Source organism: Lycium barbarum, chromosome 10 (genome assembly GCF_019175385.1).
Source record: "Lycium barbarum isolate Lr01 chromosome 10, ASM1917538v2, whole genome shotgun sequence".
Taxonomy (NCBI): Eukaryota; Viridiplantae; Streptophyta; class Magnoliopsida; order Solanales; family Solanaceae; genus Lycium; species Lycium barbarum.
The window spans coordinates 14,336,426-14,624,783 of record NC_083346.1 but is presented as its reverse complement, the minus strand read 5'-3'; the positions used below and the strand labels follow the sequence as shown (position 1 = coordinate 14,624,783).

The 288,358-nt window shown below is 36.5% G+C and overlaps 11 protein-coding genes and 1 long non-coding RNA gene across 15 annotated transcripts; 7 read left to right on the top strand and 5 right to left on the bottom strand.

The window, feature by feature from the left end:
- Positions 1–10,973: 10,973 nt before the first annotated feature.
- LOC132614375 (BTB/POZ domain-containing protein At2g13690) lies at positions 10,974–16,379 on the top strand. The gene is made up of 2 exons (XM_060328821.1): positions 10,974–11,878; positions 15,316–16,379. Exons 1-2 carry the CDS (start codon positions 11,201–11,203, stop codon positions 16,249–16,251), a joined length of 1,614 nt encoding a protein of 537 aa, XP_060184804.1. The 5' UTR covers positions 10,974–11,200; the 3' UTR covers positions 16,252–16,379.
- Positions 16,380–27,125: 10,746 nt separating this feature from the next.
- On the bottom strand, positions 27,126–30,396 carry LOC132615527 (pentatricopeptide repeat-containing protein At1g20230). The gene has a single exon (XM_060330131.1). It carries the CDS (start codon positions 30,223–30,225, stop codon positions 27,958–27,960), a length of 2,268 nt encoding a protein of 755 aa, XP_060186114.1. The 5' UTR covers positions 30,226–30,396; the 3' UTR covers positions 27,126–27,957.
- Positions 30,397–71,524: 41,128 nt separating this feature from the next.
- On the top strand, positions 71,525–75,091 carry LOC132615625 (uncharacterized). Its single transcript, XM_060330235.1, has 2 exons — positions 71,525–72,439; positions 74,793–75,091. Exons 1-2 carry the CDS (start codon positions 72,264–72,266, stop codon positions 74,962–74,964), a joined length of 348 nt encoding a protein of 115 aa, XP_060186218.1. The 5' UTR covers positions 71,525–72,263; the 3' UTR covers positions 74,965–75,091.
- Positions 75,092–76,064: 973 nt separating this feature from the next.
- On the bottom strand, positions 76,065–171,478 carry LOC132615624 (pentatricopeptide repeat-containing protein At3g24000, mitochondrial-like). Of its 3 annotated transcripts, none has more exons than XM_060330232.1 (5): positions 168,432–171,478; positions 166,768–167,630; positions 166,497–166,684; positions 166,180–166,370; positions 165,601–165,799 (listed from the first exon to the last, which is right to left on the bottom strand). In XM_060330232.1, the coding sequence occupies exon 1, from the start codon at positions 171,371–171,373 to the stop codon at positions 169,412–169,414; it is 1,962 nt and encodes a 653-aa protein (XP_060186215.1). In that variant the 5' UTR covers positions 171,374–171,478; the 3' UTR covers positions 165,601–165,799; positions 166,180–166,370; positions 166,497–166,684; positions 166,768–167,630; positions 168,432–169,411. The 3 variants fall into 3 exon arrangements, with proteins under 3 accessions (XP_060186217.1, XP_060186215.1, XP_060186216.1); XM_060330233.1 differs by having other exon boundaries at positions 166,903–167,630; XM_060330234.1 differs by lacking the exons at positions 165,601–165,799; positions 166,180–166,370 and adding an exon at positions 76,065–76,097.
- LOC132612756 (thioredoxin H-type 1-like) lies at positions 153,230–154,637 on the top strand. The gene is made up of 3 exons (XM_060326850.1): positions 153,230–153,702; positions 153,986–154,108; positions 154,503–154,637. The coding sequence occupies exons 1-3, from the start codon at positions 153,493–153,495 to the stop codon at positions 154,635–154,637; spliced, it is 468 nt and encodes a 155-aa protein (XP_060182833.1). The 5' UTR covers positions 153,230–153,492.
- LOC132615073 (thioredoxin H-type 1-like) lies at positions 154,859–157,193 on the bottom strand. Its single transcript, XM_060329627.1, has 3 exons — positions 155,934–157,193; positions 155,535–155,657; positions 154,859–155,122 (listed from the first exon to the last, which is right to left on the bottom strand). The coding sequence occupies exons 1-3, from the start codon at positions 156,141–156,143 to the stop codon at positions 154,988–154,990; spliced, it is 468 nt and encodes a 155-aa protein (XP_060185610.1). The 5' UTR covers positions 156,144–157,193; the 3' UTR covers positions 154,859–154,987.
- LOC132615626 (uncharacterized) lies at positions 159,311–163,765 on the top strand. The gene is made up of 2 exons (XR_009572768.1): positions 159,311–160,971; positions 162,843–163,765. It is a non-coding gene; the product is annotated as an uncharacterized LOC132615626 (long non-coding RNA).
- On the bottom strand, positions 165,131–167,539 carry LOC132612755 (uncharacterized). Its single transcript, XM_060326849.1, has 7 exons — positions 167,341–167,539; positions 167,188–167,258; positions 166,768–167,112; positions 166,180–166,352; positions 165,636–165,744; positions 165,332–165,476; positions 165,131–165,273 (listed from the first exon to the last, which is right to left on the bottom strand). The coding sequence occupies exons 1-7, from the start codon at positions 167,537–167,539 to the stop codon at positions 165,131–165,133; spliced, it is 1,185 nt and encodes a 394-aa protein (XP_060182832.1).
- Positions 171,479–186,009: 14,531 nt separating the features above from the next.
- LOC132615382 (callose synthase 5) lies at positions 186,010–202,179 on the top strand. The gene is made up of 44 exons (XM_060329985.1): positions 186,010–186,053; positions 186,244–186,284; positions 187,762–188,126; positions 188,400–188,500; positions 188,959–189,080; positions 189,182–189,278; positions 189,402–189,512; positions 189,612–189,740; positions 189,843–189,935; positions 190,217–190,308; positions 190,444–190,570; positions 190,706–190,843; positions 190,926–191,002; positions 191,107–191,185; positions 191,262–191,387; positions 191,487–191,601; positions 191,733–192,070; positions 192,716–192,768; positions 192,853–192,913; positions 193,003–193,084; positions 193,166–193,215; positions 193,295–193,381; positions 194,122–194,244; positions 194,375–194,470; positions 194,553–194,636; positions 194,707–194,867; positions 195,557–195,680; positions 195,757–195,851; positions 195,970–196,087; positions 196,173–196,324; positions 196,600–196,709; positions 196,824–196,949; positions 197,037–197,105; positions 197,803–197,992; positions 198,103–198,214; positions 198,303–198,422; positions 198,496–198,611; positions 198,698–198,781; positions 199,445–199,557; positions 199,685–199,914; positions 200,109–200,906; positions 201,000–201,050; positions 201,173–201,358; positions 201,579–202,179. The coding sequence occupies exons 3-44, from the start codon at positions 187,898–187,900 to the stop codon at positions 201,807–201,809; spliced, it is 5,796 nt and encodes a 1,931-aa protein (XP_060185968.1). The 5' UTR covers positions 186,010–186,053; positions 186,244–186,284; positions 187,762–187,897; the 3' UTR covers positions 201,810–202,179.
- A 29,763-nt stretch (positions 202,180–231,942) lies between these two features.
- On the top strand, positions 231,943–239,195 carry LOC132614984 (mitogen-activated protein kinase kinase kinase 3). The gene is made up of 11 exons (XM_060329539.1): positions 231,943–232,555; positions 233,961–234,275; positions 234,746–234,833; positions 235,058–235,120; positions 235,302–235,462; positions 235,547–235,622; positions 236,052–236,111; positions 236,210–236,317; positions 236,408–236,644; positions 238,357–238,481; positions 238,575–239,195. The coding sequence occupies exons 1-11, from the start codon at positions 232,230–232,232 to the stop codon at positions 238,837–238,839; spliced, it is 1,824 nt and encodes a 607-aa protein (XP_060185522.1). The 5' UTR covers positions 231,943–232,229; the 3' UTR covers positions 238,840–239,195.
- Positions 239,196–242,065: 2,870 nt separating this feature from the next.
- Positions 242,066–250,372, top strand: LOC132613639 (uncharacterized). Of its 2 annotated transcripts, XM_060327748.1 has the most exons (4): positions 242,066–242,382; positions 243,280–243,385; positions 245,568–245,779; positions 248,911–250,372. In XM_060327748.1, exons 1-4 carry the CDS (start codon positions 242,194–242,196, stop codon positions 250,051–250,053), a joined length of 1,650 nt encoding a protein of 549 aa, XP_060183731.1. In that variant the 5' UTR covers positions 242,066–242,193; the 3' UTR covers positions 250,054–250,372. The 2 variants fall into 2 exon arrangements, with proteins under 2 accessions (XP_060183731.1, XP_060183732.1); XM_060327749.1 differs by lacking the exons at positions 242,066–242,382; positions 243,280–243,385 and adding an exon at positions 244,869–244,961.
- Positions 250,373–250,460: 88 nt separating this feature from the next.
- LOC132613640 (NAD(P)H-quinone oxidoreductase subunit O, chloroplastic) lies at positions 250,461–256,895 on the bottom strand. The gene is made up of 6 exons (XM_060327750.1): positions 256,480–256,895; positions 256,314–256,369; positions 253,637–253,702; positions 252,671–252,712; positions 250,906–250,965; positions 250,461–250,721 (listed from the first exon to the last, which is right to left on the bottom strand). Exons 1-6 carry the CDS (start codon positions 256,709–256,711, stop codon positions 250,692–250,694), a joined length of 486 nt encoding a protein of 161 aa, XP_060183733.1. The 5' UTR covers positions 256,712–256,895; the 3' UTR covers positions 250,461–250,691.
- Between the last annotated feature and the right edge of the window lie 31,463 nt (positions 256,896–288,358).

Below are 288,358 nucleotides of genomic sequence, written 5' to 3'. Positions count from 1 at the left end.
AAATTACTTTTTTGTTTGAAAAATAGATAAATATTCAAATGGTATCTTTTGTGTCCATTTTTAGTGCATTGAATCAAACACTCAACAAACAATAATCCCTATATTACTAATTCATGTATAACTTGTCTTTGAACCAAACGACCCCTTAATGAGCCCGACACTTTTGTAACCCAAAAAAAAAAAAAAAAAAAATTGGAACCAAACTAACCCATTATAAAAAATAAAAATAAAAACCAAAGTAGGCTTCACGCACAGAATCTGTGCGTGAAAGGGCCAAAGTGTACATTTACACTTTGGTCCTTTCACGTACAGATTCTATGCGTGAAACCCCTAACAAAGACCTCTCCCATTTCCAGCATACTCTTTTATTTCATTTCGTCCATTTTTACCCTTTCAACACACTTTTGCACTCCCAAAAACATGTCTCAAAGTTTTAAAACTTCAAAGTTTGATATATAACCCGATATTTGTGAATGCAGTTATTACTGTAAACTAAAAACATCAAAGACCCAAGATAATCCGGATCGCCGTTTTTTGCGTTGTAAAGTGCCTGAAGTAAGAGTTTTTACATTTTTTTTTTCCCGTTATCCATATATTTTACTTTCAAAAACTAATTTTCTTGTAATGTTTATAGGATATGGGCGGTTGCAAACACTTTCGGTGGAAAGATAGCATTCACGTGGATAAAACGGTGGTGACGAAGTTTAAAAATCCACTTTTGGATAGAGATACCGCGACTTCACGTATCTATAGAGATACCGCTAAGTTGGAATCGCAATTTAAGCTTGTAGAAGCTGAAGAAAAAATTGAACTTTTGGAGGTCTTGCTCACCGGTTTCCAAAAAAATGAATTTTGCTGAAGGCTAAACTTAGAGACGCTCAACACGAGAAAATAGCTTTGAAAGAAAAGCTTAAATTGTGGAAGATTATTTGTGCTATCTTGTTGTTGTTCATTATTTATATGTATTTTGTTTATTAAGTTTAATATTTATATGAATTATGTTTTTTACTAGTTGTACCTTTTCCCCTATAATGTAATCCGCACCCTTTGTGTACTAATTTATTTGTGTTTCTTTGTTAAATTGTCAATTAATAATAGACTTTAACAACATGCCAAACTAATTCAAATTTATGACTTCATCATTAAATAAAAATACAAATTAACAGTCTTACTCCGAAACTTAAATGACTCATAATTTAAGACAGTGAGCCTAAATAGACCCTAATCGTCATCAGAACAGAAGTCCTCAATATCGTCCTCAGAACGTTATTGGCGATCAATTAACACACATATTTTTTCAAGAGATGTTAGTTCTCTACCGGTTGATGATGCTTGTTCTTCGGCCAACTTTAGCATGTAAAATTTACAACGTCTTGCCAGCATTCTGTTGTTTTCTTTTCTAATCCTTTGTACGGAAAGCTCGCAAGTTGCTGGACCTACTCGAGGCATGGTTATTGAGTACCTTATTGGGATTGGAGCGTTGAGATTTTTCAAGTCACGAACAAGGTGTTTTGATTCGGCAATCCGATGTGACCATTCTCGGCGTAAACCGCAATAATATTCTCGCGGATCTGAATATTTCACACTGCAGAAATCATCATTACGCTCTATAAGAAGGTGGGGATTTAGCTCGTCTAGTATGAAATCACTGGTATCACTCGAAAAACTACTATGATTTGAACTCTCATCATCACTGCTATTTGGTTCTTTTGGAAGGAGTAAAGACTAAGCTGAGTTTCTACTACTGGACATTGAATACGTTGTGGTCTAATAACAAAAAAAAAGGCTACTTATATAGTTGCAAACCCCCAAGTACGCTGAGAGGGCGGGCGGGGGGGGGGGGGCTTTATGACCCTACCTATTTACCTTATTAGAAGAAAAATATTAATCTTCATCGGACATTTCACAGTCCGAATCCCACTTGGATCTAAATCTTGTGCTACCATGTATACTATATTCTACCCTATGGTAACGTATTTGCAACCGATTGTTCTCTTCGCGAAAACGATTAAGACCAAACTTAAACTCTTGTGGAGTTCCACGAGGCATTGGCATATCACGTTTTTTTTGGCGTTTAAGCCCTACTGAAGCTAACTTTTGCTTCAGTGCTTCAGCCTCCCTAACACGCCAATTCCACTCCTCTCTCATTGTTTTATTGTATTCTCGACTGAATCTTTTGTTAGGGTTATTTGAGTAATAAAAATCATCATCATCTAGTTCTCATGTCCTACCCATTACTTCAAATATGTTTGCCGGGGTAAAACATATAATAGAATCAAGATAATCAAATTGGGTGTAGAATGTCATGATAACTCGTTTTAAAGTGAATACTAGTTGTTTGTCAATCATGTTATATATAGTGCTTCATTTTTTGACCGTTTTATTTGAATTTAATTCATATTACGCAACATTTCAATGCGCAATAGAACATGATTTGACAACACATCATGCATGCCAATTTCAGCTTTTTTATGACATATAAAGGACCGATTTGACAATACAATGCTGCATTTTTTGACCGTTTATTTGAATTTAATTCATATTACGCAACGTTTCAATGCGCAATAGAACATGATTTGACAACACATCATGCATGCCAATTTCAGATTTTTATGACACATAAAGGACCGATTTAACAATACAATGCTGCATTTTTTGACCGTTTTATTTGAATTTAATTCATATGACGCAATATTTCAATGCGCAATAGAACGTGATTTGACAACACCTCATGCATGATAATTTAAGCTTTTTTATGACACATAAAGAACCGATTTGACAATACAATGCTGCATTTTTTGACCGTTTATTTGAATTTAATTCATATGATGCAATATTTCAATGCGCAATAGAACATGATTTGACAACACATCATGCATGCCAATTTCAGTTTTTTTATGACACATAAAGAACCGATTTGACAATATAATGCTGCATTTTTTGACCGTTTATTTGAATTTAATTCATATTACGCAATGTTTCAATACCCAATAGAACATGATTTGACAACACATCATGCATGCCAATTTTAGTTTTTTTATGACACATAAAGGACCGATTTGACAATACAATACTACATTTTTTGACCATTTATTTGAATTTAATTCATATTACGCAACGTTTCAATGCGCAATAGAACATGATTTGACAACACATCATGCATGCCAATTTCAGTTTTTTTATGACACATAAAGGATCGATTTGACAATACAATGCTGCATGTTTTTACCGTTATTTGAATTTAATTCATATTACGCAATGTTTCAATGCGCAATAGAACATGATTTGATAACACATCATGCATGCCAATTTCAGCTTTTTTATGACACATAAAGGAACGATTTGACAATACAATGCTGCATTTTTTGACCGTTTATTTGAATTTAATTCATATGACGCAACGTTTCAATACGCAATAGAACATGATTTGACAACACATCATGCATGCTAATTTTAGTTTTTTTATGACACATAAAGGACCGATTTGACAATACAATGCTGCATTTTTTTACCGTTTATTTGAATTTAATTCATGTTACGCAACGTTTCAATGCGCAATAGAACATGGTTTGACAACACATCATGCATGCCAATTTCAGCTTTTTTATGACACATAAAGGACCGATTTGACAATACAATGCTGCATTTTTGACCGTTTATTTGAATTTAATTCATATTACACAACATTTCAATGCGCAATAGTGGTCAATATGAATCTATTTAAGAAGAATGTTGGACGCGGTAAAAACTCATCCATTTCATAATTTTAAGTCTCTTAAGTCATTCGAAAATGTCACGCCCCGAACCTGGGCCTGGACGTAACACGGCACCCGGTGCCTGATTGCATGTGACCGAGCGAACCAACTGGCTGACTGAATCAACATGTCATATCAAAAAATAACTGAATGTAGAAACAACTAAACACATGCTGATATACTAAAGGTCTGACTGAAATCATAATGTGAAAATACTTAGACAATCTGAAATATCTGAACGTAGCCAACATGGCTTAAACCAAACCAACTGAACAATTGCCAACAAGGCTAACATAATAAATATTTGACTGTCTGAACTGTGTCTATGAAGCCTCTAAGAATACTGAATAACAGAGTTGTCTATAAACTGAAATAACTGGATAGCTGACAAAGCCCCGAAGGAATTTGGGGCTCACCAGTAGCTGATACGTGCACTCTTAAAGAGCTGAGTCATCAACCTGTATATCGTGCTTGTATGTAAAGCAACTAAAGCAATAAAATACTGGAACTGAAACTGAAACTGAACTAAATAGGAAAGCAAGAAGCTGAAGTACTCCCTGTTCTGGATGAAGAATCACCTGTAAAACTGTAAATATAACTGTGACCTAGGGCCCAAATAATGTGCACAAAAATTGTGGCCTCAGGCCCAAGCAATACGTATGCATAAACTGTGGCCTAGGGCCCAAAAATACAAGTACACGTGTTCAACATTAACAATTTACAAGACTGAAACTGGTTATAGCTAATAGCATGATAACTGTTTCTGATTATGGGACTCATGCAAATAATTGGTTTTACACTGACTGAGACTCATGTGATAACAATGCATAAGTCTATAAAGATTACGTGTTGAGTTCATGATGTTCAAAGTGACAACCATGAACGAATTCTGTAACTGTAACCCTAGAAGATAACAATTCTATATCATATCATGAAACTAGGGCTAAACTATATTCTGAGTCAAATTATTGACAAGTATGAAGAATGAGGCATAGGGAGAATCATGAATATTCCCTAACATAGATAGTTAGCCTCACATACCTGTATACGCTCCAAGTCTTGCAACTATGGGTCTGAAATTGAGAAGAATACCAAAGCTTAAGTCTTGAATCCTTTAAATGGGTTTTCTTGAAAAACCTAGGTTAAGAATGGTGAATTCTTGCCCAATGCTCATTAACATATGTTAGAATCTAATTAAAATAGGTTGGGATTTCTTACCTTAATGTTCTTGGTGATGGAGAATGAGAGCTGTCCGTTCTAGGGATTGGGAGCCGGTGAAAAGTGAATTTGGAACTGAACCTCTCATTTTTATATAGCTTCTGGTAGACGCGGGGAAAGTACTGTTACATCTCGAAAAATTTCATGTCGCTGCACGGTAAATACACTAACGCGGGGTAAGATGTATATGATGTCCCTACAAGTAAGAAGGGGTACCTAACGATGCTAATTAAGATTTCAATGACATTCGAGGCAAAAGAAGAAAGTCCGTTGAAGAATGTAAAGTATAAGTCGTGTTTGGAAAAGGGTTTGCAAAGTACCGAGCTAATGTTGATATAATGAGGTCCTAAGGGAAAATGCTCCTTAGGTTGTTAATGAAGTTTTAAACAAGTGTTAAGAAGGTTCCTTAAGGATTGGAGACCAAACGAGTCGACGAGGACAAGTTTCGGGAAGTTGGTGGATTGTACGGTCCTTTATATGGAACATATAAAAGATACGGCCCGTATATATGACCGTATAACTTGTCCAGAAGAGGGGTCTCCACGACCCCCTTACATTCCGGAAATTATGAGCCTATGTTGATAAAGAGCTTTTTATGAGTTAGAGATGGGATATGTTTTATGATAGTGATGATGATAATGATGCTTTCATGATATTAGTTCTTCCAAGGTAAGGCATAGCGATGATGATTGTTCCATAATGTAATCGGAGGTTTCCGACCTTACGTCACTCCGATAGATTGATAGCCTTTATTTGAGCTCCCATGAATGCATTGGCTCATGTATATGTAACATTACACCATGTCTACATGGCACCAGCAGCACTGTTAAGACGGGCGGTTTATGGATGATTACATCGTGTGTATATGGCACGGGCAGCACCACTAGTGGATGGCATGAGATGACTATCCCGGACGTGGGATACCTGGACGCGGGCTATGATGACATATGATTCAGACAGTTTATGTGTGTATGTATGATATGATTTAAAAGGTGAAAGTGAGCATGCATGATTCCGCCTTAAGAGGCAAGCAGTTCAGTTATCTTTTCTTCTTATGCTTTCTATAATTCATTATTGTGTTACCATACATGCCTTACATACTCAGTACATTTTTTGTACTGACGTCCTTTCTTTTTGGACGCTGTGTTGATGCCCACAGGTAGACAGGGAGGCAGCCCAGATGTCTAGGAGCTACCCAATAGATTTACAGTAGCACTCCCCTATTCCGGAGGTGCCATCTTGATACATTATTTTGTGTATATATATATTTGGGAACGACGGGGTCCTGTCCCGTCCCTATGTCTCAGTACTCTAGTAGAGGCTAGTAGATACGGACGCGTGGGTAGTTGTTGCCTTATGGGTATACCAGTGTACATTTTTGTATATCATTTTTGTAGCCATGAGGGTCGGTGTGTATATATATATATATATGTGTGTGTGTGTGTGTGTGTGTGTGTGTGTGTGTGTATGTGTGTGTGTGTGTGTGTGTTACCTCCGATACTGTGTACTTCAGGGGAGGTATGATGATAAGTATAATGAGCGGCGCTCGATAGTCAACTCCGGGTACCCGTCATGGCCCCCTAGTCGGGTCTTGGCAAGTACGGCTTAATGTACGTCTCATACTTTAAAGTACGGCCCGTACATTGTAGCCGTACCTTGGGTCCAACTTCCAGTGGTCCATTAATTTTTTCAGGGGAAGTACGGGATTAAGGTACTTCCCGTACTTCAAAGTACGTCCCGTACCTTGCTGTCCGTACTTTGCTTTAAGGGCCTCAATGCTCTCTGCCAAGTCCCGCCTAAGTACGTCCAAAAAAGTACGTCCCGTACTTCAAAGTACGGCTCGTACTTTGGTCGTAAAACGTACTTTTCATGTTCTGAGCCAAAATTTTCAATTCTACCACTTTTATCTTGGTTTCTAAGTCCCTGAATCATGAACATAGGCTAGTTAGGGATACGAGGTGTTACAAAAAAAACCTCTCTTAAGTCATTCAAAAAAAAAATCAAACTTCCTACAAAAAATGACCCAAGATATTCCACCAGTTAAGGTTTCAATACATTGGGATGGTATTATCCTTGATGACAATAGTACAGTTCTTTCAATAAAAGACCAAACGTCTATGTTAAATATCCACTTGAAATGTGAAAAAATGAAGGTTAGTCCAGATGAGTATGAAATCTCTATAACAGGCAGATATCCACAATCAGTTTCCCATGGTATAGTGCTTTATGGTAGGCATTATATCAATGATTATGATTCTTTGAGGGATTATTTGAATGCGCCAGAAGAATTAAAACATTTAGTCGCCTTTAATGTTCTTGAGATATATGTTGAAAAGATACACCGAGAGGTCCCGCAAGAACAGCCCAGTCAAGTTAACACGTATGGAGATATTAGTTCTTACGGGGACATTTTGAGTGGCCAGGTGTCGCTGGAAAATCTTACCCAACAATTTAATCAAACTCGGTAAATATGCATTCTTATATTATTATTTTGTGCAATAGTACGTGTTTATTGTATGCATTGGTAAATAACCATTTTTAAATCTTTGTAGGGGTTATAGACCTGATACGAGTAATATTAGGCAATCATCTCAATTTAGTGGAGCAGCTCATTATTATCAAAACTCTCAGTTCAGTGGAGTTTATTATTATAATAATTCTCAGTTTAGTGGAGGTAATTATTATAATAATTCTCAGTTCGGTGCAGCTGATTATTATCAAAACTCGCCAGTGGTATCAACTGTGGATGAAAGGCAGTCCTTTCAGTTTAGTGGAGTTGATCATTCTCCACATCATGCTCATTCTCAATATGTGTAGGTTCATCACTTTGATGTTATATATATTTATATATATATATAGATAGATAGATAGAGAGAGAGAGAGAGAGAGAGAGAGAGAGAGAGATATTTGAATTTGGAATTTAACATATGCTTTTTATTGTGTAGGAGGAGGCCTTTCTTAGATGGCACTGATTGTCCAGGTTATGTGGATACATCAGAGAGTGATGGCGATGAACCAGCTAATAATGCAGAGGTAACCGATGATGAAGATAGTGAAAAGGATGAAGAAGATACACATTTTAATTCCCAGAACCAACCAGAACCAACTCACCACTATGTACCACCTCCGATGGCGGAAACCCAATTCCCGACAGCCCAATGCAGTGGCATTCTGACTATATTTTATATCTTGATAGTCTACAAGGTCGTGAGGATGCATTTGTCTTCACAAGAGATGATGATCAAAGTCGCAAAAAAACGTGGATTGAACCAAAAAATCCCATGACTGATGAATGCGTCCTTGCAAAGGGATGCAGTTCACATAAAAAAAGATGTTGCAACGGGCTGTTAGAATGTATTGTATAAAGGATATGAGGGAGTTTAAGGTTGATGACTCAAACAAATCGGTATGGAGGTTGGTTTGTAAGCGACATACTCAAGGCTATCGATGGTTGCTTCGAGGAATTGTTAAGCCTGATGGTTTGTGGGAAATCACAAAATTCCATCCAAAGCACACTTGTGATATGGGACAAAGTCGAGCAGATCATTTTAATTTAGATATAAACATGATTGCTCGTGTGTTACTTAAACACATTGAGGAAACTCCAAGGTAACTTATCTGACCTAGTACATTATATATCTTATAACAATTAAAATATCATTGCTAAATGTTGTTTGTTTAAACTTATGCAGGATGCCCATCAAAACTTGTATTAGCATGGTCCACTCCAAATATGGTAAAATCATAAGCAAGAGAAAGGGATTTCTCGGGCGTAGACGTGCTTTTGGGATGATTTTTGGAACTTGGAAATCCTCTTTTCGGGCGTTTTCGGGGTATATGGCGGCTGTACAACATGCTAATCCTGGCACTGTCGTACAGTGGCGGCTTTTAGAGGGCAGAATTTTCGACTTCGTTTTTTGGGCATTCAAACAAGTATTGATGGTTTTGCTCACTGCCGGAATGTCATATCGATAGATGTGACGCATATATATGGACGATATGACATTAAGCTCCTAATTGCAGTAGGTATGGATGCCAATGGGTCAATATTCCCTCTTGCTTTCGCAATTGCCGCCAACGAGAGCAACGAGACATGGGGGATGTTCTTGACTCATTTAAAAACTCATGTTATTAAGGGTCGTCAGGCATATGTGTCCTATCGGATCGTCATAAAGGCATATTGCACAATATGCGTACTCTGGAAGGGTGGCAGCCTCCACATGCTTACCATCGATATTGCTTAAGGCACTTAAAGGCTAATTTGCAAACAAAGTTTGGAAATGGCACTGTAAACAAATTGATGTGGGGGGCTGCGATGCAGCATCAACAAAGAAAATGGGCTGCAAAAATGGAGCTGCTAAGGAAAGTGAGTGAAGAGGCATATGTTTGGTTGATGAAATTAGAAGTTGAAAAATGGACGCTTTATGCTGATGGAGGAAGGAGATGGGGCATGCTCACAACGAACAGCTCGGAGTCTTTCAATGGATTCCTCAAATCTACTCGAGGACTACCTGTCACGGCAATGGTAAGACTAACTTTCAGGTAGGTCGTGGAGCGATTTGCGGATAGGACAAGGCAGGCCAGAGCCATATTAGCCGAAAACGGAACATGGATGCCAAAGCCCTACAAAAAGATGGAGCACCATAGAAGAAAGGCAGAGGGTCACCAAATGACCGAGTATGACGTCGTTCAACGAGTGTATGAAGTTAGAACGGGTTATTGTGACGGCAAAGGAGGAAACAAACATATCGTTACTGAGCGTACAAAATCATGCACTTGTGGTAAGTGGCAAACGTACCACATGCCATGTTCTCATGTAGTCAAGTGCTTTGAGAGAATGACCAGAAATGTAACTGATTATGTGGCGGAGGAATATAAGGTCGTAAAATACTTTAAAGCATATTCCGGCCACTTCCATCCTCTTGGTGATCAAGCTTATTGGCCGGCCGCGCCGTTTTCTATGGTTGCGAACAAGGAGCATATTCGTAAATTGGGAAAAAACAAGCTAACCCGTTATCACAATCAAATGGATGTTAGCGAAAAAACTTACTCTCGCAAGTGCTCGACATGTAAGCAATTTGGGCATAATAAGCGTTCATGTGGGCAAAACTCCCGTGGTGGCAGCACATCTGGAAGTAGAAGAGTGTCTAGAACTTGTTTTTTTTTTAAGTCTATTGTAATTTAATGATGTACTTCATTGCTAATGGAATGAAATATTTTTCAATTATTATGAACCTCTCGTATTGGATAAATTATTTTTAAATATTATATTTATTTTTGCACATTCAAAAGGTGCAGATTACACAATACAATAACAAAATAAAAAAGACATAAAAGAAAAAAAAAAGCTAATACAAAGCAGAGTAATTTTTTCTTTTCTATCTTTCTTGAACCAAAAAAGTACTTTCATAGCTTTGGGAGTAAAAAAAAGAGATTAATCAAAACCCTATAAAATATGATACTTAAACCTAAATATAACAAGTTTTCAAATGTATTTCGGAGCAATTTATAACCCCTAAAACGACGATCCAAATGTATATGCATACTTGATGTAATGAGCCGATATTATTGTACACTAAAAAAAATATTAAGTTCTATATAAAATATTTATATTCCGATATTTTGAAATGTGACTAATCTTCGGTCAAAGTACGAAAAAAAACTTAATTTTGAGTTTGATTTCCAAAGAATAAAGGTTGGGATCGGGGGGTAAAGAGTCTTCACGCACAGAAGCCTACTTTTTTTTTTTTTTAACGGGTTAATTTGGTTCCAAATTTTTTTTTTTGATTAAAAAAGTTCCGGGTCCCCCCTTAATGGACTATCTTAAACCTACTACAAAGATAAGGGACCATTGCTGTCATTTTCTCAAAAGAAGAACAAGTGAAAGAAAAGAAAAAAAAGAAAAAGAAAAAAAGAATCTATATAACAGCTCAGTTTGCCAGTATCTTATACTGTTTTTGCTTTTTCCGTCACTTTCACAAAGCATCAAGAATCTCCTCTAACATCACCCCCCAAAATACTCAAACTTTTTTTTTTTTTTTTTTTTTTGCAATTCAACTTAATATTCTTCGCCCTAAGAAGAACATGCCAATAATACCCATTCCCAAGAAATGTAAATAAAGTGCTCACATTTCTACAAGTATAAATAGCTCATAATACTCAATACTGTGTAACTAACTCTATGTGTAGTTCTTGAACCACACACACACATACACATTCTGTTCGAAATGCACGACCCCACGCGCCTGAAATCTCAACCCCACCACCACACGCGCCGCCGTGAACCGCCGCCACATCACCACCACCGCCGTGCCTGGTGTTGTTCTTTCACTGTACCACCACACAGCCCAGAAAACCCGGTTCAAAACCCAACCGGTTTACCCAAAAAAACCCAATCTTACTTAAAACCCGAAATACCCGCAAAATCTTCATCAAATTCCATGTCTTCTTCTTTTCCCAATTCACCTCAAAACAGACCCGGAATTGTGACCCGAATCGACCCGCGTCGGATCCTCTCACCGGGTCGGGTCTCTCCGATCGACGAACCGTCCCGACCCGTTAATGAGATACCGAAGAATGAGGTGGCTATTTGTGAGGAGGAGCAAGTTAGTAGTGTTAGGGATGATTGTAGTTTAGGGATCTTTGATGTGAGGTTAAATTTGAAGGGTAAAAATGGTAGTGGATTAGTGTTGGAGCTTAGTTCTGAAGTACTTAGTACTAATAGTTGTGTTTTTGCTGATTTGATTGGTGATTATCGGAGAAATTCGAGGGGTTTGTGTAGGATAGAGGTGCCTGATGTGGAGAATTTGGGTGTTTTTCGCGATACGATTGAGCTTATGTTTGAGGATGATATTGCTAGGAAACTTTTAAGGGTCGGTGCTTATCGAGCTATTGATGTGCTTGAGGTAATCTTTGTGCTCTTAGTACTTCATTAATGTGATAATGTCAAGTGTACCAATTTGTTTATTGGATTAAGATAAATATGTAATTGACTAATTAAGCTTTGTTTGCGAAAAGGTGACATAGAATGTGAATAATTTGAACGAGTTGGGTTTATTTGAACGAGTTGGATAAGAAAAATTGGTTTAAAGTAAACTTAGGTTACTTTAAAAAACTGAATGTTTGTCAAATGACTATGGGGTATCGGGGTGTATTGGTAGTGTTTCCTAAATGAATGACGTGTTCATTTGAGAATGTGGAACTTCTCGTATGTTTTTGAACGATGCGAAGAGAGTATATAGAGAACTTGTGATGAAGTTGGCGACATATGTTTCATGTTTGAAGACTAATTAGGGATGCGAATCTCAGTAGACTAATTAGAAATTGCATGGTTATTCTAAAATAATTACTTGTTCGTCTAAGAATATGGGATAACCCATATGTTTTTAGGAATATGTAGAGAACTTAAATGAAGCCTAATTAGGTAAGCTGCTAAGGTGGGAGCAACCACATGGTCTAATTAGAAATTGCATGGGTTGTTGAGTTTACAGAGGTTAGTTCTTGCACTGCTGGTCCTTTGGAACTTCTTTCCTGTGCAGTATAATACGTTTGGCAAAGAAACTTTAGTGTTTTCCAAATTCCAACAGCTAGCTAGAACATTAAATAGATGCTACTGGGGATAAACAATGTAGTTGAAAGGAAACTAGAGAGCTATCACATTCCCAAGCCTAGATTTAAAGGAAACTAATTCCGAGACAAGGCTGATTCTGTGCTCTTAATAGAAGTTTGATTGCTTCCTTAAATCAAGTGTATGCTGGATAGCATTATCTTGTAGGTAAAATTCTATAGTAAACCTCCTCCTCTCTAATCTTGAATAAATTTTTTATTGCCCAATCGAAAGTTACATAAGCTCTTTAGGTGGTGCATCCTCGGTTCTCAGTGTAATATAATGCTGCTGCCTAACATGTCAGCTTTGCTGCATTCTTTGAAGTCCGGCGCCAAAATGGCTTCTTTTTGAAGCTATTAGACAAAAATCGCATGTCTTTTTTTTTGTTATACTAAAATGGGTATTTCGTGGGTTATCCAACGAAATACCCCAAAAATTATTGTTCGAGTTCGGTAAAAAAAAAATAACTATCGATGCATTTCACCACAAGTGCAGTGAAATGCAAAAAAGTTTTGTTTGCATTTCGCTGCACTTGTGGCGAAATGTAACAATTTTTTTTTTTTGTATTTCATGCATGTTCCAACGAAATGGGACAAAAATTTTTTTGTTCCATTTCGCTGGTGAAGTAGCAAAATGCCCCTTTATTTTTTTATTTTTTTTACCGCTTTTCTGAACCAGCCAACTTTTATCCTAAATTTTATTTTACCTTATCACTATCACGCAGCCGCACCTCTCCATTCTCCATTCTCTATTCTTCCCCTGCCTCCATTCTCCATTCTTTCTCCTCTTCTACTAATCCTATCACAAGAATTCCTCAACTTTTGCTCCATAATCTTCTTCAAATTGAGGTAATTTATTAATTTTATAACTTTTTACATATATTTTTTGATTTAGTCATTATAAATTAGTTCATATTTTTTATTTATTTATTTATATCTTGTACTTAGTGTAGTAGATTATAATAAAGAAAACAAAAGTGACAAGTTTAATTAATCAATAGTTGGTAATTTCAGTTGTTGCTTCAATTAAAAAAAAGCTTTAAAAAATGTTAGTAGAGTTTACTGGTGAACGAACTGCAATTAAAATACTAAAAGGATCGTTGAAGCTACTGGTTAAAAAGGTAGCCATTAAAACAAACCTAGACAAAATACTAATTGTGCTAAAAGAAGAAAAGCTCATAAAAAATATCACAACCATTAGCAAGTTGTAGCAAATTAGCTATAACAAATTAAATAAAAATAAAATAAAAAATATCTACTATACTAAGTACAAGATATAAATAAATCAAAAAAATAAATATGAACTAATTTATAATGACTAAATCAAAAATATATATGTAAAAAGTTATAAAATTAATATTTCTCAAAAAAAAAAAGTTATAAAATTAATAAATTACCTCAATTTGAAGAAGATTATGGAGCAAAAGTTGAGGAATCCTTGTGATAGGATTAGTAGAAGAAGAGGAAGAATGGAGGAAGGAAGAAGAGGAAGAATGGAGAGGTGCGGCTACGTGATAGTGATAAGGTAAAATAAAATTTAGGGTAAAAGTTGACAGGTTCAGAAAAACGGTAAAAAAAATAAAGGGGCATTTCGCTACTTAACCAGCGAAATGGAACAAAATAAATTTTCTCCCATTTCGTTGGAACATGCACGAAATACAAAAAAAAAAAAAAATTATTTCGCCACAAGTGTAACGAAATGCAAACATTTTTTTTGCATTTTGCTGCACTTGTGGCGAAATGCAAGGACAGTTAATTTTTTTTTACCGGACCGGAACAGTAATTTTTTGGGTATTTCGTTGGATAACCCACGAAATACCCATTTTGGTATTAAAAAAAAAGACATGATATTTTTGTCTATTAGCTTAAAAAAGAAGCCATTTTGGCGCCGGACTCCAAAGAATGCAGCAAAGCAGACATGTTAGGCAGCAGCGTTATATTACACTGAGTAAACTTTATTCTGTGTTTAGCTGTGCAAATTTTGGTAATGTTGTTCATCTAGGATTGCCCAAAGAAAAGGATTGAAAGTGGGTGGATTTTTGTTTTGCTAAATGTCAAAGCAAAAGCTTATACACCTTGTAAGAATTTTCTCCAACTTAGAATTATTATTTATAACAAATGCAAAGAAATGCCATTTAGGAAAAAGTTTTGCCTTGTGGTCAGTAAAACCTATGAATACTTTTGGTTGACATATCTTCCAAGAATGCATGTGCATCCTTCGTCTAATGCCTATCAAATAAGTCATCTGGTCAAGTGTTGCATTCGGCTAATTTCTCTGCTGAATGACTTTGAAGCACTAAAAACTACTGCAGATTGCTATGTCTGTCGCTAACTGTATTCAGTGTGAAAGAGGACCTGCTTCTACTGGGCCTCTTTGTTTCGTAATTTGTTTTTTTCTATTGGAGTTTTGGATCTCGTTGTCCCTTGGTCCTTGGTTTTACATGGCGATTGGGTAGCCAAGTTACGCTTTTTGTCCCTCGACATTTTTCCTCATCATCTTTTGAGAGGTACAACATTGTTGTAAACACAATGAAGATCCTCTTTTATTGAATAGAGAAATTCTATCTTACATCTTCCATGAAAGGAAAAATGTTCATTGTGTAGTGAACTCTCACTATTGGTTTTCACACAATAAAACACGCCTCTGGCTGTTTGGCTAGTATTAGACTTCTCTCTCTCTGGCTCCTACCTTCAACTTTGTCTTGGTGGTTTCATGCTAACCCTTGTTAATATTTAGGTATCAGCTGGAATCAAATTCAACCGGAGTGTTTTATCGTGTTTGAAGTACCTTGAAGCTGTTCCTTGGACTGAGGAAGAGGAAGAGAAATTGAGAAGCTTGTTTAATAAAATGAAGTTTGATCATGAAACAGCTAGAGACATTTCAGCCAGACTCTACGCTCTAGATATGACAGATTCCCAGCAGACTTTGTCTAAGCAGCTTGTTCGGTCTGTTACCACCTGTGTTGATGCCAATTCCAGAAACGAGCTAAAATCCTTAGTCAAAGGTCTCCTGTGCAAAAGCTCAGTGTATGAAAAGGACTGCCCTGAGTTGAACAAGGTGGATATATTTGCTATATGCCAGTCTTGTATAAACTCACTTGTTAGATTGCTTGAGGAGGCAACTTCAACGAGTCCATCTGTAAGATCAGCAAAGAAAGAAGACCGACCCTTGATTGAGCGCATATCTAAGCAGGTTGACAACATCATATGGCTGCTTGATATTTTGCTTGATCACCAGATGGCAGAGGACTTGGTGGATATATGGACCAGACAAAGTCAGTTGCTTGGAATGCATAAATGTGCATCTCCATTGGTCAGATACGAGCTTAGTCGGGTGACAGCTATGTTATTCATAGCAATGGGCACTGGGAAAATGCATTGTCGCTCTGAAGCAAGGTCGGGCCTACTTCAGACGTGGTTTAGACCGATGCTTTTGGACTTCGGGTGGTTACAGAGATGCAGAAAGGGTTTAGACATAAAGGCATTGGAGGAAGCGATGGGTCAAGCGCTCCTTACTCTTCCTTTGAAGGAACAATATGTTCTGTTTATGGATTGGTTCAAGTGTTTCTCCAAGCATGGTACTGAATGTCCTAACCTCAGCAAATCATTCCAGATATGGTGGCGACGATCATTCTTGCGAGGCTCTGAAACTCATGCATCTGAATCTAGGTAGTCTGGTGTTTTCTAGTCCTTTTTTTCTAGTGTTCTGTACTTGGGCAATCTGTGACACTTGGGAAGTGAATAATGTAGATTAACATTGTACTAATTGTTCTGAGAGAAATGAAATGCCAATTCAGTATATATGGCGCTTTTACCATAATATCTACCTTTTTAAAAGCGTAAATACATATTGTACTTGACTTTAATACTCGTTGATGCTTATAATTTTATGCGTCGGACAATAGTATAAGGTGTTTATTATATAAATATAAATACAGATGAAGTTATATGTGATGATAATGTCAGACTTTCAAGTATGTTTTTCAATGGACATATTTCCTCCCTAGAAAATGACAATTGACTATCCGGATAACATCTTCGTTCAAACAATGTATTTAAAGATTGAAGGTAGAGGAAAGTCATAAGATCCAGCAATCAATCAACTTATGCTTTTACTAAATCAGTTTGGTAACTTCCATGATTTTTCTATATTCATTCTCAGATTCTCTGTTCAAATTTATTTTCTTAAATAATAAATAACATGCATTTACAAAAATAATTAGCGAAAACTTGAGGTTCTTAATTTTCACACTTATCCTAAAAAATTGTACATGTTTCTCTCCAAATTAAAGGGTTTTTATCAAACATCGGACTTAACACAAGTATGAGACACCTGGACACTGGTGCAGTTGAAAGTCTATGTCTAATAAAGCCAAACCATACTATGGTATTTTGCATTATTTTTATCTTCTATATATGCTACATACATCTTCTATCAAACATGATCTATATATATATATAAAAGCAGGCCATAGGCTTGCTTACGTGGCATATCTCACTGTCCAGAAAATTTATTAATCTTTTTTCCTGTAATTTCTGATTTTTACCCTAGCAGTTATTACAAAAAAGGAACAAAAGCCACGTTACATAAACCTAATAATTACGTCTCTTCCTCTAATTTCGGTTATCGTTTTCTACTTCCTCTTCTGTTACAAGTTACAACGCTTCCCCTCTACTTTAAGTTGGTTACTACTTTACTGCAGACTCCAAACGTGACTTCCACACAAAGCTCAGAATAATTGCTAGGATAAAAAACAGATCATTTCAGTAACTCTTTCTTCTCTCCGACTCTGTCTTGCTTGGATCCAATAAACGTGGACGTCCAGAATCGTATCCTTCAGCCCAACGAGGTGATTGTATTTATTACTTGACCACCTCCATCTCTACTTATGGTGCTTGCTGTCGGTTCAACGATCCTGGCGACTGTAATTTTCTAATTTCTCTTCTAATTCCCTTAAAATGGTGTAATTCTAGGGTCCATTTCAAGGTATTTATGTTTAATACGCCTGACACATGATTTACTTTGTTACTTTCCAATTCAGGTTGATCTTCTAAAATATGTTTTCACTCTGATGGATTGGTAACTTCTAATATACATGCATATGATGCATCTCAAGGTTCTACAACTAATTTCATGCTTTGTTAATCTTTTATCCTTCGTTATGCTTTTTCGCTTTGCCTTTTCTCAGTTTACGTGTTTGTATTGTCTGAACATTCTTATATCTTTTCCTTGGCGAAAGCTTGAAATCCAAGCGTAAATGCACTGTGACGAATACGAAAGTAGAACACCAATGTAGTTAAGAGCTTGGAAGGTTTGTACAATTTCAAAACATTAGCTTTCTTCTTGATTACAGGGAGAAAAAAGAACCTTTAATTTAAAAGTTATATTTCCAGGAAACGGATTTTTCATGCTATGTAGTTTCCAAGGTAACTTGAGTAGAAATGCAGTGATTTCATTGAGAATCTGCTTGCTAGCAAAGATAAAAGGCAGAATGCTACAATTTGGATCTTATTGAACAATCCACAATTTCCTATATATGATCGATATCAACTTATGGTTTCAAAATGGTGAGAGTTAATGTAGGAAATAAATCAAGAGTGGGAAACCTAAGTTGTTTAGGATTTAGTCTATTTAATTCATGTCTAGTTAGGATTTATTTATCAAATCCATATTGGAATAAGTTTTTCTAGTACTAGTCTATTTTGGTTTCTAGTATTATAAATTGGGATGCTGTGTCACATATTTTAATTGTAGTGAGATTTAAGAGTTTTGAGTTATTAAGTAAAGCTTTCTACCTTCTCTCTTTAGTTTGATAAAATTCTTCTATATAGTCATTGTTGAGTCTTTCACGTGTGCTTATATTATTCCTTTGAGTATTTTTATTTCCTTCAAATTGGTATCAGAGCTTCGTGTGAGATCCGACTAAAGCCTCGTGTGAGATCCGACACATATAAAAGAATATGGATATTCCCTATTTACCAAATTGTCTCGTTTTTGTGTTTGATGGCAAAAATAATTTTGAGAGTTGGTATCAACAGATGAAGAATTTTTTCAATGTTGTTGGGCTATGGTCCATTATTGATACAGGGTTCGTGAAAACCCCAGAAGGCACAACATTGACCGTTGAAACAGCTAAAGATTTGGAGAAAAATAGACAATTGGATTATAAGGCACGTCTCTACCTTGACAGCAAGGTCGAATTACATGTGTACAATAATTTTTTACATGCAAAGTCGGCAAAGGAGGCTTGGAAATTTTTGGTGAATTCACATCGAGGTTCCGCAGACGTAAGAAAAGTCAAATTGCAAGAGCTTAGAAGACAATACGAGTTAGCCCAAATGAAACCTACAGAGTCTGTCAAAGAATTCTTTACAAGAGTTATTGATATTGTCAACGATATGACGACTAATGGAGAAGCATTAGACCAAGTTAAAGTTGCTAAAAAATATTGCGGTCCTTGAGTATAAAATTTCACACTAAGAAGACGGTTCTTGAGGTAACCAAAAATCTTAGCACTTTGACACTTGATGATTTAGAAGGTGAACTGGTAACATATGAGATGTCCCTGAATCAACAAACAACTGAAACAATTAGTGAGGCATTGCAAGCAAAGGTGAATCAACCTAAAGAAAAAGAAGAAACATCAAATCTGGCTGAAACAAATCAACGAGGTCACAATTTCAGAGGTAGAGGAAGAGGTGGTAGAGGTGATTATCAAGGCCGTGGTAGAGGTAATTTTTCCTATCAACAGAGAAATCATAATAATTTCAGGAGGGAACAACAGAGTAATCAAAATTTTCAAAGACGTGATAAATCAAATGTTCAGTGTTATAATTGTGGAAAATATGGACATTATCAACGTGATTGTTGGTACAATGAATCTGAAAATAGGGAAGAACATGCAAAGATGGCTGAAAATTATGGAGATAAACAAGAGACATTATTGTTTTCTAGCTCCGCGACTGAAGAAAATAAAGGGAATGAATGGTTTATTGATTCTGGTTGTAGCAATCATATGTCTGGAAATAAGGAATTATTTGTTGATCTGGATGAATCATTTAAAGCTACAGTAAGACTTGGAAATAATGCAAAAGTGCCTGCTGTTGGAAGGGGAAAAATTCCAATTACTTCGAAAAATGAATCTTCTCATTTTATATCTGAGGTATATTATGTTCCGAGTCTTCATCACAATTTATTGAGTTTGGGGCAACTAACAGAAAAAGGTTATGATTTGCGTTTTAAGTATGGAATGGGAACTATCACTGATGATAAAATAGGACTAATTGCAAGAATAGAGATGAATAATAGTCGTTTATGGCCTCTTTATCTCAATCGTGATGATTTACCTTGCTTTAGTTCTGTGAATTGTGATGATACTTGGCTGTGGCATCTACGCTTTGCGCATCTGCATTTTGGGAGTTTGAATTTTCTTGCAAGAAAGAATTTGGTTGATGGCTTGCCTTCTATTGATTTTCCTGACTGAAGGTGTGAGTCTTGTATTTTAGGAAAGAAGTATAGAGAACCTTTTCTAAAAAGCAAAGCTTGGAGGGCGAATGCACCATTGGAGTTAATCCACTCAGACTTGTGCTCAGTTGAAGTTCCTTCTAATGGAGGTAGTAAGTATTTTATTACTTTCATCGATGATTTCAGCAGAAAGACTTGGGTATATTTTCTGAAAAATAAATCTGATGCATGTGAAGTTTTTAAGAGCTTCAAGGCTTATGTAGAAAAGCAAAGTGGATATTATATTAAGACATTGAGAAGTGATAGGGGAACTGAGTTTCTTGTGTGTGATAATTATTTGAAGAAGTATGGTATTAAGCATCAATTGACAACTAGATATATTCCTCAACAAAATGGTGTGGCTGAAAGGAAAAATAGAACAGTGATGGATATGGTGAGATCTATGATGCATTCCAAAAATATTCCAAAAGATTTTTGGGCAGAAGCTGTTTCCTGTGCAATTTATGTTCTAAATAGGTGTTCTACTCGATCTAATTTTGGAAAAACTCCACAAGAAGTTTGGATAGGTAAGAAACCAAGTATTTCTCATCTAAAAGTATTTGGTTGTCTTTCTTATGCTCATGTTCCTGATGTTTTGAGAAAGAAATTGGATGATAAGGCAGAAAAGTGTATTTTTATAGGCTACAGTCATGAGACAAAAGGTTACAAATTATTTAATCCAGATACAGGAAAAATAATTATTAATAGAGATGTTACCTTTGATGAGCAGAGTGCCTGGGATTGGTCAAAGAAGGATCCTAAACCTCCCACGTCTCAACCAATAATTCCAGTCATTGAGGAAAGAAGTTTTAATAGATATCAAGAGGAACAACTAGCGCAACCTGTTCAAACAGAGACATCCAATCGCCCGCAAAGAAATCACTATTTACCAGCCCGTTTGCAAGACTATGTTGTGGGTAATGATAATGACTTATCCGATGAAGATATTGTGAATTTTGCTCTATTTGCAGACTGTGATCCAGTTACTTTTGAGGAAGCTGCGAAAAATGATTATTGGATACATGCAATGAATGAAGAAATTCATGCTATTGAGAAAAATAACACATGGGAATTGACTACTTTACCACCTTCGAAAAGGCCAATTGGAGTCAAGTGGGTATACAAGACCAAATAAAAATCAACTGGAGAAGTTGATCGCTTTAAGACAAGATTAGTTGCTAAAGGATACAAGCAGAAAGTAGGTATTGATTATTTTGAGGTATTTGCACCTGTTGCAAGACTTGATAAAATTCATATGATTATTTCTCTTGCTGCCAATAGTTGTTGAAAAATTTATCAAATGGATGTGAAATCTGCCTTCTTGAATGGTGTTCTTGAGGAAGAAGTGTATGTTGAGCAGCCTGCGGGGTATATCAAAAAGGGTCAAGAAAATAAAGTTTACAAGTTGAAGAAGGCGTTTGAAACAAGCTCCTAGAGCTTGGTATACTCGTATTGATTCTTATTTTATTGGACATGGTTTTCATAGATGTCCCTGTGAGCATGCACTATACATCAAATTCAATTCTGATGGAGACATTCTCATCGTGTGTTTATACGTGGATGACTTAATATTTACTGGCAATAATTCCAAACTAATTTCTGAATTTAGGGTGGCCATGATTAGACAGTTTGAGATGACTGATTTGGGACTAATATCTTATTTCCTCGGCATTGAAGTTTCTCAATTGGAAGGTGGAATTTTTATCTCTCAGAAAAAATATGCTGGTGATATTTTGAAAAGATTTAATATGGACAAAGCCAAGCCAATTCTGGCCCCTGTTGAAGAAAAATTGAAGTTGACTAAAAACGGAATTGGTGATTTTGTTGATGCTACATATTTTAGAAAATTGGTAGGGAGTCTAAGGTACTTGACTTCTACAAGACCTGACATTACTTATGGAGTTGGATTAATTAGCAGATTTATGGAGTCGCCTCGTCAATCACACTTGCAAGCAACTAAGAGAATTTTGAGATATATTCAAGGTACGCAATTTGATGGCATATTTTATTCAAAGACTAATGATAGTAGTCTCGTTGGATTTACAGACAGTGATTGATTGGGCTGGTGATATGATGCAAAGAAAAAGTACTTCTGGATATGCATTGTATTTGGGGTCTGGTGTATTTTCTTGGTCTTCAAAAAAGCAACAAGTTGTTGCTTTGTCAACAGCTGAAGCAGAGTACATGGCAGCAACAAGTAGTGCTACACAAGCATTATGGTGGAGAAGGATGCTTGGATTTCTTCAACACAAGCAAGATAGTCCTACAAAAATATTTTGTGATAGCAAGTCTGCAATTGATTTAACAAAGAATCCAGTTTTTCATGGCCGCAGCAAACACATTGACATTAAATATCACTTCATTCGTGATTTGGTTCAAGATAAGGAGATAGTTATTGATTATTGCAAGACTGAAGAACAAGTTGCTGATGTTTTCACAAAGCCACTAAAATTGGAGTTGTTCATAAAGTTGAAGATGATGCTAGGCATGGTCAAGTTTGAAGATCTTGGTTTAAGGGAGGCTATGTAGGAAATAAACCAAGAGTGGGAAACCTAAGTTGTTTAGGATTTAGTCTATTTAATTCATGTCTAGTTAGGATTTATTTATCAAATCCATATAGGAATAGGTTTTTCTAATCCTAGTCTATTTTGGTTTCTAGTATTATAAATAGGGATGCTATGTCACATATTTTAATCGTAGTGAGATTCAAGAGTTTTGAGTTATTAAGTAAAGCTTCCTACCTTCTCTCTTTAGTTTGATAAAATTCTTCTATATAGCCATTGTTGAGTCTTTCGCTTATATTATTCCTTAGAGTATTTTTATTTCCTTCAGTTAACCATTATTGTAGATTTTTTTGATCCAGATGAAAGTACAAAATTAGGAAATGTGAAGCAATGGGCTGATTGATAGTTATGCTTATATGTATTCCTTTTTAAGTATTTGGCTGCACATTGCTCTGCATATTCAATTAGAGTCCACTTTTGCATATTCCTAGATTTTTCCTTTGTTTCTATCTTCTGAATCCTACCATGTTTCTTCACTTAAGTTAAAATGATTGATCGACATTTGACATAACGTACTAGCCCATAATTATGTGGAACTTAGTTCTTGCATAGTATATATAGCTATTTTCTGTAATTCAGCTTTCTCAAATCCAAGGATTAGATTCAAATGGTTGGTGGTGCCATTCATGAATGCCAAAATCTGAGGTTTAGACCCTAAGGAAATTATTCTCTAAAAACGTTTAAAAGAAAAGCTCGAGTAGTAGAGCTGGAAGGATTTTGTTTGCTGAGTTTTGAAACAAGCTATTTACTCCTGGTAACATGTTTGTTGCTTAGGACAGGTATCATTATGGCTTGTGGTGAAGATTGTGTTTCATGTGCCAAAAAATTTGTACTAGAAGATTCCCTTGAAATTTACAAGATTAGAGCAATGATGTGATGGTGATTTTCCATGAGAAAAATTTATACTACACGCCATCTATTTCTCTGCAATGATATATTTTGATAACTGTCTGAAGGGCAACCAGAAAATCTGGAGAAGAAAAATTGTTCTAAATGTTATAACCCTACTGAAGTTGCCGCTAATATTTTTCAACTGAGAAATCATTTCTTTCTTCAATGGTTGCTTTGTTCACAGACACAGACAGTTAATCTCAATTTCAAGAGAATTAAACATCTATCAGTGGAGCACAGTCAGAGGTGAATCTAGAGCATGTTTAAGGATTCAACTGAACTCATCGCCTTTGATTCCATCCATAACTGTACATACGAAAATAATTATAAGCTTCTGCGTGTGTACTTTGAAGCAGAGATTAGAATGTTTTGGGCCAGAAACTATAAATTCTAGATTTGCCTACACACTTTTAAGTGTTCAACCATGTCTCAGTTTCATCTGCCTGCAGGTTATGGTAAGCAAGACAAATATATTCATCATTTTGGAATTCGTTTCAGGTGGAGAATTGTTTGATAAACTTATAAGGTCCATCCTTTTCTTCTAAATTATGCATTAGGAACAAAATAAAAGAAATTTTATCTGCTTTTTAGCGAGAAAATGACCAAAATCATCCATAATGTTTGGGTTTGGATCAAAATCATACATATTCTTTCACATGGTGCACTAATAGTACATTATGTTTGCATAAGTGGTGCACTTTTAGTCACAATCCCAAATAAATTTGACGGAAAAGAACAAAAATGCCCCTGAACTTTTAGAAAAGGTATAAAAATACTCTTTATTCATCTATTTTGCTAAAACTACCCCTCAATTCAACTTTTTGGCTCATTTATTCCCCTTGACTAACGGACAACACTATTTTAAAAAAAAAAAAAAAATTAAATTGCACATGACATTTTATTACTGAAAAATTGATTTATTCTTTTAAAAAGAAATCTGAAACCTTGGAATTTTTTTAAATTTGGAAAACTTTTTTTTAACGAGTAAAACCTTGACTAACGGACAACACTAATTTTTTTTCTTTTCAAAATGTGAAAAATTGGATTTTTATAAAAATCTGAAAAAATTAAATTTTTTATGGAAAAACCGTGTTTAAAAAAAAACCAGAAAACTATCTTTTTTTAAATCTAGAAGAAAATTATGGAGTATTAGTTTTGCACATTTTACTTAAAAAAACAATCAGTTTTTCAGATTTAAAAATTGAATTTTCTAAAAAAAAAAATGGGGTTTCCACCCGATAATTTTTTTTTTCCAAACTTAAAAAAATTCCACATGTTTTAATGAAAATCCAATTCTGTTTTATATATATATATAAAAGGCTTACTACATTTGTTTTTTTAAAGAAATGGATGTTGAAAAATTATTTTTCCTTATTCTACAAATAACGATTTTTCAGATTTCTTTTTAAAAGAATAAATCAATTTTTCAGTAATAAAATGTCATGTGCAATTTAATTTTTTTTTAAAAAAAAAAAAAATTAGTGTTGTCCGTTAGTCAAGGGGAATAAATGAGCCAAAAAGTTGAATTGAGGGGTAGTTTTAGCAAAATAGATGAATAAAGGGTATTTTTATTCCTTTTCTAAAAGTTCAGGGGCATTTTTGTTCTTTTCCATCAAATTTATTTGGGATTGTGACTAAAAGTGCATCACTTATGCAAACATAATGTACTATTAGTGCACCATGTGAAAGAATATGTATGATTTTGATCCAAACCCAAACATTATGGATGATTTTGGTCCTTTTCTCGCTTTTTAGCAGCTATTCAAACTTATTTGGTGCTTATAATTTTTTAGATAATTTTGACTGTGATTAAAGTTTATCACCTGATTTATTGGCGTAAAGGTAAATCATGGACGAATTAGCGAAGAAGATCCAAGTAAGTATTTCCAGCAGCTTATGAATACTGCTGATTGTTGCAATAGTAGGGGGGGGCAGTCTACCACAAAGATCTAAATCTGAGTACCTAAGCATTGTTGCTGTTGCAACACTTAGGTAGTTAATATCTAATCTTTTTGCTAACGCTCCTGTCTTTTATTTCCCTTACGTGTATCCTACCTTTTCTTTTGCGGATTTAACTTAAATACTGATAATGTAAACAATGGTATGTTGATGTTGTCCACTGACAATGCAAACAATCTTTTAGGTTATCACATTAAATTTATTATGGATAGTTAGTGATCTGTTATCGGTCACTTTTACATGATGATATATATACACACATATATTCACACACAAACACACACATTATATAATTATTTTTATAATATAATTTTACTATTTTATATGAACTAATTTACAAAAGTAGTATATTTAGCCGCGCGAAGCGCGAGCCAATTAACTAGTTATTATATAATCTCAACAACCGTATATGATTGCACATCAGTCTATCAAATATGATCATTTATACAACTGTATATGATTGCAATTTGCACATCATTCTTTACTTTCCGTGTTTTACGACATTTTTCCTAGTTGAGCATGTTTCAACAAGATCGATTTTCAATGTGAGAGGATTCTTTATATGTATTACAACTATTTCTACGCTGTTAATTTGTAATCCAATGGCGGAGAGAAGCCAGACAACCCTAAGGGCGTCGTCAGACAAGCTTCACAAAATAATTGATTTTATAATATATTTTAGAAAATGTGTATATCTACACTATGAGGCACCGGTTAAAAATAATACGGAGTAAATGTTAATTTGGAATAGGATCGGAAGCCTTGAAAGCACCACAATTTCAGGCTTTATATGACTTACAAGTGGAATTGTGACAATAGGCCAATACTGTTTGTACAAAATCCTACGCACGTCAATGTTGCAATTGTTTACCTGTCGTGATCCTCCTCCTATATTCGGATTTTGGGATTGACCATGAGAAGATCACATATCCAGAATTGGAAAAGTTAAATAGAATATATTATTTTATATAGTTTATATTAATATTCAGATTTAAAAGAATTAAATGTTGAAAGTGCATTTATCTATATCACTAGCGGGTTTTCATTTCTCTGTATGAATTATGTAATTTTATTTGAGACGTTATGCCCTTTTTTCTTTTTAAATACATTCTCTCCACTTGAAAGATTATCATGACACATGGTCCCTTTACTTCAAATTCAATCTAACATACAGTGGAAGTTATTCGACCAAGAGTATCAAGTTAAAGTTTCTGTGCATTTGCTCGTGCAAAAAGCTAGAATTTTCTTGTGCTACACTTCTGGAGTTATGGTAGCTCTTTTTTTCTGGTTGATAAGTACACTTCTTGTAGCTCTATTACTATATAGTATCTCCTTTTTGGCTCTTTGGAGTTAAAAGCCTTCGTTGTTTGATTTTGGGACCTTTGACTACTTTACTAATTGAATGTTAGCTTTTAAATGATTAAAAAAATATTTGTTCGTTCTAATTACTAAAATCTCTTGTATTCTTACACAAAGGGAGTGTACTGCAAAGAATCTTAACAAAGAGAGAGATGACGTGCAACCATAGCTGTAAATCATCCCTAAGAAGGAAAGGCCCGCGTGAAACACAAAAAGAAGACTAGACTAATTAGTAGATCCAAATTCAATGCTGAATTTAACTTTCAACTCCATGTCTTTTGCGCACTACACTACTAAATGAAGCTCAAACTCAAAAGTTTTTAACCCCCATATTTAAGCTATCAACTTTCTCAATAAACAGTTGGAAAGAATCAAGGTTGTTATCTAAGGCAAACTAAAGACAGCTTTAGGCATCATAGTTTGAACAAAAAGATTTCTTGTTTTGATAAGTATGAAAAATGGCTGACTACAAGTGCTAGGAATGTTATGAAAAATTGCTTAAGTTCTTGTCTAGAAAAATAAGTTGGGTGATTAGAAGTGCTTGGATGTTAGGAATAAGACGCTGAGTTCCAATTTCTCATAAAAGCAACAGTCCTGTTGCATCCACCCCACATTTTGGATTCACTGATCCAGCTTCCAGGTGCTGTCAAAGCTCAAAGAACCTTCCCTCACTAATTTACAAAACTGAATCACCAAAGGATCCCCGTAAACACATGTTATCAAGAAAGTGATGAAAATGGTTGTCTCTAACAAAAATCTGTGTCCTTTTTAGCTGGAACTGAATTTGAGAAAAGCATGGCAGCTCCCATAGATTCCAAAGTTTTTCAACTCTCTCAATCAACGAATCAAGGTTCTTCATTTGCAATGAACAAAGAGTGCATTAGGCATCAGATATTAGCTTTGAATAAGTATGAAAGTCAAGCTGATTACAACTGCATGGATCACTAAATTCAGACACCAGGGTTAAACCTGGCTGCTCAGCTCCAGTTTTGTATAAATGCAACTGGTTCTGCTGCATCCTCCCCAGGTCTTGATTCACTAACATCTTGCTTCCGAGTACTGTCAATGCTCGAAGAACTTCTCAAAAAATTACAAATCTCAATCACCAATAATCTCCACATGAGCACACACCTTCATAGAAGTGATGAAAACGGTTTGCGTCTCTAACATATATTTCTCTCCCTTCAAAGCTGGAGATAAATTTGATAAAGACATGACAGTCCCCACAAATTCTAAGGTTCTTTATGACTCTTAGAGGAGTCCCTGGATTAGTGTTCAAAATTCCTAAAACTACCGCCAACTTCTCACTATGTCCACACAAGATCAACTCCTTGTCCTGTTCTTCAACATCTTGCAAAACAAATTCCGTATCATGTGAAACACCTGAATTCTTCATGTCCATGCTCAATTTTCGCAACTTTTCCATAATCTGTGGCATTTGCGGATGTAATTCATCTCCCGCTAATAGTATGTGCACTTTGTTTTTAATTTCAATCCAACTACATCCAGGATTTTTACTCAAGCCCATATTTTTCATCATGTCCCTCACCTTGTCTACTTCATTCCATCTGTTGTTAGAAGCATAAATATTTGATAATAGAATGTAGTTTCCAGGATTCTTAGGTTCTAGCTCAAAGAGTTTATTAGCAGCAATCTCGCCCAAACTCAAATTACGATGTGTTCTACAAGAACTTAGTAAAGCACCCCAGACACATCCATCTGGTTCAATTGGCATTGTGAAAATCATGTTATAGGCTTCTTTGAGCTTTCCCGCACGACCAAGAAGGCTCACCATACAAGCATAGTGCTCCACTCTGGCCTCAAGTCCATGAACTCTAGACATAGAATCGAAGTAATGTTGCCCTTGTTCTGTAAGGCCTGCTTGGCTGCATGCAGATAATACACTCGTGAAACTAATATAATCAGGTTTCTGTCCACTTCTTTGCATTAAGTCAAAGATTTCAATAGCCTCCTTAGCCTTTCCGTGCATTGCATATCCACCAGTCATTGCATTCCAACTAACCAAATTACGTACTGGCATCCTGTCAAAAATAATGCGAGAGAACTCAATTCTTCCACAATTGGCGTACATATCTATTAATGCACTACTGACATAGACATCATCTGAAAAACAATTTCTCAAAGAGAAGCAATGTGTTGCCTTTCCATGTATTAGTGCTGCGATATTTCCACAGGCGGGAAGCAAACAAGAAATCGTTACAGAGTTCGGCTTCACCCTAGCCAATTGCATTTCTCTGAAAATCTCTAACGCCTCAAGGTCTTTCCCATGCTGCGAGCAGGAAGAAATCATCGAAGTCCACGAGACCACATTCAATTCCTTCACTTTGCATTTAACCTTTTTAAACATTTTGAAAGCTTCATCAACAAGACCGTTCCTCGAGAGCCCAGCTACCAAAGCATTAAAAGCACCCAAATCCATTTCCTCTGCTCCTTCAAAGACTCGTGACATCTCCGAAGTACACCTACACTTTCCATACATATCAATTAACGCGCTAATAATACAATCATCACATTCAAACCCCATTTTAATCACATGACAATGAACTTGAACACCCATCTTGATATCCTCCAAGTCACTTATTGCAGGAAGAACACTCGAAATACTCGTCCCGTCACTCCTAAACCCTTCCGAATTCATCCTACGAAACATCAAAACCGCGTCTTTATAACGTCCACTCTGATTAAACCCCGCGATCAACCCGTTCCACGAAACAGAATTCGGGTCAATACCCAACATCCCAGCTTGATCAAACACCATTATAGCATTTAAAACATCCCCTTGTTTCGCATAACCAGAAACCAAAGCACTCCAAGAAACCACATCTGGTTCAAGCATTTTATCAAACACCTTACGTGCACATCCCAAATCATTACATTTCACATACAAATGAACTAAAGAAGCTTCAACAAACGAATCTAACGCTAACCCAGTTGTTAAACCATAACCATGTACTTGTTTCCCAATTTTAAACGCTGATAATCCAGCACAAGCTTTAATAGCACTAGGAAGTAAATGGACATCAGGTAAAATGTGTACAGATAATAATCTTGAAAATAAAAGAAGTGTGTAATTAAAAAGATTGGATTTTGAAGAAGAGTGAATGAGGGGTTTAAAAGAGAAGATATTTGGGTTTGGAAGTGAGTTGAGTAAAGATTCTGCATTTGTAAAGGAATTGTAGTTGGTGTAAAGGGAAAGGAGTTTGTTGGTGATATGGGAATTACTGGAATGGCCAGTTTTGATGATATGAGAGTGAATTTGTTGTGTTTGGGAAAGAGTGGTTGTTTTTGTAATGAGGGTTAGAATGGTGTTATCAAATAAATGCAGAGTTTGAGCTTGCCTTGCATTCATGGAGTTAAGGGAGTTACTCAGTATAGAGAAGAGAACTGGGCTGATATCAGCTTTAGTTATTTTCTTCTAGTACTATGTTTTTTGTTTGTTTATGTTTTTGTTTTGGGATTAAAACATAAAATAACTACTTCTTTCCTCTCATTGTATGTCAAAGTGTTGTTACTGGGAGTTCTGGAACGAAAAGTACAACAAACTAATTTAATTTAAGTTTCTGCACGGATTGCTCTTCAAACGAGTTCATTTTTTATTTTTTCTTTAACCCCAGATAAACCCACAGCTAGGAGGTTTCAAAGGTTTTTAAAAAACCGACTTACCCATTGAACCGTATCGTATCGAATTGATTTTTATGTTTCTTTTAATAAAACTAACAATTTTTATATAAATTTATAATCGTACCGAATAATTAGATCGGTTTTTAATTTTATAAAAATAAACCGAAAAAATACTGAACCAAACCGAATAAGTATATATATATGTAAAATATATTTTATATATTAAATTTACATACAATAAAATATTAAAATTTTCACCTTGAGTTTGGGATGATGAAAATGACTACAAGCCGACAACATAATTAACACCTAAAGTTCCAACTCTGAAACCTATTATATTACTCCTATTGAACTTAAATTAGTTCTAGCATCTCGAGCAGTAACCAGTAAGCTACTACAAGGTATTCCAACAATTTTGGATAGAAAGCTACAAGGTTTTAGATATTTTTCCTCTTGTATGATTTTAAATTCTCTTAGTGGATACTCAATCCTAGTAGTCTCATCTTCATTGTTTTTTCCCCGTCGTGCGATCTAAAATATATTTGTTTTTGCTTAACATTATTTTATACTACCGTAAAATAGTGGGATCAATCTCTATTCTTGTCGTCTTTCATGTTTTCTTGATTCGTCACCTTTTAATCAGTAAAAATATATAGAGAATTTTTGTCAAAGTCCTATAAAAGTATGTATGATATTGTGTCTTAACTTTTACTAGTGAATATAACATGATGTTCTTTTTTAAAAAAAAAATCGAAACTTAACCGAACCAAACAGATACCGAAGAGAAACCGACATGATATGACAGTTTCGAAAAGTCTAATTTTGATTCTACAAAATGAAATAACCGAAAAATTGGTACGGTATAAATTTTATAAAATACCGCCCGAACCCTACCATCGACACCCCTACCCACAGCCGCTACTCTTTGGGTGTGCACTAGATAGCCTGTTCACTGTGCAATAGCTCGCAAACCACACAGGAGATGTAAACCGCACTAGGCAAGCCATGTGCGACGAGCTCTGACTGAGAAGGTTGCTGGTGAGGGGAATCAATCCCAGGTCTCCAATGTGGGAAACTGCTCACCCAACCAACTCAGCCAACCCTTGTGGGTACTTTGCAGGTCTCGATCAGGTGTTGTACCTCATATTTGTGGTTTTTAATTTTGCCCCTGCTACTTACTTAAGTGAAAATATTCAGACTTGCTTCGTTCGGCATAATTTCTATAAAATTTTTACTTCGGAAACTAAACTTTTGCCTCACTCGGCATAAATTCTGTAGGAATTAAGTTATGCGGTATAAGTTTTCTAGTATTTTTCACATTATATTGAGTTTTAAAAGTTTTTCCTTGTCTGACATAATTTGTGTTGATGTTCTGATACATATGCCGAAGTTAAACTTAAAATATGCGAGCCAAATCTAAAATTATGTCGTTTCTCAGAATATGTTAAGTGTTGAAAGTTTTGCCTTGTCCGGCATAACTTGTATGGATGTTATGACACATATGCTGAACTTAAACGTAAAATATGTTGAACGAAGTCTAAATTATGCCGCACCAAAAAATGTTGAAGGGCAAAATTAAATACCACAAATGTCACACCCTAAATCTGGGTGAGGTTGATCGGCACCCGGTGCCTTAACCTGACCAAGCTAACAATTTATATGGGAACTTATACAAATACTTATGAACTTGAATCAAATGATATAACATTTAGAATAAACATATGGAAAGTGCCACTAGCAAATCTATATCAGTAAGCAGGCCGTCGAGCCTGAAACATATAAAGACTATACAAATGTACACAAGTGACCCACAATGTATGTCTATGAAGCCTATAAAATGACAAGGACTGTATAATTGTAACATCGTTGGGACAGGGCCCCGAGCTACCCATAATGTCACTGCACAAACATAAGGAGAACTAGATTTAACTAACTCCAAATAGAAGTAGGGTTCATCACATCAACAACTGAACGTCAACAGGTGCCTAATGGGAGAGTCTGCCAACCTGTATATCTGGGCTTGCAATATGAATATAACAAATACTGCGACACCGATAAAAGGGACGTAAGTACAGATAGATTGTACTTAATACGTAAGGCAGATAGAATAACAATGAAAGCCTATATAAGAGACAATTGAAGCATGATCAAATGAGTACAACGGGAAGCTAAGAAAACAACCTATAGAATCGCATGCAGAGGCGGAGTCAGGATTTGAGGTTTGTAGATTCGAAATTCTAAGACAGGCAACAACCTCAAGCGAATGTATAACAACCACCAAACTAATGAACAAGTAAGGGTGGCCGTTCGGTTCTTCAGTTTGGTTTATTCAAGCTTCAGTTCGGTTCTTCGATTTTCGGTTATTCGAATATGTGTACCCAACACCAAACCGAAGTTCGGTTCGATTTTTTCAAGTTTGATTAGATTTTTCTAATTTTCAAGTAGCTCCGCCCCAGTTTACATACCAGTGGTAATTGGTATCAAAGTTAGAACTTAGAACCCTAACTTTCTTTAAAAGTTCTGATTTTAAGATTGAGGCTTTGTGAAGAAACCGATAGTCTGTAGCTTTTGTGGAACGTGCTCTTTTCTTTATAAAAAAAAAAGGAATAGCATAACTTACGCACTGCAGGAGTGACCAGTGAGCTAAGGAGCCTGTTTTATATTATTTTCTTATAAAGTGCACATAGAAAAAACAAAAAAGTAACGCTGCAGTTGGTTTCGAACCCACACATCTCATAGGAGAACTGGAGAGCTTTTCAAGCCTCTTACGAACCACTGAACATCAGCGACCTTTGTTACTAGATTCGCAGTAGTATATTTAATATATATTCACTGGATTTTCTAGGGCTAATACATGGTCTAAGCAAAAGATACTGTATTCGTCCGAATCCCCGTGTTGCACAGTAGCTCCGTCCCTGATCAGATGTCAAACCTTACTGTACATAAGTTATTCCGAACTTCTTTTGGATTATTCTGATTATATCTTTGGATTGCTATGTGGAGCAACGTTCTGAAGTCTTTCACTGAAACACTTGGGATGATTGTACATTACATTCATTCCTTCACTTATAATCGCCCGTCTAATTATAGCTTAACGGTGTTTATATAGTAATAACATTACGTACGCAACATAGGGTCTTCCCCAACTGATTATAGTTCAGTGGTATATATAGTAATAACATTACGTACGCCACATAGGGTCATCCCTAATTGATTATAGCTCAGTCGTATATATAATATAGCATCCAAACTGCAGTGGCATATATATATAGTGGAGTAATAACATCACTAACTGAGTATCGCTCAGTGATATATATATATATATATATATATATATATATATATATATATATATATATATATATATATGATTTTTCTCTTATCCAATAGAACATCTAATTTCACTAATATTCAGAGGATTTTCCTTTCAAATTTGACTAGGTAGAAAAATGTAACTTATAAAAATAAAGCTGTAAAATTTCATAAAGAAAATAGTAATAGGCAGTAAATGCTTCACAAAAAATGTCAATACCGAACTTAGCCTCTGTTACGATTGCTATAAACTTTTTTGGTATCAGTTTGATAAAATAGTGTAGTGATATATGCTAATGTTAAATAGGAGTACTGTGGTTGTTTTTGTATGTAGAATACAAAAGCGTGGAATTGTTGGGATGTCGTATGCACTAATCGTGTGTTTTCTTATTTCTCTTAATAACAGGCACAAGATTCTTAAACAATCACAAATAGGGACGATCAAGGAGGAGTTTGAGGACACCTAATGGTTTGCTTTTTGGGTCAAAGGTATCCAATAAGGAGGAGTTTGAAGAGGGAATACACTTCATGTTTTGTTTCTTTTGGTCATATGTAGATGCATACAATGCCAATGATGATAAAGTATGAGGTAGTATATGGTTAATTGACTATTTTGTAATGAAAGTATTTATTTGTAATATTCTACTTGAGAAAGGCTTGTGTTTGTTGAATTATGTGCTTTTAGTATTAGTTGGGAATTGATAGAAATACATATATAATCATTTCAGAAAAGCAGGTCGCCATTTAAAATCAATCAGGCCAGCATTGTTAAATTATTGAAAAAAAACGGCTCAATGGCCACTATATATATGTTATCACAAAAATAATTAGTATTGGCGGCAATTGTGGTTGCTACTAAAAAGTAGTTCTTTAGTGGCGACCGTATAGTTGCTACTACAAATCATTCTTTGGTGGCGACCATAGTCGCAACTAAAAAGTTATAATATCTTTTAGTAGCGACTTACCTTCTCAGAAATCACATATAGAGGAATCTTTTTTAGCGATATGCTTCACTTTTAGGAGCGAGTAAAGTCGCCAGAACATGTTTCTTTAGTGGCGACCTACATATGTCACTATATATAACTTTCAGCAACAGAGGTTGTTCGAGCGACTAAAGAGTCGCTGCAAAAGAGATTTGGTGGCGACTTTCAAGATTCTAGTCGCGACCTTTGTCGCTACTTAAAGTCATATTTCTTTTAGTGTCGAGTGCGCACAAGGTAAACTACGCTCCAGCGTAATTGTCACGACCCAGCCCCGTGGGCCGCGACTGGTGCCCTATTTGGACACCCAGACAGAAAAACATATCAAATCGTAACACACTTATCCAAATCGAATCACAAACAGTTAACATATGCGACCATAAATACTATATGCCATCCCAAACTATATCAAACTGTATCAGACACATTTCAGCGCAGCCATATACGTATGCATATATCAAAAAGCCGGCAAGGCTGTCAAATGTATCAAAAGCCGACAAGGCTATCAAATGGCACAACGGCCCAAAACACATATACGAATGCACGCCGACAAGGCTGCCATAGCGAATAGGATCATACAAACACATCTGAACAGAAGTAGGCACACACACCCACAAATATGTCTACAGACCTCTAAATAGACCAACCGAAACATATGGCGGGACAGGGCCCCGCCGTACCCCTGAAAAAATGTATACCAAAATATATGCTCTGAAATGAGAAGAGCACTCCAAACAGCAGAAGAGTGTCCTAAACTGGTGGATCACCAAACTGTGCGTCTGTACCTGCGGGCATGAAACGCAGCCCCCCGAAGAAAGGGGGTCAGTACGAAATATGTACTGAATATGCAAAGCAGAAAGTACGGGAACAAATCTGAGGCATAAACGAAATAGTAGTACAGAACATAAGTATAAATCCAACATATCAAAATGTTTACTTTCAAAATATAAGTCATGCATAAGGTACAGAAGAATATGGTCGCCCGCCCGTCGTTGGCGCCATAACACAGCATAACACCAGAAGGTTTCAAATCTCCGTATCCCCGTCACATATCACATCACAACATAACGCCATACACAACATAACACCAAATATAGGTGGAACCCGACCCTCTTTTGCGAGTAGCTCGGTGAACCATAAACACAGCATAACTCCGGAGTATATCAAAGCGCGCACGATAACAGAACTGGCCCGGGAACCGGCGAAAGATATAACAGAACGCACGAGTAGAGTCGTGAGTAACCATATGCATAAAATCATTATCGTAAACTCAAATATAAGTAAATGACCATACTTGAAATTCGAAATGATAATCATACCAAATTCTTTCAAAAGTCGTCCGAATTACATAAAGGAAAGTTGCGGGACCCACGGACGGGTATTGACCCGAGTCGGGCCCGCCTATGGAAAATATACTCATTATATGCCATATAAACTTCTACAAAAATATTGGAGCAATCCGAGCCTTTATGCAAAAGATATGGCATTTCGTAGTTACGGAATTCTTTAAAACAACTTTTTGTACAAAGTTTGGAAATCAATGCTTTCGAAGACATAATGGTTCATATTTCATCACATCATACATAAGAGTGCCAAGAAATATATAAGGATCATAACGTACTCGGATTTCGAATTTCGAATTTCCTCGAGGCTTGTGATATAGCCTATTGAAAACTAAGGCATGCCAAAAGAAAGAAGGGTTGCTTTACATACCTTACGTCGTTCAAGGGCTCAGTCCAGCCAAGAACTTCCACAATTAATATGATAAACCTATAATCGTAAGAATACGCACGTGACTTAAGAAGGCTTTCGCATTTCATATATATTAATTGATGACTTAATTCCAAAACGAAACGGGCAGCATCTCCTCTATATCATTAGCATCTCCCAATTTGGTATATCAGCCCAACAACAAATAAATCCCAAAAACACAACATGCATGTCCATAACAATTTCATAATACTCTATAACGAGCGACAAGCTCGAATTACGATCCGTATACTCCATGGCACCTTTTCGTATGTTTTCTATTTAACCTTAAAAATATTCTCAATATGATAAGGACATCATTTACCACAAATCTCGGCTCTATATCATATATTTACAACAAGAAAAACAGCCCACAACTCCAACTCTATATCAATAGACAATTCTATTCGTAAGTTCGCGTTTATTCCATCAATTCCCATATCGATACTTGTATACACTTCTTTATTTTCGTATATACATTGTATAACAACAAGCAGGATAGCAATAATTACAGCACGTTTCACGATATTCCATCTCACTAGATAATTTATAATAACCACCAACCAATCTGTATGATAACAATAACCATTTATCCGATTTTTCGCAATTAATTTCGTGGTTCCCGTCTCACAATTTAACTATGACCTGGACGAATTTAAATATATCTAGTAGAGGAGAATTCTTACCTCATTTGCCAAAAACTATTACTCTTCCACCTTACTTCTCTTTGAAGAAATCTCTGATTTGATATTTTGTGGAGGAAACCGATGTGGGTATAACCTTTTTTTTTGTTTTCGCGTTTTGCTTCAGCGAAATAGGATTTTCTCCCTTCAAACATTGCTGCCCTTCCTTCATAGATTGAGATGGAAATATATATGTATATCTCTATATATACAGTCAAACATTGCTGCTCCATTCTTACTTGCTGCCTATGAATTATTCTCAAGAGGGATAGTTAACTATTGCTTCATATTTGGAAAAGGTTGCTGCCATATCCTCGTAAGAAAGTCCCACGATTTAGATGAATAACACATATGTATATGCCTTTCTCTTATTGTAACGTTGCTGCCACAGAGATGTTTCTTATGAGATACAAATCTCATCCAACATTAAAGTAGAATTGCCACAATTCATGGGATGTAGGCCCCACTTAGTTAATACCTTTCCATTTGTTTTCAAATTGTGCCACCTATATCTATATTGATTCCTCTTGCTCCCACATGCTAGATAAAATCCGTACTAATTATTATTCCCAAATCCACTAATTAAATCACCCACTAAAATTCAATTTAACCAACTACACACATAATTAATTTTTTAGTCTCGTTTACTTAAACATGCATTCCTTATGCCCATTGTCATGACCATGTTATATAACACTAGTCTGTAACCTCATTTGCCATACATAAAATATTATTTTCAATCATCGTCGTCACACTTTTTCTTCTTAAATCATTTCGGGACTTCACTCCTTGTATACACCGAGTTCTTGATTTTCATCCTTGGATAAGATCAAATTTTTCCGGACTCGGTTAAATTTGCTCATGTTGGACGATTAAATTTTCTAGACCAAAAATACGAGATATTATAGCTTGGAACGTATTCCATTTAAATAAATTTTGAACTTCGACGAAACTTATTTTCTTCGATTGGTTTAACTTCAAATCCGTACGATAGATGTGTACCATCACTTTAACCACCTATAAGCTTGGGGATAACCTCGTGTCCGTTACTGATATCATTTAACTCGCACACTTCCCAATATATGAAAATACGGGATGTAACAGTAATAGTCTACATAACTCAATTTTTTAAATAATCATATCGATAATCAGTCTTGTCAAGTCTAGAAGATGAGTGTAGTGGAGATGAGGATGCTCAGGTGGATGTGTGAGTACATTGGGATGGATATGGTTAGGAATGAAGTTATACAGGGTAAGGTGGAAGTGGCTCCTGTGACGGACAAGATGAGGGAAGCGAGATTGAGATGGTTCGAGCATGTGAAGAGAAGGTGTGTGGATGCGCCAGTAAGGAGGTGTGGGAGGTTGGCTATAACAGAAGTTACCAGAGGTAGATGTAGACCGAAGAAGAACTGGGGGGAGGTGATTAGATAAGACATGACATAACTCCAACTTACTGAGGACATAACCCTAGATAGGAAAGTGTGGAGGTCAAGGATTAGACTAGAGGGTTAATAGGTAGCCAAATATTTTCCTTATTAGTAGTATTAATTAGTAATCGCGTAGATTCTTTTCTTCGAGGTGTGCTAATATATGTTTCTTCTTTTGCTTTTATCTTGCTATTTCGTTGTCATATTTTTTTTGATATCATGCTTCAAATTCTTTTTCCCTCTCGAGTCGAGGGTTATCGGAAACAGCCTCCCTAGCCCACAAAGATAGGGGTAAGGTTTGCGTACATCCTACTCTCCTGGCCCCAGACCCCAATTGTGGAAATACACTGAGTATGTTGCTGTTGTTGTAATCAAATCTTGTCAATTGTACATACATTCTAAGCTAAAAATATTCGTCAACTTTATTGTCAGTTCCGTCCAATTATTTGTGAGATAGTCTGTGCCATAACGTACATGAATTAAGGGTGGAGTACACATTTACACTAGTATTATAAATGTCTCCGTTCTTAGAAGACGTAACAGAAAAAAAAAATCATAAATCCCTTAATCAATCAATATCAATATATAATATAAAGCTAGGCATAGACAAGGTGATGTGTCATTAATTCTCATAATACTACCATTAGCATTTACTTCCATATAATTAGCATTCATTAAAATGTATTAAATAATAATGTTGCATGCACCACTTGAACTTCTGGCAGAAAATTTGTTGTCTATATAACTGTTCATCTTCCTTATAATTAAAAATAATTAAAGGACCTGATCTTTTATATGAAAATTTATTAGATATCTTAATATCGAATTTAGTGGCGTTAATTCTACGGTTTCAAACTTTTCACCACTCTCTATAGTTGCGTATTTATTAGATTCATTAGCATCTCATTTTTTGTGCTCCATTTATTTAGTTAGTATGTTTACCTAACATTTTGACAGGTTGCGGAAACGCACGTTAGCCATGGAGAAAACAACCGTGGAATTTGGGATTGGCAAAGTCAAACTGGGTGGTACTTATTATACAATAATTCTCTATGTGTTTCAAATTTTCCTTTTGTGTTTGAATAATTAATTAAGTTCTTTGTTTTGGCAATAGCACTGATGGTGCTGGTATGTTACAGTTATGATTAAGGAGCCGTTTGGACATGATTTCATCTCATGAGATGAAATCATGTTTGGACATGCAATTTGGATTTTTTAAGTTGTAGTTTTTTTTTTATAAAAATAAAAACCCCACAAGTTGGGAAAAAACTATCAAAAAATTTCCAATTCTTATACAATCTTACCAAATGAGTAAATCATAGTTCATAATAAAATTAATACGCTACTAGAAGACCTTTCTAAAAAATACAACATCAATTGATCAAATTTTAGTTCAATAAAAAGAAAACTTAACATGAATAGTAATGTTACTACTCTTTAATATAATCCTCCCACATGGTATGAACAATATATCTATCAACTTATGGTTGGTAAACATGATTGGTAAAAATATCTACCAACTTATGAGTCTTTTTTTACAACATATAAACGTATGGGTCAAATTTTACATTTATATTTTTTGAAATCATGATTTCAAATCCCAAATCATGCATTTTTGGATGATTTGGGATTTCATCTCATGAGATGAAATTTGAGATGAAATCGCATGTCCAAACGCCTACTAAGGGTGTGTTCGGTATGGAGGAAAATGTTTTCCTGGAAAATGTGTTCTTAGAAAATAAGTTAATTTCTACTTATTTTCTTTTGTTCGTTTGGGTAATGAAAAATAAGTGAATTTCCTACTTATTTTCTCATGTTCGGTTGGTTGGTAGAAAACATTTTTTGAAAAATACCCACCCAATTCCCACCAACACATCACCCCATATCATACCAACCCCCACACCCACCCCACCACCCACCCCCACCCAACCACCACCCTCGAACATACTTCATCTTCACTCACCCGTACCCCACACCACCACCAACCCCCACCCCCCCTACACTCCATCCAACCCTCCCACCTACCCACCCACCCTCTCCCAAATTTTCTATTTCATATATTAAATTTATAAATAATAAGAATTTTTTTCTTACCCACCACCCGCCCCACACCAAATTTTACAACACAAACTTTCGACTTTTATAAATTTTTTATAAAGGTAAAATTATATGAAGTAGGAAATTCGAGAGGGGGTAGGGGTGCGGGGTGGGTGTAGAAAATCATAAAAGAAAAATTTTCAAAACCTTTTTTTTAGAAAAAATATTTTTTTAGACGGGGTCATGGGGGTGGATGGTGTAAAAACTAAAAAAGAAAAACTTTTTAGAACTTTTTTTAACAAAACAATAATGGGGTCTGGGTGGTGTAAAAATAAAATTAAAAAGACTTTTTAAAACTCTTTTTTAAGAAAAAAAAAACAATTTTTTTGGAGGGGGTAGTGGGGCGGGGTTGGTGGGTGGTGTAAAAAATAAAAAAAAATATTTTTTGAAGGGTGATGGGGGGTCGGGGGTGGGGGGGGGGGGAGCTGTAGAAACCCAAAAAAAAAAACTTGAATTTTTTTGGGGTGGGGGATAGGGGTGGTTGGTGAAATGACACTTGTGGACTTGTTTCCCTACTTTGATTAGGGAAGTCATTTTCCCAATTTTTTTCTTTTTTACTTCTCTGATATGTCTGCACATATTGAAATTCACTTTGAAGAATCATTTGATGTTTGCGAACGTGCTCAATTAATCTTTCGATTGTGCTCTCTTTTTGGACAAATTCATTTATTATTTTTTCAGGTTTTTTCTCTCATTCTTTTTATGTTTATTACTATCATATCTTTAATGTGCAATTTTATGATACTATATGATCTTCCGCTATATTTTTTCTTCTATGTCATTTTTTGGGCAGTGTTTGCTGAGATCGGCCATCCAAAAACTATGCCTATTGGGATTAATGATCGATTGATTGTAAGAATCGATTCCCTAAGTATTTTGACTAGAAATTTCGCAGGAAAAACGGTGTGCATATTCATAATAATATACTGATATATCGTTTTGTGTTTTTTATAAAAATGACTTCTACGGTTCCATCTATAGCTTACTTCTAATCATTGCTTTCTAAATTACTTTTGCTCTTAGATTTGATGGTAAGTAAGTTAACAACTTTCTTTGGTATTGGGAGCAAAAGCACAGGTTAGATTAAATTAAAAAAGTTAAAATGTATTATTTGTCTTGAATGGCAGGAGCTGCTTGTTCGGATCAATTTGGAAGTCCTAAAACATTACGCACCGGTTATTTCTTATATGTTCATAGCTTTTTTTGGTAAAACTTTTCAATTTGACCTTCCAATTAATTTGGTAATTTTTTGTTAATGCAATTTTTTTCTCATGCTAGTAGTCAAGTCAACCATATCTGTTCAATGAAATTGGCAAGGCACTCTTCATAGTACGAGAAATAGAAATTGTTTCATTGAGAATGGGAACAACTATTCATTTTGCAAAGTATTTAATCAAATGTCGTTGTAATTCTTTTCCATTTAGCTGAATTATATATTTCAAATGATCTAATAACTTAGAAACAAAATGAAGATCAGAACCAATTACAAAAAAGATTAAGAAAAATACGTGCTCTTAATCTTCGTTGGCATGATGATTGTCATTTTCCTATTAAGGGGTTAATAATTTTAGTCTCCTATTTCTATAGTCTAAAGAAAATGTTGTTCTTAGTGATGAATAGGTTTCTATTTACTAACATATTGTAGTCAGAATATTTTGTTTAATTTATTAGGAATTAAGCGAAATTAGCTTTGGAATTTGTTTATTGAGGGTTTTGGAGTTGATTGAAGATAATATTTATAAATGTATCCTTATGCATGAAAAATTTATTCTATTACATTTTTGAGTAATTACATTTATTTCATAACTGCGCAAGCGCGAATTGGTTAACTAGTTTAATAGATAACTCATAAGAGCGGTAGATTTACAATTTTGATCAACTTTTGTAGTTTATCTACAATTATATTTTTTTTCTTAAAAACGCACATGCAGTTTATTACCAAACAATATAGAATATGTTATAATCCCTTGACAACTTAATGACAAACCTAATGAGTGATGACAATGCTACTGTGAAGCGAAAGAATATTCACTTTCTATAAACCATTTTTACTATCATCTTTGTAAACCTACAACAGCAGTTGCGGCCTGTAATTATCCATTGATGGACCACGTTTCAAATGTTGCCACTCTTACTTGTTAGTATGATTTTCCAGCTAATCGGATCAGTGTTTAGACATTAGGCTTAGATACTAGATAACTGATTAACTATGGTGCCAATTATGCACCAAACTCTTTGTACTTCTACTTTAAGTAATTAATATTATGTGTTTTCATCTTCCTTACTACACAAAATAAAAGAGTGAGAAGAAGCAAAAAGTGTGAAGACTCAAATGATTTTATCGCTTCCAATCTTCAAAAAGATTTTATGTAATTTGGTCACCTTGTGTTATTATATTGATCTGCAAACTCGTCAATTCAAAGTCAAAGATCACGAGTAACGTATATGAAGATTAATGGGAATGATAGAAAGGAGAGTTGGACTAAAGCTGAGTGTTGGACTGTTTCAAAGATGAAATTACAAGCTAGGGAAAATGGTATTTTTAGTCCTTGAGTTTTTGCCTAAATATAATTTTGATCCTTGTGTTAGTGGACTAAGCATATTTAACCTTTAATTAAATAATTATATTAGTTTTATCCTTTAAAGTAACTTGAAGTTAACATCGTTAACTTTTTAATTCTTTTCTTAACCACTTCAATGGGAACATATTTTACAACATTCTAATTAGATTTGATCCCCCGTTCGCAAATCCATCTCTCTTACATCGAAGACATAATATCAGGATGAATAAAACTGTTATGCAGACTTAATTAAGATTATTCTTAAAGGTATTAATCCAATTAGTATCTGTGTTCTCAATAGTAAAAACCAGTAATTGAAGATTGCAATTTGTGACACAGATCTCTTTTAGATGATGCACTTAGTAGTAATAAATGAAAGAAAGTCAACGTTGCATATTGTAGATAAAATCAGATAATATGCACTGCTAGTAAACTACTGTTTTAAGAATGTTCTTATTTATTAAGCTACTGTCCAGTGGAACTCGGCACAAAAAGTTATTCGCACATTATGATGCTTACTTATTCTTTGACTTGACTGATTATATTGTCATAGCCAAGTTAACAACAAGGAACTTATGAAGCATAAACTCTGAGACTTTTAACTAGTACATTGTATCTCTTTCACAACTATAGATAAATTGTTTCCATTGAAGGGGATAACCACAGAATAAAAAGTAAACGGTGTTAACTTAAAATTAGGTTAACGGACTAAAATTATACACTTTATTCAATTAAAGCTTAAATGTGTTTAGCCCATTAACACAAGGATCAAAATCATAATTAGACAATAACCTAGGGACTAAAAATGTCATTTTCCCTATAAGCTAAGCTATGTAGTAAGGACATGACAGTTAAGCAACGAAATATACGATTATTATATGGATCAAAACGGTTAAAAAGCAAAATATCGAGGACTATATATGTACTAGATGTCGATGCACAGGCCCAATAGGCCTAATATAGGCTAACGACAAATCTAATATTAATACGATTACATTTTCGTTCGAAGAAGTATGTACAGAAAATTATTTGGTTTCATTTCATCTCAAAGTGTTTGTTCTGTTGAAATCTTTACATTCTATTGGTCCTAACCAAAACTTTAGTAGTATAATTTAATAAAATAACATAACTTATTATTTTTTAATTATGAGAACATTCATTTCTTAAGTTGTAAAGCACAAAGAATCTAACATTCTATCTGTTTTTTACTATCGCTTAATGCTATAAATTTATTAGGTTTGCAAAGATATATGTTTACTTCTTAGATTGAATTGTATTTTATACAACAACCGTGAGTCATTATACATTATTATCCTGAAGATCAATCATTTCTTATTTACCATTCACAAATAAAAATTAGAAAGTTTCGCGCATAATTCAAATGCGTAATTTATCTCGACAAATAGCAAAGAAGTTGTTAGCATGATACAATATTTGCTTCTGTTCTTCTTTCATAATTGCAATGATATATTGTTACTAAGTACTTTTATCATTTATATCAATTTACTGAAAATATTATCGAGTAGTCTCACATCATAAATGTATTTTCTTTAAAATTTAATTTAAATTCTACTAAAGTTTATGTTATATAGTTACATATCAAATTAATTTTTTGACCCATATATTTTTCTTTTATTTCAAAATTTGTTCTTATTAATGTTAATTGGTTATATAATTTCTTAAATTGCAATTATTTTATTATTTATTTTGTCAGCTTTTTAAATAAAAATTCACTTGAATCTTTGTACTTATATTACTAATAAGTTGTATGTTCAAAACATGATTAATATAATATTGTAGTTTGTGCTCTGTATCCAAAACTTTATTACATTAATGTTTGCTACGAATACAAAGTTTGCAAAAAATTATTAATACTTTTTAAAAGAGGAGACTGGTTTAAAAGGAAACTATTTTCCCCTATTTGAGACAAAACAATAGCAATATTTAAGCATCAGTTGATAACTTGAATTTCAATTCGATTAATTTAAAGGTGTAAAATATTCTATTATTAATGTATGTAGATTGGACCTAAACAATACTTATTATTTTTTATCAAATTTTGATTTGGGTAATTCTAAAATTAAATCAAATTTACATTAGTTCAAGTTATTAAATTATTTACATGTTTAAAATGAAATAAAGTAGAAATTTCATTTTCTATTTAAATGAAGAACTACTGTTTTTTAATTTTTGGTAAATATTCTTGGTTTAGCTCATTTTACTTGTCGTGTTGTCTTTTGTACGTTTTTTTTTAAGGAAATGTCAATTAAAATTATAATTTGACTAATTTACCTTATTTATTATTTGATCTCCGTTTAATATTATTTTTTATTTTACGACAAAAATTATTTTCCTCATTATTAAAGTAAGAATAAAAATGAAAAAGTAATTAAATTCTATCTTATTTTAAAATATAAATATTTTAAGTATATTTATTTTAGTAAACATAACAAATAAATGACATGATGGAATAACAAATACAACAGTTACATATCTTGATTAGATCTGAGGCTAATATAAGAAAAGAAAGAAAATTGTATGGTTAGCTACTTAACCTTTTGAAGAAAAGCAAAATGGGGTCCATGTTTTTTGTTGTACCATGATTTCATTTGCTCCCACTAATAGGTTGATATGCATGTGGCAATGAATCCACCATTATTGACTTAATGGGGAAATTTTGGGAATTACATGAATAGTGCTTGATTTTTTAATATGGGGTCCACATTTTTTTATATTGCTTAATTTTTTAATATGAGGTCCACTTTTTTTTCACATGAGTAGGAGGTGGACGATAATACTCATGCTACTATATAAGTTAGAATGTTATCTACTCCTTGTATCTTATCACTTTTAAATTTTAATATTAAATTAAATTTCCTCACTTTTTTTATGTCACACTAGGCATGTGCACAAATCGGTTCAACCCGAATTTCCGAACGAATATGAAGAAATTCAGATAATTCAATTTGGATAATACAATTCGATTTCGGTTTACAAATTTCATTGTCAAATATTATGGTTTTTCGATTCGAATACGAATACGGTTGGGTATTACTTATAAATCGAACCGATCGAACAAACCGAATTGGGTATATAACACTAATGACTAATAGTACTCTAATAGATACTTTATATTTTATACCGCAAGCCCAAATCCCAATATTTTGTAGACCTAATATTCTAGTACAGATATACACTCACTCCTTTCTTCTCTTCTCATACTCGCTCTCTTACAAGCTCCTAAATCCTAATACACTGTCTTTTCTTCTCAAGTGTTTTTCAAGGTAAACCATTAATTTTGTTTAGCTATATGCGGATTTGTATGCTTGCACAAGTTGTCAAACTCTTATTTTGCTATTTATATGCTATTTTGCTTGCAAGTTTATGGTTTTTTCTTGATTAATGTCTTGGTTATAGGGCAACAAATTTAGGATCTCATTACTTTTGATTATGTTTGCTCTAAAACTGAAATGAAAATAGTTGCTTGTTTAAATTTCGAACAAATCGATTTGTGTAACCGAACCGAAACAACAAAAAACGAATCAAATTGAACCTAAAATGGATTGAGTATGGTTGAGAATTTTAGAAAGTCAAAATTTGAAATTTCAACTCGATGACGGCCAAAACCGAACCGAACCGATTCGTGCACAAGCCTATGTCACACAGAGTAGTATCATATATTATTACGCATCATTATAAAAAAGTAGTACAATGTGGTCATTTGATCATTACAACGCACCATGAGAGACCCTTTAATAAAACGAATACAATGAAAAAAATATCATCAACTTTGAATTCTAAGAAAGAAGGGAAGACAGAAAGTAAAGGTCAAAAGAGAAAACACAACTAGGGCTCGTTTGGTACAAGTGATAAGGGATAAATAATCCCGCAATCTATCTATTATTAAAAAAGGATAGTTTGCACTAAAATTGCGACATATGGCGGCGTGGGAGAATGCCATGTGTTAGCTTTAGGACAAGAATTGGTTAAGCAGTTAATATTTTTAAAATTTGACTTGAAGTAAGATAATTAAATATATATATATATATATATATATATATATATATATATATATATATATATACACGGTTGAAAGTTGAACAACTGCCCCATTTATGTAAATAGAGTCCTAAAATCAAGCTACCATTATTCAAGGCACGTTTAGGGCAAGTTATCAGTTTTTTTTTATTAACTATTTAAATCAAATCTATTATTAAAAAGAGGATAGTTTACACTGTCCTAAAACCAAGCTACCATTATTCAAGGAACGTTTAGGGGAAGTTATCAGATTTTTTTATTAACTATTTAAATCAAATCTATTATTAAAAAGAGAATAGTTTGCACTAGAATTGCGACATATGGCGGTGTAGGAGAATGCCATGTGTTAGCTTTAGGACAAGAATTGGTTAAGCAGTTAGTAATTAGTTACTATTTTTAAAATTTGAATTGAAGTAAGATAATTAAATATTTAATTTTTAAGAATATATATATATATATATATACACGATCGAAAGTTGAAACAACTGCCCCATTTATGTAAATGGAGTCATAAACCAAGCTACCATTATTCAAGGCACGTTTAGGGGAAGTTATTAGATTTTTTTATTAACTTTTTAAATCAAAAAGTAAATTTTAAAAATATTAGGATAGCGTACGATACACAACTACTCCGTATACACACACGATGTAGTACCACGTCGCCTATGTGGACGATTTGAAGAAAGAGAAGAACTAAATTAATTACATTAACATAATTAAACCGACTGCTTATTTATTGGGGCAGTTGTGTTATAATAGGCAAATATATGTAGGATTTCTTGAAACTGCTATACCCCCATTTCCATGACTAACTCATCACAAACACACATATGCACGTTTAGATAGAAACACACGCACAATTATAAAAAAAAAATCATTAAAGTCACACACAGAAGTTTCAAAATTTCCTCCATTAAAGTCATTGATGTGGATGGCCCTTCCATGGCTAACTTGAACAAGGTCTAGCAGGTTACTAGCCCAGGAGGGGAGTATGAATTTAATGGAGGATTTGGCGTAAACCAGGAGGAGTGTTTTTTTGTGTACAGGACGGTGGTAGTGTTCTTCATGATGAAATTAACTTTTGAGTAAACACTCCGCCTATTATATTAGATAACTTTTCTAAGATTATGCTTTAATTTTATCTGTTTGTGGTATTGTTCTAGGTTGAGTATGGAATATTATGTGTAAAAGATGGCGATTCATGTCACCAACGGAATAAATATTATCAACAAGCAACGAAAACTCATACAATAATTTTTTGCTTAAAATAAGGTTGCAGAATGAAAAGGTATGGTGAAATTCTTTAGTAAAGTTCTTCACGTATGTATGCACATATTTATATAGTATCTCTTTAATGTATTGTAATTGTATGCAAGTCAGAGATTCACATTTATTGTGCGACAATCAGAATGGGGAATCATCAAAATATTAATAAGGTACAACAATCTAAAAATTAAAGACATCTTCTGTTCACTATATAGTTCATTAGTTTGATTCAAGTTTTGCATAATCTTCTTACACCTTATTTGTTATCTTCTGTTCACTATATATTTCATTAGTTTGATTCAAGTTTTGCATAATCTTTTTTAGTTTGATTCAAGTTTATTTTTTTATTTGTTTTTGTGTTTTGTTGAATAAAATTGGGTGGAAGATGGAGAAAAATATTACAATTTCATTATGAAAAGGTATCAACCGGCTGGACCTAGAAGAAAGGACAACCTGATACACAAAGCATCCGGATGGACCTAGAAAAAACAAAAATGAAATATTACTATTTCACTATTCAAATCATATTTTTTATCATTAGCAATAAATATATTAAAAGTATTGTTATAATAAATCAAAATAAAAGAGATAATTGTAATATCGTAGGAAGTTAGCTTTATTAGGCCAAGGGAAGGCCAACAAGAGTATACCTCTTTTTTTTTGTCTAGGGACAGGACCAACATTACTTTACACGTATATATGTATAAATATTAGTAGTATTATTCAAACTTCAATCTTCTATCAGGTTGTCCTTCTTTCACAAAAGCATATAAATTTACTGCAACTTTTATTATGGTTATAGACTTTTTACTCATAGTTATATTTATATATTGATTTATTTCTTATAAACTCAAAGTGTATTTTTCACGGGGGGGAGGGGGTCGGGTCGGGGGGTGGGGGGCAATATCTGGTCAATATTGCAAAAGTTAATTAGTTTAATTAATTTTATAAGCCAACCAATAAAAACATGTCACGTGTTTAATGAGAATATTCTGTTAGCAATAAGGGTATTTTAGACCCAATAGGTGGATGGTAAGGGTATTTGGGGGCTAAAAGGTGGATGAAGGGTATTTTTGCACCATTTTCAATAGTTTGAGGGTATTTTTGGCCCTTTTCTGTATAAATTATGATTTGCTCATTTGGTAAGATTATATAATAATTGAGAATGTTTTGATAGTTTTCACAATTTGTGAAATTTTTATATCTATAAAAAAATATATAATTTAAAATATTCAAATTATATATCCAAATATAATTTAAATTATAATTTCAAATTATGTTCAAACGAAACCTTAGTTTTGCATGGATTATGTGTCAACAGAAAGTTGCTCCATTCCCCATAGTAAGTTTATTTTTATTTTTGGTATTAGTACCTTCTCGCTTGCACCCATATCAATATTATCACTGCAAAAGAGTCTCGGGAACCAATGTATAATCTTTTGGATTTTAATTGATTAGATTCTCTTCACATTTGAATACACCATTATCGCATGCACATGTCACCCAGAGTAACCTACAAAAGTAAATTACCTAAGAAATAAGTTTGTAATATTGGAGGCCAATAAAAATAATAAGGAATATGTAGTGTTTCCAAAATGAATTATAATTATTAAAATAAAAAAGAGATATAAAAAGGGTGTGTGGTCTTGTTTTAGGTAGAAACATTTTCACCTGCTTAAAAAGCCTTTAGCCCTCTCTCTACCTCTTTTTCATCATCATCTCCTTTTCTTCTTCATTGATTCGTCGTCGTTTTGTCATACCAATTTTTTTTCACATATCTCGCCCACACCGACACTCCTCACAATTAATTAAATTACGTCCTTTCATCCTAGCCATGGCAGACCCCCATTCGTCCTTCAGCCGCGCAAAATATCTGAGAGGACGTTCAACAGTAGATATAAATCGATGGACAAAGCTTGTATCCAACACAGCTCAAAGGGCTCTATGTTACCTTTACAGCAAAATATTAAAATTCCTAAATATAGTTTATAAATAGTATACTCATATACCATACGTTTCCCATTTAGTTGTAAAATCTACTATAATAATTATTCCCGTTGGGTTTTAGAAAACTAAGAGTAAATTACTTGTCCACTGTAGACTTTGCACACTTCTTAAGCCATAATAAATGAATTACATGATTTATTACATTACCCATATTAATTGATGTATAGTTGTATTGAAATTAAAAAATGATTTAAAATGAATAATTAATGTTATGATAAAACAGAAAAATAAAACTATCTTATCTTAATATGCTAAAAGTGATAAGTAAAATTTATTTTTTTAAATACTAGATAATTAAAAGTGAACGGAGATAATAATACTGCTAAAATATGCAGTACTATTAAAACTCGTACCATTAGGATTTTTGTTTCCTAAAATAAAATAGTGAATGTTGCCCGTTGAAAAGTCGGAAGGTTCCAAGATGGATAGTTGATGATTACAAAAGTGCTCCTTCCGTTCACTTGCTATTGTCCGCTTATAGACTTTTTTTTTTTTGTGTTTTTTTTTAAATAATAAATAAAATGTATATTTTATCATAATATTTATATTAATTATTATATAATTATATTAAATTTAAAATGAGTGATTAATAACTAGGGCAAAATAGTAAAATAAATTATTTTCTCTTAATACGTAAAAATTGAAAAATAAAAGTAAAATTTATTTATTAAACAGTGAATATGTAAAAATGAACGAAAAGGAAATTATATTTTTTGGTCTCGTAGTGAATGAGGAATAAATTACTATTATTTTTTTCCTTTTGAGCGGTTCTAGAAACGATAATAACGAAGTAAATATAGGGAAATTCTGGTCTATATTAATGATAGGAAGTCATCCACCTCCTAACTTTCTATATAAATATATCTCATTTGCAGGACTATCATTTTTTATTCTTGGACTGGCATCATTCTAATTCTAACCACAAAAAATGGTCAAAAATACCTTCAAACTATTGAAAATGGTGTAAAAATACCCTTCATCCATCTTTCAGTCCCCAAATACCCTTACCATCCACCTATTGGGTCTAAAATATCCTTATTGCTAACAGAATATTCTCATTAAACACGTGACATATTTTTATTGGTTGGCTTATAAAATTAATTAAACTAATTAACTTTTACAATATTGACCAGATAGTGGCAAATTTCCTCTTCCAAGTTTTATTAGTGGCAAATTCTTGTTAATTAATCTTTCCCAACGTAGATTTCCTCTTCCAAGTTCAATCTAAGTAAATGGGTCAGTCCTAGGGTTAGCTAATCCCTTTGGAAACATTCAAGAACAAGATTAATCAAATCAACAAAGACCCACTTCAATAGCAATAAGAATCATTCAATACATAAGCATAACAAGAGTTTCAAACCAAACTTTAATCAAGAATACTTTCATAAACGAGATTCAAGTTATGGAATAGAAAGCTACACATTTAGATATACAATACAAAGCAAGGAATTGAAGAAATGAATTAAAGGTTTAAGAAATACTCAACCAAATCTTCAAATCTTTAACCCCAAAGTGTGGTGTAAAAACTAGTCTCCAAACTTGATGAAAAACTGCCAAAGATATGTCTTACAAAACCCTAAAAGAGTATATATATTATTCCAAAAACGGGAACAAAATCTGGACCATAATACCCTCTTGCACAACATGCTGCACAACATGCTATTCGCATGTTCAACATGCTATTCGCATGTTGTGCCAAAACCATAGCATGTGGTGACATTTTTCTCTGTCACCACATGCTGCTCGCATGTGCAACATGCTGCTCGCATGTGCAACATGCTGCGCCATATGCTGCACTCTGCGAGTAGCATATGGTGCCATTTTCACTGGCAGCAGATGCTGCTAGCATGTTCAACATGCTGCACCACATGCTATTAGCATGTGGTGCCAGAAACGTTGATTTGTTCTATTTTTGCTCTATTTTGGTCTGTTTTGCTCCGTTATGCTCTCCGGGCATCTTTTCCTACAAAATAACATAAAAACACAAAAAGTAACAACAAAAGTGCTTAAAGAGTCACAAAAACTTAAGGAATTAGCATCGAATATCGCGTAATTTCACGACTCATCACGGGGTTTGGGGGTTGGGGGGAGGGTGCGGGGTGGAAAAAAAAGTCAATTTTTTTTCCAGCTGGGAGGGGAGGGGGGCGTAGGGTGAAATGTCTTGATAAATTAAAATTTCTAATGTAATTGCACCCCACCCCGCACCCTACACCTCCCCCGCACTTCTAACCCCCCCCCCCCCCCGATGCAAAAAAAATAATATTTTTGAAAAACAAAGTTTTGACGTTTTTTTTTTGTGTTTTGCACCCCCCCCCCTCTCAAACCCCGCACCCTACGCCCCCTCCCCTCCCAGCTGAAAAAAAAATTGACTTTTTTTCCACCCCACACCCTCCCCCTCCCCCCACCCCCAAACCCCTCACCCTACACCCCCTCCCCTCCCAGCTAAAAAAACCCAAAAAAAAACGTCAAAACTTTTTTTTTCAAAAATATTAATTTTTTTTGCGTGGGGGGGGGGGTAGGGGTGCGGGGTGGGGTGCAAAAAAAATATGTTTTTTCACGGGGGGAGGGTTGGTCGGGTCAGGGGTTGGGGGGCACTATCTGGTCAATATTGCAAAAGTTAATTAGTTTAATTAATTTTATAAGCCAACCAATAGAAAAATGACACGTGTTTAATGAAAAGATTATGTTAGTGATAAGGGTATTTTAGACCCAATAGGTGGATGATAAGGGTATTTGGGGGCTGAAAGGTGGATGAAGGGTATTTTTGCACCATTTTCAATAGTTTGAGGGTATTTTTGGCCCTTTTCCGTTCTAACTACTTAGAAGAGCCGGTTGGGCTCTTTTTTCATCGTCCAACCGGCTCCTTTTTTATCGTCATATATATTACTAGACGGCCTATGTTCGTGCTGCGAACGGATCCAACACTTTAGATTATAGTGCATTTATGTATATGTAGTTGTCATTGAATAGTGATTATATATATATATTATGTTCAAAACATGATTAATATAACATTGTAGTTTATGCTTCGTATCTAAAATTTTATTATATTAATGTTTTAAAATAGAAGACTTGTTTAAAATGAAACTATTTTCCTCTGTTTGAGATAAAACAATAGCAATATTTAAACATCAGTTGATACTTTCAATTTTAATTCGATTAATTTAAAGGTATAAAATACTTATTATTTTTTATAAAATTTTGATTTAATTCTAATTCAAATTATTAAATTAATTTTACAGGTTTAAAACGAAACAAAGTAGAAATTGATTTTCTATTTAAACGAAGAAATACTATTTTTTAATTTTTGATAATTATTCTCGGTTTAGCTCATTTTACTTGTCATGTTATCTTTTGCATGATTTTTTAAGAAAACGTCGATTAGAATTATAATTTGACTAATTTACCTTATTCATTATTTGATTTGCATTTGATATTTGTTTTTTACAACATTAATCTCTTTTCACATTTATTAGAGTGAGAATAAAAAAAAAAAAAAATTCTATCTTATTTTAAAATATAAATAGTTTAAGTATATTTATTTTAGTAAACATAACAAATAAATGACATGGCGGAATAGCAAATACAACCGTTTAATATCTAGATTAGATCTTAGGCTAATATAAAAAAAATTGTATGGTTTGACTACTTAACCTTTTGAAGAAAAGCAATTTCATTTGCTCCCACTAATGGATTGATACACACGTGGCAATGAATCCATCATTATTGACTTAATGAGATACTTTGGAAATTAATGAATATTGTTTGATTTTTTAATATGGGGTGCATTTTTTTTTTATATTATTAATTTGCACTATTTTTATGCATATATGTATATATACTATGTTCAAAACACGATTAATATACCATTGTAGTTTGTACTCTATATCTAAAACTTTATTATATTAGTGTTTACTACGAATACAAAGTGTGCACTTTTTTTTTACGTTATTTTTTTTAATATGGGGTTCACTTTTTTTTTTTTTTTGATATTGCTTGATTTTATTAATATGGGGTCTACTTTTTTTACCGTGATTTTTTTTTTTTTTGGACTCAAAGCAGTTTCTCTGTATTGTCAATGTCACAGTAGGCTGAGTACAAAGTACTAATACCACACACTGTAACACTGCTACAGATCAGTTGCTGGTTTTTTTTTTTTCATCTCATTAATCTGCAACCTGCAGTCCAGGAAACTAAACTAGAAGAATAAATCCGTATCTCTTCTGAGTTCTGATTCTCAAATAGGGACATTGCAATTTGTCGCTATTAAGAATCCTCCTACCCTTTGAATCAAGTTCTGTAAAAGAATGCACAACAACCTCGCCCTGGTCAAGTGCTATATTAGCCAAGTGATCCGCTAATTGGTTACCCTCTCTCATAATATGCAGAATCTGTACATTAGCATCGTCTATAATTTCTAGCAATTTTTCAACAACCAATGCTATATTCCAAGGAGGCTTCCACTCCCTATCCAATATGTTCTTCATTAAAAGTGAGTCAGTCTCCAGGATGAATGAGTAAACATGTTGAGATAAACAGTATTTAGCAGCTTCAAGTAGTGCCATGGCTTCAGACTCATTATTTGTTGCATCCTCCATTTCCTTAGCTCTAGCAAAAACCAAATCACCGGTATGATTCTTCACACAAAATGAAAAAGAGCTCCTACCAGGATTGCCCCTCGTAGCACCATCTGTATTACATTTCCACCACCCTTCAGGAGGCAAATACCACCAAACCTTTGTCACTTGTAATTTAGGGACAAATTGTTCCAGAATTTTCAGAATGTCAAGCCATCTATGAGGAATAATTCTGATACCCGGTTTCCTCAACCTTACCAGATGTTGAATGTTAGTTGAAGCTTGATATATGACTCTGCTAAAAGAAACTTTATTCCTATGCTTATCCCCGTTCCTCTTCTTCCACAATTCCCACACAATAATAGAAGGAATAGCATAGAATATAGGTTTCATTCTAGGTAGCACATCAGCAGTCCACCATTTCACTATAACTTGATGCAAATGCATTCCTGAAATATTAATACCAGCAGCAGCACAAAAATATGACCACGTCTTCTGAGCAATTTCACATCCTAAGAATATGTGAGGAACAGTTTCTTCCTTAAGTGCCGCGCAACACGAACACATAGATGGCATGTGATATCCCCAACTCCTGATCACATCATCCAATGGCACTTTGAAATGCCACACCCTCCACATTAGGAATGCTATTTTAAAAGGCAATCCTTTCACCCGTATCTTCTTGTAAACATCCCTTTTTTCACCCTTGTTTCTTATATACTCCCATGCAGATTTGACGGTGAAATCACCTTTAGTTTCAAGCATCCACCAAGGTTTATCTAATTCATCCCCTCTGGCAGGTGGTTGAACATCGTTTAATATATATTCAGCAAGTTCTTCAGGCAGATTATTTCTGATTGCCAACTCATGCCACCTACCTTCCGTCACTACATCAGAAACATTATTAATAGCCTCATTGCAGTGAAAATCAGCAGGTGTAAGGAAATAAAGTGGTCCTAAACCAGTCCAATTATCAAACCAGAACAGAGAAGACCCCATTCTAAGTTGCCACCATATCTGATGATCAATCAACTCTCTTGCTTGAAGCATTTTCCTCCATATATGTGAACCTTTTTTCCATGGCACCAAAATAGGATTGCTCTTTTTCAGATATTTGTTGCTCATGAAAGAGCTCCACAAAGATGGTTTGGTTCTAAAATTCCACCATAACTTAGCAAACAATGCCATAGACATGTCACTAAGAGATCTGAAGCCCAAACCCCCTTCATCGCAAGCCAAGCAGACAGTATCCCATCCTGCCCAATGTCTATTCCTTTCACCAACAGTGTTGCTCCAATAAAACTGAGCAAATATTTTATGCAGCTTCTCTATCACAAAGGAAGGTGGATCTACAGCAGATATCAAGTGTATTGGCATAGCCTGCAACACATGTTTCAATAAAATGGCCCTTCCGCCGAATGATAGCAGCTTCCCTTTCCATCCCTGGAGCCTGTTTCTCACATTCGTAATGAGCTCTGAATAAAATGACATCTTACTTCTTGCGTAGTAGATAGGGCAACCCAGATACATCAAAGGAAACTCCTTCCTTGCAATGCCAGTAACTCGTTCTACCTTCCGAAATTCCTCTTCATCCACCCTATCGTGCAAATATACTGAACTTTTAGTCTTGTTTATCAATTGACCAGAAGCTTGCTCATATTCAGTCAAAACATTCATGATCAAATCCAGGGATATCTCACAGGCTGATGAGAAAATGATGGTATCATCTGCATAAGCTAAGTGATTAATTTTTGGACTCCACTTCGGCAAACCAAATCCAGTAAACCACAAATTGCTATGCAAAGCATTCAAACCCCTTGATAGCACTTCAGCAGCTAATATGAACAAAGTAGGCGACAAAGGATCACCTTGCTTAACACCCCTAGTAGAGTGAAAGAAACCGTGAGGTTGTCCATTAATAAGCACAGAATACCAGTTATTTCCAATAATTTCATAAATCAGGCTTATAAAGCGCTCAGAAAAACCCATTTTCCTCAGAACATTTGTAAGGAAAGTCCATGACAAGTTATCATAGGCCTTTGTCATGTCCAATTTCATTACGACATTAGGAACAATAGCATTGACATTCTTCTTGCCCTTATTGGTTCTGAGTCTGATATCAGTGATTATTTCTTGGGTCAATAAAATATTCTCCACGATGCTTCTACCCCTCACAAATCCTGCTTGATTCTGTGATATCAAATCCGGCAACAGATGGACCATTCTCTCATGTACCACTCTGGAGAATACCTTGTTCACAAAGTTACTCAGACTAATAGGCCTCATGTCACTAAAAGTCTGGACATCTTTCTTTTTTGGCAACAACACAAGATTAGTATGAGTAATGTATCTAGGCAGTTCAAAACCTCTGAAAAAGTCCCAAACCATGTTGAAAATATCATCCCCAACGATATCCCAGCATGCTTGGAAGAAAAGGCCTGTAAAACCATCAGGACCGCCTGCACTTGTACTGTTTAAACCAAAAACAGCCTGTTTCACCTCTTCTTTCGTAGGAACTGCAACTAGTTCTTCATTCTGCTCATTAGTAATCATGGAAGGAACATGTTTCAGGATATCAAACTGTGTGGGAATCACAGTTTCATGAAATTGTGCCTGAAAAAACCCAACAGCCTCCTCTGCAATCTCTTCCTCATTGTCAAGCCATTGCCCCTGCGAGTTCTGTATTCTTTTCAATTGCAGCATTTTTCTTCTGCCCTTCACATAAGCATGGAAGAATTTGGAATTCTTGTCACCATCTTGAAACCAAGACATTCCAGCTTTTTGCTTCCAAAATTCCTCCTCCAAATGCAATACTCTAGTAAGTTCCGCTTGCACTTTCATCAGTTTCTCCCTGTTAGCATAAGATGGATTTGATTCAAAGAGTGCTTCATGAGCTTTAATCACTTCCTCAAGGTTCGTGATCTGCTGAAAAATGTCACCATAAGTGGACCTGATCCATTGGGATAAGACCTGCTTCATTTTCTTCAGCTTCACATTAAATGTCCAGAATGAATTAGCAACCACATCCGTCTCCCAATTTTCTTTCACAACATCAATAAAAGTATCATGCTTAGTCCAAAAATTTAAGAATTTGAAATGTTTCTTGAATTATTGGACCTCTTGTTTGCATTCCAGCAGCAAAGGAGAGTGATCTGAACCACATTTAATCAAATGATTAATTTCCAAGCCTGGAAACAATTGCTGTAACTCAAAGTTACCCAAACACCTATCCAGTCTCTTGAATACACAATCATCTTCCCCTCTCCCATTCCACCAGGTAAAAACACTTCCCTTGTATCCCAAATCAGTTAGATTACATGATTGAAGACAGTGCCTAAAATCTTCAACTTCATTCAGACACACAGGTAAACCTCCATACTTCTCCTCTTCATCAGTGATGACATTAAAGTCACCCCCCACTAACCATGGAATTGTCATATCAGAAGCAAGATTATACAGAGAATCCCATAGTTCAATTCTTTCTATCCTATCACACTTAGCATAAACCAAGGTGACAACCAATTCCATATCTACATCCCAGTTGAATAATTTCAGTGTAAGCTGCTGGACTGTGTCCATCAAGACTGTTACTTCATACTCTTCATCAACAAAGGCCCAAATTTTGCCAGAAACATTGCAAATAGCAGTCTCTAGCCCCAACCTTCTTCTGTAACTTTCCATCTTATAGGCTTGTTGAAATGGTTCTATCAAACCTACAAGAAAGAATTTGTGTTTTGTATGCATTTAAAAGCCTTTTAAAAGCTTTTTTTGTATTCACTGATCTAATATTCCATATTAGTGCATTCATCACTACATATGGGATTTAGAGTTTGTCCTTCTTGTTGTCACCCCTGAAATCTGAGGTGCATTATCCTTTGCATTTTTCTTCTTTGCTTTCACAGGCCCTTTTGCTATCTGTCTAGGGGAAATATCACTTTCTCTTGCAGCATTTAAAAAATTCTGAGCAGTTGATTCTTCATCCATATCTATTTTAGCCTCTTCCGCGTTTGGAATTGCTACCTGCAAATCTGCAGCATTACCAGAGAATTTTTGCATTTCAGCCTTGTTACTTCCTGCATTTGTTTTAGAATTCTGCTGTACCCCAGAATTAGCCTTTGCACTGCCTTTGTTTCCTGAAACTAAAACAACTGTTTTTGTGTGCCCTGTAGCATCTGGAGTCCTTTGACGACTGTCATGAATTTTGGTTGCATTGGAAACTGCCCCAACCATCTGTTGTTCAGGAACCTTTTTGGCTGAAAGGTTATCCATCTCTTCACTGCATGCATTCTCTTCCTGCACTTCATTATCTGCATTTTTGATTTCTTCCTTATCAGTATTATTATGCCTGTTGACAGCATGTTTAGAAGCTGCCTGAGTGATATCTGCTGCATTTGAAACGAGTACTTCCTCTTCTTCTATTACTTTGGCAAACATATCATGAATCTGTTGTGATGACCTTGGTGAATCAGAGTTTTGTTCACTAAGTGTATTGTCGCCTTGAATTTCCTTTTCTTCATCATTTTCTTCAACTTGTTCACTCCAAAGCATTCTTTCCTCCCCCTGAGCATAAGTAGTTGATGGAATATCTGAGGATTCTCTATTCTCAGTAACTAACAGTTCTGCAGATTTATGGAAAACAGTTTGAACCCATTGCTTAGTTTGATTTGCTGAATTTTTTTCTGGTGTATAAACAGGTGCATCAACATTAAGTGGCTTAGTTCCAGTATTAACTAGTGCCACCACATCAGAGGAAGACATCACTGCATTGACTTGCTGCACAAGACTATTCCTTACATTTGGAATCACTGCATCTTCCACAACCGGGGCAATAACAGCAGCATTAAGATCAACTGCTGCTACTATCAGCTGCTTGCTGCTATCAACAACTCTTTCCTCTTGTTCCTCTTCAACCCCATCTAAGGCATTAAATTTATTGGCAACTTGGACATTATTTGAACCCGTACCAAGCTGTTTTCCTACCCTCTTTGTACCATTTTCTTCAACTGCTGGCAAGGCCAGTTTCAACTAGTTGTTTCCATTGTTATTCACCTGTTTCTGACCTTTGTTAGCTTGCCATTTGTGTAAGTCCTTCACATTGCCAACCACTTTCCCACTCTCCAACACCTTAATCACATGGTCCCTATTTCTATAATTTGCTTGCTTAAATTGTGATTGCCTTCTATTATTTTTATTTATACCAGTTTCTTGTACCTTATTTGCCATAGCCGACTGTTTGCCTTTATCCTTTGCATTATGCACTTGAAATTCCTCCTCACGCTCACCTTCACCTTCTTGCTCATTTTCCTTCTCAGGCAGCAACTTCGGGTGAATTTTCCAACATGTTTCTTCATCGTGTCCTTGTAGGCAGCACTCTTTACAATACTTTGGCATGAAATCATATTGTATCGTCACCCACTTGGTTTTAATTTCTCCAGTAGCACTATTAACAACTTGAATAGCCACTCGCTTAGGATGTTCCTTCAGTAAATCAACCTCCACCTTGACACGAGCACAACTTGGTCGTGTCTTATTTTTGGTAGCCAAATCTAAAGTTAGTGGCTTTCCTACAGCTGAAGCCATTGAAAATAATTGGGATTTACCAAAATAATTCGGTGCTAGGGTTGGGAATGAAATCCAAGAAATTGCAATGCTGGTTTCTTTGTCCGGTTCAAACCAAGGATCCCATTTAAGTGTTCTTATCGGATGGGTCCATTGAGATTCCTTAAGCCAAAACGCAGGTTTGGACATGAGAGTGACATAATCTTCAAATAACTTGCATCTAATCAAAATGTGTCTATTACACAAAAAACCAATAGTAGCATCGGTTTTCAATTCACATTGCCTAGCAAGCGAAGTACGTAAAAATTGCATATCGGGTACTCCATACGAAAACTTACCAACAACTGAATATTGTAATTCCTCTTCAATGATCATATGATTAATTTCTTCCATGGAATATTGAATTGTTGGTTCCCCATGTATATAAACAATGGGTTTTAAAGGTATTGGTGGAATAATATCAATTTCTTCACTGTTGGAGATTTCCCCATTGATACCCATTTTCGAATTTCCTCCATTGTTAGCATTTAAAGCTGCAGGCAACAATAATTTGGAGTAATCGAGCGGTGGGACTGCTGTATATGAACTTGTGACATTGAAATTCGTTGTAGGTGGTGATGGGTCACTTGGTAATGCTATAGACGAACTTGGGATATTGAAATTCGCTGAAGGTGGTGATGGGTTACCTGGTGGCAGTGACGAAGCACCAGTTGGCAGTGATGGAACACGAATTTGGCCAGAATCCACAAGGGAAATAATTTGCTGAGCTCTGCGCAGTTCTTCAGGCAAAATCACTGAAACTGACGCAATTTTCTTCTGCAAATTCGCCACTGATGGAGAAAAATTGATGGATGATTGTTGCTGGGGTTTGTGCGGAATTAAATTGCGCTTCAAATGGGATAGGTCCGGTGGTTCAACACCACCGGACGGCGGCTGTGGGTCCATTTCGCCGCTGCTACAGTGCTTGCAATATTGTTTGATTTTATGTCACATACCTTACTTTTTGACTTTTGCAAATTTTTTTTAACCGTCTTTTTTTTACCATGAGTTTAGAGATGGTGGGTTCCACTTTTTTTTTTTTTTTTTTTTATATTGCTTGATGTTGTTTAGTATGGGGTCTACCCTTTATAGGGTGCACTTTGTTTTTTTAACATTATTAGTTTGTACTATTTTTATGCATATAATATATATACATATACTATGTTCAACAACAACAACAACCCAGTGAAATCCCACAACGTGGGTCTGGGGAGGGTAGAGTGTACGCAGACCTTACTCCTACCAAGGTAGGACGGCTGTTTCCGAAAGACTCTCGGCTCAATAAAAACATAAAAAGAGGTCAGATAAGGCTAAGAGATTCAAAGCGATATGGAAATGAAGTAACGCAAGCGACACAGATAACATAGAATAATCAAAACACAGGAAATAACAGATAATAGCATAAACCAGAGCACAAGAAATTATACTACGATAATGTGACTACTAATAAGACAGGAGAATGAGACTATCTACTAGCCTTCTACCCTAATGTGGGTCCTCCAAACCCTCCTATCTAAGGTCATGTCCTCGGTAAGTTGTAATTGCGTCATGTCGTGTCTAATTACCTTTCCCTAATACTTCTTTGGCCTACCCCTACCTCGTCTAAAACCATCCATGACCAACCTCTCACACCTCCGCACTGGGGCATCCGTGTCTCTCCTCTTCACATGCCCAAACCATCTCAATCTCGCTTCTCGCATCTTGTCTTCCACCGAGGCCACTCCCACCTTGTCCCGAATATCCTCATTCCTAATCCTGTCACTCCCGGTGTGGCCACACATCCATCTCAACATTCTCATCTCATCAACTTTCATCTTTTGAACGTGAGAAATCTTAACTGGCCAACATTCCGCCCCATACAACATAGTCGGTCTAACCACCACTTTGTAGAACTTGCCCTAAAGTTGTTGTCATGACCCAACCTCGTAGGCCGCGACTAGTGTCCGTGCTGGACACCCATACGTACCCAATAACCCAAATCAGCATATCAGCAGAATATTTTTAAATGTAAAAGTCAATCGACGTTAGTAATTATCATAAATGAACTGACATAGTACATGGAAGCCGATTAGGCTGTCACAGATCATATCATCCCAAACCATATACAGAACCCACACAAGTATGTCTACATACCTCTACAGAACATAACAGAATCATAAGACGGGACAGGGCCCCGTCATACCCCTGAATAGCATACATATATACAATAGCAGCAGACTGTACCAACATATAGGCTCTGGACAAAAGAGCACTCCCCAAATAGCAGAATAGATATCCTAGGCAGGCGGTCAGCAAATCTGTCGTCTGTACCTGCGCGGCATGAAAATGCAGCCCCCGAAGGAAGGGGGTCAGTACGAAATATGTACTGAGTATGTAAAGCACGGAACGTAGTAAACAAAGTCATAATCGAAGCAGAAGATACAGAAAATGAACTGAATATCCAGATTAGCAAAATGCTGATCATATAGCATAAATAGTATTCGCTGAAAACATATGTCGTACCTGGTCCCATTACGGAACAAGATCATAACCGAAACAGAACTTACAGAGGAGTGAGTGTAACATCCGAAGTATCAAATGCATATTTTCAAAACATGAGGAGTGTGTACAGAAACATATACCATATCATATCCGACCCCTGCTAAGGGACTCGGCAAACAGAACGTGGTCACCCCCCGACGCTGGTGCCACAACACATAAGGAGCAGAATAGGGGATAACCCCGTAACATAACATATCATATCAGATGGCCATATCAGATCATATCATATCAGAATGTGTGTACATGGCACAACATACTCCACAACCCATGTACATATATACCTGCCCCCTCACATCGAGGCACGGCGAACAATGCAGTGGAAGTCGCTTGAGAACATATCCTGGCCCGGGCTCAGTGTGGGAAACATTGGGGCATCCACGAGTGGAGTAGTGAGAGACTAAATGCAATTAAATTATCATAAGTATTTCAGAGACTCAATGAGGCATACCAATGACAAACCAATCCAATGAAGTCAGACGGGATCATAATAAGTGAGTTTCGGATGTCATAATGAATTACAGAAGCATAATATTTCTGAAATCGTTCCGAGTGCCAAAACAATTTATAAGACTTGATGAAATATTTAAAACAGTTTTTGTTTAGTAGTTAAAAGAGTAGTCAGAACATTTCTTTCAAAAACTGCTCGAAAACAAGCCTTAAGTACAATAAGGGTAAAACCGGAAATAGTGGGCCCACCTCGGGACAAGCAAGGCGGTGGGCTCAAATTACGCATTTTAAGCTTATGGGGTCACCTACGAAGGTTCTACGGACATTCTATAACCTTTCAAATAGTTTGGGGAAGGTTTGCATAATTTTCAAGAAAGCATACAAAAAGGGTTCAATTCTATTGAACGAAAATGTGACAATTTCAGACGCGGATTCCGATGAGCAGAATATTCTCCGATGCGTGAATCCGATTCTAGTACTTCTAGGACATGCCAAAAGAAGAATCGGGATAGCTTTACATACCTTGTATGCTCTTTACGCCTTTCCAAATTCAATTCCCGTTTCCTTCAAAATCTACAATTGGTCACAATTACCAAATATCAACTTCAAGCCATTAAGAATTCAATCTTAATTCATACTTGTCTGCGGAAATTTGGGCAGCATCTCCCCTATACATATAACATCCCCGAGAATTTAACTCGGCCAAAATAATTCAACAACAACCCAACAACAACACCAACAACAACAACAATCACTACACAACACAATATAGCATAACTAGTCCTCTTTCCAACATAGTGCAATAACTTTCATTCCAACTTCACATTTCCAAACCAATCTCAATGTTTTTACATTCATTACTAATCAAGATCATTACAATATAATTCGGAAGCATTTCATATCATTTCTTCAAAATATTCACAAGATATACAAAATATACAAACTTTCCACCAAAACCATAATCCATCCAAAACTTCTAATCTTCAATCTACATATTCATAACATATTTCCATCTTCCAATTTCATCAACCATAATCATAATTTACATCTTAACAACTTCATTTTCACAATTACATGAATCTACCATAAAATCACAAAACTTCCCATAACAACTTAACAACCAATCTTTCATGCTATTATGGACTTACATCCCTCCAAATCCACCAACTAACATAATAATTCACATTTAGAACTTCACTTCCATAATTTCATAAAAACTACATTAAAATCACATAATTTCCTATAACCATTTTCAACAATTTTCCATACCAACTTGAACCATTTCCTTCCATTTCCATTACAAGGCTTCAACAACACAATTAACATAACAAATAAAATTGGTTCATCCTTCTACACACATACATACCCACTTTGCAAACTTCCATATTTCCATAATTTCCACTCATTTCTACATACTACAACATAAACAAACCTTCATAACATAAGAAAAAAGAATTGATTCTTACCTTGTTCTACAAATTTCTTCCCTTGAACAAGTTGTCAACTTGAAGAAATAAGTGCTCCTTCTTCCAAAACAACTACACCAAGTTGTAAAGGACACTTAATTTAGTAGGAATTCAACAAGAAAATAATTTTAGAGGCAAGATTTTGAGGGGTGATTTTCCTATGGCCAAACCCGAAATGGCCTTATTTTTGCTCTTCTTTGTGTTTTGTTCTTGGTTCTTGAAGTTTCTAATGAATAAATAATGCATATATGGCCCCTTATATTAATTTGGCACATGGAAATTAATCAATTTGGTGGGCTTGGACCAGGTATGGCCGGCCACCCTCTCACCTTGGGCCTAAATTTTTCTTTTCGTTTTTTTTGGGCCAACTCGGTTGGTCCCGAATTGGGCCTAGCCCACTGACCTTTCGACCTTAAAACGTCCATATCTCCTTGTACCGACGTCACCTTGGAACCCACGACCTATGGGTGGAAAGCTAATTCAATTATCTACAACTTCTATTTCATGGTAGTTTTCCAAATTCCAAACTTATAATACAGTTTTTTCCCTCCAAAGTCAGGTCACCCGAAAATATTTTCTTAAAAATATTCGTTTGGAGGACTTCCACTTTGATTTGGCCCAAGGGTCCTTCTTGAGTTGTGTTTAACTTCACATATGTGATTCATATCATTTGTCACATGTCCCAAAAAAAATCTTGACGTGTGGGCCCCACCTCAACTTACAGTTAATCCGACGTTCAAAAATACGGGATGTAACAGTTGTGGTGGCACCTTATTGTCACATAGCACTCCGGAAGCAAGCCTCCATTTCATCCACCCTGTCCCAATACGATGTGTGACATCATCGTCAATCTCCCCGCTTCCTTGCATAATAGACCCAAGATACTTGAAACTATTTTTCTTCTGGATGGCTTGGGTACCAAGCCTCACTTCCAAGCCAGCCTCCTGAGGTGTTTCACTAAACTTACACTCTAAGTACTCCGTCTTGGTCCTACTCAGCTTAAACCCTTTAGACTCCAGAGTTTGTCTTCAATCCTCCAGCTTAGCGTTAACTCCGCTACGAGTCTTGTCGATTAGGACTATGTCATCTGCAAAAAGCATACACCATGGCACCTCACGTTGAATTTGCCGCGTCAATCCATCCATCACCAAGGCAAATAAAAACGGACTAAGAGTTGATCCTTGATGCAACCACATCACAACTGGAAAGTGCTATGAGTCTCCTCCTACTATCCTTACCCTGGTTTTGGCGCCCTCATACATGTCCTTGATCACCCTAATGTACGCCACAGGTACACTTTTAGCCTCCAAGCATCTCTCTTGGAACTTTGTCGTAAGACTTTTCTAGGTTGATGAATACCATGTGTAAGTCCCCCTTCCTCTCCCTATACTGCTCCACCAGTCTCCTCACAAGATGGATGGCTTTTGTAGTTGAGCGTCCCGGCATGAATCCGAACTGATTTTCTGAAATAGACACGTATTTCCTCACCCTCATCTCTACCACCCTTTCCCACACTTTCATAGTATGGCTTAGCAGTTTGATACCTCTATAGTTATTGCAACTCTGGATATCTCCCTTGTTCTTGTATAGAGGGACCATTACACTCGACCTCCATTCTTCAGGCATCATTGCCATCTTAAAGATGACATTAAACAACCTAGTCAGCCACTCCAAACCTGTCGGGCCCGCACTCTTCCAAAATTCCCCAGGAATCTCGTCAGGTCCGGTCGCTCTTCCCCTACGCATTCTACGAACAACACTCTTAACCTCCTTAACCTTAATACTCTTGCAATACCCAAAATCGTGACGCCTTCCTGTATGTTCTAAATCTCCCAACACAATGTCTCTGTCCCCTTCTTCATTTAAGAGTTTGGAGAAGTATGAATGTCATCTCCGTCTAATGAGAGTCTCCTCTACCAATACTTTGCCATGCTCGTCCTTGATGTACTTCACTTGAACCACATCACGTGCCTTTCTCTCCCCCGCCTTGGCTAGCTTGAGCAATTTCTGATCCCCTCCTTTCTCTTCTAGTTCAGCATAAAGGCATTCAAATGCTGCCGATTTTGCCGTCGAACCACCAACTTCGCCTCATTCCTCGCCATCTTATAAAGTTCCCTATTCGTTCAATGCACCACCGCATCCTTGCTTTCTATCAACTTCGCATACGCTACCTTATTTGCTTCCAACTTCTCTTGAACTTCTCCATTCCACCACCAGTCCCTTTGATGCTGGCCACAACTACCTGTCGAGACCCCCAACACTTCCCTTGCTACCGCCCTAATGCAATTAGCCGTCCTATGCCACATACTTATCGCATCCCCACTACTATACCAGGCCCCCATAACTTCAATTTCTCTCCCATCTTCGAGGCACTAGTCGTGGTCAAACTCCCCCATCTGATCCTAGGTCGGTCATCCACGACCCTCTTCTTCTTCGTCATCTTGATCCCTAAATCCATCACCAAGAGCTTATGCCGGGTTGTAAGATAGTCGCTCGGAATGACCTTACAGTCTTTGCACAGACCTTTATCGTCCTTCCTAAGGAGTAAAAAGTCTATTTGGGTCTTATCCACTGAACTACGGAAGGTTACCAAGTGCTCCTCCTTCTTTGGAAAACTCGAATTGGCTATCACCAACCCGAAAGATCTTGCAAAATCTAAAAGTGAGACTCCTCCTCCATTCCTGTCCCCGAAGCCAAAGCCTCTATGCACATCATCATATCCTTCCGAAATAGGCTCGATGTGCCCATTGAAATCACTTCCCACGAATAACTTCTCAGTAGGCGGTATGCCTCACACTAATTCGTCCAAATCCTCCCAAAAGCGCCTCTTCTCCTCCTCGCCTAAGCCCGATTGCAGCACATATGCACTAATAATGTTCAAAGTGAGCCCTTCAACGACCACTTTAATCGACATCATCCTATCAGTGGCTCTCCTAACCTCTACCACTTGGTCCCTTAAATCACTATCTACTAAAATGCCCACCCCATTTCTATACTTCGACCTACCAGAGAACCACAGCTTATACCCGTCTACCTCTTTAGCTTTAGGACCTACCCATTTAGTCTCTTGGACACAAGCTATATTAATCTTCCTCTTCTTAAGAATCTTAACTAGCTCTATGGACTTCCCCGTTAACGTCCCAATGTTCCAAGACCCTACTCTCAACCTAGGGGCTCCTTTAACTCACTTACCCCTCCTAACCCTCACCTCCGTCCCCGAACGAGAACATGACCCTAGTCTACCATCACTAACCAAAACTACGAAAATAAGTATGAACTAATAAATTATTCAAAGGTCTAAAGTCAGCAAATTATAACTACAAGTGTATGGACAAATAATGGATATGGAAACCGGAGGTACCAACTTCAGTTGAACTGAACCTGGTTGTCGCCGAAAAACACTTTTCACGGTCGAGTTACTGTTCACTGCCGGAAAAATGTTCACAAATACCTGAAAGGGAGAAGAGAATAAGGGGGGAAAAGAAGAAAAGAAAAATAAAAGAAAAAGAGAAAAATGAGAGAGAAAGAGAGGGTTGGCAGGAAAAAGTCGCCGGCGATGGCGCAGCGGCGTACTGGCAGCGTTAGAAGCAGATTGAAGAAGGGAAAAAAAGAAGAAGAGGAGAAGAAGAAAAGGAAAGAGAAAAGAAAAGTAAATCTAGCCGGAAAAGTGGCCGGCGTTACCTGGTCGCCGCGTCACCTGAACAGTGGTGACGTATGGTCGCCGGACGGAGTGGTGGGTGGACAGATTTGGGAGAGAGCAAAGGAGAGAGAAAGAACCGTTGTAGTTTGTGCTCCGTATCTATAACTTTATTATATTAGTGTTTGTTATGAATACAAAGTTTGCACTTTTTTTTTAACATCATATTTTTTTTAATATGGATGGTTGTTACCTATTGTATTATATTATGTTGTTAGTTTAAATAAAATGTTTGTTTTGATTGTTACTTTAATTTTATTGTTATGTAACGACGAAAGGTCCTATTTTATGTAAACATTGATTTGGTCCTATACAATACAACACAATACGATAAATGTCAAAATAATACATAACAATCATCCAAACAAAGTGTTAACAACATAATAATTCATTACCAATCAACTTTTTTCAATTCACAAACAATATTTAACAACTAATAAATTCATAATCAATATTTAACAAATAATCAATTAACAAAATAATAATTCATTTACAATTCATAAATAATTAACAAATAAACAACTCATAAACATATAATAAATTAACAATTCATAAACATTTAACAAATTAAAAATTCATAAACATTTAACGAATAATGAATTAAAAAAAAATCGGAATAGTGGTAAAAGCCACTGCCCAGTCCGAACAAAAGCAATTGATTTTTTTTTTTATTTTGGAAAGTTGAAAGGATTACATGTTAAGCATGCTTAGAATATAATGTATATAACAAAATAATAACAAAAGTTCATAGCAGAAAACCTTAATCGAAGATTTTTTGTAGAGTTATTTTAATCGAGTTGTACGCCGCTTTTCCCAAAATTCGAACTTAGAATCTTGTTCCTTGACTTGAATATACCGAGAATCTAAACTTTCCGGGTGAAATTTAATAGAAAACGACGTTTTTTGGATGTGGGGACCACCTTGGTATCGCCTCCGTTTTTCAATTTTTTTTTGCCACTGGAGGGACCAGTGGTGGAACCCGACGGGGGTTTTAGCTGGGTCATATAGCTGTGAGAGAAAGAGTCCTATAGTGCAGTAAATTACTGCGCTATAGGTGAGAGAAACATTTGTGTAGCACAGTAAAATACTGCGCTATAACACTTAACGGCTCTGTCTCCGTGAAGTGCTATAGCGCAATATTTTACTGCGCTAAAATACTTTTGTAACATTTTTTTGGTTAGGATATTTTGGTTGATTTTTTGAGGGGCATTTTGGTTCCGGACTCTTAAAAACGTCACCCGAGTTTTTGTTTTTCTTATTTTGACAAGTTAGATAACGCACAAATTTTATGCACTTTGCAAAACCAATTCCACTCCATTTACTAGGCGGTTGGCCAACCCATGGTTTGAAATCATGATTTTAACTTTTTAAAATATAAAATTTAACTCATAAGTTTATATTTTATAAGAAAAGACTCATAAGTTGGTAGATATTTTTAACAACGGAAAAGGGCCAAAATTATCCCTGAACTTTGGGAAATAATTCATTCATATCCTTCATTATACTTTAGGGCCAATTATACCCTTACCGTTATACTATGGGGTCAATTATACCCTTATGTCTAACAGTTGTCACGTGGCATCATCCCAGCCCTTCAAAATTATTTTCTCCTCAAATAATTTTTACCCACTAAAATAATCCAACTCAAATTTTTTTCAAGCCAAAATGATATGAACCCAACCAAAAAATTCGAATCGGGTTGGGCAAAGATAAAGGCATATATCGGGATTGGCATCATTTATTACTATTTGAATGCAGGTTCGTTTAGTCGTTTTCACTTCTGAGTTATCTTTACAGCAAAATATTAAAATTCCTAAATATAGTTAATTTTTTTAATGTAAATAGTATACTCATATCCCATGCGTTCCCATTTAGTTGTCAAATTTACTAAAATAATTACTCCGCATACTTTGTTCTAGTTATAGTTTTAGAAAATCAAAAGAAAATTATTATCTTACAATTTTATTCTTAGCATTAGTTTTACTACTCCTTCCATTCACTTTTATTTGTCCTCGCTGATTTTGCACACCTTTTAAAAAATAATAAATGAATTGCCTAATTTATCATGTTACTCATATTAATTGATTTATAGTTATATTGGACTTGAAAAATATTTTGAAATGAGTAATTAATGCTATGAGTAAAACAAAAAAAAAAAAAATAGCTTCTCTTGATATGTTAAATGTGACAAGTAAAAATAAAAATTTATTTTTAAAATATCAAACAAGTAAAAATGAACGGAAAAAAGTAATATATTTATTGAAACTAAAAAAAAGAGAGGGATATTTTGGGTTAATTTGGTCCGCATGTCTAGAATTGGGAGATCTTTTCTTTTACGTCAATTATACTCTTATTTATGGAAAATACTATTGACTTCCGGATAAAAATTTAAATGGAGTAATTAAATTAAACCAAAAGAAAAGGACACGTGGACAGAGTAGGCAGACACATGGTTTGATCGGGGAAGGCGTGTGCTTTGGCCCTTATGTGGTGCTTACATGGAGGCCACGTGGACTAAATAGACCCTTATGTGGCGCTTACGTGGAGGCCAGTGGACTTAATAGACCTTACTTGTACTTTCTCTCTTCTCTTCTGAAGATGTACTATATCTCTTCTCTACTGAGATTTACACTTTCCTCTCCCGTCGTTCATCAAAGCCCCCACCACACCACTCCCCAAACTCAAAACACTTTCTCTTCCACCACCCCTCCTCCCAACCTACCATGGCAGCTTCTGTTTTTATTTTTTTTGGCTCATGATTTTGCTAAAAGCATCCCCCATGGTAAGTGGATTCACTCTTTTTTTTTTTTAAAAAAACTTTTTATTTGTTTTGTCATTTTCTTTTATAGATCTAGATCCATTCTTTTTTTTTTTTTAAAGTTTTTTGGTCTAAAAATTAAGGGTCTTGTGTTCTGGTGTTTTAAGTATTTAGTGGCCATTTTTTTTTTTTTAAATTTTAAACTTGGGAAAAGTCGGTGCTTCTTTATTTGTTTTGTTTTGGTCGAAAAATTCTGGAATTTATTCCAGATCTCTTAAATTGGTCATTTGCACTTTTGACCCTATTTTGTGCTGATATAAATTTTTGTCCAATCTAGACAAACAATTTAATTTGAAGGGTAAAAATTAGATACCAGCTCATTTGGTCATTTGGGCAAAAAGTAAAGCCCATTTGAATGACAAACCCTGCAGTGTCTCTCTTTTAATACATATCCTATACCAGATTGAGTTTTCTTGTTTACATATTGCTTTAGTTGATTCACTCCGGCCCTTGCGGCCAAGGGTAAATCCGAATGTTTTCATCACCAAAGAAGTTTTGAAGTATGCAACCATTGCATCTTTCCATATACAATGGTTGCATACTTCAAAACTTCTTTGGTGATGAAAATCCTTCGGATTTGCCCTTGGCCGCAAGCGCTGGAGTGAATCAACTAAGGCAAAATGTTCAATCTCTGAAGAATGATGAAGAACGTATTGCGTATATCGGATATCTGATATTGTAAGTATTTTTTTAGTCGAATATTTCAATTATCTGTCTAGATATGTATGTTTCTGATTGTTTTTGTTGATAACATGCTCGAATATCTATGTTTGATTTGAGTTGTCTTGTATTTGGACCTGTTATGAAGTTGTTTAGTGCTTTTCCTTTCACTTGCTCCTTAACTCTGTATAAACACGAGTCAAGTTTATTTAGTCAAGTGATGAGATCTTATTCTAGGCTTTAATACAAATTAAAGTACTTCTTTACATGTGCTCAAGGTTTATGAAATTGTTGATATGTGCTTGTATGGTTCTATCTGATAACTGAGGGCCTCAGTTTTGTTTTACTCCACTGCTTGTATACTATATCTGTGTAAATTGGTTATGTTATACTTCTGAGCTATTTTTAATTTACTGTTTATGATAATACACGCTAATTCTGGAAGTCTAATGTTGGTTTGAATGCATAGAAGCTAAAATGGGTCATGTTATGCTTTTGAGCTATTATTACTCTAATACTGAGCATGTTAAATAGCTAGGCCTTGAATCTGCTACCGTTTATGATAGTACTTGCTTATTCTGGAAGTGAAATGATCGTTTGACTGCGTAGGAGCTAAATTGCGACATGTTATGAGCTATTCTCTCTTATATTGAGCATGTTGACCAACTAGGATTTGAATCTGTTACTATTTATTATAATACGCTCTAATTGTGTAAGTCAAATGTTGGTTTGAATGCATAGAAGCTAAAATGAAGCTAAAATGGGTCATGTTATGCTTCTGATCTATTATTACTCTAATACTGAGCATGTTAAATAACTAGGCCTTGAATCTGCTACTGTTTATGATAATACTTGCGTATTCTGGAAGTGAAATGATTGTTTGACTGCGTCGGAGCTAAATTGCGACATGTTATGAGCTGTTCTTACTCTTATATTGAGCATGTTAACCAACTAGGATTTGAATCTGTTACTGTTATGATAATACGCGCTAGTTCTGTAAGTCAAATGTTTGTTTGAATGCATAGAAGCTAAAATGGGTCATGTTATGCTTCTGTGCTATTATTACTCTAATATCAAGCATGTTCACTAACTAGGCCTTGAATCTGCTACTGTTTATGATAAAACTTGCTTATTCTGGAAGTTAAATGATTGTTTGAATGCGTAGGAGCTAAATTGCGACTTGTTCTGCTTCTGAGCTATTCTTCCTCTTATATTGAGCATGTTAAAGAACCAGGGCTTGAATCTGCTACTGTTTATGAAAATACAAGCTTATTCTGGAAGTGAAATGGTTGTTTGAATGCGTAGGAGCCAAATTGTGACAGGTTAGGATTTGTATCTGCTACTGTTCATGATTATACACGCCTTTTCTGGAAGTCAAATGTTGGCAGAAGTCATGTGTAATTAGGAATCTAGGTACAGTGATATAAGTAAAGGCAATCTTATTGATATGAAGATGACGTTATGACGTAAAAATTGTTTATGCTTTGGGGCTGTGTTATTGCTTGATGTTAATCATCCGTGTTTACCTTGCTGCTATACAAGTTAATTATATTTTACTAAAAATGGGAAGTTCAAATGGTTGGTTTGAATGCCTAGGATGTGTATAATTCAGAAGGGAAAATGGACAAACTACATTCAGTTTTCTACTCTTGATATAGCTAGTCTCTCAATCCTTTTCTATTAGATCCTTGAAGGTTGTTTTTTCTCTTTTTTCTGCAATGTTTCCATTTTAAAACATTAATATCATATTTTGTCATTTCTCCTTATCTATTTCACTTGTTACATGCTAAAGAAATAGCTCTTTCCCCTTCCCTCCTTTTTGATTTTCCTGCCTCTAATTTTTGGGATGTTCTGGAAATCCATCTGTGTTTGGATGTGTTTCTGGAAATCCTCTAATTTAGTTACTTGTGGCTTTGTACGGTAATATGGGTCCTGTCTGGTAAGTAGTTATGTACTCTTGGTTGAAGCTGTCTCACGTTTTCCATTTGGTATTTTACATTTGCTCAAGGGTTATGAAATGTCGATAGGTGCTTGTATGGTTCTATCTGATAACTGAGGTTCTCAGTTTTGTTTTACTTCACTGCTTGTATACTAAATCTGTGTAAAATGGTGATGTTATGCGTCTGAGCTATATTTAATTTTACTGTTTATGTTTATGCACCGCCTATTCTGGAATTCACATATTGGTTTGAGTGAATAGGAGCTAAATTGAAACATGTTATGCTTCTGAGCTTTTCTTACTCTTATTAAATAGAGCTTTTCTTGCTCTATTTTGCCACTGTTGCATACTCTGTTTTTATTCTATTCATCTCTGTATCTACTATTTGTTGAAGGGACAAGTTTTTCTCATGTTTTCCATTTGGGATTTTAGGGTTGCTGAAATGGAGGTAGCATTTAATAGTCTCACTGGGCGTATTAGTCTGATTAATATGATGCCAAACTTAACTCCACAAGACTTCTACTTCCTTGTGGACGATGCTGGATTTTTGGTGCTGTTTAAGAGAAATCTCAATAGTCGTTCTATTGATGATTTGCGCACTTAAGCACCTAGAAGATGATCAAAATGCCGCTTCATAAGGCGGGCCTTGAATTTGAGACCATTATAGAAACTGCCTACATCATCAACCAGCTCACTTACTTCCTCATAAACCCCGCGCAAATCATCAATAGTGTTCTATTGATGATTTGCGCGGGGTTTATGAGGAAGTAAGTGAGCTGGTTGATGATGTAGGCAGTTTCTATAATGGTCTCAAATTCAAGGCCCGCCTTATGAAGCGGCATTTTGATCATCTTCTAGGTGCTTAAGTGACGCTTGTTATAGGTTTTCCGTTATTGAGGGGTTCTTGTATGAATCTGATTACCCCGGAGATGCTGCGTCCCTTCCAAATCGTAGCAGGGCCCAAGCTAGAGTTAGGGAAGTGATGGAGTTTAATTTGAGGCTTTAACAAGTAGAAGCTGCTGCTTCAGTTCACTTTCAAGCCTCAAGTGTGTTCCAAAGTTATGTAATGGCGACCTTGGCGGACGAGGGGGCTGGTGTCTGACTGGTGTTTTTTATGTTAGTTTGTGCTACTATGGATCTGTTTTGGATTAAAACTCAACTTGTTAGTTTTTTCTACTCTGTTCTGTTTTGGAACTTATAATGTTTGAGAATGTGTGTTCTGTTTAAGATAGACTCTACTGTGTTTTGAAGACAATGAGAAATTGTAAGTGAAAAAAACTTTAATCATTTGGTGATTTTATTTTTATTGTTACATCCGGTTTTTCTTGCTATGGAAAGGATCGAAATACGAGTCAGAACACAATTCTTAGCTTTGTGGTATATTTTTATTCTTTATTTCTTTAGTTAGTAGCAAAATAGTTAGATAATCCCTGTGGCAGGGTCTAACTATTCAAGCCTAGTGAACTCTCCCTCCATATATCTATGCCAGTTTCCGTGTGTTGATGCAGTTGGTAAGAATTAAACTACTCCTGTGTTAGGTCAGAACATGAATAAATGTAATATTTACCTGCAGTGGCCTTTCTATACGTCGCACCGTGACCAGAAGTTAAGGGCATCATTGCTTCCTGTAAATCCACCATCCACACCCGAATGTGCCCAATCGTATATTATATCACCTTTATCCTTTGCCTGTATTGTTTCTTCTAGGGCCAGCTCAGCATTTTTAGATAAGGAAACCTGATGCACTAGTAAAGATCCTATATGGAACTTGTAAATAAGAAAAGTGTACATAGTGATTATATTTGAATATGACGGTATCAAGTTTAACAATTACAAGACGAACAAGTTCACCCGTCAGAGTTCATCATTATACTTTTCTCCCAGTAGCTCGCGATGGCTGGAACCCGATCCAGGGTCGCTTATGAATATTTTTCTAAATGGTTTGCAATTGAGAACATACCACCCATCTCACAGAGGATATTCCAGTAGTAGGTCTCACTTAAGAGGGTAAGCCGGCCAACTGCATCAACATCATCTGACCTCAATGTCCGTGCTTTGTTGACTATAAGGGAACATTCGATAGTTATAACCAAAGAAACGAGAGATGTAACATAATGAAGCATTTAAAATTTAAGAGAATGTACTTGATCTGCATTAGCAAATATGTATAACATATAGCATAGTATTCTTAAAAACTCCATTTCTGTACCAACAAATACCAAAAAACGAGAGGAAACCATATGAAACTGAAACATATAGAATAAGTCACAGGAACTCACTAGGCTCAACCCACGGTACAAAGAACCATGATGCAGAAATGGCCAAGCTCCAGTTCCATCATAAACCTTATAAATGCATACTGGTTGCCCAGTCGTTTCCAGCTCTCTTTCATCCCTCTCATTAGTTTCAAACTGAAGCTTTTCAGCTTTTCTAGCACTACGATATATTACATCCCACCCACCAATGTCTTTTTTCGCTCTCTCCTCAATCTACATATACAAAACATGTGCTCAACAGATTTTGCATCAAAGGGAATTCAAGAAAAATAAAAACATGGACAAGTACAGATCAATTGTTTTTCCTTTTCCTTATTGTTCTTCTTTTCTTTTGGTTATAGGGCTGGATGGATAGGGAAAAAGACTACTTGTTAGTAAAAAAAATATTCACATACCTCCTCCCGTCTCCAGTCTATTTACTTTCTCAGATTGCTCCATCTCATTCAAGAGGTCCCACACCAACTCACTTGGAAAGACTTCCATTAAAGCCTCCGGATCATCTCTGGATACATTCATCAAAGGAGCAAAACCTGTCATGTCTACTTTAAGGTAAGAAACAACACTGGAATTTATTGGATCCACATCCTTCATTTGAAGATCTTCTATGTCATTACCATTCTCTACATCCATTTGGAAATGTACCCACTCCCATAAGCCCTGCTTAAGCTGAGAGGTGTCTCCTGGAAGTATGACATCAGATGAGAAAGTTATGACATTCTCCAGCAGATTTGCATACCCTGTAATGCATTCCACTGCAAGCATGTTCTTGGAGATCAGCCTCCCAGAAGATGCAGTAGTGTGAGCAAATCTCATGAGTTTTCATTAGAAATAAGTAGTGAGAGATCTTGCACCAGTTCATCTGAATTGTGTAGAGAGAAGATGATTCCATGTACTTCATCAACAACCTGGATACAGAAGGTTCTTCAGGGAAAAGACAATAAGCAGCAAAGTATTCTACTTTTCAGCTTGGAAAAGTTGACAACGACACTTAATCGACTTACAGATTTCTTAATGACAGGGTAGTCTGGTGCAACAATCGGTATTCAAAATGACATAGCTCGTATCAGAACTGGAGGATATTCTTGCTCATGTTGGGGGAAAGAGCAGAAGATGATGTCAGCAATCAGTGTAATACCGTTAACATCACCCTTCATATCATGGTGTGAAAGAGATCCCTCACAAAGTCCTAGACGAGTAGCGATATCCTACAAATTTTGAGACAGTATAGTTTCTTTATTGTGTAGATAATAGTAAGTAAACCTCACGCACGTTACTGCTACTGCAAAATGTTGTGAAGCATTATTCAATTTCACTTGAACTTTCATCTCAACCTTGCAAATAACACAGTAAAGCACTAGCAAGAAATGAAGACAACAAAAAATGGAAAATACATATTGGATGACAGAAGGGTCAAAGGTTTCACGTAGTCAACTAAAATAACAAAGCCCTTTAAAGTGTCAAATTTAGAGAAAATGATTTAGAACTTCCTCGGCTAAATGAGTTTCAGTTGTTATGCATAAATATACCTTAGAAGATTTATACATTTTACAGTTCAAACAGCAAAACTTCTTTCAAGATAAAGCTGAAACACAAGTGAAGCAGAGGAAGGTGAAGGCAAGCCATCAATTAGAAGGACAGAATAAGAGTGAAACAGGATGCAGAAATTTAGAAGTACCTTAATTACCTGCAATGCCTCGTTATACCTATCGCTGGAATTTCCTGACATGAAAACAAACTTCAGTCTCTCTTCAACATCGTCCCTTCTGCGAAATTTGAGTAGCAAAGGTTCTATGAATGGAAAGCATAACCCCAAGACAGCTCATCGTAGAGAACGGAACCCCCAAAAACCAAAACCAAGAGATCATCATTCTTATAACCACATTTCTCCTTTAACTGAGATTTTGAAGTCTCCTACTATAACTGCAGCCCAATTGTCTTTTGGTGATCCGGGGATCACAAAGACGTTGCCAGAGCCGAACCCACTATTTAACATCTATAACAGGAGAAATACGACGGTTGAGTACATGAAAAGCTTGATGAGCACTTTGAATAAACGCTAAGAATTCTGGGGAAAAAAAAAAATTCAGAACGAAAACAGAGAAGAATATTGTATATACCGGCAAAGAGTAATCTGGAAATACAATAACATCAGCCCTACGAAAAGCATCTCTTTAATGAGAAATAAGATGTTCCCAGCCCATGTTTTCATAGAGATGAAGGCGACTTGCTAGAGCATTTTGTTGGATTGTCCATATGAGGGGGACAGAGCAAAAAGGCTCCTGCATAAGGCTGCATAAATATAGAACTCATAAACCATAATATCTCAAACAAAATATAGAGAATGCAAAGGATTTCTAAGTTCAAGATCTAGATTCATCTTTGTCACATGGTCTCCCTGTATTGCCTAAACATACCCATGTTGAGAAGGACTGACATTTATATGGTACTTTGTAGGCATCACTTAGAGTATATCAAGAATGTAGCAATAAATATGGAAAAGACTAGTGTTGACATCATCTGATAATAACATAAAGTCCATATGACATTAGGATTGACTTATTATAACATCTTACAGCAGTGTTCTTCATGTTATTGTGACACTAGTTTTAAGCACTTTCTTATGTGGTACAAGTCGGCATATGCACTGTAATGCTTTAAACTCTCGCAAGAGAAATTCAGAATATAAGACAAGGACACTGTGAAGAACAACTCATTTGCCCGTACATTTCACATTAAATATCGCTTATATTTTCATAATAAGACCAAACACAAGTTTTAGTTTGTTATAGGTAAATAATGCTCACATGAAATGCATTCTGAATCTTTTAGAATAATGAAAAAGTAAGTTTCATCTAACAGACCCCACGTTGTGGGATTTCACTGGGTTGTTGTTGTTGTTGTTGTTGTTGTTGTAAGTTTCATCTAACAGGTTAGCCATACCTTGACATAGCATTTTTATCTTCCAGTGAATCAGCAATACCACCATCAAAACTGCATAAATGAAAATGTAGAACTAACATATACCAAACTAATTGAGAGTAGCGATAGCAAAGTTACAGAAATGGACTGTCACGAGGATCCATGATGGCAGAGCATGCTTAAATTGACCAATCAATCAGATCATATCTTTCAGCAGTTAAAATTGATACTTGCCCTCCTATTTCTTCCGATATGGATCTTGCATTGCCATCCTCCCCAGCATATATCTGCAGAGAAGAGTTTTACATAGGATATAAGGTTGCACATCCCATTATAAACCACTTATCAAACAAGGTACAGTTCTTCTGTCACAACTTAGATATGGTATTTTCGTGTTCATCATAGTTTAATCCCAAGTTCTCAGATAGAGAACCAACGACTTATAGACAAATTAAAATGTCCATAATCAGATGTTGATGCAATTATTTAAAGGATATGGATGGGAAAAAGAAAAGGAATCATAACGAATAAGAATAATCATAACTTAATAGTTGAGATGGTTGTGGTTTACTTGAGTTAGACTTAGACTAGTTGATTGTACGTGTTATGAGATTGATAGGAGAAAGCATGTCTAGCCTTCGGGCATAATGTATGGTTAAAATTCCTATATGCTACTGATTGGGTGAGAGTGTGGGCTTAATGCCATTATTTGATGTGTTGTGATCTATATTTTTTATGACAATTGTGGTGAGAAGTTAATATGATCTTCTTGATGAAAATGAGATACTACTTGATGATCGACCATTGAAAGTGATGTGACAATGAATATACATATATACATGAAAAGGCACATTTGACAAGGGTGAGGATGTGACCCAGATTATGGGCTCGTGGTTCGAGGTTCATTTTGGAACGAGCGGTACATGGACACCATGGGTCTCTTGCAGGTCATGATTATTAGGTAAAGACACCAATTAGCATATATGTATATGAGTGATCAGTGACTGTGTAAGTGAGAATGTTGTTGGGAGGTTTATTTCGTTGCTTGCTTCTGTTGACTTGATTGTGAATAACATTGGTTGACTTGATTGCTAATATCATTAATTGACTTGGTGTTAGCTGTCTGATTATGTGTTGTTGACTGGTCTGTCTATTTTATTGATTTTATGATTCATGCATGATACTAATCTTAGTCGGCCTATGATATCTACCGGTACATAGTGTTTGTACTGATGCTACCATGCTGCATTCTTTTGAGTGTAGATTGTGATCCAGAGATCGCTACCCAACCTCATATTTAGCTTGATGCCATTTGTTGACAGATCATGGGTGAGCTTCTATCCGTGCCAGGCCGCCTAAAGATCTTTTTTATCTAATGTCTATTTCCATTCTAGACATTGATGGTTATTTATTTCAGGCAGTATGAACTCCTTATACATGTTTTGAATTAGAGTCCTTGTATAGTGACTTTCGGATTTTGGGGTTGTAATAGTTAGGACTTCCACATTTACATTATTGTTTTATGGTATGACTACTTTTGATTTATTTTGTGTTTAATTTAATTTGAACTGAATGCATTGACTAAGTAAAAATGGACTTTGGATGATTAGATGGTTAAGCGTATTGGTTCGCCCACTGGGACTTAATGCGGGTGTCAGTCATGGCAGGTTGGGTCGTGACAATCAGATTCCTTGAGTTAAACAGAGTAAAATGCTTGCTAATTAATTTCTTGGTAATTTTAATAATTAAATAAATAATTATTTTAAATTACCTTCTAATTGAATTTAGCAAATGTATTATAGTAATGTGTAAATTTAATTTCTAAATAATTTATAATATTATAGAAGCTATTTTGCCAAATGAAATGGCAAAATATCATCTAAATAATATTTATAAAATTATTTTGGCTTATAAAAATACACTTTTCACTCCGTTTGATATCCAAGGACTCTAGATGATTAAATAAATTATGGGAGGTCAAAAATTAGGTGTCTACAGTAGTCTTAACTGGCAATAAATACACTGACTTAGTAAGTCAGTCCACAATCACCTAGATTGAGTCATGCTTACGGGATGAACTAGGTAGAACGGTTATGAAGTCCATATTTATCATCTCCCATTTCTAACCAGGAATATCAATATTCTGAGCCAACCCACCAGGCCTCTGGTGTTCGACTTTCACTTGCTTACAATTCGGACACTTAGCCACAAACTCTGCTACATTCTTTTTCATATCATTCCACCAATAAATCTATTTAACGTCACTATACATCCTAGTGGAACCTGGGTGAATTGAATACCTGGAGTTTTGAGCTTCTTACATAATTCGCTCTTTGAGTCCATTTGCATTTGGAACACATAATCTGCCTCCGTACCTCCAGGTATCATTATCTTCCCTTTGTTCAAAAGCCGTTGTCTTATATTTGTGAATCCTCTCTCAGCTATAACAAGTAGGGATCGCTCAACTGTTTTTCTTTAACTATCACTAAGGAGGAATGAGCTATGTTTTGAATAAAGAAACCACCACCTTCAGAGTCCAAGACTCGAACTCCTAGATTAGCGGTGAACTTCCTTTGTCATAACTCTCTTATCTGCCTTAATGTGAGTTAAACTACCTATGGAACGCCGACTAAGAGCATCAGCTACTACGTTCGCTTTCCCTGGGTGGTAGAGAATATCCACATCATAATCCTTAAGCAATTCGAGCCATCTTCTCGGCCTAAGATTCAACTCTTTTTGCTTAAAAATATGATGTAGGCTTTTATGATCAGTGAAAATATCGATATGCACTCCATACAAATATTAACGCCATATCTTAAATACAAAAACCACGGCTGCCAATTCTAGGTCATGAGTTTGATAATTCTTTTCATGAGTTTTAAGCTGATGAAATGCATAAGCTACAACCTTACCCTACTACATTAAGACACACCCGAGACCAATTCTCGAAGCATCACAATATACAACGAATAGTGTCAAAATTGGAGCAGATGTCAACCTCTTTTTCGACTCTTCAAAGCTTTGATTACATGCATCTGACCACTGAAACTTAACCTTTTTCTGAGTCAACTTAATCAACGGAGTTGAAATAGAGGAAAACCCCTCCACAAAACGTCTAATAACCCACCAGACCCAAGAAACTTCTTATATCAGAAACTGAAGTGAGTTTGGGCTAAGTGGCATCTATTTTCTGAGTGTCAACCTTCACACCTTCACCTGAAATTACATGGCCTAACAATTCTAGTGACTTAAGCCAAAACTCACGCTTTGAGAATTTAACATAAATCTTACGACCCTGAAGTGTCTACAACACTATTCTGAGATGTTTTGTATGCTTAGCCTCACTATAGGAATACACCAAAATATCATCAATGAAGACAATGACGAATAAATTGAGATAAGACTTGAAGACCCAATTAATAAAATCCATGAAAGCAGCTCGTACCTTTGTCAATCCAAATGACATGACAAGAAAGCAGTCTTTGGAATCTCAACTTCTTTAACTTTTAACTGATGGTACCTTGATCTTAGGTCAATTTTTGAATAACACTGGGTACCCCAAAGTTGGTCAAACAAATTGTCTATCTTGGGAAGAGGGTATCTGTTCTTAATGGTGACCTTATTCAACTGACGGTAATCAATGCACATGCGTAAGGAATCATTTTTCTTTCAGACAAACAAGACTGGCGCACCCCAAGATAAAACACTAGGCCTAATAAATCCCTTATCAAATAAATCTTTCAACTAGGCTGTTAACTCATTTAACTATGCAAGAGCCATTATGTACGGCGGAATAGATATTGGCTGGGTGTCGCGAAGTAGATCAATTTCAAACTCAATCTCCCTGTCAGGAGGAACTCAGGGAAGATCTTCTGGGAAGACCTCTGGAAACTTATTAACGAATGGTATGGACAGGAGGGCTGAAGTCTGGCCATCTGTATCCCTGGACTAAGTGATAAATATACCCCTTGGAAATCATCTTTATGGCTGTTATATAGGAAATAAACCTACCCCTGGATACTATTGAATTGCCCTTCCATTCTATAACTGATTGATTAGGAAATTAAAATCTCACTATTTTGGCTTTATAGCCAACTATGGCATAATATGAAAATAACCAATCTATACCCATATTACATTAAAGTCTACCATCTCCAACTCTGCTAAGTCGAGTGCTGCAGTGATAGACTAAAACTGGGCAAGACCTATAAATATGTTTAACTATAACTGATTCTCCAACTGGGGTGGACACCTTAAAGGGTTCATGCAACTTTTCTAGTTCAATCCAAAATCTCTTAGCAATAAATGAGGTTACATAAGATAAGGTGGATCCTGGGTCAATGAGGGCATAGACATCAAAAGTGAAAACTATAAGTGTATCTGTGATAAAATATGCATGTGCATACAAGCGGTTTCAACTTCTGCCTACATTTCCAGACTTAGCCGCACCATGCCTCGACGAGGCTTGAGAATTTTAAGGTGCCGTTGAATTTGTGGACTGAGCCACATTACCTCTGATACCTTATCTGGCTGATGGGCAATCTATCTGAAAATGGCCCTGCGGCCATACCCATAACAAACATCCATACCCACGCGACACACCTTTGGGTGTCTCTTACCACACTTGCTGTAAACCAAAATGTCATAGTTCTTCTGACCCACAATAGCCTGAGAATAGGAGGAAGTCAGCCTAAAATTCTGTCTCTTTTAATCATTCCTGAGCTTTGGGTTTGAGGTACTGGCTGCAGATGGAGCAGGTTTTGATGATTTGTTCTTTAAGAATTTCCTGCCTCCACCTCCCCATGACTGAAGTAACCTGCCGACTTAGCTCTTTTATTGAATTCCATGTCCTTCTTTTTCTGTGGAGCCTCCTCCTCTTTCATTTGGCCCTCAAGACCTTAAACAAAGGCAACCATCTTTGTGATAGTCATTTTGTTGTTCTGAGCAGCAATATTCGAATTACCATACAAGTCGGGTATGAGGCCTAACACAAATATCCTAACTATGGCCCTTATGTTAGGAAGCATATGTTGACACCTAATTTTCACCCATAAAATGCGTATTTTAATTTTTCAAATTTTTCGATTCCAAGACGGAAGAAGGATATGCTTTTGAAATTTTGAAATCCCCATAAAATTGCAAAATTTCACGAATTTAAGGAAATGACGAGTTATTAACTTTATAAGTAAAAATTACAGCGAGATGCATATCCCGCCCTGTTTAAGTTCGGGAAATTCAGCAATTGAAACGATGTACGAATTACGGTTCATTTTTTGACCGCATTTTGCACATCCTTGAAAATTATCCGGAATTATGTCAATATTGAGCTTATATTAAAGCATGTATTTTAAAGAGACGTATTCCAAATTTGGATTTTATTAAAAAATGGGTTTTCGAAAGAGTTTTAGACGGATATGTAGTCTGACAAAGTTGAGTATTTATTTTTTAAAAATTGTGTACAGGGTTCCTTAAAGAAAATACTTTCGAACATGAGGGGCCACTGTAAATGTTTTTTTAAAACATTTTGGTGGTTTGGGGGGGGCGGGGTGTACTATATATTTAAAAGGGGACCAAAATTATCAAAATATTACTTTGGTCCCCTCATTTCATTTGTTGTAACTGAATCATCTTTCTCTTTCTCTTGGCCAGTAGTGGCGATTTAGGGCTTGAGGTTTTCGCAATATTTGTCCCAGCCATTTCATGGCTGCTTTCAAGCAGATTCTTGAGGGGTTTTGCTCCCCTTTAGGGGTGGGCATAAATACCGAAAACCGAAAAACCGAACCGAACCGAATGAATTCGGTTTTTCGGTTTTCGGTTTTTCGGTTTTTCGGTTCGGTTCCGGTTTTTTAAAATAGCAAATTCGGTGTTCGGTTCGGTGTTCGGTTTCGGATTTCCGGTTTTTCGGTTTAACCGAAAATTTAATATAATATTTTTTTTAATCAATATAATATATATCAATATCATAATTACTTCCATGAATCAGAAGTTTGGAGAAATGTTCACATGTTAGAGTAATGAATCTTTTCTCTTCGTTTAAATTATGGAGAATTTAAATGGTTTTTTATTAAGTTTGTCCAGTTATGTTGGAAAAAAGTTTTGCATTGTGATTGACATCAGTGTCATGTAAAGAGATAGCTTGTGAGAAGCTAATGGCACCTTGCTGCTGGTGGCTGCTACTGCGGCTGCTGCTGGTTGCTGCTGGCAGTGGCTGGCTGCTGGCAATGGCAGTGGCTGTGCTGGCTGCTGGCAGTGGCAGTAGCTGTGCTGGTTGCTGGCAGTGGCAGTGGCTGGTGCTGCTGGCTGTCGGCTGCTGCTGTTGATCATGAATCATTTAATAACGGGTGACTATTAACCAATGCCAAAAAACCGAATTAGAAAACCGAAATCGAACCGAAGCAAACTTCAAAACACCGTACCGAACCGAACTAATTCGGTGCGGTGTTCGGTTTTCACTTTAAAAAAACCGAAACCGAAATACCGAACCGAATTTTGAAAAAACCGAATCGAACAACCGAACGCCCACCCCTACTCCCCTTGTCCTCCTAATAGTAATGGCAAATTTTATTTTAAGTTTTAATCACGTTTTCATGTTCAATTCAAAATCCAAATTTGAGAATTTACTCTTATTTTCTCCGTATCATGGGGGCCATGTATAGGGGCCTTTAAGCCTGTTGTTATCTTGGCACCATGACACACAAAGGGAGATAATTTAAAGGGGAAATCCCAAAATATTCGAATCAGTTAGGCAAATTTGGGTATTTTATCTTTAATGTACCGTGTGAACGTTGTATTGTACTAATTTTGGCTGTTTGTGTGACTCATTGTACTCTTCTAGTATTTGGGGATTTATTGAATATTTTGCATGTAAATTTTAATACTACCTGTTACAAATTATCTCATTTTTGTTGAATATAAGATAAAGTAGTATAATGCTGAGGGGAAAATCTGGTCCTTTACTCAATTTTGAATTTTTTAATATGAAACTTAGAGTATTTTTGGGGGAAATTAGTTTGGATGAGGGAATTTCCCTCTTTTGTCCCTAAAGCCATAATTGATTGCTATAAATAGAAGGCAATTATGCCATTTTTGGGGATCCGGACTTTTTGGCTAAAAATTCTAAGTACTCAAGAAATATATAATCTTACAACTACTAGAAATATATAATCTTCTAACTACTCATATACAAAAAAATATATACCAATATATACTACCTAGATACTACATATAGACTACTTTGAGAATACTATGAGATACCTACTTATATGATTATAATAGACACATATATGCAAAGGTTTGAAAAAGAAACATTGTTTTAAGTGTTGGTGTTTGAAAACTGATTCAATCTCTCCATTTTGATCTTTAGGCTACCCCAAATAAAGGTAAATCCTGTTCTAGTTCATTTTTTCTTTATTTTCAAGTCATGATATGCTTTGTTTAAACCTGTTTGCCATTTGAAATATTATGAATGCTTAGTCTAGTATTTAGTGTTATTATTTTTTGTGTTTTTTTTTTTTTTTTTTTTTATTTTTTTTTTTATCATTTTTAGTTATAAAATGAACTAAGTATTAGATTATGTGAGGCCAAATGGATATCATAACTTGCTAGTTCAGTGATACGAGGAAATGATTGAATACGGGAGCCTAAGTTTTCTTAAAGTTTTGTTATAAGGACAGTTCTACGTAGTTTGGAGTGTTGTTAGTATATATTGATGTCTGAAAAGGTTTTAAATGAGGAGAAAGAGTCTGTTTTATCTTAGCCTACTGTTACATTGGATTTTCTAAAATATATTTGTTACGTGGATTTCTATGAACTTTAGTGTTGTAGTTGAGGGTTCTTAAGATGTTTTCTTCTTTGATTCCAGTTGTGTTGTTATTATTCTCATTAGATTCTAAGGTCCCTTATTATATGGTAGCTTTTGTCACACCCTAGCAATGGTAGGGCATGACGGGCACCCGACTCTCATTAGAGTCGAGCGAACCCTTAGACATTCGCTCTATCAAAACCTGTCATTTTAAAAACTTTAAGAACATAAAATTTTTCCATATAGAAATCATTTTCTCTATGACGATTATGAAAACTTTCAATCAAATAAGTAATTTAAACCAATCTAAATCATTTAAAATACATACTCTTTTAAAATCCATAAATGACTCAAGTGACATCTCTTTGTTGACATCTCAACAAACGTACCACAGGACAGTGTCTGCAGAAGTCTGCAGAAGTCTCTAAGAAGTAAACTGAACATTATGAGTCAGGACAGGGCCCCAAAATACCCATAATCATACATATCTATAAATGACTCAGCACAACTCCAGAATGAGGTGGAACTTGCTAATCCCAGCTGACGTTTGAGCATCCTAGCTATATACTTAACCTGCCAAACAATCTGGGGCTGCGGGCATGAAAACAGCGTCCCCAGGCAAAAGGATGTCAGTATGGACAATGTACTGACTATGTAAAGTGGTAACAAGTCATAATCACAATTTGACTTCGGAGAGAAGAAATCACAATCTAACTCAATACCTGCAGCCTTCGTTGGATGAAACATAAATATGCACATGAAGTCTCAAAACAATCTTTAAGTAAATAATGCAATCCAACACACATGCCGCTTCCGACATGTTAAAAGAATGGTCCCTTCGGACAGCCGCTTCCAGCTAGTATCACAATAGTCCCTTCGGATAGCCGCTTCCGGCAAAATAATGATGGCCACTTCGGACAGCCGCCTCTGGCAAAATAATGATGGCCTCTTCGGGCAGCCGCTTCCGGATTAGCTAGGGTGGCCTCTTCAGGCAGCCGCTTTCGTCTTAATATCACCTTCATATCAACACAAACTCAATCCACAAAATGTCAATTTCAATTCAAATCATAAGTCACTAATCAATTCATCACAATCCAGTTATTAGCCTTAGTCTTTCATAAGAAATTATTAAATTTGTATATAACTAGACTTACCCAAAGAATAAATGATCATCTCAATACAAAAGGATGATACTATGGAATGTAAACATAAATCGTAAATGAAATGAAGTAGTAAAATCTCGCACCCTCTTCGGAGTGGTTTTGAAAATCAAACTTTATGTTTCCTTTAGTATAAACTCATTTCCTCAAAATCATTAGTAAACCATAACACAACTCAACTTGGCACCTTATCGGTGTTCCTTTCGGAACAGAATAGGAGTACAATCAATAAGCCATCACAAGAAACATTTAGACCTTACTCGTCTAAGAATAGAATCATATGGAGTACATATAGGATGAATAACAACAAGAATCATGCCAAAGGAAGAAAGGTTTGCCTTACATACCTTGTCGCTTACGTGATTAGCTTAACTTATGCTTCCAAACACTGAGAAATCTACAATCAAGGTAAAGGAAACCGTAGAAAACTTGAAAAAGGTGCATATACTTCTCTAAGCTCGTAATTAACTTTCGTAAATTCGGGCTTCATTTTACCTGTAATCTTTGCTTTCTTCTAATTCCAATTCGATTTAACAACACAATCAGCAACCAACAACAACAACAACTCATATAATCCTCTTCAAACTCAAAGCATCAACTCCTAAAGATATACACCAAAACAGTGCAGTATACGCTTTGTATACAATATCTTCATACACTTTATTCTCCCAAATTCAAGAACAACAACTTATCAACAATATCAACAATAATATCAAAAATTATTTTATATTAATATACAACTAATTCTATCCATTTAATCATACCAAAAATCCCCCAAGTTATTTGAGATCCAAAAATGATAATCAAACTTTCAACGCCATTTTCTTGATTCTAACCCATCAAATCTATCAATGATCATGGTAAGAATATCATTAACATCTCAAAAATACCTTATATGAGCATCCACCACCAAAATAACATCCCCCAAGTTCAACCTTTAGCTTAAAATGACGACAACAACTTATACTACACTTTATCCTTCACGAGCCTCGGGATCGGGACCTCGAACTTGATCAAAACTTGGTTTCTATTCTCTAACTCTCCTCACTCTCTCTATAAAATGTTCTGTATATTTTTGGTATTAAATGAGGAAGATAAGGGTTAAAAAATCCTTTAAATAGAAAGGGAAGTGGGCCTGACCCGAGTTGGAGTCGACCTTTCTGCCTTAAAACATCAACATCTATAAATTTTTATCCCTATGTCCTATAAAGGCCCAAAATATATGGTTGGAAAGGTATTTCAATTATCTACAACTTTCATATTTTGTGTTTTCCGAAATTCTAAATTTATAATGCGTGTTGGCCTTGTAAATCTAGATCACCCGAAAACGTATCCTTAAAACATCCTTTTGAAGTGCTTATGCTCATATTTGGCTTAAGTGTTCTTCTTAAGACTTTCTAAGATTTTTGTGTACTATTCATATAAATTTTCACATTCCCTTTATAAAATTTTGACATATGGGCCTCACCTTAACTTACGGTTACGAGGGTTATTTATCAAGTAACACATTAACCAACTTGCACCATGGCCATGGCCTCCAATTTCATCTATATGTTATTCTTATACATATATAACATAATTTTCATTCCCAATCCTTGCATATCATTAATCTCCCCTGAGCCCATACTAAGTCGTCTGCAATCTTGGTAAGCGAAATTTTTCGGGGTGTAACAACTTTTGGGTTTTTTTGAGTTTTGATCATCCTACATAGTGGTTATAGTCAAAGTATAGATATTCATGCTTGCTTAATATAGTTTAGAGTCTAAAATAAGTTTTGAGGATCAATAGTCAAAAATGATTTTGAAAATAAATCCTTTCATCTTTGTTTGAAGCTGTCTTAAGACCAAAGTGAGTTGTTTTTTTCCCTCATTTGTGGATAATGACTAAAATCCCTCCTAAAAGATGTCTTGTGATATTTTGTGACTTTTGAAGTAACTTGAAAACCTTAAGTATGAAACTAGTTAAAAATGTCTTTTAAATAAAATTTTCGTATGCCTGGGTATGTTTAATCATCTATGAACTTCTTGCTTGATATTTTAGTACATAGCAGTGCCTGTTATAAGTGGACCCTATCACATTCCTTAAGGTTGATGTTGAAGAAATGAAATGACTTAAAAAAAAAACTGAAATGTGCTTTGGTTTCTCTATGATAAATATCTAGTTTAAACATAGATGTCTATTCCTCTGCTACTTAGTTTGTCCTACCTTGCAACCAACAACTATTTTGTACAGAAAATGAATTTCTATGTTTCCTTTTTATGTCAATATAATCTGTAATTAGGTCGGAAAGAGATTTGAGAAATATCGAACCTATTAATGCTAAGAATCTCTAAAATGAACTTTCGTTCCTTACCTTTTTCTTTTAGATTATAAAAGAAAGGCTTTTGTCTTTGACCTAAAAATGTGATAATGGATTTAGGAAATGATCAGTATTGCTGGGATTTTTTTTTTGTCTCATTCCCATCATGTGTCCTATTTGCTATTTGTTTACAGTATCTATGTGACTTCTCATTTGTGTATTGAACCCTCCTTATACTGATATTGTCTATAGTTTACTTAATCTCCCTTACCTATCACAATCACCTGGTAGATTGAAAAAATGAATTTCAAAAACTCAAACCATGCTTAGGTGATCCTGTTTGCACTTAACCTCCTTATAATGCTAGCAACTTGACCCTTGTTGATTTGTTTGAATTAAGTTTTGTTTAGTGAACCATCTGCTGCACCCAGAATAGTCCAATGAACCCTTTTTATCTCAGTTTTGGAATTTTTGAAACCTGTCACCATTCCTACTTGGAGTTTCCTCTCACTTTTGACTTATTTGTGACTTGCAAACCATTGGTTTCATCTCATATTGGTTACTTGTCTGCAATGTTCATGATTGGTTTGTCACTTATGACTTGTATTTGCACTTAGAATTGTTATAGCTTACTTGTTTCCCTTTACCTAATATGATTAACTAATAGAGTAGGTGCAAAGAACCTAAACTAGGATTAAAAGCTGTTCTAGAAGATTAAGTGTGATACTTGTTTTTTTGTGTGTGATATATTTCCCTTGTCATTTGTTTATGAGATCGGAGGCTGCTCCCGATGTATTTTGCTCTTAGTTTGTTGTTTGAAACTGGACTATGCCTAATGTGTTGAATTGAATCTAAGATAGTATCAGGCCTCTCTTTTTGTCTCTGCTGTGATTTGTTAAATCCTATTTAAGTTTCTATCTACGCTTTTGCTTATTTATGTAGTTATGTGAATGAATTAGCTAAACATGAAACATTTTTTGGGACCACACTCAGACCTTTAAGCCAAAAGTAGCTTAAAAAATGACTTTGCACCTCTAAGTTACTTCTGGGATGATCTGTTGATAGTGAATGAATCTAAAGAATGGTTTCTAGCACTATTTTACTTTTGTTGGACTTTAAAATAAATTTCCAAGCTTTCTAATCCTCATTCCATCTCTTAGATCATTGATTTCACATGAGGCTTGAATTTGAAAACTTGTTTGATTTGCATTAGAGGAATTAGAGGACTTGTGACTGCATTTGAACACTGTTATCCGTCCTTATGATTTGTGCTCTTCTAGTTGGTTCTTGGTCATAGTTTTTAGGATATCTTGTACAATGTAAACTACATAGAGGTTGGGTATGAAGGAGAAATTTAGTCCCCACTACATTGGACCATACAGAATTATGCGAATGGTTGGTCTAGTAGCTTATGAACTTGAATTGCCACAAGACTGGCTGCCATACACCCACTATTTCATGTGTCCATGTTGAGAAAGTGTTTGGGAGACCCCTCGTTGGTTATCCCAACCGATGACATAGCATTCAATGATAGTTTGACTTATGAAGAAGTCCCAGTAAAAATCAATGATCGTCAGGTTCGCAAGTTGAGAACTAAAGAGGTAGCCTCAGTAAAGGTCTTGTGGAGAAGTCAAAATTTTGAAGAGGCTACATGGGAAGTCGAAGACGACATGAATTCCAGTTATCCCTATCTTTTTGAAGAATTAGCAGAAACCGGTGACGGTATCGTACTTCCCCTATCAAATCCTTCCTTCTATAGTTTCCATAATTAGTATTCAGCCTGTTAGACAATTAGTTTAATAGATACTCAGTTCAATAGATAATTCAATCCAGCCCCTTTCAGTTCAGTTTTCATGAGCTCATAACAATTACTGTGCACATGTCTCAACACTCTCTTTTGACCAAAATCCATCACTCGAGGACGAATGATCCCAAGGGGGAAATATTGTAACACTTCAGACCTTTAATTTACGCCTTGACTATGATCCTAGACTTAGAAAACCAGATAAAGAATCTGAGAATTGAAAATTAATCTTCAGCTGTCAGATGGGGATTTACGCCCCAAAATACGGATCGTAAACCAGTATACGACTCGCATTTCAAGTCGTAAAGCCACACCCAAAATCACTGTGCATTCTGGAATTTGTTTGGTGGAATTTCATATTATTAATGGACCGTATTTTGAAATATAGCCCGCAAAGTGTGATCATATTTAAGGAGGAAACGGAAACTAGTGATTCTGTTTAAAACATGTTAAATTAGAGCGCAAGTTTACAGACCGTATTTTCGCTCGTATTTTCCAGCCCGCACCAGAACCTATAAATACCAGCCTTCAGTTATTTTATTTCGTTTTTCATAATTCCAAGCCCTGGAAACGAAGTGTTACGCCTCAGAAAATTTTCCGTTGTTATGCAAGTAAGCGAACTAATGATATGTGTAAGGAGTGTGAGTGTATAATGTTTCATGATCAATGTGCGTAAAGGGACGAGAATGATTAGAATGAAAAGTCGAGAAATGAGGAAAAAAATTGAAAGTTGGCAAAACTGCCCAGTGGTCGTATATTGCAAAATACGGACCGTAAAGTACAATACGGTCCGTAAACTGCCAGGTCGTAAACTGGCATGCCAAACTTCAACTTTCTGCCAGCCGAGGAAATGGTTAAATACGACCTGGTGGACGGACCATAAAGTGATTTACGACCCGTAAACCATGGTCATAAACCACCATGAAGGCAGCCAAAGCTTCTGGTTCTGGAAATGGTTAAATACGCCCATGGAGGACGAGCCGTATAGTGGAATACGGACCGTAAACCTCCATGGACGACCACTGTTCACCCAGCACAGATTTTCCAACTCATTAAATATGAGGATCAAGACTTCTTTTATTTTCATTTCCACAATACACCACTTCTCTCTAGAACTTCTCTCTACATTTATTATATGAGTTTTCAAGGATTATAAGCCATAAATAACATTAAGACAAGTGAATCAAGGATAAGGGAATCATCAAGGATCATCCAAGTCAAGAAACCCAAATGGAGAAAAACTAGGGTTTTGCTCAAAGTGAAGTATTATTAACCAAAGCTTGTTCCTACAACTTATAAGGTAAGATTCATGATTTCTACAAGATGTTTAAGGTATTAGAGAATTAAAATACATGGATTATAGAAAATGTGATCAACTAGGTCATGAAAGATGAATAGTGACATTTTGAGAAATAGTTTGAATTGAGTTATGAATGTTGTTGTGTTGTGATATGAATGTGTCATAAATGGTATTAAGATCATGAACTAACCACTTTAGACGCATGGACGAAGATGGGTGTTATGACCATAAATGTGGGTGAATTAGAGGCAAATTGAGGAATCTAGATAATGTGGATAATGTGAATGACTAATGGCCATTGTTATGATATTAATGAAGGTATGAACGCTAGCATTGGAAAGGAACGTGCAAGTGTAGAATAGTTCGACGGAAAGGTATGTAAGGCTAACCCTTCTTTCATAAAGCATGGGTCTTGGCCAAATTCCTAATTCCTCTATATGAGTATGTTATCTTCACATGGTTGACATTCCGAGCTCATAAGCTCACGACCTTTGATATGCACTGTGATTACACTATGTCCCTCGTACGACGAGTAAGCCTATAATGTAGACGTAATGATGATGATGAGAGTAAAATGAGTTTAGAGTAAAGTGAGATTAGAGATGTTTATGAACTGTTGACATCCAATTTTGTCCCTCCTTTATTTCAATTTATTTACTCGGGCTTCTAAATTTATTGACGAGGTGAACACTTTATTTTTACTATTACTAATTTTCACTACTTTACTATCAACATCACGAGCATTACTTTATCACCAATTTTTTAAATATTCGTCATCGTTTCATTTTTTTCGGGTTTAGAATCGTTAAATTAATTACAAGACAACACTTTGTTAAATCCTTATTTTCTACATATTAATTATTAATTGTCTTCACATAGTATATATTGTACTAGTTATTAAATCAGAAACCCAAGAATAATTAAATAGAGGAGGAAGAATCAACAATTTTCATCGCATAAGTCAAACGACTACGTCATTTATCATCAAGTCCCCGAAAACAACCGGAGACGTAGCATCAAGTCCTCGAAGACAACCGGAGACATAGCATCAAGTCCCCGAAAACAACCGGAGACGTAGCATCAAGTCCCCGAAAACAACCGGAGACATATCATTAAGCCTCCGAAGACAACCGGAGACATATCATCAAGTCCCCGAAGACAACCGGAGACATAGCATCAAGTCCCCGAAGACAACCGGAGACATATCATCAAGTCCCCGAAGACAACCGGAGACATCGCATGGCTACATGGCCTCACCTGCATAAAGCCAAACGGCTATACACTTATTTTACTCCTTACTTCATTCCTTTATTTCATCATCTACTTTACCACTTTAATGAATTTACCTTAAAATTCGCAGATATCAGTTATCATCAAGTCCCGGAAGACAGCCGAAGACCTTATCACTATCATCTTAAAATGCAACTAGAGATATCATCACATCCTTAGCATACGCATCACACATTCATTCAAGTCCCTGAAGACAACCATAGACAACATTGGCCACACGGCTTCATTTTCATTCCCACACTCATATTTACTATCATTTTACACTCTTTATAATTTCAACTTTATTACTAATTTTGACATGAATTTCAGTTTTGGCAGAAAGTACAACTTGCAGAGGCGCAACACAACGTGGAACTTTATCTTACGCAGTGAACTGGGGCAAATTTGCTGAAGAGGAATATCAAACTCATAAGCAAAGGTCTCGGATCTACTCTCGAACTCAATTCCGCCTATGTCCACAAAAACGTGATACGTAGGATAAATTCTCTTTCACATCCTCCGCTAAAACTCTACTAAGTCTACTCTTTTCACAATCTCATGTTCCTTTCTACACCCCCAGTGTTTCCATAACTCAACATCGGGGCATCTTTGAAGAATTTACATCGTGCCCATTAGAGTCCTACTTAAAGGTGTGTTGCGCGCCACATTTATAATTAGGAGGCTATAAGCATATGTTCCATTCTCGTCGCCTGTCCACAACCCTTACAAAATTATAAATCCATAAATAATTCTCTCCACAGGTTCGACCATAATTCCTTCTACCCTCATAATATTTTTTCGCCAATTCTCTAAAACCATATTTCCTTACAAATCCGTATTTTGTCGGTCGGAACAAAATTAACTATTACGTCAACTTCTTCGCCCAAAGATTCTTGCATCATCTCCGGTCGAAGAGGGGCATCTGTTGACACCCAATTTTGTCCCTCCTTTATTTCAATTTATTTACTCGGGCTTCTAAATTTATTGACGAGCTGAACACTTTATTTTCACTATTACTAATTTTCACTACTTTACTATCAACATCACGAGCATTACTTTATCACCAATTTTTTAAATATTCGTCATCGTTTCATTTTTTTCGGATTTAGAATCGTTAAATTAATTACAAGGCAACACTTTGTTAAATCCTTATTTTCTACATATTAATTATTAATTGTCTTCACATAGTATATATTGTACTAGTTATTAAATCAGAAACCCAAGAATAATTAAATAGAGGAGGAAGAATCAACAATTTTCATCTCATAAGCAATTGCTCGAAAGTATATCAATATTGGACTCATTTTGAAGCTCGTATTTTAAAACGACGTGTTATAATTTTTATTTTGTCAAAATATTATTTTACAAAGGACAAATTCCTGATAATGTTATTTACCCAAAAAAGAAAAAGAAAAAAAAAGAAGGAAAGTAAAGAGAGAGATAAGAGGAATTGGTGCGGTGAACTTGGAATAAGAAAGGAATGAAAAAGAAAGAGGAATAATTAAACATCTTCGCACTTCTTTTTCTTTTTCCTTCTTTTCCGCTCATCCCCTTTCCACTCTTCTTCTTTCTTCCGCCTCCTTCATCGTCTTTTTTTTTTCTCTTCTTCTTCTTCTTCTTCTTCTTCTGCATCCTTCATCATCCCTCCACTCACTTCTGTTCCCCACCACGTCTGTCTCTCCACTTCCCCTTGTCCCCCACGCTTATTCCTCGCTTCGTCTCTCTCATACGCTCCTCCTTTTACTTTAATACAAATGAAACCTTATAAATCAAAGGGGAGTGAATCCAGGAGGGAGGAGGATTTTCAGTTTTGGGGAGGGAACTGAGCATCGTTTTAGAAAAAGAGGGATTTTTGTTGAGCAAGAAACCTAAGAAACTTGGACAAAAGATCTGGAATCTACAAATTTTCCTTACAAAAACACAGTTACTTTAATCGGGTTCGTTCGGGTTCGAGTAGAGATCCGAGATTCATACCCCGTTCATTGCACCTACAAAAGGCCCAACAATATATTCTCCTCGTGTCCAGCCCATTTGAAACAGTTCCTGAAAATGTTGGGCTGAAGCCCAATAGCAGCAGTGACAGACAGCAGCAATACATAAAAGTTGTTGCTGGGCCGAAGCCCAGCTGCAAGCGGACCATAACAATTCTGGAGAGTGGGCTGAGCCCATTTATATTACATCTCTTTTATTTTTATTTTATTTTTTTGTGCGCATTTAATATGTGTTGTATGACTAACATTTTGTTTGCTAACTAAGATAAACCTTAGCAACATTAATGATTTTAGTTTAGTTGGGTAGTTAATTCTACGAATTACATTCATTTCTATTTTTTAAAACTATTTATAGTACCTTTAACATTTATTTGAATAATTGATTTTTTAAAGATAGCATGATTACATCTTTGGCTAAAGGAATAATAATTTATGCTCACTATTATTAGAAACTTAAAACATCACCAATCCTACACTAACGATTAGCTTAATCTAAGGAATAAAAGGCAAACTAATTCAACGAATAACTCTTTCACTTTAGTTTCTTTCCAACACTTGAAATTCATATTTGTCTAAACAACCTTTAAAACTTTTATTAAATAACTCTTTTAAATTTTAGTCATTTTTCTCCATATATATATATAAACATCACTCATCCCATTTCTTTTGGTTTATTTATAATTAAACTCTTATCAAATCACTACATTTTCTACAAGTATTATTTTAAACATTATTATTACACTTTCGTTAAAAATTAATAACATTTATAAGTCGTGTTTACAAAGTAACAATAGGCATATTCTTTTATACAACTTATTATTTTACATGTCTTATTTCTAATAACACTATTACCTTTTACTTTAAAAAAAACTTCAGCTATATTTATAGGTTATTTCCCAAACATTTATAATACTATATTTACCCTTAGCCCAATTAATCATAAGTCCGGTCGGTTAACCATTGTTAATGGGTCTTAAAGGGTGCCTGATACCTTCCCTTTAGACTAATTGAACCCTTACCTAGAATCTTTTGGTTTCGTAGACTTTACAACAATATCAACTTTAGATAACTACTTTAATAAACTTTAGGTGTCCTAATTCACCGTAAATAATTAGGTGGCGACTCCTTAACAACAAACAAAAAACAGGAATCTCCAATCTGTCGTACTTCTAACTTTAACTTTCCCGAGGTTAAAAATGGGGTGTGACAACTTGGCGACTCTGCTGGGGACTTTACCTAGGTTCTAACCATAACGGACTTAGTTTAAATAGGATTTGTGTGCTTATTTGGAATCACTTTATTTATTTGTTAACTATTTTTACATGTTATTAATTGTTTGTTTGATATAAACTGTTTGTTTGATATAAACTGTTCGTCTTGATATAAACTGTTTATGTGTTACTGCTTTGATAAATTGTCATTCCGTTCATATTTCCTCCACTTCTGGAAATTCACACTATCACACGTACACGCGAGGTGTGTTTTGCGCACCCGCAAATTTCTTTCGTAGAATCCAGATTTTAGGAGAGTTGGCGTATGCGCGGGGTGCCCGAGTAACGGGGACCGCGTAGCCTTCTCACTCGAGTTGTCCGCTCGGGAACCTTGCGTCTAGTGAACCCACTCCTAGTCAACCTAAGATAGAGCTAAACCAACACACTTTATAAGAGCATACATTTCATATCCTAGGAGGTTTAATACCCTTGGTGTATTAAGCCCATTAGATGACTTTACCCAAACGTCCAAGCGGGTTCACGACCCCGAGTGACACCAATCATACTCTATGTGCATGTTTGAGGGATAATCGTGCCTAAATATTGACTATTTGCTCTAATTAATTAAACTTTAGGAGGGAGGGGATGACTAACGTTTCTATGACAGGTATGGATTCGCATTGGAGTACAACAAATGACGAAGATCAAGGGCATAAAAAACGGAGCTAGAAGTTAGACATAGGAAATTGTATTTACTTTACTTAGATTCGGAAACACTTCATGTTGTATTCATTTGATATGTAATAAATGTTACACAATTTTTTGTACTTTAGTTTGGGGAAATAGAATCTGTTTAATTAATCAAAGCAACAGGATGACATATTATGACACACTTTACCCTTCAAACAACGTTAGGTCCACCTCTGGCACAAAGAGGTCAAATGCATATTAGGACGCGTTATTATTTTTAATATAATCGTTTACATCTGTTTGACAATTTGTTTGACTCTATTTGATGAATTATTTGCTACATGCCTTACTCGACTTTACGTGACCATGACTTTACCTAGATATGTTCATGAAATTAACATCGTTTATACTGTATGTCTATTTTATCTTATTCCCAAACAGAGAGTTGATTCGTGTTGACACTCGATGGCCGACCATCCTTACATCACGAGGTCAAAGACGTCATCGTTACCTGAACGTAGTTGGGTTGTCCAAGGAAATGAAATTACTATGTCTAATCTGGCCACATCTATTCCAACTGGTGTAGAAAACATCGTGATCTCTAGCGATCCGCCCGAGACTTCCGAACACGGAACTGCTATTCAACGGGATGAACATATCGCCCGCCTGACTCAAGAAATTGAGAATCTACGTGGAGAACTATATCGGGTTAGGGACTTGACCAATTTATCCATCACACTCCAAAATTCACCTTCTGAACCTAGCAATACTGCACCAGAACCACCTCGTTTCCCATCACTCGAATCCCCAGTTCCTGAGCATTTTCCTCCCCAAAACAATGCACCTACCAACAACAACTTACCCCCGATCACCCCCACAAATCCACCAAATCCATCATCCGCCTATACTCCCCCACAAAGTCAAACACCCACTTACACTAACTATACTCCCCCGCAAAGTCAACCACCCACTTACACTAGCTATACTCCTCCACAAAATCAACCACCCACCTACACTACCTACACTGCTCCTAATCCACCACTCGTCAACCCACCAAATCAACCACTAGTTCACACTCCCTATGTTCCTTTACCCACCAACACTAATCCACTACCCACAACCACTCCTTTAAACCCACCAAATCAACCACCTATGAACACCAATTATAACACACCACCTCTTGTCCAAAACACCCCCATCGTCCAAACTTATCCAACCCAGCATATACACGGGGCACACTTTGTCACCTCTAATGCACAATATGTTCCTCCGGTATATGCCGCAGAAACACAAGCCTTTACCAACCCAGTAACGGTCAGGTTCCAACCCGAGGTAGATCAATACGAGGAAATGGAAAAGGATGCAAAGGCAGGGGCAGATAACATATTGCTAAAAGAGATCCACAGTCTCAAAGAAGCCATGAGAAACCTTCAAGTTGCTAGGGGAACCAAGAGTGTAGAATACGAAGATCTCTGTGTTCAACCTGACGTCGATTTACCCGTGGGCTACAAACCGCCGAAATTTAATACATTCAATGGAACAGGCGACCCTCATACACACTTAAGGGCTTATTGTGACAAACTGGTTGGAGTGGGAAGAGACCAGAACATAAGGATGAAGCTCTTCATAAGAAGCTTATCTGGCGAAGCACTTACTTGGTATACACAACAGGACGTCCGTAAATGGCGTGGTTGGAGTGACATGGCACAAGACTTTATGGACAGATTCAGTTTTAACACCGATATCACGCCAGATAGAGTTTACATGACTAAGTTAACCAAGAAATCAGCTGAGACATTCCGCGAGTATGCGTTACGTTGGAGGTCAGAAGCGGCCAGGGTTCAACCTCCGATGAATGATAGAGAAATGACTGCTACCTTCATTGAATGCCAGGCTGGCATATTTTACGAGAAAATGATAGGTATGATGGGACAAAAATTCACAGAAGTTGTCCGAATGGGAGAAGCCCTATAACATTTATTTGAATAATTGATTTTTTAAAGATAGCATGATTACATCTTTGGCTAAAGGAATAATAATTTATGCTCACTATTGTTAGAAACTTAAAACATCACCAATCCTACACTAACGATTAGCTTAATCTAAGGAATAAAAGGCAAACTAATTCAACGAATAACTCTTTCACTTTAGTTTCTTTCCAACACTTGAAATTCATATTTGTCTAAACAACCTTTAAAACTTTTATTAAATAACTCTTTTAAATTTTAGTCATTTTTCTCCATATATATATAAACATCACTCATCCCATTTCTTTTGATTTATTTATAATTAAACTCTTATCAAATCACTACATTTTCTACAAGTATTATTTTAAACATTATTATTACACTTTCGTTAAAAATTAATAACATTTATAAGTCGTGTTTACAAAGTAACAATAGGCATATTCTTTTATACAACTTATTATTTTACATGTCTTATTTCTAATAACACTATTACCTTTTACTTTAAAAAAAACTTCAGCTATATTTATAGGTTATTTCCCAAACATTTATAATACTATATTTACCCTTAGCCCAATTAATCATAAGTCCGGTCGGTTAACCATTGTTAATGGGTCTTAAAGGGTGCCTGATACCTTCCATTTAGACTAATTGAACCCTTACCTAGAATCTTTTGGTTTCGTAGACTTTACAACAATATTAACTTTAGATAACTACTTTAATAAACTTTAGGTGTCCTAATTCACCGTAAATAATTAGGTGGCGACTCCTTAACAACAAACAAAAAACAGGAATCTCCAATATGTCGTACTTCTAACTTTAACTTTCCCGAGGTTAAAAATGGGGTGTGACATGAACTATTATATGTATGTATGTGTGCCTATGAAGGGCTATAATGAACCCCCGAGCTTATGATGCCGGGTAAGGATATATGTATATGAATATGTATAAAGTATGTATACGATTACGAAATGCGCGCACACCTCTGCAGATGGTACGGATAACCCTGATGCCTTGGTAGGGCCAGGTATGTATGATCTTGAGCCTTGGTTGGCCAAGTATGTATGAAACATCGATCCTATGAGGTCGGGTATGCTATGTAAATGCTATATATATGTAATGACTATGTATATAATATGAATATGAATGTGATAAGACTATGTATACGAATACGAGCACACTTATGGTACGAGTCCTATTATGGAATACGGATGATGATGTGTGTATACGAGTGCGTATGAAAAATGGAAAGTCCCTATGAGAGGCAAGTAAGTGCTATGACGGTGATATTATTGTCTCCCCTCCCATGTTATTTCGTATGTTGTTCATTGTGATTATATGTCGATGTTGATCATGCTTTACATACTCAGTACATTCTTCGTACTGACGTCCTTTTGTTTGTGGACGCTGCGTCATGCCCACAGGTGCACAGGGAGACAGACTTGGTCCATAGCTGCTTATTCAGAATTGCATAGCAGAGCTCCATTTCTTTCGGAGTCGTCGCTTTTGGGTACTTATTCTTTTGTATGTAATTATGGGCATAGCGGGGTCCTGTCCCGCTCATGATATGTCGTTCTCTTAGAGGCTCGTAGTCATGTGTATGTGGGCAGAGATGTTTGGCCATGTCGGCCTATGTTTTGTATATCTTTGTTGGCCTCGTCGGCCTTGTACAATTGACGTGGCGTGGATAGCTATGATATGCTAAATGATGATGATTGTCCAATGGGACTAACATGATTAATGATTAAAATCTATAAATTGATTTATGGTCCACCTAGATGATATGCAATGTACGATAAGGGGTGCCCGGGTGGGGTAGTACCGAGTGCTCGTCGCGACCCCCTAGTCGGGTCGTGACAAAAGTGGTATCAGAGCAGTTCAGTCCTAGGATGTGTCTACGAGCCGTGTCTAGTAGAGTCTTGGTTATGGGTGTGTTGCGCGCCACACTTATAAACAGGAAGCTGCGGACATTTTAGGAATAAATGACCTTCTTTCTTCATAAGAATCGTACGATAGAGCTATGATGTAAGAAATTCTTGTTCCTTAATCGTGTGTTGTGTATTTTAGAGATGCCTAAAAAGAAAAAGGCTACAGCAGCCCAAAAGGGCGAGACGGTGGCAGAAAAATGGGCTAAAAGAGCACCGCCTCCGGTAGTAGAGGAAAATGAGTCCCAGAGTGCGGCTCAATATCAGTCTTCCCAGACAGTGCCTCTTACCGAGGAGCACGTGGGTGCGCCTCAGCCCAGCCCCAGCTCCTCCACCGAATGCTTCGGGCCAAGATGTGAGAGAGGCCATTAATTTATTGACTCAATTGGTTGCGACCTAAACTCAGAGGCAAAGCTCAGGGCAAGGTGACAGGGCTGTTAGTGCAAGGGCATGTGACTTCACTGCTTTGAAACCCCCGGAATTCTTTGGGTCGAAATCGGAAGAGGATCCTCAGGACTTCATTGACGGTATGTTGCGGATGCTCCGATTGATACATGCTTCAGATACCGAGTCGGTGGAGCTAGCGTCCTATAGATTGAGGGATGTCTCAATCCAATGGTATACGGTTTGGATGGCTTCACAGGGAGCAAATGCACCTCCACCGGTATGGCAAGAGTTCGTTGATTCTTTTCTCCGTCATTATATGCCCCCGAAATTTCGGCGAGCCAGGGCCAATAAATTCCTAAATTTGAGGCAAGGTAGTATGAGTGCTACAGAGTATAGCCTCCGCTTCAATTCCTTGGCTAGGTATGCTTCGACCATAGTAGCAGATATGGGCGATCGGGTGCACCGGTTCGTGAAAGGCCTAGGGCCACACTTGATGGATAAATGCTTGACTGCGTCCCTTCAGGATAGCATGGATATTGCACGCATTCAGGCATATGCTCAGGAATTAGAGGAACACCTACAGCAGCAGAGAAATGAACGTGAGCAAGATAGGGGACATAGAAAGAGGGCTAGACCGTCGGGTTCGAGGAGCGAGTCCAGAGGCAGACACAGACAGCAGTTTCCCAGCCATTCAGGCTATTCTATGACCAGTCCCCCACCACGGTTTTCAGGTCAGGGACTTGATAGATCTGATCGTTCAGGGCCGAGTCCAAGTTATTCAGGACCTCAGTTCAGAGATGATTTAGGCCAGTCAAGGCCACCCGTGCCACAATGTTCCCAGTGTGGGAAGATGCATTGGGGTCGATGACGATTTGATTCAGATGATTGCTATTCATGTGGTCGGCCAGGCCATATTATGTGTGATTGCCCCTCAGTACATGGTAGAGGTAGGACCCAGTCTTCAGGGTCGGTAACCGGACCTTCGGTATCTGTACGCCCTACGGGGCCAGGTTCACATGCGCCAGCTGGCCATGGTAGAGGTAGAGGGAGAGTTCCCACTTCTAGCGGTCCTCAGCACCGTATTTATGCATTGGCTGGACGCCAAGATCTTGAGTCTTCTCCTGACGTAGTCACAGGTATATTATTGGTATTCTCTCATGATGTATATGCTTTGATTGATCCGGGCTCCACATTGTCTTATGTTACTCCATATATTGCGGATCGGTTTATAGTTGAGCCGGAGTCAATCAAGCCCTTTGAGGTGTCTACGCCCGTTGGCGAATCGGTGATAGCTAGCCGAGTATATAGAGATTGTGTTGTCTTGATATGTGACCGTCGTACTATAGCTGACTTGCATGAACTAAAGATGGTAGATTTCGATGTCATTATGGGCATGGATTGGTTGGCTTCTTGCTACGCCAATGTTGATTGTAGAATGAAGATGGTTCGTTTCAAGTTTCCGGGAGAACCAGTCTTAGAATGGAAAGGGAATACGGCGTCACCAAAAGGTAGGTTTATTTCCTATCTAAAGGCAAGGAAGATGATCACGAAAGGATGCATTTATCATTTAGTGCGAGTTCAAGATGTAGAAGCTGAGTCGCCGACTCTTCAGTCAGTCCCAGTAGTGAATGAATTCCCGGATATGTTCCCGGAAGAGCTTCCAGGCCTTCCTCCCGAGCGGGAGATAGGTTTTGCGATTGATGTGTTGCCATACACTAAGCCCATATCTATTCCTCCTTATAGAATGGCACCCGCAGAACTGAAGGAGTTGAAGGAGAAACTGAGGGACTTGCTTGGTAAAGGCTTCATTAGGTCTAGTTCATCCCCGTGGGGAGCGCCCATATTGTTTGTCCGAAAGAAAGATGGCTCCTTGAGAATGTGCATTGATTATCGACAGTTGAATAAAGTGACGATTAAGAACAAGTATCCTCTCCCGAGGATTGATGATTTATTTGATCAATTGCAAGGTGCCAAATGGTTTTCAAAGATTGACTTGAGGTCCGGGTATCACCAAGTGAGAGTTAGGGAGAAAGATATCCCTAAGACAACTTTCAGAACAAGATACAGCCATTTTGAGTTCCGAGTAATGTCGTTTGGATTAACTAATGCCCCGACAGTGTTTATGGACTTAATGAATAAGGTATTCAGACCTTTTCTGGATCTATTCGTGATTGTATTCATCGATGATATCCTAGTGTATTCTAGATCCGAGGCAGAGCATGCGGATCATTTGCGAATTGTCCTTGGAATTCTTCGAGCTCGAGAGTTGTTTGCAAAATTCTCCAAGTGTGAGTTTTGGTTGAACTCGGTATCATTTCTGGGCCATATTGTTGCAACTGATGGTATTCGAGTGGATAGTCAAAAGATTGAGGCCGTGAAGACTTGGTCAAGGCCCACGACTCCTACGGAGGTTCGTAGCTTTCTGGGCTTAGCAGGTTATTATAGGAGATTCGTTGAGGGTTTCTCTTCTATTTCTGCCCCGCTCACAAAGTTGACTCAGAAGTCAGCTAAGTTTCAATGGACAGATGCTTGTGAACGTAGTTTCAAGAGTTGAAAAACAGATTGACTTCTTCCCCAGTATTGACACTTCCAGAGGGATTGGAAGGATATGTTGTTTATTGTGATACTTCAGGTGTCGGGCTAGGCTGTGTATTGATGCAAAATGGTAAGGTGATTGCGTATGCTTCTAGACAGTTACGGAAACATGAACAGAACTACCCAACCCATGATTTAGAATTGGCCGCGGTGGTCCATGCATTAAAGATATGGCGACATTATTTATATGGTGTCCATGTGGATGTTTATACAAATCATAAGAGTCTCCAGTACATCTTCAAGCAGAAAGCGTTAAATTTGCGGCAACGACGATGGTTGGAGTTGCTGAAATATTATGACGTTGATATCTTGTATCACCCTGGAAAGGCTAACGTTGTGGCTGATGCTCTTAGCCGCAGATCCATGGGAAGTCTATGTGGAATACGACAAGGAAAGATGGAAATGACCCGTGAGCTTCAACAATTAGCTAGCCTAGGAGTCCGAGTAGTGGACTCAGGTAGCAGCGGAGTTACCATTCAGAATTCAGCAGTTTCGTCGCTAGTAGCGGAAGTAAAAGAGCGGCAAAATGAGGATCCCATGCTAAGGCAGTACAGAGATACACTCCCTCAGAAAGAGGAGTCATCGTTTGATATTTCAGGAGACGGAGTTCTCCAATGCCGAGGCAGATTATGTGTTCCCGACGTGGCACACTTACGCCACCAGATTTTGAGAGAGGCTCATTGCTCCCGTTACTCCGTTCACCCCGGAGCAACGAAAATGTATCACGACCTTAAGTCTATATATTGGTGGAATGGGATGAAGAAAGATGTAGCATAATTCGTGGCTCAATGTCCTAACTGTCAACAAGTGAAAATAGAGCACCAAAAGCCGGGCGGATTGCTACAAGCGATAGAGATCCCAACTTGGAAGTGGGAAGTGATTAATATGGATTTCATTACTGGCTTACCCAATTCTCGACGAAAGTATGATTCCATATGGGTGATTGTGGATAGACTCACTAAATCAACTCATTTCTTACCGGTCAGGACGACCTATGTGGCAAAGATTATGCAAGGCTTTATGTTAGAGAGATAGTGAGACTCCATGGTGTCCCAGCATCTATTATCTCCGATAGAGGAACTCAGTTTACGGCCAAATTTTGGGAGTCTTTTCAAGAGGGTCTAGGGACCCAAGTGCGCCTTAGCACGACATTTCACCCACAAACCGATGGGCAAGCTGAACGCACCATCCAGACTCTTGAAGATATGTTACAGGCATGTATGATAGATTTTGGGGGAAATTGGGATGACCATTTGCCACTCATTGAGTTTGCTTACAATAATACTTATCACTCCAACATCCAAATGGCACCGTACGAGGCTTTATATGGGCGAAAGTGTAGATCCCCGATTGGGTGGTTTGAAACTAGAGAGGCAAAGTTAATAGGGCCATATTTGGTCCAGCAAGTCATAGATAAAGTCAAGCTCATACAAGATCATTTTTTAGCGGATCAAAGTCACCATAAGTCCTATGCGGATAATCGTCGAAGGGACTTAGAGTTCCAAGTTAAGGATTGGGTGTTTTGAAAGTGTCGTCGATGAAGGGCGTTATGAGATTTGGCAAGAAGGGGAAGCTTAGTCCCCAGTATATAGGGCCTTATGAGATTGTGCGAAAGATAGGCAAGGTGGCCTATGAATTAGACTTACCTCCAGACTTGGAGTCAGTTCATCCAGGTTTTCATGTCTCGATGCTTCGGAAGTGTGTTGGAGATCCTACGAGGATCGTCCCAGTGAATGATATTCAAGTGATAGAAAATTTAACTTATGATGAAATACCCATTGCCATATTAGATAGGCAAGTACGGAGGCTTAGAAACAAAGAAGTGACCTCAGTTAAAGCTTTGTGGAAAAATAATAATCGAGAGGAAATGACTTGGGAAGCGGAAGAAAATATGCAATCCAAGTACCCGCATCTATTTCATCCCTTGGAAGAAGCCCAAATGAGACGTCAGAATCATGAGGTATGTATGATTCTTCTTATGCTTTTGGGTCGTGTGTGGCCAAATTTTTATGCTATTCTATGTAGCCCTATGTGGCATCGACATTATGGGTTGTTGTGGCAGGATGGTAGCGCCATATTATAAAGGAAACTCTGGCGAAATTTTTATAGAATTCCCCAAGCCTTTAACATTCAAGGACGAATGTTCCTAAGGGGGGTAGAATGTTACACCTCGGAAAATTTTCCATTGGTACGCAAGTAAGCGAACTAATGATGTGTGTGAGGAGTGAGAGTGTATAATGTTTCATGATCAATGTGCGTAAAGGGACCAGAATGATTAGAATGAAAAGTCGAGAAATGAGGAAAAAATTGAAAGTTGGCAAAACTGCCCAGTGGTTGTATATTGCAAAATACGGACCGTAAAGTGCAATACGGTCCGTAAACTGCCAAGTCGTAAACTGGCATGCCAAACTTCAACTTTCTTCCAGCCGACAAAATGGTTAAATACGACCTGGTGGACGGACCATAAAGTGATTTACGGCCCGTAAAAATGGTCGTAAACCACCATGAGGGCAGCCAAAGCTTCTGGTTCTGGAAATGGTTAAATACGCCCATGGAGGACGAGCCGTACAGTGGAATACGGACTGTAAACCTCCATGGATGACCACTGTTCACCCAGCACAGATTTTCCAACTCATTAAATATGAGGATCAAGACTTCTTTTATTTTCATTTCCACAATACACCACTTCTCCCTAGAACTTCTCTCTACATTTATTATATGAGTTTTCAAGGATTATAAGCCATAAATAACATTAAGACAAGTGAATCAAGGATAAGGGAATCATCAAGGATCATCCAAGTCAAGAAACCCAAATGGAGAAAAACTAGGGTTTTGCTCAAAGTGAAGTATTATCAACCAAAGCTTGTTCCTACAACTTATAAGGTAAGATTCATGATTTCTACAAGATGTTTAAGGTATTGGAGAATTAAAATACATGGATTATAGAAAATGTGGTCAACTAAGTCATGAAAGATGAATAGTTACATTTTGAGAAATAGTTTGAATTGAGTTATGAATGTTGTTGTGTTGTGATATGAATGTGTCATAAATGGTATTAAGATCATGAACTAACCACTTTAGACGAATGGACGAAGATGGGTGTTATGACCATAAATGTGGGTGAATTAGAGGCAAATTGAGGAATCTAGATAATGTGGATAATGTGAATGACTAATGGCCATTGTTATGATATTAATGAAGGTATGAACGCTAGCATTGGAAAGGAACGTGCAAGTGTAGAATAGTTCGACGGAAAGGTATGTAAGGCTAATCCTTCTTTCATAAAGCATGGTTCTTGGCCAAATTCCTAATTCCTCTATATGAGTATGTTATCTTCACATGGTTGGCATTCCGAGCTCATAAGCTCATGACCTTTGATATGCACTGTGATTACACTATGTCCCTCGTACGACGAGTAAGCCTATAATGTAGACGTAATGATGATGATGAGAGTAAAATGAGAATAGAGTAAAGTGAGATTAGAGATGTTTATGAACTATTATATGTATGTATGTGTGCCTATGAAGGGCTATAATGAACCCCCGAGCTTATGATGCCGGGTAAGGATATATGTATATGAATATGTATAAAGTATGTATACGATTACGAAATGCGCGCACACCTCTGCAGATGGTACGTATAACCCTGATGCCTTGGTAGGGCCAGGTATGTATGATCTTGAGCCTTGGTTGGCCAAGTATGTATGAAACACCGATCCTATGAGGTCGGGTATGCTATGTAAATGCTATATATATGTAATGACTATGTATATAATATGAATATGAATGTGATAATACTATGTATACGAATACGAGCACACTTATGGTACGAGTCCTATTATGGAATACGGATGATGATGTGTGTATACGAGTGCGTATGAAAAATGGAAAGTCCCTATGAGAGGCAAGTAAGTGCTATGACAGTGATATTATTGTCTCCCCTCCCATGCTATTTCGTATGTTGTTCATTGTGATTATATGTCGATGTTGATCATGCTTTACATACTCAGTACATTCTTCGTACTGACGTCCTTTTGTTTGTGGACGCTGCGTCATGCCCACAGGTGCACAGGGAGACAGACTTGATCCATAGCTGCTTATTCAGAATTGCATAGCAGAGCTCCATTTCTTTCGGAGTCGTCGCTTTTGGGTACTTATTCTTTTGTATGTAATTATGGGCGTAGCGGGGTCCTGTCCCGCTCATGATATGTCGTTCTCTTAGAGGCTCGTAGTCATGTGTATGTGGGCAGAGATGTTTGGCCATGTCGGCCTATGTTTTGTATATCTTTGTTGGCCTCGTCGGCCTTGTACAATTGACGTGGCGTGGATAGCTATGATATGCTAAATGATGATGATTGTCCAATGGGACTAACATGATTAATGATTAAAATGCATAAATTGATTTATGGTCCACCTAGATGATATGCAATGTACGATAAGGGGTGCCCGGGTGGGGTAGTACCGAGTGCTCGTCGCGACCTCCTAGTCGGGTCGTGACACGAAGTGTTCTTCTCTAAACAATCCAAAGCAATAAGATAAGTCATTCCAAGCCCTTCCAAATCAATTCTATCATATATGCTCTTAACCTAATCTTAAAACCATATTCTTAACATAGGGCTTTCAAGAAAAACCCAACTAAAGAGCATAAACAACAAAACCATGGAACTTTTTTTTCGAGTCCAGATTATTGTTCAAGTTTGGGAGAAATTTTAGGTATGTACAACATACTATCTACATGAGAAACATTGTTTAATCATCCTCATACCTCAATTATCATAATTCTCAGAAATCCAGCCAGTTTATGATTTTGCCCTAGTTCTTGATTTTCATAACCTAGGGTTAGAGCTCAGTTTTCTGATTATGTTCATACTTGTTATGCATGCTATGGACCTATCACGACCCAACCCCGTAGGCCGTGACTAGTGCCCGAACGGGGCACCCGAACACACCCATCCAACCCAAATCACATATAAATAAAGTATACGGCACAAGTATCACTTGCCGCCTCAAATCATATCAAACTGTCTTAGACACATTTCAAATGCAACCATATATCTACATATATATACCAAAAGCCGACAAGGCTACCAAATGGCGCAACGGCCCAAAACATATACAAATGCACGCCGACAAGGCTGCCATAGCGAGTGGGATCATAATAACGCACCTGTACAGAAGTAGGCACCAACCCACATATATGTCTACAGACCTCTAAACAGACCAACTGAATCATATGGCGGGACAGGGCCCCGGTACCCCTGAACAAATATATATACCAAAATGTAGGCTCCGATATGATAGGAGCACTACAAACAGCAGAAGAGGGTGTCCTAAACTGGTGGATCACCAAACTGTGCGTCTGTACCTGCGGGCATGAAACGCAGCCCCCCGAGAAAGGGGGTCAGTACGAAATATGTACTGAATATGCAAAGAAGAAGATACATAAAACAAATTGGAGGCATAAACGAAATAGAAGTACAAAAAATAGGTACAATCCCAAAATATCAAAATGTTTACTTTCAAAATATAAGTCACGCATAGGGTACAGAAGAATATGGTCGCCCGCCCGTCGATGGCGCCATAACACAGCATAACACCAGAAGGTTTCAAATCTCCGTATCCCCGTCACATATCACAACACAACATAACACCATACACAGCATAACACCATACACAACATAACACTAAGTATAAGTGGAACCCGACCCTCTAGCGAGTGGCTCGGTGAACCATAAACACAGCATAACACCGGAGTATATCAAAGTGCGCACGACAACAGAACCGGCCCGGGACTCGGCGAAAGATATAATAGAACGCACGAGCAGAGTCGTGAGTAACCATATGCATAAAATTATTACCATGGACTCTAATATAAGCAAAATGACCATACTTGAAAGTCGAAATAATAGTCATATCAAATTCTTTAAAACCAAACTTTTATGCAACATTTGGAAATCAATTACTCCGAAAACATAAGGGTTCATATTTCATCACATCAAACACACGAATGCCAAGGAATATATATATATATATAAGAGTCGTCACATACTCGGATTGCGAATTTAGAATTTCCTCGAAGCTCGTGACAAAGCCTATCTATAACTAAAACATGTCAAAAGAAGGAAGGTTTGAGCTTTACATACCTCGTACGCACTCCAAGCTACCCCAACTCAAGCTAATCCCAATCTACGCCTCGGGCTCCCTAAGTTCTACAAACACGTCAACGAATATCACACATTAGCCATGGGCACTTAGGCAATTTGTTCCAAACTAACGCTTAATTCTACAGAAATTTGGGCAGCATTTCCCCTGTAAATAGGCCAACCCCGAGAATTTAACTCGACCAAATCAACAACAATAACCAACCTAGCAACCCCAATGATCAATCCAAAAGGCAATATAACATTAATAACTCTCTTTTATATCATCCTACAACATTCATATTCTTTACATCATTCTACAACATTTATAATATTCAATTCAACGGTTTACATTCAACCGCATTACCGCTCATACATTCAATTGCCAACCCGAACCCATATCAACAATATTCAAGGACATTTTAAACAATTCACACAATATTCCTAACAATTCAACAATTGCTCCAATTTACCCGAAACCAATTCCAAACCCGAGAACACAACCATAACCCATTCTTGTCATTAAATATGACCTACATTCGGCCACACTACACATATATTGATGATTTTTAATCTTTTCTCCACACTACCCAAATAAACATGCTACATAGAATCAATTCATCAACCCAATCACAACACACACATCTACACGACGACCCACCATACACGGCTCACTTCCAACCTACTATATTTCACAAATTTCACCCATATTAACATACTACAATAGGCATAAAACATTCACAACACATAAATAAGATCAAATCTTACCTTTCTTCTTCAATTTCACAAATAGGCTAGGGTTTGCGATCTACTAAACGGAGGACTTGATCGCTCCAACAACACTTCCACGCTACTTAGGGACCCCCAATTAGTGGATTTACACCAAAGAAATATTTTTGGAATGGCTAGAATTTGACTTGGTTTTTCATAGTTCTTGGCCGAGAGGTGTTGGTTGTTGTTCTTCAACTTCTTGTTTTTTTTTTCTAAGTGTTGGATGAGAAAAGATGACTTAGAAGTCATATTTTATGCTCCCACATTAATCCCCCAAGTGTCCATGGCCCACACATGTGTTGGACCATTTAAAATTGGCCACAACAATGTGTGGGACCAACTCCAACTCACACTGCCAAAGGGCCCCCTTTTTTTTTTTGCAAGATTTCAACTTCCAATTATATGAATTTTGGCCCCAATTTTTTTCCTAAGTTTTTCATGCCAACAATTTCATGTACAACTTATGTCTCAAAATAAAATCGAAGGTCAAAAGTCCCGACTTCAAGTCCCCGAACGATCTTGGCCCTAACTTATCATAGTTAATCCGGGTTGTCCCAATGTATAAAAATACGGGACATAACAGGACCCTAGCTTAATCTAAAAGTCTTGTAATTCAATCTACGAGTCTCCGAATGCAGTCTAAGTCATCGGTCAGGTTACAGAGCCAGTAGTCAGTTTTACGTCTGATGTTTCATGTTTGATTAGGGCTAAGGCCATAGTTATGATTCATATGCATATGTAATTATTTTGGTCCTAAGGCCATAGCTTTGAGGTCTCATTATTTATTGGGCCTGAGGACATAGCTGCATGATATTTGCACAGGTGGTTTCTATATAAATCAGCTCATGATATGAGCATTCAGTTTCATTATGCTCTATTGTTCATATCCCGTATTATTGCTTCAGTTGCTTATCATATTTGTACAATTCAAATGTACTAACGTCCTTATGCATGGGCCTGCACTTCACGGTGTAGAGTCTGACTTTCAGGAGGATACAACAGTCGCTTAGCTTCCAGCGCTTTGAGTACATCAACTAGTTGGTGAGCCCCTCTCATCCAAGGCTTCCCGTCTATTCTCAGTTTTTCGAGTATTAGTTAGTTCGTTAGTATTTGAGGCATGCCAGGGTCTTGTCCTGACCTAGTTATTCTTTCAATATTTTGATCATAGAGGTTTGATAGACACAAACTTTAGTCAGTTATGTTGGTTTTGCCTCACAACATTTATTTTTGCATTCATTATTATATTTAAGTTAGAGCATTCTCTTGCTTCGTGTTATATCTTGCATGCTTCCATGATATAACTGTTAGATTCAGCAGCCATGGGTTTGCTCGGTTACAGACAGTCAAGCATCGAGTTCCATGTCGCGCCCAAGCCATGGTTCGGGGCATGACAAAGCTTGGTATCAGAGCATCCAGGTTGGTTTAGTATCGTTGAGAGTCTATGAAACCGTGTCCAGTGGGGTCTCCTTTATATGTATGACGACCGCATGCATATAAACATCTGACCACCAGGACATATTAAGGAAGTCTCACTTCTTTGTATTATACATCGTTCAACTAGAGCTATAACTTCAGGATGTCTTCTTAATTCTTGCGTTTACGTAATTTCAGACGATTATGGCTCCAAAGGGGAAGACTACCAACCATTTAAGGAAAGCTTATAACACTGTCATCGTGAGGTTATTCGAGCCAATTCTGATTAGACGCCTACGCCAGAGACTACCCCTATTGCTCCAGCTCTAACAGAGATTTCAGCTCCTCAGAATAGAACAACTAATGTGGATGTTGGGAGTGCTATTGCAATGCTCACACAGTTAGTAACTGCTCAAGCATAACGTCAGGAAGTGGGGTCTAAATTTGGAAATCATGGAGAATCCTCCAGGGCTAATGAGTTCTTGAGAATGAAGCCCCTAGTCTTCTCGGGGACAAAGAAGGAAAAGGACCCTTAAGATTTCATTGACGGTCTTTAGAAGATTTTTAGAATGATGATTGTGATGGAGACAGAAGCAGCTACGTTTGGAGCTCACTAGCTTCAAAGAGTAGCAAATGCTTGGTACGAGACTTAGGAATTATCTCGAGGTAATAATGCTTCTGATGTCACATGGGATGAGTTCGTAGAGGCTTTTCTATACCATTTTATGTCAATTGAGGTCCGAAAAGCCAAAGATAAGCAGTTCTTGAAGCTCAAACAGAATGGTACGACTATTTAGGATTACCACTTGGAGTTTATGAGTCTAGCAAAATATGCTACTGAGCTTGTTCCTAACATGAGGGCCAGAGTGAAGAGGTTTGTCACTAGTCTTGATTCTCACCTATATGATGGGGCGAATATTGCAGCCCAAAATGTATGACAATCGCCAAGATATTGGCATTTGTGCAAGAAAATGAAACAAGGCTCAAGAAGGAGGAAGCTGTGCAGAAAGAGAAAGATAAAGAGTTTAATAAGAGGGTTAAATCAACCGAGCAATTCGGCAGGAATAGTGGAAAGAACAAAAAATTCTTCAACAATAGATCATCAGGACCCGTTCCTTCATCAACCAATGCTCAATCTCCTAAGTTCAGCGAGGAGAAGAGAGGAAGCTTTCGAGCATCAGGCTCACAATCTAAAGGAAATTCGAGCAGTCATGGTTTCCACCTTATTTATAATACTTGTGGGAAGAGAAATTCAAGGACACGCCATTAGGGCATGGATAACTAGTCAGGTCACTTTTTGAGAGATTGTCCATTTCCTAAGCAGGGTACAGGTGGGACCATAAATCAGTCCACCAATTCGGTTGCAAACAAGAACACTCAGGCTGAGTTAGGTAGGTCCCCAGAGCGATCACGGGATACAAGTGGTGGTCCAAACTGCTTGTATGCTTTAGCTGCTCAATAGGATGCTAAGGGTCGTATCGATGTTGTCACAGGTACTATCACCATTTTCAGTTAAGATGTTTTTGCATTTATAGACCCAGGATCCACTATTTCTTGTGTAATTCATTTTATTGCTAAAATGTTTGAAGTCAAGCCCGAACCATTGTCCAAACCTTTTGAAGTGTCTAACCCTGTTGGTGAGGAAATACTCGCCAGACATGTGTATATGGGTTGTTCGATGAGAGTGTACCATAACTTGACAATAACAGGCCTTCACGAGTTAGAAATGATAGACTTTGATGTGATCATGAGGATGGATTGGCTATATTCTTATTATGCGTCAGTTTGTTATCGGACCAAAACAGTCAAATTTGAATTCCCAAATGAGCCAGCCTTAGGTTGGTCCGGTGATTCTGTAGCACCCTGAGGTCAGTTTATCTCTTATTTGAAGGCCCGAAAGATGATTTCCAAGGGCTATATCGATCATCTAGTCTGGGTTAGGGATGCAGATACCCAGACTCCCTGCTCTTCAGTCAATTCCAGTAGTATGTGATTTTTCAAAAGTCTTTCAAATAATCTTCGAGGAATCCCTCCTGATAGGGAAATAGAGTTCGTAATTGATTTACTCTATAGCACTAAGCCTATCTCTATTCCGCCATATAAAATGGTTTCAGCAGAACTCAAAGAACTTAAGGCTCAATTAAAAGACTTCCTAGATAAGGGATTCACTTGATTAGTGTTTATCTATGGGGCTTACCAGTTCTATTCATGCGAAAAAAGAAGGTTCCTTGCATATGTGTATAGACTATCTCCAACTTAACAAAGTCACTATCAAGAACAAATATCCCCTTCCTAGAATAGATGACTTATTTGACCAACTTCAGGGTGCTCAGTTTTATTCTAAGATAGACCTCAGATCTGGTTACCATCAGCTTAAGGTCAAAGAAAAATATATTCCTAAGACAACTTTCAGGACCATATATGAACACTATGAGTTTTGTGTCATATCTTTCGGGTTGACAAATACGTCAACAACCTTCATGGATCTTATGAACAGAGTGTTTAAGCTGTATCTCAATCTCTTCATGATTGTCTTTATCGATGATATTTTAGTATACTCCCACAGCGACTCAGATCATGCTCATCACCTCAGAGTAGTATTGCAGACACTTAAGGACCGTGAGCTATTCGCAAAATTTTTCAAGTGTGAATTTTAGCTCAAGTCAGTGGAGTTCTTAGGCCATGTTATTTCTAGAGAGGGTATTCGAGTTGATAACACTAATATTGAGGCTGTCAAGGATTGGCCCAGACCTACCTCTGTTTCAGATATTCGTAGTTTCTTAGGCCTGGTTGGTTACTACAGGCGTTTCGTAGAGGCATTTTTCTCCATCTCAGATCTGTTGACTAGGTTGACTCAGAAGAAGTCTAGATTTCAGTCGTCAGATGCTTATGAGCTCAGGTTCGAGGAGTTGAAATTAAGGTTAGCGTCAGCTCCAGTTTTGACCTTGCAGGAAGGGACCGAGGGGTTCGTAGTTTATTGTGTTGCTTCAGGCATGGGTCTCAGTTTGTCTTAATGCAGCATGGTAAGGTTGTAGCTTATACATCTCGTTAACTTAAGGTTCACGAGAAGGATTATCCGGCCTATGATGTAGAGTTGGCAGCTATAGTTTTTGCCCTTAAGATATGACCTCATTATTTTCACAAATCATAAAAGCCTGCAGTATATTTTTGAGCAAAGAGAGTTGAATCTTAGGCAGAGGAAATGGCTCAAATTGCTTAAGGACTATGACGTGGGTATTCTCTATCATCCAGGGAAGGCGAATGGTGTAGCCGATGCTCTCAGTCAGCATTCCATGGGAAATTTAGCTCATATTGATGCAAATAAGAAAATTATGGCGAAAGAAGTCCACCGTTTTGCCAGTCTTGGGTTACAACTAGTGGATTTCGAGGATGGCGGTATAGTTGTTCAGAATAGAGCCTATTCCTCCTTAGTCATTGAAGTTAAAGAGAAGCAGTATAAAGATCCCTACTAGTTGTAGCTGAAAAGGGGGATTCACAAGCATAAGACGATGACTTTCGAACAAGGGGGAGATGACGGAACCTTGAGATATCGAGTCATATTATGTGTTCCAGATGTAGCTGGGCTCAGAGAGCAAATTATGTCTGAAGCTCACCACTCCAAGTATTCCATTCACCCAGGTTCCACAAAGATGTATCAGTAATAAGTTAGGACCATCTTGGTAATAAGTTATACTGTAATTAGTAAAATAGCTTTACTTACCAATTGTCTTTTTATGGTTAGCTATTTTGATCATCCTCCATAAATGATGAGATTCGATCTCGTTTTTGTTTTCCATCAGATGGCTTTTTCTGTTAACAGAAGAAATCATGTTGGAGAGTTGTATAACTTTTTCTCTTAACAAAGGTAACAACCCTAGCTTGCACCCTGTTTGAGACTAAGGCAAGTTTGGAACTCTGCCCTATCACCTTTATCAAATCCCTCGCTCTATTCGAGTTTCGAATTCTCCTCACGCTTTTTTCATCATCATCAGGGTTTTCTCTTCGAAGCTTTAATTGAAGACCTTTCAGTGCCCTTTCGTTTGGTCCCCTGGGTATTTTCTAGATAGAATCCTTGGATATTTTTCACTTTATCATTGAAGATAGCAGGTGTGAACTTGCTATCGGCTTCCTTTTTTTTTTAATGATAAGGGAACCCGCAGCGGCTACCCTTCGGGTGCTGTGCACTTGCTATCAGCTTTTCCTGGATGAAGATCCATCTACTAGTTTTACACCTACACTACTTATAAAATATTTTCAAAGTTGGGAGTTGTGGCCTCGATTTTGTTGATATTGACTTTTCAGCTATCGTCCTTTCATGATAAAAATCCTTGCATATTTTGAGGATGTTACACACAAAGCTTTTAGGAAGAAGCACCTGGAGTGGATGATTTGAAAAGAAAAGACACAAGGAATGTAGTATTATCAAACTTTGATAAGTGCTTTGATGTAGGATTTTTCCTACTATTCTTTTTCTGGCTTCGCAAATACTATAGATTTATTTCTCAATATCTAATTGCAGATGCACCCCTGAATTTCTTTTGATGTATCTAGACCTGTTTGCTTGTTCATATCATTACCCACAGCCTTCAAATAATTAACCGCAGCCTCCAATTTTTTTCCTACATCCCTCGTGATTCTTGGACTGTTTGCATGCCGTACTATTCGACAGTAGGAAAATTGCCATAGCTTGAGCAGATTTTACCAACTCTCCGTGGTCAAAAAAATGTAGGAGCTGTAGATAACTCCACACCTTCGTTAATCTGTCCAAATTTCACAATTGCATTAGAACTCAACTATTGTCTTGTTTTTCATTTGCATGCTGTCTATTTTCATTGACCTCTTGCATAACATGTATTTTTTATGTAGAACCTGTTGGCGTGAAGAGTTCCTATCACCTGAAGCAATCTGAGCTTCAGTTCGACTTAAATGATGCTCAGAATTTTCGAGTACCCGCGCCACAATCAAAGCTCGATCAAGCACTTGATCATCAGTAACGCTATGTTGTTTTGCACATTAAATTTCACTTGTAACGCCTTCTTTTCCAGAGTCATTCTGATAAGATTGATGTCCACACTGCCTGATTTCAATAAATTTTTCAAGTTCTAATCCTAGCTAATAATGTTCTGAAAAGGTATGTCGGCTATCAGTACAATCTGTATGTAGTTATATTTTGATGACAAATTTCATCCAGTATACCAACAAATAATGTATGTAACTGCAGTGTCTTCCTCAACTGATTCGAAGAAAAAGAATTTATAGCCCTTCCTTATTCCAAATGTTTCTAGTTGATATTTTGATTTAGCTGATAAACAGTTGTGGACCTAGCCCTGCTTCTTTTTTGTGCACATTCATGTAATCCTGTGCTTAGTTCACGCTTATCTTTTTCCAGTCCATTCTTTTTATCAAAAGTGATTATACTTTCCTTTTTTTGTAGGACAAATATATGCAAATAAACATTGCTGGCGATATGTTACAACAGTGCACAAGCTGATGAATATCTTTGGGTTACTACAATAATAGATTAGAATTTAATTAGTGATATTTGAAATGATGCTTTGGTTCTTTTGTAAGTAAAATCATACTTTTAGGGATCACATTGGCTTGGAAGTATATGTCCGTGGAACAACTTTATGTATTGATCTGTACATGTGTAAAATCATGTCAATTTATATGCATTCAAGATTGTGGTTATTTCGAATTTATAACTTTTGTGGAAATTCATTTAATGATTTGAGAGGACCTGGAACCTCGAGGGTTGATAAAACAGAATTTTGTTTTAAGCGCAAAGGTAGTTGTTCCTTAAAAACGCATATATTTGCTAGAAGTTAAACATGTAAAGCCAGGGGTTGAAGATCACAAGTTCTTTTTCTTCTGTAGGTGCGTTCAGCTTTTCTTAAACTAAAACAGAGGCAAAGAAATCTATGAACAAAAACCCCTGTACTAATAACTGAAATCAATTGTCGGATAAATGCAATGAACTCCATCCACAGCCACATCTAATACTACAAAATGAAAAATCAAGGGGAGAACATAGAACTTTACACTGATGAACTTACCTGAGATACAATCCTTCAAAGAAGTCAGATAAAAAGAAGAAAATGAAGCACCCACAAAGAACTACCAAGTCCCTATAATACTGCCTTTTAAACAACGAATTGATCGTCACAACTTGAAAGTATTATTGTACATGAGGAACATGTTTCATAAGCTAGATATAGTTCACACCCTGAACATCAAAAACATACACGCTTACGCGCTAGGAAGTAGCAGGCGAGGAGCCCTTAAAATTGATGCCGAAAAAATGACTCTTGTGATCATCAACCCTTGGCTTTTCTTCACGAGTTCTGTCAGGATCCGGAGGGTCCGCCTAGCATTAAGACTAGGAAAACATTCCACAAATTCAATCAGCAGAAAGGCATTAGACCTAGAAAAATTTAACTTACCTGTCAAGCCCGGAGACGATACCTGCAATACAACGGGGTAATTTTCTACATTGACGGGGCCAACGAGCACACTTTCTAGTTGTTGGTCATATGTATGCTCCTCAGTAGATCCAACATAGATGAGTTTCCATTCCAAATCTGCATGCAAAATAAGGCAAAGAGAAACTAAGTAAAGCTGTAAGTTAATCAAGATACAAATATAGTTATTTGAAAAGAAAAGAGCAACATGCAGTAAAAACGTCAATCTGGTGGAAGCATTTCTGTGCGATTGTCAAAGAATGAACCTGCATATCTTCACCGGGAAAAGATTTACAGTGCAAAGATTATTCTCTAGTATTTCAACCCCAGAAAGAGAATCAACTTCCACATAAGGGTGAAACCAGACCTTCGACTTCCACATAAGGGTGAAACCATGACCTTCAACTTCCACATTAGTATATATGTCTAGTAAGATTCATGAAACCATGACCTTCAAGAAATCTATAGCAATGTGCAATGTAATGCAACAGAAGATCTGCAGTAAACAATTGACAAAAGCAAAGGGATTATCAACTTCCACATAAGGGTGAAAAGATATAATATCAACCATTTCCCTTCTGAACTATGGTGTAAACAAGACAATTCTCACCAAGTGTTTATTTAAATGATATTAAATGTTTAGCTATGGAAAAACACTAAACCTATTATCTTTTTCCCTCTTCATGAATTGTGTAAGGATAATTTTTAATACCAGTAGGTAAAAGTAGGCAGAAGGGCTTTGCCTGAATGCCACCTTCGGATAAAAATCACATCTTTAATATAACAAGTTCCTTTGAAATGAAGGAGAATAGATTTAACAAGGTAGATGGTATTGATATTCCACATATTATATTTTCGATCCAGAAATAACATAAAAAGAAGGTGCTGAGACTTTTTTATCAATGACATAAGCTTCAATAGGTTACTGTGCAATCCAAGAAGAGAAAAATGGTAACTATCAAAGAGCATACAATGCAAGATGCAAGACTTGTAACTGCCCTCCAGTTGTCGTTTAAGTATTCAAGTTTCATTTCGCATTTGCAACTCCAACTTTCAGAGTGTAATGCAATTTCGTATTGAGTACGTAAAGAAAGTGTTGAACCACCTTTCTAGCTGAATAAATCAATTGGTTGTTTAAAATAGAGAAGGCAGTAGTAGAAATCTATGTTGCTCAGACTCTTCAAAATGTAGACGGGTGTGTCTCTGATCCTCCAAAAGTAGTTCGATACGGGTGCGACAACATATTTGGAGAGTGAGTACAACATAGGTAGAAATATTATCTGTGGCATCTTAATTTCTACCATGCCACATAGAAATTCAGTCAGGCCGCCAGGAGCAGCAGCAATAACATCAAAACCAACTACCTAGTGTCACACCCCACCCTTGGTAAGCCGTGATTGGCACCCGGCACCTTACAGGAATTGAGCGAACCAACTTATGACTCTTATCCTTCATATCTCGAATGGCAACAATAAGGTCAAGAGGCTAAATATGAACATAATATCATGTATAAGTATATGTACAATAGACCCATGATGCTGACATTACTATTGTCACACTACGACTAAACTGTACACTGTCTGCAAAGCCTCTATACACATGACTGAAGTATATAAGTCAGGACAGGGCCTCCGACATACCCTCTTGTAAAAAAAAACATATGCAACTCAGACTCAGCAATGCTTCGGGAAGAGGTGGAGCTCACCAATCAAAACTGGTACCTGAAGGCAGCCTACTATGAAAGATCCTTGTCTCGTCTATCTACACCTGCGGGCATGAACGCGGCGTCCACCAGAAGAGACGTCAGTACGAGCAATGTACTGAGTATGTAAGGCATGAATAGTAGTATGATATCAGAATAAAGATGACATAAGATAAAGTAAGTAATTATACCTCGTATTCCTCTTAAGATCTCTGTCATGTAAACTACTCGTCTACAGGAAAACATTTCATACACATCCATACATACATATGCATTCACATACACTTACTATACATACATCTGTCATATCCGTACCCGGTCCTTTCGGGACTCGGTGTTATCTTGCCCGGCCATATAGGCGCGGTAATATATATAGCGTCTTGCCCGGCCATTAAGGCACGGTAATATATATAGCATCTTGCCCGGCCATTAAGGCACAGTGTTGTCTTGCCCGGCTATAAAGGCGCGGTGTTATCTTGCCCGGCCATATAGGCGCGGTGTTATCTTGCCCGGCCAAATAAGCATGGTATTATCTTGCCCAGCCATGTAGGCCCGGTATTATCCCCAGCTGATCAGTGGGATGCAATGCATACATACATACATACATACATACACATAAAAATACATAACTGAAATGAACATCATCATTACCATTATCATTATCATTATATCCTTCCTTAGAAAATCAACTATCTTAAGGTGAAGTCGGCGATGTCATGGGAATCTTAAGAATCGTGAACTTAGATAGCGTTGAAAATAGAACCGTCATCGCTATATCTCACCTCGAAAGAACAAGTATCATAAGGTGAGATCAATTACAAAGAATAGTCTCAAGATCATGAGTAAGCTCAATAATATCATAAGGATCATGAGATTCATAGGCTTCTAGCATTTATGGAGGCAAAGATATTATGGATATGGCACAAAGGTTTATAATGAAAGAATCATGCCTTTAGAAAGAAAGAGTTTAGCCTTAACATACCTTTTCGGTCACCTTAACTTTAACTACTCAACGTTTGTCCTCCCAGACTTGTAAATCTATATTCAAGAAAATTTATACTATTGTTAGACTCACTTTTTTTGCTTGTCTTAGTCCTTCAAATAAATCTTTCTAGAATCTGCTGAAATTTCGGCAGCATCTCCCCTATTTATATGCCTAGCCAAAAATCGTAATCCAGCAACCAATAACAACAACATCAATACCAACATTAATCATAATATTCTCAACACCAAAAATACTCCATAAACATCCCATATGGGGTTTATCCCATATTTCCACCAACAAAACTATTGTACGGCTATTTGACAGTTTTATCTCCGTAAATAAACCAAAATTAACATTAATAATAGGAGATTCATACCTTGCTCCTGATAATATCGCTATATCTTCACTTTTTCCACCTTAAACTTGAACCACACGCATCGCTATATGATTCTATACTCGCAACAATACGTTGCCTGAACTGGAATTCGGGAATTATAGCTCATTTATGCTTGAAATTTAGGTTTGAGAGTTGGGGAACTTTCTAGAGTATTTTGGAATTGTTTGGAAGAGATTTTGCTAAAAAAAAGAGGGGGCAAGCCCCTTTTATATTGGTTCAAATTCGGGTCGGGTTCACTGTAGCATTACTGTAGCAGGTTGGTTACTGTAGCACTCGTTTCTGCTCTGTCAGTTGAACTTGTAACGTCCATAATTCTCTACTCCAATATCGTATCGACGAGCGATTTTTTGTGTTGGAAACTAGACTCGACGAACTTCATTTTAGGTTTTTGAAACACCTTAAAACTCTTAATATACTAGCAGATATACCCCTCCAAATTTGACCCAAAATTCTGTCAACTTTTTTTCAAATTTTCGATAAACTTATTTTCTTCGATTTGGTTGGTCCCAGTGTTTCTCATAGCTTATTATACGGAAAAGGGCCAAAATTACCCCTGAACTTTGAAAAATAGTTCATCCATACCCTTCGTTATACTTTAGGGCCAATTATACCCTTACAGTTATACTATGGGGTCAATTATACCCTTATGTCTAACTGCTGCCACGTGGCATCATCCCAGCTCTTCAAAATTATTTTACCTTCAAATAATTTTTTACCCACTAAAATAACTCAACCCGACCCGAATTTTTTTTTTCCAGCAAAAATAATACGGATAATTTTTCCAACAAAATAAAATAAAAATAATTCCGTATTATTTTTGCTGGAAAAAAAAATTCGGGTCAGGTTGAGTTATTTTAGTGGGAAAAAAATTATTTGAAGGTAAAATAATTTTGAAGGGCTGGGATGATGCCACGTGGCAGCAGTTAGACATAAGGGTATAATTGACCCCATAGTATAACTGTAAGGGTATAATTGGCCCTAAAGTATAACGAAGGGTATGAATGAACTATTTTTCAAAGTTCAGGGGTAATTTTGGCCTTTTTCCGCTTATTATATGAACGTAAACATTCATGACCATAAGATTACTTCATATAATATCATATATCCTCGAAGGGAACTCCAGTATCCATACTTAGAACGTCCAACACTTATAAATTTCCACGTACGAAACTACGGGTGTAACACCTAGCTACCGGTCACCATAAAATTTTGTCGTCCAAATTTAGCCAAGAAAGAGTGATGACGGAAATGAAAAAAAATGAATCAAGTGATTTTGAATGTGTTTTCACACTAAACTTCTTGTGTTACATTAAATTGAATGAAAACAATTACAGTAGTTCAACTTCTGGAAGAGACACTATTAGAGAGACCCAAACACAATAAAAAAAATTAAATTGTGAAGCCATTTTTTTCTCGCTGCGCAATTAATTGTGGTACCTTTTTATGTGATGATGATCTAATTGTCAATACGCCATACTGACGCACATAGAAGTAAGGAAGATGTACAGTAGCCAAGGTTGGATATAATATTGAGAAATTTGGAATAGTCAAAAGTTTCAAGAATGGCTTTATGCGGCCAGAACTCAAAAGATTCTCAAATTAGAGTATTGTACATTCATAATTTCTCATTTTAGTGTAAGTTTGGTGTAAAATTCCTTTGTCAATAACTTAAACAGGAAAATAATTTACCCCTTAAAAAAGAAGAATAAAAGCAAATATTTTTAATCACTTTCTGTTGGGAAGAAACAAGCAATAACCAAATTGCACGACGAGGTAACAGCGGAAGAAATACCCAAGTCAAAACTTCTCACACTATTTGAACTAAGAGAAGATAATAAACACTATCACAAATGGAAATCCGGACAATAACTATACCAACAACAAAATAGCAAAGCAAGCAAAATAAATCAATTACAAGAGACATCAAATCAACGTGGTAAAACCCCTTCAAAGTGAAGAGGAAACATCCACGGGACCTCCGGCCCACAAAAGTTTCACTATAATCAACAAGAGTTATGACAATGTTCTCCAAATGACTACAACAACAAAGCCAAGCACGGAGCAATAATACATAAAAGATAGCACCAAAACTAGCGAAGAAAAAAGAGAGAAATTACCCCCAAAAACGAGCTACTGTTTGTACTCGAAAACTGGAGCTATAGACCACAAAATTTGGTGTCCACCGTTGAAATCCAAGAACCAGATGTTGAGAACCCCCAGTTCAAATTTCAGCACGATCCAACGGTTAACGAATCGGGAAACACAATTTAAAGCGAACTACTGTAGCAGAAAATTTCTGGACGAAAATCTGCTTTCTCTCTCACGTTTTTCTCTCTATATGGCTGCTATGAATTCACTCTTGTATTCTGAAAATAATACCTAAATTGATCCTATATATAGAGGAAATTATGGGCAAAATTGGCCTGGTCCAAATTGGATTGGGTTTTATTAATCCAATTTCACATAGGAAGGGAAAACCCAAAAATCTAACAATTCTCCCCCTCCTGACTATGTGGAGGAGATCGTCATCCTGGCAATCTTCACAACTGGAGAGGATTTCATCAAAATTAACCCCTTTTTTCTGATTAAAGCCCTTGACAACCAATCTAGCCTTGTATAGTGGAACTAGATTACCATCTTCATGTTTCACCCTAAAAACCCACCTGTTTTTCAAAGCTTTTCTATCTCTAAGAAGCTTAACCAGATCAAATGTATGATTATTATGCAAGGATCTAATCACATCTTGCATAGCATCAAACCACCTTTATTTTGCTTCACTATCCATGGCCTCATCAAAACTTTCAGGTTCTCCCCCGTCAATCAAGAGTACAAACCCATTGAGAGAATAACGAGATAAATGTACTTTCTCTCTAATAGTCTGAGAGAACTCTCTGGAGCATCAATAGCAACTGGTTGCTGCCCAACCACATCATCTTCTACTGGAGCATCAACAACATCATGCTGGTCATTCTGAACATGATCACTATCTTTATTATCAACTTGATCTTCATTATTTTGAAGATTTTCTTCAGGTGCAATAGTCACAGGAACTTGATCAACATCAACTAAGCTTTCATTGCTCTGAGAATCAACCTTCTCAGCTTTGTCAAAATCTTCAATTGTCTGGTCTTCAAAGAACACAACATCACGGCTTCTAACAAGTTTTTTCTCAACTGGATCATAGAAACGATAGCCAAATTTGTCATGAGCATAACCAATGAAGATACATTACCTAGTTTTAACTTTCAGCTTTGACCTCTCATCCTTAGGAACATGCACAAAAGCCTCTCACCCGGAGACTCTCAGATGAGCTAAGAGACATCCTTACCAAACCAAACTTTGTCAGGGACATCACCATCCAAAGCAACATTAGGAGATAAATTGATAACATAAGCAGCAGTATTAAGTGCTTCTATCCAAAATGAATCTAGCAGCTTAGCATCTGAAAGCGAACATCTAACCTTCTCAACTAGAGTTCTGTTCATCCTCTCTGCTAGACCATTTAACTGAGGAGTCTTTGGAGGAGTTTTCTGATGCCGAATACCCTGCTGTCTACAATAATTATCAAAAGGGCCAATATATTCACCACAATTGTCTGAGCGGATGCATTTTAGTTTCTTCCATGTCTGTCTCTCAACCAAGGCCTGAAAATTCTTGAACACATCAAGTACTTGATCCTTGGATTTCAAAGGAAATACCCAGAGTTTGCGAGAGTGATCATCAATAAAAGTCACAAAGTAAAGTTCACCACCACGAGAGCTTACTTTAAAAGGACCACACAAATCAGAATGTACCAACTCCAGCAAATCAAGCTTTCTTAAGGGTGAATGACTCTGAAAAGAAACTTTTTTCTGTTTCCCAGCTCAGCAATGAACACATCTCTTTAACTTTGCTTGTTTCACTCCAGAAAGCAAATTTTTCTTAGCTAAGTTACCAATCCCCTTCTCGCTCATATGACTCAGCCTTCTATGCCATAATTATGATAAAGTATCATTCTCCACCAAATTTATTGAGTCACCACAAATAGAGCACTGAAATAAGTACAAGTCAGACATCATGTAACCTCGAGCCACAACCATTGAACCTCTAATTAGCTTCCACTGGACACCATCAACGGTTTGATCATAATCCTCATCAATTTTTCCTATAGAAATTAAATTCAGACGAACATCTGAAGCATGCTTGACATTGTTAAGAACCAACCTCGAACCGTTTTTACTTTTCAAGCAAATTGTGCCAATGCCAAGTACCTCAACCTCACTATTATTGCCCATTCGTAAATTTTTAAAATTACCCGAAGTATAAGAAGAAAATAATTCCTTCTTTAGCGTGACATGAGAAGTGGCACCTGAATCCACAAACCAGGTAGACTCATCACAAACAAGATTGATATCATTTTTACTACAAGCAACAAGAAGATCATTTTCAGCAACAATAGCAACATGATTTTCATTATCACCTTCTTTCGTTTGCTTTTTTTGGTCTCTCTCAAACTTGTAGCAATGTTTCTTGATGTGCCCTTTCAAGTGACAATAGTCACATGTAAGATTCTTGTACATAGATGATCTTAACTTGCTTCTACATTTGCCTCTGTCATTCTGACCTCTGAAGTTACTTCTCCCCTATCTTCAGTAACTAAAACATCGGAGTGTAAAGTTGAAGAAGACGAAGCTTGAGATCTTCTTCTCATCTCTTCATTCAAAACAACACTCTTAGCATATTCCATAGTTACACCATCACTGGGAGCAGAATTAGTCAAAGAAACTCTAGGGGTTTCCCAAGAGTCTGGCAAAGTATTGAGAAGCCAAAATCCCTGTATTTCTTCATCAAACTTGACACCCATTCTAGGTAGTTGATCAAGGACACCCTGAAAATAATTTATATGATTAGAAAATAGTGTTAGATTTTTGGGTTTCTTTCCTCTGTGGAATTGGATTAATAAAACCCAATCCAATTTGGACCAGGACAATTTTGCCCAAAATTTCCTCTATATATTGGATCAATTTAGGTCTTATTTTCAGATCACAAGAGTGAATTCATACCAGCCATACAGAGGGAAAAACCTGAGAGAGAAAGCAGATTTTCGTCCAGAAATCTTTTGCTATAGCAGTCCGCTTTAAATTTCGTTTCTCGATTCGTTAACCGTTGGATCGTGCTGAAATTTGAACTGGGGGTTCTCAACATCTGGTTCTTAGATTTCAGCGGTGAAGATCAGATTTTGTGGTCTATAGATCCAGGTTTCGAGTATGAACAATAGCTAATTTTTTAGGGTGATTTCTCTCTTTTTCTTCTCTAGTTTTGGTGCTATCTTTTATGTATTGTTGCTCTGTGTTTGGCTTTGTTGCTGTATCCATTTGGAGAACATTGTTGTAACTCTTGTTGATTATAGTGAAGATTTTGTGGGCCGGAGGACCCGTGGATGTTTCCTCTTCACTTTGAAGGGGTTTTATCACGTAAATTTGGTGTCTCTTGCAATTGATTTATTTTGCTTGCTTTGCTATTTTGTTGTTGGTATAGTTTTTGTCCGGATTTCCATTTGTGCTAGTGTTTATTGTCTTCTCTTGGTTCAAATAGTGTGAGAAGTTTAGACTTAGGTATTTTTTCCGTTGTTACCTCGTCGTGCAATTTGGTTATTGCTTGTTTCTTCCCAACAAAGTGGTATCAGAGCTTGTGGTTGTATTTGGCTTTTGACTGTCTATTTGAATGATGGAGGCAAATATGAGCAAGATGGTTTGTTTAAATGGCAGTAATTACCATATTTGGAAAAGCAAGAAGAAAGATCTTCTATTTGTCAAGAAATTGCATTTACCTGTGTTTGCTTCTAAGAAACCCGGGTCTATTAAAAATGAGGATTGGGAATTTGAGCACTTACAGGTTTGTGGCTATATTAGGCAATGGGTTGAAGATAATGTTCAAAATCATATTGTGAATGAGACAAATGATAAAAGTTTATGGGAAAAGCTCAAGACAATTTATGCTTTGAAGACTGGCAATAATAAGTTGTTCCTACTGAAACAATTGATGAATATTAGATACAAAGAGGGCAGTCCTATTTGTTGGGTGTGCGAACAAAGTACTACATTGATAGCTGAAAAGAAAAGGGAGCTATTTATAAGGAATTTGATACTCTTAATGATGTGAGGTCTTTTGGAGAAAACCGTGCGGGCTTGGCCCAAAGCGGACAATATCACATCATATTGAGAGTATCTTTGGGCCATTTTATTCCAACAACTAGTATCAGAGCTAATGGTTTGGCGGAATGAGTATGAAGTGGCGGAGTGTGGCATGAGACCCGGCTTAGTGTCTTTGCCCGTCTATGGGCCAGTTTACGACCTTTACCCATAGCTTTGAAGACGCATTCACAGCGTTTGGGATTTGGTGATCATAAATACTCTGACAGTGTGGGTGGCACACAGACATGTTGAATCTCTAACCCGTGGTATGATAATGAGCCACGTGGAACTTAATTCGAGGGGGAGATTGTTGGGTGTGCGAACAAAGTACCACATTGATAGCTGAAAAGAAAAAGGAGCTATTTATAAGGAGTTGGATACTCTTAATGATGTGAGGCCTTTTGGAGAAAACCGTGCGGGCTTGGCCCAAAGCGGACAATATCAAATTATGTTGAGAGTATCTTTGAGTCGTTTTATCGCAACACTTTCAACTATCAAGCTATCGTGACAATCCACCAATCTTGGGGTAAATAGTCTCTGTTGCTTATGTTTACTCTTGTTTTCACCAAGTTTTATTCTTAACACATGAAATGGAGGAAAAAAGGGCCAAGTCCCATAATCAAGACAACATTTTTACCAAACTTGTGAGTTCGTTCTATAAAGAACTAAATACCCTTTTCTCTACTTCCTCTTTAAATTTCACCTTAAACCGAGTTAATAATAACACAAATGGAAGACATATTTCAAGTAAGGAGTAATAGCATCTTCGGACACAAAAAAAAAACAATTTTCTAGGGTTTTCGAAAATTCTGAGCTTGTCATATGCAATTTTTTCATTATTCTACATAGAAGATAAAGAATAGAATTTTAATTGTTGTTAGTGGTTCAAAAAGGACTGTTCAATTTCACCTCATATACATCCTCAAAACAGTCCAGCAAAAAGACAACAACACCTAATGCTATTCCAAGTACTAGCTTGTAGTTTTTTTCATTCAAACAACTCAACCAACACTTGAATAAACTCAACCACAACAAGAGAGTTCTTTACTTACCTTATACAACATATACAATCTTTCACCACAGCTTCTTGTAGTCCACAATTACCCTCAATAGCATCTCAATCTCATAAGAGCACTTTCCTCGTCGAAGCTAACTTTTGAGGTGAGATTGGAGTAGAAAAATGACCAAAAAGAAGCCCCAAAACGTTTTAAAACCAGCCAAGATCGGCCACCGCCTAACTGGGTCCCCAAAAGAAGCTGTCTGTGTAGTCTCACGAAAATGAGAATATCGCTCTACTCGGACATCGCATCGATGAAGGTTTAGTGCATTGGAAATTAGATTCGTAGATCTTCAATTTGATGGGTGGAACACCCCGCAACTCCAAGAATATTAGGAGAAAAGCTCAGTGACATTAGATTCAAATTCCAGCAAAATTATGAATGCAACTTGCGATAACTTTCGCCGATTTTTATTTACAACTTGCTTGACTTCAAACCTTAACTACGAATATTATATGATTCAAGTACCGTAAAACACGACTACTTAGCATATTAAGCACTCCTAGTTTAACCCTGAGAGTCGAGTTATAACATCTTTGATTCGTTTAATCGCAAAACCTTATGGTACATGCTTAACATTTGTTTAACACCATCCTTAGCCTTGTAGGGATTTCATGACTCCTGTGGGCTCACATTATTTAACTTACATACGAACAACGCAAAAAAAAAAATCCGAGGTGCAACACTTATGTTTCAGTTTCGGTTCAGCCTTCAGTATTCAAATATATCTTATATTTAAGTATTTGGGCTGGTCATTCCCCCCGAACACCCCACATCTATTTATTCTCCCGAGCACCTCACAACTATTTATTCTTTCAGTTGGTTTTACATACAAGTACAATTCAAATGTACTTACGTCCATTCTTTCTGGGACCTGCATTTCACCAACAACTGGTGAGCCTCAGATATCTGAATTTTGAAGCAATTTAGTTAAGATATGACATGGTTTCGTGTCATGTTACAATAATTGTTCGTTCAAAAGGAAGAAGACATCACTGCCAGAAATAGTCTATTATAATCTTGTTCAGGTCTATAATGGATTTATGAGCATCCTATAATTTATCGTAAACTTCTGTGTAGCAACTATCAATGTCAACACCACTATGCTAAGACAAGTTGTGCATCAACTTGAGGGTAACTTCTGGAGTATCCGTCATATTGCTTTTACGAGGAAAAATGAAAACAAGAAGTAGCATAGGAGAATCAATAATTCTCACACTTAATTAGCCACTAAGAACTGAAGAGGGTCACACAGAGCCACTAGATCAGGTGTATATTCTAATATATGGTAGTGAAGAATGTAAAAAATATGCACTGAAAACTAAAGGGGATTACACTTAATTAGCCACTAAGAATTGAAGAGGGTCACATATAACCACTAGATTAGGTATATATGGTAGTGAAGAATGTAAAAAATATGCACTGAAAACTAAAGAGGATTACACTTAATTAGCCACTAAGAATTGAAGAGGGTCACATATAACCATTAGATTAGGTGTATAATCTAGTAAACGATAGTGAAGAATGTAAAAAGAAATATGCACTAGAACATAAAAGGACCACATTTAATTAGCCACTAAGAACTTAAGAGGGTAAGACATAGCCACCAGACCAGGTGTATATTCCAATAGACGGTAATGAAGAATATACAATGTAACATATGTTATTAGAATATATAATATAACTAGTTTTAGCTACTAGACTGATTGTATAATCTAATAGACGTTATTGAAAAATGTGAAATATGCACTGATAACTGAAGAGGGTCACACATATACACTAGACCGATTGGATATTCTAATAGAGGTTTCGTAAGAAACCTTTTGTTTAGACGACATTATCTTGAAAATTGACGAATTATTTCTTGAAACTTATATTGATTAGAATTTAAATGAGTATTTAACAAATAGATAACGTCATATTAATACAAATACCAAAGTAAATGAAAATTGGGCACAATTTTTTTGTTTATTGTTTAAGTTGTGATTTCCGATCTATTATAATACATATCTGATTATTAGTAATGGTCATGATTTTCATAAGAAACCTATTGTTTAGACGACATTATCTGAAAATTGATGAATTAATTCTTGAAATTTATATTGGTAAGCATTTAAATGAGTATTTAACAAATAGATAACAACCCAACCCTTTTGCAGACATATTATTAACATTACTCATTAATTGTCATTGTTTAGATCATTATAGTGTTGTTTCACTAATTTCATGATGGCAACATATGGTATACTAAAAAATATAAGTTTCACAATTTGAAATCAGGTCAATTTTTATTTAAAAATTATTTTTTTGTTGAAAAAAAATGTGCTACATTGTATATTCTATTAATATATCGTTGGTGTATAATAAATGATGAGGGTAGTGGGGGTTAAAACTAGTTACATCTTATATTCTAATAAATATGTTGTCGGTGTATAATAAACGAAGAGGGTGGCGGGGGTTGAAACTAGTTGCATAGTATATTCTAATACAGTAACATGTGCTACATTGTTATTAGAATATACAACTAAAGAGGGCCACAGATAGAACCTCATTAACTAGTTTCAACTACTATCAATCCCCGATTCTTGAAAAGGCATGAGGCAGACTAAGCGATACAAAACATGCATGAATGCATTCCTTACAAAATTAGCAGTGAATATATTTCTGTTGTTGGTTTAGGCATAAATGTTGCCATTTTATTTTTGCTTTTAACGAGTGCCTTCTGCTATAGTAATAGTTCAAAAGTCTGTGCATAAATATTGTCTCGTCTCTAATAAAAGTTATAAATAGAAAATGTTCATCTTCAACCTCAAGCTCAAATCTAAAATATTCATTTTTTACCCCAGGCTCAAACCTGAAATATTCATTTTTTACTTTAAGCTCAAATCTGAAATTTTACAGAAAGCTACCTTAAATCTTCTCCAAACTCCCTTAAATTTGAGATTTAGACTCCGCAAAGATCCCCAACAAAATTCAATAACACCCACTTGAAATAAATCACTCAATCAAAAAATCCTTTTTTCAAGCTTGAAGCTCAAGCTTCAAGAATGGCTATCGTCAAGCTCATTTCTAAAATTTAATCTAAGACCACCTTAAATATTCTCGAAACTCTCTAAATTTTGAGATTTAAACTCCACAAAAAAACCCCAACAAAATTCAATAACACTCACTTGAAATGAATCACTCTTTCGAAAATTCATTTTTCTACCTTGAAGCTCAAGCTCCAACAATGACTGTCAATGGAGTATATTTCAGATATACAGGGAAACAAACGTGGGAGTGAAGAGAGAGGGGAATATAATTTTGTATTTCCTTTTTTATAAGGTAAAATATATGTTTTTTATTTTATTATTTCTTACTTGAGATCAAAATGTACTTTTTAAAACTTGAGGCTAATTTGGAAGCTTGGAATTGTTTTTATTTTACTATTTTTATTTTTTAAAATCGTTGGATGAAAATGTAATTGTAAAAAACTTGAAACTTGTTTTGACGCTCAGCTAACTTATCTCCATTTAATTAACCCTAATCCTAATTGGGATCCTGCCACCTAATAATTAAAACTTCGGATTAGGAATCTTAAAGAAAACTAGCTAGGGGTAGTGTCAAATACACTTGCCGTTGTATCAAAAAGTTTTAACATATCCAGCAACAAAACCTTGAAGATACCATTGCACTTGAGCACAATTCACGACTCAAAAGATCAGTCTTTTTTTACATTGCAACTAGGCCTGCTCGTTGAGCCGAGCTAGGCTGAGCGCAACTGAATCGAGCTCAACCAAGATTTTTATAATACCGAGTCGCGCTAAGCTCGATCAAGCTTTGTCAAATTATAACTGAACTCGAGCCGAGCCAAGTCCGAGTCGGCTATTTAATGTATCGTTCTATGTCGTTAAAAAATAAATTTATAGTAAATTGGTTGATTAAGAAAAATATAAGCATTACTAATTTAATTGGTAATTGCATTCAAGTGTGATTGAAATGTATACATTATTAGTCTAAACAAGACCTCAAATTTAAATGGCATTAATTTAATATTAAACACATAATAAAATTTCTGACAAAAAATAAACAATAGAAATAAAGCATTACTAAATTCATGAAATTTGTACAATATTAATTTTCTTTATTTTTTAACTCTCAAATTTTATAGTATTAATTATACTTTATTCCACCCATAAGATATTCTTATGTAACGACGTATATAATATAATTACGTTAAATTAATTAAAAATATAAAAAATTACAAAGTATTACAATAAATAATACTCCTTCTATTTCCATTTACGTGAACCTATTTTCTTATTAGTCCGTGCCAAAAAGAATGGCTTATTTATATATTTGGAAACAATTTACCTTTATGCAATGATTTATAGCCACACGAAATATATGTAACTCATTAAACACCACAAGTTTAAAAGTCTTCTCTACTTTCTTAAATTCTGTGCCCAGTCAAATGAATTCACATAAATTGAAATGGAGAGAGTAATTATTAAATCGGCCTTTTGCTAACTTAATTAAGATTAATGGATGAATTTTAATTTTAAAGTAATTGGTACATGATCAAAATGAGTCAAATGAGCTGAGTCGAGCAGGCTCAACCGAGCACGAGTTTTATCGAGTCGAGCTTTGACCGAGCTTTAGCTAAGCCGAACCGAGCTAAATTTTGACTGAAACTGAACCAAGCTGAGCCGAGCTAAATACAGGCGAACCGAGCCCCGAACTGGCACGGCTCTTTGCCCAGGCCTAATTGCAACTCTAAATAGCTCTAATGAGTAACGATAACATAGCCAGTATAATTTCACAAGTAAAATAACAAATAGCTCTAATGATTATTAATTAAAAATTATCAGTCCCACTAGGAACTGTTCCACTGAAATACATCTGAAGGGGTATTGAAAGAGTACAACAACAGAGGGATTACATCCACAACACAATAGCTATCAGTTCAAACTTTCTATGAAGTCAACAAACCAGAGTAACCTGCGATATGTTCCTTACACCAAGCATATAGATTATGTAAGCACCTAATATTTATTGGAAATCTTACGGAAAATACATGATCACGAACACTGTAGGAATTCTTGAAGCTTGAGGCATGTCAATTAAGACACTGTCCTTAAGGATATTTCACCCGGTATGTGTGTATCCCCCAGGATTCAACAAGCTCTTCTATTACAAAACTAGGAGCCAAAATCTAACAAAGATTAAAGAAGAAGACCTAGCACACTATAATTTAGTAGGGAAGATTTTGTATTGATCTATCATTTTTCACCATATAAAAGAAGAAGACCAGACATTATATGTATAGGAAAAACTATTTTATCAGATGGCTAAAAAATATAGTCCAACGTTGGCAGTAAAGAAGTCAAGAAATAAAAACAACTAAGTCAAGGAATGAAGGCAATTAACATCTCTAATGATGAGGATAACTAAGCTTTCCTTTCTCATCAAACCTCATTATACCCTTCATAGGTGATATTTCCATAAACACCCAATCACTTATCTGAAATTCCAATTCTCCTCATTGTACATCTGCATAAGATTTCTGAGGACTCTGAGTTGTACGTAACCGTTCCTGAATAAGCTTTATCTTCTGATAGCCTAGTGTACAAGATCTGGCCCAAAAAATTTTGTTTCTCCGACTTCAAACCAACCGGCAGAAGACCTGCACTTCCTCCATACAGGGCCTCATACGGAGTCATTTTGATACTGGCATGATAGTTATTATTTTAGGCAAACTCTATAAGAGGCAAATGATCATCCCAGCTATCTTGGAAATCCAGTACATAAGCCCGTAGCATATCTTCCAAAGTCTGAATAGTTTGCCCAGATTGTCCGTCTGTCTGCGGATGGAAGGATGTACTAAGACTCACCTGATTGCCAAAACCTTTTTGGAAACACTTCCAGAAGTTTGCCATAAACGGAGCGCGTCTGTCAGAAATAATAGAAACATGAATACCATGAAGATGCACAATCTCCTTAATCTACACCTTAGCGTAATCTTCAGCAGTGTAAGTGGTCTTGACTGGCAAGAAATAGGCCGATTTGGTCAACCTATCTATGCTCACCCAAATAAAATCAAACTTGCGATAAGAACGGGGCAATTCCGTAATGAAATCCATATTAATCACTTCCCATTTCCAAGCCGGGATCTCCATTTCTTGTAATAAGTTGCTGAGTTTCTGGTGTTCAATCTTCACCTGTTGGCAAATGGGGCATTGAGCCGCAAAGCTCGCAATATCTTTCCTCATATCATTCCACCAATAGAAACCCTTGAGGTCATGATATATCTTTGCGGAGCCAAGATGAATAGAATACCGAAAATAATGGAATTCTGACATGATTCTGTCCCGAAGTCCGACTACATTTGGAACACACAAACGACCTCGATGTTTAAGAACCCCATCAGGATCGAGTTCAAAGGTTGAAATCCGATTTTGTTGAACTTCATCCTTGAGATTTACCAGAACTGGATCTTCATACTACTGAGCCTTCACTTCCGAGGAAAGAGTCGATTGAGATATATTCTGTAGGCCAACCCCCGTATCTTCTGAATTAATTAGGTGAACTCCTAGGCTTGCTAGGCGGTGAATTTCTTTATTCATTTCTAGTTTTTCAGCTGGCACATGCAATACGCTACCCATAGAATTGTGGCTTAACGCATCAGCGACAACATTGGCTTTGTCAAGATGATATAAGATATCGACATCGTAATCTTTCAGCAATTCGAGCCATCTTCGTTCAACTCCTTCTGCCTCAAGTTCAACTCCTTCTGCTTGAATATATATTGAAGGCTTTTGTGATCTATATAAATATCAGCATGAGCTCCGTATAAGTAATGTCGCCATATCTTCAGAGCATAAATTACTGCCGCCGACTCAAGATTATGGGTTGGATAGTTTTACTCATGTTTTCGCAATTGCCTGGAGGCATAAGCGAGATCATCTTACCATTTTTCATTAATACACATCCCAGACCTGTGCGTGAAGTATCACAATATACAGTGTAACCCTCAGTGCCTTCTGGAAGGATAAGACCAGGAGCGGACGTCAATTTCTCCTTCAATTTTTGAAAACTCTGCTCGCAAGCTTCTGGACTTTAAAATTGGTTGCTTTCTGAGTTAATTTTGTTAATGGAGCTGTTATAGATGAGAATCCCTCTACAAATCTGCGATAATAACCTACAAGGCCGGAGAAACTTTGAACTTCTGAGGCTGTTATTGGCCTAGGCCAATTCTTAACGGTTTCGATTTTTCGATTATCAACTTTAATACCCTCGACCGACACAATATGGCCTAAAAAAGCCACTGAGTTAGCCAGAATTCACATTTGGAGAATTTTGCGTCCAACCTTCGATCTCGCAATGTTTGCAACACTTTCCGAAGGTGATCAACATGTTCTATTTCTGAACGAGAATATACCAGGATATTGTCAGTGAATACAATAACAAAGACATCCAAGAAGGGCTGGAATACAGTATTTATTAGTGCCATAAATGTCGTCGGAGCATTTGTCAATCCGGATGACATAACTAAGAATTCAAAATGCCATATCTCGTTCGAAAAGCTGTCTTTGGAATATCTTCCCCCTTTACATGTAACTGATGATACCCTGACCTTAAGCCAATCTTCGAGAAACATTTGGCACCCTACAACTGATCAAACAAATAATCAATTCTGGACAATGGATAGTTATTCTTGATAGTCGCCTTATTTAGTTTCCTGTAGTCAATACACATTCTTAGTGTTCCATCCTTCTTGCGCACAAATAACACCGTTGCACCCCACGAAGAAATGTTGGGCCTAATAAAGCCCTCATTTAGCAATCCTGCAATTACACCTTCAATTCTTGTAATTCAGTAGGGGACATATGATAGGGAGGAATAGAGATGGGATAAGTGACTGGATATACATCAATCGCAAATTCAATTTCTCTTTCGGGAGAAAGACCTGGTAATTCATCGGGGAATACATCTTGAATTTCATTAACTACGGGAACAGACTGTAAAGCTGGTGTTTTGGCTTCAGTGATCCTAACTCAGACAAAATGATAAATATATCCTTTGGAGATCATTTTCCGTGCCTTAAGGTAGGAAATAAACCTACCCATTTGGTGCTAGAGTATTGCCCTTCCATTTAAGAATTGGTTCGCCAGGAAACTGAAACTTCACAGTTTTAGACCAACATTCAACATCGGCATAGCAAGAAGCTAGCCAATCCATACCCATAATAGCATCAAAGTCCACCATTTCTAATTCTACTAAATCAGCAAGAGTTTCGCGGCCACATACCGTACCACACACTTACGATAAATTCGTCTTGCCATAACAGGCTCCCGAACTGGGGTAGAAACTAAGAAAGGCTTGGACAAAGATTGTGGATTAATACCAAACCTATCAGCAGCATATGGAGTGATATAAGATAGTGTGGAGCCTGGATCCATCAATGCATAAATATCGTGAGAACAAATGGATAAAATACCTATCACAACATTTAGGGATGGCTCAAGATCCTGCCACCCTGTGAGTGCATAAATATGATTCTGACTGCTACCTGAACCAGATGCCTGACCTCTGCCCCTAACTCTACCTGCTCGGGCTGAAGAAGAGCCTTTCCCAGGAGGGCGAACAGAAGCTGAAGAGCTTCCGACCGAACCTGTCGGCTGAGCCGGGCCACATCTACGGCGAGACAGACAGTCCCGCATAACATGACTAGGTTGCCCACAAGTATAGCACACACCTATACCTTGGCGACACTTACCAGAGTGGCCCTTAACATAGTGGTCACAACGAGGCAATGGAGGCCTTGTCTGACTAGACTCTCCCTGTAAAGAGAAGTTGGTGCCCTCGAACTCTAACCAGTTCTAGAATAAGTGGATCGATCATAATGCTGCCCCTGAAACCGAAAAGGTGCACTCACTACTGAAGAGGCTGAATGTCTGGAAGAATGAGGCCTATAACCTCCCTAACAATCAGTATAATAAACTGCGGAACTTGCCCGCATATGACGACCTCTGTCCATATCTTGTTCGGCCTGCTGCTGATGCTTACGATCCTCCAAATTCTGAGCATATGCCTGAATATGAGCAATATCCATACCATCTTGAAGTTAGGCCGCCATACATTCATCTATCAAATAGGGCCTAAGCCTCATTACAAAATGATGAACCTTATCTTCCATTTCAGCAACAATCATAGGGGCATAGCTGGCCAAAGAGTTAAACTTCAAACTATATTCTCGAGCACTTATATTATTCTAGCATATCGATAAGAACTCATCTACTCTGGCCCTGCGAATCTCGGCCAGTAAATAATGAGCTAAGAGAGCCTTGGCAAACTCAGACCATACTACTGGAGGTGCATTCTGCCCTTTCAATTGTAGCTAAGTTCGTACTATACTTCCGCCACATCCCATAATCTATAAGAAGCTAACTCTATTGATTCTGTATCAGAGACATGCATTACCCTCAAAGCACGGCCTATCTGATCTATAAAGTCCTAGGGATTCACCTTCGAGTTTGACCCCGTGAAGACCGGAGGATCCAAATTAAGAAAATCACGAACGCGGGAACTGGCGGCCTCATCTGGGAGGCCAGCCTACTGCTGAGTCTGAGCGGCTACCAACCTAGTCAATAACTGGACTGCATCTCGCAAGTCCTGATCTAGAGTAGCAAAGGAAGAGTCGGAGGAACTGGAACTCTTCCATGCTTTTCTGCAACTGGAGAAATAGGGATGGCCTGTGAGGGAGTGGCGCTCTAAGCCTCGCTATGTCTTGACTTAGTCGGGGATACTCGATTACTACCTTCACCAGTAGTGCCTAGTATTTTGCTGACTTTTTTCTTTCTCCGAGGCAGCGCTGAAAATTAAACAGGGAGAGATTAGATAATTGCATTCTTAACTTGGCTCTATCGCACTATCTAGATCATGAAGAAAAATGTCTTCCTAAATGCCCTGTAGCCTTCTGGCTATAGATATGGTGCACGACATACCGATAACTAGGACTTTACTAGACATGGCTCATAGACATCCCTAAGACTGACCTACATTGATACCAAGTTTGTCACACCCCGTCGAGGAGCATGACGGGCACCGACCTATAGGCCGGATACCACCTGGCATAAAAGTTACCATGGTTATTATATAATATGACTCAAACATGACTAGACGGACAACTGCAAGCAGAAAAGGCCCAAATAAAGAAATATGCAATAATCCAACATATATATATATATATATATATATATATATATATATATATAGAAAAGGCCCAAATAAAGAAATATGCAATAATCCAACATATATATATAGACATATATATGTATATATACATATATATATAGCTGACAAGGCCGCTACAACATCATGAGTGTCATAAATCCAGCAAGGCTATCAGGAGAATATCAAAACCAAAACAAGGCCGACAAGGCCAGAAATAACATTTACATACCTCATTGTGTCTATGAGTCTCTAAGAATGTGCATACAAAAGCGTAAAGGCGATATAAGGCCCCGACATACCCATAGCATATGAATATATATCATGATAACATAAGTATACCAAAAGATAGTAAGCCCGGAGTTGGGGCACTTGCGGACACCCGCTAAAGTTGGAAGTCCTACTGTGGTTGTGGTTCTCTGCTACGGATCAAAGTACTGAGTATGTAAGGCAAGAAACAATAACATAAGTAAGATGTAAATATAGAAGGATAGAAGTAACCTGAGCCATCGGAGGACAATCAATATGCAATGCATGAGTTTTAAAAAAAAAAAGCATATGCAAGTATATACATATAGTACATCATCATAATATCATCGTCATCCTACGTCTGGGGTACATAATAGCATGCCTACTGTAGTGGTATGCACATCTACATGTTTGCCCAACCGACTATAGCGCGGCGCGGTGTAGTACAATAGTGCAATACATACATATATATATATATATATATATATATATATATATATATATATATATATATATAATGCATGAGGAGCTAATGAACTAACATCGGGCCTTCGGAGTGACATAAGGTCGATAACCTCCGAGTGAATTATGAAATTCATATCGAATCCAAAGAAATAACTTAATGATGATTAACATGATAATACTTCAAGAATCATTGAAGAAGTACAATACACTAATTAGGAAATAAGTAAGTAATCCAATGAAGAACATCTTTAAGAATTGATGTATGATTGGATTGAATTGAATTGTTATGGAACGCTTGTGTTCATGTTCTAGTTGGATTCGTGCCAAAGAAAGAGGGAAACGAACACCTTACATACCTTAATTCGTCGAGCCGCTACTTTAAGGAATTTCTTATTCCGAAGCCCGTTCGTCCCTTGCCCCTACATGGTGATATACGATCTTAGTTAGTCCTTAATTGTTTGTATACCAACTCATAGGTGGTGTATCTTTGAGACTAATTTGGGGTTATAGGAATTCGGGCAGCATTTTCTTGGTCTATTCTACGTTTCCCAAGTCATAACAACACCCCAATTCAACATATACAACAATAAAATATAACCAACATTCTTATTACTTCAATATGGTATTTCATACAAGACTTGTTTCATCTTTCATCCAATTCGGCACTACGCGATAATCTAGCGAATATAACTTCGGATTAACTCAATTCCATAGTTATAGAGGGAGGATCTTACCTTAATAGACTTTAGGGAATCCTTGAAAGTGTGGATTTCATTATTCAATTACCCTCGGTTCTTCCCGTGCACGAATATCAAGACTATACCTCAATTCCGAGCCTTCCCGAGCTAGTCCATGCAAATCCCTTTCTAATTGTTGGTGAAGTTGATGAGAAATATTTGGAAATGATTCTAGGGTCTTTAGGGATGTTAAAATGAGTAGAAGAATGAGGAAAACTGAGATTTGGAAGCTTATGTAAGTCACAAGGTCGGTTTCCACAGCCTCAATAATTGGCCTTCGCGATTGTGAGCCCTTTGAAGGTTTGCAAGCCTTCTAGCAGTCTGTCTTGAAACGCCCATAACTTCCTAGTCTGATGTCGTATAGACAAACGGTTTATTGCGTTGGAAACTAGATTCAATGAACTTTAACTTGGATAGGTTATGTATTCCATAACTCCTTATATACTAGGAGATATACCTCTCCAAATTTGGACTAAAATTTTTGTCCAGAATTCTACCAAATCTTCCCTAAATTTTGACAAACTTAGTTTCTTCGAGTTGCTTGGTCTCATAGCCTTTGGATACATGTTTAACACTTGTTAAAAGTATTCTTTAACCTCTTGAGAGTTCCATGGCCTTTTCGAGCTTACATCGAGGAATACGTAACGTACTTAGCTTCTCGAAGGGCGAGATGTAACAGTAAAGTGTGAATTAAGGGTTCTTTATATAGCACCTCAAAAATCTGAAACCCTAACCCAAACTCGATGTGGGACTATTGCATTTTTGGGAACAAATTCATCAATTGAAGCATCAACGGCTAAGATTTAAGCTAAACAATGTGCGAAGGTTCAAATTGGACTCAAAATGAATCGATCCAGCTGGTTCTTCATGAACAAATGAGGATTACAGGATTTGAATGAGTCGAGACAAATCCCATTAAGGTATTTGTACTCCTTTGACCATAAAATGCAGAAAAGCAAAGAAAAGGGGGAAGATAATATCATGTTTGGTTGAGATGTGGTGGAGAGAGAGCAAAGCAATAATTGCGTTGCCCGAAATCGGCACACCAAAGACTGTGAGGGCATGTCGCACCCTGGACCTTTGCCATTTTCAGGCATGCTGATCGAAGAGAGAGGTAAAATGATTATTTACTTAATTAATCAAATTTCTTGCGTTAAACGGAGTAAAATATTTGTCAATTTGACACTTGATAATTTAAATAATTAATTGAACAATTGTTTTTGAACTATTTTTTGATTAACTTTGACAAGTACTTTACTATTAATATGCAAAATATTTTAAATGACTTACAGTACATATTTGCACTCATTTTGTCAAATAAAATGACAAAATATTATCGAAATGATTTTGTAAAAACCATTTTGGCTCATAAAATACATATTTCACTAGATCCAGGAACTATGTGTAATTAAAATAAATTATTGGAGGTCAAAAATTAGGTGTCAACATTGATTTTGTAGATTACTTATATTGATTTTTATTTATCATCTATTAAATATCCTGATTTCATTAGTCGTTGCAATGATATATGATACCGCCAACAAAGACCATTTTCGCTCCAACTCCTGATATGGTGGAATCAATCAATGAATATATGATTTCCCTCAATCATAGTCCTGAGAAATCATATTTGAGTTCCGATACAATCTGCAACTCCGATCATACTTATTCAGCATTGGAACATGTACATACACCAGAATTCTTAAATAATATTAAATGTTTCAGAGTTCCAAATCATACTCTCACTTTAACGGTCGGTGTTCCGATGATCTTGTTAAGAAACATTGACCAGTCAGCAAGATTGTGTAATGTATGGGTGTCAATGGTTTTTGAAAAAACCGACTTAACCTATCGAAAGATTTTCTTAGTAAAACCGACGGTTTATAGAAATTTTCAACCATACCGAATAATTGAGTAGGTTTTTAATTTTATAAAATAAACCGTAAAAAATATCAAACCGTACCGAATAAATTTATATGCGTAAAATTTATTCTATATGTTAAGTTTAAGAATAATGAAACATTAAAATTTTCACCTTGGGCCTAGGGTGATGGAAATAACTACAAGTCAGCAACATGTAATTAACGCCCAACGTCCTAATTTCGAAACCTATTATGCTACTCCTATTCAAACTAAATTAGCTCTAGCACCTCGAGTAGTAACCTTTAAGCTACAGGTATTCCAAACGATCTTGAATAACAAGCAATAAGGTATTAGATATCTTTCCTCTCATATGATTTTTTTTATTAAATACTTAATCTTAGTAGACTCGGTTCTTGCGCCCCATCTTGATTGATTACTTCCATCTCGTGTGATCTAAATCTTTTGTCTTTATTTAATATTGTAAAATAGCGGAATGAATCTCTATTTTTGTCATGTTACATGTTTTCTTGATTTATCATTTTTTGATAATAAAATGTCTTGAGAGTTTTTCCCAAAGTTCAAATAGAAGTATGCATGGTATCGCGTCTAACTTCTATCTTGTGACTTTTATATGACTTTTCTTAAAAAAATACCGAAAATTAACCAAACCGTACTGATATCGAAAAGAAACAGAGATAATGGACGGTTTTGAAAACTCTAATATTGGTTATATAAAATAAAATAATCGAATTGATATGATACAAATTTTATAAAATAATCGAACGAACCGTACCATTGACATTCCAAGGTGTGAGTTGCGTAGGGTTGCCACATTTAAAAAGCAACTCGGGCGCACTCCTACCCCCATTATATTAAAGTTAGGTATGAATAAAAGATATTTGTAGAAAGTGACGTTTCGTTATTAAAGTATTTATAGTTTTAATTTCTTGTCCTATTGATTACAAATGTGCTTTGTCTTTTGAAGTGGTTGATGCGAGTAACAGAACAAAATTGTTAATTGCATTTAATAAACAAGTTGAGAAAATCCTTCAATTTTTCATTGAAGATATTTTCACACAAGTTGAGGATCTTTTCATACAATAATTTATATATATTTATTAATGTCTTATAAAAGAGGCCAATCCCAAAAACAAGCGTAACTACCAACAAATGTTACTTATAAAATGTATATTACTTGCCCACCAGTATTGTGAAAGCGCCAATAAATTAAATGTTTTTACCTTTTGGGTGATACTGTACGTTTCGCTAATAAATAAATATCCAACGTTAATCGTTTGATTCAAATCTCTCTTTCCGCTTTATTTTTTGGAGAATCCAAAGCTACCGGTGGCGGACCAGGATTTTGATCAAGCGGGTTCCAATAAACACCGAAATAGCAAATATGAAGGTCGAGAATAGGAATGATCGTATTTTTTTTTTGTATTCCCATAATATCCCCGAAAATATCATTTTTAAATGATATTCTATTTTAAAATAAATATATATTTAGAGAAAACCACATCATTTTCTACTGTATAAATTATAGTATATATTCTTGCATTCGTGTACATCAAGGCTCAGGCTAGTCACAAAGGTAAAAAATAACAATATAGAAACAAAGTATATCAAGTTTTAATTACTTACAAGACTGTTAATTTTCATCTAGGTCAATTTAAATTTTTAAGTTTTTACTCGTATAATTAGATAATAACAATTAATGTCACAATTTTGAAACACCATACATAAAATAAAACTAAAATAAAAACAATAATAGATAAATAAATAAATAAAAATAACAATAATGGATAAATAAATAAAAATAAATTAACCTAACCTCATGTATACCAAAGATGAGGAAAAAGATTTGCAACTTTATAAATCGATGAGAGTTTAATCTAAGTAAAATAAGATGTACAATTTACAAACATATAACCTCAAATATTATAACCTAAATTATTATAACAGTTTAAAACAATTGATAATTCTCAAACAGTTAGAATTATGCAGTTATTAGTAATTAAGGTATTAGTTATACACGTACTAGTTATGCTAGCATTAGTAATACAGAGTTTAGTTATGCATAAATTATTTCTTTAGACGTAGGTTTGTTATATTAAGAGTTAATAAATATTATATACTTTTTAAAATTAAAATATTACAGTAAAATATTATATAAAAATATTTGTTTAGAAAAGAAAAGTATTTAAGTAGGGAATGATAAGGGTAATACTGTCATTTCAACTTTTTAATTATGTATTAGTTATTCCATCTTCTACCCCGCATAAAATAATACATAGGTTCCGTCATAACTTATAAATGTACTGGTTATGCAAGTTCTACATTGCAAATCAAACGTTGCACTAATTTTATACATGGATAACTTCCTTACTAGCTATCAAATGTGGTATAAGTATGCAAAAATTAATACATGAATAAGGTGTCTCTTTACTAGCTATCAAACGTGGTATGAATTAATATATAAATTAATACATGAATAACTTATCTCTTGTCCAGCTACCAAACGACACCTCGGTGTAAAACACTATGGCTTGTAAAACACTATGTCTTGTAACTTTAATACTACGATAAAAGATAACACTACGACATGTACTACTTTCTTGCGGCCAGCTTTTTCTAAATTTTTATTTCTTCCTTTTTATGTCATTTTATTGCTTCCATCCAAAATTCAAATCAAGTGGGAACCAGAAAAACTTTTTCCAACCTCCATCCACACCAAGAACTTTTGGGAATAAGCAAACGTACAGTATTGATCATGTTGCATTGAGAATTATCCATCTCTCAATTATTTGACCCTTAAAAAAAAAAAAACATTCTTCTACCAATGCATTTTGTCTATCTATTATTACTACTATTTCCTCCATCTCAATTTTTGTGGCATAATTTGAATCTGGATAGTCAATTTTAATTTTGATCATAAATTTAGACAAAGAATCAATAAGTTTTTTAAAATAAAATTTATATATTGAAAACTCTATAAGTCACAAAAATTAATAATTTAAATTTTTTAAAAGACATAAGAAATCAAAGAAAAATTCGATTGACTCTCAAAATCCGAAAGACTTCACACAAAATGGGGCAGCGGGAGTAGGATTTTGAAACTCCCCTTTCCCTATTCTTGGTTAACCCTCTGTTTATAGGCCTTAGGGTTCTTCCACTTCCATTTATATTCTTCCTCTATAGCAAAACCAATTGCAAAAATATGTCTGGAACTGGAAGGCAGCAAAAGAGGAGGAAAAGTAGAAGTAAAGGAGCCACAGTGCTGATTAAGGATGATACCGGAGTAGATCATGCAATAATAAAATAGGATTAAAAAAATTAAAGAAAAACTCGTTTAACACACGAAAAGCAAAAAGTATCACATAGATTGGGACAGATGGAGTAAGGTAGGACATGAGGATTTAATGGAGCATAGATAAAAAAATTCCCTCCGGATAAAAAAAAGTGTCCGCTTAACCTTTTTTTTTTATCAAAAAAAGTGTCCACTTATTAAATCAAGAAACAATTAACCTTATCTTTTCAGATTTGCCCCTATTAAGTGTTATGCGATCAAATCCAAAAGCCTATTTAATTAGGGGTAGTTTAGTTAATTTATATATTTTTTTTCTTGAAGTGAGTAGTTTCTTAAGGGGTGTGCAAATGACTAATTGGACTCTTTTTTTGATCCACAGGAGTATGATTTTTTTCGAGTACAAGGGAAAATATCACCCTAACGGTGGATGCAGGGGCGGACCTATATGCATTTTGGTGGTGCTCCAGCACCCATTAAACCCGACGTAGATTAGGTATAGTTATATAAGAAATATATAAAATTTGGTATAATATAAAAAAAGCACCATGAAAATCAATAACATAGTTGGGTGTTTTAGTTTCCAGGTCGGAACCATAAAGGTTTGTGCGACTAGGACTTGTGTTCGAACCCTTCCTTAGCATTTTACCATTTTGGTTAATGATAACATTAAAATGAGGAACCCACGATCCTTAAATCCTGGGTCCGCCACTGGGTGGATGACATGTACCACGGAGAAATAGAGATTTTTTGTGAGAGCATAAGGGTGATTCTGACCCTTTTCTAATATAAAAAAAGTAGACCAAAACCTATTCACTATGTAGGCATTTGGCATGAAAACCAAATATTTTTCACTTTATTTGGTATTTTGGATTTGGAGTTGTGTTTGGTTATAGTTTTTGCAAAGAAAATTTAGTTGTTTGAATGTATTGAAAGTGAAAAAAGTAAAAATAAGTTTTTTTGTGTTTTTCAAATTTCAAATACAACTTGAAGTTGTATTTGAAATTTCCGTGGCCAAACATTAATTTTCAAATAAACTGAAAACGTTCTCCGGAAAAAGTGAAAAAAAAATCATGGCCAAACGGGCCCTAATTATAAAGAATTAAATTGGGAAACTAAATTTGTAGTCAAAGGAGATTCCTTAGCTTGTAACTCCCAATTTATTCAACTAGAATCCGAGGGACGAATATTAGACAACTCAAAGAGTTAATGAATTCATTTTGGTTGATTTTATTTCAAAAATTGCCTTTTTAAAATAATTTCTTGCAGCCATTTTTTTCTAAATTTTAATCTTCTTCCTTTTGTGAAGTTTTGCTGCTTCCATCCACATCTCAAATCAAGTGCGAACCAGAAAAATTTTCCCAACTAAATTCACTCATTCTTTCTCTTACCATTTACAATATATAGGAATCTCTGCAGCTTCTTCATTTAAAGTAATGGGACTGGTTTGTTTATGTATAGTCCCAACCTCCATCCATACCAACAACTTTGGGAATAGGCAAACATGCAGAATTGATCACGTTGCATTGAAAAACCAGCCATCTCTCAATTATCACCCTTTAAGCCAAAAAAAGATACATTTCTTCTATCAATGCATAGACTTTGTCTATCTATTATTATTACTCTTCCCCCATCTTAATTTATGTGGCATAATTCGGATCTTGATAGTCAAATTTCTTAAGTTTGATCATGAATTAAGACAGTCATTAAGATTTTTATAATAAAGTTTATATATTTGAAAACTTTATAAGCCACAAGAATTAATAATTCGAATTTTTTAAAAGACATAAAAGGAATCAAGGTTTAAAAAAAAATATTTTGACTTTCAAAATTCGAAAGATATCACCTAAAATGGGGCAGTAAAAAGGATTTTGCAATCCCCTCCCCCCCGCCACACCACCCCACCCCCCGGCCCTCTTGATATGAGGGCAGTTTGGGGAGGTTATACCTGCAACTTTGAAAGGAATCCAATGGGCGTTAGGCTAGTTAATTAGAAAGAATGGGAAACACTATTAGGTCCCACTTTAGTTTTAGAATAACTTTCAGGAATTGCACTTTGCACCCTGAATTCAAATGTCTACTAGCTCTTTCAGTCCGCGTAAGTTAGTTATAATTGGCAGAGCATTAGGCCAGCCGTTTTGTCATTTTCTTCTTTACACAGTATGTGTGAGATAAAATTTCGGGTTCTACGATTATATAGTTTATAATGAACCCTCTTGACACAGTCGAGAGACTTGGTTAAGTGGTTGAGGGAGTTCAATATTTTGTGAACATCGCAAGTTCAAGCCTCGCTAGCTTCCCTCGCTGTAGTTTAGTTGATTTTTAGCTTTGTATATACTTTTAGCTATACTTTGATCTAGAAAAGACCCAAAACGGTCCGTTAAATTTGGAGTTCCACTTGAAATAGTTTATTATTTGAGGTGGAGCACTAATAATCCTTCATCTTTCAAATAATGGAGCACATTTAGTCCCAGCAAACTTAGAGAACTAATTGCTGCCAGCTCTTGGGGTTAGTCCTAATTAGGGCTGGACATAAATATCGAAAACCGAAAAATCGAACCGAATCGAACCAAAACTTCAACAAACCGAACCGAACTGAACTAGTTTGGTTCGGTGTTTGGTGTCCATCGTCAAAAAATTGAAACCGAAATAGCCGAACCGAAGTTTGATAAAATCGAACCGAAAAACCGAACGCGCACCGAAATTTAATACATTACCCAAAAAAATTAAAATAGTCCAGACCCATTAAGTTTAAAGCAAAAAAAAAAAAACGATTGTAATAGGTCCTCTTTTGCATTTGTATTCCTAATTTTCCACTTCAATTGAAAAAAATCAAATATCCTTAACAAAGAAAGGTAACTAGGATGTCTCTTTAGGATTAATGTATGTCCTTTATGTGTTTTTTTAATTATTCTTATGGTATGTATATAACACCTTGGAATCCTATGTCATGATTATAGTTTTTTGTTCTTGTGTATCCTGTTTGTTTGATTTTGATTTTAATTTATCAGTTTTATGTTTTATTATTTTTGAGAATATGAATTAGTGTCAATGGAATCGCTTCTAATATTATATTAAAAAAAATGAACCGAACCGAACTTTAAAAAACCGAAACCGAAAGAACCGAACCGAACTAGTTTGGTTCGGCGTTTGGTGTCCACCTTCAAAAAACCGAACCTGAAATAGCCAAACCGAAGTTTGATAAACCGAACCGAAAAACCGAACGCCCACCCCTAGTCCTAACTACTTGTGCTCTATCGATAAAATGAAATTTTCATTCTAATTATATTAAGTAGTTAATCTTATCGATTATCACATCATCATTTGTTGACTCCCAAGAAGCGAAAAATGTCACATGAATTAGGACAGAGGGAGTAAGGTGGGACATGAAGATTTAACGGAGCATGAATAAATATAATTTTTTTAGAGAATAAGGGTAAATATGATCTTAATATTGGATGACAAAGACAAATATATTGAAAAAAGTATACTACTGAAGAGCAAATATAGCTTATTGTGAAAGTACAAGGTGCTAATCTAACCCTTTTCCAATATATAAAAGTAGACCAAAACCAATTCACTAAATTATATAGAAAATAGGAAAACTAAGGTGCCGGGCCATAAATACCAAAAACTTTTTCACTTTTTTTGAAAATTTTGAAGTTGGAGTTGGAGTTGTGTTTGGCCATAGATTTTGAAATTGTAGTTTTTGGTGAAATGTAATGTAAAAAAGTGGAAAAAAATTTAATTTTTTTTTCTTGTTTTTGTTATTCCAGAATACAACTCCGGAAAAAAGTTAATAATTTTTATGGCCAAACGCCCGCTGAATTTGTAGTCAAAGAAGATTCCTTAAATCGCAGTTTATTCAACTAGAATCAGAGGGACGAATATTTGGCAACTCAAAGAATTAATGAATTCTTTTTGGTTGATTTTTATTTCGAAAAATGTCATTTTAAAATAATTTCACGCAACCAGTTTTTTTCTAAATTTGTAATTTTCTTCCTTTCTATATAATTTTGCTGCTTCCATCCAAATTTCAAATCAAGTGGGAACTAGAAAAACTTTCCCAACTAAATTCACTCATTTTTTCTCTTAACATTTACAATATATAGGAATATGCTTGCTACTTCTTCTTTTATAGGGTCTCTTTGGAAAGCCACCTGGTCATTGAAATTAGTGTAATTATTAGGATAGTAATTACACAGCTTAGTAATTTCACCGTATAGTAATTATGATGACCTATTTGTTTGTCATAAGGTAATAACTGTGTAATTACAAGCATATTGTTTCGTTTCACAAGTGTAATTACACAGTTAGAGTATCTTTCAGTACGCGTTTGGACAATACAATTTGGTTGAAATAGGGAAAATGAGTATTTGTTAAGTTTAAGTCAAAGTATATTTGGAAGTTGAAGTTGTATTTGAACATATATTTCACTCGGAAAATAAGTCGAAGAATCGTGATTGAAAATATTCCTCAAACAAGTTTTTGGATATTTCGCTACTGTTTCAAATACTTAAAGCTAACTATCTGCAAATATTTGTAGTTGCAAAATCCAACCTATTATTTGCAAATAGGGTGTGCTTGTCTTTTGTTGTCGAGTTTTTTGTTTTGTCTTTTATTGTTTGTGACACACAAGGAACATTTCTTGGCTTGATAGTCTTGCAAATTTATTCAGTTCGAGTGAGTCAAGTACACGCTTAATTCATTTTTTACTGAAAATATATTTTGTTGCAGAATTCATGTTTAAATTACTCCTTGTAGCAGAGAGCTTGGTCTTTTTTTCTTTTTATTTTTTCGTTTGTTTTCTTTTAACGTTCACAGCTATCGAGGAAAAGACTACTATGGAATAGTTATGGGGTATTCAAACTTGGAACATTATTTGCTTGAATTGCGACCTCTCGATCATTAAACTTAATCTTCCTTTTTTTTTCCTTTTGATGTTTTCTTTGAACAAAATCTAGAGGATTACTTACAAAAATCATAAGTGGATGCCGTGCAAAAGCCCAAAAGGTGACCAATGGAAGGGAAGATCTGGAAAAACCCAAAAGCTTAAGCAAGTATTTGGTTTTCTAATTAGTACTCCCTGGAACTAATTTTCACTTCATTTTATTTGATTTGACAATGCTACAATCCTAATACTTCGTGATGCGTGGGATTCATAAAAGGGGGATAGGGGAGGAGCAGCCGAGCAGGGGTGTTCACGGGTCGGTTTGAATCAGTTTTTGGTTAAATTTAAAACCAAACCAATATAATCGATTATTTCATTATTAAAAACTAAACAAATCAATAAAATAAAAATTTATCAGTTTGGTTTGATTTTACGATTTTTAATCATGCATAAATGTGTATCCTTCTATAACTATATCACAAATAGTCAATCTTCTATAGTTAAAAAAAAAAAAACTTTTAGGTGGTAGATATAAATAAATAAATAAATAATTGCTGGTCAACGGTTTGAGAAGACAAAGTGAGAGAGAAAGAATAAAATTTAAAATTTTGACTCCTCTTCCTGCATTGGAAATATAAGGAGAGAAACCTTGGTGCATTGGAAATGTAAAGTGACAGAGAATGGCTACTTTGGTGCATTGGAAACATGACTACTGGCTATGTATTCTTTTTCATTGATGTATGTAATGAAGTTTGAAATAGTTACTTTCCCCATCCTATATAAAGTCTCTTTGTTAGGTTTGGTTATTCATTTTGAATTTTCTGAGTTCCAAAAGTTTGGGAGGATGGCTAGTTCATCTGCCCAGGGACAAGTGATCGGCTGCCACAATAATGAGGAGTGGACGGCGCATATCCAGACTAACAAATTGGTATGGATGCGTTTTGACTTTTGTTTTTTTCGTCAATGACTTTGAGCTTTGACCATGATCATAAATGAAAATAAGAAATTTGAGCCCAAGTCACTATATATCTAGCATAGTTGCTATGCCAGATAGTAGTAATATGGATGGCGCCTAGCTGTTAGAATTGGTACAGAATGATGCTACCTTTAAAATGCCTCAGATGTTTAGAAATTCTTGGGTGTAAGTTTTTTTTTTTTTTTTTTTAATTCATCTAACTTATGTAATAAAAGTAATGACAATTTTGGCTCAGGTGGTGGTTGATTTTACTGCTTGCTGGTGCAGCTCTTCCCGTTATATTGCCCCATTTTTTGATGGCATTGCTAAGAAGATGCCGCATGTTATATTCCTCAAGGTTGATATTGATGAACTTACGGTATGTAAAAAACCCAAATTCTTCAATGTATTAATAAGATCCCGAACACGATTGTAGCACTAGAATAGTAATTGCAACATTTCAAGCTAATGAAGTACAATGATACTAAAATAACAAGTAGCTAAGGATAGAGACAAGAATGAGAGATGAGAAGCTAGACTCTAAAGGAGATGAGATGAACAGTCATTTTTTCACAGTACGCATACCCCTCTTTTGCTCCCACCAATCGTTATTTATCAACTTGGATTCCAAACATAGTCACTTAATCCGGTGTTGGGTTGTTTTGCCAATACCGGTCCAGGTCCATTCATAACAACGTACATCTCCAATTTTTATTTTTTTTACCAATGTTATAACTAGTAATTGATAATAAATTGCGTTACATTTCTCGCAGACAGTTGCACAACAATATAAAGTGGAGACAACATCAACGTTTTTGTTCCTTAAAGATGGGAATGAAGTGGATAGGGTTGTTGGTGCCAAGAGAGAGGAGTTGAATGAGACCATAGCGAAACATTTTCCATCTTAATAAGGAGTCTGAAACCTTTGTGTTGGTGCTTTAAGGCTTGTGAAACCTTGTATTGGTGCTTTAAGGCCTATGAAGCCTTAATCAATGTGTATCTGATGTTTTTATTGCTTTTGTGAAACCTTTATGTTGAAAAAGAGGTCACCCGTAATTGTCTCTTAAGGCCTGTGAAGCCTTAATAAATGAAAGCTTATATAAGAGACAATTACGGGTGGCCTCTTTTCCAACATAAAGGTTTCACAAAAGCAATAAAAACATCAGATACACATTGATTAAGGCTTCATAGGCCTTAAAGCACCAACACAAGGTTTCACAAGCCTTAAAGCACCAACACAAAGGTTTCAGACTCCTTATTAAGATGGAAGATGTTTCGCTATGGTCTCATTCAACTCCTCTCTCTTGGCACCAACAACCCTATCCACTTCGTTCCCATCTTTAAGGAACAAAAACGTTGGTGTTGTCTCCACTTTATATTGTTGTGCAACTGTCTGTGAGAAATGAAACGCAATTTATTATCAATTACTAGTTAAAATATCGATTATTACATTGGTAAAAAAAAAAAAAAAATTGGAGATGTACGTTGTTATGAATGGACCTGGACCGGTATTAGCAAAACAGCCCAACACCGGATTAAGTGACTATGTTTGGAATCCAAGTTGATAAATAACGATTGGTGGGAGCAAAAGAGGGGTATGCGTACTGTGAAAAAATGACTGTTCATCTCATCCCCTTTAGAGTCTAGCTTCTCATCTCCCATTCTTGTCTCTATCCTTAGCTACTTGTTATTTTAGTATTTTCCATTGTAATTCATTAGCTTGAAGTGTTGCAATTACTATTCTAGTGCTACAATCGTGTTCGGGATCTTATTAATACATTGAAGAATTTGGGTTTTTTACATACCGTAAGTTCATCAATATCAACCTTGAGGAATATAACATGCGACATCTTCTTAGCAATGCCGTCAAAAAATGGGGCAATATAACGGGAAGAGCCGCACCAGCAAGCAGTAAAATCAACCACCACCTGAGCCAAAATTGTCATTACTTTTATTACATAAGTTAGATGAATTAAAAAAAAAAAATTTACACCCAAGAATTTCTAAACATCTGAGGCATTTTAAAGGTAGCATCATTCTGAACCAATTCTAACAGCTAGGCGCCATCCATATTACTACTATCTGGCATAGCAACTATGCTAGATATATAGTGACTTGGGCTCAAATTTCTTATTTTCATTTATGATCATGGTCAAAGCTCAAAGTCATTGACGAAAAAAACAAAAGTCAAAACGCATCCATACCAATTTGTTAGTCTGGATATGCGCCGTCCACTCCTCATTATTGTGGCAGCCAATCACTTGTCCCTGGGCAGATGAACTAGCCATCCTCCCAAACTTTTGGAACTCAGAAAATTCAAAATGAATAACCAAACCTAACAAAGAGACTTTATATAGGATGGGGAAAGTAACTATTTCAAACTTCATTACATACATCAATGAAAAAGAATACATAGCCAGTAGTCATGTTTCCAATGCACCAAAGTAGCCATTCTGTGTCACTTTACATTTCCAATGCACCAAGGTTTCTCTCCTTATATTTCCAATGCAGGAAGAGGAGTCAAAATTTTAAATTTTATTCTTTCTCTCTCACTTTGTCTTCTCAAACCGTTGACCAGCAATTATTTATTTATTTATTTATTTATTTATTTATTTATTTATATCTACCACCTAAATTTTTTTATTTTTTTTTTAACTAAAGAAGATTGACTATTTGTGATATAGTTATAGAAGGATACACATTTATGCATGATTAAAAATCGTAAAATCGAACCAAACTGATAAATTTTTATTTTATTGGTTTGTTTAGTTTTTAATAATGAGATAATCGATTATATTGGTTTGGTTTTAAATTTAACCAAAAACTGATTCAAACCGACCCGTGAACACCCCTGCTCGGCTGCTCCTCCCCTATCCCCCTTTTATGAATCCCACGCATCACGAAGTATTAGGATTGTAGCATTGTCAAATCAAATAAAATGAAGTGAAAATTAGTTCCAGGGAGTACTAATTAGAAAACCAAATACTTGCTTAAGCTTTTGGGTTTTTCCAGATCTTCCCTTCCATTGGTCACCTTTTGGGCTTTTGCACGGCATCCACTTATGATTTTTGTAAGTAATCCTCTAGATTTTGTTCAAAGAAAACATCAAAAGGAAAAAAAAAGGAAGATTAAGCTTAATGATCGAGAGGTCGCAATTCAAGCAAATAATGTTCCAAGTTCGAATACCCCATAACTATTCCATAGTAGTCTTTTCCTCGATAGCTGTGAACGTTAAAAGAAAACAAACGAAAAAATAAAAAGAAAAAAAGACCAAGCTCTCTGCTACAAGGAGTAATTTAAACATGAATTCTGCAACAAAATATATTTTCAGTAAAAAATGAATTAAGCGTGTACTTGACTCACTCGAACTGAATAAATTTGCAAGACTATCAAGCCAAGAAATGTTCCATGTGTGTCACAAACAATAAAAGACAAAACAAAAAACTCGACAACAAAAGACAAGCACACCCTATTTGCAAATAATAAAAGGTTGGATTTTGCAACTACAAATATTTGCAGATACTAACTTTTAAGTATTTGAAACAGTAGCGAATTATCCAAAAACTTGTTTGAGGAAAATTTTCAATCACGATTCTTGGACTTATTTTCCGAGTGAAATTTATGTTCAAATACAACTTCAACTTCCAAATATACTTTGACTTAAACTTAACAAATACTCATTTTCCCTATTTCAACCAAATTATATTGTCCAAACGCATACCGAAAGATACTCTGAAATGTTGGATAATGTACCAGAAGAACCAAAAGAACAAGGCAATTGTAAATAAGTCTACTGCTATCCAAGCAAAACGAAAGCTTGGATAATTAAATTTTAGTTTTATATTAATCTAACTGTGCAATTACACTTGTGAAACGAAGCAATACGCTTGTAATTACACAGTTATTACCTTATGACAAACAAATAGGTCATCGTAATAAGTATACGGAGTAATTACTAAACTGTGTAATTACTATCCTAATAATTACACCAATTTCAATTACCAGGTGGCTTTCCAAAGAGACCCTATAAAAGAAGAAGTAACAAGCATATTCCTATATATTGTAAATGTTAAGAGAAAAAATGAGTGAATTTAGTTGGGAAAGTTTTTCTAGTTCCCACTTGATTTGAAATTTGGATGGAAGCAGCAAAATTACATAGAAAGGAAGAAGATTAAAAATTTAGAAAAAACTGGTTGCGAGAAATTATTTTAAAATGAAAATTTTCGAAATAAAAATCAACCAAAAAGAATTCATTAATTCTTTGAGTTGCCTAATATTCGTTCCTCTGATTCTAGTTGAATAAACTGCGATTTACAAGCTAAGGAATCTCCTTTGACTACAAATTTAGTGGGCGTTTGGCCATAAAAATTATTCATTTTTTTCCGGAATTTTTTTTTTACTTTTTTTACTTTTAGCGTTTGGCCATAAAAATTATTCACTTTTCTCCGGAGTTGTATTCCGGAATACCAAAAATAAGAAAAAAAAAATTTCAAAAAAAATTCACTTTTTTACACTATATTTCACCAAAAACTACAATTTCAAAAACTATGGTCAAACACAACTCCAACTTTAAAAATTCCAAAAAAAGTGAAAAAGTTTTTGGTATTTATGGCCAAACGACACCTTAGTTTTCCTATTTTCTATATAATTTAGTGAATTGGTTTTGGTCTACTTTTATATATTGGAAAAGGGTTAGATTAGCTCTGATAATTTCTTAACAAGTGTATGTCGGGTCCGACATATATGCGATCCAAACCTTGCCTTGCAATTTTTTTTTAACTTATGCTTGAGCGGGGGTTCGAACTCAGAACCTCATGATTTCTGCGTGAATGCTCAGAGTTGCAATGCGAAGGGCAAAACTTAAAGACCAGCAATATGAGGGACATAATTTAAAGATCACAAATATGAGGGGCAAAATTTAAAGACCACCTCAAAAGAAGGGCAATCTGCGCAAAAAAATGTTTTTTTTTTGGCCCAATCACCTCATGACAAACTATGTAAATACCTTAGTATTTATTTTTAGAAGGTTTCTTAACCGCTGCCATCACATTTGAATCAATGTCTTCAATTGAACATTTGCCTTGCCTTCAGAGATTGAAAATTTTCTTTCAGTTGAGAAACTCCTTCGAATTGCCTTTCCACCGAGGGCAAATCAGAAATGTTTTCATCCGTAGACACGTGATTTTTGACTCTCCCCGAGGTGTTTTACCTTCTAGCGTCCAAATATTTCTGTTAATTTTAATTTTGATGTGTTGATTATTCTATTTTATTTATGGAAAACGAAAATCACAGTAAAGCAGTCAAAAAAATATTTACTATTTTAGACTGCAAGTTTTATGTTTAAAAGAAAGAAAAATTACAAAAAATAGATTTCTTTTAATCTAGTTTTTTTAAGTTAATTATATCTTTTGGATTTTTGTGTAGACTAGTTATTTAATTTTTGCTTGGTTTTGGTTTAAAAGTAGTTGATTAATATATTTATTTTGATATTTTATATATCCTTTTAATTTAAAAGAAAACTAAAAAAAGAAATCAATAATAGCACGCCACTTGGCAAAATTCCACCATATCCGCACAAAAATGCACATTCCATTTTGGGAAGGGAATTTTCCTTTCATCCCGTGTACACACCTATAAAAAGCTAAATATACACCTAGAGATCACACCATAGATCAGCCGCATAACACCACAATCAACCGCAAGAGTTTGATTTTCAGCTAGACCTAAAAAACACCTCAAGGACCTGATTAAAGAAAAAGCCTTTCTTCTTCATGCGAAAACCCACCATGGAAGAGCCATAAGTATGCAGCACGTGAACCTTACCTTCATAGCATGACTAGTTTGTGAATTTGGATTCTACATGTGCATTGCCTTTTGCCATCTATATTAGATCCATATTGTTTCAATTCTAGTCAAAATATTTAATTTTTGTTCGCTTTCTTAATGGGGTTTTAATGCTCCCAGGTAATTATGGGATTTACTTTGTCTTGAACTGGTTTTAAAAAGAAGTCATTTTCAATTTGCTTTCGTTCAATGTCTTAAAGTAATAAAACAGTACTGTAAGGAGTCTTTATTGTTAAATGGTCCAATCTTTTGTTTTGTCTTCTTTATCTTTTTCTACATATACTTGAAATAATTTAATGCTTTATTGAGACATGATTTGCGTACTCTGCTTGGTTGGGTTTATTTGTGCAAAAATTGTTTAAACATGGAGAATGCTAGATGAAATGTTGGCATTGTCCTTTAATTTGCTTCAGTATGACAAACATAATTCTTGGGATCGTAAATACCACGCGGCTGGTTCGTTTAATGTTTTGGCTTGTCGATTAACACCGAGTCTCTTAAATCAAGTTCATGATCCGGTATTAGATAACCGTAGACAAACATTAGCACATATCAAGCGTTAAACAAACAGAGTCCCTGTTTAAAATTGTGTTGATCATGTGGATAGACTCGTTCCTTGGTTAAATGCATATACTTAAAGAAAAGTCATGTGGATCATCCCGCTCATAATAATTGTGTTGACCATGTGGACAGACCCGTTCCTTGATTAAATGCATATAATTAAAGAAAAGTCATGTGGGTCATCCCGCTCCTTGACACTCTAATAGTATAATTAATGAAAGACCTTATGTGCATACATGTTCTTAAGTTTAAACAATTATAACACGTTTTATCCAAGAATTAATTATAACCAAATATAAGTCAATAAAAGATCGTGCTAAAATCACGGGACTCGGGGAATGCCTAACACCTTCTCCCCGATCAACAGAATTCCTTACCCCGTCTTTTGTTTTTGCGGACCAAAATGAAGAGTCATTTACTTTTGATTAGGAATTCAATAAGGTGACTTGGAACGCCAAAACGCAATTTCAAGAGGCGACTCTGTAAATAAATAATCTTTTTTCAAAATATTCACTTCAACTGGAAAACCCCTTATAAATAAATAAAGACTCATGTGCATTTATTGCGCGGGACCCAAAAAGGGGTATGACACCATCTACAAAGAAATTTTGTAGAATGCAACCACCGCATGATATCTTCAATTGTTGCTTGCTCTGTTTGCAGATTTTACAAGCAATCATGCAATGGTTGCATTCTGCAGAATTTCTTTGTAGATGATAACATTTCTGATTTGTCCTTGGTGAAAAGTCAATTCGAAGGTGTCTCTCAACTAAAAGAAAATGTTCAGTCGCTGATGGATGATGAAGAACGCATTGCTTATATAGGATATTTGATATTGTAAGTATTTTTATTCGAATTTTTCAATTATCTGTCTAGATCTGTATGTTTCTGATTGTTGTTGTTGATAACATATTCGAATATCTATGTTTGATTTGAGTTGTCTGGTATTGGACATGTTATGAAGTTGTTTAGTGATTTTCCTTTCACTTGCTCCATAACTCAGTATAAAGCACATGAGTCAAGTTTAGTCAAGTGATTAGATCTTATTCTAGGCTTTAACACAAATGAAAGTACTTCTTTACATGTGCTCAAGGGTTGTGAAATGTTGATATGTGCTTGTATGATTCAATCTGATAACTGAGGGTCTCAATTTTGTTTTACTTCAATCTGTATGCTATCTGTGTAAATTGGTCATGTTATCCTTCTGAGCTATTCTTAATTTTACTGTTTATGTTGATACACGCCTATTCTAGAATTCAAATGTTGGTTTGAGTGCATAGGAGCTAAATTGCGACATGTTATGCTTCTGAGCTATTCGTACTCTTATATTGAGCATGTAAACTAACTAGGACTTGAATCTGCTACTGTTTATGATAAAACACTCCTTTTCTGGAAGTCAAATGCTAGTTTGAATGCACAGGAGCTAAAATGGGTCATGTTATGCTTCTGAGCTATTATTACTCTAATATTGGGGATGTTAACTAACAAGGATTTGAATCTGCTACTGTTTATGATAAACACGCCTATTCTGGAGGTCAAATGTTGGTTTGAATGCATATGAACTAAAATGGGTCATGTTATGCTTCTGAGCTATTCTTACTCTTATATGAGTATGTTAACTAACTAGGATTTGAATCTGCTACTGTTTATGATAATACATGCCTATTCTGGAAGTCAAATGTTGGCAGAAATCATGTGTAATTGGGAATCTAGGTATAGTGATATAAGTAAAGGCCATCTTATTGATATAAGATATTTTACCTACTACAATATTTAAAGATGACGTTATGACGTAAAAATTGGTTATGCTTTGGGGGTGTGTTATTGCTTGATTTGAATCATCCGTGTTTACCTGGCTGCTATACAAGTTAATTAGATTATACTAAAAGTGGGAAGTTCAAATGGTTGGTTTGAATGAATAGAATGTGTATAATTCAGAAGGGAAAATGGACAAAGTACATTCAGTTTTCTACTCTTGAAATTATGTGTATAATTATACTCTCTCAATCCTTTTCTATTAGATCCATGAAGGTTGTTTTTTCTCTTTTCTCTGCATTGTTTCCATTTTAAAACATTAATATCATATTTTATCATTTCTCCTTCTCTATTTCACTTGTTGCATGCTAAAGAAATACGGAATTTCATGAGTTCAATGTGTTTGGTTAATGATTGAAATTGATCTTTTTGATACAATTCCATCTCTGTTTGGATGCGTTTTAGCTACTTGTGGCTTTTTACGCTAATATGGGTCCTGTCTAGTAAGTAGTTATGCTACAAAGAGACAAGAAGGGATTAGAGAATGTAGGCTATGATCTTTGGGGGCTCTACTTGCTTGCTTGTTTAGTTAGTATATTGAAATGGTTCAATTGGTTATACGTAGGGGTATACCATGTATACCTCCTCTTTCTAATTTTTTTTGCTACCTTATGAATCAGCTTGTTTGTAATTGCTTAGCTTGTGATATGCTCCCCTGATCTCAGGTCTTTTTAGCTTTAAATATACGTGCACTATCAGTTTATTCTTACCTGCATTTAGCACTGTTCCCCTTTTATATCAAATTGTTTATCTGCTATCCCACCCCTATATATACCTGCTCTATTTTGCCACTGTTTGGGGGTGCATACTTTATGTTTTTATTCTATACATCTCTATATATACTCTTGGTTGAAGGGACAAGTTTGTCTCACGTTTTCCATTTGGGACTTTAGGGTTGCCAAAATGAAAGAGGGATTTGATTGTCTCAATCAAGTTGATACAAGAACCCCTCGGTACTGGAAAACTTATAACAGGCCTCTCTTGAAGCCTCTAGAAGAAGATCACAATGACGCTTCATATGGCGGGCCTTGGCTTTGAGGCCATCATAGAAAGTGCCAAGATCTTCAACCAGTTCACTTACTTCCTTAAAGACGCCACCCAAATCGTCAATAGAACGAGTATTAAGATTTCCCTTAAACAGCACAAGACTTCTACTTCCTAGTGGACGATGCAGATTTCTGGTGCTGTTTAAGGGAAACCTTAATACTAGTTCTTCTTGACGATTTGGGTGGCGTCTTTAAGGAAGTGTACTGGTTGAAGATGTTGGCACTTTCTATGATGGCCTCAAAGCCAAGGCCCGCCATATGAAGCGTCATTGTGATCTTCTAGAGGCTCCAAGAGAGGCCTGTTATAAGTTTTCCGGTACTGAGTGGATTTTGTATCAACCTGATGACCTCAGAACTTCTATGTCCCTTCCGGATCGACGCAGGGCCCAAACTAGAGTAAGAGAAGTGATGGAGTTCAGTTTGAGGTGTCAACAAGTAGAAGCAGCTTCGGTTCTCCTCCAAACAGCACATGTTCCAAGGTTATGTTATGGTGACCTTGGAGAGCAAGGGGGCTGGTGTCAATGTTTGACTTGGTGTTTGTTTATGCTTTCTCTTTTGGATCTAAGGATGTACTTAACTTGTTAGTTTTTCTACTATGTTCTGTTTTGGATTAAAACTCAACTTGTTAGTTTTTTCTACTGTGTTCTGTTTTGGAACATTAATGTTTGAGAATGTGTGTTCTGTTTTGGATAAACTCTACTGTGTTTTGAAGACGATGAGAAATTGGAAGTGAAAAAAAAGATAATTAAAGCAAAATCATTTGGTGATTTTATCTTTATTGTTTCCAACTAACATTTTCACGCACATTTTCTACATCCAGTTTTTTCTTACGATGGAAAGGATCGAAATACGAGTCAAACACAAATCTTAGCTTTTTGGTATATTTTTATTTCTTAAGTTAGTAACAAAACAGTATTAATATGCTACTTGCAATCACATTTACAATTAGAAAACTAATCCATGTGGGAGGGTGGAATAACTAATCCCGGATAACTATTCTCAGGCTAAGTAATCTCGGGATAACTTGTTTCCCAATCAAACGACCACTAGTGTTTTAAGCTTCGAAACCCTATCTATCTACCTTTGACATAGCTTCAATTTGAGAATAATTTTAAATTTTAATTAAAAGGTTTGTAAATTTGAACTCGTTGAACATCACTATCCCTTATGATTCATGGCACTTCAGTTCTTATATCGTTTCGTAGTAGTAATTACGGATCACTCATAACTTAATCATCAAAATCGACGGCAATAAACCAGCTGGTATAACTAGTGAACCTATTCCATTTAAGTCATGAAGGCTCATCAAAGATGAATCCAAATTTTAGAGTTAGAAAGTTTATATGCATACATCTTAAATTTTCATGGAAAAAATTACATTTTAAATTTTCATTGCCATAGAGAATTTGGAGTGGTCTTAAATAGAGTTTAGGTGAACTTAGAATTTGCTGTATGTCTGCTTCAGCTCAGGGCCTCAACTCCCATGGAGATGCTTACTGAGTTTCTTGGGTCAGGGTTGAGACCTCTACCCCTTCCTATTTTGCGCAAAAGAATGTGAGGCACCAATTCTTCTCGATCATAGTAAAACGAATTTGCATTTGCTTTATCGTATCCAAATGTATATACATTGTCGAAAGAATGCAATTTCAGCAGAGGCTCTACTCATTTCAAATATTGCAGTTATGGTATCTCCACTACAGACCCCTTTTAGAATCAGAGAATAGTGATGAGCCGCATATCATGTCCATTATAAAAGCTTTAGAAAATGTGGTTGCTCTGCCAAGCTTAATGCACTCTCCCTCCATATGAATATATGTAGTTAGGTCAGTAGAGTATGTTAGTTTTGTGTTGATGCAGTTAGAAAGAATTAAACCACTCCTTTGTTTGGCCTCGTTCTCTTTCACCCCAAGCCCAGATCAAAAATGAGCTTTGGTTGTCGTGTTAGGAGCCAAGTTGTTCACTAATGGTGTCAAAAAACTCTTCTAGCCAAGATGTGTTATCCTCCAAGTGTCTTTTGTTTATATCCGTGTTTCATTCTTTCGAGTAGTTTCTCTCGTCTTTATCTTCTTGTCTATTTTTTGCCCGTATCTCTCCTCTCTCCCTTTCATATATCCCTTGTCAGTATACCTCTCCCATTAATGGCCACAACCACGTTGATGGCATTTGTCATCACCAGCTTCTGCCAAGTCTTCATCCATAGTCTTCAATGTCATGTTGAAGTACTTCGCCCACATATATCCTTTTCGCTGCTCAATTGAGTGCTTTTCTTCCAGCACACCTGAGTGAGGATTAATGCAAACCATCTGCCTTGCACTGTGATAGGTCCAGACATTTACCAACAGTTCCAGTACCCGACAGTAACAGTGCTGCTTCTGGTGGTCTAGTGGTAAAAATTCGGACAAAAAATGTTGATATTGCCAGTATACAATGTGTCCTATTGCTTGAATTCACGTGAAAACCATCCAGAGCATCGACAACATCCTGTAATTCAAACCATTTTAGTTCAAATAAACAATTCATATTTCGAACTTGAATATCCAAATTTATGCAAGTAATATGACACCACACGATAAGTATGTTTGTTGCCTTAGATTACCTGGAAAACATAACGAACTTCAGAAAAGAAGAGGTTGGCATGACCCAGCTATGTAGTGCTGACCATCTCCCACCATCTTCAGGCATGGTTGGGAGAGCTTCTATATGTGACGGTAAGCCATACATTCTACAAAATGCATCTTGGAAAGCATTTCTGGAAGAATGAGAGTTAGCTGAGACAACTATGAAGCAAAAATACACCCGCCCATCTGCACATAAGGTGAAGATATTTATTAAAAGGATTAGGGTGTAAAAATTCCAGTTTTCCTGCTTAACTCTCCTCTTTTAACATTGTATATTCTAGGACATGAATTTCTGAAATCTCCATTTCCAGCTTCGTGGACTTCAGAATTTGAAATAGTCGAAATAGAATCCACTTGAATTTGGGATTTATTATTGTATTCAATATTAGATAAGCCTAAATACATGGATTATTCAACCAAATTTATGTAACAGAGCTTTAGATTGTTCAAATTTCAAATACAAGAAACCTATCCACCAAATGGGAAGGAAAAAATGCTGGCAGAAATGAATAATGTTGAAATAAATCTGCTCGTCCAAATCCCACTGTACACGATGGAATATTTACCTGCAGTTGCCTCCATTCAATATGTCACACATTGACCAGAAGGTACGAGCATCATTGCTTCCTGTAAAACCACCATCCACATCCAAGTGTGCCCAATAGTATATTACATCACCTTTAGCCTTTGCCTGTGTTGTTTCTTCTAGGGCCAGCTCAGCATTTATAGATAAGGAAACCTGATACATTAGTATATCCTATATGAAACTTGTTAACAAGAAAAGAGTACATAGAGATTATATGTGAATATGACAGTGTCAAGTTTAACAATTACAAGAAGAACAAGTTCACACGTCAAAGTTCATCAAGAACTAAGAACATACTTTTCTCCCAGTAGCTCGCCATGACTGGAACCCAATCCAGGGTCGCTTATGAATATTATCTAAATGGTTTGCAATTGAGAACATGCCACCCATCTCACAGAGGATATTCCAGTAGTAGGTCTCATTCAAGAGGGTAAGCCGGCCAACTGCATCAACATCATCTGACCTCAATCTCAGTGCTTAGTTGACTACAACGGAACATTCCATAGTTAGAACCAAAGAAACGAGAGATGTAACGTAATGGAGTAATTTAAAATTTAAGAGAACGTACTTGATCTGCATTAGCAAATATGTTTAACATATAGCATTGTATTCTTAAAAACTCCATTTCTGTACCAACATATACCCAAAAACGAGAGAAAACCATGTGAAACTGAAACATATAGAATAAGCCACAGGAACTCACTAGGCTCAACCCACAGTACAAAGAACCATGATGCAGAAATGACCAAGCTCCAGTTCCATCATAAACGTCATAAATGCATACTGGTTGCCCAGTCCTTTCCAGCTCTCCTTCATCCCTCTCATTAGTTTTAAACTGAAGCTTTTCAGCTTTTCGAGCATTACGATATATTACATCCCACCCACCAATGTCTTGTTCCACTCTCTCCTCAATCTACATATACAAAACATGTGCTCAACAGATATTTACTTCCTCAGATTGCTCCATCTCATTCAAGACGTCCCACACCAACTCACTTGGAAAGTCTTCCATTAAAGCCTCCGGATCATCTCTGGATACATTCACCAAAGGAGCAAAACCTGTCATGTTTACTAAGGCAAGAAACAACACTGGAATTTATTGGATCCACATCCTTCATTTGAAGATCTTCTATGTCATTACCATTCTCTACATCCTTTTGGAAATATCCCCACTCCCATAAGCCCTGCTTAAGCTGAGAGGTATCTCCTGGAAATATGACATCAGATGGGAAAGTTATGACATTCTCCAGCAGTTTTGCATACCCTGTAATGCATTCCACTGCAAGCATGTTCTTGGAGAGCAGCCTCCCGGAAGATGCAATAGTGTGAGCAAATCTCATGAGTTTTCATTAGAAATAAGTAGTGAGAAATCTTGCACCAGTTCATCTGAATTGTGTTGAGAGAGATGATTCCATGTACTTCATCAACAACCTGGATACAGAAGGTTCTTCAGGGAAAGACAAAATAAGCAGCAAAGTATTCTACTTTTCAGCTTAAAAAAGTTGACACCGACACTTAATCGAATTACATATTTCTTAATGACAGGGTAGTCTGGTGCAACATTGGTATTCCAAATGACATAGCTCGTATCAGAATAGGACATTCTTGCTCATGTTGGGGGGAAGAGTAGAGGACGATGTCAGCAATCATTGTAATACCGTTAACATCACCCTTCGTATCATGGTGTGAAAGAGATCCCTCACAAAGTCCTAGACGAGTAGCAATATCCTACAAACTTTGAGACAGTATAGTTTCTTTATTGCGTAGTTAATAGTAAGTAAACCGCACGCACGTTACTGCTACTGCAAAATGTTGTGAAGCATTATTCAATATCACTTGAACTTTCATCTCAACCTAACAAATAACACAGTAAAGCACTAGCAAGGAATGAAAACAACAAAAAATGGAAAATACATATTGGATGACAGAAGGGTCAAACGTTTCACGCAGTCCACTAAAATAACAAAGCCCTTTAAAGTGTAAAATCAAGAGAAAATGATTTAGAACTTCCTCAACTAAATGAGTTTCAGTTGTTATGCATAAGGATACCTAAGAAGATTTATACTTTTTACAGTTCAAACAGCAAAACTTCTTTTAAGATAAAGATGAAAACACTAGTGAAGCAGAGGAAGGGGAAGGCAAGCCATCAATTACAAGGACAGAATAAGAGTGAAACAGGATGCAGAAATTAAAAAGTGTCTTAATTACCAATACAGCATTCAAGAATCCTACCTGCAATGCCTCATTATACCCATCACTGGAATTTCCTGACATGAAAACGAACTTCAGTCTCTCTTCAACATCGCTCCTTCCAGCCTTCTTTCACTGAATAGGAGCCATCCCTGTAACTTCCCCAAGTGAGTCTATTTCTGCCTAAGCTATCGAGTGGGCTGCTCTGAATGGTGGCCATGAGAGCTATAAAATCTTCTAACTCCCAATCATTTAGATTTCTCCTCAGAATCAGATTCCAAACATTGGCTTCCCTACACTGAGAGATGGATGAGTCAGGGTTGGAGGCAATCTGAAAGATGCTTGGAAAAACATTCATAAGGGGAATGTTTCCCAACCAAGTTTCTTTCCAAAACTGAATATGCTCCCCACTTCCCACCTTGAGAGAAGCATTGCTAGAAAAGACCTCTCACAGGCTCCTAATAGCTTTCCAAACCCCTGTGCCATAAGGAGTTGAAACTTGATTAGAGCACCAGTGCCTAGTGCTACCAAATTTTGCTTGAATCATCTCCTTCCATAGACCAGTTGTCTCCTGATTATAACTCCAGTAGCACTTCATTAGCATACACTTGTATGTAGTGCCAAGTCTTTAACCCCTAAGCCTCCAACAAGTGTAAAAATTATCGGCAATTGGCACCAGTATTTTCCAGAACCTCTTGCCTTTAAGTTATCATTCCTTTGCTATTCAGAGAGGCAGAGACCGTGAGAGTAACCTGCTTCTAACCATGTCCTAGAAAGCAATAAAGTAGTCAAAACCAGCCTTACAAGGCAAAAAGAACCGCTAATCCATTTGATGGATGGCTGTATATATAAAAGATGCTTGTGTATAAGCCAATAAGCAATTTTGGTAGGAAAACATGCATCATCCCATCCCAACAATGTCCTACATGATAGTCAAGTCCAAAACGATTTCACGTTACCACATTTAATTTAAATGAGTCTTAGATGGTTAACTATTGGATATATGGGAAACTATTTTAGCACTACCAGTAGTCCCCACAGGAACAAGAACCATTACGAAAATGATGGAACCGATTTGTGTCTCTCAAGATGATTTCCCTGTCAACCACCTTTGAAGCAAACTTAAATGCAGTATGGCAATCACCACAAACTCTGATGTTCTTCTTTATTCGGATAGGGGATCCAGGTGGAGAATTGAGAAGTGCAAATGCTAAAGCAAGTCGTTCACTGTGGTATTGCAACCTCTCTTCCCTCTCCTGCTGATCAGTAAACCAAAGCACGTGGCTAGTGTCTGGGACATAGCCAATTTCCTTAATTTTATCAGTTATCTTATCCCACATGTTACGGATCTCCTCTCTCTGTGGATGGGCATCATCATTTGCTACAAACATATGAACAGCATTTTCAATCTCCACCCAACTACAAGCAGGTTCTTTCTTGACTCCACCATCGTTCATCATTTTTCTAACTCTTGCAGCATCACTTCTCCTACCAGCAGAGGCATATATGTTGGCCAGCAAAATATGTGGCCCTGAATCATAGGGATCAAGTTCAAACACACGTTCAGCTGCATAAACACCCAACTCCAAATTTTTATGCATCCTACAAGCTCCCAGCAAAGCTTTCCAAACGGCTGCATTTGGTTCAATTGGCATTTCATTTATGAACTTTACAGCACGGTGAAGTTGACCTGATCGACCAAGTAGATCTATAACAGTCACGTAATGTGAAATATTTGGTTCTATCTTAAATGTCTTCATCAATTCAAAATAATCCATTCCTTTGTCTAGAAGCCCAGCATGACTGCAAGCTGTAAGAGCACAAAGAAAAGTCACTTCATTAGGTTCAGGTCCTATCCTACGCATTTCCTCAAAGCAATCTACAGTTTCTTTTCCGAGTCCATGCTGAGCATAGGCGGTAAGCATTGAGTTCCAAGAAACAACATCCTTTTTCACTAAATGATCAAAAACCTTTCGAGCATCATCAAGGCTACCAGACTTGGCATACATATCAAGCAGAGTATTCCCAATAAAAGCAATAAGTTCCAACCCCGACTTGATCATATGCACATGCACCCATTTCCCGGGCTCTAAAGCTCCAATGCTTGCGCAAGCTGCATAAACACTAGAAAACGTAAAATGGGTCGGCTGAAAACCGCCTCTTTTCATCTCAGAGAAAAGCTTCACCGCAATCTCTCCATCGCCTTTCCTCGCATGCCCAGCGATCAAACCATTCCAAGAAACCTCATTCTTGCAACTTAACTTATCAAACACGATTTTCGCTTCATCCATTAATCCACACCTTGCATACATATCAACAAGAGCACTCCCAACATAAACATTCTCTTCATATCCAAACTTAACACAACTCCCATGTAATATCCTCCCCGTTCCACTACTGTCCAACGCTCCAGCAGCCTTTATTACACTCCCAAACGTAAACTGATTCGGCTTAAACCCAAACCTCAACATCTCAATAAACAAACCCAACGCCACGTCAGCACCCTCATTCTGCGAATACCCAGTAATCAATGCAGTCCAAGAAACCATATCTCTTTCAGGCATTTCATCAAACACCTTGCGTGCATCACCCATACTCTCACATTTCGCATACATATTAATCAATGTGTTATTAGGAACAATATAATGACTAAATCTCGACCTCAAAAAGTGTTCATGTACCATTTTCCCTTCTTTTAACCGTTTCCATTCAGTACATTTCTTTATAAGCTGGTTATATAAACCTGCATCTGAGTCCATTGCGCCATTGTCAATAAGATATAGTACTAAAAGTTCACCATTTGGAGCCTTTTTCATAAGATCTTTGTCTTGTATAACCCCAAATAATTTGCGTACCACTTTTGGTTTTGATTCTAAGGCTGCTATTGCACATGATGTGGAGAAAAATTGGCCAGCTATTGGGATGATTGAATTGAAAATTGATGGATTTGTTACGTATTTTTTCATGTGTACAGCCATTGTCATCTCCCTCACCACTCACCCTTTTAAGTGCTTCCTAGTAGCAAAGTACTAGTAATAATTAGCTTTATGGAAGTAACAGCTTTCAATAATTAATTTTTAACTGAGACACCTTCAAGAAATTAGTCACTCTTAGAAAATTATGAGAGTTATTACTGACGTATCCTAATTAAGTGTCTAAAAAAAACTACTAGATGACTCTTGATTATTTAAATAAGAATAATTTTAGAAGAATATAATCAATTTCTTCTTAAAATCGTACATCATTACTTACTTTAAAATAAAATAAAAGGCCTTAAATACCGTTTATTTAGAATCGGAGGAAGTACTAAACAACATTTTTAATTAGTGATTTCGCGTTTTGTACTTCTTTTATTACTTCATAATTTTATAATGAATGGACTAATTAATGCTAATACTCTCGTCGTCAATTTTTAATTGTCCTATATTGACTCAACACATTCTTAAACAACCATAAATATCATGTCAATTTACTATGTCACTCCTAATTATTATTAAGTCATCTAATAATTGAAATCAATCAAACATGATTTAAAAGTTGTGCAGTCATTAACAATTCATTAAAGTTTCAGACCGATAATTAATAGTAAGGGTAACATAGGTACGAAATGGTAAATTATTTCTTAATCTTTCAAATTGGACATGTAAAATGGACATTTATTTTCAAAATAAAGGACAAAATAAAAATGAATGGAGGGAGTAACAAATTAAAACACTTCTCACCTAAATAGAAGCGACTTAAAAACTATTAAATACAAATAAAAGGGAAAAGGTACAAATATACTTCTCAACTTTGTGATTTAGACCAGAATCCGGAACTTTTATAACCCAAAAAATAACATTTGAAACCAAATTAACCCTTAAAAAAAAAAAAGAACTAAACTAGGCTTCACGAACAGAATTTGTGCGTGAAAGGGCTAAAGCGTACATTTACACTTTGGTCCTTTCACGCACAGATTTCCCCGACCCCAATCTTTGTTCTTTGGAAATTAAACTCAAAATTAAGCTTTTTTTCATACTTTGACTGAAGATTAGTAACGTTTCAAAACATTGGAATTATATAAATATTTTATATAGAACTTAATATTGTTTTTAGCGTAAAATAATGTCGGCTCATTACATCAAGTATACATATATGTTTGGATCGTCGTTTTAGGGATTGTAAAGTGCCTCGAAGTAAGTTTGGAAACTTGTTATCTTTAAGTTTTTTTTCGTACTTTGACCGAAGATTAGTCACGTTTCAAAACGTCGGAATATAAATATTTTATATAGAACTTAATACTTTTTTTAGCGTACAATAATATCGGCTCATTACATCAAGTATACATATACATTTGGATCATCATTTTAGGGGTTGTAAAGTGCTCCGAAGTAAGTTTGGGATGCATGGCGCGTAGTCAAATCAAGCATGATGTGTAAATATACTTGTGTTGCGCATTGAAATACTGCGTAATATGAATTAATGTCTAATAAAACGGTCAAATAATGCAGCATTGTATTGTCAAATCGGTCCTTTATGTATCATAAAAAAACTGAAATTGGCATGCATGATGTATTGTCAAATCAAGCATGGGTGTCATAAAAAAGCTGAAATTGGCATGCATGATGTGTTGTCAAATCGATCATTTATGTGTGATAAAAAAAGTTGTAATTTTCAACCATGATGTGTTCTCAAATCATGTTATATTGCGCATTGAAATGTTGCGCACTATGAATTAAATTCAAATAAAACAGTCAAAAAATGCAGTACTATATATAACACGATTGACAAACAACTAGTATTCACTTTAAAACGAGTTATCATGACATTCTACACCCAATCTGGTAATCTTGATTCTATTACATGTTTTACCCCAACAAATATATTTGAAGCAATGGGTAGGACATGGGAACTAGATGATGATGATTTTCATTGCTCAAATAACCCTAACAAAAGATTCAATCGAGAATATAATAAAACAATGAGAGGAATTGGCGTGTTATGGAGGTTGAAGCACTAGAGCAAAAGTTAGCTTCAGTAGGGCTTAAACGCCCAAAAAATGTGCTATGTCAATGCCTCGAGGAACTCCACAAGAGTTTAATTTTGCTCTTAATCGTTTTCGCGAAGAGAACAATCGGATGCAAATACGTTATCATAGAGTAGAATATGGTGTACAATCTAACACAAGATTTAGATCCAAGTGGGATTCGGACTGTGAAATGTCCGATGAAGATTAATATTTTTCTTATAATAAGGTAAGTAGGTAGGGTCATAAAGAAACCTCCCCCCCAGGGTACTTGGGGGTTTGCAACTATATAAGTAGCCCTTTCTTTTGTTATTAGACTACAACATATTCAATGGCGAGTAGTAGAAATGCAGCTTGGTCTTTACTCCTTCCAAAAGAATCAAATAACAGTGATGATGAGAGTTCAAATCATAGCAGTTTTTCGAGTGATAATAGTGATTTCAAACTAGACGAATTGAATCATCACCTTCTTATAGAGCGTAATGATGATTTCTGCAGTGTGAAATATTCAAATCCGCAAGAATATTATTGAGGGTTACGTCGAGAATGGTCACATCGGCTTGCCGAATCAGAATGTCTTGTTCATGACTTGGAAAATCTCAACGCTCCAATCCCAGCAAGGTACTCAATAACCATGCCTCGAGTAGGTCCAGAAACTTGCGAGTTTGCTATACAAAGGATTAGAAAAGAAAACAACATAATGCTGGCAAGACGTTATAGATTTTACATGCTAAAGTTGGCCGAAAAACAAGCATCATCAACAGGTAGAGAACTAACATCTCCTGAAAAAAGATGTGTGTTAAGAGACCGCCAATATCGTTCTGAGGACGATATTAAGGACTTCTATTTTAATGATGATTAGGGTCTATTTAGGCTCACTGTCTTAGATTATTGTCATTTAAGTTTCGGACTAAGGCTGTTAATTTAAATTTTTATTTTATGATGAAGTCATCAATTTGAATTAGTTTGGCATGTTTTTAATTTAATTTTATTGTTAAAGTCTATTATTAATTTATATAAGCATCTTAGAGTTAAGAGTACATAAAAAGTTCAACAATTGACAATTTAACAAAGAAACACAAATAAATTAGTACATAAAGCGTGCGGATTACATTATAGGGGAAAAGGCACAACTAGTAAAAAACATAATCCATATAAATATTAAACTTAATAAACAAAATACATATAAATAATAAACAACAACAAGATAGCACAAATAATCTTTCACAATTTAAGTTTTTCTTTCAAAGGTATTTTCTTGTGTTGAGCGTCTCTAAGGTTAGCCTTGAGCAAAATTCATTTTTTTTCGGAACCAGTGAACTAGACCTCCAAAAGTTTAATTTTTTCTTCAGCTTCCACAAGCTTAAATTGCGAGTCCAACTTAGCGTATCTCTAGAGATACGTGAAGTCGCGGTATCTCTATCAAAAAATGAATTTGCAAACTTTGAAGTTTCGGAACTTTGAGATATATTTTTGGGAGTGCAAAAGTGTGTTGAAAGGATGAAAATGAAGGAAATGAAAGAGAAGTGTATGCTGGAAATGGGAGGCTTCTGGTGGGTTTTTGTTATCTGTGCGTGAAAGGGCCAAAGTGTAAAGTACACTTTGGCCCTTTCACGCACATATTCTATGGGTGAAGCCTAGTTTTTTTTTAAATTTTATTTTATTTTAAGTGTTAGTTTTGGGTTAAAAGAGTTTCGGACTCCACTCCTCTAAATGCTTCCTAGTTGCAAAGTACTAGTAATAATTAGCTTTATCGAAGTAATAGCTTCAATAATTAATTTTTAACTCATACACCTTTAAGAAATTACTCACTTTAAAAAATTATGAGGGTTTTTACTAATGTACTCTAATCAAATGTTTGGAAAAAAAAGAGCTACTAAATGATTTTTGATTATTTAAATAAGGGTAATTTTGGTATAATAGGATCAGTTTCTTCTTGAAATAGTAAACCACTACTTATTTTGAAATAAAATGAGAAGCCTTAAATACCATTTATTTAGAATCGGAGCAAGTACCAAACAACATTTGTAATTAGTGATTTAGCATTTTGTACTTCTTTTATTACTTCATAATTTTATAATGAATGAAATAATTAATGCTAATACTCCCACCGTTCATTTTTACTTGTTTTGACTTGATACATACTTAAACAACCATAAATAGCATGTCAATTTTACTATATCACTCCTAATTATTATTAAGTCATCTGATAATTGAAATCAATCAAACATGATTTAAAAGTTGTGCAGTCATTAACAATTTATTGAAGTTTCAGACCAATAATTAAGAGTAAGGGTAACATAGGGACGAAATGGTAAATATCTCTTGATCTTTCAAATTGGACAAGTAAAATGGATATTTATTTTCAAAATAAAGGACAAAATAAAAATGAATGGAGGGAGTAACAAATAATAAACACTTCTCACCTAAATAGAAGCGACTTAGAAACCGTTAAATATAAATAAAAGAGAAAAGGTACAAATATACTTCTCAACTTTGTGATTTAGAGCAAATATACACCTGTTATAAGGCGGTGATATAGCCCTGCCATTACAAAATGATGCAAATATACCCTTTTTTATGACAAAATTTTGTAAAATCATTTAGTTTATTTTTTAATTAAAAAAAATACTAAGTGGCTTAAAAAAAAGCCTACCCATATTTTTTAGTAGATATGTTTTTCTAAGCCACATGATAATTTTTTTTTTTTTGGTAGGTCGAGTCTGGATCGTCTAAAAAAATGGGTAGACTTATTTTTTTTTTAAAGCCATAGAGATATTATTTTTAGATGAACCAAACCCGACCCACAAGAAAAAAATTTACCATGTGGCGTTCAAAAATATGTCTACTCAAAAAAAATGGGTAAACTCTTTTTAAAGCTACATGACATTTTTTTAATTATAAAATAAGCTAAATAATTATTTTTTTTAATCTCATTAGCGAAAAGAGTATATTTGCACTATTTGTGTAAGGGCAGGGGTATATTTGCACCATTCTGTAGCGGCAGGGCTATATTTGCACCATTATGTAACGGCAAGGGTATATATACACCACTTTTTAACAGGGTATATCTACTCTAAATCGTAAAGTTGAGGGGTATATTTCACGACCCAACTAGGGGCCGCGACGGGTACCCGGGGCTAACCGCCGAGCACCGCTCGTTCTACTACTCCTCATGCTCACCCTATCGCTTATCATGCTCGTTAGACGTTCTTCTATCAAATTCATACTCGATTTATAAGAAAATCATTTTTACATTTCAAAACATAATAGTTTTATATACGTAAGCTTTTGGGCTATCAAAATAGTATATATAGAGATGCATATACAAAATGGCAACCTCGTAAAACCACATAACCCACACTGAGTATCTACGAGCCTCTACTGGAATACAAGACACACAGACGGGACAGGACCCCGTCGAGCCCAACATATACAAATATACACAAAAGAATAATCAAGCACCTCCGGAACAAGGAGTGCTTTCAATCAGCTATCAGCTCCTACGAGTCTGGCTCAAGCTCGCCTCCCTGTCTAACTGTGGGCATGAACACAACGTCCAAAGAAAACAGACGTCAGTACGAACATTGTACTGAGTATGTAAGTCAAGAATGAAACAAATACAATAGAAGGATCATGGGTCATAAGGGAACGATATAACCTGCATAATTGTCATAGCAAATACCTTTCGTACATATATCACATTTTACATAATCATAGTACATATGTCATCACATCACATATCTCGTCACATCACAATCCTCGTCGTTAACCCGCGTCCGGGTAACCATCATATGCCGCCCACTAGTGGTGATCATGCCCGACCCTCTCGGCTCGATGTAACATCGCAGCCCGCCTTAGCGGTGACATGCCCGGCCATCTAGGCACGGTGGAATCATATGCAGCCCGCCTTAGTGGTGACATACCCGGCCATTCTGGCGCGGTGGAATCTTATCATCACATAATCAATCATAACCCATCACTATTGCACATTTCATGAACGTATCATAATCTTATCATAGCTTAGCATTTTCATACATAACATAGGCACATTATAAGCTAGCATTATTGATCATCTTATAAACATGTCGTGATTTAGCTTCATTTCACATGTAGCGTTAGGAGCATGCATTACATTTTGAAGGTAACTATAGCTATGTCGGGGTGACGTAAGGTCGTAAACCCCCGATTATATTATGAACGTTTATGAGTATCATGCGTCACCTCGAAGGAAATAGTGCATAAGGTGAGTGTTAACAATAATGACATCATTAGCGTTGTATCATGAACCATCAGATCTCTATACTCTAGCTCATCATCACCATTATCATGCTCAAATGTAGCTTAGTATATTTAAGGACTCATAAGTTCCATCGTATAGGAGGATCATGGAAAGCTTGAAAGACTCATGCCTTTGAAGGAAGGGATAAGCCTTACATACCTTTGCCGTTTAACTAGTCTAGCGATCGCTTGTTCTCCTTCAATGTCACGTTCTACCTTCAAGAGAATTCGTATCGTTATTAGCTAAGCAATTATAAGAATGGACTTACTAGCGCTAGAGAAAATTGGGCAACATTTCCTTTGTTTCTGCTACTTTTCCCATGTTCTATATTAACTCCCAAACGCTCACAACAACATCCACAATATTGCAAACAATAATCATCATTTGTATACATCGAGCATAACCCACCATTTCTCTCCAATTCTTTCACATTTATGGTTTTAGCTCATTATCGCGTTTTCCCACATATAATTCTCATCCCATGGTCTAAATGTCATTCCTAGCATTTTTATAATCAAAAGTCATCAATGATCATGGCTCAATTTAAACCTTTACTCAACAATGCTTACTATTCACACTTTCATGACCCATTTCCCATATCTTTCTATAATCCAAGTATTCCAACTCTTCCATACTATAAGTAACTTGTAAATACCATAAAACTTACCTTAGATGTTGTAGGAATAAGCTTTGAGTGGTATTACTCTTCTTGCACCAAAACCCTAGTTCACTTCTCTTGAATTTTCTTAACTTAGATGATCTTTGATGAGTTTTCCACACTTAGTTTTTGTTGATTTGATGAAGTTAATCATCAATTTCTCATGAGTTTTTGTATATGAAATGTGTGGAAGTTTCTAGAGAAGTCTTGAGCTGTGGAGAATGAGAAATGAAAATGAAATAAATGAACTTGGGTCTCTTATTTAAAACTTGAAATCTGATCCCGGATGAACAGTAGCTGAAGTGCACAGTGGTCGTAAACCCAGTTTACGGTCCTTATTCCAGTTTACGGGCCGTATTTCGTAGTCGTATTTAAGCATATCAAAACCAGAAAGGTATGCTGAAGTCATGGTGATTTACGATCATGGTTTACTGGCCGTATTTCGATTTACGATCCATATTCCAAGTCGTATTTAACCATTTGAACATTTGGCAGAAAGTTGAAGTTTTGTAAGTTGAAATACGACATGGCAGTTTACGGGCCGTATACCACTTTACGGTCCGTATTTCATTTTACGACCGACTGGCCAAAATGCAAATCTGCAACTTTTCACATTTTCAAAACCTATGGTTAGTCCATTCATTGTACGTTCACGGGGAAATTTCCAAGGTGTAACAGTATATTCGGACCTTTGCCCTAAATAAAATGGGTAAATATTGAACCTACCTCATGCGCTACATTTCAAGCAGTCCTTCCGGTTCAAAAATAGTGTTCGCTTAAAATCATTTACACACCCCTTAAAAAAATATTAACTCCTAGGTAAAAATAAATAATTTGACTAAATTACCCATAAATTAAATAGGTATTGTGATTTGGTCACTTAACACTTAATAAGGGCATATCTGATAAAATAAGATTAATTCTTTCTTGATTTGATAAATGAATATTCTTTTTGAACCAAAAATAAAGGATAAGTCAACACTCTTTTTGAACTAAAGGGAGTACTATTTTTTCTTTTTTTGGTATAATCAATTTTATGAGCACTCTAATGTAAAAGAATATAGGCTTAATGCATATGTGACCTCCTAAACTTGCCTCTTTTTTTCATTTTAGCACCTCAACTATATGTTGTTCCTATTGAATCCCTGAACTCGTCCTCAAGTGTGTCTATCAAATCCAATCTGGCTTACATAGTATTCTATCTTCAATGTATAGCAACATGTTAATATATATTCTAATTTAATTATGCCATCTTCTAGCTAAGATTAACAACAATTTAGAGGGAAAAAAAGAGTAGCTCTTAATTAAGTTCGCAGTGAAAGAGCGGAACCAACAGAAACCGACACATTCATGACCTAAAAAATAGCTTACCACATGTCTAAAATATTACTCCACCATTATTTCCCAATTTAGTTTCGGCTTCTAATAAAAATAAGATTTAGGGGGTTTGATAGACACACTTGAGAACGAGTTTAGGGGTTCAATAAGAACAATACTTAGTTGAGATGTCAAAATGGAAAAAAGAGACAAGTTTAGGGGGCCGCATATGCATTAAACCAAGAATATACTATAATTAGAGGGAAAAGTCGAAATTATTGGATTATACGATAGGCAAAAGGTGCAAATATACCCCTCAACTTTGCGATTTAGAGCAGATATATCCCGTTATAAAAGTAGTGTAAATATACCCTTGCCGCTACAAAATGATATAAATACACCCTTTTTGCTGACAATTTGTTTTTTTAAAATCATTTAGTTTATTTTTTAATTTAAAAAAATACCACGTGGCTTTAAAAAAAAGTCTACCCACTTTTTTTGGGTAGACCTATTTTTCTAAAGCCACGTGATAATTTTTTTTGGTGGGTCGGGTCAGGTTCATTTAAAAAAATGGATAGATTTATTCTTTTAAAGCCACGAAGATACTTTTTTCAAACTAACCAGACTCGACCCACCAAAAAAAATTTACCATGTGGTGTTAAAAAAATATGTCTACTAAAAAAAATAGTAGATTTTTTTTTTTTTTTTTAAAGCCACGTGATATTTTTTAATTAAAGAATAAGCTAAATGATTTTTTTTTAAATCCCGTTAGCGAACAGGGTATATTTGCACTATTTGTGTAAGTGCAGGGGTATATTTGCACCATTTTATAACGACAAGGGTATATATACACTACTTTTTTAACGGAAGATATATCTGCTCTAATTGCAAAGTTGAGGGGTATGTTTGGACCTTTGCCATATGCGATATGAAATAAGTTTAAACTCCATCCAAAAGTAGTCTCGAGTATATCTTTACTGTTATATATCAAAGTGACAAAATTACCTTTTTGAACTAATGAACCTCATTTTGTGTATTTCTGTATAATGAAAGTCAGACTATGGTGGATGATGGCCATGAGGGTTATCACCGGTGGAGAACCAAATTTCAAGTTTATAGATATGACTAGTGAAGTTATTTAAACATATTAGTGAATCAATCAAATAATTATCGTCTAAATTAAATAGAACTGAGAAGTTACACAGATCCTTGTACAACTATAATATTTGAAGCATTCCTTAAATAAGTTATTAAGAATGTAGTTTACCTTGTTTTTGTGCATGTTCTAATTAAATATGTGAACATATTTCACAAAATTTTAAAAGACAATTAAACCTGCAATGATAAAGTTTATGGGCTAATCATTGTATCCTTAATTCCGACACTGATTGGACAGATAGAGACTAGAGAGCAATGAAAAGAGATCTGTCACGCCCCGAACCATGGCCTGGACGTAACATGACACTCGGTGCCTGACTGCATGTGACCGAGCGAACCACATGGCTTGCTAAATCATCATGATACATAACATAAGCGGAATATAACATGAATGCATGATGAACCTTTATAAAACGTAGTAAGTCATAATACTTAATAAAATACTTGTTTAAACATGAGTGAGGAAATAACATGAATGAGCCAAAAGGCTATACGACTCCAAATGTCTGACATGACATAACTGACTTGTCTAGTCTATGAAACCTCTATCATGAGTCTGACTGGAAAACATACTTACTGGGACAAGACCCCCAGCATACCTTTAGATGCATAACTAATCATAAAACAAAAGTTGACTAAACCCCGAGTGAGATGGGGCTCACCAATAAGCTGATACGAATGCTGTCCTACTGAGCGGATGTGTCGTCCTGTATATCAGTACCTGCATCGTGAAATGCAGCCCCCCGGGCAATAAAAGGGGACATCAGCACATTGAATGTACTAGTATGTAAAGCAACCGAAAGAAACAACATGGGACATGGAATAACATGATAAGAACTGAAACTGAAAACCTGGACATGAACATGAGCATGAGTACATATGTATATATATAACATAAGTAAAAACATGATAAGTAGGGAGAGCATTTCATAAACCGACATGTGATCTCACCACGTGGGTACGTGGAGTCTGGTACCTCGCCGGACCAGCAGAGCCCTCATACCTTGCCAGGGTATAAGGTGGTATTGTGCCTGATGGATCCATTCAGTGTAAAATTAAGGTATCGTCTTATCTGGGCAGAGCGATCCTTGTCCTACGGTGGCTACGTAGTTTCAGGCTATCTGAGCCTTCTCGGTAATTTGTGCAACTCCCAAAAACATTAACATAATATAGTTGGCTAAGAAGCCCATGATTTTCGTGAATTAACTTGTACTTGTCTTGTAATAATGATTTCACGAAATAACTTATAAACATGGTTTCATGAAATAGCTTGTAAACATATTCTTGATTCATGAGTAATAACAATAGTTCATAATCATATATATGTAATTGACTTGAAAACATGCTTGTAACTTACAAAATAAAATCATAAAGTTTCATATGAACATAATGAGAACACATGAGGAAGAATTTATGATTCATGGATTAAGCTAGGGTTTCCTAATAACCGTAATGGAAGATTAGGAATACAATAACGAATATAGATACAAGATTCATGTACATAAATACATAACTACGGGCTACCAATATGTTGGATTTAGTGCCCTAGGATTTGAACTTCATGAATATCAAGAAACGGAGCATGGGGAAGAACGTAGATATTCCCACATGTGGATGGAAGTTCTACATACCTTGACTTCCTGCTTTTGAGCGTATCACAATGTCTTTCAATCCCTTCAACTTTAATCTATAACAATACAGGTCATAGAGATTCTATATTAGCAACAATATCCATGCTTTGATCATCTAAGCATTTTATCAAACACTTGGTGGGCATGAAGCTCCACAACCTTCATTGATGGTGTTTTCTTCACCCAATCCCCATCCTATTACTTCTAGATGATTCTACAATCTCAATTAGATGTAATTAACATCATTCTTCATCACCCATATGAATACAACAATCCCAAGTCAACAATCTAAAAACTCTAGCATAGTTCATATAATTCTCTTTATCAAACCCATTTATTATTCTCCCAAGAATTCATCAATTCACAACTATAAATTATTAGGGAGTAGAAACATTACCTTTTATGAGTAGTCACCACGAAAACAACATCCCCAAGTTCGATTTTTAGCTTAGAATGACGGCAACAACTTGTACTACACTTTATCCTTCACGAGCCTCGGGATTCGGGGCCTTCAACTTGATTGATTCTCTACTTTCTCTCTCTAATTCTCTTCTCTCTCCCTCTCTCTCTCTCTAAAATCTGAAAATATGAGGGAATGGGGCTGCTAGGGTTGAACATTTCCTTTAAATACCAAGGGGAAATGGGTTTGACCCGACTTGAAATCGGTGTTGGGACCTTTCTGTCTTAAAACGTCCATATCTCCCTATTCCGATGTCACCTGTGGGCCCACGACCTATGGTTGGAAAGGTATTTCAATTATCTACAACTTTTGTTCTTTGAGTTTTCCAAATTCCCAATTTATGATAGGGTTATGGCCTCTCGAAGTCAGGTGACCCGAAACGTACTTACGGACCAAAGGACGCCCCATGTTACGGTCCCGTATCACGTAGGACGGACCGTAACTTGGGACCGTACCTTAGTGAAAATTTCCAGTGAGGTTCTGGAAATTTTTGGGACGTTACGGTTCACTGTTACGGTCCCGTAACACGTGTTACGGCCCGTAACGTCCACCGTATCACAGGCAGAATTTCCAGCGAGACAGGCTTCAGTAAAATGGTCATAACTCTTTACACAGATGTCCGTTTGACCCCCATAATATACCGTTGGAAATCTATTTCAAAGGGATACAACTTTCAAAGAGGAAGTTTTCCCAAATTCCCAACGGATTTTCACAAAATTTGACTGGAAGGAAGACGTATCGAAAACTTAGCCGATTCTATAGGATTTCAAGTGTCTTACTATTAGCCATATTGAGACGATCATATCTCCTTTCTCCGATCTCTGATTGGCTTGGTCCTTATATCATTAGAAAGGTTTTTCTACATACTACAACTTTCATTGATGGAACTTTCCCAAATTTCAAACCGATCAAGGAGTTATCGCTGCCCGAAGTAGGCCTATCAGCCATTTTCGCAAAACGTTCAAACCTTCAGTGTTTCCACTAGAACTCTAATGATATGAGTTTAAACTTAGTTCCAAGATGCGGGGTGTTACAAGAACGGTCAAAAGTTGAATTGCAGTTGCGGGGTTTGATTTTAGATTAAAAAAAAAATGTGTAAAAGGTATTTCATTCTCATAAGTTATAATTTTAATTAATACTTTAAGAAAAGCAAAGAAAATAAGAAGAGGAAAATGAGATGAGAGTTTTCACCCTCCAAACAAATAAAAATCTGAAGAATTTGCTTACAAAAGCCATGACATTAAAAAATTTGCATTTTCATCACCATTCATCATTTTTAGCTTGTATTTTCATCCTTTGAATTTTGCATGATGTATCGCTTATTCTAAAATTATTTATATCATTTTAAAAGTGTTTTGCATTGATTATCATGAGATACACGTGTCCAAAAACTAATCAAAGTGTATGAATTCAAATATGCAATAACATTATGTGTTATATTACTAGGCTAAACGTATTCAATTTTCATCTCTCCCCGAGTCTTCTCTTTTTATCTATGTCATCGAAGTTTCCTCGAGAAGAACTACGTACTAGAGGAGCTACATTTTGCCACATGTCATATGTTATGAGTTCGAGATTTTTAAAAGACGTGTCAAAATATTACTCCTTCCTTAAGTTTTGACACATTATTAAGAAATTATTTAATAACATTAATAGTAAGTGTTATTTAATTAAATTACACTTAATCTCTTCTCAATTTACCTTTTTGTATCTTCTAAGCATTTAGAAAAATTAGTTTCTCGGCATGGGCGTTGCATGTGTAAGCCGAATTATGTAGCATACATTTTGTAAAACATTAAAATTATAAGTAATATTACATGAAAGATAACTTGCGAGTAAAATTATAGTATAAATTTTTGTGAATGATAACTTGCGAGTAGCTGCGTTGATCTTTAGTTTCTTGTCCCTTGATTTCTGCGAGTATCTGTTTGCACAGAATGGTTTATCATGACTTATTCACTTTCGTTGTTTTCATTTTCATAATTGCTTTGAATTATTTGCCAGTATCTAACCCTTCCTATGCCTTTTCTTGAGCCGAGGGTCTTCCGGAAACAGCATCCTTACCTAAGGTAGGGGTAAGGTCTGCGTACTCTCTACCCTCCTCAGACCCCACATTGTGGGATTCATTGAGTATGTTGTTGTTGTTAATCAATGTGTATCATCGTACAATGATTTGTTTGCCGAGGTCAAATGATTAAATATCGTCTCGACCTATAAAGATGAACCGTCAAAGTTAATTAGAAAGCTTTCTAAGCTATTTTCTAACCACTTCCGTCAAATTCATCATGAAAAAACTTCTTCTACATCTATCTCTAGGCAAAGAATTGAGGACCATCACTCTCCCCTTTCATTTTGAGGCAAAACATAAGTGTGTTAGCATTGACCCGATGGTCTGACATTAAGAAAATAACCTCTCATCTATGTCTGATTTTTTTTTTCTTCCTTTTTCGCACTCCTTTATGCCTTCCCTTTATCTTTTAATTGCACAACTTGACAGTAGAGGCCACAACTTGAACTCAAATACCAACTTTGCTTTCATTTCTTGATAATTATAATCATATGAGTTACTGCTAGCAAATTGAGAAGCTGAGGATTAATACCATTTACCAAGACATAATAACACTTGGTCCAAGAATATTACTAAATTAAACAATATTATTGCTAAATTAGCAATGTTGTGGTAGTCAATGACATGAGTTCCAACTCACTGGAAAAAAAAAAAAATCACACCAGTGGTAGAAATGGTAATTGGTCTTTTTACGTAGAAATTCGAATGAATTTGTTTTCCTATACAAGCTTAGTCGAAAATAAATAATCATTATATACGACCATATGCTAATCAGTTATTTGAAGTTAAAAATCACACGTAATAATTTAAGTCATAAATCGAGAGGACTTTTGTGTATTATTACCCACAAAAAACTGAAAATTAAAGTTTTAATACAACTTGGTGTTGAGAGTTGGCTGAAAATATTACTCACCATCAGTTTAAGAGTTGTAACAGAATCAGCGGAAATTACGGTGGGCCGTCCACGTGTCCGTTGAGTGAACTGAATCTCACTTTCTCCTTTGGTTTTAAAACCTTCCCTCCATTCCCTCCTCTCCCACTATCCGGACACCTCTCTCTCTCTTCTCTTTTTTGGCCTCCGCTTGGTACGTTTTAATACTTTACATTAATACGTAATAATTTCACCACTCAATTTACCATCCCTCTCTCTAGAAATTTCATATGAACGTGTTATATTAAAGCTCAGATTTCAGCTAAAACTAAATTTCATTTGTCTTTGTAGTTTAATTGATTCAGTTTGTTTTTTTGCTCTCCTTCGTGCGTGGTGATTTTCAGGCAGAGGCTTTGCTTCTATTCTTCATTGTCAAGCTTCAACCGTAAGTTTCTATTAATTAATGGATCCGTTTTTCTGTATATAGTATTTACATGATAATGTATGAATGTATGCTCATATATATATGTGTGTGTGTGTGTGTTTATGCATGCATGTATACGTACGTTAAGTTTCGGAAATGAGCCTGTTTATGAGTTGTCTGATCATGATTATGGATTTATAAGAAGGTTTATTATCGTGAACTTATATAGCTGTAGAATTAACGTACACACAATATATTCATTATACAGCTGGTTCACTTGTAAATTTCTATCGAGAGTACTTTCAGATTTTGTATGAATTAGTTGATCCGTTTTTGTGTGTATATATAGTACATGATATTGATAGTGTATGATTTATGAATGTATGTTTGTATATATTTGTGTGTTTATGCATGCATATATATATATATGAATGTATATGTACGTTTATTCCAGAAACGAGCCTCTTTATGTGTCCGAATCATGAAAATGGATTTAGGAGAAGGTTTTTGCGTATGTTTGATTATCATGAATATAGATGGAGCATTAAACATATAAGATCTTCATTATACATGTTTTATAAGTACTGTAAATATCAGCCGGTTAAGATTAGTGAATACCTGAATCTACATATCTGATCCTGATTTTGAATGTATAACATGTGTTTATGTGTTTAAATGGTGATGAATGTATGTAGTGGCATCATGATTATGAATGTGTGATGATTATGTGTCTGTGGATTTATGGATTTACATGGTTTAACTTTTGTGAATCAGTTTTTACGTGAATATTGATGGCTATATGAGTGAATGTATGATGATTATGTGTCTATGTGGAGTTACATGGTTTAAATTCTGTAAATTAGTTTTTTACGTGTTTGATCATGAAAAAAGTGATGGCTATATGAGTGAATGTATATCCTGATGATGATTATGGATGTATCATACGAGATATTTAATTTGAACAGAAATTGAACGTGAATATGAGTGAATGTATGATGATTATGTGTACAATGTATGTATATGTGGATTTGCATGGTTTAACATTTTTGAATCAGTTAATTTTTTACGTGTTTGATCGTGAATATTGATGGCTATATGAGTGAATGTATATTCTGATGATGATAATGGATGTATGATACAAGTTATTTTGCACAGAAATTGAACGGAAGAAATTGGAATGGATCGTGAATGTCGTTTATGTGTTTAATGATGAATGTAGTACTGGCAGCATGATTATGAATGTATGATGATTATGTGTCTACGTGGATTTACCTGGTTTAACTTTTGTGAATAAGTTTTTTACGTGATGAATGTATATTCTGATGATGATAATGTATATATCTGTCTGTAAATGCATGATTATGAGTATATGATGAGTATGTGTCTATATATGTGGATTTACAATGGTTAACTTTCGTGAATCAGTTTTGTTTGATCATGGCTTTATGAGTGAATGTATAATATTCTGATGATGATAATGGATGTATAATTTGAACAGAAATTGAAGGGGAAGAGAGGGAGAAACGAGAAGGAGCTGGAGGAGGTGGAAGAGAGAGCGGTGGTGTCGAAGCCAAAGCTACATTCAGTTAGCTAAGCTACTCGACAACACTGATTAGGAGAGGACAAAACTTAGGATGACGAATCCGGCGAGACCGGTGGAGGGAATGGAACCCCAAACACCGGTCGGTGGTGGCGTAGGGCCGTCGTCACTAACTCGACGGCCTTCACGTAGTGCCGCCACTACTACCTTCTCTATGGAGGTGTTTGACAATGAGGTTGTTCCCTCTTCTCTCCAGTCCATTGCACCTATCCTTCGTGTCGCCAGAGAAATCCAAAATGAACGCCCTCGCGTCGCCTATCTATGTATGTCTTCTCCTAAACTCTATATACACATTAATCTAAACTCTTGTATTTCCAGAGATTTTGAAGTTAAAAATTTGACTTCTTTGAAATTGTGACTTTTGGAATTTGAATTTATGTTTGGACATGCATTTTATTTGAAAATTTGTAAGTGGAAGTGAAATTTCTCTGTAACATAAAATTATTTTGAATCAAAATGTGATAAATATCTATGACCCTAGCTAATAAGCAATTTCTCATTTCCCCTATTTTTTGTGTTTGGTTTCGTTGTTATAGGTCGGTTCTATGCGTTTGAGAAGGCGCATAGATTGGACCCTACCTCAGGTGGACGTGGTGTTCGACAATTCAAAACCAATCTCTTCCAACGTTTAGAGCGTGTACGTATGATTTGATTTATTTATTTATTTATTTTTATTTTCCTCTTTATTGTTTTTAAATTAGAATTAATTGAACTTAAGGGAGAAAAATCAAGCTGTTGGAGATTGGGTTATTAGGAGACATTAAACCGGTTCGGTTCAGTTATTTAATAAGTTGCTCAGTTTGATAGGGGAATAATTTATTTAGGGCAGCTAGTTCTGTCACTTAAAGATAGAGAGATGACTTTTTCAGAATGTAAAGGCGGGTGCATGCAAAAAACCATCTACAAAATGCTTGAAACGGTGCATAATTTGATAGTCAAAACATTTTAGTATTATATTTCCAGAATTTCCCTGGTGTTTTAGGGGTTTATAACGATTAATTACCGGTAGAGCACGGTTGAGTCAATCGTTTTAGGTCCTCAGAGTTCCCAATCGTTTAGTATAAGGGTTTAGCTGAAGGAATTGCTTTCATTCAGGACAATGCATCGAGTCTTGCTTCTCGGGTGAAAAAGACTGATGCACGAGAAATTGAGAGCTTTTACAAGCAATACTATGAGCAGTATGTCGTGTCTCTTAACAAGGGAGAACAAGCAGACAGGTAACTGTAACTCTCTTGGTTTCATAAATATGCTCTTTATAAGTGTGTTACTGTGTCTCGGTACTAATTGTTGCAAAGTTTCTTTAATCTTTTGAAAACAGAGCTCAGCTCGGTAAAGCATATCAGACTGCTGGAGTGCTTTTTGAAGTTCTTTGTGCTGTTAACAAGTCTGAAAAAGTTGATGAAGTTGCTCCTGAGGTCAGTTACTAATATTAAAACTTAGGTGCACAATTACGAATGTTCCACTTAAAAGTTCTCAACTTTTCTGGCATTCACTGGAGGATTCTATGCAAGAATTGACTGACATGAATTTTTGAACAGATCATTGCCGCAGCGAATGATGTTCAGGCCAAAAAGGAAATATATGCCCCCTATAATATTCTCCCCCTGGATTCTGCTGGAGCATCCCAGTCCATTATGCAACTTGAAGAGGTACTACATAAACACATACGTAGAGGAAATATAGGCACATGTAGTTTGACATAGTAGGTCAAGATCTCTTAGCTTTCCCTTTAAAAAACTACTCACCAGGTTAAAGCAGCCGTTTCTGCTCTCTCGAATACACGTGGGTTGAATTGGCCAGCTTCATTTGAACAACAGAGGCAGAAAACAGGAGAACTGGATGTTCTAGATTGGCTAAGGGCCATGTTTGGGTTTCAGGTAACAGTTTCTAATTCAAAGAATGAGATTATAATTGCTTGAGACTCTACTCAGGTCTTTGTTCAGAATGAGATATTGTTAACCTTTGTGTGCTGTCTGCAGAGGGATAACGTAAGAAACCAGCGGGAGAATTTGAGTTTGCTCCTTGCGAATATTCATATAAGGCTAATCCCCAAGGCTGAGCCACTTAATAAGGCATGTATCACATCTAGCTAACTTATGATATCTCTTTTTATCATTATGTTCAATATCTAATATATCCGATGCTCCTAAGATTTCTTATTCATTTTACCTTGGATATAAATGCTTTCTATTACTTAATTTTCTTATCAGTCTCCTTCTGAATTGATTAGTCTAGACTCTAGAGTAAATGCATTTTTTTTATTTGTCTGGATTTATTAATAGCAAGAAAGCCAACCTATACAAGAAGTAATAAAATCAAAATCTGTTCTTATAAACTATTGTTTCCCATGTAGCTTGACGATCGAGCTGTGGATGCTCTAATGAACAAGTTGTTCAAAAACTACAAAACATGGTGTAAATACTTGGGGAAAAAACACAGTTTACGGTAAGATATTGGCAGTACATATACTTTCTTTCAAGTGGACATTCTCTCATATGCTTTTGCTCTTTAAGGCTTTTAGAAATGTAAAAACCATAAATATTGAGTACCATTTTCATGAAACAAACTTACTGCATTTAGGCTCCCTCAAAACCAACAAGAAGCGCAACAGAGAAAGATACTTTACATGGGCCTTTACCTTCTAATCTGGGGTGAAGCAGCTAATGTTCGCTTTATGCCAGAGTGTCTATGTTACATCTTCCATAATGTGAGTGGTTCATTAATCTTCTTTTATACCACCACTTCTTGTCTATAGATGTAAAAAATTTACACCTACAGCAACACACATTTGCAGTTGAATCCTTCCTTAAATGCGAAAATAACTTCTACTTTGTTAATTCAGATGGCATATGAACTCCATGGCCTCTTAGCAGGAAATGTCAGCATTGTCACTGGAGAAAATATCAAGCCTTCTTATGGTGGGGATGATGAATCTTTCCTGCGAAAGGTCATTACTCCCATTTATCGTGTGATTGATAAGGTAATATGTCTCGTATATCTGCATTTGCTTCCACTTCAAGTTTCCTTTTTACAGATGTTGTAACGATGATTTGCCCTTCCAGGAAGCCAAAAAAAGCAAAAATGGAAAAGCACCATACTCAAATTGGTGCAATTATGATGATCTGAATGAGTTTTTCTGGTACTTGTTTAATTAGAACAATAACTTCACTACTGTGACAATAGAAATAACAAAATGACAAATGGTTTCATATGTACTCATTGGATTTGATATACGCTGTTCAGGTCGCAAGATTGCTTTTCTTTAGGTTGGCCAATGCGTGATGATGGAGAATTCTTCAAATCAACACGCGATACCACCCAAGTATGACTTGTACTTTCATCAAAAGTTTCTGCTTCTATCAGCAGAAGAGTTATTTACCTAATGAATGCTATTACAGGGAAAAGGAGCTGCTAATAGAAAGCCCGGAAAAATGGGAAAATCCTACTTCGTTGAGACCCGGTCATTTTGGCATATCTTCCGAAGCTATGACCGTCTTTGGACATTTTTTCTCCTGGCTTTGCAGGTGGAAAATTCAAACTGTCAATTTTACTAAATAATGTTTCTCTGTTCCTTATAGCTTACTTGTTTCGTTTTGGGCCATTCTCGGAATGGACTCTTGCAGGCCATGGTCATATTTGCATGGAGTGATATTCCTGTGTTGGATATATTTAAGAAGGATTCTTTGTACAACCTGTCCAGTATTTTCATAACAGCAGCGTTACTACGCTTTCTCCAAAGTACGTAAATCTATGAATTTCTTTGAAATTGCACTAATGTCTCGTAAGATTTTCTACTCTTATTATTTCTATATTACATGTTATTAGTAGCGGTTTAGTAGGAAAATAACCATGCCTTGTTTTTGCATTAGGTATCCTGGACCTTATTCTGAACTTTCCGGGCTATCATAGATGGAAGTTCACAGATGTTCTGAGGAACGTTCTGAAGATAATTGTCAGCCTTGCATGGTCTATCATACTCCCACTATTTTATGTCCAAGAAAGCAATTCAGATCTATTTACGAAGATTCGGAATTCGCTGACATTTCTAGACAAGATGAAGGGCATTCCTCCTTTGTATCTAATGGCCGTGGCTGTATACCTACTACCCAATTTACTTACTGCAGCTTTGTTTATTTTCCCAATGCTCCGTCGATGGATTGAGAACTCGGATTGGCTTGTTGTAAGGTTTCTTCTGTGGTGGTCACAGGTAACAACAAAACACCTTCTGACCAGCGAAAATGCATTTGTTTAATTTCTCATGAACATTTTATTTTCCTGATGTCATTCAAGAAGGCTTACGTGCTATCTGCAGTTAATCAATTTCTTGAGCTGAAAGCAAATTCTTTATTCTTATTCTATCTTCTGTTTCTTCTTTCACCACATCTGGACTTTATTGTGTTTTCCTTTGGTTAACCACCAATAATACATCAGATTTTTTCGTTTTGAGTCCCTATGAATTGTGAAGATCTTCTATATATGAAATAATACATAGTATTTCAAAAGGATTTTAAGATTTACACTGATGGATCCCACGCTTCTCAAAAACGATGGCTGAAAGAACATAAATCCTGGGAAAAGAGGTAGAGCAGTTTAGATATCAAGGGCGCAACTTGAATGAATCTATGAGAAACTTTATATGTTTCGAATTCAGATGAACTTTGCTTGTTTGAATTTCTTTGTACTCTGATCATATGGTTTAGCATTTGCAAAAATAGGATAGAGTTCATCCAGTTATCTATTTCCATAAGGCATAACAGCTCATATATTTTGTCCACTCATACGAGTTATAGGTCAATATTTTATTTTCTAAAGCGAGCATTATTTAACTGCCTGCCTGCTTGTTTTTCTGCAGCCAAGAATATATGTTGGGAGGGGAATGCATGAAAGTCAATTTGCGCTAATAAAGTATGTTAACAAGTCTTTTACTTCCAACTTTCTCTTAATTATGTTCGACATTTGCTCTATCGGTTGCTTCACTTCTTGTATCAGGTATACTCTCTTCTGGGTGCTACTTCTTTGTGCAAAATTTGCGTTCAGCTACTTTATTCAGGTAATTGGATGTCTATTCCGTTGCTCTTCTTTGGAATGGGACGTGGTAGTTGTGTTTATCTTCTAATCATGGTACATATGTGTCTTCAGATAAAACCTCTTATAAAACCCACGAAAATGATAATGGACATCACTCGCGTTCAGTATGCTTGGCATGAGTTCTTCCCTGATGGTATATATTCCAAATTTCACTCACTTTTTTCGTATTCTCTGTCTCCAAATTGATGCTTATGAATATATCCTATCTGTGCAGCTAGGAGCAACTGGGGGGCTGTGGTTGCCCTGTGGGCACCAGTTGTCATGGTATGCCTTGTCTTTGTTTCATTTTACATGCTTCATGGTTATCTTTTACTAGTAAATAGTTTACTCCAAATTTATACAGGTTTACTTTATGGACGCTCAAATATGGTATGCTATTTTCTCAACTTTGTGTGGTGGTGTTATAGGAGCCTTTGATCGTCTGGGTGAGGTAATGACTTTCAGAATGCATCTTGATTAACATTTATTTTTCTGTCAATTTTTTATATGGTGTCTTGTCACTTGATAATAGATCTTATCTTACTGAAATAAGATCTATTAGTTTAGAGATAACTTGATTATTGCTGCTCATTATGGTGTCTGGGGTAAAGCACTACATAGTAGTGATGTTCCTTACATCAGGTTAGTGGAGACAGAAATGAGCATAATTGAAAGTGGGTTAACCTTTGTATTGTTTGTTAACCTATTTCTTCAATGTACTTCTTTTTGTTCGGAAATAATTCCAATTTAAGAAGGTTGTTATAGAGTATTAGGAGCAGTGATCATCAGTAGATTGCAGAAGCATATCTGAAGTGTCTTCTTTTGTTTACAGAAAAGAGAGTTAGGCCAAACTTAAATGTTTGTGGACAGTGATAAAGGCTGGTTAGGAAGTCAGTGAACTGCATTACTACAATTATAGTTGCAACTAATTATCCATGTATAACTATTTTATAAGTAGTAGTTCCTTTTATGGTAGCATAACTATGTTCCGTCACTCAATTGTTACTAGTGGAATCTGCTGCATCAAAGATCAGGGTTGGTTGAGATATTTTAGGTTAGGAAGCAATTGAAATATGCTTTCCTGAAAAACTATGCTTTCATCTTATTAAATTATCATTTTTAATTTGTTTGAGCTTATTAAATCTTTATTAACGTATGGTGCTGCTCTTTTTGTTGCTTTCTTTCACACAGATAAGAACTTTAGGCATGTTGAGGTCAAGATTTCAATCTCTGCCTGGTGCATTCAACACTTACTTGGTGCCTAACGACAAAACTGAGAAAAAGGGATTTTCCCTCTCCAAGAGTTTTAATGAGGTTTCTTTTGCAACTCACATTTTCCATCGTATATATGCTTTTCATTCTTCAGATCCATAAAGATAAATAGATTGCCAAAGACTTGGAAAAGTGAAAAATCTTATAAAATATATTCTTTTTGGATGTCTAGGTTTCACCAAGCAAGAGAAGTGAAGCTGCAAAATTCGCTCAGTTATGGAATGAATTTATATGCAGTTTTCGCGAAGAGGATCTTATAAGTGATAGGAAAAGTCCCTTAACTCATCTTTTTTGTTTTCTAGTTGGTTCTTCGTACATTGAGAATTGAACTGTCTGCACATTATTTCAGGGAGATGGACCTATTACTTGTTCCTTATTCCTCAGACCCCAGTCTAAAAGTGATTCAATGGCCACCCTTTTTGCTTGCTAGCAAGGTAAAGACTGTCAGCTGATGCACTTCTGTTTTAATTTCTTCTGCACTGATTGACTGTCTTCCATTTGCAGATTCCAATTGCATTGGACATGGCTTTACAATTTCGTTCCAGAGATGCTGACCTATGGAAGCGCATATGTGCGGATGAATACATGAAGTGTGCCGTCATTGAATGTTATGAATCTTTTAAACTTGTTCTTAATGCCCTGGTTGTCGGAGAAACTGAGAAAAGGTTGCTTATTCAGCTGATTCATAGATCTAAGAATCATTATTGTAGTTTCGTCATCATTCAACTTCATGAACACATGCATCTGAATTCAAATATATTCTTGAATATACATCAGGATCATTTGGAACTTGTTTCTTTCCTCTCTGCTACCCCCTTCTTTTGTTCATTTAGCCAGAAAACGCTTTCTCCAGCTGTAGTATGCCGTAATGCTTGGCTTTCCGGTACAGTGATTTTTTTTGTTGAATCACCTTAGGTTTAGCTCACTGGTGCTTTTGTTTCATAAGAATGGTCTTTTTTATACGTTTTTTGCTTCTTTTAAGTCCTTGAATTGGGTTATCAGAGTTCTAGTTCTTGTTGTTTTTTTAATTCTCTTTTTATGCAGTTAACTGTCTGGTTTAACCTGTGTTGTTTGTCTTTTGAAAAATAAGTTGCATTCTCTCTAATCTTTACTTCTCTCCTACCTGTTCTCCCATTTAATCTTTCTGTTGAACCATTATTTTGGTACCTCTGTGGAAGCACATATCTGCGACCCTGTATAATGTGGTGATGCAACATATCTACATGTAGTTTGTGACCTTCATGCATCATTTCAACTGTTTAATGTGGTCCTTCCAATTTCTGCATCAAATGACATCTTAATACTTCTTCATTACAAGCATATATTCTTAATCCTGTCTAATTTGTGTGTCTAGGATCATAGGAATCATTATAAAAGAAGTTGAAAACAGCATTTCAAAGAACACGTTCCTTGCGAATTTCAGAACAGGACCTTTGCAAAACCTTTGTAAGAAATTTGTAGACCTACTTGAGATACTGGTAAGTGATACACTGACTGGTGTCTGTAGCAGTGAAACTTCATATGCCGGATATTTCACTTTCTTTCTTGTTGCAGAGAGATGGTGATCCATCTAAAAGGAACAGCGTTGTCATAGCACTGCAGGATATGTTAGAAATAGTGACCCGTGACATGATGGTGAATGAAATCGGGTTAGTGAATTCTGCGCCATTTTAGGATGAGTTTTTTAGATAATATAAATGCTTAGAATTGGTGTTATTTAAGATATTCAATTTGATTTTTTGTACTGGTCTTGTATAATTGTTTCAGGGAACTAGTAGAACTTGGTCATAATGGAAGGGATTCTGGGAAACAACTGTTTGCTAATACTGACTCAAGAACAGCTATTGCATTCCCTCCTCCAGTAACAGCACAGTGGGAAGAACAGGTCATTTGATATGTGTATGATCATATGATTTGTCTTCAATTAATGGATAAACAGTGAAAGAAACATCATGTTGATTTTTTCTCAGATTCGGCGTCTGTATCTTCTCTTAACTGTAAGAGAATCAGCAGTTGAAGTTCCCACAAACCTTGAAGCACGTCGAAGGGTTCACTTTTTCACAAATTCATTGTTCATGGAAATGCCACGTGCACCTCGAGTGCGCAAAATGCTTTCATTCAGGTGCTGCTCATAATCCACTATGGCATACATCGTCAAGTTTATGGATAAATTATCTGATGAGTTTGAGCTTTCTCCTTTGAAAATTTGACTTTCCTATGGCATGCAGTAAATATTTAGATTTCTAGTCAGGTAACAATCAAATTATAAGAAGTTAATTAGTAATGTTGCATTATTATAGTCATGAAAACACACTATTAGTATGTAAAGAGTGGCAGATCGATCCATTGTACTATCATCCACACTTCAGTTTTGCAATTATATTTCTTCATATGCAGTGTCATGACCCCATACTACAGTGAGGAAACTGTCTACTCAAAAGGTGATCTTGAGATGGAAAATGAAGACGGTGTATCAATCATTTACTACCTCCAAAAGATTTATCCAGGTTTCATTCTATTATCAACTACTTGAAAATGAACTTCCTTTCAGTATGATGTTCCTCTTCCTATTTTATTGGTGTATTTTCTTGTCTATTTGACACCACTTCATTTCCTTCTAGATGAATGGAATAACTTCATGGAACGTCTTGGGTGTAAAAAGGAATCAGAGGTCTGGGAAAATGAAGAAAACATCTTGCAGCTCCGTCATTGGGCCTCATTAAGGGGACAGACTCTCTGCAGAACAGGCACCTTACAATACTTTTTCTTGTCATGTTCTTTTGAACTTAACAGTTTCCTATCGATTGTTTATTGTTACTGTTTATTCTTTTCAGTAAGAGGAATGATGTACTACAGGAGGGCCTTGAAGCTTCAAGCGTTTCTTGACATGGCTTCTGAAGGAGGTAACCCATAATATTTTTAAAGCCATTTTCCTGTGAAGAGATTTTATCTTTGGGCTAAGAACCTTGGCAGTTCTTGTAATATAAGAAATAATGAGCTACATCTGCTGAATATTCTTTAGTAAGAAATAATTGCTATCTGCTCTAAGTTTTTTCCCTTGCATATGATATGTGCTTGACATAATTGGCAGCTGAAGTTTATTCAGGCAAGCTATGGTCTACAAGTAGCCATCTGAACCAACAATAGGATCCACATAAGTGATATGTACATGTATTTGCCTTCTGATACATCTGTGGTCTGAGAGCTTTTGAGTTCTTATGGATTTAAGGTTCCTTTTAGGTGTAAAAACTCTATATACTTTTCATGCAAACACTAAAAGTTTCCCAGTTCTGTACTAGTTTTACATGTCAAGTATCACTTAGTTTATCATACCAGAATTTATTATGGTGGTTGGTTCTGTTGCATGGTAACGGGAGCTATCAATGAATGAATGGAAAAGAACTGTTTCTACTTATGTTATGTTTAAGAGATTATAGCGAGTTATATTATGCAACATGAAGAGAACACGTACACTGTTAAACAACCGACATTTTTTTGCTGCTTAGTCTGTTTTACCAATATGTTGCCTAAGGTGCTTAAAATAGGGTACCAAGTGCTTTCCTTTCTGGTAGAACACTACATTTGACTATTTTTTTGCAGAGATTCTCGAAGGATACAAAGCTGTTACAGTACCATCCGAGGAGGATAAGAAAAGCCAAAGATCATTGTATGCTCAATTAGAAGCTGTGGCTGACATGAAATTCACTTATGTCGCCACCTGCCAGAATTATGGAATTCAAAAGCGAAGTGGAGATCGGCATGCAACTGATATTCTGAACTTGATGGTCAAGTAAGTTTCTATTTTTCCAAATAAACAAGGAAAAACTAAAAGTTGTATTCTCCTATACTTTAATATACTTAGAATACTGCTGAAAATTTCTCTCTCCTTTACCTGTGCAGCAACCCCTCTCTCCGTGTAGCATATATTGATGAAGTCGAAGAACGGGAAGGTGGAAAAACTCAGAAAGTTTATTATTCAGTGTTGGTGAAAGCAGTTGATAATCTTGATCAGGTTATCAGTGTTCTTGTATCTTAAATATTGCCTGTGATTGATTCTTTGCGCTACAAGTCCTGATTCCTTCTATGACCTCTGTTTGAAGGAAATATACCGTATAAAGTTGCCTGGTGCAGCAAAGGTAGGAGAAGGAAAACCTGAAAATCAGAATCATGCAATCATCTTCTCTCGTGGGGAAGCTCTTCAGACCATTGACATGAATCAGGTGAAGTGAGACTGAGTTGAAATAGATAAAGATAAGTAGTCAGAAAATAATAACTTAATGCTTTCTCTTGCAGGACAATTACTTGGAGGAAGCCTTAAAAATGCGTAACCTTCTTGAGGAATTTAATGAAGATCATGGAGTGCGACCACCTACAATTTTGGGTGTTCGCGAGCATATCTTCACTGGAAGGTTGCATAATAATTTCTTCTAGACCCTTTGTAGTTTCATTAGGTTTTTGACATATCTAATAATGCCTCACATCTTCCAAATTGCAGTGTTTCTTCTTTGGCTTGGTTTATGTCTAATCAAGAGACAAGTTTTGTCACCATTGGTCAGAGAGTTCTTGCAAGGCCCTTGAAGTATGTTCTTCTGTTCCTTAATGCATAAAACTACTGAATGACAGTCCTGTATTTCCATATCAATGCATCATTTTTTGGAAAAACCTTTGTAGCGCTATTCAAGAGTTTTTATTTTATTTTTCCTGCATTATTCATCTATGCGGTTGGGTGAAAAGAGGGGGGATGGAGGAGTAGAAGTAAAAGTGGAGCGGTACATATCATTTCCCTTATTTTTTAAAGAATAAATAAGGTCAAGTAAAAATGGACAAATTGGAGAATGTTCCCGGTCAGCTTTCTCAATCCATCCAAAACTGGACAGGAAGAGCGCTTTTATCTGTTTTATTTCCGTCCTAATTATAACAAACAACTGGAAGTAATCACCAATATCAAATCAAAAGGGCAAGTAAGCAAGTTAGTTTCTCACAATTTCCCCCTTACCCTCTAACCTTCTAAGAACCAAATATAGGTAAGTAACTTTTTCTCTTTCTCCAAGATGGAAATGGGGAGTAGAAAACTAGTATTCTTCTATTAGAAACTAAATCAGGAGAAGTGGGGACTTTCTTTCAGTGGTTTTCTTGCAGTTAAGAGTTCACCTGGTACATCTAAATGATTTACATTTATGCTATATTCTGATTTCTGAATAGACCCTGAGATTTATTTTCTATTATACTTCGATGATTTTAGGGTCCGCTTCCATTATGGACATCCAGATGTATTCGACAGAATTTTCCACATCACTCGCGGTGGAATTAGCAAAGCTTCAAGGGGTATCAATCTCAGTGAGGACATATTTGCAGGTAACTTTTAGAAATATGTCTATTGATGCATAGACAGATCCTTGTGGGATTACACTGAGTATGTTGTTGTTGTTGTTGTTATGCATTGACAGATCACCTTATTGTTTCATAACGTTTGGCTGTATAGGTTTCAATTCAACGTTGCGACGTGGAAATATTACTCACCATGAATACATTCAAGTTGGAAAGGGGAGAGATGTTGGTCTTAACCAAATCTCTCTCTTTGAGGCAAAAGTGGCATGTGGTAATGGAGAGCAGACTCTTAGCCGAGATCTGTACAGATTAGGACATCGTTTTGATTTTTTCCGCATGCTATCCTGTTATTTCACAACTACTGGATTTTATATCAGCTCAATGGTAAGTCCTATATTTAACATTTGATGTCATTAATATATAAAGTTTAACCTCAGGTGGAATGGACTACATTACTTCAAAAATATAATATATTGCAATTACTTCAATTTCTAAGCGTGTGCGTCAATCACTTTGCTTCCGCGAAATGCCATAAAAGAAGAGATATACCTATGATATCATTTTTTTATTCCTTGCAGCTGGTAGTCCTCACAGTTTATGCATTTTTATATGGTAAACTCTACCTCGCACTGAGTGGACTGGAACAGTCCATTGTCAAAGTTGCAAGATCAAAGGGTGACGATGCTCTCAAAGCCGCAATGGCCTCACAGTCTGTCGTTCAACTTGGTTTATTGATGGCCCTGCCCATGGTTATGGAGATTGGACTGGAAAGAGGCTTCAGGACTGCTGCAGGTGACATCATCATCATGAACCTGCAGTTGGCTGCTGTTTTCTTTACTTTCTCTCTTGGAACAAAACTCCACTACTTTGGCCGCACAATTTTACATGGTGGCGCAAAATATAGAGCAACTGGGCGTGGTTTTGTCGTGAGACATGAGAAGTTTGCTGAGAACTACAGGATGTACTCGAGGAGCCATTTCACCAAAGCACTGGAAATTATGATTTTGCTCATAGCTTATGAAATTTTTGGCGTGGCTGTTACTGATTCTATAGCTTTCTTGCTTCTCAGTGGCTCAATGTGGTTCATGGTGGTTTCATGGCTGTTTGCTCCTTTCCTCTTTAATCCATCAGGATTTGAATGGCAAAAGATAGTTGATGATTGGGAGGATTGGGCCAAGTGGATAAGCAACCATGGAGGCATTGGTGTCCCGGCAACCAAGAGTTGGGAGTCTTGGTGGGATGAAGAGCAAGAGCATCTGCAGTTTTCTGGCCTAATTGGCCGCTTCTGTGAAATTCTGCTTTCTATGCGCTTCTTAATTTTCCAGTATGGAATTGTTTATCAGCTAAATGTGTCCAATAGTGATAAAAGTATCATGGTAAGTACATCTTGAATTTTCAGCTTCAATACAATATATGGAAGTGTAATTGTCATCCCACTTACATGCTAATCCTCGTTTTGATGATCACAGGTTTATGGTTTGTCCTGGTTGGTCATTGTGTTCGTCATGGTCGTTTTGAAGGTCAGTATTGGAACCTCTCTTGCATCTTGAAACCATACTTTAGAAAAAAATTAATTTAAGCTCTCCTCACAGAAGGTTGTCTTTCCATACATAGTTCTGAAACCATACTTTCTATCTGGCAGATTGTGTCCCTGGGCAGGAAGAAGTTCAGTGCTGATTTCCAGCTGATGTTCAGGCTTCTGAAGTTGTTCCTTTTCATTGGCTTCATAGTCACCCTTGTGATGCTGTTCAAATTCTTAAGTCTTACTGTTGGAGATATTTTTGCCAGCTTATTGGCCTTCTTGCCAACTGGATGGGCTCTTCTTTCGGTAACTATTTCATATCTTCAATTTTATCCGTAGAAAGGTTTCAGTGTTTGCAATTTTGCTACTAATAGTCTGTGAGATTGAGGCTACATCAGTGAGCCGTTCTTTTCAATTTTGACAGATTCATTGCATCTGACAAAAACACACTTACTTGCGTTTGACATAGCACACTAAGATAAGTGCGTGTACATATATTCTGAAACATTTGTCATCTGCCCTGCAGATAGCACAGGCATGTAGGCCAGTAGTGAAGGGCATAGGAATGTGGGGATCTGTGAAGGCTCTAGCTAGAGGATACGATTACTTGATGGGGCTCGTGATCTTTGCACCCGTTGCTGTTCTTGCTTGGTTCCCATTTGTCTCTGAGTTCCAGACAAGGCTGCTCTTCAACCAGGCCTTCAGCAGGGGGCTTCAGATTCAACGTATTCTTGCTGGTGGGAAGAAGAACAAGTGAGCTTAGTTATCGTCACACGAGACAATTCTCAATCTTTTTGGCAAAGCAGAAGTATGACTTTTACACCATTGTTCAAAATTCCACATCAAGCCTTCTGCTCCCTGGTCCGGGACATCTTGTAGAATATAAAATTTCTTAGCATATTTATAGTTTCAGAATACTACAGCACAAGATGTACAATCCTTTGTTATAAATACAAATAATTGCTCATGTAACAAGCTTGGCCGGAACTCTATCTCTTTTAGGTCAGATCCATCATTCTAGACAAAAAAGAAAAACAAGTATAAATGCGAGAAATAAAGAAAAGATACACTGTTGGAATAAATGGTCAATATGTATGATCATGAGACCATTAGTTGTTGAAAGAAAAGCGTGCAAACTTTTTCTTTCCATTTTTTTCTCCCACGAGCTAGCAAGGAGGGGAAACCACTCTCCCTTCCACCTGACACAATGAAATGGTAACCAAAAAAAAGAAAAAATTGTTCCAATAATACAAGCACAACATTATTTTTAGTTGTAACTTATTGTACTAAAGCACAAAAGAAATTAAGATACGAAAAAGGAAGAACTAGCAGATTCTCGTTTCATAGCTCACTAATGAAGCTCTTGTTCTTTACATGTATTATCCCTTTCCTCGTGACTTACCCTCTGCCACCCCCACCCTACCACCCACTACCCCTCACCACCACTCACCCACACCGTACCACCTACTACCCCAACCCACCTCACATCACCCACCCCACCCCCACCCCCACTGTACCACCCGCCACGCAACCCCATCCCACAACCACTCACCCACACCCTACCACCCACTACGCACACCCTCATTCCACAACCACTCACCTCACAATACCCACCCACCACCACCCTACCACCCACCCCACCACTCACCACCTATTTATTTTTTAAAGTTCCTATTTAATCTTTTACCTAAGTTTTATTAATATATATAAGAAAAAAGGGTCAAAAATGTCCCTCTGCTTGAGGAAAAAGACAAAAAAATATCCTCCATTACAAATTTGGGTAAAAAATATCCCTCTTGTCAATAAAATTTTCAAATATACCCTTACCCTAACGGAAATCCCCAATATAACCCGATTTTGTTTTTAAACCCGATCCAACTAAATAAAAAACGCATATGGATTACCCGCTCCTATGCCTAGTGGCTCCAGATGTAGGACTCGGGAACAAGTTGATCGCATATGGGTTTTTTCTGTAGTTGGATCGAGTTTAAATGGAGTGGGTTTAAAAATAAAATCGGGTTATTTTGGGGATTTTCGTTAAGACAGGTGTATATTCAAAAACTTTAATGATGGAAGGGGTATTTTTGACCCAAATTAATAATGGAAGATATTTTTAGCCTTTTCCCAAAGTAGAGAGGCATTTTTTACTCTTTTCCCTATATATAAACTAATTTCTAGTTAAGATTAAGGGTATGTTAGTAAACTTACAAGTGATTATACAGTACCATACAATCAAGCAAACAATACAAATGTTATTAAACCACAACAAACGATAGAATCTATACAAATATTGTGTTCATTAATACTGTACAACACCATACAGTAACATGTTGTACATTAATGAACCACGGGAAAGAACCATGCAAACGGGGGAGGGATTTGGGCAAAAGAAAAAATAAGATAGAACTTATATGACTAATGGGTAATTGATAGAATAAAAGTTAATGAAATATAAGGTTTGAAGTGTTAAATCCAAAACTCTTCAACTAACTGCACCCAACGACCAAGGTCCGCTAGCCTGCAGTACCATACCACTCCCGCAGCACAACACTTATTCCCTTGCCACAGTTCACATCAGTACTCCCTGATAAAAAAAATTGCTTGTTCCTAAGGAAGGCAAATGGAAACGAACTCTCAGGGCAGTAGCATCCTCCCACGTAGCCTGAGCTTCAGTTAAATGTTCCCATTGAACCAACAGTTGAGCTATAACGTTATAAAATAATCCTGCCACCCAAAATCTTAGGTGACAGAGAGCTCTATAAGAGTTGTAAATGTTAAGTACAGGAGCTTGTAAAATTTGAGCAAGAATTTCATAACAAGGTTTCAATAAGGAAACATGGAAAGTAAGAGCAACAGTTCAGGGGATAAGGGAAGTTTGTAAACTATAGGTCCAATGTTTTGTTGGAAACAAACCTATTAGTAATACAAAGATAAAAGAAATTATCTTTCCTCTCTTTAGTTTTGTGGGTTCTTTTCCTTTATTCATTCTTGTCTTATGTGAAATATATTTTGTCCCACATTGGTGGTGGGAAGAACTTTCTGACTCTTTAAATAGAATTGTGTATTATTAGGCTAGTAAAGAGTTAGCAAAAGGGAGTGGTCTCGCACACATGAGAATTGATCTTGCCACAAAATGAGTCGATTTTACCCTCTGAGTTATATGGCTATTTATTTTTCTAAACATTAAGAGGCGTTTCTGATTTTAATGGTCTTTATTTTCGAACATTACTCAAAGTTATATGGCTATTTATTTTTCCGAACATTAAGAGGCGTTTCTGATCTTCTCCTTTGCTATCCAGAAGTGGTCATCTGCATATATAAACCATTAGAGATTTCTCTTGTCAAGACATCAAAAAAAAAAAAAAAACTCTATTCTTCTCCGAATAATTTTCTGGGCAATATTTTGTGCAATCTCCAAATTTCAATCACGAGTGCACTCATTTGGAAGCGACTGTGGAACCTTGGAGAACAATTGGCTACACAATTTGCATCCTAGTGGGGTCAAAATCGCTTTCAAGGTAGTGACTTGCCACGACACGATTTAGTGATAATTTTGAACATTACGAGGCGATTCTGATCTTCTCCTTTGCTATCCAGAATTGGTCATCTGCCTATATAAACCATTAGAGATTTCTCTTGTCAAGACATCAAAAAAAAAAAAAACTCTATTCTTCTCCGAATAGTTTTCCGGCCAATATTTTGTGCAATCTCCAAATTTCAATCACGAGTGCACGCGTTTGGAAGCTACCGTGGAACCTTGGAGAACGATTGGCTACACAATTTGCATCCCTGTCGGGTCGAAATCGCTTTCAAGGTAGTGACTTGCCACGACACGATTCTGTAATAATTTATTTACTGTTTTAAGTTGTTGTTCTGAATTAATATTGTAATATTTTTGCTGACACCTTTTGTATAATATGGTATGTACCATAATATTAAGAGAACAATTTAGAAAAATGTTGAGTAGACGTGGTAAGCTGCCATGAATGGGTAGATTTTTGTGCAATCATGTCAGCTAGACAGTGTTTACACTAAAAGCTGGTAATCTGAAAAAGACTCTGTATACTGTTGTAACAGGTCAAATTACACTTAGAAGAGTTGAATTTTTGGATTGTATTTATTAAAGTGAAATGTTTTTTCTTTAATTACATAGGGGGTAGGAAAAGGGAAAATGGGGGAGGGAATTACAACGTGGGAATTCCAACTCTTACCAACAAGGTGAAATTTCAGGTAGCCAACCAACTGAGCTACTAAGAGCCCTTCATTAAGGGAAATGTGGTTTAATACATAGTAAGAGCTTTAGGTTTTAAAAAATTGTGATTTTTACACTACGTAACCGCCCAACAAAATAATAGTCAGCAAATGTATACACATTATAATATACAAAAAATATACATATTTTGTTCATAATTAATGTATAGTTTTGTACATTGGCTAGCGATTGTAATTATTTTTGGCCGAGTGGCCAAATATGTTAAAAGCCCTTTAAAATTAAACCTTTTTATATGAGAAGAAGTTGTAAGGAAAGAAGCAAATATGACTCCCATGTCACTTCTTTTACTGCAAGGACATCCATTGAAAGTTTATTTGCTAGTTAGATAGATCCTTTGTAAAGTATAAATCCCTAATATCATCCTGTTAGTTCATAAATCCCATTCTGTGGGTTAAGATTTGGGGGTTAAATAGGATTTTGGTTATTTGGGTGCCTTCGTCTTGATTCTAATTCCATATTCGGATATGGCTAGGCTTTCATTACTTTAAGACACAACGAAAAGACTAGGCGCACAATTGACACTGCGAGTTTGTTGTTCGACCTTCTAAGTAGGTTACGGTTTACCTTATGGTGAACTTCGATTAGCGAAACTTATGTTTGGATGATATTGTCGGAGAATGCATGTAAACCTTCGAGTATGAAGTTGGGTTGGATATTGCCTTAGATTGGGCCTTGTTAAATGATTTGGGGGCCAGCCACCCCGCTGTGTTGTTGACTTATCTTGATCTATTTACTTATTGGCTCGTTGCCATGTTGAGACATTGGGTATTGGTGACAAGTGATATATCATGATTATGATATTGCGGTACTTTACTTTGATTCGATATTGAGATGAGAATTGTGATTCCATTGTGGCTTATTGTGTAGCCTGATTTATTGATACTACTTGTGTTCCATCTGTGGTACTGTTTGGGATTGAATTGGTTGTTGATATTACATTTCATCGTATGCATGCTCACTTTCATGATACGTTGATATTGCATTATTATGGTACTGAGGATGAAAAGTGAGAAAGAAATACACATTCATTTAAACACATACATTATATATCGAGTTATCTCTGGGCTGTGTGCGGAATGACTGATACGAGGTGTAAGGTGGGAAGGAGTATCATCTTTGGGTTGTGTGCGGAGTGACTGGTACATGGACTTCGCGGGTCCCCCATGGGTTGTGCTACCGAGATGTGATGTTCTATCGGTTGGAGTGCATATGCATTGCATTCATCATTCATACGTTATTGCATTGCATTGTAACTCTTGGTTTTCTGTGATATTGTTGTGATATGATTGTGATACACTGGTTCGGAATGTTATATTGAGACTTGGCACTGTTGGGTTTTGATGCTATAACATAGGTGATGACTTGTTGTGCTATGATTGTGAAATAGTGGTTCGGATTGGTTACCCTGAGACTTGGCACAGATGAGTTTAGATGCTATAACATAGGTGATGACTTACTGTGTTATGATTGTGAAATACTGGTTCGGATTGGTTGCCCTGAGACTTGGCACAGTTGGGTTTAGATGCTATAACATAGGTGATGACTTGTACCGTGGTTATTGATTCGTGTTGACTTGTACCTTGTTGTTTTACATATTTCTCTTGCTTTGTTGTCTTTATATACGTTAGCTAGTCTTAGTAGGCCTATGATACCTACCAGTACCTGTTGTTGTACTGACCTGCACTTGCTGCATTTTTTTATGAATGCAGAGTACCATGATTGTGAAATACTGCTTTGGATTGGTTGCCCTAAGACTTGGCACAGTTGGGTTTAGATGCTATAACATAGGTGATGACTTGTACCGTGGTTATTGATTCGTGCTGACTTGTACCTTGTTGTTTTACGTGTTTCTGTTGCTTTGTTGTCTTTATTACGTTAGCTAGTCTTAGTCGGCCTATGATACCTACCAGTACCTGTTGTTGTACTGACCTGCACTTGCTGCATTTTTTTATGAATGCAGAGTACCCGGTTGGATCCATTTCTTCCCCTCGTGATTGATTATCGAGGCTGTTGTCGAGTCTTTTCAGGATGAGCATGAAAACGTTCGCTGCCCGAAGACTCTTCTATTACTTATGTCTTACTTTTCGTTCCGAGACATGATTTGAGACTGTTTATGTATTATTATCACTAGTCAGACTTGTAGTATTTGACTTAGATGCTCTTGTATGGCGTGACCAGATGCTGGGGTGGATTTCATTTACTTCTGCACTTATTGTAATGACCCGTTTGGCCGTTACTGCGTTTTCGACCCTTTTGATCCTTTTTTGAGCTTTATTAGCTCATATTTGACCTGCGGGGATCGTCGGCACGCTTTTCGAGGTCATCGAAGTTGATTTGGGTAAGTTTTGGAAAATTTGGCTTAAAAGCGAAAAATGGTTGACTCAAAGTTGACTTTTGGGTAAACGGATCTTTTTGGGAATCTGTCGATTCCGAGAGGTCCGGATGATCTGTTAGAATTTGTGTGCATATTCGGTTTCCCAATGCACGCGGGTGCGTTTTGGGACTTGTTTTGGATTACTATTCTAGAGGTTTTGGAGATTGACTCGGTCAATGGGGCCCCCGATGGAGATTCTGAGACCACGAGCGCGTTCGTAGAGCATTTTTATGAGGGGTAACATATATGGCATGTTAGGTCTTACCGAGCGATAATTGGATTTTGGGTGCAAGTTATGAAATTTGAGTATGTGACCTGGTGTCTGGTGCCCGTTATGGCGGCACCAGAACTGCTATAGCGGTGTCGCTGTTGCGGCAGAAGGGCCACTATAGCGGCATTTTGATTTGCTGAGGGACTGCTGTGACGGTCTAAGTTACCGTCATAGCGGGAGCGTCGCAGAAGCGGTAATTGCTGAGTCAGAGGCCTTTTAATGTGTTAAACCCTTAGACCCTAAGTCATTTTTCCATATTTCGTTCTTGAGGCTTAAGGAGGCAATTTTGGAGGGTTACCACTTATTTTTTCTCTAAGGTATCGATCTTGTCTCTAAATCATTCATTAACTTTTCCTAATCAATAATCCATGCCTAGATTTCTCTTAAATGGTAAGAACAAAAGGGGGTTTTGTGGATTTTCTTCTCTAATGATCTTATGATGATAAAAATCTTGTTTATTTGGTGGATTTAGCATGGGTTGGCCTGATATCAATGGGTATTAGCTATTGTAACTTGAGTCTTCCATTTTCAAGGCTTAATTTGTGAATTTAAGTTAGGGTTTATACCCAAATTTGGGGGTTTGCCTAGAATTCGAATTTGAGGAAATTATTGGTTTTTCTAGCTTGATATTGATGGGAATTGATCACCTCGAACTTTAATTTCTTGTTGAGATCTTTAGATTCCTACTTTCACCTTTCTAGTTCATAAACCCTATTCCATAGGTTTGGAATTTGGGTTATGAATAGAAGTAGGGTTTGATTGATGTTTTTCTTGATTCTAATTGTGTGATTCAGATATGTTTAGACTTTCATTATCTCGAGGCTCAAAGAAAAGGGAATACCAAGGTTTGATTATTGGAGACTTTGCTATTTGGCCTTCCAGGTAGGTTACGGTTTACCCTTCGGTGAGACTTCGTTTAGCGAAGCATACATTTAGGCGATATTGTTGGAGAAAACATGTAAACCCTCGGGTATGAAGTTGGGGTGGATATTGTTTTAGGTTGGGCCCTGTTGTATGATTGGGGTTAGCCACCCTATTGTGTTGTGACTTGTCTTATTCTATTGTTGTTGACTTGATGCCACGTGGAGATAGAAGATATTAGAGACTATTGATATATCTTGATCATGATATTGTAGTACCTTACTTGTTGACGTTTGATACGAGGATAGTATTCTATTATGGCTTATTGTGTAGCCTTTTCATGATATTGTTGGTATGCCCATGCGTGGTACTTGTGATATTAATTTGATTATTGACATTGAACTCATACATTGCACGTATTCTTATCGTTCGTGATATACTATTGACACATTGATGATACTTGAGGAAACACTGTTATGAGCTAGACTCAGTTGGATGAGAGTGACGTGAGGACTATTGTCCGATAGTTGTCCTGGAATCGAGGTTGTGCGTAGCGATTGCCGAGGTTGTTGCCAAAATTGTAAGGTAGCGATTGCCGAGGTTGTTGCCGGAATCATAAGGTACATGGACTTCGCGGGTCCCTCATGGGTTGTGCTATCGAGATGTGATGTTCCATCATCGGAGTACATGTGTACACAACATATGCATTGCATACACATTTCATACATTATTGCATTGCATTGTACTATGGTTTCTATTGTGATATACGGATTCTGACTGAGTATTTTGAGACTTGCCACATTTGGGTTTAGATGCTAAACATAGGTGATGACGTGTACTTGGATTCTGGCTCGTGTTTGCCTTATACCTTATTGATTTACCTGTTTATCTTACTTTATTGACTTGATATGTGTTAGCTAAACTTAGTCGGCCTATGATACCTACCAGTACTTGTTGTTTGTACTGACCTGCACTTGCTGCATTCTTTAATGAATGCAGAGCATCAGGAGGGATCGACTTCTACTCCTCGTGGTTGACTGTTTCGAGGATTTGCTGATTTGAGTCTTACAGGGTGAGCATGTGGACGTTTGTTGCTCGAAGACTCCTCTATCTACTATGTCTTTATTTCCATTCTAAGACATATTTTTGAGGCTACTGATGTATACTTATTATTCAGACTTGTAGTATTTAGTTAGATGCTCTTGTATGACCAAACCAGATACTGGGGTGTATTTCTATTGTTTCCACTTTCTTATATTATATTTGTGAGGCTTTCGCAATTTTACTTCTTCCGTTATTTTCTATCAACTGTGAATGTGGAGTTAAGGGTTTGCCTACCGAGGTGAAAGGTAGGTGCCCGCACGACTTAGTGAGATTGGGTCATGACACTTATTTATATTATATCTGTGAGACTTATATTATTTTACTTTCTTCCGCTATTTCTATTATTTATTGAATGTTGGGTTAAGGATTCGCCTATCGAGGTGGGAAAGGTAGGTGCCCACATGACTTAGTGAAATTGGACTGTGACAAGTGAGTTCGCTTTAAAGTTCGCTCAGCAAGCCAAGGGGTACTTCGCCCCAGGCCTATAAAAGCGACACTTACACGATTTTATGTCATTTTGTACGTTCCAACTTTATTCTAAAGCCCTAAGCAGTCGTTTCTCTCCTCTCCTTATCCTCCAAAGTCAAGTAAGATCGCTCTAACAATTCCTAAGCAATTCTAACATTAATTCGTGATTAGTAACATGATTCTTCAACCAGAAAATAGGATTTCCAAGGTAAATCCTTCTCAACCGATTCAAAGCTAGAGTTTTGGTGTTCTTCATCAGAGAAGCAGTTTAGTTTATTCGATTGGAGCGATTTTATGTATATAAGGCTAACTATCTACTGTGGGAATGTTATTGATCTTCCCTAAGTTCTTCATGATTATTATGAGTTGCATCAGAAATAGAGATTATGCCCTAGTTCATGAAAAATTTAGAACCTCTATCCTTTTAGAATATAGTTTCGTAGTTGGTCATGATTATCATTCTGAATATTGTGAACTCAGTGCATAATCAGTATAGACTCATGTTTGACATCCCACAAGTCTCATTCATGAAAACTCAGTATGTTTATAAACAGTTAATGCTCTAAACTCAATAATCAGTTCATAAAATATACGTCTCATCATAGAATGTTCAGTATTCCAGTGTTATGCATTACAGTATGATTCTCAGTTCCTTAATACAAGTTGCTAAATGTTGAACACCTGTATATTTGCCCGAGGGCACAGTCTTAGCTATATGTATACTTGTCGAGGCCACCGACTGACGCACATACTTGGCCGAGGCCATATACTTGAGCACTTATACTTGGCCGAGGCCATAGCTGGATGCATTTACTTGGGCCGAGGCCACATATTTGTGCACTTATTCTTGGCCGAGGCCATAGATTATAAATCCAGTAAAACGGGTGATTCAAATTCAGAACAGGGAGTACCTATTACTTTACTTTTTTTGTTCTGTTCAGTTATCAGTTTCAGTTTCAGATTATATATACGTGTTTATTAATTTGAGCTACCCTTTCTTAAGCACCCCACTTACAGTTCTTTAATTCTGTTGTTTTACATACCAATACAATTCAAATGTACTAACGTCCCTTTTGCCCGGGGCCTGCATTTCACGATGCAAGTATTGATTTACAAGACGACGGATTGGCTCACTAGGATTCTCGTATCAGCTGCTCGGTGAGCCCCAGTTCTTTCGGGATGTTATCCTTATTACTGTCATGTTTTCAGTATTTTAGACAGATAGGTATGCGGGGGGCTTCTCCCTGTAAACAGTCAGTATTGTCAGTACTCTTCAGAGGCTTCATAGAATAGAGTAGTTAGTCAGAGTCACATGTTTTTTATGTTAGCCATGATTGACAACTTTGTTATGTTCAGACTTTGCTCAGTATTTCTGCATTCAGTGATTTATATGATCAGACTTTTAGTATATCAGCATGTGCTAGTTTTATTTCCGCATTCAGTATGTTTTGTTATCACATGTTGATTCAGCCAGCCAGTTGGTTCGCTCGGTCACAAGTAGTCAGGCACCGGGTACCGTGTTACGTCGAGGCCCAGATTCGGGGCGTGACATATCTATATGAGAAAATGTTCATGTCATACCCTCATCTTGATAGGGCATGATGGGCACCCGACTCTCATCAGAGTCGACCGAACCCCTAAACGTTCTCTTTACCAAAACCTGTTATTTCAAAAACTTTTGAAACATGGAACTTTTCAAAATAGAGATCATTGTCTTTGTACAGATTATGAAAACTTTCAATCAATTACGTACTTTTTACCAACTGAAATCATCTGAAAATACATACTCTTTTAACATCTACAAATGATTCGCACTTCTCTACGCCCTGTCCATAGGACACTGTCTGCAAAGTCTCTAGCCTATACAAAATACCATGACATAAGTACTTTGACCCGGCAACACTCCGAACTGAGATGGAGCTCGCCAATCCCGCGGGAACACCTTCTAGCAAAGTCTTCTACTCATCTGGGTGTACCTGCGTGGCATGAAACGCAGCCCCCGAAGAAAGGGGGTCAGTACGGAATATGTACTGAATATGTAAAGCATCACTGAATCATAAACAAGGATAGGCGTAATAGTAAACCAGTTTAAAAGCAACTCGGAAGTAACCTGGAATAGCATTTTGAACCGTGCCATATGGTATCTTACCCAAATTCTAGCATACACAATATAAATACGGCATACACAAATTCTAGAATACACAATATAAATATAATATCACAATAGTCCCTTCGGACAGCCGCTTCCGGCATAGTAACATAATAGTCCCTTCGGACGGCCGCTTCCGGCATAATAATGATGATGGCCCCTTCGGGCATGCCGCTTCCGGCATAATAACATAATGATGGTCCCTTCAAGCAGCCGCTTCCGGCTCAATAATAATGATTGCCCCTTCGGGCAGCCGCTTCCGGCTCAATAATAATGATGGCCCCTTCGGGCATGCCGGTTCCGACATAATAATAATGATCCTGGCCCCTTCGGGCATAATAATAATAATGATATGGAAAGTAAACATAAGTCGTAAATGAAATGAAGTAGTAAAACCTCGCACCCCCTTCGGAGTGATTTTTGAAAATCTAATTAGTAAAATCTCGCACCCCCTTCGGAGTGGTTTTTGGAAGTTTAAATAGTAAAATCTCACACCCCATTCGGAGTGGTTTTGAAAATCTAACTTTATGTTTCCTTTAGTATAAAACTAGTTTTCCTCGAAGTTATTAGTGAAACCATATGCACAACTCAATTGGCATAACGTAAACTGATGCCATATGTTATATAGCACGCTCAGACATAAGCTGAGGCCATAGCACACTCAGTGATCAGCTGAGGCCATAGCACACTCAGACTTAAGCCGAGGCCATACGTTATATAGCGCGCTCAGTCGCGTCATGAAATCATTTAGAAAAAAAAACTATTATGGACATCATGTATGCAATCAAACCCTTTTCATTTGTCTCCTTCGAGACTCACAAATTTAAATGTAAAATGCATAGGTAAGAGAAAGACCTTATGAATGTCCCCTTCGGGATTTAGGCAACATTATGAAATCGCACAACTTAAGAATGCCCCTTCGGGCTTAAGAGGTCAAAGAACTCAAGATATCCTACATCTAGGAATGAATTCATTATGGATATCGTTACGCTTCGCACTTGTCATAGATCATGCCAAAAAGAAGGAAAGGACAGCTTTACATACCTTTAGCGCTTATTCGTGAATCCTTTTCGCCTCGTCGCTCTTTTAGCCTATTTATATAAAGTAACGTTGTCGTTAGTAACTACATTTTCTGGTTCACAATTCCATAGCCCATTCCTTATAGAACTTATCCGTTAGTTCACATATTTTCGTTTTAAGGCTTTCTGTTATCTAAAGACTTAACGAAAATCGGGCAACACCTCCCCTATATATTCGCCTATCCCGAATTTCCAATTACTTTCCTGTTGACACAGAAATACCAACAACAATATATATGCACAACCATATCTTCAATTCTTTTTAATTCAACAAGAACAACAACATATCAAAACAACCCCAATTACAACATAAAAGATGCCCGAAATTCTAACGAACACCTACAATACACCAAGCAGCCCACATACACTTCTAATACATTATTTCATGTAATATTTTCAGCAAATTTCAGTGAATTACAACAGCAGTCACACGAAAATTTCATCATCTATTCATATGCAAATAAGCTACATTATTACCACAATAATCCTCACAACAACCCACAACAAATTTAACTCCAACTCTAGCCATTAATTTCCTTCATTCTCATCACATAATCCATGATATCAACAGCCAAAATATTAATTCAAATCAGTCCACCAATTTTAAATAAAACAGCCCCTACGGCTTCAACAACATTCCAACACCAACATGCATAATTTCATAGACTCAATTCATGTTCCCCAAGTTACAATCATGCTTTAACATCAACACACATAATTTCACACATACAATTTACATTTACATATTCCTCACACGTCCAACTTCATCATCAAACACATAGAAAATGATCAACTCTTACCTTAACAAATTGGCTTCTTCACTTGGCTATAATTTGTGAAATGAACTAATACTTGTTCTTGTTATCTAATGACCACCTTCACGTTGCTATGAACCTTTCTAAGGGTCGAAACACTTGAAGAAAATATATTTTTTTGAATCAACTTGGAGAACTCAATTCTGGCCGTGAGCTATAGGAGCTTGTATGGCATGTTTATGGTTTCTCCTTCACTTGAAACTTAATGGTGAATGTGTAGAACACTTTAGGGACTTATTGGTAAGAGAAAAATAGAAGGTATGGCCGTGCTATGGTGGTGGAACTGCCATGGCTGGCCGTGGCTCTCTCTCTCCTTCACTTGGTGAAGATGAGAGCCTCTCTCTCTAAGTTCACTTTGTGTAGTTGGGAAATGAGTTGTGGCTGAACTTTTGGTCAACAAGGAGACCATTTTGCTGCCCAAGAGGGTCTTACACGTTCCCCCAACTAAGAATGGGCAAAAAATCTGATTTTGTCATGTGTTTGTGGGGCCCACACGGCCACTAGTGAAAAATTTGTGAACATTTAAGTCTTAATCCACACTCAGCCCAACTTGCATCGTCCATATCTCCTTATCCCGTTATAATTTTGACGAGCGGTTTGTTGAGTTGCAAACTAGACTCGATGAACTTAATTTTACGCTTTTGAAACACCTTAAAACTCCTCATATACTAGGAGATATGCCTCCTACAATATAGGCTAAAATCGGGTCCGAGATTTTACTGAAGTTGTTCCGATTCATTTTGTTTAACTTCTAATCCTCTTCCAACCTCATGTAACCTCTTATACATACATATACACACTCATACATCCATAAAAAATCCATATACGCGTCTCGAAGGGTTTGGAGAATCACAATAACCTTAAACATAACTAGAGAACTCACAAAGCTTCGACGAAACTCTAATCGCAAAAGTATATTCATATCTTTTGTCCATCTTCTATATCATTACTAATAATATCAAATACTTTAAAAGGCCACTCACATTACCTCATATACATACTCATAACGCGATTTCAAATCCTTTAGGTTACCATGTCACATCGGGATACTTAAGGCAACCATATATATAACGATATTCTTACTAACTCGATTAACTTTCCTTGAATCTTCTTAACTCATTATTTCTTGTTTTACTTCAAGTAGCACGGATTATTATGGAGTGTAACAGTTCAAATTTAGTCCTTTACTATCGAATATGTTTTATGATTATGTGTTATTATACTTTATGATTATGCTAATCATAAAGTATATGTTACACTCCATAATAATCCGTGTTACTTGAAGTAAAACAAGAAAAAAAATGAGTTATGAAGGTTCAAGGAAAGTTAATCGAGTTAGTAAGAATATCGTTATATATATGGTTGCCTTAAGTATCCCGAGGTGACATGGTAACCTAAAGGATTTGAAATCGCGTTATGAGTATGTATATGAGGTAATGCGAGTAACCTTTTAAAGTATTTGAGATTATTAGTAATGATATAGAGGATGGACAAAAGATATGAATATACTTTTGCGATTGGAGTTTCGTCAAAGCTTTGTGAGTTCTCTAGTTATGCTTAAGGTTATTGTGATTCTCTGGACCCTTCGAGATGTGTATATGGATTTTTATTGATGTATATAAGTGTGTATATGTATGCATAAGAGGTTACATAAGGTTGGAAGAGGATTAGAAGTTAAACGAAATGAATCGGAACAACTTCAGTAAAATTTCGGACCCGATTTTAGTCTATATTGTAGGAGGCATATCTCCTTGAATATGAGGAGTTTTAAGGTTTTTCAAAAGCCTAAAATGAAGTTCATCGAGTCTAGTTTGTAATGCAACAAACCGCTCGTCAAAATGATATCGGGATAAGGAGATATGGACGATGCAAGTTGGGCTGGCAGGGCAGCAAGTTTGGACCCGACCCAAACACTCACATTTCGGCCCATGAGGCCCATTAAACTCAATAGATAAGTCACCACTTTGCCCTATATCATTTCACACGACCTAAAACAGATCCAAAACCCTTATTTTCTCTCCCAAACCCCCTTTCTAATTGAGCCATCATATAAGCTAAATCCTAGACCCTTGACATGATATTAGTTAAAGAGAAGTTGTAGCTTAAGTTTTTTTTTTGTGTTGTTAAGCAAGCAGCTGGAAAGAGGAACAAGATTCTTGAAGATTCTGATTGCTAAAGGTAATCTCAACCTTCTACTCATGTTATCAATTTGGATTAAAGGTTTAATATGGTGTATACGTGAAGGAAACGTTGATATACAAGCTAGAGAGAGAGAGAGAGAGAGAGAGCATAAGCCATGGCATTCGACCATGGCTAGCAAAATTGGAGCTCAAATTTGTTGATCCAAAAATCAGATTTTCTAGGTATTTCAGCCCTTAGGAAGGTGATAATAACGTGGAGAATTCATTTGGAGCAACAAGAACAAGTATTAGTTCATTTCACAAATTCTAGCTAAGTGGAAAAAACCAACTTGTTAAGGTAAGAGTTGATCATTTTTCTATGTGTTTGATGATGAAGTTGGACGTGTGGGGAATATGCAAATGTAAATTGTATGTGTGAAATTATGTATCTTGATGTTGAAGCATAGTTGTAACTTGGTAACATGAATTGCACGAATGTTGGAATGTTGTTGAAATGTTGTTGAATGCCGTAGGGGCTGTTTTTAATTGAAATTTGATGGATTGATTTGAATTAATATTTTGGTTGTTGTAATCATAGATTATGTGATGAGAATGACGGAATTTAATGGTTAGAGTTGGAGTTAAAATTGTTGTGGGTTGTTGTAAGGATTATAGAGATAATAATGTGATTTACTTGCATATGAATAGATGATGTGGTGTCGTGTGGCTGCTATTGTATTTCCCTGAAATTTGCTGAAAAGATGGCATGAAATAAGGCGTAAGAAGTGTATATGGGCTGCTTGGTGTGTTGTAAGTGTTCGTTAGAATTTCGGGCATCGTTATGTTATAGTTTAGGGGCTGTTTTCGGCCCAATTTGGAGAAATTGTTGGATCGTTGAAAATATTATGTGAATTATTTAGAATGTTATTGAATGTTGTTAGTATGGGTTTGGGTTAGTATTTGAATGTATAGGCGTTGATGTTGGCTTGAAGGTAAGCCGTTGAATTGAATATTTGGAAAGTTGTCGAATGATGAAAAAGAGAGTATTAATGTAATATTGTCTTTCAGATTGGTTATTGGAGTTGCTAGGTTGGTTATTGTGGTTGTTGCTGTTGATTTTGAGCGAGTTAAATTCTCGGGTTGGCCTATTTACAGGGGAAATGCTGCCGAATTTTCTGTAGAATTTAATGTTAGTTTGGAATGAATGGCTTAAGTGCCTATGTTTAATATTGGATATTCGTTGGCATATTTGTAGACCTTGGGGAGCCCGAGGCGTAGATTGGGATTTACTTTAGATTGGCTATCTTGGAGTGCGTACGAGGTATGTAAAGCGCAACTCTTCTTTCTTTTGGCACGCCATATCTTTCACCGAAAGGCTCGGATTGCTTCAATATTGTTGTAGAAGTTTATATGGCATATAATGAGTATATTTTCCATAGGCGGGCCCGATTCGGGTCAATACCCATCCGTGGGTCCCGCGACTTTCCTTTATGTAATTCGGACGACTTTTGAAAAAATTTGGTATGATTATCATTTCGAATTTCAAGTATGGTCATTTACTTATATTTGAGTCTATGATAATGATTTTATGCATATGGTTACTCATGACTCTGCTCGTGCGTTCTGTTATATCTTTCGCCGGTTCCCGGGCCGGTTCTGTTATCGTGCGCATTTTGATATACTCCGGAGTTATGCTGTGTTATGGTTCTCCGAGCTACTCGCTAATGAGGGTCGGGTTCCACTTATATTTGGTGTTATGCTGTGTATGGCGTTATGTTGTGATGTGATATGTGACGGGGATACGGAGATTTGAAACTTTCTGGTGTTATGCTGTGTTATGGCGCCATCGTCGGGTGGGCGACCATATTCTTCTGTACCCTATGCATTACTTACATATTTTTGAAAGTAAGCAAATTTTGATATGTTGGATTTGCACTTATGTTTGGTACTTCTATTTCGTTTATGTCTCAGATTTGATTTCTGTATATTCTGCTTTGCATACTCAGTACATATTTCGTACTGACCCCCTTTCTTCGGGGGGCTGCGTTTCATGCCCGCAGGTACAGACGCACAGTTTGGTGATCTACCCATTTAGGACACCCTCTTCTGCTGTTTGGAGTGCTCTTCTCATTTCAGAGCACACATTTTGGTATATATTCGTTCGCTATGTATACATGTATTTGTTCAGGGGCACGGTGGGGCCCTGTCCCGCCATATGATTCAGTTTGTCTGTTTAGAGGTCTGTAGACGTATTTGTGGGTGTGTGTGCCTACTTCTGTACGGATGTGTTTGCATGACTCTATTCGTTATGGCAGCCTCGTCGGCGTGCATTTTGTATATGTTTGTGACAGCCTTGTCGGCTTTTGACATATTTGATTGCCTTGCCGACTTTTTGATATATATATATGTCCGCATATGGTTGCGTTGAAATGTGTTCGATACAGTTTGGTACAGTTTGAGACGGCGTATAATGATTATGGGCATATATGCCATCTGTATGTATTCGATTTGGCGATGTATATTCCGCCGCCTCTTCTGATTCTGATATAATATTTTGTACGCGCAATCGCGCAAGATAATAGTCGTTCTCAACTCTGTTTAAAAAAATGATGATTTAGTTTGTATGTCCGTTTGGGTGCCCAAGTAGGGCACCAGTCGCGGCCCACGGGGCTGGGTCGTGACAGTATAAAACCTCATGCATATTCCAATTGACGCAGATGTGTACAATTAAATAAGGTGGTATATTTTAAGTGATTAACTTCACGTAATGAGCGTTTGAGAACACGCGCAGAAGATTTTCCTAAAATTGAGTCGAAAGTGTCTAATAAGAACATTTTATCATGTGCTTAAACGAAATATATTGGGAAGTCCATGGGGTTGCGATGTATTCAACCTATAATTAGTAAACGTGCATACAAACGAAAATATGATAAAAGTAATGCTTTATTTAAATTTAATAAACAACTATTCTATAATAAATATTATATTTAAATGCATGATTAATAGTATATATCCCAACAAATAGTACTATACAAAAAGAGTAAATTTCTCAAATGGTAGTAAATTTCTCAAATCATCACTCAACTTTTATCTACTACAGTTACTTTTCTTTGTTTTGTATGAATAAAGACACTTTATTATTCATTTGTTTCTCTAAAAGTCAATTACGTCGAAACTTAGATAAAACTACAGGAAAACTACCACTAATAACTTTTACTCTTTGTAAAATCATAGGAAATCTTAGTTAAAAACACCGGAAAATTACCATTAATAACTTGCTCTTTATAAAATCACTGGAAAACTTACTCTTTCTTTGTACCTAATTAACTTAGATAATTGTATCCTTTCTGCTCTATTTAACAATAGATAATCTTCAAATTTTCCAGATTTATCGAATTAACCTGCATTACTTTCTCTTGAAAAACATTACAAGAGTGGCAGATAAATGCTAGCTTTTTCTTCCTATTGTTTTCATCAAGAAATATGACATACAGGTATGTGTGTTCGGCATATATAGTGTATGTATGTGTAAAAGAGAGCATAATTGAGACCTAAAAGAGGGAATGTGATCAGGGGCATTAGCCAATTTGACTCCATTGTCTGATAATTTGTTGTGCAACGCAGTTATTACGAAGGGAAACTTCGTTAATGTACCCTTCGGCCATCTAGTTTATCAAACATGGCCGAGGTATACACTATATATACACCTCAGTTGTATATGTAGTGTATAGGTACGTATAGGTATGTATAAGTATGTATATGTTGTGTATAGATATGTAGAGTATATGTATATTTAAAATACTTTATACACTGTCTATACACCGTGTACATATTTTGTAAACTGGATAGCGGGATGGTAACTGACTGTAATTTTCCCTATTATTAAACTTATCGCTAATCTAATCTTCAACAATCATAACACTGTCAATATCCCCATTTTGAATACTGTGGATTGCAGCATCGATGCATCCGTTCTAAATGCAGATCTCTCATATCGATCTTTGCTAGAGCATAAGTTAATGAAGTGGCAAAAAAGAGTAATTTTTCCGGTGGCTTATAAAGAATAAGTTGTTAATGGTAGTTACCGGTGGTTTTATCTAAGTTTCCTGCATGATTGACTTCTACATAAACAAATGAATAGTTAAGTGACTTTACAAAACAAAGAAAAGTGATCTTAATAGATAAATTCTTAGAGTTGAGTGACCAATTGAAAAATTTACTCTATATAAAAACAAATTTATTAGCAACCAAATAGAAGATATGCATAACATATAGATCGATACCTTAACTTGGCCTAAATTGGCAACTAGCCACTCCAACTTTGAAAATGCACATATTGACACCTCAACTCGTCCCCACTATGTCTGGTTGAAAATTCGAACTTACAAAATGATCACCTAGACACCTCCAAAATTTATGTGCCACGTCAGTGTCGGCTGTCCACAAGTCACAGTGGGGATGAGTTGAGGTGTCTAGATGTGCATTTTCAAAGTTGGAGTGTTTAATTGTCAGTTGAGACGAAGTTAAGGTGTATATCTATGTATTATGCTTAGAATATAAAAGATAGCGATGATATGTAGGAAAATTTGAAGCTTTTAGAGGTAAGAATTTAGGCACAACTCATAAGTTGCTGAAAATGATGAAAAGGAATGAAACGGCCCCTAACTAATATCCACATTTTGGACTTAAAATTCTAAGTAAAAGAGAACTGGAAAACAAAAAGACCAAAAAAGTTGGTGCCCTCATAGCAAGAGGGAAATTTGTGAGGACTATATGTACTAAAAAGCACAGATAAAACTAGTGCTTGGTAAAAGAAGTGCTTAGTTGCACTACTGTCTGTTTGAAGCACAACCAATTATATTATAGCTATAAAAACAAGCGAACAAGAAAGATACCCATTCCATACAAAGCCAGTTCCAATTATAGAAAGAAATGAAACTTGCATGATTAAAGTTTCTAAACATGCAACTATTCAATTAATCAGAAAAAAACACCACGAAATCATGTTATCTCGAAAGAAGATTTCAGTCGAACTGAATATCAACGATGGGGTCCACTTCTCCCTTCCAAGAAAGCAATTGGTCATTCAATTGCTAGTTGTTGCTTTGAGTATCACTCACCGTTAACGCGCCAGTCAAAGAAGATCCAATGTGAATGCCAGGGAAAAGACTTACCCCATTCAAATTCTCTAATTGATCCAAGTGACAGCTTTTGTCTATTGTCCCATCAGTTTCAAAGCCATAGATGTTGATACAAGACCAACTCCATCGAGCTTCATGAAGATGAAGTCTTTGAAGATCATGGGAGGTCCACATAGGACGGCCTTCAAGATATGGGAGATAGTTTGGATGGAAGGATTCAAGAACGTCACATTCAAGATATGGAAGATACCTTAGGAGGCTATTTGGAGAAGGAGGCTATGCATGCAAAAGAGGCTAGTACTTAAATGCAAGCCTTTTCAAGTTTCACTTCCATGGAAGACATCCAAACAAGGCCCTTATTTCATAGAGGGTATAATTGTAATAATGTAGCGTCTTCTTTATTTCATTAGTATAAATAGCTAGTATTTTATTTCATTAGGGAGCTTTTGATGAATTGATGAATTTTTTGAGTGTTTTGAGGGTTATCTCTAGAGAGAGAAACTTGTGAGAGGCCTTTGGTAGGCTCTTGTTGAATCTTGTGTTGTTGAGAGGTTGGTTGCTTGGGAATTCAATTCCCTTGAGGTCAACTTAAGAATTTGGTGTTTCGTTTGATGATAATTTAGAGGTCTTAGTTTTATATAACTTTGGTTGCTAAATTGAATCTTAAGTTGTGTCAAATTATCTATCTTTTCTTTTCCTTTTGTTTGTCTTCTTAATTTCTCATTTCCGCGTATCCGTTATCGTATTAGATGTACTTACCATTGGTCTCGACCGAGCAGTTTTGTATTTGTATGACCTTATCATCATTTTTCTTCTCATTCTGGTCCAAAACTTTAGTGTCAATCAAATCATCAGCTTCAGCAGCAGCTACATTTTCGGAAGATGGTTGAACTAGCAATGGCTTAATGGAAGAAAAAGAGCAGTTATGGAGATTGTCTGATCTAACACGGGCTCAGTGGGAGCAAGCAGAACAGAATTTTCCACTGAGTTTGTCATTTTCGTTTAGGTTCGACGAGGTCTGTTTGGTGAACTAAACTTTTGGAGGAAGCAGTAGAGGAAGTTGGCGAAATAGCACGAGCTGGGGAACAATTAAAACTAGGTGTGGCTTCATCAGTAGATGGATAAGGAGCAATTGGCTCTACTCTTCCACCTGATAGATTTTGTCTTCAATCACTTATTCACAAATCCAGACAATGCAGGTACTTCCACTCTGCTTTTCAAGAGAAAGTATTTTACGTTAAACTCTCCCTTCAGAAATGAATGCGAATTGTCAAAAGAATTTTTCATGTACATCATATTGAATTGAGCTATGTGCTAGATTAGTAGTATTAACAACCTTTCACAATGAACTAATGATCTCTCTTCATCTGAATAACTTTAATAAAGATGATCAAGACTCAAGTTTAAATAAACAAGTCATTTATCTAAAAATGATCAGTCAAGATAGAAAGCATCTAAACTACAACATAAAGAAGTTTTACATTTCTATCATTTTTTACCATATATGTTATATCAACTGTTAAATGCTTTAGGTATTTTGTGCTTCTCATTCCATATGTTTGATCAAATTCTTTTTTTGGCCCTCATGCATCACATCCAATACATAAACCTTTAAAGTAGCCAAAATGAGTTATATAAGTCTTAAGATACTAATAAAATCAAATACAATTAGGGAACTTTGTAAGCTATTTTAAGTAAAAGGTGGTGTGAAAAGTATGAATATCAAACTACGGATGTTTTACATGGTATCATTGAAAAGTGTGTGAGTTAGCAAAAATCCATTAATACCTTTAGACTTTATACGATTGTTTACCACTATTAAATGAAGTTTAGGCATCAACTCCTTCAAATAAGAAATCAACTTTGATATAAACGCCAAGCGAAATTGCCTATTTGGGAAATCTAGATTTGGATTTAGTACGGACAAACTTAATCCTATTCGGTAATCCAAGTTCAAAGTCTACTTTAAAGAATGAATGTTGATCCACAATGACCCGAAATCCAGAATTCTAGATTTTATAAACACCTGGCGCGGGTACGTTTTTTTTTACCATTATGCCAAACCGGGTTCAAAAAAATCATAATTAACTCCAAACGCAATACGGTATCAGAGCCGAACCCTCCCTTAATACAGTGGCGGGACAAACCTCAACAAGAATGTTGAACCCTAAGGTAGTACAGTTTACCAAACAAATATCAAACTTAGATTGAATCGAACTAGATTGTAGACCTGTAAATTTCAGACATTGTTATCCCCATAAATGATAGGTGAGTCATTTTCACCAGAGGGGTATTTCACTTTAAATCACTAAATTGTTAAAACAGAGAAATAAACAAGGGTAGAAATAAAAATTAAAGGACAAAAGAAAGGTAAAAAGGGACAAACTCCTCATCTCTTTTTTTCCCTTGATTTATGAGATCCGAAGCCCACAAGTCTGACTAATTTGAACTCGTACCTAGTAAGCCCGTTAAGGAGGTAAAGCCTAGCGAAAGGTTCACCATTCCCGTTGCTCGAACCCGAGCCTACTGTTTAAGAGTTGATGGGTCCCAACTATATCACTACACTCCTTAACATCAGTTAGATAATACGGGTTACAAAGATTAACTTTCATTTTCTATTCTCTATACCATTTAAAAAAGTAAAGCAAAGCAAAAGCTAAGTTTTTTTTTTTTTTTTTAAGACATAAAAGGCCCAGATTTGATCACACCGCTTAAAAAGTTTGAAAAGAAAAATAATGTATCTAATCACAGAGTTCACCACCTTCAAATGCTGCAAATTTCAAGTAACACCAAAATCATGTACCAAAAACTCAATCTCTTCTTTTCAAACAAGCTATTAAACAGAAAAGAACTTATAAACAAGATTTCAGCAAATTTTGAGAGGAAAAAAAAATGTATATCAAGACAGATATATACTTCACCAATTCAAGTATAAAGCAAAATCATGCAAAAGATTGAAGCAAAAAGAGAAACTAAGTATATTCCCAGACATTAGTTCATAATAAATAAACATTAAACAGAAAGAAAACTTTACCAGGAATAAAATTGAACTCTCTAATGATAATGGCTTTGCATGTAACAACTCTTTGGTTCGATCACTACTAGGAAATGTAGAGAAAAGGAACTAATAGTGTTTTATAGACTTTCTTGTGCTAGTTATCTTTTTGCTGTAATTTTGCAACGTGGACTAAGTGAAGCATCCATTAGAGCGTTGCGTTTCACATTTAATTTTGACTTTTTAGAGGTGTAATGCCAAAATGAAAAGTTTGTGTCACTGGTTCTGTTGTGGCATTTAATCATAATTCACAACTGTGGATGTACATGTATTTAATATATCACTAACTCAGGATTCTCTATATGAGAAAATGTTTAAATTTAGTCAAATATGCGGAAAAGACTCAAAAATGTCCCTTACGTATTGAAAATGGTTTAAATTTGACCTCCTCTCACCTATTGGATCATAATTGCACTTGATGTTAGTTTTCCAATTAAAAATATCCCTCCTTCCCTTTATTGGACCATAATTGCCCTTAATGTTAATTTTGAGTTAAAAGTGCCTCTCCTTTTGACGGAATTATGGGGTCATGACATATGGTGGGCTTTAATTAATAGGTGGCGTTGATTCATTAGTCCACGTGACCTCAATCATAAATCCTATCTGGGTTAACCCAAAATGATTAAGAATCATTTGTCTGCACTCAGTTCCTTGTATGCTTCACGTTTTCCAAGTGAATAGATTCAAAAGACATCAATGTCTTCTTCATATTGAAGCTGTGATGTTTTATTCAAAACAAGTCAAACAAGATCCAATCGGTTCAACATCTAAGTTGATTCAACGTCTTCATCCTTTAACAATGGTCCATTCTTAGTAATTCAGTCCCAACAATTCATAACAAATAAATTTGGATTGCTCGGGGTTTTCTAGGTTAGGTCTAATATCCTCATGAACTAATAAATCAATACCACCTATTTAATTAAAATTTCACATATGTCCTTTCATAATACCATTAAAAGGAGGGACATGTTAAACCGCAAAGGGTAATTGAGGTCCAATAGGTGAAACAAGGGGCATTTTTTAACCGGAAAATTAACGTTGTGAGCAATTATGATCCATAGGTTGAAGGAGGGTAAATTTGAACCATCTTCAGTACGTCATTGGCGTTTTTTTTTACCATTTTCCGTTGAATATGTCAAATTTGGCCATCTATATTTTTTTCTTTAAAGATATTTAAATATTACAAGTTAAATAAATAAAATAATAGTGGAGATATCATAGTGTTAGCTGCGGCACTAATGGTGCAGGGAAAGGAAATGCTAGTGGTGGAAGACTGAGTGAACAGGAGAGGTAAAACGGGTAGGGACTCTGAGGTGGCATGCCAGATGGCATCCACCTCATCAAATTATTGGTGTCACGTGGGATTGGATGTCCATCTTAGACAGCCTAACGGAGGAGGAGTATATTGAACCATCTAATTAGGTAACGACAGGGTATTTCTGTACGGATAATATAACGAAAGCTAAAATCAAATTCTTTTTGCATACTAGAAGGACAAATTTGACCATTTTCCCTCTTATGACCATCAATATATTTGTTGTTAACAAATTGTTTCTTATTTAACATAATATATATAGTCAAATACAAAACTATATGGATAGACAAATATTTTATAGATAATTTTAGAGACCTCCCTCTAAGTTTGTTTCTTTAACACTTATTTTTTGGTGATTTAAGAGATTACACTTACCTCCTTATAGTTTAGATTTTTTTAGCTCTTGGCTTCCGTGTCCATAAATGTTAGATCATGTAGGTGGCATACGAGGGGAGACCCATGGACCTTAATTCTAGGGGAAGGTTGTTGGTGTAGGAACAACGTCCCACATTGTTTATTGAAATTTGAAAGACTAGAAAACTCTATATAAAGTATGGAATTAATCTTAACGGTGTGAGACGTTTTAGGAAAAACATTATAAGTTTGGACCATAGTGAAAGATATCATACCTTAATGTATCTTGGGCCGGCTTTGCCCGATTCCTAACTATTTAGATCTAGAAAATTGTTCTTGTAAATGGGTCTCACTTCATTTGTTTGTCCTTATATCCATAGGTATATTATGGGTGAGCTAAATAAATGAGTTGTCGGGGCAGAGGGAATTTTCTGTGGAGCGGCGAAATGCATAGAGATTGAAAAAAATATTAATGACGAAAGGATCTACTAGAAAAAAATACTTATGACGAAAGACGCTGCTGATGGCAATTCGCACCGATGACCACTTTATAAAGATTGATGTTTAAAAGATATGGAGCATTTGTAAAGTACTAAAAATTAGTCATCGGACCAGGGCCGTATGTAGCTTTAGAATAGCGGATTCATATGAATTCGAATTTTCAATGTGGCGTATAAATTTATGAATAAAATTTCAGTATAATTATAATAATTAATAAATATGAACTCATAACTTTAAAACTATAATAGATTCAATGCTAAATATCTTTAAAATGAACCTATAAAATTTAAATCTTGAATCTACTTGTATGATTTACCTATGTTTTATGGATATATAAAATAGTTTCCTTCCCAAGACGCCTTCACAGTTAAAAATTTCCTCGTGTTTCTTTGTAGTTTGATAACAAGCTCCCAATCATAATGTTGCCCATGGTGCCGCCTCCTATGACACCTTCACATATATATAGACACAACACCCAGGGACTCTTTCTCTTGCAATAAGGGATGGAGCTACAAATTCCAGACAAACTCAGTAACTTTGGTTCGAATCTTACATTTGTCTTATAATATTAATTGTTGAGGTAAGGTCTGCGTACACACTATCCTCCCAAGACCCCACCTAGTGAGATTATACTGGATATGATGTTGTCGTCGTCGTCTCAGAACTAGAATCCTAAACCCCCTAAACTTTAAATCCGGACTCCGTCTCTGCTAGCAACTGAAACCAATTAACTATAATTAGGGAAATACAATATCAATAGAACCTAATGAAATGTGTATTAAGTCATCTAAGTTTGTATCTTTGAATTTTATCTGGCATTAGTGAATTTAGTTCGCTCAACTTCAGGTAAGAACAAAAAAACATATTCAAAATTTCAAGTTAAATGTTTGAAAGTTCAAACTGTAACAATAATTTTGTAAAACAAGGAGGAGGAAGCATCCCGTCCGTGTTTAGATTCTTACGTCTCATCACCGACATAAGCTAAAAAGAATAAGCCGTGGTTTACTAAAGCTGCTAGATTCACAATATTTGCTAAATTGTGATTATATGTTAAATAATAGCACTAAACGTGGCTAGATTTTTAATACTTGTTAAATTGTGACTGTATTTAAACAATAGCCCTAAAAGTTGCTATATCATGCTATTTCTACGTTTTTGATACGGTGATTGTTACTTCCCCCATTTTTTTTAAGAAAAGATTAAAAAAGTTTGAGATAGAAGATCACACATTCTTATTTCCAATTTTGATGTAGGTATCATTTTTTTTTAAAATAAAAAATAAAATATAGATAATTAGGAACTACATAAAAATCACCACAAATTTTCTTATAATTAAAAATATTTAAAGAATGAAGAAAAATATTGTAGTTAGAAAAAAAAAAAAAAAAGAATACATGATTCTCTAAATAATAATAGTGCCATATAAAATAAAATAGACCCAAATACAACGCATACAATTTGTTTAAAGGAGCATACAAGTTTTGTTGTAAAAAATAAATTGAGTATAAACAGGTAGTTGCTCTGTGTCAATTATTTCCGGGAGTTTCTCTTTCCCATTTTAGTCATTTGGCATGAGATAAATTGTTTTCTCAAAAAAAAAAAAAATCAACGAATCCTGTTGCCTGTCTACCTTAGATTGTGAAAAATATTTTTATCTAAAATTAAAAAAAAAATCTAATTTTTCAAATATTTTAATTCTTATTACATATCAGTTGATATCACTTGCTTAAACTAACACAAACACATATACACCGTTTCGAACTTTTATACAAAAAATTAAACATTGTTATATAATTTATTTACGTACTTTATCTTGCATCTTACAACTTTATATACAACTAAACACTAAAAATAATGCAACAAATAATTTCTAAAATAAAATACTTTGTTCGAATTATATTTTGCTCTCATCTCAAACGCGCCCACATGTAAGACGCGAGACGTGAGTGATGAGTCAACTGTATTTCCAGAAAGCCGTCTTTATTACTCTCTGTCCGCATGACACAACTTTTTATGAGTCCGTCTAAAAAAGAATGCTATATTTTTATATTTAAAAATAATTTAATTTTATGAAATTGTTTACAGGTCATATAAATATCTAAAACTTATTTTAAAGCATAAATTCTAAAATTCTTACTTTCTTTGTTAAATAGTGTATGTAGTCAAATGGTGTTACATAAATTGAAACCGAAATATGATAGAGAATAAAATAAAATGAAGAAAAAGACAAAAATGGAAGAGCCACGTCATCCACTCGGTTTAATCCAACCACTGACTGCCGTCTCGAAAATTCCTGAGCTGTTCCTCACGGTAGCAGTGTTTGCTTTCTATTGGACTTGGGACCACAAGTGCCCACTCCCTCTTTCTTTCTATTTTGCTCCATTTTGCATCATTCTTTCACTTTGCATCTATATAGTTTTGTTTGCTTACCATTTAACTCCGAATTTCCTCGTTTGTTTTTCTTTTTGATTGTATACCTCTAATAGCTCCGATTCACTGGCCGGAATAATTCAAATTCACGTCGGATATGAGATAATGTGTCTCTATCAGAGGTGACTCTTGAGTTCAGTTGTTTTTGGTTTAATATGATATCGATAACAATAGATGATTTTTCAGTAGTTCGATCCATGATTGTAAGTTTTCGCTGACCACAATCGAAAGGAATCAAGCTATCTACCGGGATTTCGTCATTCATAGAGTGTGAACACCAGATGTGAAAATAAGAGTGAATTGTAAAGTGACGTCAATCATCACGTCATAGACCTCAATTGTCTCTAGCACCCCCTTGTTTGCATGAGGCGATCATTTAAGAGGTATCAAATGTAGTTCGACCATAAAGATAAAAAACGGAGACGGATTTATCTCTCTTTGATTGTTTCTATAAATTGATAAATGCAGGCGGTTGAAAATGAATGAGCAGTTAGATGTTTGTTGTGGCAGTGAAAAAAAGATATAAATGTCATAAAAGTTGCAGTAATACATTTAACCACGCATCTGAATCACATTTATGACGAATTTTATACTTTTGTCTTTTACGTTATTCTATACTTTATGTCAAATTAATTGTCGTATCTAATGTTCGCTTTGTTGGTTCAGAAAGCGATTTTGATCACTTTTATTTGATCAAGGTACCACATTTTGGAAATAAATATGGGTCTAGGTTTCTTATGTTACGTGATTTAATCACGATTGATCAATGGTTTGATTCCTCATGAGATTTTACATAGCTAAAGCTATTTTGAAGTATCTCAAAAGACTTGCAATAAAATAGAAAGATTTGTATCGATTAGGTGATCTCAATAGACTACTAGCTCGTTGGGGTCATATGATGATGATTCTGTTTACTGATCAAGCCCAGTTGGATACTTTCATATTGTATGATGCGATCATTTAATAGGTCAAAAATGTAGTTCGATCGCGGAGATAAAAACGGAGACAAGTTTATCTCTCTTTGATGATTTTTATAAATTGACGAATACAGACGGTTGAAAATGAATGAGCAACTAGATGTCTGTTGTGGCAGTAAAAAATGATACAATTGCCATAAAAGTCGTAGTAATACATTTGACCACCCATATGAATCACATTTATGACGAATTTTATACTTTTGTCTTTTACGTTATTCTATACTTTACGTCATATTACGCAATAGTCGTATCTAGTGTTCGCTTTGTTGGTAAATAAATTAATTGGTTAAGAAAAAGTAAGAGATTTTCATAACTTTTACTGGCCAAAATGTCGCGTTTCGAAAACACAAATGTATTTAAGTTTCTTACCTATTTCAAACATGATTGATCATGCTTTGATTCCTTATGAGATTACGCATAGCTAAAACTATTCAGAAGCATCTAGAAAAAAAATTCACCAAAATAGAATGATTAGCTCTATTAAATTCGGCAAGTAACTTTATCTTAAATTACAAAACAACCGTCAAATTTTCAAATAAATAAAAAAGTATTTATAGGGAGTAACTTCCTCACTTAACAAATAGGTCAACATGGAAGTCAAAAGCAGTGTTTTAAAAGGCAGTTCTGGGACTCGCCTCGTGAGGGTGAATATCACTTAATATTTCTTTTAAGAATACGTAACCGAATTGTGAATTTTCACTTGTCATTGGTCTTTTGTCCTATGTATCAAAATTATCATACTTTATTATTTCTCTATTTGAAAGTAATTTTATTTTTATTCATGAACGAGTTACGTTTCAATTATAATACTAATAAAGTTGTTTATAGGGAGATAAAATGAATAGTATAATAGTAATATTGTTTTAACAAATTGTGATTTTTTCATTGTTTGAAAGTTAAGATGTTAGAGTTTATTTGCATTTCATAATAGCTTTTATTTCATTGTATTATTTATACTTTTAAGGTTATATAATATATAATTACAAGTTGTAAGTGGCGTATAATGGATTGCTTTGATTAACTTTTTGTGAGGATCAAGCACACACACACACATATATATATTTCATTTATTTACACTTTTTTAATATATTTTTTATGTAATTTTACCTATTTAAAAATATTTATTATAATTATATTATTTTATGAAATACAAAAAATTAAATATCCATGGGGTTTACGTCCCGTGCCTTGAGGCTTACGCCTCACCGAGGCAAATGTAAAACGCCCCGCCTTACGCCCCTGCCTTTTTAAACACCCGTCAAAAGAACAAAATGATCATCAACTCAAATTCTTCTTCGCATTGTCACATATCAAATATACTTATTATCTTTCATATCATTTGAATGCTAAAACTATATCTAATTAAAAGAATAGAAGCAAAGATAGTCCTTGTATAACCAAGGTAGAAAATACAAAAGTACAGTTTCATTTCATTACTATACTGAATAAACTAAGTACTATTTCCTCAAGCAAAATTCTATTACTATCACTTATACTCTTTGTAAGCAAGCAACCAAACAAAGAAGCCACAAAACAAATTAGTACTATAGTATACAAATTGACAAATAGTACATATATTAGGGATGTAAACAGCAAAACACGTACAACCAACTTGGCAGGCCATTGCTCCCCACTCTCTATCTACCTTCCTATTTCCTTCTCAAAGTTTTCTTCGTCAGCTACAACAACAATACATCCCCCCTTTCACAAAAAATAAATAATCTTGAAAACCAAAAAAAAAAAAAAAAAAAAGAATCTTGAAAACCCAATATACAGATTTCACTCTTTCTTGACTCAGTTTGGTTGATCACTGAAAAAAAAAAGAATCTTGAAAACCCAATATACAGATTTCATTCTTTCTTGACTTAGTTGGTTGATCACTGAAAAAAAATGCCTGCTTGGTGGGGAAAAAAATCCTCCAAGAACAAAGATAATCCACAATCTAAAAACCTTAGAGAAAGGGATAAACCAAGGAGTTTTGATGAGTTACTTAATAGAAATTCACCAAGAAGTAGTAAAGAGTTTAGTGGTTCAGGTTATGTTTTTTCAGGGTTTGATTCAGGTTCATGTTTGGATAAAACTCATCCTTTACCTATGCCTTCAGTTTCTCCAGTTGGAAATGATCATGGTTCAGTTTCAGTTTCAAGTACTAGCTCATCTGGATCATCTGATGGTGTTCCTGTTAATAATGATCAAGCCCAGTTGGATACTTTTAGGTTGGTATTTGTTTGATTTCTGTGTAAAGTTACTTTCTTTGTGGAATTTGGTGTTTTTGTTTCTTGTTTAGATTTAGTTTGATGAGTTTTTGTTGTGGTTATTGGTGTTGGTTGACTTTAGATTGACTTGTTGTGGGTTGTTATAAAAATTAGATCTTTTCTTGATTGGATTGAATGTATATTGATAAGCTAGAGAGACTATATTGGGGCAGCTATTGTACCTAGATAAAAGGTGCTTTGTTGTGTTAAAGATTCCAACTTTTGCTTTGATAGATCAGAGGAGCTTTGTTATATGCTTTCAATTAGGTTATATTTCTGTTTCTCCAGGTGACTCTTTGGTGGATTTTGCATATTGAATCAAACGTCTTATTAAGTCGAAAATATTGTCCCAAAAGCATTTGTATACACTCTAGGCAAACACTACGGGGATGAGGTGGGGCGTAGAGGTTGTGGGTATGGTGGGGATACTTTTAGGTTGGTGTTTGTTTGGTTTCTGATTAAAGTTACTTTCTTTGTGGAATTTGGTGTTTTTGTTTCTTGTTTAGATTTAGTTTTTTTGGATGATGAGTTTTTGTTATGGTTAATGGTTATTGTGTTTAACAAATTGAATGTATATTGATAAGCTAGAGCCACTGGATAAAAGGGGCCTGTTAATAATGATCAAGCCCTGTTGGATACTTTTAGGTTGGTGGTGTTATGATTTTTTATTAAAGTTACTTTCTTTGTAGGTTTTGGTGTTTTTGTTTCTTGTTTAGATTTAGTTTTTTTGGTTTTTGGATGATGAGTTTTTGTTATGGTTATTGGGGTTGGTTGACTTTAGATTGACTGGTTGTGGGTTGATCTCAAGATTAGATCTTTTGTTGATTGGATTGGATTGTGTTCAACAAAATGAATGTGTATATTGATAAGCTAGAGAGACAGGATAAAACGGGCTTTGTTGTGTTAAAAATTCCAACTTTAGCTTTGATAAGTCAGAGCGGCTTTGTTATATGCTTTCAATTAGTTTTACATTTTTGTTTCTTCAGGTGGCTCTTGGTGGATTTTGCATAGTGAATCAAAGGTCTGATTAATGAGTCTGCCAATCACCTGCCCTTCTTTTGTTTTTATTTTCTTCCCATTTTTGTGTACCCAAAATGCTAAGCCTGTGAGATTTATGTTAAATTTCTTGATTTTTGTGCTTGCTCCTATGGTTCCGTGTGCTGTAGTTCAATTATTGATCTTTCAGGAGGCTCAATTAGGAAATTCAGAACAAATTCTTTATACATGGTATAATTGCCTTCCTTTTTTTTTTTTTTTTTTATTCTTTTCACGGAATACACGAGATGCATGAGTTACAAGTACTTTTTTCAATTTTATCCGTCCATTGTACTAGCCTAACTATGAGGACACTTATGTTTGTTGCCAGAGGACTTGGAGATAATAGGTTGAGCCCACTGGCACGAAGCCCAGTTCGTTCCAGACCCACAACTACCACATCGTCACCTTTACATCCTCGGTTTTCGAGTATTAATCTGGACTCTCCAACGGGCAAATTGGATGATGCGAGGAGTGAATGTCATCAGCTGCCCCTTCCACCTGGTTCTCCACCCAGTCCTTCTGCTTTACCAAACCCAAGACCTTGTGGTGTGGCTGAAGGCTCAACCATTAGCATGTCAAAATGGAAGAAAGGCAAGCTCCTAGGAAGAGGCACGTTTGGTCATGTCTATCTTGGATTCAACAGGTTTGTGAGCCTTCCAGCTTTTTTCTTAATCAATGACTTTAGGGGTCGTTTGGTTGCTTGTTAGGAAGTAAATTATTTATGAATTAAATTCAGCATAACTAATACTAGTTTGGTTGCACTTAGTTGCTATGTATAAAATTTAGCATAGTACAGTGTTTGGTTACCAATTTACAATTCCGCATAACTATAATATGTATAAGTTATGAGTCAATTTATGTATTATCTTATGCCAGGTATAAGATGGAATGACTAATACATGAATATTAAACCCGACATAACTAACTCTGCCTTACTAATACATGCATAACTCTAATCAGGAACCAAACGAACCCTTAGAGTTTTAACTAGGTTCAGGAGCATCATGGCTCTAGTATAGGGCATCTTATGCTAATTTTGAATTGGTGTTATGGAAGACCGGGTGGATATAATTCCTGGCGGACATAGTTAATCACGCTTTTCAACATGAACAGGGAGAATGGACAGATGTGCGCAATAAAAGAAGTCAAGGTGGTTTCAGATGATCATACATCCAAAGAGTGCCTTAAGCAATTGAACCAGGTCCCTTTTATTTTCTTTTCTGTTATCATTAATGCTCTTTTGATAAATGACCTCGTCTCTTTTCTCTACTGTTTCAGTATATTTCTGTTCATAATTTTAATATCCTCTCCTTTCAAAGTCCGTGATAAACTTTTATCTTTAATCGTTAATCTCCGGTCTTTCATTTAATATCTTCCTTTTCTATTCTGCATTTGAAACCTGAAGGATTTTATCTTTATGTGCAGGAAATCATTTTACTCAGTAACTTGACACATCCAAATATTGTTCGATACTATGGAAGTGAACTGGTATGAGTAAATGCTTTAGTTGGATGCGCATAATTATGTTATTATCGTTCTGATATTTACACGACTTAGGCAAATATGTTGATCATATATTTTTTTTTTTTTTGTAACCTAGTTGCGCTGTTCAACATAAATTTGATCTTCCCATTTAGTTCATAACTGTTTTATTTTAATTATTCCTCAGGATGAAGAAACTCTATCAGTTTATTTGGAGTATGTTTCGGGGGGTTCTATACATAAATTGTTGCAGGAATATGGGCCATTCAGAGAGCCAGTTATACAAAACTACACAAGACAGATACTTTCTGGCCTTTCCTTCTTACATGCTAGGAATACGGTTCACAGGTGTGTGTCTTTATGATACAAGTACTGATGATTCAGCTATTCTGAGGACGCTGCTAGATTCAAAGGACAATTGTTTCTTTTCAGGGACATAAAAGGAGCCAATATACTAGTAGATCCTAATGGTGTAATCAAACTAGCTGATTTTGGCATGGCAAAACATGTAAGTAGCAGCGCAATTGTGAAAGTTATTTCCTAACCATTTTTAACTGAAAGGTGTCACAAAACTAATTTCAAAACTTTGCCTTTGACTTTATTTGCACACAATAATAGGGGGAATCTGATAGACTGCTGTTGTAGGCTATACTTGCCAGTAACATCGAAAAATCTGAACTTGTCATTTGGTCCTTTTGTTTGTGATTCTATTTTAGTTATTTGGGTAAATGAATTTAGGCGTTCATATAGAACCAGTAGATGTGGTAGCCTAGCGAAAGATAAAAGTTATCTTTGTTTCTGTTGTTGTTTTTATTTCTACTTTTTTAGTCTCTTAAAAAAAATTGATGCTACTAAAAGGAAAGTGTATGATTCCTTAGAACAGTTTCTTTTTCTTGCAATTGATCCATGCACTAACATTTATAATTCCTTGGAGCAGATAACTTCATGTTCCTCAGTGCTCTCTTTCAAAGGGAGTCCTTATTGGATGGCTCCTGAGGTATGCCTTCCTCCCGTTTTCTGCATACCCGCTTTTCCTTGTCCAACATTTTTAGCAGAGACTTACTTATCATTATTCCATTTCTCTGATCTGATCAGGTGGTGATGAATACAAGTGGCTACGGCCTTGCAGTGGATATTTGGAGTTTGGGATGTACAATTCTTGAAATGGCAACCTCAAAGCCACCTTGGAGCCAGTATGAAGGGGTAAGAGTTGCAATATTTGAAAAAATGAATTTCCCGGGATCATCTGGAGAACTCAAATCTAAGTGTCTTTGATTGCCCTCTATGCAACAGGTTGCTGCCATATTTAAAATTGGAAACAGCAAAGACTTTCCTGAAATTCCAGATCACCTTTCTAATGATGCAAAAAGTTTTATAAGGTTGTGCTTGCAGCGGGAGCCGTCCATGCGACCTGCGGCTTCTCAACTACTAGAGCACCCTTTCGTTAAAAACCAAAGTACAACAAAAGTTGCTGATGTCGGTGTAACCAAGGAATCATATCCTCGCTCCTTTGATGGAAGCCGGACATCGGTAAAGATTTTGAGATTTTTGATTTGTCTAATGGACTCTCTACTTCTTTTTTCCTTCTTTTGCAAAACTATAATGAATTATCTTGGAAAAGGTGAAATTACACTCTGAACAATCTAGAAATTACTGAGTTTGGAATTTGAGTGATCTTTGAGAAAGGAACTTAAAAAAGAGCAAGCAAATGTAGAATTGCTTAAGTGTAAGTTATCCTTTCTAGAGAAATGTGGCAGTTTCTTCCCCTCGTCTGTCACGAGGAACCTACCAATTCTTGTTAGTAATTGCAGAATCTGATTAATTGATGATTAGGAATTCATAAAACTATAATCAATTGCTTTCTGATTTCAAGTAATTTTTGCTGAAAACTAAAACTGAAACTAAATTTAGATGGGTTTAGATGTTCAAAACAACAAAGTGATTTTTCTCCTTATTTTTAGGTTGGAGTTTAAATGGAATAACAAATCATTTTCCTTTTTGGTCATTCTCAAAAAGGATGAGACCTTTCTATATTTAGTAACAACTTAACTTTAAAATTCCCATTTTACCCTTAATAAGACGATTTCAAGCCACACAAATGTCTATGGCTTATTTTGGACCGCAAGTTTCAAAAGGCTTCCTTTTATTCTTAAACTCTGTGCCCAGTCAAACACCTTCACATAAATTGGGACGGAGGGAGTAGGAATGAGCATAGAATGATATCTGAGTAGAAGATATCAGCTGGACCTTTTTTTTTTTTTTTTTGGACAAGTAGATATCAGCTGGGCCTTAACTGGGTAACGTAACTGTATGGCCTTTCACAACCTTACTCTATTACATTAATTCCCAAAATTTGAAACCTTACCTACCCTTGGTAAGGAGAACCTTAAGGTATCAAAACTTGTATCCACACGAGACCCTGTAATCTTATTCTACATGGTGTTTAGTTGGGAGGACAATTCATATGAAACAATGGTTTTACAAACACAAGACGACCTAATATATGACTAACGGATGTTGCTTGATAATCTTTTTCATTGTAGTCTTTGTTCCATAAGACTATGAGTGAGCCTTTTAAGTGCATAACTTACTAAAAAGAACAATTATAAGAAGAGAAGGAATCTAACCTTGTCTACAACTTTTACCCAAATAATTATGTCTAACATGTCTTAAATATTAGTACGAGCTAATTGACGGTTTATTCAAATCAGTCTAGGTCTTCTTCCCTTGGACCGTAAGCTCTAGTTTATATGTTTCATTCTTCAATGTTAAAACCATCTACGAGCCTAATCACTATTAGGTACCATACTGTACCCAACCCAATGCTGGTAGGCTGTACCAGTTCGCTGCTTGTCTAACCAATCTGCCAGAAAAAATCATAATAGTATTTTTGATCCCTAAATTATACTAGGTAAATTCTACTTTTGGTCGTTAGGGCAGCCCGGTGCACTAAGCTCCCGCTATGCGCGGGGTCCGGGGAAGGGCCGGACCACAAGGGTCTATTGTACGCAGCCTTACCTTGCATTTCTGCAAGAGACTGTTTTCACGGCTCGAACCCGTGACCTCCTGGTCACATGGCAGCAACTTTACCAGTTACTTTTGGTCGTTGTGATTTAAAAAAAAGAAAAGAAAAAAGATTTTGATTTTTGAAACTGATCATGTATGCTTTCCATTCCCATTTCCATTTAGGCGGTTTGGTATATATCTCTCTGAAGTTCCCTATTCAATTTACTTTTTTACAGCCAGTGTTGGAGCTGCATCCCAATAATGGAAGGAATATTTCTCCTGGAAGGAATATTTCTCCCCATGAAGGGAACTATGCATCCCATCCAGTGGTCAGAGTCTCTAGATCGTTGATCTGCCCAAGGTAATAATGGCATTTTGCAAAATTAACTTAATTTATTTACTTTTAGTTTGTTTTCGGCTCAGCATCTCACTGTTCTTTTGTTGATATCCACAGGGAAAATGTAAAAACCATAACATCTTTACCAGTATCTCCGACATCTAGCCCGTTAAGACAGTATGAACCTGCTCGTAAGAGCTGTTATCTTTCTCCTCCACATCCATCGTATGCCATCGGGGGCCAGAGTGGATACGATGTGAATGATTACTCAATGTTTCAACAAAGGCCCAGCACAAGAACAACGCTTGATCCGTGGCTCGAAATCCCTCAATTTAGAGCTCAGACACCATCTAGATCCCTGAAAACGAGACCCATTCTTTAGTTCCATGTGATGTACGAGGAGAAAGTTTCTTGGATCGCACCACGCATGGGTCCCCCCAGTATTGCAGAAACTATGTGCCAATTCAGGACAATGATAGTTCTAAGTGATGCGTTTCTGTTCGATGGATGCATTAGCAAGAGCAATTTCGGGTGACCTGGGCATGGTTGCATGATGGAGGGACTGCATTTTCTTGAATATAAGATCTGTAAAATGTACTTCATTCTCAATGTAAATGCAAGATGGCCACTTGATTGAATCTACATTGTCTCTTCTAAAAGATCACTACGAGACCCGTCCCTCTTATAGTAGACTTAGCTATGAATATTCATGAAGAAATGAATGCCGGGCTTTTCTTGCATTGTGTGTTGGATTATAGGGAACTGAAAGAAAGGAAAATGATTAACAGGGGAAAAGAGTTTGTCTGTGTTGTTAGTGGCTTCAATTCTTTTGTCATTGGATAAGTGGATAAGTGAGGGACAAAAATTAAAAATGTATTTCCTTGTTTGGAGTCTTGCACAAAAAGGAGATTTTCTTTTCCAATTCTCGCTTAAAAGAGATTCGTCTCAAACGCTCAACGCCAATGACCTAATAGTAAATGAAGTGTGTTAAGGACTATGAGATCTCTCATACAAATCTGAATGGAGGCAAAGATATTGAGTGATTTTATCTCATCTCTGAATGGAGGCAAAGATATTGAGTGATTTTATCTCATCTGTTCAAGCTTTGGTGGACGGAGCTGGAACGCAATGCTTATAAAACAATGATTTGTTTCAAGAATTAGTTCTTTCTATTAAAGTATAGAACACTTACTATCTCTCTAGAAGTGGGGGAAGCAAGATAAAGTTGTTGGGGGTGGGGGTTGACTCTTTCTTAGCCCTATCTTTAAATGACTTTTTCTCTCTAGTTTCGTTCCTAAATTTTAGAACTACTTCTAGATGAACCATGAATTTACCAGCACAGAAGTCAAAGTCTTTACATATAAAATAAAAGTCCCACACAGTTAAACCATTTAAAACTTAACATAGCAGCAATTAAGGGATTTCACTTTTATCATACACAAGTATGAAGCAATATTATTGATCGGTTATATTACAAAAATAAATAATTTCAAATGTAAAGAAACAATTAATTATATTACCTAAATGGTTTGTTTAATTAATAGGCTTAGATTTCACTTTAATCCTTAAATTGACGAATTCCACAAATACGGGCGTGTCCGTGTGTGAATCAATATTATTTATCGGCTTATATTACAAAAAATATAAAAATATAAAAAGAATATTCTAAATGTTGGAACTTTTTTTTTTCTTAAAAAAAAGATTAGTGATGATTAAAATAAGGGCCCTCAATAGGTGAAGTTGAACTGCTGTGATTGTTTGACTTAATGTGATGCGAAGCTCTAGTATACTTTGGCTATCTTACTTGCTAATGAAATTCATAGTTACCATAAAAATAAAAACAAATAAGGGCCCTCCGTTGTGGTTCCTGTCTTACTAATGTTTTTCTTTTTCATATAATAGTCCCATTTGCCAAATTGGCCTACTAGTTGATTTTTGTATAGTTTGTCTCAGTTTGGTTGTATATCAAGTTAAAGCAGTTTGGTTGTATATCAATTTAAAGTCAATAGTATATATTTATCTTAACTAATAGGCTGCTTTCCCTCAATTAGCAAACTGGCTGGCTACTAACCCTTTGTACCTTTCTCCAATCATGCCTAGTTGTACAGCAGTTCTTTAATTTGTGCCTAAAAAATTGAAGACCTGGTTGATATAAAACGTTATAAATGTTAGTTCATGGATTAGGTGTTAATTTGTTTGCGTATGTTATTATATTCCTTTGCAAATTATAGTCTTATAATTTATAAGACTCTGTGTGTTTAAACTAATCATGTCTTATCAAAGAGCTAGTGGGTTGTGGCGGAGCCACCTATAGAGTCAAAGAGTCCATTGAATTCTTTTGCCGGAAAATTATACTCGTATATAGATAAGCTAATTTATACTATTTATTGAATCTCCATTGCTTAATAGTAGTATATTCTTTATATTTTTTATTTACCTTAGTAAAATTCTGATTCCGTCGTTATTAATGGGTACATTGCTTGAGAGTGAAAACAAAAAGGTGCAATTATGTCAATTGCACGGTTTGTCCTTCCAATGGACTAGTCTTTAATTTTTGCCCCTCGAATGGGTTGATCTTTAATTTTTGCCTTTCAATATTGAACTTATACTTCTTGAGGCATAACTTGTGTATATTATGATGCATATAAATTTGATTTTGAAGGAAAAAAATCATTTTTTGTGTGGATTGCCCTTCAAAGGCATTGGTCTTTATTTTTGTCCCTCAAATTATCACAAGGCAGAGTTTTGTAGCAAAATTAGGCCTATTCGGGCAAAAGTTAAACCTTAATGCAGAATTTTGAAAAATTGTAATTGATTGATTTTTTTTTTTTTTTTGCCTGAATGCAAACCTCTACCTTAAGGTAGAGTTTTGTCTTACGCCTTAAGGTAGCGTTTTGCCTTATGCCTGGAGGCAAAATTCTGTTGTGAATTCAAACTCTACTTTGCGAATTTTTATTTTATTTTTGATTGAGCGGTGTTCGAGCGCAGAACCAAGAAAATTTAGCGAAAGGCAAAAATTAAAGACCACCCCCGAATAACGGCAATCGTGCAAATTTAAAGACCAGCCCATTTGAACAACAAAATTTAAAGAGCAACACAAAATAGGGACAAAAGTGCAAATGACATTTGCACTATCAAATTAGCATTTTTTATGCACTGATTGTCCTTAATTTTTTCCCCTTCAAATTGCTATTCTTTAATTTTTGCTCTTCGCTTAAAAAGGTGATAAAAAATATCTCATGGTTCTAGGTTCGAACCCCGCTTAGTCGAAAAAAAATCGCAAGCCTTCGCGGAAAGCCTGTCTTATAAGGCTGATGTTTGTGTAAGGCAAAAAAATACTTTTTTTCTTCTTTTACTTTAAGGTAAACTTTTTTTCTCTGCTGGAATTCTACAATAGTTAGGCCTTAAGGCCTAACTTTTGCAACTAAACTTTGCCTTGCGATTCTTTTTTACTGAGCTGTGATTTGAAATCAGAATCTCGAAAAATTCAAAGCGAAGGACAAAAATTAAAAACCAGCAATTTAAGGGACAAAAATTAGAGACCACCGCCGAATAAGGACAATCGTGCAAATTGCCCTCAAATTAGTCGGTTAATGACTTAATTATAGTAACGAATCAAATTGGCGATCATATAATACCACAAATAAAGCTCACCACACAGGATTATTCCTCTATCTGAATCGTGTTTGGCAATTTTCCCACCCAACATTTCCCTCTCAAATCTCCAATCGGAAAAATGCCAATTGAAATGCTAAAAGGGTTGCCATTTTCAGTAGATACATGGAGTCCAAAATCAAGCACAAAAAGGCACCATTTCTTAACACATGCCCATAAGGATCACACTCAAGGAATCTGCACTTATGCTTCATATCCTATTTATTGCTCCCAAATCACCAAAACTCTTGTTCTACAGCATTATCCTCAGGTACCCGTCTTTTTTTTTTTTTTTTTTTTTTTAAATTTGTTGATTAAGATGTATGAAAAGTAGTACCCCGTCCGTCTCAATTTATGTGACACTATTTGACTTGACACGGAGTTTAATAAGAAAGAAAGAATCTAAAACAAACCTTAAATATTTGTGTGACTATACATAATTTTATTAAGGGTAAAAAGGGTATTTTAAAGTTAAAATGTTTCTAATTAAAGAAAGGTGACATTGTTGTGTTACAGATTAAAAGCAAACGGTGCTGCATAAATTGGGACAGAGAGTCAAACTATATGAATTTTGTCCAATATTTTTAAATGTACTTTTTTTTTTCTCGAACAAATTAACATGCAAAAAGTTGCAACTTGTAGTATTTTTTGTATAGTTTTTGAATATTTAAGTCTTTAACTGTTAAAATATTGGGTTGATCTAATCAAATTTAGCTTTGAAGATTAGTTAAATTAACTCTCGAGAAATCTCGATGCATGAAACAGGGCAACTATTAGGGGACAAAGGGAGTATTAATTATTGGTGAGACTTGAATCAATCCAAATTGGAGGAGTAATATGGAAAATCTTGTGAGCCATATGTAATTTTCTGTAGAATGTACAGATGTATAAAGCTAGTAGTACAAACCATATATTTTCATGATTTTTAAAATACAAATGTTCCTTATCATTCACACACTACCTCTGATGACTTAGTAGATTATATTTGAGAGAGTATTGAGGATAACCTATATGTTGTTGATGGAATTTGAGTGTGAAAAGGGATTTTTTTTTTAGTATCTTATTTGGTTCTTTTGCCTGTTACCCATTTGATGGATTGTCTTCGAACTGTTATTTTATTTTGTCAATGTAGTATGAAAATGTTGAAACGTTACGTGTTTTTGGACAGCTTGATGGATCATTTTTTGTGGGTATTGAGGTTGGGCAATGTATAGTGATCAAAGACCCTGATGGTGATTTCACGGTCACTGCCTTTGACGCCAATCATTGCCCAGGTGTGTATGAATCTGCAGTGAGGCCTTTCCTTTTATTTTTTCCGATTTTTTATTCTGCTTTTTGTTTTCCAGTAGATTTTTGTGTTCAAGGGAATTTGCTGGTTATATTTTTTTCTTCTGGGAAGTTTGGTACTGTTTATATTATCTACTGGGAGTTCCTTATTAGGTGTAATCTACAGTTCGGCTTATATTAAGTTTAGGTGCATCGTTAGGTGTACTTGGTAAATTTCACCAACGTTAGTCCCGTACCTTTTCGGAATGGCTATATTCTTTCATGAAAGAGTTTTTTTGTTTGAAATGTGTGACTCTTCATGCAAGGATGCGCTATTGAAAGGAAACCCTTTGCAAAGATAAGACCGGTCATGAATGGGTGCCTTTGTTGGTTTACAAATAGAAGGACTAACTGATTTTTGGATGAGATAATTGAGAAAGAGAGCTTGCAGTAAATTTTCAGATTTACAAAGTGATTTCGCAAACTTAGAATCAGAGTACCAGGGAATTCTTCAGTATTGCTAGTTGCAGAATTCAGTAGGCTTTTTTGTATCTTGGTAGAATATTTGCCATTAACTTGGTAGCAAACCATGAGTTGGACAAATAATTGTCTAAGATAGTGTTCTACACACCTCAAAGCGTTACCAATTTTCATATATTTTGATTTATTTTCTTTTTCTCTATCAACCATCTTCCCAAACAATCAAAAAGTTATTTTAAACCACTAAAAAGAATTTCCAACATCTTTACACGACCCCACTGGTGAGGTAGTCGGATGCAACTGCTCACAATTGAAATTATTGGTGAATGGTACAGCAGCTTTAAGCTTGGGACGTGCCAGTAGGAAGCTCATAGGTTAGTAGCGGATGGGAAAGAAGCGTTTGTGCTTCAAGCTGCTTTATTTCATCCTCAACAGGGAAATGGGACTGGTCAAAATGAAACGTTGGGCTTGTAGAGGGTTATAATCTGATGCCTAGGCGAACTTATGAATAACAAGAGTAACTTTTTTGTTTTATAATCGAGGTGTCCAAGCCAGCTTGTGCAAACCTCGACTAATTCAGCGAGGTGCTTGCTACCTTCCACTAGCATAGATACCATGTAATCTGTCCACCGATGCTTGGATCAATGGGAAGAAATCCCCTATTGTATTCTTTGCTGGGATTTGAAAATGACGTCCGAATTTGAACCTGAGACCTCGTGGTTTTCAACCTACTTTATTGACCACTAAAGTGTAATGGTGGACCCACCACTGTGCGTCCACTTGTTTGTATATGTACTTTCCCTCGGTCACTTATCTGACATGTCTCAGGCTTGGTGTACTGACAACTGGTTGTATTGTTGGGTTACCAAGTTGTGGAAGTTGTGTCAAGGGACCACCTCATTTTGTTTTTGATAGGAGGTATGGGTTAATTGTACAGGAGCTACTCTTATTTTTTCTATGTTGAATGCATGTACCGAATGCAAGTTTAATGAGATCCACTTTACCTGATAAAAAGGTGACTACCTTATTTCATTTTTACGAGGTGGGAAAAACATGGTGCGGCCTCCTTTCTTCGTCCTGGACAGATGTTTTTGCTTTAGTTAGGTCAGTATTTGGCAGCTCATCCCAGCTTATCAAGGATGAGCTGCTGCTCTTACGCAACAGTCCTATCTATGAGCTAGGTGACTCATGCTTACGTACTATTGTATGGGTTTTTTTTTTCTAATCCGTTCCAGCTCTTTTTGGCACCTAAAGTGATGCTGTCTGGATGAAAATTCTCGTACTCGCAAAAATCTCACATGTTTTTGGATGGGCGTTAAGTTGATGTATGCATTTTCTAAGAAAGAGCATAAATCCTTAAGGTTTGTGAGGTTTCCTGAAAAGTTGCAACCTTTTGCTAATCTTTGGCAATACCAAGACACAAGACTGTGATATATGACTCCTGGCTTATTAGAGTCTCTACCTAGGTGCAATCTGCTGCTCTTTTCTTTATTTTTCAAGAGGTTATGTTGTATCCCTAGGTGGTCTTATAGTCAACGTGCAAACTCTGGTTGAGTGGGGGAAAACAAAGCCTTAAAGATTATATTTTGGACACACCTCAAAGCCTCAATTTCATGGTTTAGTTTTTCATCTTGCATCTTTTCGTCTACAGTACCTTTGTCGTAACAGGGTTATGATGATTAATGTTTGGCTGATGTTAACAACTTGCAGGAGCTCTAATGTTCTTGTATGAAGGCAAATTTGGAAACATCCTGCATACAGGAGATTGCAGACTCACGATTGAGTGTTTGCAACAATTACCCCTAAAGTATGTGGGCACCACCGGAAAAGAACCAAAGTGCCAGATTGATTGTATTTTCCTTGATTGCACATTTGGTCAGTCTCCATTGAAGATGCCCAGCAGGCAGTCAGCAATCCAACAGGTTTAACACTCATTCTTGTTAAATCAAGAGCCATAAGCACGACAGGAACTTCTCTTCAGCTGTTAATTTTTTTTGTAGATTATTTAGGTAATAAGAGATGAAGCCAACTGTTCCTATTGCATTCTTTGTTTGGGTGTACCTCACAAAGTACTTTTGATTTGTGTGGACCTTACAAGGTACTTTTGATTTTTTACACATTGAGATTACATGTCAAAAATCCTCTTTTTTCTTAAACACCATATCTGGTAGAAAATGGGGTTTGAGGGAATACTAGTACTTGCCCTAAATGTGTATCATTTTGGTTTCACAATCAGGAATCTTATTAGAATGGAAAAAATGTTGGAAAATTACAGCAAAAACTTGGAAATTCTCATAGCTTGTCAAGGACACTGCCCTCAAGGATATGTATCCCCAGGGTTCAACAAAGAGTTTTTCTTTGGATGTTAGAGAGAGAGAGATAAAAGACCATCTCATGAGAATGGGTAAAGAGGCTCCAATGTTATGAGAAGATTAATGTCAGTAAAGAGGATTAATAGCTAATCATGAAGCAAAGGGTTTGTTACTATTGCAAGCCGACCATTAGAATTTATTCGAAAGAATTAACCTATTAAAGACCCATTAAAATGAGATTAACAGAATGAACATAGACAAGAATTTGAACACTTCTTTTGAGATACCATTTTCATTTTTTCAACAAAAATAAAAAGCTGAAAAGGTAGAACATTCATAGGTATAAAGCGGCCTGGTGACATAAGCATCCTGAAATAAACTCCAATAAATTGTTCTGTGTTCATGACATCTCGTTATTAACATTAGCATTGACAAATAGTATTCACAAGTAACGAGATGCCAGGAACACGATCGAATTGTAGCAATCTGGTTTACATATATCTCCACCCTAGATATTTCTGGTCACTCTTAAGTGGGTCAAAAACCTTACTGCAAATAAATCCTTATTCATGGCATATCATCAAAGCCTCAACATAAGATCTACAAAGGTTGCACATCCGAAGAAGCACTGATGAGATGCCATGAATAGGATCTATTTGGAGTGGTTCTGAATTCTGTTGGATGTTTTTAGTGTTGCTTAAAGATCTTTATATAGGCGATTTGGAAGGCCTAGCATGGAAATACAATTAATTTAGGATTGACCGAATTGGGCATCTTATTAAATTTAGGATTGACTAAATAATGAAACAACGGATTCAGTTTGTTAGCATAATGCATATGGAAATTAATACAACTCCATCCATTCATTTTCTAAATCTACTCCATAGATTTCAAAATAATTTACTACTACTAATTATCATAATCAAGTTGCTGTTTTGACAAGAGTGGGAACAGAAGGAGAGGAATGGATCTTGTAGATACAAATAGTCATGCCAAAAAAAAAAAAAAAAGGAAGGTAAACATGAGATATGTATAAGTTTGCGAATTAAAATTGAAACTAATAAAATCAAAGAAATCGGAATACTTTTCCTCAAGGGGATTATAATGAACACCAAACTCATGAAATTAAATTCTCGAGTCAGGTTTTTTATTAACTTAGATTGGTGAATGGTAAGACCAGAATATGGATGTTTAATTTAATTACACGTTGTGGGTCGGAAATGAAGTTGTAGATAAGGCTGTAGCTAGGGAATGCTTTTTAGGACAAAATTCACCAGAGATGAGAATTGTTGAAGTTGGAGTGGGGTTTTGAATCAAACCTTTTGTAATGATTCCAATATGTTGAATAAAAGTAAAGAAAGTACGACTGTAGTAATGCTCTAATTGAATGCAACCTCTTTATAATTCGGTTTCACTGAACAGTCGAAAAAAGCTTGTTTTACTGGTGGGAAATTAGTTTTCAGATGCTTCTTGATTTGATTCAATTCACCCTAATAAATAAAGTTCTGTCACTGGATCTAGATAGTGCAGCTAGATACTTTAAAATGAGATGAGGAAGTTCAGGATTTTTATATACAGCAGGTTTTGTTTGTATTGAAGACATGTATTCCGTGCTATACTGTGTCCTCCGAAAGGCCAACATATTAGAAATGTCTACCTGCACAAGTTGAAGGTTGCTTCCTTGTTGGTGAATCACGGGTGAATGGTGAGAAAACATTAGAAGTTGTGAGCTTATGGTTCTCAAGTACCATAGGGGAAAAGTTTACAATCTCCTTTTTCTGGTAAGTTTGTTCACACCATGTTCTCAAAGGCGCGCTTAAACCCTGAAGCGAGGCTCAAAACATGTTGAGCGCTTCGCCTCACTTTATTTGTGCTTCAGTGTCATTGACAAGGCTCTAAGACATACTTTTCCTTGACAATGAGTCTCTCTTGAATAGGTGACTCTAGATAATTGATATTTCACTTTATCGTAATGTTTTTACAATTTCTTTGTCCATATATTTGTTGTTCATGCTTATTATTATTAGTCTTGGACTCAATATATATATATATATATTTGTAATTTTCACCACTGCGCCTTTTTTCATCAAAGCCCACGCTTTATTTGTGCTTAAAGCCCCAGCTTACCTTAGAGCTTTTTTGCGCTTTTCGCTTTTAATAACACTGGTTCACACTCTCATGGACTGCTCTCGACAGTGATTTTTCCTTAGAAACACCAAGCAACTGTTCTTGTTTAGGGTGATTCGAGAAAAGATGTGTCCCACTATCTGTTTTGCAATTAAGGTTTGTTCAAATCATTGGTATCTTGCAATCCCAGTGAATGTCCATGCTTGCCTGGAAAGTGTATTGAGATGAGAAAGGACGTGTCCTTTTGAAATGGACACTATGTTGGAAGGAATTAAAAAGGAAAAATTGTACATTCAAGCTGGAGATGCAGAATAGTCAGGTTTATCAAACTTCCACTGTGTTCAAATCAATTGCTAGAGCAAAGGCTCGCCTTTGCCATTGACTAATTCTTGGCTCGCCTTTGCCGTTGACTAATTCTTACTTTCGTCAAGTTTCTTGATATTTTATCATGCTTATCAAATACGACAATAGCTTGAGCCCCTAAATGAATCATTCCTGTTTAGTCTACAGTCTTTAACCTTTTTCTATGAGCCAGAGGACCATTCTTTTTTCTTTTAACTTGTTTGATAGATAAATATATTTAACATCACAAAACTGTTTTTATCAACAAACAGATCATCAATTGCATATGGAAGCACCCTCAAGCTCCTACAGTGTATCTGACATGTGATCTTCTTGGCCACGAGGACATTCTTGTGCATGTCTCACAGACATTTGGTTGCAAGATATATGTTGATAAAGCTAAAACTCCAGAATGCTTTCAGGCTTTGGAACTAATGGTGCCTGAAATCTTGTCTGAAGATGCATCATCTCGTTTTCAACTGTTTGATGGGTTTCCGAAACTGTACCAAAGAGCAGAAGCCAAGATCACAGAGGCTCGGTCTGATTCTCGGCATGAGCCTCTAATTATTCGAGCATCAGCACAGTGGTATGCATGTGATGATGGTATTCCGGATATCGAAAAGCAGAAAAAAGAAAGATGTGATCAACCAGTGAGAGATATATTCGGTGTCTGGCACATTTGTTACACCATACATTCATCAAAGGAAGAACTGGAGTGGGCTTTGCAACTTCTTGCACCTAGGTGGGTTGTCTCTACAACACCTAGTTGCAAGGCTATGGAGCTGGATTATGTGAAGCGTCATATTAATCAACATCGGAATTTTGATGACCCTTTCTGGCAACTTCTGGGGTTTACCACAGACGTGGAATCTGAAGTTGATACAGAATCAGCTCCAGATGTGGTTGAGGTTTCAAGCTCACCTTTGGCCAAGAGCAATGCTCAAGATTATGCGGGCAACTCCCAATCGACGACGACATCTATTAGCATTTGTAGGAAGTCACATTTGTCTCCTCCAAGCAAAACAGCCTCAGTAACATTATTTGGTAGGGCGAGGATTGGGCTCAATGGTTCTTATTTCAAACATGAAGAAAAGGAGCCTATACTTCCAGATAATGATTCTGTATTCAGAGGTTCCAACGAGTTACAGGTTATTTCTTTTAAGAACGAAGAGGTTGTGGTGGAAGCTGATGAGACCTCAGCAGTAAGTGAAGTTTTAGAGATCAGGAGTAAAGAGGAGATCTTGATGCATACAGAAATGGAGTATTGTATTTCTGAGTCAGCTGTTGGATTGTCAAAGAGTTATAATCCAAGTTTAAGAAAACTATACCGATCTATGAATGTGCCAGTGCCTCGACCCCTTCCTTCGTTAGTGGAACTTATGAATGCCACTAAGCGTGCTAGGAGAAGGCTGTAAGTTCTGCTTTTGGCTGGCATCCTCTCTTTAGTAGTTTCTTCATGTCATTCTCCACCCTCATAGCAATATATTGATACCAAGCACAGCATTGTTTACAGCAAAAAGATATAGATAGCTTATACTCGATACACCTACTCTTCGTTTTCCCTTTTTACAGGCTGCTGTGCACTGAGACCTTCCTATTACCTGCCTACTGTATATTTGTTTATACACCATAATTTTTTATGAAACATTTAGTGGTACACTTGAACAGATTTCGCTATTCATTTGTAAACTAATTCCATTCTATTCAATGTGGAAGGTATTTAATGTTAACTGATATCTTATCTCAGTTGATCTACAATGGCTTTTAATCGTTGTTGGAGTTTCTCTTGCGTACCATTACCTACTGATTGAATCAGCACCTATTGGATACTCCTTTTAAGCTTATTAAGAATCAACTTGACGATTCTTTAGTGTCAAATGAGAAGAGGATTGAGTGATCGTTAAGAATAGAACAATACATTTAGCAATCACTAAAGTAAATTCTGGAGGTGTGTCCATCCCCATCTCTCTTAATCTTCGATGAGCATTGGTCTATCTGATAATTTGATATAATCTTGTCTGGCTTGTGCTGGTCTGAAATTGTGGGCTCTCTACTATATTCTCTCGTAATCCAGCTTATCAGACTGCAAAATTTGGATTTGGTTAGGGAATCTGTGGGTTACTTTAACAACCACGGCTTTTTAGCAAAGGTATAAACTGTATCATTAAATATTACGTGCAAGGAGGTGTAGTGTATCATAAGGTTCAACATGAGATGAGACTATGCAAATTGCTATAGTATTTTGAATGATTTAAAAGGCTAATTACCTTAATTAGCATCTCTGTTGGAAGCCAAGCTGGTGCAGTTGGTATTCCAATCCATCCAATCTGTAGCATAGGCAAAGTGTCAGGTTTTATATGGACAGTGTCAGGTTGTTTGAATTAATAAAAACGATTATTATATTTTGTATATATGTTGGAAAGGGTAAAAGATGTTAGGTTCAAGATTCTAATGAAAGTAATTTGTTGTTTCTTCTTGTAGCCAATTAGTTCCCAAGAAACCGTGTTGTCTTATTTGTATCTTATCATGCGCCGTAAGAGCGTACAGTTAGAATTCCAATAATTTATGCTGAGAGACTCTCAGTATGAGATAAAGTTTACCAAGTAAAAAAATCACCTAAATATTAAGGAATTCGCGACTTAAGTAGTATAAAAAAAGAAAAGTTGAACCAAAGTAGTACAGAAAAAAAAAAAAAAACACATAAATAGGATTCACGCACGAATTTCGTGCGTGAAAGGACCAAAGTGCAAAAATGAACCCTAGGCCTTTCACGCACGAAATTCGTGCGTGAAGGAGGCTTTGCCCAAAATCACTTTCGCTTCTTTCTTACTGTGATGGAAATCTTATGCTTCTTTCTTACTGTAATGAAAATCATGATTTGCAAGTTGCAGACATTTATTATCATGATTTGCAAGTTGTACGTGCAAATGGGCTTGACAGTATATGTAAGTTGGTCAAAGTATGAAAAAAAACACTAAGTCTTTGCAAACAAAACTTACTTCGGGCACCTTTTCAACCACTAAAATGATGATTCGAACGTCTACGTATCCTTGATGTATTGGGCATACATTATTGTACGCAGAAAAAAATATCAGGTTCTATATAAAATATTGACGTTTCGGAGTCTTGACACACGACTAATCATTGGTCAAAGTATGGAAAAAAACACTAAGTGTTGCAAAAAATAAAGTTGGCCAATTTTTTTTTTTTTTTGGTACTGTTTCTATAACGCAGTATTTTACTGCGTTATAGATTTTTTTTTTTTTTGGTTCAAAGTGATTTTTTTGGGGACATTTTGATTCCGGATTCTAGTAATAGATAATGTCAAGCCCATTTGCACGTACAACTTGCAAATCATGATAATAAATGCCTGCAACTTGCAAATCATGATTTCCATTACAGTAAGAAAGAAGCATAAGATTTCCATCACAGTAAGAAAGAAGCGAAAGTGATTTTGGGCAAAGCCTCCTTCATGCACGAATTTCGTGCGTGAAAGGCCCAAAGTCCATTTTTGCACTTTGGTCCTTTCACGCACGAAATTCGTGCGTGAATCCTATTTATGTATTTTTTTTTTTTCTATACTGCTTTGGTTCAATTTTTTTTTTTTTTGTACTACTTAAGTCGCGGATTCAAATATTAAGTGTGTGTTGCAGGTTTACTATGAGTACAAAGTATTTGATTATACTTGTTTTTGTACTTAACCTGACCTATCTTAGAAATTCATCTTTCACCTATTTTAGGATTCCAATTTTTAGAATAGCGGCTAACCACACGCAGTAAGAGAGAGATTGTGATCAAGGTTCAACTCTCATCAACATCACTTCCTGTTCAAATTTTCTTTTTCCTTATTACTTGAAAATGTTGCTAAGTTATTAAAAGGAAATGTTTGCAATTTTTTTTTTCTCAGTTCTTGTATCGTTGACTATAAAAAAGAAAAGAAATAAAGACAATAGGGACTGATCAGCTAATTCTGTTTCTGTCACTAGAGGAAAGAAGAATGCAATCAATTGAATTTCGAATAGGTATACTTACGAGTGCATATTCTCCTGTCTCAAATATACGCAAATCCAACACCTAACAAGAGATACGATTAATGCAACACCTTAAATAAATAAAATCAATAAAACCAACGCATACCAAAAAATAATAATTAAAAACAATGCATTTCCAAGTGGAATATGATTAAAAGTAAAAGAGTTCTTTTTTCCTTCCAACTCTTACCGATAGCTGAATGTGGTTCAAATTTTGTAAGGAGCGCATCCTATGAACGGCCCACTGTTTGTTTGGTACGAAGGAAAATGTTTTTTTTGGAAAGTAAGTAATTTTTTAATTTATTTGTTGATGTTTAGTGAGTAAGCAAAAATTATTGTATCAAAAGTATTTATATATAATCTATGCGAGCGGTACGGACAGCGGATAGGGTGGTATTGGTGAGGGTTAGGAGATGGGGTGGATGCGGATGTCATCAATGGCGGAGTCAGAATTTTCACCAAGGGATTTAAAAATATGAAGAAGTAAATACACGAAGAAGCTAAGGAGATTCCATATTTACTATATATACATAAAAAATAATTTTAACATCATGCATATAGTGTAATTTTTTGCTGAGAGGGTTCAGATGAACCCTGATGCCTACCTAGCTGCGCCCCTGGATGTCACATTGTCACTTATGAATCTTTTTTTTTTCCTAGTTTCATCGGGGAAATAATTTTCCTCATTTTTAAGGAATTTATTTTACTAGAGAAAATATGTTCCTGAAAATTTGACTAATCAAACATGGAAAAATTGGTAAATATTTTTTAAAATGGTTTCCTCCATGCCCCCTCCCCCCCCCCCCCCCCCCCCCAATTTGACGTGATTTTGAATTAATTGATATGTGAATATCGAATACGAAATGATTAAATAAAATTGTAATTTCAAATTGCATTTTCCCTTGACATTCCTCTAGACTAGCCCTTACCAACATAGATATATTAGTGGAAAATCAGAAAATGGTACCTCACCACGGTCTTCATAAATGTAGTCCAGGCCTTTGTAATAAGGTGGATGATCCACAGACAAGTACTGAAAATTTGTAAAAACTCTGTTAGACAGTCCTCTTTTATAATTCAACAAAGATCCTTGATATTTACCGTGGCAAAATCAAGACACCAAAACTCCTTTTCCACGCCCAAATTACTAGAATTTTTTCTTAATCATGCCAAAGCAATGTGTATTAGATGTCAAATCTAGGGCTTGGGCCTAACTCACACTCCAAAAGCTAGATTAAAAGGAGGAGGGAGGATTACTCAAGCTTTATAAGGAGCCCAGAGTTCTACTCCGTCACCAATGTGTTATATTCTCTTCACCCCTCATGTATTCATGGATTGGGGGCATTTTCACCCCATCGGTTCGGGACTGATCAACTTTTTTTTTTTTTGCGTGGATTGCCCTTCATTTGGGGTGGTCTTTAAGGTTTGCCCTTCGCTAGGGACCCCTTGGTCATGGGTTTGAACCCCCGCTTAGTGATTTTTTTTTTTTTTTCCGAAAGACAAAAGTTGTAAAAAAAGGCAGAATTTCTACCTTAAGGCAGAACTTGCATGGGGTAGAATTTGCAAATTCTGCCTTTTTTCTGAACTTATGCCTTGCGATTTTTTTTTTTAATTTTCGCCTGAGTGAGGGTTTGAACCCGTGACCAAGCGGTCCCTAGCGAAGGGCAAACTTTAAAGACCACCATTTTGAAGGGCAAAACTTAAAGACCACCCCGTAATAAGGGCATTCCTGCTAATTGCCCATTGATCAATTGGTTCGGGGGCCAACATCAGATCGGGCCTGGGCCTGGCTCTGATACCATGCCAAATTAGGGACTTAAAAGCTAGCTCAAAGAAAAGAGGGGGCAATTCGCAGCATTGCCTTTCTTTTGGAGTGGTCTTTAAATTTTGCCCCTCATATTTGCGGTCCTTAAATTTTGCCCCTCATATTTGTGGTCTTTAAGTTTTGCCCTTAGCTTGGATACCTGAGGTTCTGGGTTCGAACCCCCGCTCAGGCATAAAATAAAAAATAATTTCGCAAGGCAGGGCTGGAGGGAGTGTATGCCGGATCCGACATAAAGTACTTAAGGAAAAACTAAAGTTATGCCGGAGGAGGCATAACTTTTCCTTAAGGAACTATGCCTTATGGGGCAGACTTTTAATTAAGGCATAACCAAAAGTATGCCTCATAAGATAGAACTTTTCCTTAAGGCAAACTTTTAGTTATGCCTTAAGGAAAAGTTTCGCCTTATGGGGCATACTTTTAGTTATATTTTATGGGGCACACTTTTAGTTAAAGCATAACTAAAAGTATGCCCCATAAGGCGGAACTTTTCCTTAAGGCATAATTAAAAGTTTGCCTTGAAAAGTAAAAAAATAAATAAAAAAATGTATGTCTCAAGACAAAGTCTGCCCCCTCCGGCATAACTTTAGTTTTTCCTTAAGGATTGTATGCCGGATCCGGCATAAAATCCTTAAGGAAAACCTAAAGTTATGCCGGGGGGGGGGGGGGGCATAACTTTTCCTCAAGGCATAGTTTAGTTATGCCTTATGGGGCAAAACTTTTCCTTAACGACTATGCCTTATGGGGTAGACTTTTAATTAAGGCATAATCAAAAGTATGCCTCATAAGGCAGAACTTTTAGTTATGCCTTAAGGAAAAGTTCCGCCTTATGGGGCATACTTTTAGTTATATTTTATGGGGCACACTTTTAGTTAAGGCATAACTAAAAGTATGCCCCAGAAGGCGAAACTTTTCCTTAAGGCATAATTAAAAGTTTGCCTTAAAAAGTAAAAAATAAAATAAAAATATATGTCTCAAGGCAAAGTCTGCCCCCTCCGGCATAACTTTAGTTTTTCCTTAACGATTGTATGCCGGATCCGGTATACACTCCTCCCAGCCCTGCCTTGCGAAATTATTTTTTTATTTTATGCCTGAGCGGGGGTTCGAACCCAGAACCTCAAGTATCCAAGCGAAGGGCAAAACTTAAAGAACACAAATATGAGGGGCAAAATTTAAAGACCACCCCAAAAGAAGGGCAATCCGTGCAAAAAAAAAAAATGGAAAAGAGGATTGTTTAAGCCTTATTAGGAGTCCAGAGTTCTCATTTTCCCATAATTGCATGTTTGGCCATTTACCTAATAATGAAAATTCTCAACCTTAATGTTTTATGTACTTTTCAAACTTTTTGCTTTCTTTTTGAGATGACCGTGATAGAGATCCGTTTCTAGGATGGATATCTAGTTGACTATCTAATTTTCCTTTTTTCAAAAGAGTTACTAACTTTAGTCTGATTTTTCTTTCTTTCTTATTTCCTTCTATTTCTCAGACCATCCTAGTCAATGCCATTATCAACATTGGAGCTTATTCATACTTAGTCTGAATTCATTAGCACAGACATGCATGTGGTGGGTGTAATGCTAATTGGAAATTTTTTATGTACATTTATATTTACATCAAATCAATAAATACAAAATGTATGTATGTCATACTATATTTATCACTTAGTCGTGAATTGTCTTTCATTTTAGTTATTATCCATTAAGGTTATATTTACTATGCTAATTTTAATAATTGCATTTCGAAGGTGTTACTAGAAAACAACCACTCAATTCTTGAAAAATTCAATATTAGAAGTAGAAGAAAAATAAAAAATAAAACTCACATTGATGCTGTTAAGATACTTCTCCTTATCCACCCTGACTATCTGCCCTTTCTTCACTGCCAACCAAAACAAAACATTAAACAAAAAACAAAGATAATCCTCTATAAACAAAATTTATAAAAATGAATTTACCGAAATGGACAAATATTTCATCAATAGTACTCACTAGAATATACAGGTTTTTTAGGCTTTGTTGCAGTGGCTGTTGTAGAGGAAGTTGTTGCTGCTTGTTGGGATTTTGGCTTCTCATTATTTTCTTTTGGTTCAGGGGAATCTTTTTCAGCTTTAATAATAAAAGGGGTATTTCTAAAAGGAGTATAATTAATTCTTTTTCTTGTTTGTGAGAAACATGAAGAGTATGTGAAGGAGGTGTGTGAGAAAGCTGCAGAGAAAGCCATGTCAATTGATTTTTGCTATTATTTTTGTTCGTTGGAGATGGAACTAGTTTTAGGTGTGGCCAATATCAGTGGATAAGAGCATGTCCTGTTTTTTCCTTTTTCAACGGCCAGATTTGAAGAACAAAAATAAGTCTACTCATAGATTTTCTATGCACCACTTGGTGCGGTTGGCACTTGGATCCCTTCACTCTTAACTAAAAATATAGAATTTGAATAGTGAAAATATATAGTACAAGTAGTAGGAAGCCAAGCACTTTATTTATAACATAGGCAGGCCTCTCTCTCTCTCTATATATATTGACTAGGCATTTGGACATGCAAAGTTCAATGCTTCTATTACTGATTTATATAAGTCAAATCCTTTAATCTCTTAAGACTAGTTCCAAAATAAGCAAATTAATATTCTTTCGTAACAAAAGAATACAATACATATATGGAGTAGTTTTTTCTGGAACATGGACAAATAGAAAAGTGAGAAACATAAAACTAATCCGCCTTAAAATGAAATGGTGAAGCTTATGTTTTTAATAGTGAATTTGACCGCGCTTCGCGCAGTTATATCATAAGACTCCTCGTTAAATTCACAAAACAATCTTTTAAATATTCGAGCTCTAACTATTCTAAGGATTCTTTTTGTGTTCAAATCTAAATAAATAAGATTAATTCTTAATTCATTTTATTATTAATCCTTAGTTCTTTTCTTTTTTTTTTAATTTGAATCACCTTAAAGTTTTTACTCTTCTGAAAATGCTTCTTGCAATATTGAAACTACTCTATCTTTTTCTTGTAAAGAAAGAAAAGAATTTCATTGAAAAGTTGGAGCTCTCTATGTGCATGTCTGTGAATACATAATTTTTCCTTTCTATATGTAATATATATAAGCTTGTAAGTTTTAAGAAATATAAGTATATAGTATATAAATTTATAAAAGAAAATATGATTTAGTTTAAATTTTTTATTTTACCGTTAATGAAATGATTTTAAACCAACCAAAAACTATCACATATTTAAGATCACAAATTTCAAAAATATATTTTTAAAGTTTCATGACTCGTTTAGCACGTTCATATAAAATAAATAACGGGCTGCATATTTTAAGAAACATAAATATTTTACATAACAACTCTGGAAAATAATATTCTTGAACATATATATAGTTTTTTTTCTAATGTTAGCTTTGAACATTGATCAACGAAAACTATTACAAAAGGTAGAAGAATAACAAATATGGTTTGTGTTTTATAGTAAAAACTGAAATAGGAAACAACAAATTAAAAAAAGATTTGGAAAAATATCTTACAAAGAAAATGGAAATTTTCTTATACATGATTTAGCCACTTGACGATTTATTTCGTCCGATTGGTTATCTCTTCAGCCGATTTTACAAGAGGCTTGTTTCCATGACATCAGGATATCTCTTTCTCGGAAGCATTACTTGATATTTTGTGAATTGTTGTTTACCTTCAAAGAAAGTTTCAAAAAATCAACCTACCAAACGTTTTTATGAATTGCTTTTCAAAATAAAGGTGAAAATTTTGTATGAACAAACGGGAGCTGTAATATACCAAATCCAAAATAGCAACCAAAATATTAGAATATCATAAGGTGAAGAGACACAGTTGAATATCTCACAAGAAAATTGTAGAAAACAATAGCTAGAATTAGCTGTACAATAGAAGCTTGCATAAATACTTATACATTGATTAGTTATGTAGTTGTTAGAATTGGTCTACATGATTAATGGGGTAGACTACACATGTATATAATGGACTGGTACAACCGTAAATCATTTATGAGAAAATAATAATTCTCTCTCTTCCTTCTTCACTGACCGACTATTTCCTCTTCTCCAATAACTGTTTTCCTCCATTATTAATCATCTCAAGCTCTCCATTTCAACGTGATATCAGAGCACAGTTCAATAGTGATCCGAAGCTGAGAGCGAGATAAATTGGGAGACGAAATTGGTTCGAAGAAAAGTTTAAAATCGGTTGTGAAATTTCAAAATCATAAAAAAAAAAAAAAAAGATCAAATTCAGAACCCTAATTTGAGTTTGAATCAATAAATAGATCATATCATTGGCAAATTCTCACGGTGAATCCTTCAATTTGACACAATTCTTAACTAACAATGGAAGATCTTGATCAATATGAAGCAATAATCACGGAGAAGCCAACTGAAATCCATCCTCGACATCCTTTGTATCTTCATCCACCAGACACACTATGTAGTGTTCTAATCACTCAATAACTTACTGGTCTTGAGAATTACATTATCTGGAGCAAATTTATGATTAACGCCCTATCAGCAAAAAATAAAATTGGTTTTATCACTGGAAAATGTAAGAAATCACAATTTAAGGATGATTTGGTATATGAGTGGGAGAGGTCCAATGCGTTTGTAATTGCATGGATTATGAACACGATGTCGAAGGTATTAGCTAGTGGAATGGTTCATTCGACTAATGCAGCAGCAGTTTGAAAGGACTTAATAGAGCGTTTTGCCAAAAGGGATCTCGCTAGAATCTATCAAGTTCATAGTGCAATTAGTACTTTAGCACAAGGAAGTTTGTCCATATCTGAATATTTTTCGAAACTGAAGGCTGCTTGGGAAAATTAGAGCCCGTTTGGATTGACTTATAAGTTGCTTATAAGCTGTTTTCAGCTTTTTTGAGTGTTTGGGTGACCAGCTTAAAGTCATTTTGTGCTTAAAATAAGCTAAAAAAAAATAATTGGGCCCATTTGACTTAGCTTATCTAAAGCACCTTATAAGCTGAAAACAACTTATAAGTAAGAAAAAATAAGTTAGACTACCCCAACTTATTTTTTTTTAGCTTATAAGCTGCAAACAGCTTATAAGCATAAGCCCATCCAAACAGGCTCTTACTCAGCTCTATTACCAATTACACAATGCTGTGACAAGTAAAAAGCCTATGCTGAACACATAGAGCAACAAAGACTTATGCAGTTTTTGATGGGACCATGTGAAACTTATAGTCAGGCACGTAGTCAAATATTGATGACAGTACCAGTACCATCTCTGAATCAGGCCTACAACATGCTACTTCAAGATGAGAGTCAGAGAATATAATCAAACATGACTTCACAATCCATGGAACAGTTGAACTTGAATGATACCGCAGCCATAGTGGCAGCTCAATACAATAGATTCAAAAGGAATAGTGAAGGATACTGTACTCATTGTCGTAGGACAGGACACACACACGTAATTTGCTATAGACTGGTTGGCTATCCACCTGGGCACAAACTCTACAAAAATAACCATGATAAACCCGATGAAAGGGAAAAACAAAAATCACATAGAGGCTATAAGGGATCAGTAGCACAAAATGGACAATATGGTGAACAATATGCAGGAAGAAATCCAAGGAATCATTACCCTAGAGCACATAATGCCAACTATGGAAATGGTAATGATGAGCATAGAAACAATGTCAACTATGAAGTTAGAAATGAAGGCAACACAATTAATGGGAATTTTGGATATAGAGCTGATAACGACAAGTATGGGTACTCACAAGCCAGCTCAAGCTATATACCACACCAGCACAACATGGTGCCCATGTTCTCTCAGGATCAGTACCAAGAAATATTGCAAAGGCTGGATAAAGATCAGAAACAACACTTTGATGTTGCAGCAAACATGACAAATATAAATGCTCATATCTCTACTTGCATTTGTAGTTGTTTTACTGATGCTAGTACTTCTAGATCTTGGGTAGTTGACATAGGAACCACAAATCACATGGCTTCTAGCGGACCTAATTAATGATCCTAAACCTGTTGCTCCATCTAGCTTAACCAAATTATACTTACCTAATGGTACTTTTACTCATGTCACTCATATAGGCTCATCAAGCTTATCTAATCTCCTACAATTGCACAATGTTCTTTACATACCTAACTTCAAATACAACTAACTTTCCATCTCCAAATTGACCAAAGATTTGCATTGTTGTGCATCATTATATCCTGATATATGTCTTTTCTAGGATCTTTGCAGTGGCAAGGTGAAGGGATTGTGTCACGACCCGACTAGGGGCCGCGACGGGTACCCGGGGCTAACCACCGAGCACCGCTCTTTCTATTACTCATCATAGTCATTTAACGCTCTTTTATCAAATTTATACTCAAATCACAAGAGAATCATATTTCATTTGGGAACATAAATACTTTTATATACATAAGCCTCTAGGCTATCAAAATGATAATATACACATATAGACATATATACAGTAGTGACCTTGTGAGACCATATAACCCACACTGCGCATCTACGAGCCTCTACTGGAGTGCTAGACATAAGGACGGGACAGGACCCCATCGTGCCCAAAATATGCATATATACATAAAAGAATGATCAAGCACCTCCGGAACAATGGAGTGCTCTCAATCAGCTACAGCTCCTACGAGTCTGGATCATGCTAACCTCCCTGTCTACCTGTGGGCATGAACACAGCGTCCAAAGAAAACGGACGTCAGTACGAACATTGTATTGAGTATGTAAGACAAGAGTGAAATAAACATAATAGAAGGATCATGAGCCATAAGAGGAAGATATAACCTGCATGAGTTTTGTAGGTGAATACATTTCGTACATATATCGTATACTTATGTAATCACGGTATATATATATGTCATCACATCACATATATCATCACATCATAGTCCTCATCGTTAACCCGCATCCGGGTAACCATCATATGCCGCCCACTAGTGGTGTCATGTCCGGCCATCTAGGCACGGTGTAATCATAGCAGCCCGCATTAGCGGTGACGTGCTCGGCCATCTAGGCACGGTGTAATCATAGCAGCCCGCATTAGCGGTGACATGCCCGGCCATCTAGGCACGGTGTAATCATAGCAGCCCGCATTAGCGGTGACATGCCCGGCCATCTAGGCACGGTGGAATCATATCGTCATTTAATCAATCATAGCTTCATCATTATTACACATCTCATAGGCATAACATAATCTTATATTATCGATCATCTCATAGACATATCATGACTTAGCATCATTATACATTTATCATTAAAGACATACATTAGGATTTGAAGGTAACTATGGCTATATCGGGGTGACATAAGGTCGTGAACCCCCGATCATATTATGGAGTAATCATCAACATCATATCTCACCTTGAAGGAACTAACAATCTAAGGTGAGTGTACGTAAGGAGAGACATCGATGGAAACATACTTAGAATTATTAGCTTCATGGACATCTTATTTTATACAAGGATTTCTTCATTATTATATTCATCATCATCATTATCATGCTCGTATCGTATTTCCTTTCTTAATCATATGCGTATATAGCTTGTACATTCATGGACTCATAGTCCCCATCGTATAGGAAGATCATGGAAAATTTGGAAGATTCATGCCTTAGAAAGAAAGAATTGGTCTTACATACCTTTTTCGTTTAGCTATTCTATCGCTTGAACGCTCCTTTTCGATATTCACGTCTCTACCTTCAAGAGAATTTGCATTAACATTAGCTAATAGATTACTTAAACGTACTTACTAAAGCTAAAGGAAATTGGGCAGCATTTCCTTTGTTTATACAACTTTCCTCATATAGTATATCAACTCCCAAACATCTATAATCACATTCACCATATTATAAGCAACAATCATCATTCATCCACCTTATCCATATTTCACAATTTCACTTAGATGTCTCCATAATCATAGTCATACTTCACTATTATGTTCTCTCACATTTAATGCTTAACCCATGTTCTACATGTCATTTATAACATACTTATAACTACAACATCTCAATAGTCATGATTCATTTCAACTATAACTCAAGAACTTCATTGCTATCATCTTTGTGACCCATTTCCTATACTCTTTCTACAATTCATGTGTTTCAACTTCTCATTTCCTTAATCAACATGGAAAGATCATAAAACATACCTTAGATAGTGTAGGAATAAGCCTTTAGTAGGAATACTCTTCTTGCACCAAAACCCTAATTCACTTTCATAGGAATTCCTTGACTTGGATGAACTTTAATGTGTTTCTTCCACTTGATTCTTGTTGGTTTGATGAAGTTGATGACCAATCTTTCTTGAGTTCTTGTGGATGAAGAGTGTGGAATTCTTTAGAAGTCTTGAGAGAGATAGTAAAGTGTGGGAATGAAATAACTGAAGTGGGAACATCATTATATAATTGAACTTAGTTCAGCCCGTCGGGACTTCCACGGACACTTTCACGGTCCGTGGAGCACTTCACGGTTCGTGGAAGTAGTCGTGATTCACCACTGGCCAGACGTCATCTCTGCTGGGTATTCCACGGACCAATATACGGTCCGCGGAAAGTTTCACGGACCGTGAAACATGGTCGTGGAACTCACAGCTTCTTCCGAAGTTGTCCGCGTCGTTTCGTTTGATCTCCAATCCTTATACAACCTTCTTAACACTTGTTTAATACTTCATTAATGATCTAAACATCCCTATAACTCGTCCTCAAAACCTTACCAAACAATCTTTAACACAAAAATTTACGGAACCTTTCCTAAACCTCACTTAGACTCCACTTGTCCTTATCAATTCTTATTTCATCAATTCATATAACTTCAAGATCTTAACGTATGCGTTCTAAAACCACTCGCGTTGGCTCATTCACTATGCGACGACATGAAAATTTTCAAGGTGTAACATTCTTCCCCCCTTTTTGGAACATTCGTCCTCGAATGTTAAACACTCGGGAATTCTACAAAAATTTTGCCAGAGTTTCCCCTGTAATATGGCACTACCATCCTGTCACAACAACCCATAATAATATTGCCTCACAGGGCCACAACACAATAGAAATATACATTGGCCACACACGACCAAAAGCATGAAAAGAAAGCGTACATACCTTATAATGTCAATGTTTCATCTTGAATCTCTTCAGGGGGTTGGAATAAGTGCGGGTACTTGAATTTCATACTCTCTTTTGCTTCCCAAGTCATTTCTTCTCGGTTGTTGTTTCGCCATAACACTTTGACTGAACTACTTCCTTGTTTCGAAGTTTTCGTACTTGCCTGTCTATGATGGCGATAGACACTTCTTCATATGCTAGCTTTTCTGTCACTTGCACATCATCTATTGGAACAATTTTTGTGGGGTCTCAGACACACTTGCGGAGCATTGAGACATGGAAAACTGGATGGACTGATTCAAGCTCTGAAGGCAAGTCCAATTCGTAGGCTACATGACCCACCTTGCGGATAATTTTATAAGGTCCAATGTATCGAGGACTCAACTTTCCTTTTTTGCCAAATATCATCACCCCTTTCATTGGCGACACCTTTAAAAATACCCAATCATCAACCTGAAATTCCAAATCTCGTCGGCGGTTGTCCGCATAAGATTTTTGGCTACTTTAGACTGTTAACAATCGATCTCGGATCACCTTGACCTTTTCCACTACTTGTTGGATCAACTCAGGACCTATAAAGCTTCATACGGAGCCATTTGGATACTAGAATGATAGCTATTATTATATGCAAATTCGATTAGAGGCAAGTGATCATTCCAACTACGACCAAAGTCTAGTAGACAAGCCCATAACATATCTTCCAAAGTCTGAATAGTACGCTCGACTTGTCCATCAGTCTGCGGATGAAATGCCGTGCTAAGCTTCACTTGAGTACCTAGACCTTCTTGAAAAGACTTCCAAAACTTGGCTGTAAACTGTGCTCCTCTATCTGTGATAATGGATATTGGAATACCATGGAGTCGCACAATTTCTTTGAGATACAATCTTGCATAATCTTCCGCTGAGTATGTGGTTCTGACTGGAAGAAAATGAGCTGCTTTTGTTAGTCTATCCACAATCACCCATATAGAATCATATTTTCCTCGGGAACGGGGTAATCCCACAATAAAATCCATGTTGATCACTTCCCATTTCCACGTCGGGATTTCCATTGCTTGCAATAATCCTCATGGCTTTTGATGTTCGACCTTTACTTGTTGGCAATTTGGACATTGGGCTACAAATTCTGCTATGTCTCTCTTCATGCCATCCCACCAATATATCAACTTGAGATCGTGATACATCTTGGTTGCACCTGGGTGAATAGAATACCGAGAATAGTGGGCTTCTTCTAGAATTCTACGACGCAATTCTGCAACATTCGGCACGCATAGCCTGCCTCAGTATCTAAGAATTCCATCTATGGAAACTTCAAATGGAGATTTATCTTTTCCATGAGATGTGTCTCTATAATGGCACAAATGGGGATCATCATACTGATGCTCTTTCACTTCCATATTCAGGGACGAAACCGTGGGATCATTAATACTAGTCCATGCACTACCTGAATCAATCACATGTACTCCAAGTTTTGCTAATTGGTGGAGCTCATGAATCATTCCTCTCTTTTCTGGTGGAACTTCACATAGGATACCCATGGATTGGCGGCTAAGCGCATCGGCTACTACATTTGCTTTTCCGGGGTGGTATAAAATATTCACATCGTAATCTTTCAATAACTCTAACCACCGCCTCTGCCGCAGATTTAATTCCTTTTGTTTGAAAATGTATTGAAGACTATTGTGATCTGTATAAATATCGACATACACACCATACAAGTAATGTATCCACATTTTTAGGGTATGGATGACTGCGGCCAATTCGAGATCATGAGTTGGATAATTCTTTTCATGTTTCCGCAGCTGTCTCGAAGCATATGCAATAACTCTACCGTGCTGCATCAACACACATCCTATCTCAACACCGGAAGCATCACAGTACACAACATAACCATCTGACCCTTCTAGAAGTGTTAAGACTGGAGCTGAGGTTAATCTGTCCTTCAACTCTTGGAAGCTACGTTCACAAGCATCATTCCATTGAAATTTAACTGACTTCTGGGTTAATTTCGTCAATGGGGCTGAAATAGAGGAAAACCCTTCTACGAATCTTCTATAGTACCCTGCCAATCCCAGAAAACTACGAACTTCTGTAGGCATCGTAGGCCTTGGCCAAGTCTTCACAACTTTAATTTTCTGAGTGTCGACTCGAATGCCATCATCTGAAATAACATGGCCTAGAAATGTTACAGAATTCAGCCAAAACTCGCACTTTGAAAATTTTGCATATAATTCTCGGGCTCGAAGAATTCCAAGAACAATACGTAAATGATCTGCATGTTCTGATTCTCTGCGAGAATATACCAGAATATCGTCAATGAATACTATCACAAATAAGTCCAAGAGTGGCCTGAACACATTATTCATCAAATTCATTAACACGGCCGGAGCATTCAACCCAAACGACATCACTTGGAATTCATAGTGTTCATATCTCGTTCTGAAAGCTGTTTTGGGAATATCTTCTTCTTTAATTCTCACTTGATGATAACCCGACCTCAAGTCTATTTTAGAAAACCATTTGGCACCCTGTAGCCGATCAAATAAATCATCAATCCTTGGAAGAGGATATCTGTTCTTTATCGTCACCTTGTTCAACTGCCTATAATCAATGCACATTCGTAGAGAACCATCTTTCTTCCTCACGAACAAGACTGGTGCTCCCCATGGCGATGAACTGGGTCTAATAAACCCTTTTTCAAGCAAATCTTTCAACTGTGCTTTTAGCTCTTTCAATTCTGCCGGAGCCATTCGATGAGGAGGAATAGAAATAGGCTTGGTGTCCGGCAACACATCAATGGTGAAATCAATCTCTCTTTCTGGAGGAAGACCTGGAAGTTCATCTGGAAATACATCCGAAAATTCATTCACTACCGGAACCGATTGAAAAGCTGGCGACTTCGCTTCGGTTTCATGAACTCGGACTAAGTGATAAATATAGCCCTTGGCTATCATCTTTCTTGCCTTAAGGCAAGAAATAAACCTACCTTTTGGAGATGCTGTATTACCCTTCCATTCAAGCACGGGCTCTCCCGAAAATTGGAATCGAACTATTTTCATCCGACAATCAACACTAGCATAACACGATACCAACCAATCCATACCCATAATCACATCGAAATCTAACATTTCCAGCTCAATTAAATCAGCTTTGGTCTGGCGATCACATATCACAATTACACAATTTTTATACACTTGTCTAGCTATCACGGGATCACCAACCGGAGTAGATAACTCAAAAGGTTTAATTGGCTCGGGTTTCACCCTAATACGACCAGCAACATACGGAGTAATATAAGAGAAAGTAGAACCCGGATCTATCAAGGCATACACATCATGGGAAAATATGCATAATGTACCTGTAACCACATCTGGGGAGGACTCCAGATCTTGTTGTCTGGCTAAAGCATACACACGGGGCTGAGTGGCACCTGAAGTAGATGCTACCCCTCTGCCTCTACCTTGACCTGCTGACATCTGGGGAGTCTGCCCTACCGGGCTCATTGAAGATGAACCCGTTGCTGATCCTGTGGGCCGAACTCCACTTCTACCATACCTCGAGGGACAATCTCGCATCAAATGCCCAGTCTGTCCGCAAATATAGCAAGTATCTGTGCCCTGGCGACATGGCCCCGAGTGTAATTTTCTACACTGGCTACATCGTGGAACTGGTGGTATCCTCTGACTATAATCACCCCCAAACTGAGAACCCGGAGCTCTCCAACTCTGAACCTGTCCTAAAGGAAAGGAGCTATCAAATCTCCTATCTATAAATCGTGGGGGCGCACTAGTCACTGACTGGCCGGAATGTCGGGAATAAGTCTGCTTCGATCCCCCTCTATAATCGCTACCTGTCCCCATAGATCTGGCCCTCTTGCTTTGCCTTCTATCAATGTCGCGATCACCCCTTTGCGGATGTCGTTGTCCTTCTAAATTCTGGCCATGGGCTTGTATTCGGGAAATATCCATCCCTTCTTGTAACGAAGCCGTCAAACAATGCTTGAACAAATGTGGCCCCAAGCCACTCACAAAGCGATACACTCTATCTCCCATATCGGCTACCATATTCGGGGCATATGTAGCCAAGGAATTAAATTGAAGGTTATATTCCGGAGCACTCATATTTCCTTGCTTAAGATATAAAAACCTATCCGTTCTAGCTCGACGGACCTCGGGTGGCAAATAGTGACGGATGAAAGCATCCACAAATTCTTGCCATACGGGAGGAGGCGTATTTTCTTTCCTTGATGCCAGCCAATTATTATACCACAATACCGCCACATCTCGGAGTCTATAAGATGCCAACTCCACAGATTCGGTGTCGGAGGCATGAATAATCCTCAATGTTCTCAACATCTCGTTAATAAAACCTTGCGGGTCTTCATCCGGCTTTGACCGAAAGAACTCCGGGGGATTCAAGCTCATAAAGTCACGGGCTCTGGTACTAGCTGCCCGATCACCTGAACTCACATTCTGCCGCTGTGCCTGGGCGGCAACCAACTGCGTCAATAGATGAATGGCTTCGTTCACTTGTTGACCCGAAGCAACCGGTGGAGGAACTGGAGCTGAAGCTCCTCCTTGTTCTTCTACATTGGGCGGGGTAGAGAAAGTATTAGATAGGGCCTCATTATGTGACTCGCCCTCTTCTACGTTCATTAGCGGCTCTCTCTCTACCCGCCTTTTTGTAGTAGTCTTGCCCTTCTGGGCCGCTGTAGCTTTTCCCTTTGGCGGCATTTCTGAAATCATAACACACTATTAAGAAGGGCAAATCTTACAATACAGCTCTATCGCACGATCTCTTACGATGAAAGATGGTCATTTTTCCTAAATGCCCTGTAGCCTCCTGTTTATTAGTGTGGCGCGCAACACACCATAAACAAGACTCTACTAGACACGGCTCGTAGACACTTCCTAGGACTGAACTGCTCGGATACCACTTTTGTCACGACCCGACCCGAGCACCGCTCGTTCTATTACTCATCATACTCATTTAATGCTCTTTTGTCAAATTTATACTCAAATCACAAGAGAATCATATTTCACTTGGGAACATAAATACTTTTATATACATAAGCCTCTCGGCTATCAAAATGATAATATACACATATATACATTTATACAGTAGTGACCTTGTGAGACCATATAACCCACACTGCGCATCTACGAGCCTCTACTGGAGTGCTAGACATAAGGACGGGACAGGACCCCATCGTGCCCAAAATATGCATATATAAACAAAAGAATGATCAAGCACCTCCGGAACAATGGAGTGCTCTCAATCAGCTACAACTCCTACGAGTCTGGATCAAGCTCAGCTCTCTGTCTACCTGTGGGAATAAACACATCGTCCAAAGAAAACGGACGTCAGTACAAACATTGTACTGAGTATGTAAGACAAGAGTGAAATAAACATAATAGAAGGATCATGAGCCATAAGAGAAAGATATAACCTGCATGAGTTTCGTAGGTGAATACATTTCGTACATATATCGTATACTTATGTAATCATGTTATATATATATATATATATATCTATATTATCACATCACTTATATCATCACATCATAGTCCTCATCGTTAACCCGCGTTAGAGTAACCATCATATGCCGCCCACTAGTGGTGTCATGTCCGGACCTCTAGGTACGGTGTAATCATAGCAGCCCGTATTAGCGGTGACATGCCCCGCCATCTAGGAACGGTGTAATCATAGCAGCCCGCATTAGCGGTGACATGCCCAGCCATCTAGGCACGGTGGAATCATATCGTCATTTAATCAATCATAGCTTCATCATTATTACACATCTCATAGGCATAACATAATCTTATATTATCGATCATCTCATAGACATATCATGACTTAGCATCATTATACATTTATCATTAAAGACATACATTAGGATTTGAAGGTAACTATGGCTATATCGGGGTGACATAAGGTCGTGAACCCCCGATCATATTATGGAGTAATCATCAACATCATATCTCACCTTGAAGGAACTAACAATCTAAGGTGACTGTACGCAAGGAGAGGCATCGATGGAAACATACTTAGAATTATTAGCTTCATGGACATCTTATTTTATACAAGGATTTCTTCATAATTATATTCATCATCATCATTATCATGCTCGTATCGTATTTCCTTTCTTAATCATATGCGTACGTAGCTTGTACATTCATGGACTCATAGTCCCCATCGTATAGGAAGATCACTGAAAATTTGGAAAATTCATGCCTTAGAAAGAAAGAATTGGTCTTACATACCTTTTTCGTTTAGCTATTCTATCGCTTGAACGCTCCTTTTCGATATTCACGTCTCTACCTTCAAGAGAATATGCATTAACATTAGCTAATCGATTACTTAAACGTACTTACTAAAGCTAAAGGAAATTGGGCAGCATTTCCTTTGTTTATAAAACTTTCCTCATATAGTATATCAACTCCCAAACATCTATAATCACATTCACCATATTATAAGCAACAATCATCATTCATCCACCTTATCCATATTTCACAATTTCACTTAGATGTCTCCATAATCATGGTCATACTTAACTATTATGTTCTCTCACATTTAATGCTTAACCCATGTTCTACATGTCATTTATAACATACTTATAACTACAACATCTCAATAGTCATGATTCATTTCAACTATAACTCAAGAACTTCATTGCTATCATCTTTGTGACCCATTTCCTATACTCCTTCTACAATTCATGTGTTTCAACTTCTCATTTCCTTAATCAACATGGAAAGATCATAAAACATACCTTAGATAGTGTAGGAATAAGCCTTGAGTAGGAATACTCTTTTTGCACCAAAACCCTAATTCACTTCCATAGGAATTCCTTGACTTGGATGAACTTTAATGTGTTTCTTCCACTTGATTCTTGTTGGTTTGATGAAGTTGATCACCAATATTTCTTGATTTCTTGTGGATGAAGAGTGTGGAATTCTCTAGAAGTCTTGAGAGAGATAGTAAAGTGTGGGGATGAAATAAATGAAGTGGGAACATCATTATATAATTGAACTTAGTTCAGCCCGTCGGGACTTCCACGGACACTTTCACGGTCCGTGGAACACTTCACGGTTCGTGGAAGTGGTCGTGGTTCACCACTGGCCAGACGTCATCTCTGATGGGTATTCCACGGACCAATATACGGTCCGTGGAATGTTTCACGGACCGTGAAACATGGTCGTGGAACTCACAGCTTCTTCCGAAGTTGTCCGCGTCATTTCGTTTGATCTCTAATCCTTATACAACCTTCTTAACACTTGTTTAATACTTCATTAATGATCTAAACATCCCTATAACTCGTCCTCAAAACCTTACCAAACAATCTTTAACACAAAAATTTACGGAACCTTTCCTAAACCTCACTTATACCTCACTTGTCCTTATCAATTCTTATTTCATCAATTCATATAACTTCAAGATCTTAGCGTATGCGTTCTAAAACCACTAATTATCCGTCTTATAATATTAAGAACTTCCTATTATCCTTAAACTCGCGTTCGTTCATTCACTATGCGACGACATGAAAATTTCCCAGGTGTAACAGATTGGTAGAGTGAAATGTGATCTTTACATACTTGACACTGCTATTACACTATCACCTACCAAAGCATTAGTGTCCTCCATTTCTGCTACTTCAAACTCAAATCATGCTTCTCCTCATCCTCTATAACATACTCAACTGGAACTTCCCTGACCAACACTTGGCATCAAAGACTTGGTCATGCTTCACTTCAGGTTCTACATCATATTTCCTCAATAAAGCACCAAGTGCATAATAAGGATACTGCCCCTTGTTCAGTCTGTCCTCTATCCAAACAAACTAGATTTCCCTTCTCCCATAGCACTAAGAAATCTGTATCCCCTTTTGAGATTGTACACATGGATGTTTGGGGTCCTTATAGACAATGTAATCACAATGGTTATAAGTACTTTCTCACAATTGTTGATGATATCTCTAGAATGAAATGGGTCTACTTGTTGCAATTTAAAAGTGAAGTCACTGCAAACATTACCAAATTCCTTGCACTAGTTAAAACTCAATTTTCCACTTCTGTTAAAATTCTCAGAACTGATAATGGCATGGAATTCTTTAATCACCAATGTACTTAGTTACTTATATCTCTAGGTATTTTTGTGTCCATACCCCACAACAAAATAGGATAGCTGAAAGAAAACATAGACACCTACTTGAAATAGGCAGAGCACTTAGATTTCAAGCTCATGCTCCTCTTAAATTCTGGGGTGAATGGATCCTCATGAAGTCTACCTTATAAACAGACTTCCCTCTACTGTATTGAGTGGAAAATCTCCTTATGAGATGTTCCATGGTCATCCTCCTTCCTTGACTTATCTAAAGGTATTTGGATGCCTATGTTATGCAACTAAGCCAACTTACTCTGATAAATTCTCCTCAAAATCAATACCTTGTGTGTTTATGGGATATTCCAGTACTTAGAAAGGCTATAAAGTCTATGACATTGCCACTAATTCGTTCTTAGTAAATAGAGATGTTATTTTCAGAGAATCTGTGTTTCCCTTCAAATATCCCAAAGAAACTTTTCTTCACTCTTCATTCAGTCCTTTTACCTCACATTTTCCTGATTATCCTGCCTCTGATGCTTACTTTTAATCTCATGTTATCACTCCTTCCTCTCTTCATATATCAGAAGCTGTGCTCTCTACAAAACTCTCTACATCAACTGATACACATTCATTTCCTACTTCTGTTTTGCCTCCTCTTCCTTCAAGTGCATCAAGCCCTCCTATTCCTTCTATTCCTTCTAACTCTATTCCTCCTAGTTCTATTCCTTCCACTAGTGTTCCCATAAGGAAATCTTCAAGACCTGTTAAACCACTTATCTGGCTAGCTGACTATCATCATCAATCTAATACTTCTTATCCACCCACTTATAAATCATTCATAACTACTTCCTCTTCTATCATTGAACCTACTACCTTCTCTCAAGCAGCACAGGATGATAATTGGGTTCAAGCTATAAAGCTGGAGATACAAGCTCTTTGTGACAATCATACTTAGGAAATAGTTGATCTACTAGCTGGTAAAACTCCTATAGGTTGCAAGTGGGTGTATAAGGTCAAGTATAGGGCAGATGGTTCAGTGGAAAGATATAAGGCTAGACTTGTAGCCAAAGGTTTCACTCAACAGGCAGGATTGGACTTCCATGATACCTTTTCTCATATTGTTAAGATGGTAACAGTTAGAAGTGTCATTGCATTAGCTGCTTAGCAATCTTGGCCCTTATGCCAAATGGATATTTACAATGCCTTTTTTACAAGGTGACCTTGTAGAAGAAGTTTACATGGTCTTGCCTCAGGGCTTTGGTAGCCAGGGGAGTCCAAGGTGTGTAGGCTCCACAAATCTCTGTATGGTCTTAAACAAGCCAACAGACAATGGAATCTAAAACTTACTTCTGCCCTTATTCAATCTGGATACACTCAGAGTAAATTGGATTATTTATTATTCACCAAGAAAAATGATACCGCCATTGTTATTATTTTAGTCTATGTAGATTATCTTTTGATTACAGGTAGCAGTGCCACATTGATTTAAGAAGCAAAGAATACACTCAATCACAACTTCAAAAATGAAGGATCTTGGAGATTTGAGGTACTTTCTAGGGATAGAGTTTGCAAGATCAAGAAAGGGCATACTAATGAATCAGAGGAAATATGCTTTGGAACTTGTATCAGAATGTGATCTAGGGGGAGAAAAACCAGCCTCTACTCCACTAGAGCAAAATCAAAAACTCACAAGTGCTGAGTATGACAGATATCTGTGGTCACAAGATGATAAAACACATGTTGGTGGAACATAGGATGATGAAGTATTGGCAGACAACACTGGTTATTAGAGATTGATATGTGGATTATTGTATCTAGCAGTAACAAGGCCAGATATTTCCTTGCAGTGCAGTCTTTAAGTCAGTTCATGCATGAACCAAAAGAATCACATTGGCAAGCAACACTACATATTGTAAGATACATAAAGGGACAACCACGACTTAGCCTGTTAATAAGTAGCAAAAAATCAAGAAGTATAACAGCTTTCCGTGATGCTAATGTTATGTCCCGTGTTTTCGCATATTTGGAAATCGAGAAAAATGAATAAGACTTGTGTGTTATAAGAAAATATTTTGATTCTAGATAATATGACTATGTTGGTTATGAAACTATTGGTGCTAAGTCATTAGGGAAGGCCGAGGGTAAAAATTGGAATTTCGAAAATTAGTTTCGGGAATTACAAAACGAGAGTTTTAACGAATTGGGCTCAACAAAATAAAAGAAAATTTAGGCCCAAACCACAAGGGGTGGCCGGCCATGTGCAAGCCCAAACCCACAAATAGGTCATGTGATTTGCATGTGCTCCTTATCAAGACAAGAGGAATATATATTCATCCTTAGCTATTAGAAAGTTCAAGAAATAAAACCTTGAACCATTGAGCTCCAAACAAAGCTCTCGGCCGAACCCTTTGGAAAAGAAAAAAAAAATTTCTAGCCTCCAATCTTGATCTAAAAATCTTGTCCTTCTTGTGTTGTAGTAAGTTCAAGGCGCTCTCCGACGTGATACAATTAGTTTGGCGAAAGAGCGGCGTTTGCGGCAAGTCGGAATTTCAAGAAAAAGGTAAGATTTCTATGTTTTTATGTTAGGGAATGGATATATATGTTATAGTGATTAAAGTGGCATGAAGATTATGGAATTTTGTGGTGTTTGTGAATGGCGTGTGTGTGTATAGGGGGTGTGTTTGGCCGTGAGCCATGATAGTGTGGAAGGGAGGTGAATTTGATTTTGTTTAGTTGTTAATTGCGTCGTTGTGGCATTTATGGCGTAAATGAATGTTTAACGAGTTGAATTGGCATTGGAAAATGGTTGCGGGTTCTTATGGGAATTTATATGATTTTTGTATATTCTTATATAATTGTGAAAATAAGACTTTAAATGTGGATTATGGTTGTTGTTAATGAATTTGGAATAAAACAATGCGAGTTAGTAAGTTCGTCGTAGTCGTTGACGTTTGAGATGCAATATGGAAAGTAGCGAATTGGTTGAACTTATGTATATTGTTTGGAACATAATTGGGATGTGTTTGACTAACCTTGAATGGGTGAATGAATACAATAATATGGACATTAGTTTGGTATTGCGAAGTTTGAATGAAAGTTGTCAACTTATATAGTGAGGAAGAACGTTGAAGTTAGAACGATTTAGTGTGGCTTATGATGTTTGTGATGTTTGGGCTGTTGTGTTGATGTTTATTGAGCCGAGCTAAGTCTCGGGGATGTTATATATATAGGGGAAATGCTGCCGAAATTTCGGTAGGCAGAAATGAAGTTAATGGAATTTTTAAGCTTAAGAATCTCTAATAGGTAACTTTGACCATTTGCAGATTCTGGACGAAACGGGATTTGATTTTGGGGTAAGCATAAGACGTTTCTAAGGTATGTAAAGCTTCCCACTTCTTCTTTTGGCATGTCTTAGTATGTTAGGTTGATATCGGAACCCCGGGAGCAATTCTGCTCCTCGAAATCCGATCTAGAAAACAGCTACTATTCATTCAATTCAACTGAAGCCTAATGTTCCTATTTTGGCTAGAAAGCAATCAAACGTCCGAAGCTTATGCAAATGCAATCGGATTACTTTGAAATCTTTATGTATGATCTTATAGACCCGAAATGTTCATAAATTATGTTCGCCACCTCGACTTGACCCGGGGTGGGCCCGCTGACCCCGAGATGCCTTATTTGTCCTACTAGGCTCTCTTTTTGGATAAGCTTCTACAAAGAATCTTCGATTTTGAAATTATCCTCTATGAAATAATGTTCGGAACACTATGATGTAACAAACTATGTTTTGAGCCATATGTACCACTTTGGAAACATTTTTGTGAAATAAACTTTTTTACTAACTAATTATTTGACTATTTTGGTTAATGAACTGACTTATGAAGTAATCAAGTTTTGAAAGGCTATTTTAATATACAAAGTGCATTGTTTGCTCACGACTCCGCTCGTGCCTTACTATGACTTCGTTCACCGGTTCCCGGGCCGGTTATGATTCGTACGCTCTATGATGATTCGGCCGTATGCTGTGTTACGGTTCCCCGAGGCCTCGCCATAGGGCCGGGTTTCGTTTGGAGTTATGCTGTGATATGGTTGTGATGTGATACGCTCATATGTGTGTGTTCGGGGATGTACGGAGATTTGAACCTTCTGGTGTTATGCTGTGTGTGGCACCAGCGTCGGAGTGGTGACCACGTTCCCGAGCTTTGCATGATTTTGTTTGCATTATGTATATATGTTTTTGATAAACATTTGATATACTGTTCGGCATTTCTCTCTTTTGTAGTCTGTTCGCTTTCAGTTGTGGCCTATATTGTTTTTTTGTACTCCATGCTTTACATACTCAGTACATCCTTCGTACTGACCCCCTTTCCTCGGGGGTTGCGTTTCATGCCCGCAGGTACAGACGCCGGTGATCCACCACTGTAGGCTCCACTTCTGCTATTCCGGAGTGCTCCTTTGATTCGGAGTCCACTTTTGGTATATATATCTTCTGCCATGTATATATTTCTGCATATCTGACTATTTGGGTACGGCGGGGCCCTGTCCCGTCATATGATTCTGTCGATCAGTTTAGAGGTCTGTGGACATGTCTGTGGGTTATGGTCAGTCTATATGCTTATGTGTATATGTTGTTTGGGCGATCCCATACGCCGAGGCGGCCGGTCCGCATATGTTTGTGCATTGCTTTGATTAGCCCTGTGTGGCCTCTGTTGGTGTTTGCTGTGTACAGGGTTATTCTGGTTAGTCCGAAAAACAAAGGAAACTCTGCCGAAATTTTTCTAGAAATTATCTGTATTTGGAATATAGCCTTGTCGGCTTTTGCAATATATTTGAATACGTTTGATAGATGGGTTTGGGTGCCCAGATCGGGCACTAGTCACGGCCTACGGGGTTGGGTCGTGACAAAAGTGGTATCAGAGCAGTTTGTCCTCGGAGTGTCTACAGGCCGTGTCTCGTAGAGTCTTGTTTATCGATGTGTTGTGCACCACATCTAAAAACAGGAGGCTACAGGGCATTTAGGATGTTACTTTCTTTGGAATCTTAGATCGTGCGATAGAGCTGTGCTATTAGGATGATTCTGATCTGACCCGTTCTTGTGTTTGCAGTGATGCCTTCGAAGAAGGAAACGGCGGCCCAGAAGGGCAAGGCAAGGATGGGAGAGACTAGTCAGGCACAGCGAGCTACCCGGGCTCGTGTCTATGATTTGCCTGAGGTTGTGCCTCGTTCTGAGGGGTCCGCTACACCACCATTGGTACAGCCTGGAGCAGGTCCTTCGGCAGCTCCAGAGGCCCGAGTACCCGCTCCCGAGACTCCAGCTCCTCAGCCAGGGGCGGAGGACAGGACCCTGAGGGAGGCTGTACAGTTGCTGACCACATTGGTAGCAGGGCAGGCTCGCAGACACGGGCGGAGGGACGATAATGATGATGACAGGCGTGACAGCCTGCGGGTCCGAGAATTCTTATTGTATGGCCCTCCAGAGTTTTTCGGGTCTAAGCCTGATGAGGACCCCCATGATTTCATTCGGGGGATGCGGCGCTCACTAGACTTGGTCAGGGATTCAGAGACCGAGTCAGTCGAGTTGGCCTCGCATAGACTTCGGGATGTTGCTGCTCACTGGTATGAGACCTGGGAGTTATCTAGGGGCGAGGGTGCTTCCTCAGCTACTTGGGACGAGTTTGCGACTGCTTTCACCCGCCATTTTCTGCCCCCAGAGTTGCGACGGGCGCGGGCTGATCGATTTTTACATCTGCAGCAGAGGGGTCGGAGCGTTCGTGAGTATAATCTGGAGTTTGATTCCCTGGCCCGGTATGCACCTGCCGTAGTAGCAGATATGTCCGATCGAATGCACATATATGTTATGGGGTTGGATCGCTATTTGATCGACGGCTGTATGGCAGTGTCATTGCAGACAGATATGGATATTTCCCGACTTCAGGCTTATGCGATGGGTATGGAGGACCGTCACAGGTCTGATTATTCTAGCAGAGATCGGGACAGGAGGCCGCCCAAGAGGGCTAGGTCCGCGGGATATTCTGGAGATTCTCGAGGCGGGCAGCCTCAGCAGCAGCAGACAGGCAGACAGCTTCCTCCGTCCGGTCGGAGTACTCAGTCTGGCGGCAGGAGGTTTGATAGCGCAGGACCGCCTGGGGCCGGTCAGGGCTCCAGGGCGGCAGGTTCACAGGTGTCTAGAGGCCCCAGCCAGGCCAGACCACCCAGACCCCGTTGTTCTCATTGCGGGAAGTCTCATCTTGGGGAGTGCTATCGAGCCACTGGAGCTTGTTTTTCGTGTGGTGGTCAGGGCCATTTTATGCGAGATTGTCCGTTGGCTAGCGGTTCTGGTAGTGCGGCTCAGCCGACAGGGTCAGCCGCCGGTTCATCATCTGCTCCATCTGTTGCACGCCCTGTAGGGCGAGGTATGCCAGCACCGGCAGGACGCGGTCAAGGCCGCGGTGGCGTTTCAGGTTCTAGCGGTCCCTCGAACCGCATATATGCTTTGGCCAGCCGCCAGGATCAGGAGGCTTCGCCAAACGTCGTCACATGTACATTACTGGTTTTCTCCAGATCTGTATATGCATTGATTGACCCCGACTCTACTTTATCATATATTTCCCCGCTCGTTGCTAGTAAAATTGGGATAGAGTCTGAGCCTATAGAGCCATTTGAGGTAGCCACACCCGTTGGAGACTTTGTTATAGCGAGACAGGTTTATAGGGATTGTTCTATGACTATATATGATCGTTGCACCAAAGATGATTTGGTAGAATTAGACATGCTGGAATTCGACGTTATTATGGGTATGGACTGGTTATCTTCCTGTTATGCTAATGTTGACTGCCAGAAGAAGGTAGTTCGTTTTCAGTTTCCAGGGGAATCAGTTATAGAGTGGTTCGAGTCTACAGCATCGCCGAGGGGTAAGTTTATTTCGTACCTCAAGGCTAAGAAGATGATTCAAAAAGGCTATATCTATCACTTGGTTCGTGTGCACGACACTACAGCTGAGACACCTACTATTCAGTCTGTTCCGGTCGTTAATGAGTTCCCAGATGTATTTCCTGACGAGCTTCCTGGCCTTCCGCCTGAGCGGGAGATTGATTTTACTATACAGCTGTTGCCAGACACGCAGCCTATATCTATTCCTCCGTACAGGATGGCACCGGCTGAATTGAAGGAGTTGAAGGAGCAGCTGAAAGATTTGTTGGATAAGGGCTTTATTAGACCCAGCACATCACCCTGGGGAGCGCCGGTATTATTTGTGAGAAAGAAAGATGGGTCACTGCGCATGTGTATCGATTACCGACAATTAAATAAACTGACTATTAAGAATAAATATCCCCTCCCCCGGATTGATGATTTGTTTGATCAGTTGCAGGGTGCTAAATATTTTTCGAAGGTAGATCTGCGCTCAGGTTATCATCAGGTGCGAGTGCGAGAATCAGATATCCCGAAGACTGCTTTCAGGACCCGGTATGGGCATTATGAATTCAGAGTTATGTCTTTCGGGTTGACTAATGCTCCAGCGGTATTTATGGACCTGATGAATCGGGTATTTCGGCCTTTCTTGGATATGTTTGTTATTGTGTTCATTGACGATATTCTGATTTACTCGCGATCAGCCGAGGAGCATTCAGATCATTTGAGGACGGTACTTGGTATTCTCCGTCAACAGAAATTATATGCTAAATTCTCCAAATGTGAATTCTGGTTAACTCCTGTGGCATTCTTGGGCCATATTGTCGGCGCAGATGGTATTCGGGTCGATACGCAGAAGATTGAGGCTGTACAGAATTGGCCCAGGCCTACTACACCGACGGAGGTGCGCAGTTTTATGGGATTAGCCGGATATTATCGCAGGTTCGTGGAGGACTTTTCTTCTATTGCAGCACCACTGACGAAGCTTACTCAGAAAGCAGCGAAATTTCTGTGGACCGATGCCTGCGAGCGCAGCTTGCAGATGTTGAAAGAAAGGTTAGTTTCAGCACCAGTTTTGACTCTTCCAGAGGGATCAGATGGGTATGTGGTCTATTGTGACGCCTCTGGTATTGGGATAGGTTTTGTGTTGATGCAGCATGGTCGAGTCATAGCCTATGCTTCCCGGCAGCTCAGACCGCACGAGAAGAATTATCCCACTCATGATCTTGAGTTGGCCGCAGTGATTCATGCTTTGATGATTTGGCGGCATTATTTATATGGGTTCCATGTCGATATTTATACGGACCATAAGAGTCTCCAGTACATCTTTAAGCAGAAAGAATTGAATTTGCGGCAGCGGAGATGGCTTGAGCTACTGAAGGATTATGACGTTGATATTCTGTACCATCCTGGGAAGGCCAATGTGGTAGCGGATGCACTTAGCCGCAAGTCTATGGGCAGCTTGGCTGATGTACCATCTGGTAAGAAAGATTTGGTTCGTGATATTCATCAGCTGCCCAGCCTTGGAGTTCGTCTGACAGATTCTGGAGATTCTGGGATTTCTGTTCGTGCAGTTGCTGAATCATCTATTATAGCAGAGGTAAAGCAGCGTCAGTTCGAAGATCCTATTCTGGTTCAGTACAGAGATGTGGCCCTTAATAAAGACAAGACTCCGTTTGAAATTTCACCTGAGGGGGTATCATTATATGAAGGCAGATTCTGTGTTCCGGATGTTGCAGGCTTACGACGACAAATCATGGGCGAGGCGCATAATGCACGGTATTCTGTTCATCCTGGTTCCACTAAAATGTATCATGATCTCAGGTGTTTGTATTGGTGGGACGGTATGAAGAAAGATATTGCCAAGTTCGTTAGTCAGTGCCCGAATTGTCAGCAAGTTAAAGTTGAACACCAGAAGCCCGGTGGGTTATTACAGGAGATAAAAATTCCAGCCTGGAAATGGGAAATGATTAATATGGATTTCGTTGTTGGGTTACCGCGCACTCCACGCAGGTATGATTCTATTTGGGTTATTGTTGACAGATTGACGAAATCAGCCCACTTTCTCCCAGTCCGGACTACTTATTCGGCCGAGGACTACGCTAGATTGTACATCAGAGAGATAGTCAGACTTCACGGAGTCCCTGTATCTATTATTACTGACCGAGGTGCCTAGTTTACGGCAAATTTCTGGAGGTCATTCCAGGAGGGATTAGGGACTCAGGTGAGCCTCAGTACAACCTTTCATCCTCAGTCCGACGGGCAGGCCGAGCGCACTATTCAGACGCTGGAAGATATGTTACGGGCCTGCGTTATTGATTTCAGGGGCAGCTGGGATGATCATTTGCCGCTTATTGAGTTTGCCTATAATAACAGTTATCACTCCGGCATTCAGATGGCACCGTATGAAGCCCTTTATGGCAGAAAATGCAGATCTCCTATTGGTTGGTTCGACGTGGGCGAGACTAAGTTAATCGGGCCAGATGTGATCCAGGAAGCAGTAGATAAGGTAAAGCTTATTCAGGAACGATTATTGGCTGCTCAGAGTCGACAGAAAGCTTATGCAGATAGACGACGTCGACCGTTAGAGTTCCAGATTGGCGACTGGGTATTCCTGAAGGTGTCGCCCATGAAGGGTGTCATGAGATTCGGTAGAAAGGGTAAGTTGAGCCCGCGGTATATTGGGCCGTATCAGATCGTTCGGAAGATAGGCGAGGTTGCCTATGAGCTAGACTTACCATCCGACTTGGAGGCCGTACACCCGATATTTCATGTGTCTATGCAGCGGAAATGTATCGGTGACCCTTCCAGGATATTCCCAGTGGATGACATTTAGGTAACGGAGCAGTTGTTTTATGACTAGCAGCCTGTAACTATTCTGGATCGACAGGTAAAGAGATTGTGCACTAAGGAAATGCCTTTTGTCAAAGTCCTGTGGCGCAATAACAATCGCGAGGAAATGACTTGGGAGGCGGAGGACGAGATGAAGAAGAAATACCCCTACTTGTTTCCGACGTCCACAGGTAATCTAACTTTTCAGTTTGTTGTGTTGATTGATAAAATGAATTATGTATGCCATTATTAAAAAGGGGCACTCCCGCCATGATCATAAGACCTTATAAGATTAATTTAACATTCGGGGACGAATGTTTTTAAGGGGGGGAGAATGTTATGTCCCGTGTTTTCGCATATTTGGAAATCGAGAAAAATGAATAAGACTTGTGTGTTATAAGAAAATATTTTGATTCTAGATAATATGACTATGTTGGTTATGAAACTATTGGTGCTAAGTCATTGGGGAAGGCCGAGGGTAAAAATTGGAATTTCGGAAATTAGTTTCGGGAATTACAAAACGAGAGTTTTAACGAATTGGGCTCAACAAAATAAAAGAAAATTTAGGCCCAAACCACAAGGGGTGGCCGGCCATGTGCAAGCCCAAACCCACAAATAGGTCATGTGATTTGCATGTGCTCCTTATCAAGACAAGAGAAATATATATTCATCCTTAGCTATTAGAAAGTTCAAGAAATAAAACCTTGAACCATTGAGCTCCAAACAAAGCTCTCGGCCGAACCCTTTGGAAAAGAAAAAAAAAATTCTAGCCTCCAATCTTGATCTAAAAATCTTGTCCTTCTTGTGTTGTAGTAAGTTCAAGGCGCTCTCCGACGTGATACAATTAGTTTGGCGAAAGAGCGGCGTTTGCGGCAAGTCGGAATTTCAAGAAAAAGGTAAGATTTCTATGTTTTTATGTTAGGGAATGGATATATATGTTATAGTGATTAAAGTGGCATGAAGATTATGGAATTTTGTGGTGTTTGTGAATGGCGTGTGTGTGTATAGGGGGTGTGTTTGGCCGTGAGCCATGATAGTGTGGAAGGGAGGTGAATTTGATTTTGTTTAGTTGTTAATTGCGTCGTTGTGGCATTTATGGCGTAAATGAATGTTTAACGAGTTGAATTGGCATTGGAAAATGGTTGCGGGTTCTTATGGGAATTTATATGATTTTTGTATATTCTTATATAATTGTGAAAATAAGACTTTAAATGTGGATTATGGTTGTTGTTAATGAATTTGGAATAAAACAATGCGAGTTAGTAAGTTCGTCGTAGTCGTTGACGTTTGAGATGCAATATGGAAAGTAGCGAATTGGTTGAACTTATGTATATTGTTTGGAACATAATTGGGATGTGTTTGACTAACCTTGAATGGGTGAATGAATACAATAATATGGACATTAGTTTGGTATTGCGAAGTTTGAATGAAAGTTGTCAACTTATATAGTGAGGAAGAACGTTGAAGTTAGAACGATTTAGTGTGGCTTATGATGTTTGTGATGTTTGGGCTGTTGTGTTGATGTTTATTGAGCCGAGCTAAGTCTCGGGGATGTTATATATATAGGGGAAATGCTGCCGAAATTTCGGTAGGCAGAAATGAAGTTAATGGAATTTTTAAGCTTAAGAATCTCTAATAGGTAACTTTGACCATTTGCAGATTCTGGACGAAACGGGATTTGATTTTGGGGTAAGCATAAGACGTTTCTAAGGTATGTAAAGCTTCCCACTTCTTCTTTTGGCATGTCTTAGTATGTTAGGTTGATATCGGAACCCCGGGAGCAATTCTGCTCCTCGAAATCCGATCTAGAAAACGGCTACTATTCATTCAATTCAACTGAAGCCTAATGTTCCTATTTTGGCTAGAAAGCAATCAAACGTCCGAAGCTTATGCAAATGCAATCGGATTACTTTGAAATCTTTATGTATGATCTTATAGACCCGAAATGTTCATAAATTATGTTCGCCACCTCGACTTGACCCGGGGTGGGCCCGCTGACCCCGAGATGCCTTATTTGTCCTACTAGGCTCTCTTTTTGGATAAGCTTCTACAAAGAATCTTCGATTTTTAAATTATCCTCTATGAAATAATGTTCGGAACACTATGATGTAACAAACTATATTTTGAGCCATATGTACCACTTTGGAAACATTTTTGTGAAATAAACTTTTGTACTAACTAATTATTTGACTATTTTGGTTAATGAACTGACTTATGAAGTAATCAAGTTTTGAAAGGCTATTTTGATATACAAAGTGCATTGTTTGCTCACGACTCCGCTCGTGCCTTACTATGACTTCGTTCACCGGCTCTATGATGATTCGGCCGTATGCTGTGTTACGGTTCCCCGAGGCCTCGCCATAGGGCCGGGTTTCGTATGGAGTTATGCTGTGATATGGTTGTGATGTGATACGCTCATATGTGTGTGTTCGGGGATGTACGGAGATTTGAACCGTCTGGTGTTATGCTGTGTGTGGCACCAGCGTCGGAGTGGTGACCACGTTCCCGAGCTTTGCATGATTTTGTTTGCATTATGTATATATGTTTTTGATAAACATTTGATATACTGTTCGGCATTTCTCTCTTTTGTAGTCTGTTCGCTTTCAGTTGTGGCCTATATTGTTTTTTTGTACTCCATGCTTTACATACTCAGTACATCCTTCGTACTGACCCCCTTTCCTCGGGGGTTGCGTTTCATGCCCGCAGGTACAGACGCCGGTGATCCACCACTGTAGGCTCCACTTCTGCTATTCCGGAGTGCTCCTTTGATTCGGAGTCCACTTTTGGTATATATATCTTCTGCCATGTATATATTTCTGCATATCTGACTATTTGGGTACGGCGGGGCCCTGTCCCGTCATATGATTCTGTCGATCAGTTTAGAGGTCTGTGGACATGTCTGTGGGTTATGGTCAGTCTATATGCTTATGTGTATATGTTGTTTGGGCGATCCCATACGCCGAGGCGGCCGGTCCGCATATGTTTGTGCATTGCTTTGATTAGCCCTGTGTGGCCTCTGTTGGTGTTTGCTGTGTACAGGGTTATTCTGGTTAGTCCGAAAAACAAAGGAAACTCTGCCGAAATTTTTCTAGAAATTATCTGTATTTGGAATATAGCCTTGTCGGCTTTTGCAATATATTTGAATACGTTTAATAGATGGGTTTGGGTGCCCAGATCGGGCACCAGTCACGGCCTACGGGGTTGGGTCGTGACAGCTAATTAGGCATGGTGTTCAATGACCAGGAGATCAGTTGCAGTTTACTGTGTGAAACTAGGTGAATCATTGATATCTTGGAAATCTAAGAAGTAGTCCACGGTATCAAGAAGTACTGCTGAAGCTGAATACAGAAGCATGGCAGGAACAGTGTCTGAATTGGTTTGGATTCATGGTTTGCTACTGGAGTTAGGATTAGAGGTTGAGCAGCCTATGAATCTATTTTGCAACAACAAGGCAGCATTGCAAATAGACTCAAATCCCATGTATCATGAGAGGACAAAACATATAAAGATCGATTGCCATTTTATTAGGGAAAGAATCCAAAAAGGCTTCATCAAAACAGGACATGTAAGTAACAAGGATCAGGCTGCAGATATATTGACAAAGAGCCTTGGAAAAGGTCAACATGATTTTCTGCTTAGTAAGTTAGGGATGGTTAACTTGTTCCACCACCCAACTTGAGGGAGAGTGTAGAAAATAATAGCTAGAATTAGTTGTACAATAGAAGCTTGCATTAATACTTGTGCATTGATTAATTATGTAGTTAGTTAGAATGGGTTCACATGATTAGTGGGGTAGACTACACATGTATATAATGGATTGGTACAACTGTAAATCATTTATGAGAAAATAATAATTCTCTCTCTTCCTTCTTCACTAACCAACTATTCCCTCTTCTCCAATAACTGTTTTCCGCCATTGTTAATCATCTCAAGTTCTCCATTTCAACAAAAATCTTATAGATAGTTAAATAACTCCCTTCATTCCAATGTAAGTGTCTTAGTTTGACTGGGCATGGAGTTTAAGAAACAAAGGTAGACTTTTGAATCTTGTGGACTTAAATTAAGGATGTGTAGTCCTTTAAATCGTGTGGTCTAAAACTTACCAAAACTTACTAAATATAGAAAGAGGCACTCTTTTTGGGACAGACAAAAAAAGAAAGTAAGACACTTAAATTGGACGGAGGGAGTAATAATTAGTATTTTCACAAAAAGGAATCTTTGCTTACCTCTTCATCACAAAAACCTCAAACCTTCATATTCATTAACCGGGGATATGTTTGATGTCTGAAAATGAAGCAAAAGTTTAAAAGGATAAACATAGTTTAATGACATTAAAATCACAATAACTTAGCGGGAAAGACGAACGGAAATAGGAAATATTAGAGTGGTAAATGGCGAGACTTAGTTTTTATTTTTTTATTATTTTTATTTTTTAACGGAAGCAACATGAAAGAATGCAGTAGTAATAATTGAGACGTTTATTCGTATATTTTTACAATAGGATACATGAAAAAATAGGGGAAAAGGCCAAAAATAATCAAGAAAAAGATAAAGAAAATATATAATGAGCATTATGAAATGAACACGAACCCGAATATGATCGAGGATATCAGCTGTGATTGTTGTACCCTTTCACTCATTCATGTGAAGATACAAATGGGAGAGGCGGGTTTTATGAAGTTAGATCTTTTTTAAGACCAATCAAATTATAAGCAAACAACTTTGTTATTCTCAAGATCGTTTAAACTATTCACACGAATGAATAATTTAATCACCATTATTAGACATCAAAGAAAAGGAAAAAACATCTTCCAAGAAAATATACAAGCAATCGGATTGTGCAAGTAAAATTTAATTAACAACACAATGAAATTTATTGGCCATATGCAAGAAGAAAAGAGGGGCATTCGTCGTGGGTTCATCCGTTGAAGATGACCATATTCTGAGTCATATTTGTACGTTTTATGTAGTTTCATTTGATGGCATAAATGATCACTAATTGCTAAATTCATAGTAGTGACTTTTGGACATTCTGAACCGAAAAATGATGGGTAATTAAGAGAGAATGTAATTAAGAAATGACTTTTAGGTTTTTAATATATCATATAAATAGGAAAAAATTAAGAAAAATGTCAAAAAAATGAGAAAAAAGAAAAATAAGATCCTTGGTCATAGAGAGGTGCCACATCACCTTGTTTATGTCTAGCTTTATATTATATATAGATTAACGTAACTCGCGGCGAATAAATATTTATGCAATCAATCAAGCAATAGAAAGAAATGTTTGGCATTTATGAAATAAGATCGTCAAGTTACAGTGGACCGTTGCCAGATGCAGTGTAGCTGGACCAGTTTTAAATTTGACTAGTGCCAGACTTCAGTATTATCTTATTGTTAGTTATATTAGGATATTAAATTAGATAATTGAAGTATTCGAAACTGGCATATTAATCGTCACATTTCATTTTTTGATAGTCAAACTAATTGAACTTTGACCAGCATTTTAAGGTATATTTTTCACTATATTGATATGAGAAGAATTGCAAGTTATAGTACTTTTCGTGTAGTTTTTAAATATTTAAATTGTAATTTTAAAATATTAAATTAATCTAATGCAATTTAGCTTCGAAGATTAGTCAAATTGACTGTCGAAAAACGAAACATGACAACTAATTTGAGACGGAGGGAGTACTTGAATAAAAAAAAGGATTTAAGTCATTTGCATTGTATAATGATCTCTTAACTTCATTAGTGTAATTTAACATGTTATAATGAATTATATGTCAATCAATATTCAAAATTTGTAGGGCCCTATCTATATCATCTCCCAAAATTCCGACGAAGAATATATGTCAAGAGTGTTTGATTTGATACTTTTGAAAATAATAATCAAACGTGAGCTATATATTGTGTGTAATACTCACTACAGAACATCCCCTTTTCAAAACATTAGTATAAGTCCCAAGGGTTCCTCAATCTAGATTCTAGCTCAACTAACTGTATTTTCTTCACTAACATACTTCGGCTACACAATAGGGTTTCTATCAATGGTAGCATAAATATGCTACGCTCGAGACAGTCTTGATTGGTTCCACCTCTTTGAAGGGGGAGAAATTGGTAATGAAATACTATGTCGTAAGAAAGAACACTAAAAAGTTGAATAATACATGTATACACACACGGACACACGCACCGACCATCATTCTAATTATGACTTAAAAATAAAAATAAAAAGAGAAGGAACTTGGAGTTGGCGTCCGCACAAACTTTACCTTAAAGAGGGGCAAAAGAAATATTTAAACTGGGCATTCCTCAAAGCAAAAGAATATTTCAGATTAAATAAAAATATCTGCAATTATCTTTTAAATATACATCATCATCAGTAAATAAAGCATATATAAACAAAAATAAAAATAAGTAAAAGCTCAAATTAAGTTTGTCTAGACCAGCAAATGTAGTAGTAACTAAGAAGATTGCAACAGCAACAACAACAAGAAGCCGAGTAGAATCTCACCATGTGGGGTCTGGAGAGGATAGAGTGTACGCAGACCTAACCCCCACCTTGAAAGGTAGGGCGGCTGTTTCCGAAAGACCCTCGGCTCAAGAGAGGAAAACAAGAGGAAAGGTCAGATAGGGCCAAGCATATCAAAAACAATATGAAAACGAGGAATAACAAAAGCGAGGAAGTCATGGTAGAAAGGAGCATTAACTACCATAGATAAATAAGATAATCAAAGTACAAAGGCCCACAAATATAAGCAGAAATCAAATGGCAATAAACGAATGAGCAAAACTACAACTACTATGGTGAAAGGATAAGCAACCTAGCCTTTTATCCTAATCTGAGTCCTCCACAACCTCCTATCTAAGGTCATGTCCTCGGTAAGCTGAAATTGTGCCATACC

Coding starts and splice junctions, on each gene's coding strand:
- LOC132614375 (XM_060328821.1), top strand. CDS start 11,201: ATGCACGACCCCACGCGCCTGAAATCTCAACCCCACCACCACACGCGC. Junction 11,879..15,315: donor GAGCTATTGATGTGCTTGAG/GTAATCTTTGTG, acceptor GTTAATATTTAG/GTATCAGCTGGAATCAAATT.
- LOC132615527 (XM_060330131.1), bottom strand. CDS start 30,225: ATGAATGCAAGGCAAGCTCAAACTCTGCATTTATTTGATAACACCATT.
- LOC132615625 (XM_060330235.1), top strand. CDS start 72,264: ATGCAACCATTGCATCTTTCCATATACAATGGTTGCATACTTCAAAAC. Junction 72,440..74,792: donor TATATCGGATATCTGATATT/GTAAGTATTTTT, acceptor TTGGGATTTTAG/GGTTGCTGAAATGGAGGTAG.
- LOC132612756 (XM_060326850.1), top strand. CDS start 153,493: ATGTATTCTTTTTCATTGATGTATGTAATGAAGTTTGAAATAGTTACT. Junction 153,703..153,985: donor ATATCCAGACTAACAAATTG/GTATGGATGCGT, acceptor ATTTTGGCTCAG/GTGGTGGTTGATTTTACTGC. Junction 154,109..154,502: donor TTGATATTGATGAACTTACG/GTATGTAAAAAA, acceptor CATTTCTCGCAG/ACAGTTGCACAACAATATAA.
- LOC132615073 (XM_060329627.1), bottom strand. CDS start 156,143: ATGTATTCTTTTTCATTGATGTATGTAATGAAGTTTGAAATAGTTACT. Junction 155,658..155,933: donor ATATCCAGACTAACAAATTG/GTATGGATGCGT, acceptor ATTTTGGCTCAG/GTGGTGGTTGATTTTACTGC. Junction 155,123..155,534: donor TTGATATTGATGAACTTACG/GTATGTAAAAAA, acceptor CATTTCTCACAG/ACAGTTGCACAACAATATAA.
- LOC132612755 (XM_060326849.1), bottom strand. CDS start 167,539: ATGAGATTTGCTCACACTATTGCATCTTCCGGGAGGCTGCTCTCCAAG. Junction 166,353..166,767: donor TATTTGCTAATGCAGATCAA/GTACGTTCTCTT, acceptor CTAATGTATCAG/GTTTCCTTATCTATAAATGC. Junction 165,745..166,179: donor TTGAATGGAGGCAACTGCAG/GTAAATATTCCA, acceptor TCATTCTTCCAG/AAATGCTTTCCAAGATGCAT.
- LOC132615624 (XM_060330234.1), bottom strand. CDS start 171,373: ATGACAATGGCTGTACACATGAAAAAATACGTAACAAATCCATCAATT.
- LOC132615382 (XM_060329985.1), top strand. CDS start 187,898: ATGACGAATCCGGCGAGACCGGTGGAGGGAATGGAACCCCAAACACCG. Junction 191,602..191,732: donor GTTACTACGCTTTCTCCAAA/GTACGTAAATCT, acceptor TTTTTGCATTAG/GTATCCTGGACCTTATTCTG. Junction 201,051..201,172: donor TCGTCATGGTCGTTTTGAAG/GTCAGTATTGGA, acceptor TCTATCTGGCAG/ATTGTGTCCCTGGGCAGGAA.
- LOC132614984 (XM_060329539.1), top strand. CDS start 232,230: ATGCCTGCTTGGTGGGGAAAAAAATCCTCCAAGAACAAAGATAATCCA. Junction 234,276..234,745: donor GTCTATCTTGGATTCAACAG/GTTTGTGAGCCT, acceptor CAACATGAACAG/GGAGAATGGACAGATGTGCG. Junction 236,645..238,356: donor TTGATGGAAGCCGGACATCG/GTAAAGATTTTG, acceptor ACTTTTTTACAG/CCAGTGTTGGAGCTGCATCC.
- LOC132613639 (XM_060327748.1), top strand. CDS start 242,194: ATGCCAATTGAAATGCTAAAAGGGTTGCCATTTTCAGTAGATACATGG. Junction 242,383..243,279: donor TTCTACAGCATTATCCTCAG/GTACCCGTCTTT, acceptor GTTTTTGGACAG/CTTGATGGATCATTTTTTGT. Junction 245,780..248,910: donor GGCAGTCAGCAATCCAACAG/GTTTAACACTCA, acceptor ATCAACAAACAG/ATCATCAATTGCATATGGAA.
- LOC132613640 (XM_060327750.1), bottom strand. CDS start 256,711: ATGGCTTTCTCTGCAGCTTTCTCACACACCTCCTTCACATACTCTTCA. Junction 253,703..256,313: donor AGTATCTTAACAGCATCAAT/GTGAGTTTTATT, acceptor ACAAATTTTCAG/TACTTGTCTGTGGATCATCC. Junction 252,713..253,636: donor TTTATGAAGACCGTGGTGAG/GTACCATTTTCT, acceptor ATCTCTTGTTAG/GTGTTGGATTTGCGTATATT.